Source organism: Argopecten irradians, chromosome 8 (assembly GCF_041381155.1).
Source record: "Argopecten irradians isolate NY chromosome 8, Ai_NY, whole genome shotgun sequence".
In the NCBI taxonomy this organism is placed as follows: domain Eukaryota; kingdom Metazoa; phylum Mollusca; class Bivalvia; order Pectinida; family Pectinidae; genus Argopecten; species Argopecten irradians.
In genome coordinates, this window is record NC_091141.1 from 33,105,623 (window position 1) to 33,365,035 (window position 259,413).

General features: G+C 34.9%; 13 protein-coding genes across 22 annotated transcripts; 6 read left to right on the plus strand and 7 right to left on the minus strand.

Annotated features, from left to right (window-relative positions):
• Positions 1-653: 653 nt before the first annotated feature.
• Positions 654-6,071, minus strand: LOC138330140 (FGFR1 oncogene partner 2 homolog). Its single transcript, XM_069277547.1, has 3 exons — positions 5,903-6,071; positions 4,284-4,535; positions 654-3,502 (listed from the first exon to the last, which is right to left on the minus strand). The coding sequence occupies exons 1-3, from the start codon at positions 6,056-6,058 to the stop codon at positions 3,224-3,226; spliced, it is 687 nt and encodes a 228-aa protein (XP_069133648.1). The 5' UTR covers positions 6,059-6,071; the 3' UTR covers positions 654-3,223.
• A 132-nt stretch (positions 6,072-6,203) lies between these two features.
• On the plus strand, positions 6,204-40,207 carry LOC138330139 (mucin-2-like). The gene is made up of 12 exons (XM_069277545.1): positions 6,204-6,336; positions 23,658-23,782; positions 24,344-26,413; positions 26,834-27,100; positions 27,646-29,313; positions 31,017-31,208; positions 31,644-31,844; positions 32,341-32,499; positions 32,898-33,250; positions 33,510-33,600; positions 34,103-34,182; positions 38,551-40,207. Exons 2-12 carry the CDS (start codon positions 23,665-23,667, stop codon positions 38,608-38,610), a joined length of 5,259 nt encoding a protein of 1,752 aa, XP_069133646.1. The 5' UTR covers positions 6,204-6,336; positions 23,658-23,664; the 3' UTR covers positions 38,611-40,207.
• Positions 40,208-53,481: 13,274 nt separating this feature from the next.
• LOC138330141 (protein Hikeshi-like) lies at positions 53,482-58,398 on the minus strand. The gene is made up of 4 exons (XM_069277548.1): positions 58,243-58,398; positions 57,767-57,896; positions 56,843-56,947; positions 53,482-56,168 (listed from the first exon to the last, which is right to left on the minus strand). Exons 1-4 carry the CDS (start codon positions 58,270-58,272, stop codon positions 55,840-55,842), a joined length of 594 nt encoding a protein of 197 aa, XP_069133649.1. The 5' UTR covers positions 58,273-58,398; the 3' UTR covers positions 53,482-55,839.
• Positions 58,399-58,429: 31 nt separating this feature from the next.
• On the plus strand, positions 58,430-69,460 carry LOC138330143 (nitric oxide synthase-interacting protein-like). Its single transcript, XM_069277550.1, is given in 11 exon segments — positions 58,430-58,500; positions 59,280-59,432; positions 60,084-60,136; positions 61,149-61,227; positions 61,230-61,274; positions 61,946-62,039; positions 63,516-63,628; positions 64,137-64,253; positions 65,077-65,147; positions 66,665-66,773; positions 67,470-69,460. Coding segments are annotated over 10 exon segments (876 nt in total). The 5' UTR covers positions 58,430-58,500; positions 59,280-59,309; the 3' UTR covers positions 67,542-69,460.
• A 106-nt stretch (positions 69,461-69,566) lies between these two features.
• LOC138330142 (synaptobrevin-like) lies at positions 69,567-75,089 on the minus strand. Its single transcript, XM_069277549.1, has 4 exons — positions 74,937-75,089; positions 73,048-73,187; positions 70,931-71,074; positions 69,567-69,820 (listed from the first exon to the last, which is right to left on the minus strand). Coding segments are annotated over exons 1-4 (369 nt in total). The 5' UTR covers positions 74,939-75,089; the 3' UTR covers positions 69,567-69,737.
• A 187-nt stretch (positions 75,090-75,276) lies between these two features.
• On the plus strand, positions 75,277-109,647 carry LOC138330146 (importin-7-like). Its single transcript, XM_069277556.1, is given in 26 exon segments — positions 75,277-75,487; positions 77,201-77,282; positions 77,584-77,899; positions 78,402-78,558; positions 78,806-78,895; positions 79,526-79,620; positions 80,250-80,320; positions 80,626-80,728; positions 81,145-81,190; positions 81,827-81,926; positions 86,658-86,692; positions 86,695-86,862; positions 87,260-87,349; positions 87,998-88,163; positions 88,630-88,671; positions 88,939-89,058; positions 89,796-89,921; positions 93,743-94,002; positions 97,829-97,921; positions 98,805-99,025; positions 99,704-99,849; positions 101,365-101,436; positions 101,829-101,899; positions 103,138-103,276; positions 104,539-104,655; positions 105,037-109,647. Coding segments are annotated over 26 exon segments (3,093 nt in total). The 5' UTR covers positions 75,277-75,403; the 3' UTR covers positions 105,120-109,647.
• Positions 109,444-116,991, minus strand: LOC138330144 (sex-determining protein fem-1-like). 5 transcript variants are annotated; one of them, XM_069277555.1, is made up of 9 exons: positions 116,850-116,991; positions 116,088-116,162; positions 115,156-115,229; positions 114,549-114,653; positions 113,674-113,725; positions 113,180-113,296; positions 111,638-111,736; positions 111,292-111,354; positions 109,444-110,802 (listed from the first exon to the last, which is right to left on the minus strand). In XM_069277555.1, the coding sequence occupies exons 1-9, from the start codon at positions 116,914-116,916 to the stop codon at positions 110,624-110,626; spliced, it is 831 nt and encodes a 276-aa protein (XP_069133656.1). In that variant the 5' UTR covers positions 116,917-116,991; the 3' UTR covers positions 109,444-110,623. The 5 variants fall into 5 exon arrangements, with proteins under 5 accessions (XP_069133656.1, XP_069133654.1, XP_069133653.1 ...); XM_069277553.1 differs by having other exon boundaries at positions 116,088-116,201; XM_069277552.1 differs by having other exon boundaries at positions 116,088-116,237.
• Positions 116,992-120,638: 3,647 nt separating this feature from the next.
• On the minus strand, positions 120,639-141,588 carry LOC138330147 (calumenin-like). Of its 4 annotated transcripts, none has more exons than XM_069277560.1 (8): positions 141,500-141,588; positions 136,064-136,180; positions 131,708-131,838; positions 131,200-131,390; positions 130,455-130,624; positions 129,676-129,736; positions 128,314-128,540; positions 120,639-125,354 (listed from the first exon to the last, which is right to left on the minus strand). In XM_069277560.1, exons 2-8 carry the CDS (start codon positions 136,178-136,180, stop codon positions 125,250-125,252), a joined length of 1,002 nt encoding a protein of 333 aa, XP_069133661.1. In that variant the 5' UTR covers positions 141,500-141,588; the 3' UTR covers positions 120,639-125,249. The 4 variants fall into 4 exon arrangements, with proteins under 4 accessions (XP_069133661.1, XP_069133659.1, XP_069133662.1 ...); XM_069277558.1 differs by lacking the exon at positions 141,500-141,588 and adding an exon at positions 140,747-140,892; XM_069277561.1 differs by lacking the exons at positions 128,314-128,540; positions 141,500-141,588 and adding exons at positions 128,040-128,239; positions 140,628-140,787.
• Positions 141,589-150,342: 8,754 nt separating this feature from the next.
• LOC138330149 (ecdysone-induced protein 78C-like) lies at positions 150,343-167,269 on the plus strand. 2 transcript variants are annotated; one of them, XM_069277563.1, is made up of 8 exons: positions 150,343-151,036; positions 152,088-152,215; positions 153,003-153,144; positions 155,534-155,742; positions 157,558-157,702; positions 158,865-159,028; positions 159,786-159,891; positions 160,374-167,269. In XM_069277563.1, exons 1-8 carry the CDS (start codon positions 150,787-150,789, stop codon positions 160,634-160,636), a joined length of 1,407 nt encoding a protein of 468 aa, XP_069133664.1. In that variant the 5' UTR covers positions 150,343-150,786; the 3' UTR covers positions 160,637-167,269. The 2 variants fall into 2 exon arrangements, with proteins under 2 accessions (XP_069133664.1, XP_069133665.1); XM_069277564.1 differs by having other exon boundaries at positions 150,345-150,469.
• Positions 167,270-176,464: 9,195 nt separating this feature from the next.
• Positions 176,465-176,845, minus strand: LOC138329849 (uncharacterized). Its single transcript, XM_069277138.1, has one exon. The coding sequence runs from the start codon at positions 176,843-176,845 to the stop codon at positions 176,465-176,467; it is 381 nt and encodes a 126-aa protein (XP_069133239.1).
• Positions 176,846-177,091: 246 nt separating this feature from the next.
• LOC138329850 (uncharacterized) lies at positions 177,092-178,865 on the minus strand. The gene is made up of 3 exons (XM_069277139.1): positions 178,636-178,865; positions 178,036-178,450; positions 177,092-177,883 (listed from the first exon to the last, which is right to left on the minus strand). Exons 1-3 carry the CDS (start codon positions 178,863-178,865, stop codon positions 177,092-177,094), a joined length of 1,437 nt encoding a protein of 478 aa, XP_069133240.1.
• Positions 178,866-181,676: 2,811 nt separating this feature from the next.
• LOC138330148 (tetratricopeptide repeat protein 17-like) lies at positions 181,677-218,141 on the plus strand. The gene is given in 22 exon segments (XM_069277562.1): positions 181,677-181,818; positions 184,184-184,443; positions 185,076-185,187; positions 185,673-185,789; positions 186,806-186,915; positions 187,408-187,555; positions 187,991-188,130; positions 188,318-188,484; positions 189,325-189,461; positions 191,241-191,345; positions 191,804-191,922; positions 193,023-193,218; positions 193,679-193,756; positions 195,120-195,344; positions 196,008-196,220; positions 196,223-196,291; positions 197,130-197,280; positions 197,658-197,729; positions 200,292-200,389; positions 206,613-206,714; positions 211,727-211,897; positions 212,709-218,141. Coding segments are annotated over 22 exon segments (2,961 nt in total). The 5' UTR covers positions 181,677-181,686; the 3' UTR covers positions 212,748-218,141.
• Positions 218,142-248,880: 30,739 nt separating this feature from the next.
• Positions 248,881-256,569, plus strand: LOC138330150 (tripartite motif-containing protein 2-like). Of its 2 annotated transcripts, XM_069277565.1 has the most exons (4): positions 248,881-249,293; positions 250,051-250,171; positions 250,498-250,622; positions 253,331-256,569. In XM_069277565.1, the coding sequence occupies exon 4, from the start codon at positions 253,358-253,360 to the stop codon at positions 255,320-255,322; it is 1,965 nt and encodes a 654-aa protein (XP_069133666.1). In that variant the 5' UTR covers positions 248,881-249,293; positions 250,051-250,171; positions 250,498-250,622; positions 253,331-253,357; the 3' UTR covers positions 255,323-256,569. The 2 variants fall into 2 exon arrangements, with proteins under 2 accessions (XP_069133666.1, XP_069133667.1); XM_069277566.1 differs by lacking the exon at positions 250,498-250,622.
• Positions 256,570-259,413: the final 2,844 nt, after the last annotated feature.

Sequence of the window (259,413 nt, forward strand, 5' to 3'; positions counted from 1 at the left end):
TATGTCACCGTTGTTACATTATTATCTATGTCATTGATGCTGCATAAATAATCTATGTCACTGATGTTACATTTAATATCAGTCATTGATGTTATGTTAATTAAGTGTCACTGATGTTACATTAACTATTGATGTCCCTGATGTTACATCTCCTACATAACAGTGAACACAATAAGTCTTTTGTATTATAAAATGTTTTTAAAAAGGATGATATACATTTTTTCCCTGTAAAATGGTGCTTTTTAGGTACATATCTATACTGCAGGTGCAATTTTACATATATATGACAATGATAGCTGAAATGTTCCATATTGAACATGTTAATTATCATTATAAGATAATCTCTCATTTGTTAAGCGATCTCAGGTACAAACTAAATATTAACAACCTACACATAATAATCCAGATTTGTCATTGTACAGGTATAGGCAAATTGCATTTAATCAAATCAGCAGGAATTAAGTAGGTAGTTTAGACAACCTGACAGTTCGTCAATCAACAGAGGACATGTGAAGAACACTAAAACAGACATCACCGAGTCAATGAAATGCATAGAAGGTTGTTTGTGAGTAAAATTAAATTAATATTTGGGGAAGTGTGATTAAAAAGACTTTTGGATAAATATGCTAGAACAAATGAAAATAATTAATATGTACATGTGAACCATTTAATTTCTTTTCAAATTACATGCTTATTTTTTCAAGAATACCATTTTAGCTGTTAATAGGTTAAATTAAGTACAGTAATAATGGAACTATTACAACATGCACAACACCAAGGAAAATATTTCATTCTATATTTCCTGTATTAAAAGTATGTTAAACTATGGTTATTTATGAAATTGCTAAGTTTGCAAGAATAAAACATACTTAAATGCATTTTAGTTGAAATTTGTTCACCTTTCTATTTTTATCTTCATACAGTCAAACACAGCATGGCATTTCCAAATGGCAGGAAGATAGAAATTGCTGCCTGTGACAATGAATAGGTGTAAGATAGGATAACCATCCCCAGTATCAGCTAGCGGGATTACCGAGCAGTGTTTAGGTGGGCCTGATCAACCCATATAGCATCCTCAATACTCCAGGGGTTCTGATCACTTACGATCTCTACACACCTGGACTATATCATAGTAAAACTGGAGGTAACACAAAGGAACAGGTAATTCAGTCCTTTGATGTATATCAAAAGACTCATGCAACGGTACATTGTGGTTGACTGTGTGGCTTTTAAGTTGGGCTTCACTCTCTCTGTAGTCTTCCAAGTAAATCTATGCAGGCCTGTGATTGGGCCAGATATTTTCCTCTGAGCTGCCTTCAGTTTTACTATGAGATAGTCCAGGGGTGTAGAGATTGCAAGTGATCAGAACCCCTAGAGTATTGAGAATGCCCATATAGATACATAATATAAAATGTGTTGGTGAGTTTTGACATAATAATTGTAAATTGAGACAAAACATACAAGGTTTATATTCTTACATAGGTTTTATAATTACAAATAAATTGCCAAGTGAATAATATACATTTTAATGCAATAAACAATTACAGAAAATTTTCAAAATAAGATAAATAGCATAAATCTGCAAATATTTTTATCAATAAAAGTACATTAAATTTTTTAACTTTTTTTTTATATATATATATATCTAGAATGTTTTTAATTTAAAGAAGTTCATAGGTCTTCACAATAGATTTTAGTCCCCTTTAATTAGATTCAGGACATGACAGGTTGCTAAGGTGGAGGAAAGTCAGAGTACCCAGAGAAAAACTACCAACCTATGGTCAGTACCTGGCAACTGTCCCACTTACATTTAGGATTCAAACTTGAATCCCAGAGGTGGAAGACTAGTGGTAAGGCGTTGAGACAATTATACCACTCGCCACCTCGGGCTTCTAAACTATGTATTCCATCATTGCATACATATTACAGAGTTAACTCCCTTGCAGTTTCCAGTATGACGTCATTATTTTGTGAACGTAATTCGCATAGTTTTCTCGAAAAAGTATGACGTTATGCTTGAAAACACATTATGTAACAATCAATACCTACCCGCAAGGGCAGATAACTCTGTAATATGCAAATACAGAATATGTAGTATTCAAAGCAAATATAATTTCTAGATTTGATCTGTGAACAATGAAATCTTGTACATAAACACATTCTAGTGTGAAAATCGTGAAACTATATGAAGATATGCAAAGTGACATCAATAAAAGAACACTAAACAGAATGTACTGTAGAAACTAATTACAGTACAAATAAATATAAATTACAACTATACATCTCTATTATTCGTGAGAATAAGTAAAATTATCAGTGAAAGTTTCCGTCGGAAATCCTCAACACTACGGAGCACTTTTTGATTGTATAATACACACCACCAGTTCGTACATAGTTAGAAATAAATGCAATGGGCAAGATTATTCATGTGCAGAACTCAAGGATTTATAAGTGAGAAGGATTTGTCACTCAGGGTTTTGGACGAATACATCATGAGCGCATTTGTGTTTGTGCACTGACTGTGACGTTTGGTGACAACTGACTCTCCTTTGATATCCACCAACGCAACTTTTGATATAAATGTAGCATGCGGGTGCCATACTTACTGTCTTACTTTCTGAAGCGGGCCATCATTTCATGAACTGTCATATCTTTTAATGAAAATTTAAGACATTTCTTCTAAATTTTCCGTCCTTAAAACAAGGACTAGACATCGTGGAATATATTAAGCTTTACACTGGTGTTTCTTTTAACTCAATACGACAAGTATTTGTTGAGAAAAATTGTTTTAATTTGCGGTTCATAAGCATCTTGCGTGGTGTTTAGTAGTGTAAAGAGACAATGGCAGATCCTTCTCACTTATAAATTCTTGGCAGAACTGTATAGCTGATTATTTTAGCATGTAAAAAAATAACGATTATTAAATAGCTAAATTAGTGAAAATTAACTTTTTGCATATTTTTGATTTCATCATCTGGTGATAAAAATGAATATGCTTAAGCCTTTATTCATCACATACTTCTTTGTTGATCAAATTTTTGTGATCTTAATATTGTTCTGTAAAATTTCAAAAATATCATCCCTGCAAAAAATAACCCGCTACACAGTATTTGAATCAACCGGATTATCGTCTATCATGCGTAAATTCTCTCATACAGCTTCCAAATCTTTTAGATTAGGCGGAAAGTTTTATCAACAATTAACTAATTCAAAACTCGATTAATTATGCTGGATCCTGTTCGAGTTCAGCTGTTGGCGTTTTTTCGCCAGACATTAAATCCTCTGTTTGACAATATTTATCGTCCTGTTCTACTGTAATTGACTGAAGGATTTTTTGTTTTGCGGTCGTGCAGACCTCCAGAAGTTCACGAAGACCATTATTTTCCTTCTGTAGCTGGGTAAACAATTCCTGATCTTTAGCCGAGGCCGACTCGTCTACCATGACGGCACGCTGCATCACAGCAGCCATTTCACATATCTTGTCAATAAGCCGTTCCAGATCCTGTGAACAGATAAATCAGGTTAATTTAGCATTAATTACATTTGAGTTAAATTACATAGTGTAAACTAACTTTTATGTCTGTCATTTAATTTCTGCGTTTTCATGCCTACTTTTCATTGTGATTTGATTTTGTGATTTAGAATAGATTTATTTAAGCATTGACGTCAATATTTTTTATTTTCATCTAGGTATATAAGAAATTTTGTTTGCAAACTGTGTGAATCAGCATGGTGGATTCTCACAAATGTTTGCAAACAAAATTTATTTCATATATATCCTGATGAATGAAAAAACAGTGACATCAATGCTTATACTTAATTTTCCAGACTACATTGCAAAGGTTCTCTTTTTATTTTTCATTTTTAAATATTAATTTTTCTAATTCTTTTTCAGGTGCAATAAACCAAAATAAAATAGCTTAATACTTTCATTTCATTCTTATTCACTTCACTTTCAATACCACTATCACATTCATTCTCAAACATTCTACCCTCATCTTCATCATCATTCTATAACCATAACCATTCTATAATCATCATCATCATCAGCAGCAGCAGCATCATCACTCTCATCTTCATCATCATTCTATAATAATAATCATCATCATCATCACCACCACCACCAACATCATCACCATTCATCATTATCTTATTCATCAACATAATTGTACTGTCACTTACCTTACTTCATACTCTCATCTTATACCAATAATTCAAGAACAATCACACTATTCCATCCACACACAAAAAAAAAAAAAGAAAAGAAACAGAGTTTCTTTTACCTTAGACTGATCTCGTTTCTCCGCTATAACATTCTCAAAGTTGTTCGCCTGTATGAGCTTTGTCATTTGTTCCCTATACTTCTGCATGATGAGCTCTAGAGCATTCTGATGCTCCTCTAGTGAACATCGGAGTTCCCGATTCTCTTGTTGTAGTTCTCGGATTTGTCTGTTCTCCTGAGCGATCCCCAGGACTAACGTGGATCTTGGTCGGTGGCGTGCAATCTCATTCAACTCTGTGATGTCATCTTGGTACTAATAGGGAAAAAAATTAAAGTTTTTTTTTTTTTTTTTTTTTTTTAAATTTTTGATTCAAATTGCCTACCTCATTATGAATTAAAAAAAAATCAAGACAAGATAAAATACTGATTTTCACAGAAGTTTGAGGTTGGTTGGCATTTTTAAAGTCACATTTTAAATTACAACCTCTAAAGAAGACTTTGTATAAAGTTACCATAGTAACAGGTGTTGCCTTCTCCTTTTTAAATAAAGATTTGGAATTGATTACAATATATATAATGAAGATCTTCAACCAAGTTGTTCACAGGAAGTCCAAAAATGAAGAATTTTTGACAAGAACCATGAATTCAAATTCTGTATAATATGATATAATTTGCGATAAGTTGTCATTCGTTTTTTCTCAGACAGTCATCTGAAGATCCATATGAGGATAACGGTATACCAAAATGACAATGATATATAGTTATTAAACAAAGTTGACAATAAGTCTCAAGCTAATTATTGTTATTCAAGGGAGGTAACTCTTACATGAACCAAAGCATGTGGTATTCCATGAGCAATTGTAAATTTGTAGAAGTGATATAGCGGTAGAAGGAGATAGCGGTAGAAGTGATATGGGTAAGTGAGATAGCGGTTAAGACGAGATGGTGGAGTGATATGGCGGCTGAGACGGATGACTAAAATGAAATGGCGAGATGGTGGTTGATACATATACGGATGTTAGTTGGAATGAGAGGAGAGAGATAAGTAGAGAGCATGCTGGGATGTTTGTATAAGAATTGTATTGAAAATGAATGTGTAAAATCCGAGAGTCAAAACGGAAAATATGATACTTGTTCTATATACGCCTGAGACTATATGAATGAGATTAGATACAGGTGTAATGAGCCAATCTGGGCACAAAAGAAGAAGAAAAAAAAAAAAAAAAAAAAGCAATTGTAAATTCGTCATCATCGAATAATTGCATGGTAACCAAGATATTTTTGAAGAAAGTAAAAGAAAACTTAACAGCACTGTGATATGGCCACTCAAAAAGAAATCTGAGAGCCTCACTCCAAATATACTAATATTAAAGTTTCACTGGACTTGCTTTAACTTTTTGTCATGATTGAGGCTTTCAAATTTTTGCATTTAGCAGATAGGAATATGATTACCTTTTGCAATTGCTATAAAAATTCCTACAGCAAATTAAAGAAACAAATTATTCACATTATTTACATGTTTGTTTTTGCAACCAAATTAATCTCTCTGGTCAAAAAACACTAATACACTAATAACACTTGTACTAGCTTCTTTTTCTTTTTTTTGTGTGCTGTATGATTGATTTTTATAAATGAGCACAGTTGTATCGGAGAGTTTATAAATGTATATAAAAATAATACCTCTTTCATAGCATCCAATCTTTTATGTAGAGTTTGAGTGTGAGCAATAAGGATGTCGGTCGTGGTGTCATGAGTCCGAAGTCTAGACACAAGAATCTGGGCATCGGCCAGAAGCTTATCCACACTCATAGCCATCACGAATCTGTAAACATACATACATCATAGTGAAGTTAGCTTTATTCTGTATTTTCATATTACAGAGTTATCTGTCCTGGGGGGGGATTAATTATCAAAACATATTGTATTAAATATAATGTAAAGTTAATTACGGCATCAAGTGGAGCTGTCACCTAGTAGATCTTTGAGGGGATTTACAGAGCGTGGAAATGGGATGTTAGCTACGGTGTATTCTGTGAGAGTAGACATTACAACGTGGGGAGTGTACCATACAGGTAGCAGACACGGGGCATAAGATAACACATATCATCACTGGCGTAAGTGTTTTAGCTTTATTTTACTTTATGCATAACACAATGGTAAATTATCTCGTAAAGCTTAAAGTGGTCGTTGGAATTTATTTTGTTGTGTTGGATTCGTCAAACTTTTTGTGAAATTTAGGCTGTTGTAATTATCATTTGAATCTCACGTGTTTGCATTCCAGGAAAATATCCCCAATTAATGGCAGGATACTATTTACCTAAATATGGTATAGAGCTGTACCATCAACATGTTTACTTTCACATTATGTACTGGTTAACATGAAATTTTCTTTGTTTAAGTGTGGTGTATTGTAAATGTATAGTATAGTATGTCGTAATGGTGGTATTCCATGCCTGCTCACCATGAGTGTATTTGGATGTTTTGACATAATTCTGTTGTATTTATGAAATTTAAGTGGTCTTCATATTCATTTTGATGTCATAGGTAATCTTCATTAAGATTTTAGTATTATTCGGGATAGACGATTCATTTTTTTTTTTTTTTTCTTGTGGAGGAGGGATGGGTGTGTTTATCTTTTAACCAATAACATTTCAGGCTATATGAAATAACTAAAACATGAACGTTTTAAACTCTATAATGAATCATTGCAAGTTAGAGCATTTGATTTTGATTTCCAAAAAAAACGCCCTTTCGTGATTTTGTTACACTCTTGCGGGAGGGTTTCTTAACTTTACCTCTAAGTTTTGATCAAATATACTGTACTCAATACCGAGTTTATATTTGTTACGTTGTATCAATTTATAATATACCAGATTTGAATCATGGTTCTTTGAAACAAGGGTTCATCATGAATATATTTGTCTTCAAAGAACCTGTTATCAAAATTAGAGATATCGGCTTCTTCAATGATAAATGAGTGAATATGCCAGGTATAAAATATACTTTATATTTGTTAACATTTCAATGCTACAGTATGCTTTTGATTATGCCACTATATGCTTTTATGCTTCAATCAGGGTTTTCATTATAACATATGGCAAGAATATGGCATCAAACCTTGATTATACCACCATATGCTTTGATGCCTCTATTATTTTTTCATTAAAACATATGACAAGAATAGCTTTAAACCTGGGAATAAATTCTATCAAATTAAATCACAGTACGTCTTGATATCATCATATCTCCATCTTTTGTCCGGACGTTTTGATGACCATCGTGACAGCTTTAATTACCAGCGATATACACTAATTGACCTAAATCTTAATACCTTAGGTGACATAGCTTAACGACTCTAGAATGTCAGATGATTCAATTACAGTAAATCCCACACTAACGAATCCCTCTGTATAAAGAATTCCTGCTTAACAAGACCACTTTTCTGGGTCCCAAAATACAAATTTCAACACGTCAATTAAACCTGTGTAAAAAGACCACTTATCTATAAAAACGTGTTTGCTGTACCACTTTGATAGTCGTTCTAGACATGTTTGACTTGAATTATAGTAAGCCCTCTTTAGCGACCACCCCTGTATAATGAATATCTGCTTTATAAGTCTAGACCGCTTTTCTAAAGTCCAAATGATCAATTTCAATATATCAGTTAAACCTGTGTAAATATACCACTTAACCATAAAAGACATGTTTTGTGTGTTCTTGGATGGCCGTTCTAGACTAGCTTAACTTGAATTACAGTAAACCCTGCCTTAGCGACCACCTCTGTATAAAGGCCACCTGCTTAATAAGAATTATCACATCTTATCTGGGGTCAATAAAGACAATTCCCTTAAAAATATTCGCACTGACTGAGTGGTTACGACTTATTACCACAAACCTTCACCCTAGGGTTGCGAGTATGAAACCCATGTGGGGCAGTTGCCAGTTACTAAACACAAATTGGTGAAGGTCTCTGGATACTCCACTACCTGAACCTGACACGCCCTTAAATGACCCTGACTGTTGATAGGACGTTAAATCAAACCAAGAATTAAATAGATATTGAAATATAGATATTTAGAAACATACTAATATATAACACAAAGTAGGTATTATATTTGTTTTTCCATAATGCGAAATTGAAAATCGGTTGAATAGAACTTTTTTTCATTTTTTTCTAGTGATATAGAATTTTAGGTGTGGTAATCTAGTGAGATTTGAATTAAAAATTCGTTTTACATTTTATAAGAATATAAAATGTGCATTTTATATTATGCTTTACCACATAAAGACATGCATGAATTTATTTGATTGACATTTTATTTGTTTCCTTGAACATCCAACTTTTGTTTTATGATCGCATCTGACCTAAACAAAATTTATTCTTTTATGATTCCATATCTAAGGCAATTACTAATACATTAAGCACATAGCTGTTTTAATCATAGCTGTTTTGTCTTAAATTGCTTAGCACTGACGCTATAGGTGTTTGTAATATGATGAATAGTTTATATCTTGTTGAAATTTCCTTTACAAGACTTGAATCAACAAATACAACCATGCATACATACCGATCCTAATGTGGTCAGTGTGTAACGAACCATAACGTTAGTCACCATTTCAGCAGTGGTAATCTTCGCGTATTTTGCGAGCGATCGAAAAGCTCGAACATAAGTCGCCGCAAAATCATTTCAAAAAAAAGTAAGATGAAATCATCAGAATCTAGAAAGTGAAATTAAATCCTCGTGAATAAATTTTCAGAAAACGTGAAATTCAATAGTTGTGAATAAGACGTTTGACAGAAAACGTGAAATTCAGTAGTCGTGAATGAGTTGTTCGACAGAAAAAACGTGATGATAGAAATATAAATAGTTGTGAATAAGCCGTTGGACAGAAAATGTGAAATTAGGTAGTTGTGAATAAGTCAACAGACAGAAAACGTAATATTAAATAGTCATGAATAAGTCGTTAGGTAGACAACGTTCAATTCAATAGTTGTGAATAAGTCCTTTGACAGAAGCGAAAACAAATAGTGAATAAGTCGTTAGACAGAAAACGTGTACTGAAATAGTCGCGAATAAGTCTTTTGGCAGAAAACGCAAAATTAAATAGTCGTGAATAAGTCTTCTGGCAGAAAACGTAAAATTATAAAGTCGTGAATAAGTCTTTTGACAGAAAACGTGAAATTATATAGTTGCGAAAATAAGTTTGTTTGCAGCAGTTCAGCGACCATTGCATACAAAGCCTTACATTACAGTTAAATATCTATGATTCGAACTCCGATGAATCAATTTTATTTCCCTACATCGAACTTTTTTTATTCGGACCTATATTTTTTCATATCATAACATAAGAACCCATCAATGAATTGAACTGTTACAAATCGACGTTTTCGAGGTATCGGACATTTTATGGACCGCTTGGTGTATTGTCATAGGTAATTGACACCGTTTTGTTAAAGACAATAGGTTTACCTGTGCTGACCACTGCTCGCACACCTGTCTCGCGTAGGCCCAGCGATTGACAAGAGGGATTATGATGACCTGTTTTTTTCCACTTCATATTATTTACTACTGTAACACCAATATCGAGGATTCATATTTGTGTTGATGAGCCATGGCTCAATATATTTTTTATGTTTGCCATGTACAGTCATATTGTGAAAACAATTGGCCAGAGAGAATATATTGCGCATTTTTTTAACAAACGCATCACCGTAAATTTCGTTGTTCAAATATAGAAATTAGTTTAGTTGATTGTCATTTTTAATAACACATTTTCAAAATGATTAATTTATATTTAATTAAATAGGAATCGTTCCCCAACCTGAAGGATAGCTTTAAATCATAGTCGATCCGCATCATTTAATATGACCTTCACGTAGGTACACGTGTGTGTGTTCTAGAGTAGGCCTAGTCATCAGTCAATGTAGATTGATCGTCCAGATACATGTTACATTGTTTCTGATTTATATATACTAGCATGTCATAATCACTTTTGCTTCTAGTACTGTAAATTTGCTTTTATTTGCGGTGCGGAGGGTTATTTTTCGCAGTTAAGGTAATTTTCGAATAAGAATAAGTGGAAAGTCAGATCACCAGTATATCTTGGCAGGTTTAGATATCGCAAAATGCGCAACCGTTCTTTCGGGATTCTTCCCCAAAATTTAAGACAAATCAATAGTTAATTCAATGTTTGTTACCAATAAAATTTGTCAACCTACTTTTCTATCATTATTTCTATGAAGTTAGTTCCTTATGTTACTGTATAATAGTTTGTTTGTTTGGTTTTTTTTTTTTTTTTTTTTTTTGGGGGGGGGGGGGGGTTTTTTCAATATCGCGGAATGACGATTTCGCGAATACCCCTTTTATTTTATTTCACAAAAACGAAAATCATTTTTGTTTTGTCAATTTGAACAGTAATAATAATTGCTTGATTTATTTCATCTATTTCGTTCATTGCTATTCGCGAGTATTCAATTTCGTAGAAATTAACGTGTAGATATAACAAAATTTAATTCTCCGCAAATATTGACGACCATACAATACTCGTGGTTAAAAAAAATTATGTGGATTATAGATCCATGGAATTAGTAGTTCCAATTACTGATGTTATATTATTTCATACATGTATGTTAAGTTTAAATAGATGACAATGAATATCCACATACATATGCATCATTGTTTTTTAAAATCAAATTTATGTTAATTACATCTGTTATTTATTTCCTAAGTGACATATATGTGTGACCTGTGGTCATAACGGCTGTGGAGTGCGATGAAGACTATTCTTTAGAAATTATGTTGTGTACTTAATTATAATGATAAGTTATACTTCAATGACCTTTATCTGACGGCAACGGGAAATTTAATATTATGATACCGACCTTTCAAATGTAATGTGACTAAGCTGAGCACCTAACAAGACAGCTGTTTATATCGAACTACAATTTCATCAAAGCATATTTGCACTACAAAGACAAATATTTGAAATATAATTATTTAAAGATGCTAACTTTGGATCCCTTAAGAATGCGTTTTGTATAGCTATCGTCCCAAGCTATAGCAGTAGACTGATATAGATTAGCAAGACTTCCGTGTAATATGCCTTCAGGGAAGTACGACGTCTGTACATGAACTAGTTCTAACACTGATGTAGGTCTCAATTAATTACAATATGCCCATCATAATCTACTGCAATATACAGCGTTTTTAGAGTGCCAAAATTAATGTATAACAGAACCTTCTGTTAATCAACTGATTTTTGCGAGCTCTTAATTTTCGCGTTTCTGTACCTAACAATTTATTTTGGCGGCGATTTAATTTCGACTGTGATGCTTCTACTTTACATGTATTTTGAATTCCTCTCGAATAATTTTCAATCTTTTTTACACAAGAATAAGAAAATATATTTATTAAATGGTAACATCAGTAAGTTTGAAGTTTCAATTAAAAAACACTCGCGGCATTTTCTTTTCGTAATTTGTTTTCGCCTGCAAAATTCGCAAAATCGACCGCAGAAATAAGTAGAGTTACAGTAAAACCTTCATCAACCTTCCATACGAAACCTGATAGTGTATTTTTCATATATTCTTCTTAAGTGACAGCAGACGAATAACATGTGTTATTTTATATGTTGTGAGACTTAAAACTTACAAATATGACATTTGATAAAAAAATTTATTTCCACTCTATATAAAAGTAAAACGAAACGAAGTGGACAACCAATGTTAGATCAGAGAATAGGAAATGTTGTTCGATTGTTTTAAAGGCAAACAGAATGCAATAATTTATAATGTGTTAATTATCATAATAATATAACTCACATAGGATCAATCTAATTAGCCGAGAGCTAATAAAAAAGAAAAATAATAGGAAAATTCAATTTTAATATCACAGAAAGTAAATTAATGCCGCAACAATTCATAACGTCTTTCATTATTACAATAATATAAGTCACATAGGAATAACCTCACCCGCTTTATAACAATGCTTCTTAAAAGATGAAACTAATGACAAAGTCAACATAAAATTTGAAGAAAATCTTAATGGGGAAATAAATTTTAAATTCACAGAAAGTAAATTAACACCACATTCAACATCATTTAATTCAAACCTGCTTAAAACACTTACTGCATTTAAGTTATTTCTAGATATTATTATTATATTTAAAGAATTGAAAATCAACCACTTAATATTTAAAACATTCAGATTAAGTCTTGTTTTATCTGTCGGTTTACCTCGTACATCCATTGTTACAAAAAGTTGTAAATATACATTAGCAAACCATAAATGAATCAAAGTCGTGGTCGATATATCAAATTGCTTTCATTTATATTTCAAAATTGTCAACTTCATGATGAAATACGTGGAAATCCATTTTTACTACCTGTCAATAAATGCATCAATCAAAATTCTTCTTTGTAAGATAGATCTGAAGAAAGATTTCAGCTTACTTATATATTTAGCTTAGAATAAACGAATATCAACTGAAAATAAACTATATTCTTTTGAATTTCTAAGAATAAAATTGAGTGTCACATAATTCAATCATAGTATTACACTTTTTTGAAGGACTTATCATATATTGAATAATCGAATGCTATTTTGTACATTAGATATACATTTACACATATGACAAATAAATTGATAAGCTGATTTGATGAAATAATAGAGAATTTTTTACATTTAAAACATCATCCCTTTAGGTTCATTTTAAAATATGATATTAATAGTTTTCCACCTCTGGAATAACAAAAATATCAACTAAATGAACTTTAATGTCAATACCTAAGTATGCCATGCTCCAACAATTTGAATTCTTTAACACGACAAAACACTTTTGACATATTACGTCGTGAAAAACAATAAATAGGTCGACCACTGACCTTATGTCATGGGCAAACCATTGGAGAGAATCATAACGTTATATTAACCTTTGATTCCCAATTGACCATTGAATTATATGATTGATGGCATAATAGAGCTGTATACCTAGCTGAATTTATCATTTATTTTTTTCAAGAAGCTAGCATTATCGGTCTGGGTTATTTCTATTTGTATATGACATGGATATCTGTATTTATGCAAAGTCTTGTTAAATGTGCTTTATTTTTTTCTCTCATACCTAATGGTGTAATACTGGTTTCTCCATACTTGGTTTGTTTGTTTATTTGTTTGTTTGTTTGTTTGTTTGTTGTTTGTTTGTTTGTCATGCATTGGTATTATCCAATTATCACATGCAATACATTCATGTCGTATGAGGTTGTATTACATTGCTACGCGCGCAATACAACCTTGTGTCGTCAATAAATTTACTATTTTCTCGGTAAGATTTAACCTTATTTTCATAACCTATGCTGGCTTTATTGTAAATAACGTAAACAACGATATTTTCTTTGAAATATCAGACAATTGTTCTGTATTGAGAATTCACTTGCATTCGTGAAAATGGCGGAACATCATAATTGTAAAAATGTAATAAACGTCGAGACATGAGAGAACAAAAATCTTTATATGAGGAATTGAAGAATAAGCATTATCTACGCTTTGGATCACAAAATGTATAAAAATTCCTCGGCAAGCCTCGGGTTGCACATGTTGTGACCCTCGGGTAGAATATCCCTATCCTTCATATCCACATATGAAAAAGTCTTATAATAGTAAAATTCGAGATATCATAAATAGGCACCACACTGTGTGTGGCATAGAAATGTACAGGTAATTTTCCAAGTGTTTAAAATTACAAATTTGTTCCAAATCTTACGTCGTTATGTTGTGAGTAACATTGAATAAATGCGATTAAAATATTATACATAGATTTTTGCATAAAGGCACATTCGGAACATTACAATGACAAAATGTCACTTTACTAATTAACATAGGCTAAATTACACCTGCTTCAAATATTCATACAAACAAAAAAATCATGTATACCAAGCATAGCAATTCAATCGGAAATCATTAATTCTGTTTAAGAACACAAAAAATTAAGATTTTTTATATCTAGGCGAAATGTAGACAGAATGAATACTCGTCTAAACATGCGTTTGATTAATTGATTGATGTTCTCCTCCTGTTGTAAATGATGGAATAGGCCTTGCTTCAAGTACTAGGTCAGGGATAAACTTAAATGCATATTGTGCTTACCCGTAAAAAAGCAGTACAAAGCGGTATAAAAACCTCTTTAATTCTTTATTTATTTAAAGAGGATTGCATACAGCTTACAGGCTACTAGATACTCTCCCAAGTATGAAACAAACACATATATATATATAGTAACAAATAAAATATCGACAAACATACTCACACACACTCACACACAATATCCCATGGCAAATTCTTTGCATATTACAGAGTTAGCTCCCTTGCGGGTAGGTATCGATTGTTACGTCATTATTTTGTGAGCGCAATTCATGTCTTTTCCCCGAAACGTATGACGTTACGCTCGTAAACAAATGACGTCACAATCAATACCTACACGCAGATAACTCTGTAATATGCAAATTCGGAATAGATATATATACAATAGGAAAGGATAAGATAGAGAATGTGAGAGAAAAAGGGGAGAGAAAGGGGAAAGAGGACATTCATCAGAATATGATTAATTTTACAATGCACTCGAAAACATGATCAAAACTGCAATGTGTAATGTTTCGTTAAGGGTTTCTGGTCTAAATAAAAGTATTTGGACCAGGACCAGTGTCATCAACTCTACAAGAAGGGTAGGATAGATATTTGGAGCGATTCAATGGCATACAGCATGGAGTATGTTATAAAAACCTGTATGACATATTTATCCATGTAATCCAACATATAACTGCTAGTTATTCACCTCTGGGCTAAGGATTTGAATCCCACGTAGGACAGTTCCAATTACTGGCCGTTGGTCGACGATATTTCCCCTGGACTCCGGCGTTTACCTCATAAACCTACTCTCACTCTCAAAAAAGATTATGGCTGTTATCATAACGTAAAATATAATAAAACTTCACCCACTCCTTATTTATGTATGTTTTATTTACGTATAAAAGAAAAATTAATTTACCACTGTGATTTTACAATGTTTCAAATGACATCAAAGCGATCACAAAGAATTTGTATTAACATGATAACATTTTTAGGTAGAATGATACAAAAACTTAAAGTCCAAGTAACCGACATATATCACAAAAATGTCAAGATTCTGTCAAAAGATGCAGAAAATTAATTTATAAGATATAATTTAACACAAACTGACATTGTCATTAATTATAGCAGGTGATTTACATATCTTTACACTTGACGTTGAGAAAGGTGCAGTTTGGGGCTTTTTTCATTTTCAGACTAATATTGCGATGAAGACTTTGATTAATTTCATTTAACTTGAAATTAATAGGAAATAGATACTGTGGTTTGTTCTCTATTGGTTTTTATTGATCGATCAAAGTGACAAAACAGGCGCAGGAAATCTAAAGAATGTCAAATATCTTTCCAATTAATACTGCAACATGTACATGTATTGCAGCTTCACCTTCAAATTAAATAAATATTGATGCAATTAAGTCATGCGCCGGCAATATTGATAATATTCAATCATGTTTCGATGTGTATGTGATGACAGTTTAATTACTGTCGGGAGGAAGTTAGCTTTTGTCTGCAACATTCAAATGTTAAATTACAAAACAAATTAATTGATATATGCAATTTGTAATATAATTGTCTTTCTCGTTGAGAGTACCTTTCCAAAATTAAACATTTCATTTTGCAATGGCTCAGATTGACACAATATGCTATAATAATGATTCAGCAATAATTTATTGGTTCTTAAAAAGCAATAATCGAAATATGTCGAACTTAAAAGGGAAAATAGTACTTATGAATTAATTGTTACCGCAAAGAAGAGTACAAACTTCAAATCAATTACTTCTGTAAAACAAAATTTGACAAACGTAAAGGGATTGTATGGCGGCATATTTCCTGCCATCGAGTAGCCGACTTACGACTTAATGATGTCGACATAATTAAGGCATGATGTCGACATAATATAGGAAGATGTCAACATAAACATAAATATGTCGACTTACTTGAAACAGCCTAATTTTCTTCTGTCTTAATAACAATATCGTAAAATTATCACAAATGGACTTAAAGCAATTGATCGTAATATGATATTTTTTAACTTTCGTTATTGTTTTTGCTGCAATACTTTTCTTGTTACAACAGTTGTAATTTTATTATACGATTAGGCAGTGTAGATATAGCATGTTAGCATTAGCATGGTACATATTTAATCGAGAAGAAATATATACCAAATTACTCCTTTGTCATTCGCGCAAGCAATATTTTTATACGCTACCGCATTCTAAGTGCTAATCGAACCAGCATACGCCTACACCAGCGATACTTATAATAATTAATAAGATAAGAATTAATAGTTAATGACTCTATAACGGTTTTGATTCGCAGGCAGGCGGTAGTTATTCATTTATGCTAAGCAGATCCTGTCGATATATTGTCATTCTTGATTGAAATATAGAAACAAAATACTAATTAATTGATTTTTTATTAGCGTTATATATGGTTTGGGTTAAAATTTCCTCCACTAGTGCAAAGATATCGTCCGTAGATAGCAATGACAATGTGTAAAATATTCTTTTGTGATTTAAGTAAGCTGAAACTTATATTTCATGGAAATCGAACAGCAATCTTAAATGATATTTGAGTGATTATTGGTGATATTTCATTCCCTCTGATTTATGAATAACACAGTTTTGTTGGTATTATACCATCAAAACATTGAAACGTATTCAGTAGATATCGGCTGATTTATATCACAATTAGTGATGAATATGATAAACAAGAAGGCATACGCTGTTTTATTGTTCGATCAAAAGCGAAATAACATTTTTCCTAAATTCCTTTTGGATTACGAGGCATGGGAAGCTACTGTCATGTCTCTAATTCCGCTTTGGACTTTCAAATCATATTTCTAATTGCTATTTTTTCTATTTGCTTTACCTTTTATCGTACTTGTTTGTTTGGGCTTTTTTTCTTTTCTTTTCCCCCCATTACATTTAAGAATATGTTTAAATGGAACAAATAATGTAAATATATTTATTTAAATTGTATTGGCCTACAAAATGAGAAAAAGACAACATCTCATTTTTCAACTAAATATAAATTTATAAAAAAAACATTCATTGAGTAACTAAGGAAGGAATAGGCGAGTATGATTAGGACAATATCAAAGCATAGGTTTCCTAAATATCACGGAAAAAAGTCATACAAATAGTTTTAATACCTTTACCAACATCAATTAATACTAGGAAGACCATCGTTAATAGGACAATATCAAAACTTACATGTCCTTTTTTACATCTCGTATATAAAGTATAAAAAACAGAAACATCAATTAAAATGTTTTTATAATATCTGTACCAAAAACAGTATATTTACACTTCATTATTTCTTATTAAAGATCATTGCGTAACAGTCGATCGTGTTGGTAAAACAATTAAACTCTTTGTAACGCTATGAGATGCTCAGATGAGCATAAACAACAATTGTTTTATCTAACTAAGACTATAAAACTCGTTAATCTAACTTGAAGTGGCCTACATGACAAGGGTGTCGAGCTGACAGAATGGAATACATGTATTTCTAATGATAATCACATTCGTATAATCTGTCAGATTACGCTAAGAAACATGGCCGCCGGCCTACAACACTGGGGATCGTCTCCATCTGTTACATACAAGCCTCCAGAAATATATCATGCGTAGGAAGTTATACGTTTGCTTCTGAGAATGTAGTTGTATTTCTGCATTCCAGAACAAATTCTCACTGTCAAAATAAAATAATCATTAAAGACAATTTATCATTCAAAAACATTCAATGATGATATTATCGATTACGTATGCCACCTCGTAACTCAGAGTTGGAGTTGAGGAATGAGGTTGTGATATGACCAGTTAGTAATAGTTTATTGTACTTGTGACATCTCGTCTTTGACATTTGATTTTTGATGTTGCTGAAAGCTAAACAGATGTGACGTGATGATATCAATTCAACCAATCAAATTATCAGGAGTTAAGGTAAAGATTGTGAACATCACGTTAAGTTGTTTTAAGTTGAAACTGTTCCTATATCGTTATGACTTAATCCGCTCGTGCTTTGAATTTATCATATATGTACACTCCTCCGCTTCATTATTTAAAAATCACTACTCATATTGTACCAATGCAGTGAACAAAGGCGACGGATATTAATTCATATTAGGTATGTATCGTTTATAGTCAAATATGCAAAAAAATGATTTTCAACTATGAATGATAAATATCTGATAAACAATGTATCTTTAAAGATGCTCCATCGACGATTAAACATAAACGATACTCATCATTTGAACAATAACGATGTCTAATCGGGTATATTTATGTCTAATTAACACAAAAAATACATAAAATCATTTATTTTGCTTTTGGTGCATGCGCAAATACTATTTCATTCTATATAGGATATAGTGCTATGGATTTTTATCGGGACACAATCAATTGATTAGAATAGTTTTACTTTAAAGAGACTAAATCGTTAAAAATTCATGTAATAAAACATAAAAGAAATATAGAACTAAAAATAATTGTAAAAGTTGTGTACTTTGTGTTAATAACAAAATTTAAAAGTTTGTATAACAATTTTGTTCAAAATAGAGAAAAAGTGAAAATAAATAGAAACGACCTAGTAACTATTACATATTATTATCTTTCGGCGAGTGTAAACAATCCCTATGTGCATGCGCGACGCGTGAACATTCAAAACACCCGACCGATGGAAATCTCATCTGTCTATTGGACATGTCTGCTATCGACTGAAAACACAAATTTATCGACTACAGGTTCCTGATTAGTGTGTTAAATCTAATAAACGTTTAAACGTATGCAGAAGTTTTGTGAAGAGTTTCTAAGTGTAAATAATCCTATAATGTACAGGTTTTTGCAGCCATAAAGAAGAGTTTTCATTATATTATATGGTTTTATACTTGCTTCTACCATTATTTTATTTTCATTTATCATGATATTAGGTACTATTCCGCTAAACCTGCAAATATTATAAGGCTTTTAAAAAAATTGGCCTAATATATAGACTTTATAATAAGGAAAAAATGGGGAAAAAATAATAATATAAGCATGTTTATCGGACTAAGTAAGTACGTGTATTTCTTTTATCATTATATCAATATTTGACATTCCCTATACATAGTATATCCTTAGTTATAATGTCTATACGTCTAATGGGCATTCCCTATATATCTCTAGTTATAGTCTTTATCCGTCTAATGAACATTCCTTATATAGCCCTAGTTATAAGATATATCCGTCTAATGGAAATTCCCTATATATCCTTAGTTATAGTGTCTATCCGTCTAATGGACATTCCCTATATATACCTAGTTATAGTATGTATCCGTCTGATGGACATTCCCCTACATGTCACTAGTTATATAACTTTTTCCATCTGATTTACTTAAAACAATCAGCCTAATTTTATATCTAAATTTTATGTGTACTTTTATGTATTAAAAGCAAAAATATACCTTACATTGTAGACCTATGTATATGTTTGCTTAATAATGTACATGTACACCTGTATTCATGTATAATATATACATAATTAACGGGTGAAAATACCTCTCACTTCTTGTCATATTTCCATCAAATACTCTAAAGCTTCACAAAACGTATGCTGTTTTACTTGGCAATGTAGATACAGGGGCGTAGGAAGCGGGGGTGGTCGGGGTTGGAGGGGGTGGGGGGGGATTGCCTCCCCGTTTCCCAGGACGGGGGCAAAAAGCGGGGGTGGTCGGGGTTGGAGGTGGTCGGGGGGGATTGCCTCCCCGTTTCCCAGGACGGGGGCAAACATGTCTTTTTGCCCCCCCCCCCATTTTTGCCGACTGAAATGTTCTAAAATTACACATTTGAAAGAAAAAAGGGTCCTCCTGCACATTTTCGTACTTTATTTTACACAATTTTCCGCTGAGTGGCACATTTTCTTCATCGTTCATGTACATATATGTATGCATATAATGTTGAAACGTTTAACTGTGAAAATTCAATACACATGAACTCGACTAAAAATGTCAATCAAGGGATTCTACGTACTATTTTAAATAATGTATCTTAAAAGATTCATTTGTTTATATGACTTAGCAAGACAATTAATTCATTATTATTTTGTGTTAAACAACAATGTACCGATGGTGTGAAGCCGGTATGTTCAGATCGAACAGAGTTGCATAATTATATGACGGCATTCACAATTATCATTTCTAAATGCAGGTAACTTTAAATAAAAAAAAGTATCATGTTAAGAACGCTTTAAAATGATTAATATACATCGTAAAACTCATCACAGCCATTCTAAATCGTAATAATTTTTTCTCCCCCGGGACCCCCTCAATCGTAATCGGGGCGAGGAGGGGGTGGGGGGTGGGGTCCAAATATTGAGGACCTTGCCCCCCCCCCCCCCCACCTCAAAGATGCACTCGATTCTTTCCGTTGTAAACAATCAATGCCGACAGATACAATTTCTTGTTGTGTTTAGCGATATTTTAACGTTGATAAACATTGCCAATAGTTCAAATTAAATGTTGTAATTTTGAAAACTTTCTAGTTTTAGGTATAAGAACGTTTGTAGGAAGTCAAAAACCCTAAGAAATCTATGTAAATCTAATGATTTAGTAACTTTAAATAACAATTATATGCTCAAACTGTTCAATGGTGGTAATGGTGTAAAGTAAAGTAACTTAAGTAACTGAACTTACCATTTGTCAGCGGTGTAACTTAAGTAACTGAACTTACCATTTGTCAGCGGTGTACCATCTTTAATGGTTTTATTGCCCAAATATAACCTCCAAAACATTACACTTATAACTAATTATTTAGATGCTAAGAGTTACACGATAGTATAATAGTTTAAGCCGTTAATAACTGCTATTATCTACGCAATCACACGTGGAAGCTTCAATTTGTTTGTTTGTTTGTTTGATTAATTAACGTCCCATTAACAGCTATGGTCATGTAAGGACGGCCTCCCATGTATGCAGTGTGTTGTGTGGAAGCTTCAAATTTATACTGTTATTCTTTTTAATGTCTACATATTTTAATGATAAACCTGTTCTCTTAAGGAGTGTAAGGTTTATATTTAATCTTCTCAAGTGCATTACGTAAATATTGCTGTATGTCTCATGAAAAGTCTGTTATAAAATTAATGCATTAATGAATGTATTATAACCTCCGTGTTACAGGATTCTTATAAAACCATTATTTTATTGTTTTACCGGCACGTTTAATGTGTTGTGGTATTTTGTTATTTGATGCCTTCTCATTTTGTGGTTAGAAATGTTAAATGTGCTCATTAATTTTTTTGACAAACATAACAATAGAAAATAAAAAAAATAATCGTGAGGGTTGATGCTCATGACTGATTCAAAAGATTACCGACAGTCTCCGTCGTATTTTTCGTTCTGTATACTGTAATTCAACTTATTATCGCGTGCGATTTATTTCTGCCTATTTTACGAAAAGCAATAACAAAAAGAAATAAAAAACGTTTTAAATAAATAAATAATTAAATCTTAAAATGTCTTGATCGTGAAGTTATATCATAGTACAAAAAAAAAAGAATAAAAAACGTTAAAATAAGTCGCCATGAAGACATTTTGTTATAGTATCGTGGTGGTCCCCATAAATTGCCTTAATTAATGTATTGAAGGTAGGAAACCTTATGTAAATAGTCTACGTATCAAATTGAGTTATTCAGTTGGATGACCAATTTCTGAAGTTTAAAATCGTTTATGTCTAAACTGTACTACAGTGAAAAAAGTCTTTTTAAGACCACTCTAAGGTGAAAAAGATAATTTTGATAAAACTTGTCTTAATACTTATCTTAATCTATTATCATAATAATAACTGTCTTATTTATACAGACAATATGTTAATGCATAGGTCAAATTGTATTTTAATTGAGAATTGGGAATATTTATTAATGATTTTATTAAGCTGGTGGTCCATATGCAGAGGAGATCGCTGTTTCAATTGAGTATTTGGGGCGCTAATAAAGTGGTGGTCTTTATACAGAGATGGTCGCTAGGATAAAAAGTTTAATGTATCTAAAAAGCGCAACGAAGAGTGATTAGTTACTTCATTTATTGTGTAATACATTATATTGTTATTGATATTGTTTTTATTTGATATATATATCACTTTTATGAAATAATCAGTCATTCTCTGGGAATCGTGTAAGGTCATTTTAACATTTGAAGACACTGGGATTTCTATGTCAGATTTAAGGTTTTTGGTAAGAGATAAAAGTTCCACATATTTACGATCGATTTTTATTTCTGCATAACCATATTTCATTTTCAATACTGTAAACCAACTTTCTTTCGCGTGCGATTTACTTTCGCGAATTAGCGGTCCAAGAAAATTCGCGAGAGTTTATCTCCCCGAAGTAATATCATCATCTTTATTGATATGAACTATCATTCAATTGTTAAATCCGTGAATATTAATCTTCGCGAACTTCTTTTGAAATGGAAATCGCGAAATTTAACACCCGCGAAAGAAAGCTGGTTATTAGTATTGTACTGGGTTGTATAAATTGAGTTTTGTGTTAAAATCAAGTAAATAACAATTGACAATTTCTTGTTTGTTATGAATTTGGAGGATTTATAAGAATGATGTGTAGCTATTGATAACTTATTCTTCCAGTTACTCGATCAATATGATATTAACACAAAGTTCATTTTTTGATACAATCCAGAAAAAACAAAACTCATAAAATAAGTTTACGGAGATTGACAGATGAGCGCAATACACAAATATCCATCTTTGAATGAATATTTCATGTATTAATCATATATGCTGTTTCTTATTCTGTCCTTCTATGAGTCTTCTTCAACGTCTTCATCTAAGATTAGATATAATTTATATATTTAGATGTTATTCTGCCATTTGAACCTTTTTCGCGAGTTTGTGTCACTATCTATTCGGTTACTATTTTGTCATTTTGTTCCAACAATTTTGCACTGATCACTAATTTACTTCACCATACATTTATGTACCATGAAAATCAGATTCAGAAATTTTAATTCGCTATAATTTAATATTCTTGGTTTTCCTTAAAATTAAGATTTTACCTCGCACAAATACCGCGATATACAGTATCTTGTACCAACATTGAAATACCATTTTGTCAATTTCTGCAAATAATTTCCCAATCATACTTTCGTGGCGTACGATATTGAGATAGTTCCGTCATTGTAAACACTTTCATTGCCCTAATTTCTTTGCATTTATGTTTGCTCTAGCGCGGTAATTAGGATGACGGCGGGAAATATAAATTTAGGTATGTACCTTTAAAGCTCAATGCCGGTTCATATTTTGTACTTATCCTTTCAGATTAGAGATGGCCTCCTCTAGCACGATGGCCATTCTGGTGATGTCATCCATGTGCTGCTTATGGCTGTCTGCGCATGCCCAGTTCTGGTGGGACGACGACGAAATTTCGTTGGATGACTTCGTAGGTAAGGACTTGAAAATAACAAACGCATAAGTAAAATGTCACGATTTACTCTTGGAACTTTTTCGCGGGGTCTTTTTTCTCGCCATTTACAGGTCAGGCTCTGATATGTAAAACCATGATTTTGATTCGCGAGATATTTTTCTGGCGAATTGGGATAAATTCGAGAATTTAGTGAAATTAAAACCCCGAGAATATTAATAACTATACAGTATATGGAATGAAGATAGAGCAGACGCCAAATTTCAAGAATATTTCTTAACTTCAAGACATTTCTCTATAGGAAATCATTACATAATTTAAGAAAGGTTCAATTCTTTTTCGAACAATAGTCCCGCTATCTCGAACTGATTATGTATGGAGGCTATTGTTTGACCTTCGTAAGCAAAAAGTATATGACCGATGTCCTCCATGAAGAAGCGATAAGTTACTAGTTTTATTGGACATTGTATTGTGTCTTGAGTTCCCATGCGACATTAACAATACTTATCAATACTATTATTGATTCGAATTTATGTTGAAATTGTGGTTTTGTTACTTTTTCGCACATTTATGGTTTTATTAGATACTGGATTCCCCATCAAGCGCCCTCGACACGACAAGTACAAGGACGCCAGTAACATCATCCATTACAAAACCGTTATTGACGACGAGGAATTCGCTCGTAGAGCCGATGACATGCCAGCAGAAATCGGCGATGATAAGGATGATGATACCACTAAAATCGTCAGCAAAGCCGACGAGATCCCATCGGAGATTGAAGATGTAGCTAATGGCAACACTATTATGTTTGGTACTGATGCTGACAATGATAGGGGTTATACTGAGACCACCATCGCTGGTGAAGATATCCAGGCAGACAATGGGGATAATGGTCAAAGTGAGGACAATCAAGCGAATATCAATGCAAATGGCGGCGGCGAAAGTGGCAACACAGAAAATGATGGCGAAGGTATCCTGGCAGACTCGGGTAACGATAATGGCCATAGGGATGGCAATCAAGCGAAAACCAAATCAAATGGTGGCGGCGATAGTGGCAACACAGAAAATGATGGCGAAGGTATCCTGGCAGAGACGGGTAGTAATAATGATCACAGTGATGATTCCAAGGTCGGTGGCAAAACCGACGACAATCAAACGAATGGTGGCGGCGGCGATAGTGGCAACACAGAAAATGATGGCACAGACGATGGACAATCATCCAACGGAGACAAGGAAAATATCAATGGCAATGGAAACGCTGGCAAAGAAAACGACGATGGCCCAACTAATGAAGGCGATGACGACAATAACATTAAAAATAATGATAGCGATGATGATAATCAAAACAACGATGACAGCAAGAATACGGAGAATAATGAAAACAACCAAACCAATGAAGGTGATGACGATGATAACATTAAAAATAATGATAGCAATGATGATAATCAAAATAACGATGACAGCAAGAATACGGAGAATAATGAAAACAACCAAACCAATGAAGGCGATGACGATAATAACAATGAAAACAATAAGGGAAATGATAACAATCCAAGCGATGAAGGTGATGACGATGGTGAGATTAAAAATATGAAAGAGGAAGACAGTAATGCTGAAGGTACTGATGAAGGGAATGAATATCTAGAAATCACGAACAAAGAAGATGAGGATCCAGTAAAGGGCGGTAATGAAAACACTGACAATAAGGATAAGGACGAAGATAGCCAAGACGATGTTGTCGATGACGGCAATGAAAAAGACGGTACTAATACTGCGTCACAACCTGATTCTAAAGAAACAGAATCTGATATTGATCAAACAACATTAAAACCAGAAACGTCATTAGAAAAACCAGAGGATAGCGGCGACTCTCCTCCAGAACGTGTACCGAAATCAGCTAGCGATAGCCCATCGGGAGAATCGGGCGATTCATCCGAGGATAATGACAGCAGCGACTCTTCCACTCAGGAGCCACAATCTTCATCCTCGTCGTCGACCTCGTCGTCAGCTTCTTCCTCTGAGAGTTCAGACGACTCATTAGAACGTACAACTCAAATGCATTCTGTTTCAAAGAGGACTACGAAAAAGTATAGGCCAATATTAAGAACAACCCCGAAACCCTCAAAGGGCAGTTCAGAAGAAACAGAAAAAACCTCCAAGGTTATAACGCCTACTATACCTTCTAAAGGAAGTTCTGAGGAGACGAAGGAATCGGCGCCAAGGACAACTCCAACCCCAGTACCTCCACAGGAAAGTTCTGCGGAAACGGATGACACTTCAGAAAGTACAACACCAACTCCGTTACCTCCCAAAGGGAGCTCTGATGAAACGGACGATGCTTCCCCAGGTACAACGGCAACTCCGTTACCTCCCAAAGAAAGCTCTGCTGAAACGGACGATGCTTCCCCAGGTACAACGGCAACTCCGTTACCTCCAAAAGGTAGCTCTGATGAAACGGACGATGCTTCCCTAGGTACAACGGCAACTCCGTTACCTCCCAAAGAAAGCTCTGATGAAACGGACGATGCTTCCCCAGGTACAACGGCAACTCCGGTACCTCTCCAAGGAAGCTCTGAGGAAACGGATGACACTCCCTCAAGCACAACGCCAACCTCGTTCCCGCCGGTTACTTTCACTCCAAGTCCACCTTTTAGTAAGTACAATTAAGCAGGTAGTCAATATCCAGAAAAAGTGACTACTGTATGTTTTTGTCTTATTAATTATTAATATTCAATTTTATTTTTATATCTTTTTTATATTTTTTTTACAATGTGTTATAGTATATTCCAATCTAGAAGATGAAACGTTGTACTTAATATTGAAAGTAGTGTTCTAACATATACGTTCACATTCAGATTACGAAGCTAAACAGTTTATTTTTCAAAGTTATTGTCTGAGGTCGGATTTTCTCTAGACAAGGCTCTGGGAGCGTAACACAATTTTAGGCTTGACTTTTCTTTTAGCGAATGAAAAATAAAATAACTGTTACTGTTTCGATGGCCTCTGAATCGCCGAGTCATTTCATCACAGCACCGGATAAGTAAAATGTTAAAATCTGTTTTCCTCTTTTCAGGATGTCCTCTCCTCATGGATATCGTCGTTGTTATCCAAGGTTCCAACACAATAACGACACAGAATTTCACGGATATCAAATGTGGTGTTGTCAGTTTTATTGAATCCATGACACCTCCCCGTTATCCGAACAATTCTCACTTTGGATTTATACAATACAGTGACGCCCAGAACATCGAAAAACAGAACATTTCTAAGAACAAGGAAGCTCTAAAAGTGTTCGTATACGAAACCAAGACCTCGGGTATAGGCACACGGACAGACCTAGGTAACTATAGAAATCTTTGATATTTTATGCTTCAAAACTTCAAGCCCCGTCTCGATCAATATCACTTTGATCGATGGTTCATATCACATCATGTTTACCAGCACAAAAGTCAAATATTGTATAATATTGTCACTTTTTTCTTAAGGTTTTTAAACTCCACCAGTTGAACAAAACAAAAATGAAAAAAAAAACTTTTTTGGGGTAGATACCTAATGTAAACGTGTACTTTTCGCTAAGTCAGCTTTCAAACTGTTCAAGGTTTAAGGACCTCATCTGAATGTAAAAATTGGTCTTATTAATAATTTGTCCGAGCATGGATATACTTCAATAATCAAGGTTAGATGAGGAACAATGTCCACGCCTCGAAACATTCTACTTTGACAGTCATAAACAAAGGAACTTGAGAAAATTTTAGAATTCTGATATACTTTCAATAAGGAGAAGTAGTTTGCATTCAGGCATCTTCCTAAGATAAGGGATATTCTGTAAAGTTAGAATCTGTTGCTTTTTTCTGTCTTAATTTACAAAAATACTTTTCCATTTAGGATTGCTGGAAATGAACCGTATGTTTGAATCCCACCATCGACCTGGCGCAAGGCGTATCGGCGTGATTGTAACGTACGGTCTTTCACCGTCACCTGTCAGTGTCGCCCAGCAGGCTTTCATGGCTAGGCGCTCAGGCATTGATATATTCGTCGTTGGTATAACTAGCAACACTAGAAAGTACGAGCTCAACGTAATGACGGGCACTATGGGGAGAAGTCATGTCTATTACTTGCCAAGGTTCGATCAATTCAAGGACTTCGTTAATGATCAGTTGGTGCATGATATTTGTGATGCACCGACTATACCAACTCCCCGACCAACTCCGAAACCGACACCAAAACAAACCCCACGCCCGACTCCGAAACCAACTCCAAAATTTACCCCCATACCAACTCCCCGACCAACTCCAAAACCGACTCCAAAACTTACTCCTCGACCGACTCCACGTCCAACTCCAAAACCAACTCCAAAATTAACCCCCATGCCAACTCCCCAACCAACTCCAAAACCGACTCCAAAGCTAACACCACGACCGACTCCACGCCCAACTCCGAAACCAACTCCAAAATTAACTCCAAAGCCAACCCCGAAACCAACTCCAAGACCGACTCCAAAACTAACCCCAAAGCCAATTCCAAAAGCAACACCAAAACAGACTCCAAGACCGACACCACGCCCAACCCCGAAACCAACTCCAAAAGTTACCCCAAAACCAACACCGATACCAACTCCAAGACCGACTCCAAAGCCAACTCCAAAATCAACTCCGAGACCGACTCCAAAACTAACACCGCGACCGACTCATCGGCCGACTCCGAGACTAACTCCAAAACCGACACCGAAATTAACCCCAAATCCAACTCCAAAACCAACTCCGAGACCGACACCAAAATGGACTCCAAGACCGACACCAAAATGGACCCAAAGACCGACTCCCAGACCAACTACGAAACCGACACCAAAATGGACCCCAAGACCGACTCCCAGACCAACTCCAAAACCGACACCAAAATGGACCCCAAGACCGACTCCCAGACCAACTCCAAAACCGACACCGAAATTAACCCCAAAACCAACACCAAAAGCAACTCCGAGACCAACTCCTAAATGGACCCCAAAACCGACACCGAAATTAACCCCAAAACCAACTCCAAAAGCAACTCCGAGACCAACTCCCAAATTGACCCCAAAACCGACCCCGAGACCAACCCCAAGACCTACCCCAAAACGTACCCCCAAACCAACTCCTGGCCCGACAAAACCAACTCCCAGGCCGACGACTCCAAAACCGGCTACTCCTCTAATATGGACCTGGATCTGGAGGAGAACAACTTCAACCACTCCAAAACCGCAACCTCGTTCGACTCCAAAACCAACTCCACGACCGACGACTCCAAAACCAACTCCACGACCCACGACTCCAACACCTCCAATATGGACCTGGATCTGGAAAAGAACAACGACAACCACTCCAAAACCGCAACCTCGTTCGACTCCAAAACAAACTCCACGACCGACAACTCCAAAACTTCCAATGTGGACCTGGAACTGGAAGAGAACAGCAACAACCACTCCAAAACCGAAACCCACTACCACTTTTCCTCCCACGACCACCATGAGGCTGACAACTACCACAGGAGTACTGGAGACACCCCCACCGGGATTCAGTAAGTACACTTTAAACATTGGGATAATTACTATAATACGACCGACAGACTTACAATTTACTTCAACCACATTTTATGACTAGATATATGTGTTCATTTGTCATTTTTTAAATTAAAATTATTACTTTAAATCCAGCGTTTGAGATTGTAATGACATTTTCTCATTTTGATAATTTGATCAACCCTTACATTTGCTGCCATCCTCATATTTACCCTTTATTAAGCGTAATGACTAAAATATATGAAAATGGAAGACTTTTACTTGTGGCAGAAATCTGTCATTTCATTTGGTGAGTTTTATTGCAGATCATGATACAACAAAATATACTACTTTTTCTGTAAGATTATTCAATTTAAAAAAACGACACATATTTTTATAACATTTCTGTTGTAAAAACTGCATGCATATGTATAAGAGTATTGTGCAAACTGAATTCTTGTTATAACTAATGCGCGTATATGCCATCAGACAAGCGTGATAATACCTAAAGACAGGTTGATATGTCCGGTACATTAATTGTTATTATGGCTAATCTACATTTTGTGAAAGATATAAAATAATAATAATAATATATGAAGATTTCTATGATCATATTTCATTTCAAAACGGCAAACGCACCAATATGAATGAAGTGTATTTCTTATAGAATTAAATGTATATTCTCGTCATATATACAGATATTCGAAAGGAAACCTGAGGTGGTTTATAATTCATGCAACATTTTGGCATGTGTAATGGAAATAACAAAAACTTGAATTAAACTTCTTATGCTAATTCTAAATATACACATGTTGGTTGCTTATGTCTGGATGCTAAAACAAAAATCAAAAATCCATACAGCAGTATTTTTAAAATTAAAAAAAAATTCTTAAAATGTCTACTGGTGACTGAAACCAAGGCATTTAAAATATACTAAATACTAAGAGTGAGAATGTGAGAGTGAAAGAGATGTTTCTTTTGTATTTATCTTTGTATACTGTGGAAAAAAAACTAATAAAAATGTGTTTCAAATGAAAAAAAAACAATTGGCATGTATGAAATTTGTAATTCAGATGATGAATTTTTTATTAACATTATTTGATATAATAATGTTTTCATACAAATAAAATCCAAATAAAATGCATTTTTATGTTTTAAAGTCTACCGGTAGATTCAAATAAATTATATATCAAAGAGATATACTTGTTTTACACCGACATGTGTCTGTTTTCGAAATATGCATACCGTATAAATGGTTATTTTCGTGGGAGATAACATTTGCGGGTTCATCGAGATATGTGAAATAAAAACAACAGTATAAAAGATATAAACTCTTGAAGCCAGATCGCGAAAATTTGATTCACGAAAATAACCGGCTATACGGTTTACATTTTAATTTATATATATCATAAATCAACACGTATTTGCGCGATCTTTTCATGAAAGTTTACATAGTTTAAGGCGACATATTTTTTCCCAATTTTTTTTTTTTTTTTTTTTTTTACTTTTTTTATTGGTAACTTTTGATGCCGAGATACTTAAAAATTTATTTAAAATTATGATACAGTATCTAAAAATCCTCGATACTATGAAATATATATCTAAGCTAGTTTAACATATTCATCCCTAAAGACACATGTAGACTCTTCCAAATCAATGAATAGACCAGTTCATTATGAAATCACAGGGGTGAATCTGTTAACCCTTCATCAATGTTTTCCAGACCCTTGTCTTGGTTGCAAGATGGTAAACGGAGCTGGGTTTAACCCTCATCCCACCGACTGTAGTAAGTTTGTCCAGTGCTTCTTCAAGGATAATGGCGTCACAGCGTATTACAAAAACTGTCCTGTCGGCCATTTCTGGAACCAGGAAAAACTGACATGTGACTACGCCTTCCGGGTCAACTGCGCTCAAGGTAAAATTGTACTCCGTGTCAACTGCAATTATGGTATTTAAACGGAAGACTGTAATATCTTGTAATGTTCAGAAATTTCTCTAGAGTGTCAACACTACCAAGAACAATACAACCTTTGGAGTTAGTAAAGAATTAAAGATGGCGGACATAATGGTCAACTTGAAATTTTAGAATTAATAAATTATAAATCAGGACCGTTTAACTAGTACATTTAATGCATATTCCATCCTGCCTCATTGAAAAAAGCTAACGAGAGACGACGCCCGCCAGACGACAGACAACGGATCACAAACGACGGACGACGTACGATGTACGACGAACGACAGACGACGCACGATGGGCCACTGAAGTTATTCAGAGCAATAGTAGACATGAGAATATTTGGTTCATTTGATCTTAAACCTGAGGTCATTCTCTGAACGTTTAATGTTTCAGATATGTGTCACAACCTACTAGTACAACGTTACGCTAACCGCGGCCATTGCCAGGCCTACTGGATCTGTGAGCATGGACACGCTACCCAGCGGTGTTGCCCTGTTGGTTACGCGTATAATACCAGTGTAGCAACGTGTATTAAAGACCCGAAATGTCCCCCAACGTGTACAGGGACGTCGTATGCGCCTCCGGTGAAAACAGGTACGATTTCATATAGAGCAAATAGAAGACAGGTAAAGAAGGAAACTGTTCACATGCGAGAAAGTGACATTCAAGATGGGCAAGTTTCCCTTGCGGTTAATTTCTCCAATTAAGTATTTCTTTTTTTGTCTTTCTGCCATGGTTTGTGTAAGTAACCTGCAATACAAGAACTATAAATGAATAATAGTTTTTATTATGGATAGAAATAAATCTGAAAAAGAAAAGAAATTAAAAATATTTGATAACTGTGAGTATTAACCTAAACCTCATAGCTTGTTCGACCAGAACAAGGTTTGTACCTATTCTTAAATGTGATCGACAATATCATCAACCTTAATTATTCATTGTATGAAAACAACTTGTTATTTTGACGGGTTTTACTCCAAAGATATATAACTTACAAAATGATAAAGCTTTGTTTAATAAATACTTTCTATATCAAGTTTTGACAGTGATTTTTTTTTCCAAATTTTCAAAACAAATTATGTGTTAACAGTATGTAAGGATAGGCCAGTGGAAGGCAAACCAGCTTTCTATGAGCGACACGTTGAAGGTCACGGATGGCTGATGATGCCCTGTGCCCCGGGAACAGCGTTTGATATTAAGGAGTGCAGATGTTCCGAATTTTCAGCAAGTCTCAGCGACCATGACACAGGTATATACTGCACACTTAGACATTTACATTAATTAAGCAAGGACCTTTTTACCGCAAAAATTTCGTCCAAACGACATGGTTTGTTTTTTCTGCTTTCTTTTTCGTCTATGAAGAATGCCATTTCGTTTAAAATTTCATAGAAGCATTTTAGGTCATGGAATATATCCAGTTGTAAAATAATCATTAAATATCATTTTAGGAGGAAATGATTGATTTTTCATTTCAGGAAATCGGATAGGTATTGATTGTGACGTCATGTGATTATATGCGTAACGTCATATTCTTCACTGATTTAATCTCAGTAAAAATCGACAGGTTCGAGCCAACGAAAACATTTTAACACAGAGCGTTTGCATCATATGCCTAGATTGGATATAACTCTTAATGTTAATTTGTAGATTGTTCTGCAGAGGTAATTCTAAATTTCGACAGAGATGTCCAAGACTCTTCCGGAAAATACGTATGGGTAACGAATAAAGGAGTGGATGTTAAAGATGGAAAAGCTTTTTTTGATGGAAAATCAGAATTATTGATTCAACGATTTACAAACGATGATTTTGGATACACATTCATTGTGCGAATACGCTATCGAGAAACCGGAAGTACACCATACACTAATTCCGCGCTTATCAGCAATGGCGACTGTGGAAGTGATGGATCCATCGTCGTAGCAACCGATCCGATCGGCATCCGGTTTGGTGTCGACACTGACAGAACACGAGGACTTTACAGTTTCCGAATGAAAAAACCCGTAAGTGTTTTTACTATTATTATTATTTCATATTTTTATAATGAAATGATTTGTCGCTGTTTAAGCGGCTGATATCAAAATGTTAACATGAAACTTTTGTATTCTTTAAATTGTATATGTTCTCCTTCTGCAGGAGAATTGTTTGAAAATTAAATATTTCAATAAAGGAGACTACACAAAATCTTGAACATGAAGATCTTATTATAATTGTATCGTATATGAGTTTTCGTTTAAAAGATTCCATGTACTATATTTTCAGACGACTGAGTGGAAGACCGTTGAGTTCAAATTAGCAGATGGAAAGCTTCAAGGACGAGCAAATGAATTGACATTTTCAAGAACTGTGCCAGGTAAAACTGCCAAAATGCATTCTAAAATCATTTTTATTTTGTCAACCAAAAGGTTATGAATATGCACAGATTAAGGCTATCCAAAATAGAAAGGTTGTGTGGCTTTCATAATTTGCGGGCGGGGAAAAATTATGCTACATATATGTAATTGCGCTAAAGTCATCTAACTGCGAGAATTTCATCAACGCGCAATGTTAGCAAATGACTTTATCCCGAAAATAACAACACCGCAAAATGTTTAAACATAAAAACTACAATACATAGATGGGTATATGCTAGTTGGATATTACAACTGGTTACTAAGTACATTTAAAACGTGGATATATCCATGAGTGCTTATGCATCATCCAAAGTTTTATTTTTGCTTTATAGTTACTCATTGGCAACGTTTTCATGAATTTAAAGTGAAATAAAGTGCTATTTCCTTTGTAAAAATTCGATCGAATAAAACATTTTATCCATTTTATCCACTATTTATAAGATGGCTTTAATTCTATTGCAGGTCGAATTGAGAGACGAGCCTGTGCTATTCAGATAGGCCATGGATGGGGCCTTGAGAATTTTGTAGGAGAAATGGATGAGGTAAGTTGTAGCAATTGAATTAAACTATCATAGTTATATCAATCACTTTAGTTGGTTGAATAAATCAATTGAGCATCTTACTGTTAATCTTGATATTTAAACGTATTTATTTTAGCTGATATGTGAGAAACTGTAAATTATTATTTATTAGCGCGGATATTTAGCGCAATTCGGTAGTTCAGTACTGGAAATATCTTCATACAAAAGCTTGTATAGTTTAGCGCTGTACATGAATTAACGCTTCAAAAATAGCGCAAAAGCGCTGAAATATATACCGCTAAAATAAGCATATTTACAGTATATATAGTGTTATGATGATGTAGTGATATCCTTACATTATACTGTATTCATGGGACACGATGAATAACGCGTAGGATTTAAGTTTGATCCAATATTTCCATTATATTTCAAATAATTTTTTATGATGCTAAGTTATAATTATGTAACTTGATATTATCGGTATTTAGTTAAAAAGTTATAACTCTACAAGGTAGTTATGGCGTTCCGTACGGTTGCTCTTCGTTGACTCGAATAATTCTGAGTCCCTGCTTGATTTTATGTATTTGTTTGATTCAGACAGAAATTTGCCTACATTCGTATAACTCGAGTTAACGATGATTTACTTTATTTTATATCAAAATAAAAGATCGAAATCAAACATATAATAAAGTGGATAGCACCTTAGAAGAATATAAGGGACACAACAGTCTCGTTTGCTGTATATGTACATGTCTTGGAGTAATCTAACCTTAGCGCATTTTGGATTATCATGAATTGCACCTGAACAAAAATCACGTGAAATTCACGTGAAGCAATCTATATTAGGTGTGTAAATATAACAAAATACGTGGTCAGTACAAATTATAAGCCAGAAGTACAGGGTAATAGGAATTAAAAAGATAACACAAATTCAGGTTATAAAGTCATTTATATATAAGGAAAAAAATCTAAAACTAAAAACTGAATTAAACTTGAAATATCTACAAACACGGACATAATGAATGCAATGGAACCGACATCATTTACGACATTACAAGTAAACATGTGATATAATTGAAAATTTACATTTATTTTTTGCATAGAGAAACCTGACATTATAAAGTAAAACCAAAAGTTTTTTGTAATGGGAAATATGCATATAATATAAACCAAAGGATATACATTTAAAACCCTTTTGTCTATAAATGTATACCAATTTTATATTAAATACTTCAAAACTGGACATAATATCACGTTTTATGAAAAAAAAAATTAAGACATCGATTGAAGCTTTATACATATATGTGTTACACATGTATACGAAATAGACATTATGTAGTCGAATATATAAGAAATCCCTTAGTACGGTTAATATGTAAATGAATGAATAATATTAGTGGTTTACCACTAAAATGTCGACAATAGATATATATCAGTTTGTACACGTTATATACAGTGATATTATGACAGATCGGGATCAAGGTGAATACAGCTCAGTTCCACATGAATGACTTTTCGCCATATTTTATAATTCATGTAATACATTGTGGTTTACGCCACAATTTTAGAAGTATAATGATAAAAATTACAAATTAATAATAATTTAAGATAGAATTCATATAAACTGTTACATGTTCGATGAATTCATTATCATTATACAGTGTATGTTCAATTCCATAAAATGTAATCTTGCTTGTGTAACAAGCATTTTCATTGGTTTAAAAATTATGCCAAAATCCGCCAATAACGTGAATAAATGAGGTCGTCTGTTTATAACATTTAATTGGTAACCATAGCGTTTATTAGATAACGGACTTCCAATCTAAACAAATTAAAATAATAACATTCAAACCAAAGCATTGTAACAAAAATCGTTAAGAAAATAAAATTTGAAGAAAAATTTCAAAGAGCAAAGACGAAGATTTCATGGTGTCACATCTTTAAAATTATGTCATTTTAAAACTTCATTGCCTCATATCTAATGCAAACTACGTTTATACAGTTTCCCAATCAATCAAAAGAGATAATTGTTTTAATAGGTTCCAAAAAAATTAATAAACGGAATTTTGGAAAAAGAACATGGTAATAAACGGTATTCTTTCGTTCATAGCGTATATGTAGCCCATTTTTAATCCTTGTATATGTCAAGAACAAGTTAAGTTTTATAGTCAATAAAAACATCGATGAAATGTCATCCTAATTAATGATAAAAGGTGTCAAAATTGACCCTGAGCAATGTAAAATATTTTATTGTTGTAATTATAAATTATGTTGGTTTCATTGTCACAGTAAAAGAAAGTACATATCACACAATAATAGAAATGATGACACCATAGCTCTCGGCTACAGCAGCTGTTTCTGTCGAGCGTGCAATCCTTCATAATGTTTCATGTTCTACATTAACTATATAAGTACACGTATTCGCTACAAGTCACTACTTGCATACTGTTAACCAATTTTTGCGCGGCTACTAAATTTCGCGGTTTGTATTTCAAAATAAGTTCTGCAAGATAAACATTTTAAAATTTTAAGGGATATCCCTATTAATATAAATGGTATTGATGTTAATTCACGGAGATACACTTTCACGAATATACTTAGATCGCAAATTTCGTGAAAGGAAATCACACGCGAAAGGAAGTTGATTTGCAGTATGTGGCCCACTCATTTTTTTTAAAGTTAATTCATAATTTGAAACTGTTACATCTACAATAACAATGTAATTCACCTGTTTACATGTTTGAAGCATGCGGAAACATGTGTGAAATGCCATTATATGAAATAATAATTTATGTATATATTCTCAAATAACTTTTGATAGAATTATGCATTTTAAAACTAAAAAGCAATAAGATCACTAATCTATGAAATACCTTGCATTTACCGTTTATTATTTAGTTTTCCGTTTTCTATAAATAGGTTTTATGCATAATTATATCTAAATTACACTCGGTTATACATCTTTTGTATTTTTTTTTTGCATTCACATTTGCCTGAACATGTTGGTACCAAATCTTCATCTCATCATTACATTTATAAATAGCATACACAGTATCACATGAGTGCAAAACTATGAACAAAAGAAACAAAGTCGTAAAAAACAATATCAATAAATTATGGAATATTAGATTGATATCTAATGAAGTATAGTATCAGTAAAACGATACATACATGTATACATTTCATATTTAAAAAGTCATTGTTCATTAGAACAAAACTATGTAGCGGGATGTACACAAGTCTGTGAAACAGACATTTGCTTATAATTAGCATACATAGGTCGTCTATCTATCATTTATATAACATCCTAATGTTGAATTTAATGTATTAATAAAGCAGCTTAATGTTGGATTTAAATGTCAGTCAAAGTTTAAATGTCGATAAAGCAATGGAGCAACAGGATAGGGACCTGCCACAGCTAATAACATTCAGACTTGGCATTGATAAATCCAAATTGTGGATAAAGTGTCCATACCCTGTCATATGTAGATGTATCAGTAGATATTATGAACGTCGTATGCGGCCTTATGTTACACCAACGTTTCCCGAAGGCAAAGATATAGATGTAAACGCAACAGATTTGATTCTTCTGTTTTTAGAAACAAATATATGAAATTTCCAATTATATTTTTTCTTCTTAGCTCAAATGCATAAGTGCAAATCTAGGGTTTTTTTTCCCTGTTGCAAAAATCATTATCTTTTTTGTCTTGCTGACATATATGCATATGCTTCTATGCACTGGCATTTTACCAAAAAGACTTCAATATACATCGTATTCCCAAGTGTCCGAAGTTTCCAGTTACTGACTGTCATCGATGATTTTCTCCTGGAACTCCTACCTTTCGCAATGGATGTTATCGTTATGATGCGTGCCCATTCGTTAGAAATGTGAACAATACAATAACGCATACCTAATGATACCTATATTTATAAACTACAACTGTAGGTCGGCTGTTAATGATTAGCTATGGACAGCATAGCAGGCACAACAAAAATCTCTTACTTGGTGGTTTTCGTAAATTTGTTTTCGTAATTAAAATACTCTTACTTAAATAAGGATACATTAAAAAGGATAAGAAAATTGTCTTAAACATTGAGGGTAATTACCACAGCCTGCAATTATGCATTACATCATTAAGTGGGGCGCGCTATACCTACATAACAAGACATCTCCGTAAAATGTTAATCGTAATTTAGACACTTGTTGCAGTATATACTGTCGATTCCTACGGACGAAGCAAACGTTCTATGCAGTTAAATTCAGTGTGTTCCATGCATATGCATTCCTTAATATGTTTCAAGGTGCTCTTCACTTGTCTATACTAATGATATTCATCCATCTAAATATATGCAGTAGAATAATTTTATTTTTTTTCTATCTATTTTCAGCTGGAAATCTACAAGTGCAAGCCATTGAAAGCTTACAGTTTCCGTACATATAATGGGTAACTTCTAATTACTGTAATTCAACTTAATTTAGCAACAACTAAATTTCGTATTCTCATACCTTGACAATTTTTATGGCGAATTACATGTGTAGTATCTAAATTTAGAACCATATAATTACTGTACAACATGAAATGTTCGTGTGTACTTTATTTCATGATTTGGGGCTTTAATATCATTTCGTGGATAAAAAATATTCGTGGTACTCCGATGCAGCAATTTTGATAATGATATATGAAATAAAATAATTCGTTGTTTTTATTTTTGTGGTTTCACAGCAACCAGGAAAACAAGTCATGATTCTTTTTTTAGATAGCGAACATTTCGTGCTTTAAAGTATAGTGTGTCTGTCTGTGGTAAGACACTTTTGTGGTGATTAACTTTCGCGGTTTCTAAATGCTTCCAAAGTAAATTGCACATGAAAATAAGTTGTTTTACAGTACAATATATGAAATGGGGTTATATATAAAGAATGTATGACGTCGGATGCCAAACCCAGTGAAATCCATTTTTGTTTAACTTTGTTGTAAATTTGAATTTGAATTTGTAAAAATGAATCCAGTGATGATGAATGTGTGATAGCTATATACATTGAACACACGCTCACGTGCATTGTGTCGTGGTAACAATGTAAATATTCAACATGGCAGGGAAATGAAAGTGATCAGATTTTACTCAGAAACGTATTATTATATAACTGTGGTGTTTTATGAGTGATTTATGTAATACTTTTACTCAATTGTATATCTTGTATATTGCTAAAATTAGAATGTCATTTTCATGATACAATTTACGTTGAACAAACTTAAAAACGCACATAGATGTCGATATCGACAGAGATTCTACGAACAAAACGTTACTGGCATAATTAAATGCATCTGCTTTGAAAAATATATTAAATGGAATGGCGTTGTTTCGTAGTTGATACTTTGTACTCAAGTTACCTTTTAAGTGATTTTCAATGGCTGCATGGAACTTTAATACTTAGATTCTAAAATTAATATTTCTCAAAAGTTTATGTATAAAAATGTATTATCTTGTATAAGAAAATGAATATAATTTTAACTTTGAAATATGTATTATCTTCTAAAGAAAAATATTATTGATTAGTTCGTCCTACAAACCATCGTTATATAAAGATATACAGTATAAATAAGCATTTAGTAATTGTATTGTTATATGCATGTAGATACAACATTGTAACATAACATGTTGTGATGAATTAATTGTATATAAGTTTATAAAACAGACATACCGTATAGTGGTTATATTCGCTGGGATGATAATAAATTTGTGATAATGAGAAATGGCGCGGTATTTACTGTAGAACTTGATGTTAACCTGCACAAAGTACTTTACATTTTACAGGGTTTTTTTCATGCCTATTGGGATGTCACATTGTGTAGATACAAAATTTTGATCCATGAAATTATAACAAAAAATGTTTTTTTTTATATATCTTTGAAGCCATACTGCTACAATTGAATTCATCAAATAATAATGTTCTCATACACAGCGAAATTCGCGATAATTCTAACCCACAAAAGTAACCGCCTATACGGTATGTATCTATGTATTCTAATAAATAATATAAGAAAGAGTATAATATGTGTTTGTGTCATAATGATATTTTTCACGTGTCTGTGTCCCTTTATGGGTACTTATTCTGGTACGGTCAAATTTTGGTGCAGCCAAATTTTAGCGCAAATGTGAAAAACAGTAAATTCATATTTATTAGCACGGTTATATATTAGCGTAATTGGATGGTTTAATACCGGAGATACACTTTTACAAAATTTAATGCTGTACATAAATTAGCGCTTCAAAGACAGCGCGAAAAGCGCCAAAATAAAACTAACGCTAAAGTAAACACATTTTCAGCATTTAGAGCGGACCAAAAGGTCACCAATACACAATAAAACAAAATCTTACTCTCAAAACTGTCAAAATAAGAGCCAGAAGAACCAGATGTTCCTTATTAACAGGCGTTCTTTGCTTCATCGACGACCACAAATCCTCGTCAAATCAGAGTTTTCAAGTTTTCTCTTTTTTACGTTATACAATAGAATAAATATAACGGTCAATTATCATGTTCATTATTACTGTATCCTGCAATAGCCATTGACATTTTAGGATTTATTTGGCACACAACTATATTTTAGAAGCACGGCATGTGCGCCGATTCGACGGACCTACTTCCGAGTAAAACGATTTGTTTGATTAATCCTACTACCATTCAAGGTCATTATGTTGTTGAATTATTGTTGGAAACACAATTAACAATGGATCAAGGCACATGTTATTTAATTCATCGTATCAAAACATGTCTTTACAAGAGTGCATTGTTGACAACTTTAGCCAGAATACGTTTGCTTTAATTTATGAATGTTTGAAGGATAAACAAAATGTTTTGTCGATGTACATGTCTTAGAATATCATTTTGGCTCAGAAAGTAGCGTACCATAGGCTAAATTTGGCACGTTTGTCTTTCGTTACCCTCACCAAAATACTAATTATGTTTTAAAACACTGACCATGAATTCTGTATACTTAAATGTGATAAGTTAAAAGTATTGACAGTGATTGATTTAAACGTCTGTGAGTTCCGTCAGATCGACATCAAAGTGTGAAAACTCTCAATAAATCAAACGTGAAAACGGTCGATGTTAGGTTTATACATTACTATAAAAATATTTCTATTGTACTATATGTATATTTATTTAAGATATATCTCTAATTTAAGAATTAATATTTAAGCTGTATTATAAAGACCATTCAGGTCTATATTTTGCATTAATAAAGTTAAAATCTAAAATGATTATTCCACAAAGGATAATGGATGTTAGATGGTTTAAAAAAATTATAATGACATTAAGATTATAATCCCTGTAGGCACATTTGAACTCCTCCTGTTCAAATGATGGAACAGTTCATTTTAAAATTTCATGTGTAAATGAGTAAAAGATATTTTTCGTGTGCAAACTATTATTTTAAATACACTCATTTTCCTGCTAATCACATGTTTTTGTTAAGTGTGTGATTCGAGCTTTTAGATTAGCATTAAATTACTTATAAGGTAGTTCAAAAGTCACCATTGATCACATCTGTATCAAAGTAACTTCTTTTTCAACATAAATCGAGCTTGTTTGACCTTGACCTTGAGTATGAGAAATTAAACAGTAAACTTATTCATCACGGAGATCAATTTTGGCACACAAATGGAAAAAAGACGGTTTGTTTGTTTTTTCGTTTGATTAAATTGAACTTCCCATTAACAGCCAGGGTCATGTAAGGACGGACTCCCATGTATGCGGTGTGTTGCGGGTATGAAGTGTGTACATGGGTTGTGTCTTGGCAGAATACAGCATATTCGTTCGTGTATAGTGGAACTGTTGTCCTTTTTATAGTGATATATTACTGAAGCATGCCGCCGAAGACACAATGAAAATAACCACAAAATCATGTCTTTAAAAATGTATTTCAATTAATTGACACACGTTATATAAAAATATGTATCAAATCCAAAACACTCTTATATGTTTGAAACAACAAGAAAACCCGGGACAGTGAACATTGTAAGGTTACATGAATACTACACTGATACACTCAAGAGTAAACGAATAGTGAATCGCTCGGACAGGACCTGCTTTGTAATGTATTTTTAAAACAAATGAATATTAGTTAGCTTTGTGTTCTATAATTAAAAAAAGTTTGGGTCTCTCATCTCAAACTCCAACCAGGGTAGCCATGTTGAACTCAGGCGCAATTTGCACTAAAAAATCCTCAAATTCTAATGTTTTCTATATATTATCAAATTTGATAGGCGCAATTTGCACTAAAAAATCCTCAAATTCTAATGTTTTCTATAAATTATCAAATTTGATATTTTGAACCTAAATTTCAATCTTATTACCAAATTCATATCATGGTAATCTAGGAATAATTACCTTTCAAAAAACAATTTTACTTTTGAAATTCATTTTTTTGTGGGAAGACAGGCAAAAAATATCAGCGGAGAATCTTTTTCTACTGACTAGAGAAATATTTTTATCGTACAACAACAATGCTATAGCACAACAAGAGTATGATTACTTAGTGAACTACAACTAAGCATGAACTAACGGTGAGCAACCTATTTATTCCAAACTTTGACTTTTTCATCGTCAGTGTAGCCGCCATCTCGTGTGATGGCATGAGTGAGGAGAAATATAAAGCGATAGCAGCGTCTGGTGAATACACACACTGGCTTTGTCACGACTGCAACGATAGAGCACTAGAAACAATCCGTTTCATACAGAATGTCAAACAAGAAAACGAACAATTCAGAGCTGAACGATAGCAAATTAAGAGAGAAATCAGTGACATTTCCAACAAGTTTGAAGAAAATGTGCGAGAAACGCAGACTGCACTACAGAACAAACCTATTTATAATGAGGTTGATACTACGATTGGAAACAAAATCCAAGAGATTAACGCCAAACAAGTTGTAACACAAATAAGCCCGGTATCGTCAGACACGGCGGAAAAGGTATTTCGTGAACAGAATGGTGAACTAAGAGAACAAGAGCGTCGTAAAAATAATATTATCGTCTTTCGAATGAAAAGACAAAACCCTAACTTATTAAGTGACAGAAACAGACTCGTCATGGAATCTTTCCTAGAAATCACCAACTAAATCTGTGGAGCAAAAATAACGGAAAAAGACATTGAAGGCACCAGCAGGCTCGGTGAAAAATCCACTGCGGAGAAATCTAAAACGAGTCTCTTCAAAAACCTCGCTAAACTACGTGAGACAGATGTAGAGGAATACAAGAATGTCAGCATTGACCATGATAAAAAAAGACCTAACGAGATCGAGGAGTCACGGATTGCTAGCAGCTGAAGCTAAGGAGAAAGAAAATGCCAATCCGACATCCTCTTTTATCTACCGAGTGAGGTTACCTCGTTGGACACGGGAAATAAAACAAATAAAGAAAAGGTCAGACTAGCAGAGTCACAAGGTGAAAATAACAATGTACATAGTTCAATTACTGTAAATAAGTTAATGTTCGAAAAGTTAAAATGTATATATACCAACGCAGACTCCCTGTCAAATAAGATGGGTGAACTTCGGACACTAGCATATCTGCAAAAAAAAAATATGCTATAGCCATAACAGAGATTAAACCTAAAATATTTAAAGACATCAGCCTGACGGATTTCAACTTAGACGGATACGACCTCCATTCTACAAAAGTGACAACCCGCCAGGGACGAGGTGTAATTATCTACACATTATTAGTCACTGAAAGTCAACGATTTTGTGTACAGTACAATGAATCGTGTAGAATAGAACTGTATCTTAACAATTCAGACAAAATTCTAATAAGATGTATCTATAGAAGTGATAGTGGTACACAATAGAACAATCTAAACCTCCTACAATTACTACGGTGTGCAACCTCTTTAATGTATAGCCATTATCTACTTGTTGGAGACTTCAATTATAACCACATTTCATGGGATTCTTGGACTACGTCTAAATCATTATCAAGCAACGAATATCAATTCCTAGAATGTGTGAGGGATCTTTTCCTACACCAGCATGTGACTAGACCAGATTCAGATCAGACCATCAACCCAGCACTATTGACTTAATTATGAGTAATGAGGAGAACATGATAAGCGAAGTCGTCTACTTTAGCCCATTGGGACTAAGTGATCACTCGGGTCTTGTATTCGATTACCACTGCTACCTGAAACCGGAGAATGTATACCGTATGAATTACTATCTCAACAAAGCAGACTACATCGAAATAGAGAAAGATTTGACTAATTATTGGGATAGTGCCTTTGACGGATGTGACAAAGATATTAACCAAATGTGGGACATATTGAACAAATTAAATAATTCCAAAGATAAGTATATTCCACTGGTTGATGGTAAGCCATTGTGGAGCGGTAAGGGAAAATTCCCAGTGGACAATAAGATCAGGATAGAAATCCGTAAATAACACAGATATTTGGGGGGAAAGTGTTATGTTACATACGACTCGGAGACTGTTTACTCTAGTTCTACAAGTTTTAATCTGAATCAATCTACAGTATTGTTCTAGATACATTCACACGGTTCCCATCATCATAAACATGACACCAGGGTCATAGGGTAACACCTGGGTAGTTGATCTAGCAGGCGGTGCCTCGCTGGACCTAATTGGATAGATAACGAACCACACACTTAATATATTTATGTGTCACTCATTGATAACACTACATCTCCCCTTCTCAAGTCACTGAGAATTTAATCTGATTCAGTAATATGTATTTAATGATCAGAAGTGTTTACAGAGTCAGTTTGTTTGGAGGTTTTGAGATTCTCCCCGATCTTGTGTGTGTCTTATCATATCCTCGCTCCTCATCCAATCCTATGACTGGATTTGATTCAGGCACGCGTACACATTCCTGTGGAGGGGCTGTCTCAGAAACATCTGGGTGTTCTTGCACTACAGGCTTTGGAGGGATATACTGTAAATTTCTCTTATTTCTCCTTAAATCACCATCTCTCGTAGCGATTATATACGAACGCGGATTTCCGCTTTCCCTTTTCACATGTCCCGTAGTTTTGCTATCTTTTACCCAAACACGGTCATTTGGGTTATAATTTCTAAGCTCGCGTGCCCTATGTCTTCTGTCAAAATAGGACTTTTGTTTTTGTTTTCCGGCTTTTTCGAAGTTTCTGAGTTTCCGCTCGTTTGCAAGTTTTGGCTTTAGCGTTTTTGGAGCGACTGGTACTCGCGTTTGGAGTTTTCTACTCATTAATAATTCGGCCGGACTGAATCCGTTGTGTAGCGGAGTTGATCTGTATGTTAACAGAGCTATATACGGATCGCTTGCTTTCTTAAGCATCTTTTTCACAGTTTGCACAGCTCTTTCTGCCATCCCGTTACTTTGTGGATATCTAGGGCTACTTGTTGTATGGTGAAATCCATACTCTCTTGAAAACTGTCTGAATTTGGCAGAGGAGTACTGTGGACCGTTGTCCGATACTAACACTTCAGGTATCCCGTGTCTAGCAAAAATAGAACGGAGATGGTTAATGACAGTGTTTGAATCGGTTCCGTACAATTTTGCTATCTCTATATAGCGCGAGTAATAATCTACAACCAATAGATACGTTTGACCGTTTAAGTCAAACAAGTCTGTAGCAAGTCTTTGCCACGGACGTGCAGGATATTCCGTCGGAATCATTGGTTCGACCTGCTCATTTGTAATTTCAATACACCTTTGACATGATTTAACAACTTGTTCCAGTTGTTTGCTGAGTCCCATCCACCAAATGGATGATTTTGCTCGCTCTCTACATTTTACAATGCCTTGATGCCCATCGTGAATTTTATCAAGCATTTCTTTTTGTAAGTTTTCTGGAATTACTAACCTATTGTCTTTAAGCAATAAATCATGTTGTATTGTAAACTCGCCTCTGTGAGTCCAATACGGTTTCATAGTCTCATCTAGAGCAGATTTTTCTGGCCAGCCCTGCTTACAATAAGTCAGGAGTTTTTCACAAACTTTGTCATTCTTATATTCTGAATATATTTGTTCCAGACGACCTTTTGAAGCTGGGAAGCTTTCTATCACCTGGTCTACAAAGGCCATAACTTCCTCTTGAGGTTCAATATCGTGCTCTGAGGGTTTGTTTACCGGAGATCTCGATAGTGTGTCTGCGGTACAAAGGCTTTTACCCGCGACATGGCCTATTGAGAATTTAAATCTCATTAAGCGCATTTTGAATCTCTGAATTCTCGGCGGCAATTCTGATAGGTCTTTTGTGCCTAACAACGGTACCAACGGTTTGTGGTCGGTTTCAACCTCAAATTTCTATCCAATGAGGTAGCAATGAAATTTTTCGCAAGCCCACGTTATGCCTAACGCTTCCTTTTCTATTTGAGCATACCGTTTTTCAGTTTCGGTCATCGATCGAGACGCGTATGCTACGTGTTTTTGTCGCAGCACAGCGCCTAGTCCAAATGATGAAGCATCAGCTGACAGTACTATGTCTTTATTTGGATCATAGTGAGCTAAAGTGGGTGAGCTTGTCAGTTCATGTTTTATTTCGGCTAAACATTTTTCCTGAGATGCACCCCATAGCCATGCTCTGTCTTTTTTTAACAGTGCTCTAAGAGGTTCTGTTTTGTTTGCCAAATTTGGTGAGAATTTGCTTAGCTGATTTATCATACCAAGCAATCTGCGCACATCAGACACATTTTCTGGTGTGTTCATTTTCACAATAGCCTCAGCCTTTTCAGGATCAACTCTACATCCATCAGCATCTATAATCTGACCGAGGAACTTAACTCTCGGTTTTGCGAACTCGCATTTCTTGTTTAGCGTTATGCCCGTTTTTTCTAGCAGTTTCAGAACCTTTTCTAACCGCTTGTCATGCTCTTTTAGGGTTGGAGCATATATGAGTATGTCGTCCATATGACAAAGGACGCCCTCATGACCCTGTAGCATTTCTGACATTCTCTTTTGGAAAAATTCAGATGCTGAACTTATCCCAAAAGGTAGGCGATTGAAACTGAATCTGCCGAATGGTGTTATAAATGTTGTTAAAGGACGTGATTCTGGTGTGCTAGCTTTATCTGCCAAAACCCTGAGTTTGCATCTAGTTTAGAAAAAATCTTGGCTCCTGACAATTGACCCAACGATTCTTCTACCGACGGTAACGGATGATTTTCGCGCTTGACTGAATCATTTAATTTGGTCAAATCAACACAAATGCGTATCTCTCCATTTGGTTTTGGTACAACAACCATACCCGCGCACCATTCGGTTGGTTCGTCAACTTTTGAAATGACCCCTAGTTTTTCCATTCTTTCTAACTCATTTTTGACTTTTGTCATCAAGGGTATCGGTACCCTGCGCGGAACGGATAGAGAGTAAGGCTGAGCGTTACTGTCTAACTTAATTTTGTATTCCCATTCTGTTTTGCCAAGACCAGTGAAAAGTTTGGGAAATTCCGCGCGGTATTTTGTGTCATCATTCGCGGTTGTCGCGTTTGGTGATTTTTCGTGAACAATAGATATATTTACCTTTTCTATTATCCCGAGTGCCTGTATTGCTGGTCTGCCCAGAAGTGCCTGTGATAGTCCTTTGACTACGAAAATTTCCTCAACACTTATCTTATCCCTAGATTCTATTTCACAATGAAATTTGCCTAAAACACATAATTTTGAATTTCCTGGTCCATGTAAGTTTTTCGTGGACTTTGACAGTTTCACATTGTTCATCTTCTGGTGTTCTCTCTCCGATATGACTGTGACGTCAGCTCCTGTGTCAATTTTAAATGGAATGTCCACGTTTTTTATTTTAATGTTCGTGATCCATGGGTGACTCTTTTCTTTGTTCACTGCTCCTAGGAAATCCTGGTCTTCATTTCTGCTATTGATGTTTCCCAGCGTTGATTTGGTCAAACAACATTTTGCAAAGTGTCCCGTTTTCTCACACTTAAAACATTTCGCATCCCGTGCTGGACATTTATCTCTGCCGTGAGATTTAAAACTGCCGCATCGTTTGCAACCCGTTGTCCGCTTGGCTGGGAAATGTTGCTGTTTTGCGTATGTCTGGTTCTTTGTTTTTGGTCGGACATTCTTTTGCTTCACTCTGTTCACAGTATTTTCTGTGGTTTCCTGGCTGGTGTTCTCTGTCCCCCTTACAATGGCTTGTTGTCTTCTTACAGCTTCGCTTTGTCTTGCATAGATAACAGCCTTTTCTAGTGTTAGTTTTGCGTCTAACTGCATTTTTTCTGAGACTTTATGGTCCCGAACTCCGACAACAATACGGTCTCGTATCATTTCGTCATGCAGTGCACCAAAGTTGCAATGATCTGCGAGAACATGAAGGGCAGTGACGAAACTGTCTACTGTTTCTCCTTCCTCCTGTTTTCTGAGGTTAAACTTGGAGCGTTCAAATATGATATTTCTTTTGGGAATGAAATATTCGTTGAATTCTCAACCACATTCTTCCATTTCTTTCTGTTGGCATCCGTTAGGCTAAATGATGTGAAAATATCATCTGCCTCACTTCCCATTGAGTATATCAGAGTGCTGATTTGGATCGCCTCATCCTTCTCAGCTGATCCTGAAGCTTGGCGAAATCGCTCAAATCTCTGAAACCATTTTTCCCAGTTTTCAGGTTTCGAGAAGTCCAACTTGTCCGGATTAGTAAATTGGAAGGAAGCCATTGTGTCAATATAACTGCAACAGTTTTACACGTTAGGTTTTCATTAGTGGTTTTTCTTAGTTCACCGCTGCCACCATGTTATGTTACATACGACTCGGAGACTGTTTACTCTAGCTCTACAAGTTTTAATCTGAATCAATCTACAGTATTGTTCTAGATACATTCACACGGTTCCCATCATCATAAACATGACACCAGGGTCATAGGGTAACACCTGGGTAGTTGATCTAGCAGGCGGTGCCTCGCTGGACCTAATTGGATAGATAACGAACCACACACTTAATATATTTATTTGTCACTCATTGATAACACTACAGAAAGCGTACACCAAGAAAACAGAATCTGCAAAAATGGAGTACAACACACAAAGGAACAAAGTAAGAAAGTTAACACGCAAACTCTACAAAGAGTATGAAAAATCTATAGCAAAAGAAGCGAAAAAATCCAAGGCGTTTCTGGCAGTATGCAAAATCCAAGACCAACGGTTCTATATCTCAACTACATACATCACCTGATAGTGACTCTTTAACCACAAATGATTCAGGACCCCCCCCCCCCCCCGCCACCCCCGGAGAATTACCCAACCCGGAAGAACACAAACGTAAATAGCTACCTAAACCAAGTCACGATAAGCGAGAAACAATTTTACGAAATCTAAGTAAAATTGGACGTTGGTAAATCTGCAGAGTCGGGTGATATTCACCTAAGAAATCCTAATAGACCCTGGTCCGAGAAGCACTTAAAAGATAATAGTTTATTCAGCAGCAACCAGTTCGGTTTCATCTCTGATAGATCTACTACTCTGCAGCTACATGTATTACATGTAATCGTGTCATGGTCCAAAATCCTTAAAGTTGTATTGCTGCTAATTTCACTGTAACGATATGTAACTTAAACATTTGATATTTAAACATTGACATGTAACTTGATGATTTAGCTCTCCAAAAGCATATGTCGGCCTAAGAGCCGAAATCTAGGAATCATATATTCCTGGTTTTGAATAAAGCGCCTTCAATCACCGCCATGTTCAGTGACTTCGGGTTTTGTCGGATTCCTAATCGTATCACGTGACTGACGTTCGACACGACCTGCACGTGGTGAGCCAGGTAACTAGCGTAAGCACACATGTGTTTGTTTACGTTTTCCTTCTGGCCTATATGTGCAAATCATGCTAGTATCATCTCCTCGATACTCCAGGGGTTCCGATCACTTACGATCTCTACACCCCTGGACTATCTCATCGTAAAACTGGAGGCAACAGAACAGAACAGGTAATTTAGTCCTTTGATGTACATCAAAAGAGCCGTATAACGGTACACTGTGGTTGACTATGTGGCTTCGAAGTTGGGCGTCGCTCTCTCTGTAGTCTTCAAAGGAAATCTTTGCTGGTCTGTGATTGGTCAAATATTTTCAGATGAGCTGCCTTCAATTTCACTATGAGATAGTCCAGGGGTGTAGAGATCGTAAGTGATCGGAACCCCTGGAATATCGAGGATGTGCTAGTATGTGTCCTCAGATTGAGTATTTGAAACATCCAATTTACATATTACCGTAAAATGTTGTGTGTATCAAATATTGTAATGTGCGAGCATTATTTTCTTTGTAGATAGAGTCGGATGAGGTCGACCACATATTTTGTTTATGAAAAATTGTTGATATTTTCTCTTAGTTTCACAACTCTCGTTTTACTTCGAGATTGTCGCGACGATGTTCGGAAGAGTTCGGAATGATTCTGCATCTTTCGAGCCTATTTTTCACGTGTATACGTTAAAGTGAATAGTCGGGCAAAGAAAACCAGTCTAACTGCGTTCATTGGCCTTCCAAAAGTTCTCACATATTAATACGACGGTCAAGTTCTGCTTAGTTTCCCAGTTCTGACCATTAAAGTAAAGAAAAGTTGAAAGCATCGAAAGCGAGGCTGTGTGGAAATGTAACCACGGACATAGTGAGCCGGGAGGACGTTTTAGAATTCCCATACTTTAAATTAATTTCTTCGTACGCAGACAGATTTTGACGAGAGATTTTATTTTTCCATTTCATAAGAAATTATACTGGATACATTCACACCATTTTTACCGACTTAAGCCATCCTTGCCCGACTATTCACTTTAAAAAGATTTTTTACTTTTATAATTAAAGATACTTCCAGTGCTGCAACTTTATAAAAAGTGGTAAAATTAGAAAGTTTAAACCTCAGGCAGACGGAGAAAAATATTTATAACACTTAAACAGTTTTCACTATGACCAAAAGAGCGAAAGTTATAGACCATACAACTTTAATCAGGGTGGAAACATCGATTGTATAAAAGCATTCGCCACAGTACCACACAAAAGATTACTAGCAAAAATCAGACTTACTGGATATATTCATTCCTATCAGACAGCGGATATACATTAATGGCCACCATTCAGACTGGGGAACAGTCAGCAGCGGCATTCCTCAAGGTAGCGTCCTGGGTCCAATCTTGTTCGTCATATATATATTAACAACCTTTCAGATGTTGTAACCAACTCAATAACCTATCTGTTTGCAGACGATACCAATATTTTCAAAGAAATCATTTGTAAAGCTGATATAATGAAAATACAAAAAGACTTAGCTGCTCTCCAAGAATGGTCGTACAAATGGCTCCTGAGGTTCCACCCAGATAAATGTGTCGTATCAACATTGGGTAAATCATCAGATGATCCTCTCCACTTCTATCTTACGAAATTAAAACAACAAATACAAGCTCAAAGAAGTGGAAAGTGAGACGGACATCGGCATCACGGTTGACTCAAAACTTACTTTTGATCAACACATTCAGGACAATGTTAGCAAGGAAAACAGCATTACTGGCCTTATCAGAAGAACTTCATAATGTCGTGACGTCACAGCGTCAACAAAATTACTGTTTTCTCGGTACATTTTTTTTCATTTTTTTTTTCAGAAACAAGGCTTTAAAAAGATACAATCAACGGGACTAACATGGGAAATGTCACATAATTTTCATGTATTTGTCTTTTTCGAATTTATTTCAAAATGGCGGACAGTCATAGAAGTAAAATTGCACTAGAGCGTCGATGTATGAGAGAAAAAATACTCTTTCATATTTGAATATGAAGGATATGGATATTCTTCCCTCGTTGTAATACCCGAGGCTTGACCCTCGGGTAGAATATCCGTACTATCATTCAAGATTCATATACGAAAGAGTCTCCTTTCGGATTCAGATGAGAAGCCGTATTTTTGCAGGAAACACAAACTTGTGCGCAAATGAACGGACGTGTAATCAAAGGTCATCTAAACCCTGATTGGTCTTCCCGTATGCTTTCCCTGATGCTAATTTAGATTGTTACAGTGAACTAATACTACACTTAAATGTCCTTTAGTAAACTTTCCTCTGGATACTCCTACTTATATAGGTGTGTCTGTTTAGAAGACGTTTCTACTTTTGTACTCCAACAATATTGTTAGAGGAACAATGTCTAGCACGACGAGACACTTTTTAAAGCTCATCAGAAGTTTCTCAATATCGACGTCAAATATTGTTGGATTACTACTTTTGTAGGTATTTTCAAATAGTGGATCATCCTCGATACTCCAGGGGTTCCGATCACTTACGATCCTTACACCCCTGGACTATCTCATAGTGAAATTGAAGGCAGCTCAGCTGAAAATATTTGTCCAATCACAGACCAGCAAAGATTTCCTCTGAAGACTACAGAGAGAGCGACGCCCAACTTCGAAGCCACATAGTCAACCACAGTGTACCGTTATACGGCTCTTTTGATGTACATCAAAGGACTAAATTACCTGTTCTGTTCTGTTGCCTCCAGTTTTACGATGAGATAGTCCAGGGGTGTAGAGATCGTAAGTGATCGGAACCCCTGGAGTATCGAGGATGATAGTGGATATACCAGCAACGTATCTGAATATACTGTCAGTAGTAGTTGTTTCTATGCAAAGATCTAAAGTGAGAGAGTCGTTGAGGGTGAAATGGGAGAGAGTGGGTAGGAGTAAGGACATCCTTGATACTCCAGAGGTTTCGATTTCTTATGATCTCTACACCCATGGACATATCAAAGTAAAACTGGAGGCAACAGAACAGAACAGGTAATTTAGTCATTTGATGTACATCAAAAGAGAAGAACCCACGGAGTAATCGAGGATGTTGGAAGTGAGGAGAGAGTGTAAGGAAGGAGATGGAATGTGTGAGGAGATCAAAGAGACATTATCTACCTATTTTCAATAATAGTTCACATTATTTATATCTTCAATAAAGAGACATGAAAATTGTTTTTCATTTTGTTTTTCTAAATACCGTATACAACTTTGATTTCGCCAAGTAATTGTCACTATACACAAAACAATGGCGGTACGAAATCCATTGTTTGTTAGTTATCACTGCATTATCGATCAAGGCGGTAATATCAACCATTCCATCTTGCCCGCTTTTGCGCACAGTTATTGTGCCACGTTTGCCAATGCAAGTCAACCTCTCTCTCTCTCTCTCTCTCTCTCTCTTGTTTAAAACTAGATCGAGCATTCAACTAACTTAGGTTGTTCTGCAGCAGTCAACATCTATAACAAAAGTCAATGTTTTTCACTAACAAGATTATACTTTTAATAAATTTGAATATTTATCAGATGCATTAAATAACAAATATCAGATTTATTTTATATAGAATTTTAATGCATTGCTTTCTAAACATGTTAATTACAAAATGATGGTTTTGAACACAATAGTTTCATACATTGCATATCCATGTTAAATTAATCAAAATAATTAAAGTGTAAGAAAGCTGAGAAAATTGACCTAGTGCCACAAAGTACAAACGATTGCAAACAAAATTAAGCTTTCAATAAAATCTGTGTAAACGAGTCTAAAACCTTCAAAATCATCCAAATGTGGTTAGAAGTGAAAAGTTGATTCTAAAATTTTTAATAATCCTTTTAAGCTCACATTTATAAATAATCGTATTAAGAATGAAATTTAACTATCAATTGTGCTGTACTGATGATTCGAAGCACAGGGACCTGGCATGATTTTTTTTTAACTAACAGTATACATATATATATTATAGATACGATAATATATATATGTATACTGTTGGTTAAAAATTTTCGTGCCAGGTCCCTGTGATTTGAAGCTTGCTTGCAGCCCCAATAAATGTCAAAACATTGATACAATGTTTAATCAGGATCACAAATGGCTGCTCACAAATCTATCAACAACACCACAAATCATAGTATTTTTTCAATGCAATAAAATGTTCCTCCTTATAAGCTATTCCGTCATTGCATATTACAGAGTTAGCTCCCTTGTGGGTAGGTATTAATTGTTACGTCATTATTTTGTAAGCGCAATTCACGTCATTTTCTCCGAAACGCATGACGTCACAATCAATACCAACCCGCAAGTGTAGATAACTCTGTAATATGCAAATTCGGAATATGTATTTAACCTATGCATTTCACATTAACTGTTCAGTCATGTCCTAAAAGAAGAAATAATAAGCTTACCGTATTTAACACAATAAGCATCCAGGGCAATTAAAAAATTGAAGGGGAGAAAAATGAAGGGGTGCTTATAGGACCAAATTTGGGCAACATTTCACAAAATTATTGCAAAGTCTAGAAGTCATTAATCAATTTACAAAAGAAATCAAATAGAGATCTATTCATAGTTTTCATAGTTACAATCTGTATTCAGCTCGATGTAAGTGAAATTGAGGTCTCTGAAAAAGAGGGAGGGGTGCTTATGGGGACAGGGGTGCTTATTGAATCAGCTATGGTAACTGTATTTTACTCCTAATCAAGCACAGTACATGTATTTCATGTTTATCATATTAATCAGTTAGTTTCACAGGGACCTGGCACAATTTTTGTACCAACAGTATATATATGATACTATGATATATATACACATACATACAATGTATGTATTGTATACTGTTGGTAAAAAAATGTGCCAGGTCCCTGTGGTTAGTTTCACATTTTATCATAAAATGTTCATACAGCACAAAAATAACAGTTTTCTCCATAAAAATGAAAGCATCACTGAAAATAAATTGCCATTATACAAGTTATGCCTAAATTTACATAGTAACTAAATCACAACTAAATGACACTAAACTATAAATCAACGTATTTTTGTAACGAACACATTTTAAAGGTGATCAGGTGTCACAATTCCTACAAAAATAGTTTCAACCATGGTACAGTAAATTAGTCTATAGTAATATAAAATATTACCTAACAATCCAGAAAACTGCCCAATATATACAGTATTCGCTGTAATTAGTGTTCCTCTCCCTATAAACTCCCATCCCCTTTTCTGGAGAAGTAGTTGAAGTTGTATAACTGCCCCCATCCTATGTATTTACTTTAGTAAGGATGTTTTACATAATGTGCTGCCTCTAATATCATTATTGTATCCCATATTTGATGAAGTGACGAGTCTTGTGGCAAGATATGTAAATCATGACAGAATAATGTGCCTCAGATAAAAGGCATATACATGTTTAATGTAACAGATTAACCTACTATTAGTACAGAAAGAGTTAAAATATTACTGATTTTTGTCATCCACAACCCACATTTTGGTTCACTAATAAGCACCCCTTTGTTACAATTTTTAAGGGCCCTGGGTGCTAATTATGGCAAATATGGTAGTTATAAATGTACACATTGTTATTGCTTATCTAATTTCAGTGATGTAATGTTTCTGTCTACTGAAAGCATGTATGCTATGTCAAATATGAATTATGACATCATTATTATAACTATGCCAGTATGACACTATAAGTTTCCTTCGGCTACACATGTGTTATATATGACATAGGTATATTGTAGTCGTAAGGCATGGTTGAAAACAAATCAGTTATGTGATAAAAACAGTTTCCATATATGAAAAACTAGCATGCACTGGAAAAGGTGTTTCATTCCAGAGATCTATAATATATTTTTTCTGTAAAAGTTCCATAAAAAAATGAAAAAAACAACTGTTATTCCAATAACATGTAACATCTATGACCTCCAGAAGTACGGATTTTGTTGTAATCGTCTTTGAAATGTTTGAAACCACGACTGTAGCGTACTAAGAGGAACATATGTTTCCGAGGGATTGGGTGTCATTTGAGCCTGTGTCAGTCCAAAGGAACCTGCATAGTTAAAGAAATTTTCCAGCATTTTCTGCGAGAACTCTACAAACGGTTCAACACTTGAGGGTTTGGCTTGTGTGACCGGCGTCTGTTGACTTAGTTGTGTTAGCGGTTCCACCGATATCCCAATCTGTGCCATGTGCGACTGTTGTACACCAAACTGACCGAATGGATGACCCGAACCACTGGAGTCCTCTAAAACACACATGAAAAAATATGAAATTCATTACAATTCTTAACAGAGCATGTTGTTACAGATTTATCGATGCAGTCAAACCTGTCTTATAAAGCCCACCCAAAAGACAAAGGAAATATAGTCTTTATAGCCAAGTTGTCTTTATACACATGTCATATTTTGGTTAAGTTGCTGATTTGGTACTCTACCTTAGAAAGTGGTCTTATTAAGCAGGTGGTCTTTATATAGAGTTAGTTGCTATAACAGGCTTGATTGTGTCTTACAGAGTAGAGTCTATCAACTGATTTGGAATTTCAGAGGATAAGATTGGAATTCGAGAAATAATTAAATCAATATATATATGTTTTTATGTTACACACAACCAAAATTTTCATACCATATTCAATCCAGTAAGCGCCCCCTTCTCCCTTATATTATTTAGGCCTAAATTTCACAGACTTGAAACTCAATTTCACAGACTTGGAATGACATTTTGTGTTCTTACTATGTACTTCTAAATGGCATTTATTGGTCTTGAAAGCTAGTAATCAAATCATGAATATTTCAGTGCTACTTTTAATAATTATGTAAGATATAGTGAACCCAAATTGTTACCTTGTTTTAATTATTATGTGATCTTGAAAATGTAATGAAATTTAGGCCACTGAAAAAGGGGAGGGGCACTAACTGCTACCTTGTTTTAATTTTGTGATCTTGAAAATTGCACTTGGCTTTGAGTTGGCTATATGGCCCAATAGCTGCCATGTCTGTCCCTGTGGGTTAGGGAAGGAGAAATACACTGAAACAAAAAATTGTCAAGAATTAATGTAATATTACTTTTATGAATGAAGCAGGTGAAGAGAAAATATAGCAGCCAGACCAGGACTCAAACCATGATTGATGAACCTCTGAACACTATAGCCGCATGCTCTACCTGGTCACTGATACAGAACCAGACCGATTTCACTCCCTCCATGTCTTCACCCTCGAAGACACAACAACTCACAAGTTCACATCTCCCACTGCTATATAAGACTAAATTCTTCCAAGGATTGAAACAGTGGTTGCCAATTTTGTAACAGGAGATATGTATTGTGTTGAGCTACCTGATCACGGATGATAGACCCAGTCTAATTCCACTACATAAGATATATATTTACCATTGAATGTAAGATGAGTGATTGTTCTAGATAACATGAAATTTATACACATTGAAACTTTATTAAGTAAAATTTACATGACCAAATTAATATTGTAACCAAAATCCCATCAAGTATAAGAGAAAAATAATCAAAGATGGGTGTGACAAGTAGATATGGATGTCTGAACCAATGCATAAATTGCTGGTTTTTCAACACTTGCCAACAAGACAAAAAGAAAATGCTTGAAAACAACTTTAATTTCATCAAGTAGACGTGTATAGGAGAAAAATAGAGATATCTCTATTAACCCATGTATAAGATTTTGGCTTTCAACACTCTGCGAGCTTCATGCTGACCAGCCAAAATCTTACATCCGGGTTGCAATATCTTCGTTCACTTTCCAAAACCATGTAAGATGCTTTATTTGGCTGTTCAAGACTTGGCAAACTTTACGCTGTTAATCTTTGATAATGTACCTGCTGCTCCAAGGTCTTCAGGAAATGCCATTTGTCCAGTGAGAAAGACCACCACATGATTGACATTATCTACATCCGGAATAGTAAAAAGAAACTGTGTCTCCCCCAACTGCTGTGGTTCCGTTTGAACCTGAAACAATATATCATAAACAATTAAAAGTAAGTATGCATTAATGTTTTAAACAAAAACAAAATCTTATAAGCCATTTGCTAATTTGAATACATGCAGATCCTTACTGCATTGTCATTAACACAAATAATGACATAGATAAAATAACATATTTCGCATTTGAAAATAGTAATTAAAAAGTCCTTTGAGCATATCATATATTTCATGTATGTAATAGAATTTTATCAGTCAATATTTTATTGTAAACAAGTGTTTTGTTGTATCCGGAAAATAAAACATCATCTTGACCGATGCAGGATACGATCAAAACTACAGTAAATACAAGAATCCAGGAAAATCCACTTACCAACCGACCCGATATTATCAGTCCAAACATCACGAAGGCCTACTCCTCCCCGAAGTCTCCTCGTTCTAAATTTCTTTCGTTTATTGTCATCCGAGATCAAAATATCCGATCCAGATTTTAGATTTTTGTGCGTGATCATGATCATTAGACGCTTTAAAATCAACATTCTTTTTACCTCAATAAATACAAACATTTTAGTGACCTGTATTTTTAGGTTCATTGCAAGCACCGGATCAGACGGAGCCAGCTGAAAAACAAGTGTGTCTTATTGTAATTTATATACTGTCATTATACTTTTTTTGTCAACTTTCTTAATGAACAGATAATTAGAATTGCTAATTTGATTATCCACGGTTGTCCAGTTGTTTCAAACGGAGATCTTACGTACTCAGTTGATACTGGTCAACTCTGGCTTTCTTCTTATATTTGTATTTGTATGTGTCTTACTTATACCAGTTTAAAAAATAATGATTCAACAAAATGTAACACCGGAAGAGAGAAAACGAAACCACCAGGATTCAAATCCGGGACCTGTGCGAACACTAGCCGAATGCTGTACTGACTGAGCTACCTGTGGTCACAGTAGCTAGGCCTACTGTTTAGCGGAAAAGCTATAACTTTCTGACTGACTCATTCAGAAAGTTATATCTTTTCCGCTACAACACTAGCTATGGTCACAGATGATCTACCTAGGTCAATCTTTCTACACGCCTTACTCCTTAACGAGACTCTTATACCACCACCGTGGCTATTTTAGTAAATGGGCTACAATTTTGTAACAGCGCTAGGACGAAGAAAATGTAGCGGCCAGACCAGGATTTGAACCAGGACCTACAAATACTACTTGAATGCTCTACCGCATGAGCTACAAATACCTGGTGACTTATGATATTCATATTATCGTGGACTGTACATGTACGATAATTCGATAAACTCTCAATTAATTCAAGCAAATTAAATGAAATCAATATTGATGGACTAGTTCGAATATTATGAAATTAAATAAGAAATAAAAAGTTTGTTTCTTATCATTCCAGCTGAAACATACATTATAACAGAGAGACAAGATGACTCGCCATTCTAAAAATTGTACAGCTGGAACGGTGTACTCGTATCATGAGAGGAAAAGGGATGCCTCATCCTCAGGATATGGCACCAATAAAATGAGACTGGGCAAAGACTCTGTGAAGGTAAAGAGAAATTTTGCTGTTTCCCCAATATTATGTAAATATTTTCCCAAATAAAGAAAATCTTGCTGAAATACACATGTTTCAACAAAGATGATACATGTATGTAGAGTTTTCCTATTCAAATTTGATAAGGCCTGTGACATTATTGAGTTAGAAAATTAAGTGGTCATTAGTTTTAAGTAGCTTTATAATTGGTCCAGCAGTGACAGGATTGGTTGTGTGTAGAGTTTTGAGGTACTTTAATTAGATTATGGCAAATATAGCATTTGGCATTCATACATGTTTTCTCCAATTTTGATACAGGGGTTTCGAGATCCCAAACTGATGTGGGTAATGGTTGATTATAGTCCCACCTTCTGGGGATTATGATGTCGCAAAATTGCATAAAAATATGACGTCACAATCACTGAAAGGTGTTTCTAATAGATGGTAAATCTTGCTTTATCCACGACTTTTTGTAATCTTGAAACCACGGGGGTCAGTTTTGTAGAGTTTTGAGTTTTTTTTATTCTGGTAAATATATAGCGCCTGCCATTCATAGATTTTTTATGCAGAGCTTGAGGCATCCAAGTTTGGTGTGCATTTGAGAGATAAGATTTGAATAATAAAACATAATATATATAACATATAATTGTTGTCTGTTTGATATAGGAATTTGATTGCTGTTGTCTCACGCTTCAACCGTGTAAGAATCCTGTTGTAACGTAAGTAAAAGTAATTGATTGTATCCAATCTGATTAAAATACAGATCCTTATACCCAGTACTCTGTTCAATAGTAGATCTGACAACATCCCGTTAGGGGTTATGTTCAGTTGATCTTTATACCACCTGTACTTCAGATCAAATGCATTTTCTGCACTTTGCTACATCAATTGTAAAACGCCATTTCATCCCAGCATGCATATACATTCAGCTTTGTTGTGCTCTTTGACTATGTACAGGAAAATTATTCTGACAGATTTTTCAAACAGTTTCGTCCCCGGTCAAGATTCTTCTGGCAACAGCAATAATTTGATTGGTCATTTCCAAAGGTCACCAGAACATGACCCCTAATGGGATGATGTCAGATCCTCTTATCAAATGCAGTGATTATAAGGATCTGTATTTTATTTAATCTGATTGTGATTATATCTGTCTTATTTATTTCTTGGATATTTGACAAACTTTTGAAATTAGATCATATCTATACGTATATGTAAATGTACTTGTTTATTATATGGTCATGAACATTTTCAGAATTGATGTCATCATGAAATTTTCAATGTTTTATCTTATCAAAATATTATAGAACTGATCATGAATTAACAATAGTTTTCTGACCAATGTCTCTTTTAATGTGATGTATTGTTTGTGTGTGACATTAGGATAATTGCTAAAATTCTTCTAATTGCGCTAACTTGCAAATGTTTAAGATTTTGTTTGTGCTAAAATTTGATTGATCCAAATAAGTGAGTTTACAAAAATAATGATGGAAGCCTAAATACTGCAAGGCTACATCAGGCCTCAATTTCTCTAAACAAAAGTGCAGAATTAAGTCATTGAGTTTTTCTCCTTATGTAACTTATATAAAAATTAATGGCTTAAAGGAGAAGGTACGTTAAGACTCGAATATGCCCCAAAAATTTGTTTCTAGAAATTGGAGCTAACCTGATTGGAATGTTTAAAGAACAACCATTGTTCCAATGTTGACATGATGTGACTTTTGTTTTGTAGTTTCCAGATGGCTATCTTTATGACAAGGAGGCAATTTTGGAATATATCCTTCACCATATCAAGAAAGAAATTGCAAAACATGGCTTAAAAAATTTGAAAAAAAACAGAACAATGGAAATTTAGATCAGGTATATGTAAATCAAATCACATCAATCCTTCGCTAGAAATTGGAGCCATTTATAGGTTCCTCACCAGATTTGTTACAAGGAGGCAAGTGTCATAGAACAAGGAGCAGGTGTTGTAAATCAAACACACATTGCCCATTTATAGGTTCTCACCCCAGTGTCATATAAATGTTGACCCCCCCCCCCTCCCCCCCATTAAATATTATGTATGAAATATTCACCCGTCTGCTGGATCTGAATATGCCAAACCAGCTGTATCGAACTGGTACAAGTGGTTTGTTTCTGGAAACATACCACTTTGATACAAGATGTCAGATCCAATGTTTTTCATTCGTAATTGAAATTTCTATTTTGTTGAAAACAAGACAGAATGTATTTATATTGGCTGAAATTTAATTAATCGTGCATTTTAATGAATTTTGAACCGTATGGAGTATTGCTTTGATATTTTTAATGTTTTTATAATAGAAAATGTTTTTTTTTAGCATTTCATATTGGTACAAATATTAGAAAAATCCAAACGCACAGCTCTTTAGCATGTAGTATGAAAACAGTCTTTATTTATTAATGATGATTAGCTTTGCTGCATTTTGAAATAAGGTAATTTGTTCAAAAATTATTTTGGACTTTTCATGAATTTGCATTTACATAAATGGTACAATCATTATTTATAGGAAGAACTTAGAGAGCTAGGACGAGCAGAGCTGGAATCTAAGAAACAGACCCTGCAGATCAGCACTCAAGCACCAGGGGCAGCAGCCAAACAGAGTAAGTTTGAATTAGGAGGCATCCTCATCCTCAACATTTCAGGGGTTACTATCACTGTTGTTATATCAACCCCTGGACTATATGTCATAGCAAACCTGAAGCCTCTGTCTTCGACAACTAATGAGCACTTAATACACAGGTTTCGATATACCAAAATGATGTACAAGTACAATTTACTTATCATTTTGTACCACCTGCCCATGATTATGACGTCACAAAATTTATGTCAAAATATGACATCACAATCACCAGAAAGTGGGACTAATTGATGGTAAATTGCACTTTACCCATATTGTTTTGGGATCTTGAAACTGCCATACCAACCTTAAGGATGTACTCCTCTGAGAAGTCAAAATTTTCTTGTATTAAACTTTTTTCTCATATAGATTTTTGGAAAGAGGAGTTCATACCATAAAAGAAAAAGCATATGTCCATGTGCTCGTTTTTGAGCTGCTGTCACTCAAAGATACCTAGTTGACAAAATATTGGATTTTATGGAAATTTTGCCGTTATTATTTTAGCCATAATTTCCTAATGAGGTGTTTAATATGTATTAATGTTTGTAGAATTTATTTTCCAGTAGTCTTCTTTTGAAATATACCAGTTTTGATTAATAAGAATATTTTTTCTCAGAATAACAACATATGCTACCCCTACCCCTTAATTTTGAGCTACAAAATACACCATTTTCAGCCATTTTTGCCAAATCTAGCCCTGTAAAGAAAAAGTTCTGGTATTAAACTTTTGTTTATATTTTGCGTATCAATAGGGAAAGGGTTGTTCTTCCAAAATCGGGCAGAAAAATGGGGGGGGGGGGGGGGGTCCTTGTGCTTACTTTTTTGCCCCACTTGAATATTTGTTATTTTTCAGTATTTTAGATTAAAAAATAAAAGTGCTCAAATTACCATTAAAGGTAAAACTAAAGTGAAAAAAGTGAATCATTTCATACATTAATGCTCAATATTTTAATTACCACAAACCAAGTAAAGATTTATAGCAAAAATTAGCTCGATACAGCTAAAAATGCTGGGGCAGTGATGATTTAAGTAAAAACAATTTCAGTAAAAAATAGTAAAACTTTGGCTCTACTCAAAGCGAAAAAAGACACAATTTCAAAATGGCCGCCAATTGGGCCATTTCTTAAAATCCCCGTATAAAAAAATCTGCTAAAGTTAGAACTGTCATTTTTTGACAAAATTTGCAAATGGCAACTTGCTACAGATATTGATAAATTGTATTTGAAAATCTCGTAACTTCTTTGATCTTTGTCGAAACGAGACTTCAACGGGACTAAAACCTCAGAAGAATACATCCTTAAACTAGAAATGTTTTGTATGAAAATAATACTTTTCTAGAAGCTGCAGAACCTAGCGTCTCAAACATGGATTCTATGAAGTCGAAGGAGCTCCCAGTAAGAAAATATAAAACTTCAACCTCAAATTAGAAATGTTTTATGTCAAAATAATACTTTTCTAGAAGCTGCTGAAGCTAGCATCTCAAACATGGATTCTACCAAGTCAAAGGAGCTCCCAAGTTTCTGGATCCCTTCAATGACTCCAGCAGCTGGAGCAAGCAAAGTCACCAAACCGGTCAGTCTATCTCAACATCTATTGCATATTCGTATATGACAGTTATCTGCCCTTGTGAGGAGGGGAGCTATCGATTTTGATGTCATTATTTCATGAGTGAAAATGATGTTGTTTTCGCTGGAAAATATGATGTTCCGCTCACAAAATGATGACGTCATAATCGATACCGACCCACACGGGCAGATAATTTTTATATACAGAATATTATACATGTATCATATTCATATGTAACAAATTGTATACTATTTGGTTTACAAGGGATTTCGTGATATTTATAGAAGTTGAAATTAAACAGATAATCTGAATTTGTACATTTCTATAATTACAAGTATGAGATTTGAGAAAACTAAGCTTTTTTTTTTGAAAAACTAGAATTAATTGACCATTACAAATTTTATAGGATAGAGTTTTTACATTATTTTGTTTCATAATGTTATGTTGCTATTTTTGTTATTCTAATTGATATCATATTATAATGTTTTTAATTTGTTTTCATCGACTTTACCAGGATGAGAAGGTCAAGTGTCCAATGAGTGGGAAGCCATTAAGACTCAAAGATCTGATAACTGTGAACCTCACCAACATCAACGACAGAGACAACAAGACAGCCCTCATCACAAAACAGGTCTGTATTAAAATACACGATAATCTCCCTTTGTATGTCTTTATACAGTTTAAGATATACCAGATTATCTCCCTTAGATGTTTACACTGTTCCCGCAGTTATCTAAATATACCAAATTATCTCCCTTTACATGTCCTGTAAGTATATCAGATTATCTCCCTTTGCCATTACATATCCTTATAAAAAGAAAGAAAATGTTGGTCCTCGATAAGGGATCGAATGTCTCAATTCTTGAAACTCTTTAATTTGTTTTCAATCTCACTTGAATGCATTTTAACTTGCATTGTCAGCTTTAATGTTTAATATTAGATTAACTCCCTTTATATATATCTAAACAGTGCCATTTTCATTTATACGGTTCAACGGTTGGAATGGTTGAACCGTTAGTAAAAGCAATTTAAAACTTTGCGTATAAATCCTGACAGACCAGATTTTGATACAGGCCTATGAAGGCTTTGTCAAGCCTTGTCTGAAAACAATATAAAATCACCAAGTCAGTAATTAATTGGAAACAACTATGTCCAACCAGGCAAATCATATACATGAACATGAAAACGGTCCAGATTTATAAATACTAGATTATCTCCTTTTATATTTCTGAACTACTTTATTATAAATATCAGATTAACTCCCTTAGTGGTTTTGTAGGTAAAAAATTGAAAGTGAAAGTAATAATCTACTCATTGCGTGGCCCATATAACATGTATGGCCCATAGATTCAAAAAATATTAAATACAATGCTTTAATTGATGCCAAAAGGATTTTCCTTTCATTTAATCCAATATACTGATGATATTTCAAACTTATATTATTTTGGAAACAGGCACGGTATGTGTGTGCAGTAACAAATGACGTCCTTGGAAACTCTGTACCCTGTGCAGTTCTGAGACCATCGTAAGTAATAAAGATCTAAAAGTTTGTTATCAATATTCAGTCAGCATAGTACAGTTACCTCCCTTGCGGGTAAGTATTCATTGTAACGTCATTATTTTGTGAGCAAAATTACATCGTTTTCTCTGAAAATTATGATGTTATGCTCACATACACAGGACTTCTTAATCAATATATCCACAAGGGCAGATAACTCTGTAATATACAAATACAGTATATGTGAAATGGAGAAGGAAAAACATATCAAAGGCTGCAGGTATAAGTTGTAGTTTTTTTTTAACCATAGTATAAGTCCAATGTGTTACAGAAGAGGAAAACATGTAGCAATCAACAAGTTCAAACCCAGAACCACTGAACACAAGCCAATTATGGGGGTTTTGAAGTACCAAAGCATTGTGGGTGAATTTTACTGTCAAGTACCATAGTCCCACATTTAGGTGATTGTGACGTCCTATTTTGACGTGATTTTTGTGACATCACAATGATCTGAAGGTGGGACTAATCTTACTTTACCCACATCGTTTTTGGGATTTTGAAACCATCGTTGGCGCCACCGATGATTGACACAGTTCAGTTTCCATACATCATTAAGGACAGCTTTATGTTGGTCAGTACAGCAGCTGGTTACATGTACATGCTGTTGTCTTTCCTATTACATTTGTGTGGTTTTTGTTACCATATTTACTGGGCCCAGTTTCATGAACATTCCTTAACTTTACGGAAGTCCTTAACTTATAATTCCCCATAGGAAAAAGTTCCGGAGCATTCCTTGGAATCTGCAATGCTTTCCTGTGGAGAATTTTAAGTTAAGAAATTCCTTAAAAAGGAATATTCTTGAAACTGGACAACAAAGGTCGCAACACAGGGGGCGCTAGTTAGGAAACCAAAATGTAAGTTGTAGATAAAAAATATTTGAAACAAGTCAGCAAATCTTTCCTATTACATTTGTGTGTTTTTTGTTACCATATTTACTGGGCCCAGTTTCATGAACATTCCTTAACTTTACGGAAGTCCTTAACTTAAAATTCCCCATAGGAAAAAGTTCCGGAGCATTCCTTGAAATCTGCAATGCTTTCCTGTGGAGAATTTTAAGTTAAGAAATTCCTTAAAAAGGAATGTTCTTGAAACTGGACAACAAAGGTCGCAACACAGGGGGCGCTAGTTAGGAAACCAAAATGTAAGTTGTAGATAAAAAATATTTGAAACAAGTCAGCAATGTTTTAATTCTTTCCATACTCATGGCACGTTAATTTGTCAAAGTAAACATTCCTTTGAGATTCATATGATGTCATGATTCACATTTGAAAGACTCGCAACTCCATCTAATATGGGATACAATGCAGATGTTATAAGCATCACACAGTTGTAAATCATAATTAAATCAATGGGATAGGGGACGTTTATATAACTTCAACACCTCAATAAGAGAGGGGCGTTCGTTGGTGGAGGGACGCTAATTACAGCAAATACAGTATGTATGATTTTAATTCCGATTTAATGGTTTATGTTTCTGTTGCCAGAGGTAGTGTGGTTACCGTGGAATGTATAGAGAAGATCATTAAGAAGGATATGTTGGACCCAATTAATGGTGCAAAGCTCAGAGAAAAGGACATCATTCATCTTCAAAGGGTAACATTTATTTAATTATTGAAGGCCACTGTATATAGTTGTTAATTTTGCGGGTGTAAATTTTCGCGATTTGCAGTTTTGAACTTATTCGTGGGGGGTTATTTTTGCGAATTATCTTTGAAGCTTTTTAAAGCATCATTCTTTCATCTAACTAAAATAGGTAAAACTATGATTTTGATAAATTCAGCAAGTTATTAAATTATGCGAATTTGGATAAATAAGCGAAATTACAACCCCTGTAAATATTAGTAACAATGTATACAGTATTAGATACTAGGGATAAAATTTCACATTTAGTGTAATTTATGATAGCCACATAGGGCAAGATTTTATTAGAATTCTTATGCATGATACTCTAAAAGTACTTATTGTAGTAGTATTTTTGATTTTAGCGCATTTCATGCTGTCTTTGGAACGCTAATCCATGAGCGCTAAATGTTGTAGTGGGTATTTCAGGTATTAACACACCGAATTGTGCTAATTAGTATCCACGCACTAAAATTTGACGGTATATTTAGCACATAATTTACAGCTTGAATACTTTTTACATGTAATGTATGTATATTGTCATAAATGCTTTTATATGGATACAATGTCATACCTCAGAAAGCTTAACTTAAAATGACCTTTGACCTAGTTTTAAACTTCAACCCCATTGGCAGAAGTTATAGCTCGTCATATTTTGTTCTTTTCTAGGGTGCATCTGGTTTTGCAGCGGCAGGAAATGAGTTAGAAGCGAAAAAGGATGGAGCTGTACTCATGGCTTAAGACTTCACACCTTCGAACAATAAACAAGCAGAAAGATCCTAGCAGACAATTCTACTTGAACTTGGATGTGATTTTCATGGAAAATTTCATTAATGGTGAACTAAATGCTAATCTCTGCCTGGTACAGCTTAAGGAAATGGTTATTTTGGTTCAGAAAATTAAGTGCAACTAAGCATGTTTTAAGAACAAATACAAATTGTTGAAAGTTTTCAAGTGCATCATTTTAAATGGCAAGGACAGACAATAAAAGTTCAAAGTTCAACATTTAACAGGTCAAGCAGATTGATCTAAGGTTGAGGTCAACTGTTTACAGGTCAAGAACAGATTTTTAAATGTCAAAATAAGCTGTTAAATATTAGGAGCAAATGTTTGTAAGGTTGAATTGAATTTGATACAAAGTCAAGGACGGACTATTCAAATGAGAAGGTCAACATTATACAGGTCAAGGACAGACTGCTCAAAGGTCAAGTTTAATGTAATGCAGGTCATGGCCTTGGTACATGTCAGAAGCAGTCAGATGAACGATGAAGGTCAGTTTGTTCTAGTCCTTGATTTGGAAGAGTCTTAATATGTCTTCAGGGCTGAATAAGTAACTCTTTTAAAAGCAAAGGATAAATGGTTTTATTCAAGGGGGAAAAAATCAAGTAATGTGTAAATTATTCTTCTCATCCTAGATATTCCAGGGATTTTTATGACTGTGGTAAACTTACTTCGGGGGTTGCTATGACTGTGGTAAAGTCTACCCTCTGAACTATTAAATTTTAAAACTGAAGGTGTTTCAGGAGGTAAAATAGTTTCTTTTCAAGGGTAGTATCAAACTTTATAGTCAATACAGTGTACTTTTATGTCATCAATTGACCAAACTACCTTGTTTCATCTTTTACACAAAGATTTTCTATGACTGGGTCCAGGGGTTGATATTGAAATTAAGGATGCATGTATACAGATATTACTGATACAATGATGTTCTATACTTGGCCATGTAAATTAAATTTTAAGATTGAGAAGCTGTGAGAATTGAAAGATGTGTGGAGGTGAATTAAATGATCGTGTGAATGTGTAGACTGGCCACCAGTCTCTAGAATATTGAAAACATCACTGAAATTTGGCTTGATTATTCTGTCTCTAGTACATGTCTGACTCTAAGTTTCAAACTAAGGGGAGTATATCTAGTAAAGCACTCTGCTGTGAAAGTCAACAACTTGGGTCTGGTGGTCAGTCTAGTGTGTGATTAACGTCTCTCTGACAGTCTAAAAGTAATTAATTGATAAAAATTATTTATATATGTTTTACTCATTTATTTTGTCATTTGTATATATATACAACACAATTTAAACAAAAATAAATTATGAATTAAAAACAGAATACCTTATTTTCTTCCTTATGTATAGCTATTTGATGTTTCATTGAATTAAATAAAATATAATATATAGCATCATTATAAAAATAAAATCATTTACCATATTTTTACACCTAGAATGTTTTCATCTGAAGTATTTTCAACAATCTTAAAGGTTTTATTAAATGACATTATAATATACCAGGTACACCAAAATTCCATATTTATATATGAAAGGTCAATAACTTAAGTAGGTTTAAGGAACAGAAATTAAAGGTGCTACACTGCTGACAAATGGAAATTTTTTATTGATAAAAATATTATAAATTATATTTTTCTTTAGTAACAAAGGTTACTTGCTTTACACTATTGTCATCATTGAAAGCTGATTTTATAGAATAGAGGTATTCAAAATAATAATTTAATTGCATCCTGAAAAAAATATCCATGGCACTAAGCCCTATACGGAGGTACAAATTGCGCAGACAACAAAAGTAAAATTAATTATTTTGTATGTATTATTTTGTTAATTAGACATATACGTACATGATAAAGCATCAATAAACATCCAAATGATAAATATTGTTTTTGTTCTCTCGGCGGTGGAACATTTTTTAATTTAAACATCATGAAAATCAATATCACAAAACAAGTTCATGTACACATTTTTTAATTTAAACATCATGAAAATCAATATCACAAAACAAGTTCATGTACAAGTTCTTTGTATTAATTAACAAATTGTTTTATCACAGTGTCTGGTTTGCATTCAATCACCAACACAACATGAATTTGATGTTGAGACTGTAGGATCCGAGGTAAAACATATTTCTCTCTTTGACCTTTGACCTTTGACCTCACATCATCAAGGTATCGTTACCACGACCACTGCCACCACCACTACTGTCGCTGTCACTGTGTTCCCAAGGCTTTAAGGATACTGCAGAAAATAGCACAATCAAGTACTGAAAGTACTGACTCGTAAAAGTCTAAAAGAACTTTATAAATACATGTAAAACAAAATCAAGATCAAAGTAGGAACATTCTCTAGAACCACAGACTGTTAGGTGTATAAAACTTATCATGTGTAGATACATTCTAACCTGTACATAAAGGAAAAAATGTTCTTTATAGCAAGGTGGTCTTTATACACAGGTCAGTTATGGTATAAATGACAAGTTTGGACCCTAAGAAAGTGGTCTTATTAAGCAGGAGGTTTTTATACAGAGGTTCATGGTCACTAAGGCAGGTTTTATGGTACATACAATTCTAAAATGTTAATAAATAATATTATTTTAATTTGCAAAAATTCATCAACTCAAAAATATTTCAAACCCTAGAATCAAATGTGTTTAAATTGCAAAACTAAACTGTTGTGAAAAGGTTGTTTGGCACAAAAACTTTGAAATTAAGATGGTGTGAAAATAAATAGGTTTGGAAGTACATGTACAGCAATTAACTTTCAATCATTGTATAACTAAATCAAAATCTTAAGAACAGCTGAAGGCTGAGGGTTTGTGTTTACTCTGTCATATCATATTATTTTTAAAGGCCAACTATCTTTCCGAAACAAAATTTTTTCCCCCTTAAAAACCAATAATAACATGAGAAAATATATATGGATGTCCTAAGATGAGTATGACACCAACATATGCAAGATTTCTTGCGTAAGGTATGTTAACAGTGCAGATTCATTTCGCTGTTTTGTCATCTGGCACAGCAATAGTCAACTAACATGCTGCAATTAGGACAACGCCAGGAAACATAAGATGACCCGCGTTATAAAATTGGCATTTGATTTATTGAAATTAAATTGTTCAGGAGGTGATTACAAGTGAAGTATTAATGGTAAGTTGATAATTTTGCAACTCTACAAAATTATCAATCTCATTTTACATTCCCATTTTAAAAATAAAAAGCCGTTTCGGAAAGGTAGTGGACCTTTAAGTACAAAAAATGAAAAGGACCCCACTTTTTTTTTTCTGAAAGTCTATTTTGAATAATTATATAGAGGGGCTCCATTTTATCTGAGAAGGGCCTCAGTACTTACACACAACAATGAGAACAACAGCAGCGATCACACCAAATATCACGAGGCCAATGATGCAATTCATCTTACAATTCCTACACCACATCTTTCTGCGTAGACGTCGGGATTTGGACTGGAAATTAATGGCGTTTGATTCCAGGTCCTCTGCAAAAGTTTAATGGGACAATTCTGTGAAGCAAATTTTCACATAAACAAGGATATGGAGGAAATATCTAATTTAAGGAAAGGAAACATCTGACTTGATTTCCCTTATGAATTTTCTGCATGATTACGGCATAAATGCAGTATGAATACGGCATGGATGGAGCAAGCTGCTCAATTTCTTCCACTAAACATTCTTACTAGCAACAGCATGGTTGCAGCATGATGCCAGCATAAAACGCAGCATGGTTTCAGCATATGCTGCAAATGCAGTACATGCTGCAAATTGGTAAGGGCTATTTCTATATTCTTTAATGAGAGGAAATGCTCTAATAAGAGGAAGAATCACATCCCTTCATAAAACTATTGCTCTTTAGTCCTTATAAAAGATACAAACAAAACTATTGACAAATTCCACATAATTGATACTGTTGAAAAACCTGATTGTATAAATTTCTAGCTATACAATTAAGTACAAAGTCTGATGTGTACGGTAGTAAGTGCAAAGAAAAGTTACGTGGAAGTTGCTAATTTCCTCTTTTATAAAAAGAAAAATACTTTTCCAGGGCTCGACATTAACCATTGCCCTATATTTGCCCCGGGCAGGTCAGATGTTTGTACACCCATGTTATATACATGTACATGCTGTGATAATTCAAGCCCTTTGATGACACAGCCATAATAAAATTTGACAGAAAGCATGGCAAAGAAATTGATAACAAATGGTAGCTCAAAATCAACAGTATGACAATGATGGAAATCAAAAGTTTATCATTATGTGTAAGATTAATTATGCATGACCAGCTTTTGACTGAAAATCAAGAAATTTATATATGTTCTGTTTGCCATGCCGGCTACACACAACCTGTGTAACTAGTCTGACCATTAATCAATCTTTCACTTCACTACCGGTATATATATATTTTCACAGTTTTTGCTTGTTAGAATATTATTAGCTAATCACTGATACTGATCGGATAAGAAGAAGATATATCAAAGTAGATTGGTAGTGTCAGTCAGAAATTATTAAGTCTGGAAGGTTCCCGATAATTATCACTTGGCCAACTGGTCAGTATGAACAATTTATCTTATTAAATAGGACATATTTTGTTATAAACTTTTTGATGCCATATTTACTACATTGTATCATTAATTCTTTAATATGCTCATAGAAAACACTAAAATTAAGAAAACCAAAAGGAATAATTAATTTTCAAAAATAGAGAAATTCTATCGTTTTTCATTAAATTTTATTGGGCAAGTCAAATTTCCAGTCCGGCAGGTAGGTTTTTGTGGTCACCTGCCCGACAGGGCAAGTCCTTAAAATAGTTAATGTCGAGCCCTGTTTTCATATATGATTATGCATCCAAAAAGGTAAAAACTACGCTACTGTAAGAGTGATTAGAGTGATAACTGAACATTTTGATCCACCCAAGTAATATGAAGGGAACTTATTCTAAAAGATCAAAATGCTCCACTGTCCCAGGTTCTGATTAGGCTAACAACATAGCCCTACCAATGTGTAATGGCAGACAGCAATCTAGTTTTCGTATCACATACACTGATCTAGTCTGCTAAACCTGCCTATATTATTAGGCTTTTTTAAATGAAAAAAAAAATTAAAAAGCCTTATAATATAGGCAGGTTTAGCGGACTTACACTGATCATGGTGGTGGACACTTATGGTCAAAGTGATAATTGCATTAAATTAGGTTAACTTCCTTTATAAATTGATATGTAGAACTTCCTTCGCGAATTTTGTGATCACAAAAATTAGCAAATTTAAAGTTTATTTCTGCAAATACATATATACACAATAGATATATATAGCAAGAAATTTCTGTTCAAATTATGTATCTGTGAATGTTGATATTCGTGAATTTGTTTTGAAATGGAAAAATTGTGAAATTTAATAGCCGAAAAAGAAAGCGGGCTTTCAGTATTATTGCATTACAAATATACATGAATATGCAGACCTGATCTTTCTTGCAGACGGTCAATCTTTTCGCCGCGTTCCAAGACACGCTCAACATTATCCTTCAATAGGCCGGTCACCTCCTTAACCTGCCTATTGGTCTGGTCAAGTTTGTCATATTTTGTATCGTTGTTTGATGCCCTGGAACATAGAATAAAGAACTATTTAACATTCACCCCTGAAATTTCATAATGGCCTGGTCTAGTCCTTGATTTAATAGAGCCTAAATGTGCCTTCAGGATCACTCAAAAGTACCCCGCTGGCACATTAATTAATGTTACACCCTAAAAGCAGAAACAATTTGAACAGAAACTTTGAGAAATGAAAAATCAAAAACATGTTTAAGTTTCAGCTGAATTCAATGTTAATGTGGCAACTAGTTGCAGAAAAACTGAATAAACTTGCCATATTGAGTATTTTCCATATGGGCCATATGACTCCAGAAAAATTTAGACACAATTAACCTTGCATGGTAACCCACTGGGACCTGCTACAAATTTCCAACCAATACATAAATATGTATTAAAGTGTATTATAATACATATAAATGTATAAATTTTGTATATACTGTTGGTTGGAAATTTGTGTCAGGTCCCTGTGTGATAACCTGTATACGTGTATCTCCAGCCCAAAACCATCTTTATTTCAAATTTTCCATTTACTTAGTCAATAATCAAATCCTTTCCCTAATATGTTTCCACCTTGATTTTTTTTCCTTTGGACTAATTAACATCCAAATTATCATAGGTCCACTAGATATTATTATTAAAGTTTATTATTTTAACCATTTCAATCAAGTGATTCTCTAAGCAACACAACTGGACCTGGCTATTTCTGCACAAAGATTTCATAAGGTCAATATTCAAATTCATTAACCTGCAATTCCATAACCATTGCTAGGCCAATCATATCCTATAGTGCAGTGCTTTATGGACATGTAGGAGTGCTGGGATCTGTAGTGTACGGACTCCGAGGTTTACATTGCAATTGAGGCTTCTGTTACACTGTAGGACAAAACATTTATCTTTGCAGCATTTCAATGTTAAGCAGAAAGGAAATTCTGACATCTTTCTGGGGTGTGCTTTGTAATGGTGGAAGCCAAGGAGCATGGGACAAATGCCTGAAAACAAGAAATATCTCAAATCAATAAAATGTCATTGAAACATTGTTTTAGTGTTGAACATCTTACTTATTTTCTTTAACAAATCACAGTCATCATAATTTAGTATTGAACATCTTAACTATTTTCTTTAAAAAAATCACAATCATCATAAAGTCTATATAAAGAAATTAGATATGTTCTACTTGAGTCTTAATGGCTGCAATAACAATTCCATGATGATATGATTTCTATTTTTCAGTAGTTATTGGTTCTGTATGAATTATTCCTTATTCTTCATATGATTGTTTCTGAAATACATGTGCATGCATACTCATGTTGTAGCTAATTACATTCTTTTATTTTCTTCCGTACTTAGAAAGTGTTTCAAATTATTTATACGAAAATAACAACATTCTAGCTACAAAGGTCTCAACTAAACTTAGCCCTGACTGTGCTTTAACTAATTTGTTTTTGCTTAACAATGTATTGAGCACAGGGACTTGTGAACTTAATTAATTCTTACTTTTTATTTCTATTTTCTTTTTTTAAAATAAATAGAAACAAATTGCTAGCTAGTTCAAGTTATACATAAAATAGTTATATAGCTCCCTTGACTACACAATCTGCATAATATTATACCTAAACCTAAGTGCGGGTTGCGTGCATGGAAACTCTTGGCTCTTGGCATATAAGTGCAATATTCATTCACATGTGATTTCTTTGGATGCGTGCCAATGTTTTCACCTATCGATGTCATTCAAAATTTCATTTATAAACTGTCAGCATACATGATTTTGTTTGTTGTTAAAATATGGTTTGAACAGACGTATACTCCTCGACAATAATTCCTTAACGTCGTTAAAACGGTTTTAACGAAGAGCTTAGAAAACTTGGTGAAACTTCAAAACTGGTCGTCCGGATCCGTTTGCTTCCGGAAAAGGTCAGAGGTCATACATTCTCTACCGTAAAGTTTTACGACATTTATAAATAATTCTATCAGTCCTAATTAACGTTATTTGACAAAATCACAAAAAAATACTATTAGGCTATAAAGGTATCTCAGCACACCAAATAATATTATTAAATATTCAAATTACGTTTTAGATAAGGATTGCGACGTAGGTGGACGGTTTGTGTCACCTCCATGAGGGGCTCTTTCCAGTGTTGGCGCGACCGGCTTGAACCCTTTCCCAGGGACAGAGGGCAATCGAACATAGATAAATCTGACATTTGACGTCCATTAAGCTGTGCGAAAATGGATGTTGGAAAACTCGTTGAAGTGCTGAGGGCAACTTTGGATCCCAATCAACGGGAACAAGCCGAAGAACAGCTACATGAGGTAAAAATCCGAGACACGTTTTTCCAACATGGCAGAAATTTAGGATAGGCGACAGATGAACTTATTTAACCACAAAATATGCTTTTATTGACATCTTTATGAAAGAAAATAATCAAAATTATCATTTAAATTACCATTTACATTGACGATTATATTGATTTTCGTGTTCATGTATCTGCATAACAGATTATTCATTTGATAATTAATCATGATTAGGAACACGTGCACGATAGCATTTTGTATGTCAATTCGAACACATTTTACAACTGTAGACTTCACATCATGTGTTGTTTTCAACCATTAGGTAAACATTTTAAGTCAGCAACTTAATGAATGAATGATTAAGTTATTTGATCATCATATTAGTCACATGCCCATATAAAGTAGTATTGATACATTTTTTGATGTATATTAGTTAGTATTTAATTCCAAAATCATATTCATAATTATTTTGGTTAATTCCCCTATTAAAGATCAATACAAATCATATCATATCAGCTGAATTTCAGCTAGATACCTTGTTACTCCTTATATATAAATGTAAATTTAATGATAATTTACCTTTATTTGGTAATTGTGACCAAACTAAATTTATTTCCGTAGGTGATAAGAAGCTACTAAATGTTTTAGTAAAGTAGAACCAGAGATGTTTGACACAAAATTAAATCCCTGTGAAAACAAGTTGAATATTGGTTTACAACATTAAGATTATTGTGCTGAAACTTGACTGGATGGTTCTTTAATATTATATTTTGGCTCAGTCTGAAAGCCAAGATGGCTATCACAGCTGTCATCTTAAAAAGTATCTTAAAAATTGTGACTGATGTAATATGGCAGTTTCGAGATAAGATACAATTTACCGTGGATTGGTCCCACCTTCCACTTTCCAGTGATTGTGACATTATTTTACTGTTGTCACCAATCAATGCAAGTATACAAACTTACAAGTATCAAAGTACTGTTAGATATATGTAATCGTGTTATATGTAGCCACAGCTCAGGCAAATTGGTACTGATGCTACACATACACCATTCATTGCTTTTAAATATACACCCGAATACAAGACAACATTTGGTAAGTTTCCTCAAATGAAGAGTACAATGCTAATACAAAGTCTAATATATGTCACATGCACAGTGGCAAGGTAAACAATACGGGGGTTTCAAGATCCCGAAACGACTTGGGTAAAGTACTATTTACCGTCGATTAGTCCCACCTTCCGGTGATTATGACGTCGTCATTTGACATGATTTTGTAACGTCATAATCACCGGAAGATGGGACTAATCTGCGGTAAACAGTACTTTACCCACATCGTTTTGGGATCTCGAAACCCCTGTATTAGGATGACAAAAATATTCTATTGTAATTGTAACTCATCGTCTGTACAGTCATGGCATTACTGCCAATTCAATAGCAACATCATATCAGTTAATAACCCACCAAATTGATTGTTCTATATTTTAACAGCAGAATCAAATTTACATTTGATTCTCATCACTACATATACGTTTACATACAAGTATCAGAGTTCAGTGGCAAATTATTAAATTAGTCTTGTCAGACATAGAACATATGAATTGAAAATACATGTATAGTAATTTTAAATTGAATAGAAGTTAACGTGAAGTTTATTTGGCAATGGTTATTGGTGGTATTGCTATGGGAGGAGAAATAAGATACATCTATAACCATATCTGGTATTGATTTCAGGTCCACAAGATTATCGGATTTACACCCATCCTGCTACAAGTGGTTATGTCTGACCAGTTGGACATGCCAGTCCGTCAGGCAGGTGCGTATTGACCATATATATATTTAGTATACCAGCTGGACTTTCACAAAACTACTAATAACAGTATTAATTGACTGCAAAATCCTCAACTAATTTTATTTATTTTTAATTTTTGGGTTGTATTACTATATAATGTATTCTCAAATTAATAGTCAGATGGTTGTTAAGGCCCATTGGGCCTCTTGTTGGTTATGTTATAAGTATATTGACATGACTCACAGGACATATCTACAACATTTTTTACATGTAAATATGAGTCTTATATATTCAACCCAATAAGTGCCCTCGTCATTTTTTCCAGGTGTGGTGTACCTAAAGAACACAGTCACCCAGTTTTGGCAAGACAGAGAGGTGGAAAACCCAAGCGACCCTGTTCCCTTTAATATCCACGAGCAAGACCGCCAGACGATCCGGGAGAACATAGTGGAAGCCATCATCCATGCTCCTGAACCTGTTAGAGTACAACTATGTGTGGCTCTGAGTCATATCATCAAGTATGACTACCCCGGACGCTGGCCGACTCTCGTCGAAAAGATTGCCTTGTACATGCATGCAGACAATTCTGGCACATGGATGGGTGCTTTGATGTCCCTCTACCAGTTGGTCAAAGTGTTTGAGTAAGTCGCTGAGATCTTTCAATTTTTCAATGTTGATATCATCGTCTTTAAAACATAGTAAACAAATTAAGCCTTTGTTTATCAAATAGAACCCTGTTTCTTAATGTTACGCCCATTCATAAATTTGTGTTCAATTTTGAATTAGTTTTCAAAATGATCTGCCAAAATACAAATGAGCTCATCTCAAGGTACAGAAATATACCTTTATTATCCTAATAGAGGCTGTTGATATACTCTTATAAAAAAATCTATACTGTAATCTAGTTATCTTAGATCAGATCTTAGAATAATCTAATGGATAAAAGAACAGGTCCCCAGATTTCTGGAAACAAAAGTGTGGATTTAAGTCAAAATGTTTTTAAGTATATTCTGAGTTTTGATAATTGAATTAAAGCAGGATCGTTTTTGTTATTGGAAAAAAAAAAAAAAAACGAGATATCAGGGTTTGAACTTTAAAGCATAAGCAATATTTCTGGAGATAAAATGATTGGGTGATACACAGGTACAAGAGAGCCGATGAGCGCAAGGTTCTACATGACTCGATGCAGCTGATGCTACCCATGGTTTACCAGCGATGTCTGGAAATGCTTCCGGACCAATCAGAGCATGCTGTGCTATTGCAGAAGCAAATCTTAAAGATTTACTATGCATTCATCCAGGTATTGAAATAATTTTGATAAGGGCTTGGTATTAGAACAGTTAATGTTGATTTAACTAAAGGATATCGCCAGTCATTGAGCTTGACAAACATTGATTACTTTTGTTTTAATTCTGTTTTCTGATATAGCAGAAAATCAGACAGAAAGACTTGGTGTGTTAACCTCAATTTCTGTATAAAATTACCTGTTTATGCTTACATTTTGCTGTAGAAGAATCTGTCTATAACAAGATTACACTTTGTTGTAGAATTACCTGCCTCAAGAGGTCATTTCTAAAGAAGTCTTCACACAGTGGATGGAACTGATCAGACAGATCGTGGATCGCCCAGTACCAGAGGTAAACTCTATTTATGTCCAGAATCCCAACTGTCACTCATAATCCATATTCTGTTATTACATATTACAGAGTTGAGTTATCCACCCTTATGGGTAGGTATTGATTGTGACGTCATGTGTTTGCAAGCGCAATGTCATACTTTTAAGGAGAATACGCCAGTGTCACTCATTAAATAATGATGTCATAATCGGATATCTACTCGAAAGGGAGGCAACTCTGTAATGTGCAAAGTCAGAATACAGTCAATAGTGCATATGCATTTTCACACACAAAATAGTATTAGTCACACGTTAATAACCTAATACAGATAAAATATTGGCTATACCAGAAAGTTGTATAGGGTATGGCTTCCAAAGTTCACAAATATTTTTTTTCGTAGCCCGGTATTATTAAAAGCTAGTGACATCAACACATTAAATCAGGTTTTGAGTCTACCTCATGAAAACAAATATTTTTACATGTACAATTTTTTGATATATTAAGGTATTATATTTTTTTTTCAAATTCATACACATCACCAAGGATAACACCACTTTTCGTGCCATTTATCACATAGATTTCATAGAGGTATGACAGAGAAAACTTACCCAATCAGAATGCTGCATTCTATAAATGTTAATGTGTCCGCAGCAAACAAACCAGATTGAGGAGGAGGAGAGAGCAGAATTGGCTTGGTGGAAGGTCAAAAAGTGGGCTGTACATATCCTTACCAGGATATTTGAGAGGTAATTCAAAACAAAAAATTCTTTAAAAAAAAGGCCAAATAAAAAAATATTCTTGTTTCTGGTAACACCCTTAAAAATTAAGGGTCGGTAGGTAGGATTTTTCTCTCTCTTTCTTGCAGTGAAAAACTGAAATAGGCTTTATTAAACCTTATATAAACCATGGATTTGTTTCACAGGTTATTATTGGGGTCTTAAATTTACAGAATTTGTACCCATATTCCTGATTTTGTGCAAAAAAAATGATAATGATAAAATGTTTTTGAGTAGACACTGAAAGAGTCGCTCGGGTTACCGGAAACACTGATATTTTTTGTATGGCCAAATGTATTTTAATAGATAATAATTGTGAAATTTAACCAAAATAAGTTCCGTTTATTTGAAATCATTTCGATTTGGATGATTGACCTATGCTATTCTACTTGATCTGAAAAAGGGCTATCTTTGATTTTTTTCACTACTTTTGGCTTTTGAATTTGAGAAAATATTGGAATGAAGCTCAAATTTAAAAAGTTGGATAAATGGGAATGTAATGTAATTAATAATCTGACGGGTGTCTCATTGCCAATTGATAATGAGTTTGAACAATTCAAAGTATGATTTTTTTTTGTCTTTTTTTATTTTTTTCATAGATATGGCAGTCCAGGCACTGTTATCAAGGAGTACTCCACCTTTTCAGAATGGTACCTCAAGGCTTTCTCAGGTATGATGTAATGAAAACTGTATTCGCTGTAATTAGCAACCCTTCCCATGTAATCGCCCCTTTCCTTTTCTGCAGAAGAAGTTAAATTTGTATTAATGCCTACATGCCATGGATTTTACAATGTTTTACAACATATGACGCTTTTAAAATAACATGTGAATCACTTCATAATAATGCATCTCAAATGACATGGTCTGACTTTAATCATTCGCCATATCATGCCATTTTAAGGATATAATGCCTAGATACATCTGAAAATACAAAAATTGTTTGGATTTTAATTGATCTGAATATATTTCCCACAGGTGGAATAGTTCAGGTGCTCCTGAAAGTTCTGGACCAGTACCGTCAGAAGCTGTATGTAGCTCCGAGGGTTTTACAACAGACAATTAACTACTTAAACCAAGGGTAAGATGTGAGAACCAAAGACAGAATGCAAACTTTTCAATTCGGCTTATTACAGAGTTGTCTCCCTTGTGATAGATTTTGACTGTGTTGTCATTATTTCGTTGGTGAAAATTACATGAGGCTGATGGGAATATCTACAATATTGCCATTGACACAAAAAAAAAATCGTTTCTGACATTGTGGTTAAATAAGGATAAAAATCCTCTCATTGAATCATTGTCAATGTTTTAAACGTGAAACAAAAGTCACAACTCGCACCCATCGTTGTCCATCTGCGAGTGATTCCATCTGTATTTTGCAGTGTATGAAGCAACAAAACGCATTTTAAACAGAAATGAGATCTTCAATATTCATATTCAAATTAATGAGATTCAGCGGAGAATAATAATTATTGATTAATATGTTTTCTCTTTTAGGGTCAGCCATGCATTTTCTTGGAAGTTCATCAAACCACACATTCAGGTAAATTCTCTTTATATCCAAACTGTCATAGATATCAGTCTTTGTTCGGAGTTGCGTGTTATCATAATGAAAATCAGTCAATTGATTTTGATCGTATGCTTCAGTGATTTAGCGCTATAAAAAGTTCCATTATACAAGAAGACATAACATGAATATATCACAGTCTCCCAAAACATGTGCCACGCTCTTCATACACTTTATACACCGCATTCATTAGAGGCCATCTTTACATGACCCTGGCTGTTAATAGGATGTTGATTAATCAAACAAACAAACTAATGTAATCATGTGTAGATCATTTGTATGCTGTCGCTATGAAATAGACAGATTTAGTAGTACATTATGACTTGTCTAAACCGACCTTTGTGTATACCGGAGTGATTGTATGACTAGTCCTTCATTATTTACAGTAATTAAAACCTGTGTAATCTAGAAACCTGGCTATTCCGACCAATTATACTTATCTCAGTGTTGTATTCACTATTTTCTTCCATCCCTATTTCACATGGTGATTAATGTACAACAGACATTTCTGGTGTCTTTGATGTCTCTTTTATTATTTTGTAGAGTATCGTTAAGGAAATCATCTTTCCTTTGATGTGTCAGCAATTTATTGTCTCGTTTATAATTTTGTAGAGTATCATTCAGGAGGTTATCTTTCCTTTGATGTGTCACAGCGATGAGGACGAGGAGTTGTGGAATACCGACCCACAGGAATACATCCGCATCAAATATGGTTAGTGGCTAGCACAACAACCCTGTAATAGGACGTTTTCGAGGTCCTAAAAGTACTGATTACCAGCAATTAGTCCCACCTTCTGGTGTTTATGACGTCACAAAAATAATGTCAAAAGATGACATCATAATCACTGGAAGGTGGAACTAGTAATCAACAGTAAATTGTACTTTACACACAACATTTTGGTATCTTGAAACCGTAGTATTACATCTTCACATTCTATATAACGTGAATTATTTGTGCGTAATTTTTTTGTTCTTTGAAGTCTTGATATCATTTTGTAAGTAAAATGATTTCATGTCATATCTATCCTAGAGTTCTACTATAAATGTGAAACAATTGAAGTAACTGCATAATTCAGTACATATTTGCAAACCAGTGAATATTTATGTTTTTATATGTGATGTTACATCTAATGAAGGTGACACATCATACTAGTCACTAAACATCACACGACATTTTCACTGCTTGTGTAACATTATCATTGCATAAACTGCACTTACCAACTTGAAAAAAAAATGAAAATTGCAAAGAAATGTTTCCAAAAAAAAAAAGAAAAAACAATTTTCAATGATGCAAAATTTTAAATTCTTTTTATAAGATCATGGTAACCACATTAAAAATTTAACTGTTCCCGTAATATAAAAGTTCAATATTAATTACTGTTGATCCTCATCAACTAGAACACGCATCAAGTAGCCAAGTGGTTAACATGTCCTGACATGTTACCACATAAGGATTTTATTGGTAAATCTATATTAAATATGCTCAACTTCCATTCTCTTCTAGCTTTGTTTTACAGCGCCGTTACAATAAGTGTACGTTTGACGGCCAGTCTAGTAGGTGGTTCCGTTGATTGGTAGCTAGTCAGTTTGCCAACGACATTCAATAAGCTGTGTAAGCGCGGCTCTCATTGGCTGTCGCATCAATGTAGGGGCGGAGCTTAACAGTCGGAAGCGTCTGTCGGCGATTACCAAAAGATCAGAAACGTGTACTGAAGATGATCAGCATTGTAAGCTTCATAATGTAAAAAGATTACACAAAAACATTTTAATTACCTCATGTATAGACTCTGAATCAGCGCTACTCAGTGAAGTACGTATGGAAAGAGCTACTGTTGTAGCGCTAAAGACAATCGGAAGTTGTACGGAAAAGATAACATCTGCTTCTGACTAATTATAACTTTACCGCAAGGTGTGGGAAACCAAATCGGGTACAATGTACAAAATGTACGACCGACCATCGTGTCTTGTCAAAATATATCCCAATAAAACAAGGCTTTGGCACATACCTGGATGTTAGTAGGGGATGCTATTCCAGCTGTAGGCGTATATTTTTAGGTCATCTGACCCGAAGGGTCAGGATGACCTATAGTCATCATGTTTCGTCCGTCGTCGTGCGCCGTCCGCCGTGCGCCGTGCGCCGTGCGCCGTCCGCCGTGCGTTAACTTTTCACATTTTGAACTTCTTCTCAAGTTTGACCAGTGGGATTGAGCTGAATCTTACCTGAAATGATCCTGAGATGGTCCCGACAAAGTGTTGTTATTTTTCGGGTCGATCCGAAATCCAAGATGGCCGCCACAGCCGCCATCTTGAAAACACATTTTGAACTTCTTCTCAAGTTCTACCGGTGCGATTTGGCTGAAACTTGCATGAAATGATCCTGACATGGTCCCGACAAAGTGTTGTTATTTTTCGGGTCGATCCGAAATCCAAGATGGCCGCCACAGCCCCCATCTTGAAAACACATTTTGAACTTCTTCTCAAGTTCTACCGGTGCGATTTGGCTGAAACTTGCATGAAATGATCCTGACATGGTCCCGACAAAGTGTTGTTATTTTTCGGGTCGATCCGAAATCCAAGATGGCCGCCACAGCCGCCATCTTGAAAACACATTTTGAACTTCTTCTCAAGTTCTACCGGTGCGATTTGGCTGAAACTTGCATGAAATGATCCTGACATGGTCCCGACAAAGTGTTGTTATTTTTCGGGTCGATCCGAAATCCAAGATGGCCGCCACAGCCGCCATCTTGAAAACACATTTTAAACTTCTTCTCAAGTTCTACCGGTGCGATTTGGCTGAAACTTGCATGAAATGATCCTGACATGGTCCCGACAAAGTGTTGTTATTATTCGGGTCGATCCGAAATCCAAGATGGCCGCCACAGGCGCCATCTTGAAAACACATTTTGAACTTTCTCAAGTTCTACTGGTGCGATTTGGCTGAAACTTGCATGAAATGATCCTGACATGGTCCCGACAAAGTGTTGTTATTTTTCGGGTCGATCCGAAATCCAAGATGGCCGCCACAGCCGCCATCTTGAAAACACATTTTGAACTTCTTCTCAAGTTCTACCGGTGCGATTTGGCTGAAACTTGCATGAAATGATCCTGACATGGTCCCGACAAAGTGTTGTTATTTTTCGGGTCGATCCGAAATCCAAGATGGCCGCCACAGCCGCCATCTTGAAAACACATTTTGAAATTATTCTCAAGTTCAACTCGTGCGATTTGGCTGAAACTTGCATGAAATGATCCTGACATGGTCCCGACAAAGTGTTGTTATTTTTCGGGTCAATCCGAAATCCAAGATGACCGGCACATCTGCCATATTGAAAACACATTTTGAATTTCTTCTCAAGTTTTACTGGTTCGATTTGGCTGAAACTTGCATGAAATGATCCTGACATGGTCCCGACAAAGTGTTGTTATTTTTCGGGTCGATCCGAAATCCAAGATGGCCGCCACAGCCGCCATCTTGAAAACACATTTTGAACTTCTTCTCAAGTTCTGCCTATGTGATTTGGCTGAAACTTGCCTGAGATGATCCTGACATGGATCGACAAAGTATTGTTACATCTCTGGTTGATCCCAAATTGAAGAAGGCTACTATGACACTATATCTAATTAATTTCCTACATGTTAAGGCCCTTGGGCCTCTTGTTTGAAATAAAATTTGTTGAAGGAAATGGAAAATGATCCTGACATGGTCCTGACAAAGTGACACCATATGAAATTAATTTTACTATTGCCAAGGTAGTCAGATGACCGTTAAGGCCCTTTGGGCCTCTTGTTTAGCTTTGTCACCAGTATTTACAGCCGTGCTACCCCAACTGAGAACGACGTGTGTAAACCCCTACCGCTCTACCGCTGACTTGTATCGATGTATTGAATGAGTGAAGCTAGTTATTTATAGACTCGAGTACTGTCGCCAATCCACAGGTAAATCGCGGGCGCTCTGGCTACATTAGCTGTACCAAACACAATCGTAATTGTTACAAATACCGTAAAAACTTGTGTTACTTACACACCAGTGTACTTTGCACATGTATTTTTTCTTAGGGCTGAAAATGCTGGGGAAAAAATCTACTATCAGTATATTTTGAGCATTCAAATTTTGGGGAAAACGATGTACGGGGAACCACAAATTCAATGTTATAAAGGTGGTAATTTCATTGCAAAACATTCACAATAAATGCTTGACAACTTTCACACAGAAGTGTTGTATTAAGAAGAAATAACGTAATATAATTGCACTGTGTTTGTTTTCTTTTATTGGCCACCGTAACTGAAACAGTGAAATATATCTTGCAGAACATGTCAAAAACATTGGCAGTCCGCCGTACCCCGTACACATGTCAATGTCTGGAGATATTACACATGAATAGTTATCAAGAACTAATTGAAAATATTATAATCTAGTTACTTAAAATTGCCACAATAAGGTATAAGTGTGTTTGAGATCATTAACAAACTTTAAAGAGCAATCAGATAGCAGATACGTTGGCTTGCAATAATCACATTGTGAGTAAACTCACTACCTGTACGGCACCAGATCCAAGCTGATGGCTAATTATATATAACAGTACGGTTAAAAATGCCACTAACCTTGTAGCTTGTCAGTTTTGCTGTAATAATATTACAAACAAAAGTTTAGGACTTATCTTATAAATCCCACGTGTGTTTTGACTTTTTGCACACGGCCTGCAGCCTGGCCATGTTATGGCGGTTCCCTCCGTAATGAGCATCACTAGATCTATAAGGAGTTTCATATGCAATTTTACTAGAAATATGAAGGTTTTTTAAAATATCTAAAATAAAGAAATACTAGTCAAGTGAATGTTGATGCAATTTGAAGAATATTTGTTTTGTTTTTAAGTAGATACAGATGCATTGTTGATGATATATAGATCGGTTAAGCTAACTAGCCATTCAGTTTTGTTAAGCTGGATGAGAGGCCCGTGCGTATTTACCTGTGGATACATGTATACGCTACCGAATGACCAATAATTTATGAACAAAACATCCTCAAAACTTTCGCTTAATAAGTGAAACAATACAATATTGAATTTTGAATACTGTGATTGAATGTATACATTGTAAACAATTAAATAGTACACAACGTGATCAAACACATTGCACAACAAGTCGGGTTTGAACATCAAAGATCCGCTGGCTCCGCCTACTTCTCAATGTTGTCGGCAATCTTGTCAGTCAGGGAGCAATCAGTCGGGCTGCCGATGCTTCAGCCAATCAGTGCCTTTGTTACATGCCACCTAAAATCTAATCTACTGCATCAGTTACCAGCCTACTAGATCAGCTACCAGCCAACGTGTCTATCAAGTGAATGAATGTAAACAGGAACACTTATTGTCGCAGCGCTGTAACATAGCTCTGTTGACACAGAGGTAACCAGATTTGATAGTATTATATATTATTTTATCTCCAGATGTTTTTGAAGACTTCCTATCACCAGTGATCGCTGACCCTTTTCTACTCAGACCCTTTTCTACTCTGCGGCATCGAAAAGGAAGGAAGTCTTACAAAAGGCGATGGGTTTCTGTATGCAGGTGCTCACACAGCCTTCCATTGAGCCACGCCAGAAAGACGGAGCTCTCCACATGATTGGAGCAGTAGCAGAGATTTTACTCAAGGTAAAAAGAAATCTTAGAACAAAAGATAGTATGAAGGAGTCTGTTTGTTTTGTTTTGTAGCTCATCTGCATCTGGAAACTGTTTCATCATTAGGCTGGAAGATCTACTGAGAAGGCTTCTTTTCTTAGTGATTGCAAAGATATTTTGATTCTCAAAACGAGAAATGTAATAAATATATAACTTCATAGCCGGACTGGAAAAACAAAAAATCTGACCAGCTATACAATATTAAATTTGAAACATTGTCTTTGACTTAATTTTGTGTACTTAAAACTTTTTGATATTTATCTGATTTTGTTGAATTCAACTCTTGATTGTTCTTTCATTCTATACAGTAAGTGTTACATTCAAGAAAAAGTTCTCCAAACTAAAATGTTGTTTTTGTACCCATTTCCAGAGAAAGATATATAAAGACCAAGCCGAGATGATGTTGACAACACATGTATTCCCAGAGTTCACTAGTGAACATGGCTTCCTTAGGGCCAGGGTAGGTATAAAAGTTTCGGTACTAGATATTTGAGCAAATTACTGTCGCTCACCAAATGGTCGACTGTAATTCATCCACATTAGCTCATTTAACTTGTGTTCCACAGTGATGTGACAGCGTTGATTCTAGTCTAGATTGAGTCTAATGTACAGACAAACAATACTGCATGCAATTTATTTTGCAAATTTCGCAATCAGTTTCGATTCACAAAAGTTTAACTCTGTGAATTGATATTTTCCACTGTTCTTGCACAATTAAGTTGACCTGTATTTCCATCAATTCTGAAAACCAAAACTTGACCCTTGCAATAATGTTTTGTGACAGAAATTGATTTGCCCTCTTCAACTTCTAGGATATAACTTCCGACCTCTTGATTTATAGCTCTTCTGTTTCTGGTGGCTCTTCCATCTATTGAGAAGGCTATGCCTCTTAGAGACTGTAAATCAAGTATTCATTTTACTCTTTCAGTGGTATAACATCTTAATTTGAACATTTTTATGCCCGAAGGGATTCAGATATATATACTCCTGTCCAATTTATGTTCCTTCCTGCTTTGTTATATGAAGGTGGGGGGATTTACATGTCTTTGTTTTGAAAGTTGCATGAAAAATAGGCTTGTTAAAAACCAGTGTTTTCCCCCTTCTTCAGGGTTGCTGGGTGCTGAAACACTTCTGTGAACTGAAATTTCGAAACGACGCAAACCTCCTGCAAGCTCTTGAACTGACCCAGAAATGTTTATGTATGGATAAAGAACTACCAGTGCGTGTTGAAGCTGCCATCGCCATGCAGATGCTGATCACGGAGCAAGAGAAAGGTAAGCAAATAAAGCAGCTTCATCTTTGTTGGACTGATATTCCGTCTTTGCATATTACAGAGTTACCTCCCTTGCGTGTAGGTATAGATTGTTACCTCTTTATTTTGTGAGCGCAATTCACTTAATTTTCTCAGAAAAGTATGACGTTACGCCCGCAAACAAATGACGTCACAATCAATACCTACCCGCAAGGGCAGATAACTCTGTAATATGCAAATACGGAATGAGTGAGATAAGAAATTGTACTGAGATTATGAGAAAAAATAACTGTTTTTCTTTTGTCAAGCATTTGCCAAGCGGAATATGTGAAACAAATAATTATGAGTAAATGTTGTATAAATATGATTGGTATCAGGGCACTTTACACTATAATATTTATTAATCATGACAATACAGGAACTTGTTGATTTTGGTTGCTTACCTATGGTGTGTTTTCTGTAATTTTCGTGTTCGTTTTGTTTTACAGCCAAACAATATGTACAACCACATGTCAAGCCGGTGATTCTAGGTAAGTTAAAGAAATAATGGTTCAATGTATTTATATCTTACAAACTTTATACTGCTTTTGTCCCAAGAAGCATCCAGGGAACTAAAAAATTGAAACAAATAAGTAGGCACTAAAAAGAACCTTTTCGAAAGATAATGATAAATTAATTTGAAAAAGAAACAAGAAGCCTACACAATTTTCAAATTTTCAATCTGCATTTAATTCAATGATATTGTACGTATCACATACATCTACATAAAAATACTTGACTTCCTTCCTTTTCAACAGAACTCCTGAAGTTAATACGGGAAACTGAGAGTGATGAGCTGACAAGTGTGATGCAGAGATTGGTGTGCACATATACTGATGATGTCATTCCCATTGCCGTGGAGATGATGACGCATCTTGTAAGTTCAATGCTGAGATTTGTGTATCAATTTACTTTCACATATAGATGGATCAAGACTGAAGTGATTCCTTAAATACACCATCTTCTGAAAAGTCAAATTATTAAATCATTAATATATCTGGGGGGTGGGGGGGTGTTAAAAAAAATTGAGAGAAAGACAATTACTTCAAACCAGTAAAACAGGACTGTTGAATCTTAAAATTTGGTGTTATCCATAACAGCTGGATATCCTTAGCTAAATGTATTTCAGTCACTGTATAAGGTTGTCCCCTGCTTCACCCCAATGGCCATCACAAAAAACACTGCTATAAACATATGATAGCTTCCCTAATTGTGTGCGTTATAGCCGTCAATCATGCAGAGAAAAAAAATCATTATTTTGAATTGAACTGAGAAAATCAAATTTTCACAAACTTAAAATTTTGTTATCAGTATAAAGATGTACTCATCATTTGTTATTTTGATGATCATATTATCGCGACTCGTAAATGAAGAAAAAATTCATCATGGTATATATTTTGTAAATGCGAAGAACATATTTCGCAGTTTTGTCAACGTAACATATTCAGGGGTTTTAATTTCTGTTTTACACCAATTCTTTTCTGTGCAATATTAACCATTCTACATCCAATGGTAAAATTCAAATATTTCGCAGGTGTTATGAATTCAAATTTTCAAATTGCTTTTTGTGTCGAGGTTAATTAATGTATAAATTTGTTTCTGTGTGCCCAGGCATCTCAAACATTTGCCCAGGTTATTGAAGCAGACATGGAAGGATCAGAAGAGAAAGCCATCGCTGCACTTGGTATCCTGAATACTATGGAAACCATTCTGACCGTGATGGAGGATCAAAAAGAGGTAGGTTACAATACAGGATTTATAATTCCTTATTTTGACCTATAGATAATTCCAGAAATCTACAATATCAAAGTTTAATATTACAATACAGGATTTATAATTCCTTGTTCTGACCTATAGAAAATTCCAGAAATCTACAATATCAAAGTTTAATATTATAATACCGTATTTTCCGGACAATAAGTCGCACCTGTGTACAAGCCGCAGAGGCCTTTTTTACGATTTTTTCAGGTTTTGTACACGCATAAGACGCATCGTTACATAAGCCGCAACCAAAAGTTAGGCCCATGCACCCACACAACCCTCTGTGTATACGATCGATCTCTAATGAAGCACGGTAATGCTTATCGATCGATTAGAATCACGAAAACTTGTTCTTTAAATGTATAACAAATAAAACTCACAATGATGTAAATATCTTTAGCAAAATTGATTTGGTCATGTTTCTGTTCGTTGTTTACTCTGCCATTACGTAAGACTTCTTGTGTGTAAACAAACATGGCGGCCGTACGAATTCACGCTTACTCTCTCTCATATTTCAACATGCCGGTTAAAATACTTTCCTCAATATGCATACGATTTTCTTTTATATCTATTTTGATATATTTCGCGTATTAATTATATTGATGTGTAAAGGATAACTATATTATCAAGACTATCATTAACCTAAAATTGACTTCGTTTAGAGTGTTCTCTCAACTTGCCATCCCATGATGCAATTCACCGAAGCCTTATTTTTGTAAACTTCCGGATATGATTTCGTGGTGTTTGCCGCTATAGAGATCGATTAAATGATTTTAATATCACTGTGCGATGTTTGCACTCGTTATAATGTTCTTAATTACATGTGATTTACGTGTGTAAACTCGATTGCTGATTATTTCATTGAAATCACGGCGACAGGATTCCGGGATATTCCCCTGTTGACCGACATATGTGTAACACGTGTGCAAGTTCGAGTTCATGCTTACTCTCGCTCATATTTCAGTACGCCGGTAAATACTTTCTTCAGTATGCATAAGAATTTCTTTCTTGATATATTTTGTGTATTAAATGTATCTTTGTGTAAAGAGTTACTGTATCAATCGACTTCGTTTAGAGTGTTCTTCCACTGTTTGTCAACTAGATATCCCATGATGCATTTCACCGAAGCTTTATTTTTGTAAACTTCCGGATTATGACCTCGTGGAGTTTGCCGCTGCAGAGATCGATTAAATGATGTTTTATACGACTGTTTGATGCTTTTTAACATCGCTATAATGTTCTATATTACATGTAATTCACACTATAAACTTGACTGCCGATTATTTCTTTGAAATCACAGCGACAGGATTCTGAGAAATACACATGTTGACCGTGTGTAACACGTGTGCAAGTTATATTTAACAGTCATTCAGAAGATTGTTTTTTCCCTGTCTGCGGACATTTCTTTCACTCACATAATATTTAAATAATATGTTTAACTTATTGTTTGATATTTGGTGGTTTTTGACGTTTTAGTTATTATTTTCTTGGTAACAATCCTGCAGCAAATCGATAGCGAAATCAGTCCGCCATTGTGTTGTGACTGTAAACAACCACGCTTCAGTCGGCCGATTTTCCATGAATTAAACAATTTTACGATTGAACATGGATCTGGTACGTTATTATTTTCATCTTTATTATATTTTCATCACATATTATATCGTTTGAACACTTTTACAGTGATATTTTCGATGTATAACTTTACTAAACCGCTATTGTGTTGCGCTAGTAAACAAACACGTTTCAGTCGGCGGATTTTCCTTGAATTAAACAATTTTACGAATGAACATGCATCTGATACGTAATCATTTTCATCTTTAATATATTTTCATTGCATATTTTATCTTTTAAACACTTTTACAGTGATTTGTTCGATGTATAACTTTACAAAACTGGCGAGTAAAACTTACGATTTTCACATGTGAATCACGACGTAATAATGCCAAAACATCGTCAGATTTTGGTTTTCGTACACAGATAAGTCGCACTGGTGTATATGCCGCACTCCCGATTTTCAGGGGAAAAAGTAGCGGCTTATACTCCGGAAAATACGGTACAGGATTTATAATTCCTTATTTTGACCTATAGAGAATTCCAGAAATCTACAATATCAAAGTTTAATATTACAATACAGGATTTATAATTCCTTGTTCTGACCTATAGAGAATTCCAGAAATCTACAATATCAAAGTTTAATATTATAATACAGGATTTATAATTCCTTATTTTGACCTATAGATAATTCCAGAAATCTACAATATCAAAGTTTAATATTATAATACAGGATTTATAATTCCTTATTTTGACCTATAGAGAATTCCAGAAATCTACAATATCAAAGTTTAATATTACAATACAGGATTTATAATTCCTTGTTCTGACCTATAGATAATTCCAGAAATCTACAATATCAAAGTTTAATATTACAATACAGGATTTATAATTCCTTATTTTGACCTAAAGAGAATTCCAGAAATCTACAATATCAAAGTTAAATATTACAATACAGGATTTATAATTCCTTGTTCTGACCTATAGAAAATTCCAGAAATCTACAATATCAAAGTTTAATATTACAATACAGGATTTATAATTCCTTGTTCTGACCTATACAGAATACCTGAGATCTACAATTTTAAAGTTTAATATTGCAAAAGAGGATTTGTAATAAGGGGGGTTTCAAGATCTCAAAACAATGTGGGTAAAGTACAATTTACCGTCGATTAGTCCCACCATTCGGTAATTATGAAGTCATCATTTGACATGATTTTTGTGACGTCATAAACACGGAAGGTTGGACTAATCGACATTGGAGTCGACCAAGTATTTTGAATTTGAAGAATTTGATGTTGTCAAATGTCAAATAAAACATATATAGAGAAGGAGGTTCAGATATACCAAGTTTGAATTTTCTGTTGGATACTTAAGACCAGGTTCAATACCATTGTTATTCATACATTGAGCATAATAATTAGGGATTTTAAGATCTGATTGGCCGGATTCTTTTCTACACTTCAGGGCTGGGGAAATGTACTCGTCCGCTCGTCTAGACGAGTGGATTTGGCCTTCGGACGAGTGAATGTTGACATCACGCTTGTCCGTTGGACAAGTAAAAAATTCTGATACTGACTATGACTTAGACCTTTAATTTATCATTTCTCGCTAACTTTTTATAGAAAAAAAAACCTAGGGCATGACTCTCGTAACGATTTCTTAAAAAACGTCGAAGCAATCAAAAGCTTTCGCTTTCTGCATCATTCTTGGTAATCCCCAACTTTCGTTTTCAATACGCATGCGCGTGTAAAGCATTGTAACATGAATAAATCGAGGTCTCTTGATGTCATAATGAAGAGGCTAGAGATGTATCGAATAACAAGATGTCGCAGCGAAATCTTACAAGAAAAAAATGGAGTTAAAAATTAAATACCTACTACATTGGAAAGTAAGTTAAAATATCGACCTTTTAGATTCTAAAGAATTTTTTTTAACACTTCAATACAAAATTATTTTGGAATTGAATTTTTTGTTGGCCTTCTTGTAAAACCGTCTGTTAGTCATGTTACCCCGAATCGGCATCAATACAATTCTGACAATCATCTGGATACACCTCAAACAGCTGTAGTCACATATACTTATTTATCTGACAAAAATTGCGGCAAGTGAAAATGTCATTCGGACGAGTAGATTTTGATGAAGCACTTATCCGACGGACGAGTACATTTCAAAGTTTTTCCGCAGCCGTGCACTTTATCTCAATGCTGACCAGTTTCAACGAAATATGGTCTGACCTTAACTGTGGAGGAGTGTCAGTAAATGTGTGTATCATAGTTAAGCAACGCCGCACGTGGTCTGCTTTTTGATGTGTGACCACTTTGTTGGTTAGGCCCCTGGCCTTGACACAAGGGTACATCCAATATCCTAAAAGTGGTAAAGTGCTTGAATTTGCTTGTTTTCTGATTACAGATATGATGCCAGCACTACACAATTACATTACGGTGGACACTCCCGCCTTCCTGTCCAACCCGGAGAATCTACAGATTATATACAACATGTGCAAAGCTGTAAGTAGAGCAAGAAGCTGATACAGATGGTTTTTTTCAACTTGGTCTTACCTATGCATAAATTCAGAACTAGAGAGAGGAGGATTTAATCTCGATCAACAATACTTTTTCAAAGAGGCTGGACATCAGCGAAGTACTGAAGACTGCAGCTATTTGCATAACAGTTACCGTATTTTTGCGCGTATAGTGCACACTTTTTAGGTCATCTGACCCGAAGGGTCAGGATGACCTATAGTCATCATGTTTCGTCCGTCGTCGTCCGCCGTCCGCCGTGCGTTAACTTTTCACATTTTGAACTTCTTCTCAAGTTTGACCAGTGGGATTGAGCTGAAACTTACCTGAAATGATCCTGAGATGGTCCCGACAAAGTGTTGTTATTTTTCGGGTCGATCCGAAATCCAAGATGGCCGCCACAGCCGCCATCTTGAAAACACATTTTGAACTTCTTCTCAAGTTCTACCGGTGCGATTTGGCTGAAACTTGCATGAAATGATCCTGACATGATCCCGACAAAGTGTTGTTATTTTTCGGGTCGATCCGAAATCCAAGATGGCCGCCACAGGCGCCATCTTGAAAACACATTTTGAACTTCTTCTCAAGTTCTACCGGTGCGATTTGGCTGAAACTTGCATGAAATGATCCTGACATGGTCCCGACAAAGTGTTGTTATTTTTCGGGTCGATCCGAAATCCAAGATGGCCGCCACAGCCGCCATCTTGAAAACACATTTTAAACTTCTTCTCAAGTTCTACCGGTGCGATTTGGCTGAAACTTGCATGAAATGATCCTGACATGGTCCCGACAAAGTGTTGTTATTTTTCGGGTCGATCCGAAATCCAAGATGGCCGCCACAGGCGCCATCTTGAAAACACATTTTGAACTTCTTCTCAAGTTCTACCGGTGCGATTTGGCTGAAACTTGCATGAAATGATCCTGACATGGTCCCGACAAAGTGTTGTTATTTTTTCGGGTCGATCCGAAATCCAAGATGGCCGCCACAGCCGCCATCTTGAAAACACATTTTAAACTTCTTCTCAAGTTCTACCGGTGCGATTTGGCTGAAACTTGCATGAAATGATCCTGACATGGTCCCGACAAAGTGTTGTTATTATTCGGGTCGATCCGAAATCCAAGATGGCCGCCACAGGCGCCATCTTGAAAACACATTTTGAACTTTCTCAAGTTCTACTGGTGCGATTTGGCTGAAACTTGCATGAAATGATCCTGACATGGTCCCGACAAAGTGTTGTTTTTTTTCGGGTCGATCCGAAATCCAAGATGGCCGCCACAGCCGCCATCTTGAAAACACATTTTGAACTTCTTCTCAAGTTCTACCGGTGCGATTTGGCTGAAACTTGCATGAAATGATCCTGACATGGTCCCGACAAAGTGTTGTTATTTTTCGGGTCGATCCGAAATCCAAGATGGCCGCCACAGCCGCCATCTTGAAAACACATTTTGAAATTATTCTCAAGTTCAACTCGTGCGATTTGGCTGAAACTTGCATGAAATGATCCTGACATGGTCCCGACAAAGTGTTGTTATTTTTCGGGTCAATCCGAAATCCAAGATGACCGGCACATCTGCCATATTGAAAACACATTTTGAACTTCTTCTCAAGTTTTACTGGTTCGATTTGGCTGAAACTTGCATGAAATGATCCTGACATGGTCCCGACAAAGTGTTGTTATTTTTCGGGTCGATCCGAAATCCAAGATGGCCGCCACAGCCGCCATCTTGAAAACACATTTTGAACTTCTTCTCAAGTTCTGCCTATGTGATTTGGCTGAAACTTGCCTGAGATGATCCTGACATGGATCGACAAAGTATTGTTACATCTCTGGTTGATCCCAAATTGAAGAAGGCTACTATGACACTATATCTAATTAATTTCCTACATGTTAAGGCCCTTGGGCCTCTTGTTTGAAATAAAATTTGTTGAAGGAAATGGAAAATGATCCTGACATGGTCCTGACAAAGTGACACCATATGAAATTAATTTTACTATTGCCAAGGTAGTCAGATGACCGTTAAGGCCCTTTGGGCCTCTTGTTTTCATAAATTATCAAGTGAAAAGTTGGGGTGCGCACTATACGCAGGTACAAGGCATGGCCAGCTCCTGGGTCATGATCACCGACCGGCAGGTCCTAGATAAAGTGTACAGTAACATTTTGTCGTGATATGGTTATGATTTAATACTTGGATCTTTAAATCAATGATCAATGCATATATTCAATATAAAAGGAAAACATCATTTGAAATTTCTATCTTTAATTCCTTGAAAGTTCGTTTTGGAAGCACATGTGTTCATGACTGGACACATGTTACGATCGTGAAGCTTCAAGTAAGCTATCTCCAGATCTGAATGGCTAAATGAATATAGTCTGGAGCTTGAAACGATGTATAAGTGTGTAATTGATTCATCACATTAAACAGATTACCTTATAAATATGTTTCTCTAGCATGTGAAAAACTTTTGAACTTGCAAATGTTTACGGAAGCGAGTGTAATGGCCACATGCAGAGCCAGCAAATTAAATACGAAACTAAAACCTTCTTACATTAACACTGACCAATCGGCACTATAAATGATGGTATGACTGTAAAATTTACTCTTATTACTCTCTTTTGAAATGGTTCTGTAAGATCTCATCCTGATTTCAATACTAATTCAAATAATTGAGAATACGGAAGTGTGCAGTCAGTACTCAAATATGGCGGCCACTTGTGGTTGATTAGCCTACTCTGTCGGCTGTCCAGCTAATACCTTGGACAATGATTAAATCTTAATGTCTATCAGACACACAATAGACTTGATTGATACCACTTGGAATTACACAAGGTTTGATTAATTATTTGATTGGAAAAACATCGTTATTGAGATCCTCATTATAGTGTCATCGGCAATTCAGAAGATAACTAGGCCTGCCGTTGTGTAAACGTAGTGTCAATCATCGTGTCAAACTCCTCTCGCCAGATAACGTTAATGAACAGAAGGTTGTTATAAGCACTGATAAACAATAAGAACCGTTTGATTTTGTGATTCAAGAGTGATTGGAGGCAATGCAAAATGTTTTGAACAAAGATACAAAAACATTTTTTTTTTTTTTTTTGTAATTTTTTTTTTCCAAAATGAAAGTCAAAAAAGTACCTGCACACTATACGCGGATGCGCACTATACGCACAAAAATACGGTATTCAAATAATTTGGGTTATTTGCATAAAATTCTGCTGTCCTGATTTTTGTCCTTGTTTATTTTTGTATTTTAATTCTGTGTATTTGCATCAATTTTTACATGACCTCTGGTTATTCGAATAGGACATCTGAAATTTTTTTAAGATAAAATCGGGCATAACTGGTAATGATTTGCCTGTTATGGAGTTTAGTTTCTTAGGTATGTAGTTGAATTAAATATTTCATTCCTATGTTGGTGATCATTTAGTTCTGACCATAGCAACAAAATATCTGTATGCTTTTCTATTATGCCTTAGTCTGCAATAATCATTAAATCCCAAGAAATACTGTTCATAGCATTAAAAGAGGAGAGGGTTTAGGTGTTAAATTACTGTAAGTGTGGAAATTTAGACCACGGTGAAATTTCCACTAATTACGTGAATGTCGCTTTATCACAAAATCCCCCCCCTGCAAGTAATATTTTATGAGTATATGAACTGGGTAGCTTAAAGTTTGAAAGTATATATGTTTTGCGTAAAGAACACCATCATAACAGTTTTATGCTTGCAAATTGCGGAACTAAGCACTTGCGATAACGACAATATCCACTTTTACCATAGTATTGATTGATTGTGCAAATTGTTGTTTGTAGGTGATGTCTGCTGATATTGGAGAAGACGCCGAATGTCATGCAGCAAAACTCCTTGAAGTCATTTTACTGCAGTGCCCCAACCGAGTCGACCAGGTAAGGGACAGCATCTGGTGATAATCGACATGTAAAGATGTTCTATAGCTGACAAGCAGTACTTTTTCTCATATCAAAAACAGGAGCAGACGAATTAGTATTTTAGTGCAGATACAAAAGTTATTTACCTTACACCATTATCACCATTGGAAAGTTTGAGCTTCTTGTTATAATTCAAGGTAAAAATATCAGAAATGATTAATTGCGTCCCGAAAAAATTCCATAGCACTATGCCCGATATGGAATTAAGTACTCGTTGTGCATGCACCAAAAGCAAAATACATATTTTACATTATTTTTGTGCAAATTAGACACATACAGACACGGTTATACATCAGTTATTCTTCAAATGATGGGTATCGTTTATGCTCTGTCGACGGTGGAGCTTCTTTAAACATGCTGCATCACTGACAGGGCAAAATCATTAGTTAAAGATGCTCCACAGCCGACAGAGCATAAATGATATTCATTATTTGAACAATAATTTGTGTTTAATTGTGTATATATATGTCTAATTAACACAAAAAAAATAATGTAAAAATAATTTATTTTGCTTTTGGTGCATTCGCAATCAGTACTTTATTCCATATACCAGTATGATATAGTGCCACAGAATTTTTTTTGGGATGCAATTAATCATTTTTCATATTTTCAATATGAAGTAAAATTAGAAGCTCAAACTTTTCAATGGTGGTAATGGTGTAAAGTATTAAAGTAACTTTTGTAACTAAAGAAAAGTACTAAATTGTCTGCTACTATTTTTGGTAGTGAAAAAATACCATTTGTCAGCTGTGGAGCATCTTTAATATTTGGATAATAAATAGCATTTTTCTCAAATTTACACCAGAGAGTTTGTACATTGTTTGATCCTGCTTTGTTACAGGTACTGCCGTCATTTGTGGAATTAGCATTACAGCGATTGACGCGGGAAGTGTTGACATCAGAGTTACGGACAATGTGTTTACAGGTTGTGATAGCCGCGATGTACTATAACCAACCGCTGTTACTGGACACCCTCGGCAAATTACAGATACAAAATATCACTGGTTCTATAATGCAACAGTTCTTAAAACAATGGCTTCACGACGTCGACTGTTTCTTAGGGTGAGTCTACTTATATGTATGAGCTGATATAAAAAAATAAATATGACAGGCAGAGCGCTATCATCCGTGAAGTTTGTATTTGCTTGTTTACAAGTTTGGAGAAAAGTGTTACTGCAATTGATAGTTTCAAAGATATAGAGAAGAGAAAAAATGTAATAACGTTGGGGGAAAAAAAATTATCTTCAAAAGATGTAAAGGACTGTAATTTAATACTTAAAAAATATGGTAAAAAGGGGAAGAAATGAAAAATCATTTTGGACGTTTTCTGAAATTGCTTGACACTATGTATGGTAAAATAGTTAAGGGAATTAGATAAAGATGCAACTGTATTGTATATATTGGGTGATCAGGTGGTGTAGTGGTTAAGCCACTCGCCTTTCACCTAGCCGGCGGGGGTTCAATCCCCGGCATGGACGTGAAAAGGTTAGGGGTCACCTGCCCGATCACGTGGGCGTTCTCCGGGCACTACGGTTTCCTCCCACACTAAGATCCCACGCACGCTTACATCCCGGCCATCGAGAGTGATTTACATAAGTTATATAATTTGTTTCGTAATCGATGTGAAATAAAGAAGGTTTATATTTAACTTTATTGTATAGTTGCATAGTTTTCTCACATCAATGTGCATCAAATGTTTGAAGATTGGTTTATGATAAGATTTCTTAATGTTTTATTCAGACTTCACGACCGTAAGATCAGTGCACTGGGATTGTGTGCACTCGTCAGCATGGTATCCAACCGACCAAACGATGTCAGCCAAGTGGGCTCTCAGATCATTCCAGCTCTTCTTGTTCTGTTTCAAGGTTTAAAACGGGCCTACGCAAGTACGTAACTAATTTTTCTTATTTCGAAAAAAATCTTTTTATTTAAGGCTGTTAATATTTGATAAGGTAAATTGAAATTAAAGAAACAAATCAGAACGGAAATATTTCTACACAGGGTATACAATTCCACAAGCCCTACGTCCGGGGCTAGTGAATTTCAGGTCAGGGCTAGTGGCTTCACGATCATTACTAGCCCGTGGGCTAGTGAAAATCCCGTTAAAATCTATATTCACATTGAAATTTTAGTTATAAATCAGCAGTTAAGCCTTTATTACCGTTCAGAATTCTGCTAGCAGTTAATGTGTGTCAAACGATATTGATGCATACCACAGATGGTTCCCAAACGTAAATAACATTCTTCTTCTAGGTGCATCAAACGCTTCGTTATGTAATTGATGAAAGTTAAGCGCTTGAGTGACCCAGATGGCCATGTGTTTGCCGAGGTTGCTGACAGACAGGGAACGGGAAAATCTAGATTTCTTGACTTTAGATCAAAATCAATTATGAAGTGACAGATCTAGCATAATTATCATTTTAGTGTTATAAATTTGAGTATATGGGGGTAGGATTCAGATAGTACTACTGCTGTGAGATGGATAGCGGATCATTTTGAAGTAATTTAAATACACAGTAAAACGTTGTCATGTACACTTGTAGATACATAGGTATGCTTAGTTAACACAGCTGACACAAATAAACCCACTGAATGTTTTTCAAAATAACTTTAATAATGGTTTCATAATTATAGGTACAATATTTTTGCATATTTTTCATCTTATCTTTCGCATATTTTTATGATATATTGAAAACTTGTAAATGAAAATCAGCAGTGCTAATTAATAATCATTTACAAAATATTTTATAGTAAATTGTAAAATTGATTTTGTGTAGTTCTTGGAATAAATCTATATGAAATTTGCATCATTTTATTCAAATACGAATGTATCATGCAAATGTTACTAGGTAAAGTTTTTTTAAATTCTCAGAAATTAGGGAAAATAAGTAAGTGTTCAGTAAAATAGTAATTTTGATTAAAGATTTTTTACAGAATTTTCATGAACTGTACTATTTACGAAATTCATCATACCTATAAAATGAAAACAGCAGATAATAAATACTGATTGTTCACTTAACATTTTCCTGCTAAGCTTTTAATATCAAAGTTAAACTTTAATAGATATACTGATTATGTTTTCTTTCTACTGATAGTTTTAAAGGAAATATCTGAGTGAAATAAGAACCATAATTTCAAATCTGAAGTATTTAACACAGTTTGACATGTACTTGTTCTGTACAGGTTTGTAAAAAAATCCAGATGGAGTAAAATGCACATATAAAAACGAATGAAAAATAGGGCTAGTAGACTTCTGATCAGGGCTAGTGAAAAATTGATGCTACTAGCCCTTGGGCTAGTGCAAAATTTTCAGAATTGTACACCCCTGCTACATATATATATATAGATTTAAATCTGTGTTATATTGTTCTGAAGAATTAACCTGTTGGTGATTGTAACAGGTAAAGCTCAGGAAGAGAATGACGATTCTGACGACGAAGATGATGATGAAGAGGAGGAAGCTGATGGCAGTGGTAATATATGTATTAGGTTTATTCGACCTCAGAATAATATCACCTGAATATCATGTTAATTTCAAATGAAGAAATAATCTTTACGGAGTATATGATTGATCTTGGATCAACATTAAGGTGAATTTCGCCTGAAATTGATATGGAAAACTTTTCATATTAATTCAGGTCAATAGCGTAATTTATGGTGAAATTTCACATTGTATTGATCTTCCCAAAGGCAAAAACGTCTTTGATTTATCTAACGTAACAACTCCAAAATATATTTTATGGGTGGTTTATTTTAAATAGCTCATTTATCAAGATACTGTAAGTTTTGTTAATAATCAGTGTTTGTTGACATGACTTGTTTGTCTTAAGATTAAAATTACAAAATTATGTTATTTCACTTTCAGAAGAGCTTGCCAGTGATGAAGATGAGATAGATGAAGAAAGTGCTCAGTATATGGAAAAATTAGAGGTCGCCGTAAGTATTCATTTTTGACATAATTTAATCCATGTTTATACCCTCAAAATTAGGGCTGGATCAATACATTGATATACCGATATGTATCGGTTTTCAGCAGTGGATCAAATATTGATACGCAAACATGCTGTATATCGCTGTATTGTTTTAACAACTCACCATACTGTTTTCGTTTTAGAAATAGGAAATTCTAAACAAAATTTATTCTAAAACATTCAAGTAAGAGCATTTCAATCAATAGGAAGTGTTTAAGGCATCTGTGTCACCTAGATGGATTAGAAATGCCTTTTCATAACTAAGAATACGAATTGACAGAAATCAATTAACACAGATGATAAACTGAATCAAATGTTTGGTAGATTTTTTCCTGGTTATAGAATGTTTTATCAAAATTGTCTTTTATTGTCGCAATGTTCAAAACACAATGGTCAACTGAATGTGAAAAAGAGTTTCCATGTATCGTCAATAGGTATCGTGTATTGTTTCAGTGTATTGTCAATACGTATTGTATCGTTTTAGACCTTCCAATACCCAGCCCTACTCAAAATAATGTTTTGGGAAAGTGGCATCATAAAGTTTTAAACATGACTGTGCCTTCCTTTCAAAACTTGCCCTGTCCTGCTTTGAAACATGGAAATAGCTGTTTTGTTTTACGTATTTATATATTGTAGACATATATCGTTTTAAAACTAGGTAATACACCTGCATTGTGCTTGGCATAAAGGGTAGGAATTCTGGATTTGTCTTGTCAGTTTTAACTCATCCACCCCTGAAGACACATTTAAACTCATCTAAATCAAAGACTAGACCAGTCCATTATGAAATTTCAGGGGTGAATGAGTTAATGGGGCATATCCTTCAGTGAGACAGCACTATTAGGGAGTTTCCGCTATCACAAGGAGCCTAGAATTGTCACATACATATATAGTCTTTTTGTTAGTGATGAATATTGTTCAGCAGTTTTTGGGAAATGAAAAAACAGGCAAAATCTTTATGAATTTCATTACAATTTAAAGAAGCCTAAAATTCTGCCAGTTTCTATGGGGAACACTTTTTAGATTATGTTATGCTTTGAAATATAAAATAAAAAATTGTGTATGTCAATTTCTGATCTTCCATTGATCGATATAGTTCTTGGTTTGTTCTAGAAAAAAAAAGCACTCAAGATATGAGTAAATATGAACAAAATTAACCAATTTGATATGAAGAATATGATGAATAAGCTTCATTTTAACCAGGCCAACAAGGATGACGACAGCGATGCCGAATACACAGATGATGGAACAGAAGAAACGGCGCTAGAGAGTTACCAAACTCCTCTGGATGATGAAAATTCCACAGTTGATGAATACTTGGTGTTTAAAAATATACTGCAAAGTAAGTGATTCAGTGAATTCTTGTGTCTATCTAGCATTCAACCACAGGGACACGTATCCTCATTTTTATACCACCCCGAGTTAAGGTAGAGGGAGATATACTGGAATCGCGTTGTCTGCCTGTAGACACAACTTTGTCAGGTGAACTCCTCCTAAACTACTTCAATGACAGATTTTGATAAAATATGGTACACAGAATCCTGACATAAAGGAGAGTTGAGTAAACTCTATAGGGTTCTGCAATGTTCCTATTAATGGCATTATTACTGAATTTGTGCAGCAACGAATATTAGTCATCCATTCTGGCGACAGTTCTAGTGAAATTCTGAATTCTTCCCCCTAAAGACTGAGAGAAAAAAATGAGATTCGAACTGGCAACCCAAAAGTGGCTTGTGATAACATGTAAGAACATTTTAAGCACTCGTCCACAGTGGCCCCTACAGGGAAAAGAGAGACATCTAAATGTTCCATTATAATTGCAGCCAATTTTAACCTGCAAATCTTCAATTCTGTTTTCTAGTTTTGGTTGTTACAACGTTGATGTGATGAATATAACCATAATCCATTCCTTGAAGATATTCACTGTATCTGTGGCGACACAGCACCGTGTAGGGTCATGGGTCATTTGTTATGTCTCTGAGGTTTTCTCATTGGCTAGCTTTGATCACATGATTTTTGTCGTAGATGTAGTGACATCTAATGATAAGATTTTGGCTCTGATCAGCTTTGTTATCAACCAATTCTATTGTTTCCATACCAAAAGTCATTCAAAAGACAAGTGTGAAATCACTGCGAAAAGATTTCTGGTACAAGTTTAAAAAGTAGAACTAAAGAGGTCTCTATCAGGAAACTAAATGGTGGTGATCTAAATGTTCATCCACAAAAACAAAGTTGCACAATATTTCTTTAATTTGGGCCCTGTTTCACTAAAGTTCCTTAAATTTTAGGAATCCCTTAACTTAAAATTTCCCATAGGAAGCATTACAGATTTTAAGGAAGGCTCCTTAACTTAAGGGATTTTCCTTAAAATCTGTGATGCTTTCCTATGGAAAACTTTAAGTTAAGGGATTCGTTAAAGTTAATAAGGAATGCATGTGAATCTTGGCCCATCATTTGGCATAGGAAACGAAAAAATAAGGGATAAGGTCCTTCTTCAATTCCCATCGTAAATAAATGTATGTATGACATGGTTCATTTAATATAAATAATTAATATTCACTAAATGTATTTATATTTGATTCTGTTTTTTCTTGATCCTTTAAGCTATACAAACCACAGACCCGGAGTGGTACAATGTACTCACAGGCCAGCTGACAGAGGCTCAGAGTAAAGAGGTTGAGGACGTTTTTAAACTTGCTGACCAACGGCAAGCTGTAGCTGGTTAGTAGAACACTATACACTATTGAATTAACTCATTCACCCCTGAAATTTCATAATTGACTGGTCTAGTCTTTGATTTAGAAGAGTTTAAATGTGTCTGCAGGGGTGAACGTGTTGAGCATCATTATGTTGAAATGTTATTGAATTTATTTCTTGTCCGTATAAATCATTGAACAGTATATCAAAAGTTTGGATGAATCATGGCAAACCATAGGTCTTACTATTGATGTTGAATTTTTCAAGTCGTTTGTAGAATTTGATCAACAAATTTGTTTTATTTGGATGTAACTAGCTCATTATTGTTTAAACTTTTGTGGGAATCTGCTATGCTAAAAAAACTTTCACTTTCTAGAATTTCATGAAAATTTCTTACATTTTCAGAATCAAAGAAAATAGAAGAACGAGGAGGATATGTGTTTCAGAATATGGCAGTTCCACAGAACTTTCAATTTGGCACAAATTAACCTTAGGAATGTGTGTGTTTGTAAATCAGCACAAATTATATTCTAGTGATAACTTTGTGTTGACATGACAAAGTGAAACCTAAATGTAACAACACACTTTGGTCAAAGGGTGTAGCTGGCCACTTCCCTAGTTAACCCCACCCCCTCACATAGTCCTTGCTCACAGCTGCGACTCAGATGCACAAAATCTTAAGTGTGGAACATGCATTACAAAATGAGGAAACACTACACAATCTTGATCACCTTTGCTTTGGTGACAGAAGTGTCTGTCTGTGTGCCAGGAAGAGTCTTTCATGAGGTTAGTCGGAATGTTTCGTAGCTAATATTGGACATGGTGAAAGCTAGAAGAAATCTCTCAAGACTTGCTTCGTCAATTCACTTGTGATAATCATACATGAAGACTTACCCTTTGGGACAGACATCGGGTATAATAGCCTCTGCCTCGGTCATCTGACACGAAAATGGCCAAACCCAAAGAAATTAGTGAACAATTTTTGTGGCCGTCGAGGCAGCTCTTTGCAGTTCTGCTTGTTTTCAGCTTGCGGTACCATCCACCCCTGTTTTATGGAAAATTGCTGTATGTGGTCATCTTGCCTGTGTGTATTCATTTAAAGTTGCTAGCATCACAGGGTTGGATATGAAGGATAAAAAGGAATATAAGTATGTATTCCTTTAAAAAGGAATACAAGTATATGTATTCAAAATGAAAAGCGTTTTTCGATATGTAAATGTTACATGTTTTTCTCGCTGGAAAACTAAGGACTTTTACAAAACCAATTACTTAACCATCATTTCTCATAGATCCTGTGTGAATCAATAAAAAGTAGAAATATAAAACCAATTTCGTGTGAAACCTTTATGGAAAAACTTGAATACCAATTTATTTCCACATGTGTTTAAATTTTGCAGACAATAAGAAATCATGAAAATTTAATTCGCATAAAAATGTTTCAAATACAGGTTAACTAGAAACATAGAAATCTATATAGAGCTAGATTACGACATGAAATTGTTGTATAAAAAAATCATTAGTGATGAAAATGCAAAATTTTAGTTGCCATGGAAATAAGTGCTGTAGTTTAGGAGTCAGTGCTTTTGCACTTGCACTTGAACATCATAAACAATACCAAATATAATTGTGGATGAAAACCAACATGTTTGGTAGTATTCCAGATCGATATGATATCAGTGGCGATATCAACACTGTTACAATACCAAGGTCCATTCCCCCATTAAACAGTGTCTTTGTATATTATAATAAATAGATACTTAGCATGTGCACATATTTATGAAATCATGTTGATGTTTTCCATGCATATTATTCATTCATGGGACAAGGTAAAGGTTTTTTTGTTAAAAACTTTGGTAAGTGTAGAGATTTAACAATACTTTATACTTATTGAATATTAATATGATTTCATCCGAAATATTTTTGATGAATATCACTTTTTATTCTGCAATAAGTTAGTATTTAAATATCCAGGAAACGAAATCCTTTTTACTGTCACTCATTGATAATCAATTTCATGCTCTCAGAAGTCTGGTTCAATAGGATATTGTTATAGAAAGGATTTTTTTTAATATCCATTTTCAGAGATTTGTTTTTTCTCTTAAATTATACAACTCATATATGTGTTTATGTATACAAAAATGTACATGTATTTCATTGGCCAGGGAAATAGAAAAAAACAATCCAAAGTAATGGTTACCAAAAAAAAAAAAACCAGAATTTTTTGTAGAGTTGAAATCTAGTTACTCTTTATGTATTTAAATATAATTCAATACACCACTAAAAATTGAGCTGGTAAAACCAGTTTTGGGCTAAATTGGCATACAGTAAAACACGTTTATAACGAACCGCTAGAGACCCAATGAAATCGCTTTGTGATAAGCTCATTTGAAATCTTAATTAATCATCATGTATTTTAATAGTTCAATATACCACTAAGAATTGAACTGGTAAAGCCACTTGGGCTAAATTGGCATACAGTGAACCATGTTTATATCAAACAGCTGGAGACCCAACGAAATTGCTTTTTGATAACCTTGTTATGTACTATTAAAAATATGTTATAGTTATCTTGACAAACACGAAAATTACTACGTAACATATAGCCATGAATTTGTTGTAAGCATGTTCGTTATAGCCATGTTTTACTGTATTGTTGGATCACATGGGACAGTACAATGTATATTTTATGTCAATGTTAATAGAGAAGCTTTGAATTTTTTAAACAACATGACAAAGTACAATAGGTCCCACTTTCCGGTGATTGTGACATCGCAAAATAATGTCAGAATATTGGCGTTACAACCACCGGAAGCTGGGACAAATTGACCTTAAATTGTCCTTAACTAACTTCATGTTCCACCAGCAATATTTCTAAATTTCTGTTCTTTGTGTTTTTCTGTCCTGTTTTTTTCATCACATTGTTTAACTAGTCTTTTCTCATGCACTTACAGAACAAAGATACAAAATATCTATAACATATTCAATAATTTCTCAAACGGTTTTATTCATACATGTTGTAGCTCAAAATCTTTCTCTTACAGAATCATAGAGAAATATTTTTCAACGCGCACAAAAAATTATTGATTTCCAATGCCTTGATACTTTAGTCGATAATTTTTGCAGGGATGATACTTTTGCAATTTCGAGAAAGAACATAAAACAAATATTATCTTGATTGTTTTAGTTTGTTAGATTTTATTTTCGTATTTAAATTTGTTTGAACTGCAAAAATAACTGACTATACAACCGGAATTTCGAGTCAAACGATTTTGAGATAGCGAGTTTCGACTGTATATACCATTCTCACTGTAAATGATATGTGTGCTAAGAAGGTCAAATTAGTTATTGAATTACGATATAGTAATATAGCAGTGTTAACCATATTCAGATTTGTACATCAAATATGTAAAGATTTGAAATATCTCAATTTTTCTTATAATTGAGGATTTTTAGTGGATTTCTTGATAAAGTTGATAGATCAAACCACAACAAAAATGTACTTTTCAGAAATATGATTTATTTGACTCTGAAGTATCAAGATTTTAATTAAATATTTAAGTTCTTTATTAAAAATCATCATTAGAGTTAACAATGAGTACCAGAACATTGTGTTTGTATAGATCTATCTACAATTCACATGAAATAATCTGAATTCTTATAAACTTCCAGCACCAATATCCTTGACATTTCAACTAGGCACTTGCAAATTTTGATTTTTCTTAGTTTACACGTGCAGAAAAATTATATTTCAATATTTGCACTTACAGGAAATGTTGAATTCCTATAAATTCAGTACGAGTGCACTGTTCTGTGATCCTAAAGACACCAGTGTTCACCGGTATGTTATCTGGCCAGCGGTACATGTACCTTAAAGTTGTTAAATTGATTTCTTGTTGCTATAATATTTTTTGTTATTATAATTTAGTTATAAATATGTTCTTCAATGTCGGGGCAACATGTTGTAAACATTCTATAAAAAGATAATAGGATGCGTGCCCTTAATACATAAATTTTCATATCTTGAGATTATTTCTTGGAAAATGTTTCCTTATTTGATGTTGTTAGATGAAATAGCTTTGAATAGTCAAAACAAAATTATGGGAATTTCTGATTTTTCAAGTTAAAAGCCACAGCATTTATAAACTTGTATTGATTTTTAAATATAGACAATTTGTTAGTTTATAACTTCAGTCTAAATCAAATATATTTTCACCAAATCTTCAAACAAGGCTTTTCCAGTAAAATATCCTCCTCATTGGTACTACATATGTCCTGAAATATTTCTTTGAATATGTGTTTAAATATGTTATTTACTCATATACCCCTGAAATTTCATATTGGACTGGTCTAGTCTTTAATCTAGAAGAGCCTAAATGTGTCTTCAGGGGCGAATGTAGTTAAATTGAATTGGGATGAAGGTGGATATTTAAATTTAATTTATAAAAAGCCTTATGCATTGACAGAATAAGACATATTGATACATACAACAAACATCAAAACGAAAATTGAGTTCCATATCCATATTTCCCCTCCTAAAATTCCCATTAGATTTGCAATACATTCTATCAATTGTGTGCTTCAGGTCGGCTATGTAAGCTTAACAATTAAACATAGTATCTTTGGCAGTTAATTGTCACTGAGGAACATTGTACACTAACTTTCACATCTATTATATTTAGATAAGGATATATTAAATGTACATATGTACAGAAAATGAACAATGAAACAAGTTCATATCTATATGACTGGCTTGAAAAGATTTAAATGTGTAAAGAATATTTTAAATATATTTCAACATGAATGGGGTTGGTGCAAAAACCTAATAATTTAAATTATTGGGGAAACCCCTAAAAGCAAAATGAATAAGTAGCATGTAAGTTTGATTTTGAAATGGCATTGAAATGAAACCCTGCTGCAAGTTATTAATTATTTGTAATATGTTAGGTTACAGTGATGTTAAACTTGATAAGCTTGTTCCATTGTACATTACAATAAAAAAAATCCCTGTAAAAACAACTTGTGTTTATTTATCCTTCACCAGCTCATTGTTTCAGTAAGTCAATTACAGACAGACAAAAAACCAGTACATTATTTTTTGTAATGTAATTAATTCACATACTATGTAATACTGAGACTAACTCCATAACGTTGATGCAGTACTAGAATCGCCGGCAGGAATGGAACTCTTTGTAATCTTAAATTTTTGCTGAAATTACATAAATATATATCATCTTTAAATGTCATTTCATTCCGTGCACAAACGTTATCAGGTATGTAAATTAGTCCAGTCAGTGCCTATAGTGCACCAACATTGACTTGAGGGACAAAAGTAGTAGATAAAACAAACTCGTAAAACAAGTCGGCCATATTTCAACTCTTTCCGTACTCATGGGCCATGGCACATTAAACATTGCTATGCCTTCTTTCCTTTTGAATAATGCCACCTCATCTTCAACGAAGATTTCTAAAGGACATCAGCTGTTATTTTTTTTTAAATAATAATAAATTAGTTTTAAGAAAGAGGACTCAGAAACCAAGCTTCCTGGAGATAAATACACAGTTGCAGAGGTTCATGGGGTTTAACAGTCACCTGAGTTACGATATGTTGAAAACGATAAGTTTCCTTTTTGTCCCAACCTTTACAACCTGTCAATATATACTTGTTATTTAGTATTACCTGGGCCCAAATGAAGATCAAGATCATATCAAGCACTTCATGCCAGCATACTATAGATGAATCGGGTTCCTGGGCCCCTTAATCAGTATATTCATTTAGATATCATAATACATGACCTTAAGAGAAAGGTCAAGGTCAATCCATTTGAACAAATTTGAAATAGCTTGATCTCGGTACAGGCCAAATATAGGTCTATAAACCTAGTATTTGAGAAGTTGAAAGTGTAAACTGTATGATACACAATGCCAGACCAAAGGCGATCTTGATGTGTATAATTCCCGGAGATTAAGGTCCCATTAGACTTTTTCAAGTGACTTAATTAAAGACGAGTGTTGAGGACAGAGATCTGTTGGGTCTAGACGACTCGATGAGGTGTTTCCGTCGAGGACTCTGAAGGCCTAGCTGTATCCTTGGAGGTGTATGTGGATCGACAACCTCCCAAACATGAGGATTGTGGACATGGATATCTAGGTATTCCGCCGCCTGCAAGTTTCCTGAAATAATGTCAACAACATCAGTGGAATCTTGTTATTTCAAATTATTGCAAAACAGGAATGAAAACTTGATGATATTGTATTTATTAGAACAAAATCATTTTCAAAGTTTTACTTTGAAATGTTTTTGTGTAAGTACATGTATTCAGTTACTCGTAATCAGGCCCCAATTTTTCAAAACAAACTGAAATCAGAAACTGATCTGTTGGTTGTTTTTCTCCAAGTAATCTGGCTTTCCTCCTTCAAAACTGGCACATCCTTAAATTACTTAGATGCTAATAGGACGTTAAATAAAACCAAACTAAAAAACATACAACATACAGCTTACTCTTTTCTATGGCTGCACACACACAGACACACAGGAGGCCGTCCTTAAATGACAGTGGCTGTTCAAAGGATGTTAATATAATCAACCAGCCAACTATATATAATCACAAAGTATACGGGTATTTCTTTTGTCACCGATACAATTGATGCACCGATAGTTACCAGAATTGATGGCATTTCCAATAGGTAGAACTCCTGTCTTGCTTGCCTGGTATGGGTCAGCACCTGCATGGTAAAGAATTCATCCTAAATATTTTGTTTGTATATTTTGTTTTTGAAGTGGGTTTTTTTTTTCTTGCTATGACTGTGAATTTGTTCGTATTATTCACTTTAAATTTGTTTATTTCCTCCATTTCAAAGATTACATAGATTGTTTTATGTTTGAAAAACAGTATATGAAAATTCCTTTTGTATATAAAATATTCTGAAAATAGTCTTTTTAAAGGTATCAATAAATAATGAAAATTTTATCTCTCAAAAAAAATTGCCAAATATCAAATGATGTTACCATAAGCGAGAAGGCATTTGATGACAGCAATATTTCCTTTATTGGCAGCTCTGTGCAAAGGGGTGTAACCGTTGAAATTTCCCTTGTTGACATCACAACCTGTAGAAATTCATAGAATCATTATGATAAATTTATCAGAGTTCAAAATAGCCAGCAGAAATGTACTTCACAGAGTAACTTGGCATTTATCATTAAATATGTATTATTCTAGCAAATTTTAATATTCAAAGTCAGATGATTTTGTCAATTCTCAAATTTCTTGATTTGTTATACATTACCAATGAAATGTTATAGATCATACACACTACTTTATTTCATTTAATTGTTAAACTTTTTTTTTATTTATTTTTTGTGACCTAAAAATACACACATGCAGCAAAGATAATAATTGCATGTAAAAATTACAAAAGATGATTTTTTATTTGGCTAATTTATGCCTTTTAGGCCAGGGATTTTTTCATGAACTTAGTAGGTTAAGCAAGGATGCCCATTTTCAGCTCTACTATTTCTACCTATTATATACATATTATGCCTCACACATAAACTTGAAGATTGGTGTCATTAGATTTTTTTTTATATATTTATTATATTTTCAAAGATTTTACATAGATACATGGTTATCTCACTCACACCATACAAACCTCCTCACATCATATTCAGCATAATTTCAATATATTGCCATCTTCATGTATTATAATCATCCTCAAAAATTGACCATCACATTCACATCCCACAGCCTCATCAAAGATCATCATTCATACTCACATCGTCATTAATTAAGCATACTAATATATTGTTTAACTCATCCAAGATAATCATACACAATCGACCCACTCACCTCCGCATTCAACATGACATGAATATAATATTATCATCATGAGTCATCATCCTTATAACATTAATCATCATATACACTTACATCATCATTCAATATAATATCAATAAGATTATTATCCTCATCAGTGGTCAACAAACACATCATCATTCATCATAAAATCACTGTATCATTTCTATACTTATTATCAACACAATTACATTATTCATCTTTATCATCTATCACCCTACAAGCATACTACCATAATGGTGTCATTAGATTGGTTTATGTCAAAGTTCCACAAATTAAACATACTGTCTTCACCATAATTAGTGCTCACGACGCTTAGTCAGCCATAAGGTAAACAGGTGGTGTAGTGGTTAAGCCACTAGCCTTTCACCTAGCTGGCCGGGGTTCGATTCCCCGCACGGACGTGAAAAATTCAGGGGTCACCTACCCTATCATGTGGGTTTTCTCCGGTTTCCTCCCACTCAAAGACTCCTCGTGCATTTTCATCCGGGCCATCGAAAGTGATTTATATAAGTTGTACAACTTGATTCGTAATTGTTGTAAAATAAACAAAGTTTATATTTTGATATTTTATATTTCTAGTCAGCCATAAAAGATTAGCCACATCAACTCCTCCAAAATAAGGTTGGAGTGGACACTTATAAGGGAGGGGGCGCTAATTATGGCAAATACAGTATTGTCAGCACTATATGTCCTACCTGCTTCTATGAGATCGGTGAGGACTGCTACTTCAGGTGCAGCCGAGTTCAGAATACCAAATGTGGCCAGATAGAGAGGCGGATCCCCATCTCGACTTGTTATATTGATATCTGCACCTGTGGGATAAACTTTGACCTTCAACACAACTCATAATTTATTCTCAAACTGGAGAGTAAAAAAAATTGACTTTCAATCCAACTCATGATTTATAGGTTGTCACATTGGTATCGTTAATTGTAACATGGGGGATAAAAATTTTGACATCGATCGGTATCGTTAATTGGAACATGGGGGATACAAATTTTGACCTTCAACACAACTTATGATTTATACTTTTGACATCCCAAATTGGAGAGTATTGACTTACACATTTTCACATTGATACACATAACTCATAATCCATACTAGAATTTGCATACAACTGCAAGACTATTTGATAATAATTATGCTGAAGTCATGGGTCGTAAAAGTTCTAATCTGAAATTAAACTCACCTTTTTTCAACATGTACAGGATGGCAGCTCGTTCTCCACTGAGACAGGTGCACTGTTATATAGAGTAACTTGTATAAATTACATTACTCTATTTGAGCAAATAAGCATCCAGGGCACTATGAGATAGTCCAGGGGTGGATATAACGACAGTAATAGTAACCCCTGGAGTATCGAGGATGACGACTGTGAGGATAATAATTAAAGATGTGCTCATGGATAGAGAATGTTTTGATTTTGTTAATACTACACTTAGCTAGTGTTTCATATTACCAGTAAAAGTCTGTTTGTGGAAAATGTCGGATACATTTCAAACAGCAATAAAAATGAAACATTAAGACAAGCATAGTTAAAAGCCTACTATGTTTCTGAAACAAAAATTAAAAATTTCTTAAAAACAATTATAACATAATAAGAATTATATCGATGACATAAGATAAGATTACAACACCAAACAAATGCGACCTTCTCTGTGTAATCGATGTTAACATTGAAGATTTATTTCGTTGTTTTGCCATCTGGCAGAGTGATAGTCAACTAACGCGTGGTAATTAGGACGACAATGTGAAACATAAAACGACACATGTTATGAAAATTAACATTTAATTTATTTAAATTAAATTGTTTAGAAGGTGATGATAAGTGTATTACTAACTGTAAGCTTATAACTTTTGCGACTCTAAAAAGATTATTTACATTTCCATTTTGAAAATAAAAAAGCCGTTTCGGAAAGGTAGTGAGCCTTTAATTGTCTTTTACAACAAGAATTTGCTTTATCAACCTGATATCATATCTTTCTTAGATTTTTTTGATTTTTTTTGCGGGGTGGGAGCTGGGAAGTTTCAGGTACATGTATTTAATATTTGTGCATAACCCACCAAGAATAAGGAGAGACCTGTGGAAGGGATGATATAGTTCACATCATAACCAAATTGATCCACCAACATTTTGATAGCTTCTGTGTGACCAGGTTGGTAGGCAGTCTAAAATGTAACAGATGATAGTTATCAAACTGCTGGTGGTCAAGATTGAAGAATATCAAATTGTTTAACACTAAAACATGTTTGTAACGAACATGCTTACAACAAATTTGTGCTTATAACGTAGCAATTTTCATTCCCAGTTAAGTTTGCCATTATATATCTGTAATACATGTATAACGAACTACACTTATAAGGATTATATTTTGTTGGTCCCTAGACGTTCGTTATAACCATGTTTTACTGTATATACTACATTTGTCCATAAAATTAGACTTAAAGATATGGTCTAAAATTATACTAGTCTATCTGTATTTTGTACCAAAATATTAAATTTATATAAATATACATGCATAGCATTTTATGTTAACCCATTTCTAAATTATTTTATAGTATACTCACTAAGCTGTAATTTTATCAAAATTAGATTGTAATATATGCGAGATTAATAGTTCTTTATGATAAAACAATAAAAACATATATATATATATATATATATACTTAACTTGGCCAGATCAAAAACACTGCAACTAGAGACATCTGGAATGTTCTTCACTGGAGAATATCTGGTGCTTTCCCCTTTAGATGAAACACAATATGAATATTGGGAAACAAATATGTTAGAAGGACAGTCCAGAAAAAAATATATTATCATTATTCAAGATATGTAAGTCTAATATATTTTTTCCTGGACTGTCCTTCAAACATATTTGTTTCCCTTTAAAATAATCTTTGTACAGTAAAGTAAATTAAAGTGAACAGTCGGGCAAGGATGGCTAAAATCAGTAAAAATGGTGTGAATGTATCCAGTATAATTTCTTATGAAATAGAAAAATAAAATCTCTCGCCAAAATCTGTCTGCGTACGAAGAAATTAATTTAAAGTATAGGAATCCTAAAACATCCTCCAGGCTGACTATGTCCGTGGTTACATTTCCACGCAGCCTCGCTTTCAATGCTTTCAACTTTCCTTTACTTTAATGGCCAGAACTGGGAAACGTAAGCAGAACTTGGCCGTCGTATTAATATGTGAGAACTTTTGGAAGGCCAATGAACGCATTTAGACTGGTTTTCTTTGCCCGACTATTCACTTTAAAGAATAGAGTATAATTTATAATTCATCTATTATTTCATATAATATTGGCATTTTATAAACAGCCACATTTAAGAACATACCAGGTTAAGGAGATCTCCTAAACTTGAAATGTGTTTATTAAAGCTGGAGTAACCAGAGAAAACCACCGACCTACAGTTAGTGTGTTAACATCCAACAATGACTGAACAAATCTGTTATATGAAATATTTGTTTAAATCATGATCTTTGATTTTATCTGAAGGAGAGAACCTACTCATGTAGTACTCTACCTAAATCATGTCTGTCATCAAAATAAATTGGGTCAAGAAATGCTAAGTTAATGTTTTGATGGATTTTCCTTACCTTTCCTCAGCAATAAAAACATGATAAAAATAAAGCTCATAGCTACAGGAACACCAAGCTGGATCCACAGCACATCTGTTGAAACCCAAAGCTCCTTTCTGAAGTTTAGGCATGCTTCAGACAGCCAAAGATACACCAATTTAACAGTTGCTAAAATGAACATTTCATTATTTAGACTATTTAAAGACTCTTGAATTTTAAGGCTATTCAGATTCTTTGGAGAATTTGAAAATGACGATAGTAATTGACACTACATTTTATGTTACTTGTACTTTAAGTCATCCTCGATACTCCAGGCATTCCGATCTCATACCTTCTCTACAACCCTGGATTATCTCATAGGAGGCAGAACAAAACAGGTCTTTTAGTATTTTGGTGTACTTGTGATTAGTTCAGATTTGTTCCCCTGAGCTACCTTCAGTTTTGCTATGAGATAGTCCAGGGGTGTAGAGATCGTAAGTGATCGGAACCCATGGATGATCATGGAGTATCGAGGATGGCGTTAAGTTAACTAGATATCCTCTCCATCGGATTTAAAAGCTATCATCACTGGAATTTGACATTCTGTCAATAATGTATAGCATAAATAATTGTATATATGGGGCATATAATATATTCGGGCACTATTAAAAGACAGGCCGCCAATCTCTTGTGCAAACACAAACACAGGAATCAAATATCCCGCTGTTAAAACTTTCATTGAAGGCCTAATAAAGTTGTGGAACGATACTAACTATAATCTAAAATCACTATGCCTTTTACCAGTATTTGAGCCAAATTCCCATAACAAATTCCAGCAGCCATTCAAAGAAGAAGCAATCCAATCCATGGTCACGACGTTGACGTTCTCTCAGGACTTGTGTGAGGTTTTTTTCGCAGTGCAGACGATACGTTGTCGCTTACCTCATATCTAAATAAGCCGTTTAAATCATTAAAAATTAACAAAATATAGCTGGTTATAAATTTATTTCGATGAAAAGTCATTTTTAATGCGTTATACTTCATTGTTTACATCAATTAGGTTTGCGTTTTACACGAGTGAATTTGTTTCTTTTTTTTTCGGTACTTTTAAGTACTGTAGGAGTTGTCTCCCTTATGACGGATACAGTACCGCCCCCTGCTCCTTCCAATATCCAATCAACATCAATTTGCAATCAAAATGAGAGGAAATCGGCGACGGAGTTCCACAAACTTTACGATTCATATCTGATAAATGTATAATTCATCGATTTTGATAAATTAGATCCTTAATGTATATTTTCGACCTATATGCTACAGTGCAGTTTCAAAATTAAAAACACAAACTTACTGTCAGTAGCATCCTCGATACTCCAGGGGTTCCGATCACTTATGATCTCTACACCCCTGGACTATCTCATAGTGAAATTGAAGGCAGCTCAGCTGAAAACATTTGACCAATCACAGGCCAGCAAAGATTTCCTTTGAAGACTACAGAGAGAGCGACGCCTAACATCAGAGTCACACAGTCAACCACAGTGTACCGTTATACGGTTCTTTTGATGTACATCAAAGGACTAAATTACCTGTTCTGTTCTGTTGCCTCCAGTTTTACTATGAGATAGTCCAGGGGTGTAGAGATCGTAAGTGATCGGAACCCCTGGAATATCGAGGATGTGTCAGTAGTTACCTGTTACGTCTTCTTAGACACCGTAGTTAGCTGTTCGGCGTTTTGTTGATTTACTAGGTTGGTAGTGACCTAATAATTAAAAGATCTACCTAGTATGTCACACTTATACAATTATCTTATTTGCTTGTCGTAGATTTCGATGAACCTTTTTTTTTTAAATTAAAACATTTTGACAAGGAGAGAGAGAGAGAGAGAGAGAAGGGACGGGGTAACATCATTATGGAAAGCGCCCGACAAGGAATTCGAAGTCACAACGCAGAGTTTGATATTTCGGGACATCTTAAACCTTCAGCTGCATCATTGAATTAAATAATTACGATCTACTTTTCTGAACACCAGGCTGGACTATCTCAAAGTAAAATTGGAGGCAACACAACAGAACAGGTAATTTAGTCTTTTGATGTACATCAAAAGAGCCGTATAACGGTACACTGTGGTTGACTGTGTGGCTTTGATGTTAGGCCTTCAAATGAAATCTCTGCTAGCTTGTGATTGATCAAATGTTTTCCGCTGAGCTGCCCTCAATTTCACTATGTAAGTGATCGGAACCCAGGGAGGGGCAATTGCCCAGGACAGGGGGGGGGCATCCTCGATATTCCAGGGGTTCCGATCACTTACGATCTCTACACCCCTGGACTATCTCATCGTAAAACTGGAGGCAACAGAACAGAACAGGTAATTTAGTCCTTTGATGTACATCAAAAGAACCGTATAACGGTACACTGTGGTTGACTATGTGGCTTTGAAGTTGGGCGTCGCTCTCTCTGTAGTCTTCAAAGGAAATCTTTGCTGGTCTGTGATTGGTCAAATATCTTCAGCTGAGCTGCCTTCAATTTCACTATGAGATAGTCCAGGGGTGTAGAGATCGTAAGTGATCGGAACCCCTGGAGTATCGAGGATGGGTGGGGGGGTCAAACATGTCTTTTTGTCCCCCATTTTCGCCGAGTGAAATGTTCTTAAAATGCACATTTGAAAAAGGGTTCTCCTGCACATTTTTGTACTTCGTTTTAGAAAATTTTCCGCTGCGCGGCGCGTTTCCTATAACGATCAAGCTCGTAATGTTCAAATTTTTAATAATGAAAATTCAATACACACGAACTAGACTAAAAATGTCCATCAAGGGATTATACTATTTCAAAAAAATGTTTCTTAAAATACTTGTAATCGAAAAATTACCGTTTTTATAAGGCTTAAAAATCATCCAAATACAAAATCGTAATATTTTTTTCTCGGAGGGGAAAGGGGGGGGGGGGGGGTTGAGACCCCCGGACCCGCTCGAAAATTCATCAAAATTCATCGTAAAACTCATCTCAGCCATTCTAAATCGTAATTTATATAGTAAAACTCATCTCAGCCATTCTAAATCGTATTTTTTCCAGGAGATACCCTGGACCCCCAAACTCGCACGCTAATTTGCGTATTCATTAATTTCCTAATAGCAACGTCACTGTCTATAGATGTGAACAAAGATTATATGTTATGATATATGAAAAGAATATATCAAGTATATCCTGTGGTAGCTGGGCGCGCGAGGGGGAGGAGGGGGGTTCTACGAAATATTGAGAACCGTTGCCCCCCGTTGCGTTTCATCTTCCTACGCCACTGTACATGTATGTATTTTCTACTGCAATACCATTGTATTGGTTTTCATTTGGTTCTAAGTTTTTCTGTCAGCACTTCAACTCAAACAATAAGAAGCTATCGGATCACTTTGACGGCAACCTAAAAATTCCAGAGGTTGCTATCACTGATGATAAATCCACCCCCGGGATATGTCGATGCTTGTCAGTAGAGTATGTTTTCCCTAAGAGAGAATTGGGAAAACTCTATGCTATAGTATCGGAATCTGCCGATGTTTGCAAGTAGAATATCGGAATATTTCAATGCTTGCCAGTAGAGTATCGGAATGTGTCGGTGTTTGCCAGTAGAGGATCGGTGTTGATGTTTGCCAGCAGAATAGCGGAATATGCCGATGTTTGTCAGTAGAATAGCGGAATATGTCGATGTTTGCCAGTAGACCATAATATTATGCCGATGTTTGCCAGTAGAGTATCGGAATATGTCCTTGCTTGACAGTAAGATATCGGAATATCTCAATGTTTGCCAGTAGAATATCGGAATATGTCCATGTTTGCCAGTAGAATATCGGAATATGTCCATGTTTGCCAGTAGAATATCGGAATATGTCCATATTTACCAGTAAAATATCGGATTATGCCGATGCTTGCCAGTAGAGTATTAGAATACGTCCATGTTTGCCAGTAGAATACGCATTTGAATATGTCAACGTTTTAGTTTGAAAATCTCGATCTGCCTATGTTTTTTTTCGTTCGCTTTTCTCGGCCACAAAAAAATTTGTGCAAGACCCGCTTAAAACACTACTTTTTACCGGTATATTTTGTTGTATACATAATATCAACTGTCTCTGCTCCAAACCTTAGACTGCGTAGCCTTCGTCTGGGAAATGAATTGCGGTCTACCGATCAAGTCACTATCCTGCTACCAAAAAGACTCTCGCTGTCTATGACGTCATCCACAGTAATACGCCAAATGACGTAACAAATTTACCCGTACTAAGTCTTTAGACATTGCTGCATCACATTCCTTTTACATCAACTCCTTTTGGAGTCTTTGTATCTAACAACCTTATCCATTGTAAAAGCCAATATTCCGCAATATCTTCAGATAATTTCTTCATTGCCGCAATCTTTACAGCAGTTTCTTTGTGTCCGCACGCAAACCAACATCTCAGAGAACCTTTACTTCACAGATCTTTTGGTTAAGTTGTAAATTTTTAACTAAGGCGAGCTTCCCATAAGTCTCCTTTTATCCAACATACTGGGGAATGGATTTACCACGTAAGAAAATAACAATAGCAATCAAATAACAAACACCATTGAAGACACATTTCAACATTTTTAATCAATTAAAAATATAAATGAACAAATAGTTTAGCAAACGGCACAAACAGACATAGTGAAGCCAATAGCCTTAGTTATAGATGTACAAATCACCAAAAAGGGAAAATAATAATTTGATGTTTTAAACACACTTTATTAGTTCCTATCAAGGGTTATTTTCCTTTCCAAATCAACATGAATTTCATTTTTTGTTTTCATTACAATTTAATTATAGGAGTCGACTAGACCACAGGGACCTGGCTTATTTTTTATAACCAACAGTATACATATATATCTTTACACTTGCTAGGCTTGTTCACTATACACAAATACTAACAGAGTTTTTTTTTACCAAAACTGCATGGTAACACTATTTGAACTTTGAACTTGCCTATGAAAATGTCCTATGCAACTTAAAGGGCTATTTTTTTTTAAAAGAAACGCGTGGCTTTGTTTACATTTGGACGCAACATTACATGTATATTATTGTTTTTCATAGAATTTTGGAAAAATGTAAACAATCCCTATGGACTAGACGTCAATAAGAATATCTGATTTCTGAACAGATACATTGGGAGTTAACACATCTAGACAATTTATCTTCAAAAACTTTCTATAAAACTATGAATGTTTGACAGAGAAAAATTGAGTAGGGTACATCATAGTGGCTGAACATGGACACAAAAACGACTATACATGGCATTTTTTGTGCCATTCTTTGAACATACTGGCAAACAAAGCTTACAATACAACAGGAGTATTTCAATAAACATTCTTATAAAAACGAGATAACAAGAGAAAGCAGCACTGAAGACATTTTGTTATGATTTAAACAGTATAAACATCCTAAACATTAAACATGGATAAGGTTTTGCTCATAGTTGGTTAGCACAGACATTATGATTTAAGTAAATAGGAGTTATCTACCTTAGTACACCTTTCATGTAATTTAAGTAATTTAGAGTTATCTACCTTTATCAGTGTCTAACTATAAATAACCAGGTATTCAGATGTGAGAGACTACCTGTTGATTTTAACATTATCCTTTGTTTCAAAGTTTTACATGAAAATATGAAATAACCTGAACCATTTCATTTTCTGTACGAAACATTGATATATAAATTGATTATCGATATAATTGATACATATCATAGGCACAATTTTTCACTGGAAGACCTGTGAGATTCACGTTCATAGTATCAAACTGTACAAGGGGCAACTTTCATAGCTTGTCTTTCTCCACGAATATCACGAATACTATTAATATCCCTAATGCTTGTACCATAAATTCAAAACAACGATTTCTGTGCCAGTTCTATTTATCTAGTAATTCCGTCTTTGCATATTACAGAGTTAGCTCCCTTGCGGGTAGGTATCGATTGTTACGTCATTATTTTGTGAGCGCAAGTGATGTGGTTTTCGCCGAAAAGTATGACATTACGCTCATAAATACCTACCCGCACGGGTAGATAACTCTGTGATATGCAAATACAGAATACTATTATAGAAGATAATACTAAGTTAACATATGTGAATAAACATTTGAATTCATCTTGTATCAAATCTTGTTATATATGTAATAGTATAGTGTACATGTCTGCTATACAACCTAAAAATGAAGTTGTAAATTCTAGTTCTAAGCCAGACTTTTATTCTCTCTCTCCATGTCAAGCATGGCCGATAATGCCCAGAATGAAATGACGTCATATTGTCGTGAGTTGGTCATTATGTATAGACCATACTTGCAGCCATACACATATAAATCTTGTGCTTTTACACATACTGCAAATGTTGTAATAAAATGTTCTTAATCAATGTTTATTATCTAACAAAGATTTTTTCCGGATGATTTTGAAAATTTTGATTAAAAGGAAGAAGTTTTTTTTATTTTCTTTCTCTGAACTATTCAGTAATTAGCAGGACATGATGGTACTTTAGAGCGAAAAGGAAATAAAAAAAAAACATTTCAATGGTTTAAGTATATAGATGTACATGAATATCATGTAGAAATAATGAAGTTCAAATTAGCTGTTGCATAGTAAACATGTGAAGAATTTAAAGCAGAAAATAAATCTTTAAAAAATATTTTTACTATTTATGTAAAAATACACTAATAGTGCACATCAAATATAGTTTCTAACTAATTACAAATTAAAACTAAGTACAATGGCTTCTAAATCTCTAATCAGCTATTTTAGTTATCTAAAACCAATTTAACTATCCAGTAACGTTGCTTCTTTAATACATTTCCTATGACTTGAATTTTAATATTGATGATTTTAGCGTATATCCAATATCAATAGGCCTGTAATTATGGCCATTTTTTTGTGGAAGTCCAAGCTGAATTCATATTAAGTAATTTTGTTAATGACATTTCATAAATTCTTTAAAATGGAATACCCCGTTAACCATTGTAATTAGTTCAACTCTTAAGTAGAATTTAAAGCCCACCATATCATCTATGGAAGCTATTCAAGTACCCAGTGGTTGAGATGGGACTAACATTGTAATGCATGACTTGCACGAACAATTAGTCAGAATAACTTCACTAATAACATTAATAAGACCTACATCAAGGGAATTAAAGCTGAAATTCGACTGAATTCTCATCTTCATTGCACAGTATATCTAAATGATATCTACGAAGGAAAAATGTTGTGTAAATATTATAAAAGCAGGCTGCAAGTTTAAATTAAGCTAAGTTAACCTAAATTAAAATTCAGGTTAAAAATATCTTATTTAATAAGTAACAATATACATTATATTAGCATTAAAAAGACAACATTACATATGTTTCTTCATCCATCCAATGTTTTAGATCAAATTGATTTTATAATAATTTTCAAATGAGGAAAAGGTTTTTTTCTCATACATACTGCTTAAAATGCCACTTGGAGCTCGTTTTTCTTTATTAATAGAAATGTGTGATCCATTTAGCAATATGGAATATCAAGAATTTTATTTTATTCCTAAACACAATAAAAATACAAAAGTGGAAAAATCTTATCAAAGTTATCAATAAATCCCAGCCTAAGACAACCTTAATATTGCTCTGTGAATTCTGGTTCATGTCGGTTAAAATATTCACGATTTTAAGTAAAAAATGAGAGAGAAAAAATCTAACTTTAACTGTTAATTTTCGCTATCTGGCTTTCAAGGTGTATATGACTGAACCATTACAAATTTGTTTGCGGACAAAATTTTCAATCATAAAAATGTCTTACAAAAAATTGTCAAGACCATTCGTACACATGAAGAAATTTTCAAACATTCATGTCATTCCACAAGCATTTTCTCTACTGTAACAATTCAAAACATTGAGTAAATATGATCTTTGTGACTTAATGTAAATTAGTGAAATAAGTTATGTAAAGTAGTACAAACATTCCTTAAAATCTGTGACCAGAATTCGATTTATTGATTATGGCAACTTTCCATCCAAGGTGTTGGTTGCCACAGTTACCTCCCCTATTTGATCAAGCACCAAATATATATGTTACTTATATTTACATTAAAATATATCACAAAAAGTAATTATGACTTAATCCGTTAATACTTGTATACAAGAGAGCAGTACATATGATTACATGCAGAATGTATTTGTTCTATCATATTTTTTTAATAATAAGAAATACCCGGGAAAAAACTAATTTTCCTGCTATTCTGATATGTCAAGCCTATTCTGTCAACACTTTCAGACAAATGGGATAGCTCATTATAATGGACATATCATACTTTTCAGATTTACACCTAAGCACATGTTGGTATATTAAATATATACATGTATGTTTTAAAATCAGAGATTACTGGTAGTTAAAGTTCATTACTACAGATTTTTGTATCCTTGAACATCATACTTGACACATAAAAAAAACTTTAATAAAACAATAAACTATTCAATTCTGTCAATACTGTAAAACGAAGATTATTTTTCAGGTAAACACTTCACATTTAATTTGGAATAAAATAACCATTTCAACAGAAATCTTTTTGTCAAAACTTTTACCTTTTACAGTTCATTACTGGACCAGTTCAACTTTACCACAGTTAAGTTCACGTCAACTAAATATTGTATTTTCATACTTAACAACTTTTTTTAAGAAAATTTAACATCCAATTTACAGTTTAAAACTTCAGTTGTGCATGTAGATGACAAACTCGCTATTTCTTATTATTGTAAATTTTGAAGGCCCTTAAAATTTTTATCCTACATGGAAATAATTTGGTTAAAGTAGTTTGTTTTAATGTTGTTAAAATCTAACTATGAGAACTTTAGTAACTAGTTTTACATCATAGAATATACTAAATTTTGTCACTCCTTCAATAGTAACAAATGCTTGTTTGCGGCTGACATGACCCCATAATGGCAAGTTCAACATCACAAAATAGATGACCAAAATAGTCTATGGTAGGAATATGAGCTTTCCTTTAAAATGTCGCTTCCAAGTAATGCTGAATGAAAGAAAATGTTACAACAACATTTCAAAAGATGCCATCCAAGTTGTAGCTATTTCTGTTCCTCCATTTTGTTTTGTGTTGGGGCTGAGCTCATCTCCTCCACACAAGACAGAAGTCTGAATCACACAAAGCTAAGTATCTAAGTTAGGACAAGCCTCAAAACTCGTCGTGTCTGGTCAGTGCTTCACCGAAGTCTGTTGCCTGGCTGCCCACAAACAAGTCATAATGCTCTAAAATCTCATCTTTGCTAAGATTTCCATCCTGCAATATAAACAATAGAATTATGAGACAAAAACTCAGACCATAAGACAGAAATATGTTTTTGACCTGCAGTAGTCAACCTACTACATGCCCTCATCCCTATTAGTACACCCCCCATCTTATAGACCATAATTTCACATACATTGAATTATATGCAGACTGAAAATATGAAAACTATGCAGGTTTCTTTTGCACATTGATTTATAGCTACTTTTATGGAAAGATAGTCTAAATTTGGTTACATTAACTGGCCCCTCATTTGTTTCAATCTGTTTAGTGTGCCCTGGTCGATTATTCTGTATTTGCATATTACAGAGTTATCTGCACTTGTGGGCAGGTATTGATTGTGACATCATGTGTTTGCAAGCGCAACGTCATAATTTTCGGAGAAAATGACATGAATTTCACTCACAAAATAATGACGTCACAATGGATACCTACCTGCAGGGGAGCTAACTCTGTAATATGCAAAGACGGAAAGGGGTACAGTACATGAAGATATCCTCACACATGCAAAATTTCTTTGTGTGAATTCAGGTCAATTTGAATTTGACCAGAAATAGATTTTAATTTCACATAAAAACATTTGCTTAAGAGTTCAAATAAAGACCTTTTCGAGATGAATTTGACCTTAAATTCACCTGAAACTGACATGACGTTTTCTAATGACCTCATTTTCAAGTCATTTAAGATGAGTATCAGGTAAATTTCAAGTCAAATTTACCTGAAAACAACTTTCAAGTAAATTTGAAATAGACTTCAAAATCACATAAAAACAATTGTTCAATAGTTCAAATAAAGACCTTTTCCAGATGAATTTGACCTTAAATTCACCTGAAACTGACATGACGTTTTCTAATGACCTCATTTTCAAGTCATTTAAGATGAGTATCAGGTAAATTTCAAGTCAAATTTACCTGAAAACAACTTTCAAGTAAATTTGAAATAGACTTCAAAATCACATAAAAACAATTGTTCAATAGTTCAAATAAAGACCTTTTCCAGATGAATTTGACTTTAAATTCACCTGAAACAGACATGACGTTTCCTAATGACCTCATTTTCAAGTCATTTAAGATGAGTATCAGGTAAATTTCAGATCAAATTTACCTGAAAACAATTTGTTTTTATAATGGTTGATCAGAATCTGACACAAACTGTAGCACCGGGTGCCACCTGTATTGGTGACAAACTCATTCCCGCCTGAAGACACATTTAAAGTCTTCCAATTTAAAGGCTAGAAGAGTTCATTATGAATTTCCAGGAGAGCAATGAATAAGGCCAAAAAAATTATGTCTGTTTAGGGTTACCTGACCAACCCAAATTTGTTACCTCTAACCCTAATTTTTTTCCTCACTTTTCTACGAATTTTTTTTTAAAAGTCAGGATTTTGATCTCAGACTCCATTTCTGACCATTATTTTAGAGTGAAAGACACTAAAAAAAAAAAAAATGCCAACCTACCGACCCTATTTTTGGCCAATTTAACCCTAAACAGTCATATTTTTTTTTTTGCCTAACAAAATCTTGGCCACAACATTTTGAAAGAAGAATGATTCATAATCTGGCTAGCCGCCACTCACTGGCAGTAAATCTGAATCTGAATATTAATCAGATGTCAAGTACAATGCCAGGTGTTGAAATTAAAGAATTCTAAAACTCTTCTTTTTTGCACCTTAGTTTTTCCTTGGCATTTATGTATGCATATGGTATTGGTTCTCATGACTATACTCCAAAACTTAAAACATAACAATAGAAAATAATATAATACGCAGTATATTTACATTTATGACTAAATAAATGTCCATATCCCTTAAATTAACTTATTCACCCCGAAATTTCATAATGGACTGGTCCAGTCTTTGATTTAGAAGAGTCTAAATGTGTCTTAAGGAGTGAATGACTTATGTTAATAGTGTTTGACTTGCTAATTTTCAATGTACTACTTATTTTCTCAATTCCACTTATTTGATACAGTACATCTTTTATCAGATTTTTATTAGAGGCTACAAACCATTTTGTAATAGACAGAAAACTTCAGTAATTCCTTTTTTTACCTGAGGACATAATTGTCCATTTTTAGTGAGCATATTGTTTGTACACTGGAACCCGCTTATATTTTGGCTAAAATGAACAATAATTAAAAAAGGTTTTTTTGACTGACATATGAAAATTTTTGTTTGTTTTATTTTTTAATTTCACAGCACTCTGTTCTTTACATAAAACAGTAGTTAGTCTATAAATGGTATCATTAACTCCCTTTGAGTGAGGTCTCAAAAAAAAAAAGCTTCATTTCAAAATAAGAATTGTTTCTGCATATCTTTATCATGAAATTAATTAGGTTCCACTGTACTCACTTAAGCTTTTGCACCATCACTTTTGTGAAGAACGAAAAAAAAAAAATTTTAACACCGTATTTCCATGGGACAAACAATAGAATACATTAATATTACAGGACACAATGGAATGAAAATAAGGAGGAAGGTCAGCTTGATTTATTTCTCACGGCCAGCATCAAAACATGCTATTACCACAAGCTCCCAAATTAACAAATTTTGTGAAATCATCAGAGCTCAAAATGTGAACAAAAGGAGAATTCATTAATATTTAAAAAAAAATTAATAAATAAATTGATTTTTAAACAATAAGTAAAACCACAATTTCTCACTGGCGGTTGTGTACCAACCTTATTATTGTCAGCCTCGTATATCAAATGATTAGCCTCGGCATCGGAATGATCATAATCAGGGGGAACAATCCAGTTTTTAACTTCTTTACTATCCATCTTGCCGTCCTTATCTAAATCACGATATTGTTCAAACTGCTGTCGCTCAGATTTAACCCAATCCGGCTCTTCCTCCTTATTTTCATTTGGATACATGTCTCCTACAAAGGTTAAAGGTTAATTAGTAACCGAGAAATAAAAGAGTTACGAGGCCCCATAGGGGGGGAGGACTAACCCTATCATCATCAGCCGAGTTCACCAAGTGAGTAGCCTCAGCACCGCTGTGATCGAAATCTTCCGGCATGATCCATTCTCGGACCTCATCCTTGTCTAGTTTTCCGTCTTTGTTGCGGTCACGATGACTTTCGAACTGTTGTCTCTCGCTTACTACCCATTCTGGTTCCCCATCATGAGGGGCTTCATCATGCTCATCATCCTCATCATCTTCATCATAAACATCGCCTAATTCGGCAACAACAGTACATATACAAATCATGATGACATTTTTGCATTTAATGCTTATTTCTAACAAATGCATAATATAAGGTTGTACATCATTAAATCAAAATCAGAAAACTCATACCATATTCACCTAATTAGTGTCAAGGACAATTAAATAATTCAAAGGGGTGGGTGCTTATTAATTAACCAAAATTTAAGTTGAGGATGACAAAAATCAGCCATATTTTAAATCTTTCTGTAATCTTGGTACATTAATCTGTTACAGTAAACATGTATGTGCCATTTATCCTTTGAGACCACATTATTCTGTCATAATTCACATGTAAACCACTCGCAAGTTTATGTAATATGGGATACATTGCTGATGTTAGAGGTATCACATGTTTTAAAACAATGTTAAATTAATGGAAAGTTTATACAACTTCAACTCCTTTTCCAGAAAAGGGGAGGAACGCTTAAAGGGGGATGAATATGGATGCTAATCACGGCGAATACAGTAGACAGTATTTCTCTTAACATAAAATATTTAAGGGCGTTTACTTTTGTAGCTCGATTCTTTCAATCCATTTTTTCAGTTACAACTATTTTGGTTAATGATGATAATATATAGGCAACTTTTTAATTTCTTTTTATGATCATGATCCCATATCGCAACCACAAAAACAGATTTACACAATGAAAATTCCATGTTATATAGACTTGCAGATTGTGTAGTGACATTACCAAAGTCAGTAACAATCTCAGTATTTGTACATTTTTGCATAAAACATAGAATGTCAAATTTCAAAATGGCCACTGGACAGGCATTTTGTCTTTAAATATCTGTCAAAAACCAAAAATTGCAAAGGAAGCCTTACATTTAAGAACGAAACCGCATGGCTAATATAGGATTTGCTTGATGCCAAATGCATAATTTTGCAATAAAAAGTGTTGAAATTGAAAGAAACCTTTTAGTGAAATGCCTAAAAATCACCCTGTAAAATTCTTTTTAAGAGTAAGCTCCTACTAGCTATTTGATATTTGTATAATAGATTAACTTCAAACAGCTCTTACTGTACTGATATAAAATCACTGAACATGATCTTGATGTCCTGATTTGAAACCGCTTTACTACTATATATAAACAAAGACTTACTAATATATTCCTCAAGACTGATGTAGCCATCGTTGTCCTTATCGATATCTTCAATTGTTTCCTGCAAAAAATAACATATAAGCATTGGTTGTCATATTTTTGACATGCATTGGTGTGTGACATACATTGGGTGATCTAGCAATGCGTGTTAACCAGAGCCTAACTGACAATGTTAACACTTGAAATCAACATACAATGGGTTTAGTAACAACATATAGGTACTGTGCAGTGGCAATGTAAATATTAAAAAACTATTCTATTCCACATTACTAAAGATGATCCACTGCCAACAGAGCATACTTGTTGACAATAATCACTATTTCAACGAAAACTAATATTCAAAATCTATAGTTTAATCCAGTACACTAGTTAAAATGCATACACGGGTAAAATACCAATTGAAAACCTGTCAATTACCCCTGAAAATTAAATGACCGTGTACAAATACCCCTACAATACTTGTTATTAATCAACCCAATTAGTGCGAGTGGTTACATCCAGAAATAAAATCAGAAGAAATTTAGTAAAATTAGATTATTCCAGTTATCATTAAGACTCAACTGTGGTCTTCATTCAGATAGATATTTGCACAATTGTTTGCTTATCATTTATTACTTTATACTATAACCACAAAATCTTTATCGAAATATCTCTATTAAGTTTTTGGTTTGCACAGCAAGAGTTGTACCCCTCTCTTTCAAAAATGCGAGTATAATTACCCAACTCTCAAATAATTATCTGGATCACTGTAATCAGATTGGATCTTACGGTATGATTACCTGTACAACGACATCTCTCATGTGATCCGAGTCCTCTGGATGAAGAAAATGGACAAATTCCTCTTTACTCAGTTTCATGTCTTTGTCTGTATCGGCTGCTTCCCAACGTCTGTGGTCCCTGTCGATTGTGTCTTTGTAACTAAAAGTTGGAGAATCGACACTGTCTGGGCCTGCAACAGACAAAAATACACATTTTTTATCAGATATACTGCAAATATACTTACTTTATCAGATATACTGCAAATATACTGACTCTAGAGTAATCAAAATTCATAGCAAATGCGAAAAAAAAATCCTGTATATTATGATTTACTAGCACAGTAGTAAATCAGCACAAATTGATGGTTCAATATGGAAAATACCATTTTACAAAATTTAGTGATGTTCAATAATCTGTCTTTGCTTATAATAGAGTTAGCTCCCTTGCGGATAGGCATCGATTGTTACATCATTATTTTGTGAGCATAATTCATGTCGTGTTATCGAATGACGACACAATCAATACCTACCTGCAAGTGCAGATAACTCTGTAATATGCAAATTTGGAATAGCACATTTCATAATTTGGCTGGTCACTTAAATGCTTGAAAATAAATTGCAGATGCTTTCGAGAGTGTTTGACAGTCAGTATAGTTAATATTTATATCTTAAAGATGGCCCTTGTTTTACTGACTTATTTTTATTTCATAATATAAATTACCACTCTTTATCTAAAAAATAAAGATGTAAGAAAGAAAGAACATACTATCTTCGTATCCATATGTTCGCTTCATGTAGGACTTCCAGTGTAGTTTATCGTCCTCCAAATCGTGTTCCTTCCACATGCGGTCTGTGTCCGTCACGATGTACCTTCTCTGGATGAACTGTATCCATTCCTTTAACTCCTGCTCAGTCACTTGTCCATCTTTGTTTGTATCGATTTTATCCACAATTACCCTATTAACACAGAAACAGAGGAATATTATTTCTGTATAAGATAATAGCATTATATACCGTGGGTACATCTTTTTCGAAAACATATATATATATATCTTTCACAAAAAAAAATTTGTATCTTGCATAGCTAATGCAAATATTAACTATTTTAAAGTTGTTTAATTTCACAGATGTAAAATTTTGCGATTTATTGTTTGTAGGAGTTTATTTTCATTAACCATCTTTTTAACCTTTGACGGTGAAATTGTTGGAAGTGTTGATGGCCAAATTTGCTTTCAATCAATTTTGAACGTGTGTAACAATAAAGAAAAACTCACGATAAACGTTCCTTGCTTTCTTCAGGTGACAAATCATCAAAGTCCTGAGCCTCTTCTTTACCGAGGAATGCCTCATGATCATAATCTTCATTATGCTCACTGTCTTCTTCATGCTGTAGATCACTCAGTTTCTATAAGGAAAAGGTATTGATATTAATCAGGGATCAATCTAGATTTTGGGGGAAACTACCCTTTTACAAAATAGGGGGAAAGTTTGGCGAAATATAGGGGAATTTGAATCTTCTTATTTTGGTCCAAAATTATATTCATTTTGACGAAAAAGTAATGTAAAACAACCAATTTTATTTTTAGATTTAGTAAAGCAAGATTTTAAGCTCAATAATGAAAAATTTGAGCTTATCATTAAATATGCAGTAGCTGTATAATAAATATGAAGAAATATGCAAACAAAAGTCTAAAAAGATAATGAAAAATAAATCACAGGGGAAATTGTGTTACAAAAACAGTAATTTTTTAGCTTCAAAAGGGGAATTTTAGGCCAGAGGGGAATTCATTCCTTGAGGGGAAATTTACCCATAAACGGTAATAAATCAGAGCTAGATTGATCCCTGTTAATCATACAACAATGAAATGTTCACTAGTGGTGTTCCGATTAATCAAGTTCATTGAGCATCGTTGGTTTGGGGTGTTTGACCAATTAATCGATTAAGAAATTCTGTAATAGCGTTTGGTCGGAATTGCCAGATATCATCATAATCGAAAGTGTATAATTAGCTGGTCAGTAAAACATGCAAGAAATGTCATATAAAACTTGTCGCAATCAATCAGACATGTGTGTTATTGCTCATATCATTTCAAATACCACGTGTCTAAACGAAATATAGAGCGCATTAGCACTATGTAGTAATGTAAACGTTCAGAGGAGAATGAAAACGTAAGCGACCTGGAAACATGGCAACACTTGCGCCCGTAGAAGAAAGTTTGTAAAAATTTTCCTGGAAAACATACGTGAACAAAAAAAATTGATTTTAATCGATCACCGATTGGTTACACAAAAGTGATGATCGATCATAAAATTTCAACAGATTCGCAACACTAATGTTTACTTATTAACCGGTAAGGATCCTTTGTAGGTCTGCTATGCAGGAAGTTTATTGTGATGAAAAATAACATAACAAATAGCAGGTAGCGAGGTTACCTTGGTTAATAATACCTATTGCTCTACTGAATTTCTCAAACTATTCACCAACTACCGGTGACAAACACCAACAAGAGGCCCATCGGGCTTAAATGGACAATTCAGTCTAAGAGTATATTACAAGAGGCCCAGAGGGCCTGTATCGCTCACCTGGTTTGTAATGCTAAGTTATGTTTTGAATACAGGTTCATTGTTTCTTTTCTAAAGGAATTTAAATATTTACCTCTATTTCCGCTATCAGTCCCCGCCCCTCCTACCCTCGGGGGATCAGAGTCAAAATTTATACAATCTCTATTCCCCTTCCCCCAAGGATGTTTCTGGCCAAATTTGGTTTGATCCATGCTGAACTGTATGACTAGTAGCGATTTAAAGGATTTACCTTTATTTCCCTATTGGGCCCTGCCCCTCCTGCCCCCGGGAGTCATAGCCAAAATTTATACAATTTCTGTTCCCCTTCCCCCAATGATGTTTGTGGCCAAATTTGGTTACAATCCATGCAGAACTCTAGGACATGTAGCGATTTATAGAATTTACCTCTATTTCCCTATTGGGCCCCACCCCTGCTGCCCCCAGGGGGTCAGGGCCAAAATTTATACAAGTTCTGTTCCCCTTCCCCCAAGGATGTTTGTGGCCAAATTTGGTTACAATCCATGCAGAAATCTAGGACAAGTAGGGATTTATAGAATTTACCTCTATTTCCCTATTGGGCCCCGCCGCTCCTGCCCCAGGGGGGTCAAAGCCAATATTTATAAAAGTTCTGTTCCCCTTCCCCAAACGATGTTTGTGGCCAAATTTGGTTACAATCCATGCAGAACTCTAGGACAAGTAGCGATTTATAGGATTTACCTCTATTTCCCATATTGGGCCCCGCCCCTCCTGCCCCCGGATGGTCAGACCCAAAATTTATACAAGTTCTGTTCCCCTTCACCCAATGATGTTTGTGGCCAAATTTGGTTACAATCCATGCAGAAATCTAGGACAAGTAGCGATTTATAGGATTTACCTCTATTTCCCCTATTGGGCCCCGCCCCTCCTGCCCCAGGGGGGTCAGAGCCAAAATTTATACAAGTTCTGTTCCCCTTCACCCAATGATGTTTGTGGCCAAATTTGGTTACAATCCATGCAGAAATCTATGACAAGTAGCGATTTATAGGATTTACCTCTATTTCCCCTATTGGGCCCCGCCCCTACTGCCCCAGGGGGGTCAGAGCTAAAATTTATACAAGTTCTGTTCCCCTACCCCCAACGATGTTTGTGGCCAAATTTGGTTACAATCCATGCAGAACTCTATGACTAGTAGTGATTTAAAGGAAATGTTGACGGACGGACGACGGACGCCGCGGCATGACATAAGCTCACCGGCCCTTCGGAAACAATCCAGTTCTAATAGAAATTAGATTACTTGGTTTTATTGTGATATGCCAGAAAAGCACACTGTATTATAATGTATGTTAAATCTTCAAGCTCGCTTACTGTCTGCCATTACACATAATGGTCGGATGTTTTGTTTGCAAAACCCTGACCTTGCCAGTGTTGTAAAGAAATTTTTGTCTATAACTATTCAAATCGTTCTTACAGTAGATGCATGATCTTGTCTTAAAATAATTTCATCAGCTCCTCAGTGCTTATGTATTATGGGTGTAACATTACATTGGACTATCGATATATTGCGATTATAGGCCTTGATCAATCGATGGCAATCGATAACAATCGCCGATAGTACGCTAAACTATCGATAATTTCAATGGTCAGATATTTTTCTGTAACTTGGACTAAAATCATTTACTCACAGAGGTTTCATACAGTAACAGACTAACAGTCACGATAAAATGTCACTTTTCCATGCTTTTCAATCCAAACGCAAACATAGACCATGTTCTTAATCACAATCTACATTGCGTTTGAGTTGGTACTGACGCTAGCAGGTAAAGGGAAGTAACTCTAAACCAAGACTGCACTAGATGTACGTTATGGCAGCAAATTCATCGACCGGATTGTAATCGAATTCAGAGTGCAATGCTATCACAATACTATTGCAATTGTATTCTGCAATAGTTAAACTATTGCAATAGTGTTTCTCTCGATAGCAATAGTATTGCAATAGATAAAATTGTAGGCAATAGTCACCCCTATTATGTATTGCATTTGTTTAACATGCATGACTTTTGCCTGGGTATGGGTACAGAGTATATATGTGTTGTAACTGCTTAATTGTAATTGATCAACAATTTGGAATATCAACGGTATCAATCAAAATACTCAACAATGTTATTGTTACATAAAAGTGTGTTTATTATCACTTGTTTCGCTGTTCAAAATAGTCGTCCGCTAAAACACCATCCAGACTCTGTGCATGTGGTGACTTACCTGTTTCATGCTTGAACGCCTTTCTGGGGTACATTAGATCTAGAGCTCAGACACTCACTGATATTTTATAATGTGTTTTTTTTAATTCTGTTTCTCTTACGCAAAGCTGTGTAATTTTATAAATATTAATTATAACTGTAGCAAATGTGGTCTATGGTCACAGAGTTTAGTAAACGATAGTGCAACGTACACCTAGGACCTAGGATGATGTGAAATAAATTAAATATGTGGCCAGTACTAAAAGTTATCCGTTTCGTCACTTTCTTTTATTGACTATATAAACATGAATTGCATTGTATCATTCCGGAAGATCCAAAGTAATTGTATGATATGCCTTTTTGAAGTCTACACAAAACATTTAGCACTGTGTAACATCACTGTTCTTAATTTATAGTAGATTATTACTGACAAGTATATTTGAATATATGGTTTTGAAAGGTTGATATCACTAAATCATGGTGAAATCTATTGAACAGTACAAGACTCTTACTTCAGGTACCGCGTGCGAAGTTAGAATCTGCGCATAGCAGATGTACACAGACTCTACACCCGACAAGGATTTTAATAGTGCAAGTAAGCTTACACTAAAAATGTGTGAGTTATCTTTAGAATTAAAATTAAAGTTCAATACTCGATGAGGACACTAGCTAGTAAGTTGGTGAATATACAACATTCTTTAAGCTATACAGCATTGTAATGGGCCGAAATGACTTAATAACACTTACTTTTTGCCTATAAACACCTCATTTTTCCATTCCCGAAACCCATTCTCATCATTAACAGAAATAGAATTTATAAAGGTGACTACTTAGATTTGATACATGACTTACTGTTTCATGTACTCGTTTTTCGCCAGGTTTTGGGATTGCTGAACAGTAGACGACCACCATCAGCACAAGAATCAAGCAAACTGTAAGCAACTTCATGGTAAATGTGGAGCTGGACATCTAAAATGAAAACATAAATGTTAAGTACAAATAGTGCAATGATAACAATATCTGCTACAATTAATCAAGACATGATGGAAATATTGTAAGCCGATTTTTAGAAGATATAACTAGTGATGTTCCGATTATCGAAAAATATCAAAAATCGTCCAACTAGAGAAACAAGAGATCCCAGAGGGATCTTGGCGCCCACCAAAGAATGATCTATGTCTGACAATGGAAAGATGGATCTTTTCTCTACTTTTTAAACTTTTTCAAACATATACTACACATAAAATTTGAGACAGATCATTTCAGTACTTTCTGAGAAATAGCAGTAACAAACTTCAACTATCAAAATCCAAGATGGTTTCTTGGCGGTCATCTTGATGATGATCGGTCCCAAATCGCAATATGCACATCTAGGGCCCTAGGGGAACCTACATGTGAAATTTGAGAATGATCCATTCAATACTTTTTGAGAAATAGCTATAACAAACTTTAAATATCAAAATCCAAGATGGCTGCCTGGCGGCCATCTTGTTGACCGGTCGGTCCCAAAAGGCAATATGCACAACTAGGTCTCTAGGGGAACCTACATATGAAATTTGAGACAGATCATTTCAGTACTTTCTGAGAAATAGCGATAACCAACTTTAGATATCAAAATCCAAAATGGCTGCCTGGCGGCCATATTGTTCACCGATCGGTCCAAAAATGCAATATGCACAACAAGGGCCCTAGGGGAACATACATATGAAATTTGAGAAAGATCCCTTCAGCATTTTCTGAGAAATAGCGATAATAAACTCTAGCTATCAAAATCCAAGATGGCTGCCTGGCGGCCATCTTGTTCACCGATCGGTCCCAAAATGCAATATGCACAACTAGGTCCGTAGGGGAACCTACACATGAAATTTGAGACAGATCCCTTCAGTACTTTCTGAGAAATAGTACTGGACGTAACGGACGGACGACGGACCACGGACAAAAAGCGATTTGAATAGCCCACCATCTGATGATGGTGGGCTAAAAATGTAAGCGCTTGATTGTGATTTCGTAAGCTTGATTAATCGAAATAAATGCTACTGAACACAGTGTAAGTTTTATAAGTAATGTTGCTATCATGTGTTCACAAAGCCTGCAAACTTGTGTTGTGTAGAGAAAGAGCGATCTCAATCTTACAGGAAGTTGGAAGGTACACAAAGTTATGGGTTTTTTTCGCATCTAGGCTTAAATATTAAAAGTTCAGAAAAGACATGTTTAAATTTTGAAACTCAAATAAATATATAAATTAAAAAATTAAAACACTTTTGAGAATGTGAACTTATTAAACTATTGCTAGTGAAAGATATGAAACTTTGATTAATGAAACCGTTGTAAACAAAATGACTGACATGGACAGTCAGGACGATAATACTGTTTCTAATCTTTAAAATCTGTTTAATCAAGATTTATGTTCATAACAAATTACTAACTACATTCCACACAGAATCTGATTATTCGATTAATCGTTCAAACACATCCATCTGATAATCAATTGTAAATTTTACTTCCGATTCCTATCACTAGATCTATATCACTAGGGGTTTCATTATCTTTCAGGAAATGCGGTACAATTATATTATATAAATTACAATTTCAATTACCAAGAACCATTTAAACAGATATTTTCAAAACTTGATTAAGAACACAAGAGCATACGGTAAATATATTGTTAACCAAAGATCCCTGCGAGGGATTTTGGCACCAGCAATTTATGTAGGATTTTTTTTCTTTTCAGTCCTGGACTCACCACTTTTGAAAATGGTGAGTCCCACACAAAATCAGCGAGTTCCACACAAAATCAGTGAGTCCCAAAATGTATGCGAATCCTCGCAATAGCATGTTCCTGTATGATTTATTTCAATTATATCATTTAATTGGGAAAAAAATGTATTAAATTATGGCAACCTTTAAAATTACATATCATCTAAACATTTCAAATTAAATTATTTCAGAAAAAATCATTTATTTAAAATTACTGTATGTCATTTAAATCTTTAAGTAAACCAGTGATATTTGTATCTAACATGTTGCTTATTTCGGTGGTGTGTTCCTACTTAAATTTACATTCCTTGTAATATAATTTTTATAGCCAATCTTATCAATCTAATTAATTTTTCATTGTTATTCCATTTAAAAAAATTAAATATAGACTCAAAAGATTCATTTGGTCAATTTCAGTAGGAGAACATAGTGAATTTATCATTTATTTTTAATATATTTATATACTGCATGTTGTTGTTAAAAAATCACTTTTGTCTTTCAAATACAATACAAAGGTAGCCTAATTGATCAATGCAGAAATTACGGCAAATACATTCTGTATATTGTCAAAGAGGTTTGAAAAATGAAACATAATATGCACTAAGTATGGATTCAAACAAAATGTTTAATTTACAACCGATAATTGACCGATCAAATCGCAGACAGAACCTCAACACTAGCGCTGTCACTCACCGCAGTACAAAACATGCCAACCATATCAAGATGAAAGTGGGCCATGTGCCAAAAATATCTACTGACAGGACCCAATATATTGGGCCTGAGGTATTAATTAATTGGTAATTGCTATTCATGATTCAATTGTCATGCCTGGTTGGCATTTTGCGTGGCCTTCTTGATGATCGATCAATCCCAAAATGCAATATGCCCAATCATGTTCACACACAAAAAGAATATGTTCTTTAGCTATTTATATATTTATATATTTGGTGCTTCACATATGTGCCATACCTGGTGAAAATTTGACAAGTGTTTTTTTTCTTTTCTTCAGTGATCTATTATATTAAAACCATATGTTTTGATGAAATAATCTGTAAAAATCATTCAAATGGACAAACAATCTTACAAGCATTTGCAACAACACAGACAATATGCTAAAATAATAATTCTTGTTTTTATGCCTTAATTGTATACATCAGATTACATATCTTTAAATGAAATAAAACATATCAAAAGAATAAAGTTAATTTAATTACTGATATCATTATAAACCTGTTAAATAAAATGATAGACCACAATTTAACTTCATGGTCTGAACAATATGTACATCCTCATTTCACTGCACTGTAGATGTTATACATGTGTAATGATTTTGACAGTACTGCTATATACTGAGTGATACAATTCATTTTGAGCTCTGGTCTTCTCAAAATGTTGGTAACTTTCAATGGTGAATAACAATAGAAGCTCTTCTTGATTTTTGAGTATGAAAGTTATGTCACATGTACTGATACCCAACCAGCAGTTATGTCACATGTACTGATACCCAACCAGCAGTGCTTAAATGGAAAAAGTAGAGATGTCTTTGATTGTGTGTATATTCTACTGTGGGTCCAGATTTCCGAATGTGACTGGAGCTGCATGCTGACAAATATTTAATGATGGTGTTATTTTGTTTATTTGGAAATAACATGCTTCATTTAAATTTTTCCTAAATCGCTTTAAGTTTTACTGTTCCTTCAAAACTTCTGGTACCCCAGTAACTTATAAACGAGATTGATAATTTTGTTGTGTCGCAAAAGTAATTGGCTTATACTACATTCATCACCTGAGAAATTTAATTAAAATAAATTAAATGTTTATTTTCATAATGCAGGTTTAAAAACTATTTTTTCCGTTATTGAAATAATAACCATGGTCACATATTTTGAATATCATCTGCATGAAACCACAAAACAAATGAAATGAATCTTCATGATAGATATTGCATTTGTTTGGTGTTACCTTATCTTAGGCCATAAATATAAATTTTCTTATGTTATTATTTCAATGTTTTTAAAAAAGATGTGTAAGTTTTGTCTGGAAAGGTAGCAGGCCTTTAAATGAAAAATTCAAATATTATTTAGCCCAAGACAACACAAAGTGGAAGTCATGTGAATCGTGTTGGTCATTCATTGGGTAGCCCAGCCTCATCAGCTGATGCAACCCAACAAGAAAGGGCCTAGTTAGTACAAGCTGACGTGGCAACATCCTACAAATATCTCAAAGCTACAAAAGAAGACTTCAATGTGGTTCTTTATTAAAATTCTATACCCGTTTATACGTTACAAGCTGTTCTTTGGTTTGGCTCGAGACGTCCCTCTAAAATCTACATATTGATTTTTCATCCAATACCAGCATCCATCGTGCATTTCAAACGTCAACAAAATAGTAGCGGTTGTTACACATGCATAACTTTGCATGCTTATTCATCATTAATTACGATCATTTATTAACAGCGTTCTATTACAGAATTAGGATATTCTTTTAAATCTTTAATGTTTCACGCACGAGTGATTACACATGTCTTGATATTCTAATAAATGTAAGCTGGATGTTGGTCGCCGATTGCAATAACTTTTTCAACTCTAGAACACAAATAAAACTGAGCACAAGATGTCATAGTAGTTATTAAGTAACTTTTGACTACAAAGCAACCTACCTTAGGCAATGCAGTCCATAAAATGCCTTCTTAACCAAAATATCGCTTGAAATCGTGCACAACCGATCAGGGAGAGACTCACAACACAAATATCGTCACCGTTAAATTGTGATACTTACAGAGTTATGGCACGTTGTGAATTTAGCCCGAGGTCTCTTGAAATAACCTCATGTGTGGAAAAAACACAAACCAATCAAAAATGACAACAATGACATGTGATCTTAATTGACCAATCAGGTGAGGTATTCGTGATAGTTGGACCCTGATGTAACAGCCAAACGAACATATAAGCGATCAGACCATTGGATGTAGTAACAGTTTCCGGTTGCCTGCGTGGCACTGAAATTCGATCTGTCAGTGAGTTAAAAGAGGGTAAAAGAGGGTAACCATAGAAATGATGAAACAACAATGCTTTGTCGAAAATAGATAGATAGCTGGTGTATAGATAGAAAATCAAGATTTATATACTATCTGAAATTATTTTGAAATATATTGGAAAACTTATTTCGAAATTTATTTGACCATTTTTTTCATTTCGTTTGGTCCCGTCAGTAATTCATCTACTTTCGATTTGCTTTTACAATTAAAATTTGCTATACGATTTTGTTACTTGGCCTGGTTATATTATGATACTTTTAGTACACTGTTCAAGTTAAGTACATTCTTCATCCTCCAACTTGGATTGTACCTCAGTATTAGTTAAATTTACCATATGAGGACATTCTATATAGCGAGTTACTTCCCCTGGACCAATTGAACAATCGATATTCAATTTAGCCACCACATGTGGATTTTACTAGACTTAATGAGTAAATTAGAATATCTATTGCAAACTTCTATTATTACATTGTGAGGTTTTCGATCGGACTTACCCCGACAGCTTGTACGGAAGTAAAGAAAAGGGAAATACATCAGCTGTTACATCTAGCCATCCAATGACAGACCAACACGATTCACTTTCACTTTGATCGTTTCGGGTTGACCACATATATTTGTGTGTTTGATACAATGTACGTCACAATTTTACACACCTATACTGTACTTCTGTCGGTATCAGTTTGTTTTAATATTTTGCTACACTTTTGCTAGCTCATAGATCAGAGCACAGGAGTTTGGCGTTCTCTCAATAATTTAGAGCATAAATATACGTTTTCTGTATGTATAATCGCGCAAATAAACCATTTAATACACTAGACATTATCTTAACACATATGAACACTAACTAAGTCATATTGAAAGTTATTAAAAATTTGTAAATCGGAAATAGAATTTGCACTCGGACAGTCACGAAGACATTTTCATTAACTTGTGCAGTCGGTGCAGAAATATATATACATAGAGATTGGAAACTCCTTCTTTGTCTATGTTGACAGGCAGATGGACCTCCAGTTTATAGGCATTTTCTCTTGGCTAACTACTTTTAAGTGTATTCTTTTAAACATGATGTTTTTGCATCAACACAAAGTTTAAACATTATATCACGGTTTGATGTGATCAGTTTTCCCAATTGATATTATTTAATATGACTTTTGAAAGTATGAAAATGGGTAATTTTACCTGGTTTTTCGAAAATCGGGCATTCAAAACCGGAAGTGCATTTTGTTTTATTAACATATAAGTTAAAATATTATTTTTTCTTTCCAAAATCGTACTTAGACCATCTGAAAATTATTAAACTTTTATAACATATCAAAGGTATTCTGCTGTATTTAACTATTTAAGAGTTTATCTAAAAGCCCCTAGGGACATACAGAGGTACATCTGCCTATCGTAAAAATGGCGAAGTTGCCAATCTCTCTCTATATATGTTTCTGGTCGATGTAACGTTGAAAATGGACCTCCGTTGAAAATTGACATCGGGTCAGTTTTCAAAGTTGAAAACGGACCCCGAATGCCGTTGAAAATTGAACATGCCGTTGAAAATTGACAGTGTCTAGGGTCAATTCTCAACGGCAGGTCTGTTGAAAAATGACCGTTGAAAAATGACCTTGGCAAACTATCAACGGATGGTCTTTTGAAAAATGACCCTAGTACATTCACATATATAGATGTTGCACAAACATGATTCTCGAATTCTGTTATATAAGCGACCCTTCTGTGCTGGTATTTTAATTACGTAATTACCGCGATTTGAATTAAAAATTGATATTGTTATCATCGTAACAAATATCTCATTTAAATATTTTAGGTGCTAGTATGTTTATTATGGAGAATACGGCACTACAAAACTTTCATTTTTCTATAGTCATATTGTCCGTCCGTGTAGATAATGTTAATTTAATTGTTCTCAAACTGAGGAAATGCTATATAACACTGAGGTAACGTAGTAAATAAAAAGGAATTGTTGTTATCAACTGCATGCAAAGTTTGTACTATGTGGTGTTCACTTCCTAGTACCAGTGGATAGTGTTACAAAACTATAATTATGGGATATTATTAATTTGTTTCTTAATGATTTTTTTATGATTATATTTTGGACGATCTTACGTTTGTCAGGTATTCAGTAATTGTTAATATATATTTATTCCCTGCAATACAAGAATACATGTATTAAATATAGACCTGCGTATGAATCAGTTATGTTGTGTTCTGCGTATGGTTGTGTTGTGTAATGTTGTTGTGTTGTTTTGTGTTTTTGTGTTGTGTGTTGTTGTGTGATGTTATATTGTTATGTTGTGTGTTGTTGTGATGTTCTGTGATGTTGTGTGATATTGCGTTGTTATGTTGTGTGTTGTTGTGTTGTTATGCGTGGTTGTGTAATGTTATTGTGTTGTGTGTTATTGGTGTGTTGTTGTGTTGTGTGTTGTTGTATGCTGTGTGGCTGTGTTTGTGTTGTGTTGTTGTTGTTCCGTGTTTGTGCAATGTGTTGTTGTGTGATGTTTTTGTGATGTCGTGTCGTGTTGTTGTGTAATGTTGTCTTGTGTTGTGTGATGTTGTGTTTAGTGTGATGCGTTGTTGTGTTGTGTGATGTTATGTTGTGTGATGTTGTGTTGTGTTGTGTGTTATTTTGTTGTGTTTTGTTGTGTGGTGTGATGTGTTGTAGTGTGATGTTGTGTTGTGTGGTGTTGTGTTATTTTGTTGTGTTTTGTTGTGTGGTGTGATGTGTTGTAGTGTTGTGTTTTGTTGTGTGGTGTGATGTGTTGTAGTGTGATGTTGTGTTGTGTGGTGTTGTGTTATTTTGTTGTGTTTTGTTGTGTGGTGTGATGTGTTGTAGTGTGGTGTTGTGTTGTGTGGTTTCATTTGTTATGGTGTCGTGTTGTGTTGTTGTGTAAAAACTAGTTCTCATGGGGTCACTTTTCAACGGGGTCTATTTTCAACGGGTCGGTGTAAAAAGTGCGTTTAAAGTTCAGTTTTCAACGGGGGGATATTTTCAACGTTACACCGTTTAAAGTTCAGTTTTCAACGGGGGGATATTTTCAACGTTACACCGGCCGGAAAACTTTTTCCTCCTCTTCTTCTTCTTCCTCTTCTTCTTCCTTCCTTCCAATTTAAGGGACAGACTCAAAGGTTTGAGTGCATTTTCCCTGAGAGGTTGCAATATGTGTTTATATATATTTTATAGATAGATAAAAACAGATCGGGTATATTGTTATGGGAGGTTGTGTCTAGCCAGGGTTGACCGTCCAAAAGCTTGTCCAGGTTTTTGTTAGAAGGTATCTGATTTAATCTGTGTGCGCCTCTTGTTCTCCTGTCGCCTGATGTTATGTGTTGTGATAAGTCAATGTCCACATGCTTGTTTATGAATTTGTGTAGCGTAATAATTCTGGCTTTGGCTCTTCTAGTAGCCAGGGGTTCCCAGTTTAAAGATGATATCATGTTCTAATGATAGGTGACATATAGAGGTTTATTTTTTACCAAACATCAATGATTTGTGTATATTTTTTTTTATGAAAATCGTTAATAATTCTGTTATATCCATAGCTCTAACGTCCAGACGTAATGTAAATAGAAGATGAATTGCTTCGACGTATCTACGCGCAATTCTTATAGAATACTAAATAATATGTGGTTTGCTTTGTGTCCTTCATTATTTGTTATTCCTCAAACCTGAGATACAAAAATTAAATATATACATTTGGAATGAGGAAAAACGGTATAAAGCTAGTATATTAAAGGGCCACTACCTTTCCGAAACGGCTTTTCATTTTAAAATAGGAATGTAAAACGAGATAAAGAATTTTGTAGAGTCGCAGAAGTTATTAACTATACGTTTACAAGCACTCTTATCATCACCTTCAGAACTGTTTAATTAGAATAAATAAATGTTAATTATCATAACGCGGGTCGTTTTATGTTTCCGGCCGTCGTCCTAAATGCCGCGCGGTAGTTGACTATCACTGCGCCAGACGGCAAAACAGCGAAATGAATCTCCACTGTTATCGTACATTAGACAGGAAATCTTGCATATGTTTGGTGTTGTAACCTCATCTTAAGCCATTGATATATATTTTCTTTTGTTATTAATGTTTTTAAGAAACCTTTAATTTTCCTCCGGAAAGGTAGTGGGCTAGTATATTAATAATCCGGAAAAAAAATGCCAAAATAAATTCAAAGTAAAATCAAAATCATTTCTATGGAATATATATTCAGCCACTATAGGGCCTTCTTCAGTCCGAAATAACACTCAAATATACATTTGGAGTTATAGTTTAAAGATGCTCCACCGCTGACAAATGGTATTTTTTCACTATCAAAAACATTAGCAGACGATTTAGTATTTTTCTTCAGTTACAAAAGTTATTTACTTTACACCATTACCACCATTGAAAAGTTTAAGCTTCTAATTTTACTTCAAGTTAAAAATATGAAAAATAATTAATTGCATCCCGAAAAAATTCCATGCCACTATATCCTATATAGAATGAAGTAATGATTGCGCATGCACCAAAGGCGAAACAAATTATTTTATGTTATTTTTTGTGTTAATTAGGCATATATATACACGATTAAACACCAATTATTGTTCAAATGATGAATATCATTTATGCTCTGTCGGCGGTGGAGCATCTTTAACTAATACATGTACAATTGTATATCTAAATTATGAGGATTCTTGTACTGCTTATCAGGTTTTATCGAGATAACATTATACTCTACTAGTAAAATACATATATACGTTCTTGATGTATGGTATCAAGTTGACTACTATAGCATAGAGACTTCATCATGATTAACGTTCATAACACAAACATCCATAGAAAGACAGTGTAACTAATATATAACTCGAATCGTTCAAGACATTTAATATGACATTAGAGTCGGTATAGGCTTTAAATAGCTGGAACCTTCAAGAGTCAGGAAAATGTCTGTGAAATTAAAGTCAATGGGTTCTATATATTTATATAGTAATATAAACTTCGAAATATTAATTATTAAACTTCCCAGTCATGAGTAATACTATTTAGATATGCATATAGCGGTGATATAAAGCATCAAAGTCAGTTTTCAATGGGATACAATGGCACAGAAAGCGCGTTCCTAACACTTGGAGTTAATGTAGTCGTTCCTCCGGAATACCCAGGTGTTCATAAATCCGAGGCGTCGTGCCTAGTAATATGTGTAGCATCTGTTCGTCTGTTAAATTTGGGAAGTATGTAGCGAGTTGGTGATAAGTTTTCTGTAAAACACTAAATTAGGTATCTCTGAATATTTGAGTGGCTGAACATTGCATTACTAGATGTAGCACAGCATGCCGATATGATTCGTCACACGATACAAACACTCTTATCCCATCTGTATATAGAATACACACCAGTATTTTCATTATATGTCACTAACGAAGTTCAAGTGTTTGGCTGTTTTTATGTATTTAGTAGAAGATAGTATTTTTGTATGTGTTGTGTAGGTATTTTAACCTTGCAAAGTCTTTATCGCTGCTTAATCGAAGTTGAAGCTCTGTGTTCTCATAGGTTGAGACATTTTTTTAATAATGTAGTTCCACTTTGTTTTGTTCGGGAAGAATCCATAGTTTATGTACTTAAAGATGCTCCACCGCTGACAAATGGTATTTTGTCACTATTAAAAACAGGAACAGACGATTAAATATTTTTCTTCAGTTACAAAAGTTACTTACTTTACACCATTACCACCATTGAAAAGTTTGAGCTTCTAATTTTACTTCAAGTTAAAGATATGAAAAATAATTAATTGCATCCCGAAAAAATTCCGTGTCACTATATCCTATATGGAAGGAAGTACTGATTGCGCATGCATCAAAGGCGAAATAAAGCATTTTATATGATTTTTTGTGTTAATTAGACATATATATACATGATCAAACACCAATTATTGTTCAACTAATGAATATCATTTATGCTTTGTCGGCGGTGGAGCATCTTTAAAAAGAAATTCTAACATATTCTATTTATCAAATAATGTTATCTATCCGTATAAATCCGCGGTGCTTAAAACGCTGATAGACATCACATAATGTACTGAACGCGTCGAATGAATATTTGCTTTGCCTGTGACGTTGGCGGAAGTGGAATTAGCCGACCAAAAAACACGAGTTTCCTTTTATCAATTTCGGTCGACACCCGATATGTTCCGATGAGACTTTCTACCATTGTCTGAACGAGTTTGCGTTTTTCATCGCATTCTCCCTTTCCTACAGGATTTTTCAATTTTAGTTGAAGACCGCATTTTCGAATTCAGGCGGAATATTCCCAGGTGTTCCTAAACATCCCGTATCGGTATAAGTTCGTCACCCAATCTCATTTAAGATTGAAGACAACAACTGAGCATTTGCTGTAATTATACTGATATCTCCAGCGTTGAGCGTAATCTGATGCCAAATTTAACATATCTTGGAGAGTGTTGTAATGCTGTTTGTTTGTTTGTTTGATTAATTAACGTCCTATTAACAGCTATGGTCATGTAAGGACGGCCTCCCATGTATGCGGTGTGTTGCGTGTATGTTGTGCGAGGTGCGTGTTTTGGGAGACAGCGGTATATTTATGTTGTGTCTTCTTGTATAGTGGAACTGTTGCCCTTTTTATAGTGCTATATCACTGAAGCATGCCGCCGAAGACACCAAGCAACACACTCCACCCGGTCACATTATACTGACAACGGGCGAACCAGTCGTCCCACTCCCTGTGTACTGAGCGCTAAGCAGGAGCAGAAACTACCACTTTTATAGACTTTGGTGTGTCTCGGCCAGGGGACAGAACCCAGAGCCTTCCTCACAGGGGCGAACGCTCAACTCAAGGCCAAAAGTGAGGCGGTGCCAAGGGAGGCATTAGGAAAGATAAAGTCAGTTAGGAAGAAAAGAAAAGATAAGATCCTAAATTTAGTCGCCTTTTACGATCATGCAATAGGGGCAGCAGGTACAATTCTAACGCCCTACCTGCAGGGCCATGTCTGTAATGCATCTTCGCTAGCCAAGGCTTCTGATTACGCATCCTCGATATTCCAGGGGTTCCGATCACTTACGATCTCTACACCCCTGGACTATCTCATAGTAAAACTGGAGGCAACTGGAAAGAACAGGTAATTTAGTCCTTTGATGTACATCAAAAGAACCGTATAACGGTACACTGTGGTTGACTGTGTGACTCTGATGTTAGGCGTCGCTCTCTCTGTAGTCTTCAAAGGAAATCTTTGCTGGCCTGTGATTGGTCAAATGTTTTCAGCTGAGCTGCCTTCAATTTCACTATGAGATAGTCCAGGGGTGTAGAGATCGTAAGTGATCGGAACCCCTGGAGTATCGAGGATGCTGATTACGTGACACTCTCAGAAGCCTTGGCTAGCGAAGATGAGAGTAGAGGGATGCCCCGCATGTTGTAGAAAGTAGAGGGTGCGGTTACAGGGGATAGAGTGTAGAAGTTATGGTACATGTGGTAGAAAGTAGAGGGTAGGGGTACAAGATAGGGGGTAGGAGTAGGGTACACGGTAGGGATATATGGTAGGTAGGGGTAGGGATACTCCTACACGTGTATGAGGTCTTATTCCACCTGATTACATTGGGCGGATATGCGACGCATTGTCACACGACACAATGTTAAGAAGTATCTCGTCGTGATAACCTCTAACATTGTTGGAGTAGGGTAGGGGTAGATAGTAGAGGGTAAGGATACAGGGGGTAGAAAGGAGATGGTAGGGGTAGATAGTAGAGCATAGGGGTATGTAGTAGAGAGAAGAGGGTAGATGTAAAGAGTAGAGGTTGGGGTATAGGGGGTAGAGAGTAGAAGGTGGGGTACAGATGGTAGAGAGTAGATGGTATTGGGTACAGGGGATAAAGAGTGGAGAGTAGGGGTAGAGAGTAGAGGGTATGGGGTAGAGAGTAGAGGGTATGGGGTAGAGAGTAGAGGGTATGGGGTAGAGAGTAGAGGGTATGGGGTAGAGAGTAGAGGGTATGGGGTAGAGAGTAGAAGGTGGGGTACAGAGGGTAGAGAGTAGATGGTATTGGGTACAGGGGATAAAGAGTGGAGAGTAGGGGTAGAGAGTAGAGGGTATGGGGTAGAGAGTAGAGGGTATGGGGTAGAGAGTAGAGGGTATGGGGTAGAGAGTAGAAGGTAGGGGTACAGAGGGTAGAGAGTAGATGGTATTGGGTACAGGGGATAAAGAGTGGAGAGTAGGGGTAGAGAGTAGAGGGTATGGGGTAGAGAGTAGAGGGTAGGGGTACAGAGGGTAGAGAGTAGATGGTATGGGGTAGAGAGTAGAAAGTGGGTAGGGGTACAGAGGGTAGAGAGTAGATGGTATTGGGTACAGGGGATAAAGAGTGGAGAGTAGGGGTAGAGAGTAGAGGGTATGGGGTAGAGAGTAGAGGGTATGGGGTAGAGAGTAGAGGGTATGGGGTAGAGAGTAGAAGGTAGGGGTACAGGGGGTAGAGAGTAGAGGGTATGGGGTAGAGAGTAGAGGGTATGGGGTAGAGAGTAGAAGGTAGGGGTACAGAGGGTAGAGTAGATGGTATTGGGTACAGGGGATAAAGAGTGGAGAGTAGGGGTAGAGAGTAGAGGGTATGGGGTAGAGAGTAGAGGGTATGGGGTAGAGAGTAGAGGGTATGGGGTAGAGAGTAGAGGGTATGGGGTAGAGAGTAGATGGTATTGGGTACAGGGGTCAGAGAGTAGATGGTAAGGGGTACAGGGGATAATAAGGAGTTTGATAAGTTTTGGAGAGAAAAACAATTTAACTTATAATCTAATAAAACAAAATGTACTTCCGGTTTTGAATGTGTGATTTTGGAGGAAAAACCCCAGGTAAAATTGATCATTAACTGTACATGCTTTCAAATTAATATTATTCGGGACAATATATATATATAGAGAGAGATTGGTTATATCTAACCATCAAATAATATTTCAACTTTATATTGATGCAGAAATACCACGTTTAAAAGAGTACAGTTAAAAGTAGTTAGCCAAGGGAAAATGTCTATAAACTTGTCAACAAGGACAAAGGAGTTCCCAATCTCTATGTAGACTGCATGTTTCTGGCGATATCTACAAGAAGTGGTACAGCTACGTGTAGCTAGCTAGTTGACATAAGAATTTATCGAAACATAGAAAATTACAAACAAATTCCAATATAAACAACAATAATAAAAAATAATGTCACCGTGCATATAACTTATGCACGGCAACGTTTTGCATGTCAATAGGTTGTATTTTGTTTTTATGTATTATTTGTGAGATTTCGTTTACGGGGCAAACCGAAAGTACACGCGCACTCTTAATTTTGCAATGCATCATGGGAAAATATACGGACAGCCAAGAATGTGGTAAATAGACCCACCATGTTGAAATCATTTACATATGTTTTTTGTCTCATTGGATTTCATTATTTTGGTTTGTAACACAGTTTGCTTAATATGAAGGTGTCATTCGTGGCTGCAATTCGAGGTAAGGACTACCATTTACCTTGTATATGAAAGTCGACGCATGAAATTGACGTGAATATATTTGATGTTGATATTTAGTTCCACCACATGATAAATTCGTCGAACAGCTGATCGCTGATGTTGAATCTGGATGTGAAAAATCTCTCATTGTTTGTGAGAAAGTGATTGCATTAAATATACAAATGATATATGAAATAGACAACTAGAGGTATGAAGATCAAATGGGGCCTTGCAATGATTCGTGATCTACTAGGGCCATACATATCGGGTATCAGCTATCCTTAGATGCACTTTCGTTGATCGACGTCATTCGAGGACATGGAGGTTTCAGACAGCTCCGAGGCGAGTAGCTCTCTTTCTGATGTGTACGCAAGGAGAAGCAGACTGACTTCAGCACACTATCTCAATCAGTCAACAGATATTGTGGATAGTCAGGGATCAACAGCAAATAGCATGGATTATGGAACTGGAGTGATGGGTGCCAGTTCGAGTAGCTTCCGGGGCAACAGAGACATGATTAACAGTTCACACAGCGAGGAAATGTTTACACCTGTCAAACACATTAAAGGTATGCAAATGTAGGCCAATGACCGTTATAAGAACAATGTCAGACAGTGTAACATATTACAAATACACTATATTGTATTTTTATTAAAATACAATAGCCGTTGATTAAAATACAATAGCCTGTATTTTGATTTAAATTCCAAAGCTTTGTATTTACCAATTAGGCTAATGTAGACAGAACTCTTTTTGTTTGTCACATTACTCCCAATAGCTTATAATTAAGTTAAATGTTAACAGAAGGATTCTGATGTAAGAAGAATTTAGATGTCTCACGTAAAAGTATATATGTGGGGAGCTTGGAATTAGAATAAATGTTTGCGTGCACATATATATATTGACCAAAGTTACATCAACTTATTTTTTATCGGCCCTATATTAATATCATTTCAATTTTCTAAATTTGCTGGCAAGCGAGCAGTTCTGGTCAAATACCAATTCTCGCCATCACGTGTACAAATTTACAGACAATATTTCGTGGAAATCAGGATGGAAGTGTCTTCTATCAGAAGATGACTTTATTGACGTAATTTGAGTGGTAATCGTACAGCTACAGATGCAATGGCGAGATTTTTTAATTAGTGAGAACTGATCGCCAGCTGCCAGTACCATATTTAAGCTGAAATGTCATTTTAAGTGATTCTTGACAGCAGTGATTGTGTGGTCGAATTTATAATTAATGAGCCATATATAATGAGCCATTAATTAATTGATGAGGATACAACTGTTGATCATGCAAACTCATTTTATAGTTTGCTTATACATTAGATTTGAAATTAATCTATTATTTTGAAAAAAGAATCTTATGTATAAGGCTTGTTTTGGTCAGTAAGAATACATATACATTTCGCAATCATTAAATTAGTGTGTAGAAACTGAGAAATGGTTTTCCATTGAAATTTATCATAAAGTCAATCAACCGTTCAAGAAATCCTATATCTATACATGTACAAGTAAGTTTTGAAATAGATAAACAAAATTATATTTCTAAATCAACTGTTATGTTTATTTGTTTTATCAATTTTTCTTTTATTGTTTTTGATTTTAAATTGTAGAAGAAAATGTTATACAAGCAGCAGCAGCAGATTCTAACAGCCCCAAACAAACTTTTGTGCCATGTAAAGTGTGTGGGGACAAGGCTTCAGGGTTCCACTACGGCGTTACATCATGTGAAGGGTGTAAGGTAAAATATGATTATCTCCCCTTGTCTGGTTCCACTACGAGCGAAGGATACAAGTTAAAATATGGTTATCTCCCCTTGTCTGGTTCCACTATGGCGTTACGTCGTGTGAAGGATTGATGTAAGATAAAACATTATTATCTCCCCTTGTCTGGTTCCACTATGGCGTTACGTCGTGTGAAGGATTGATGTAAGATAAAACATTATTATCTCCCCTTGTCTGGTTCCACTATGGCGTTACGTCATGTGAAGGATTGATGTAAGATAAAACATTATTATCTCCCCTTGTCTGGTTCCACTATGGCGTTACGTCATGTGAAGGATTGATGTAAGATAAAACATTATTATCTCCCCTTGTCTGGTTCCACTATGGCATTACGTCGTGTGAAGGATTGATGTAAGATAAAACATTATTATCTCCCCTTGTCTGGTTCCACTATGGCGTTACGTCGTGTGAAGGATTGATGTAAGATAAAACATTATTATCTCCCCTTGTCTGGTTCCACTATGGCATTACGTCATGTGAAGCATGTAAGGCAAATTATGATTATCTCCCTTGTTTGGGCACATATTTCTATTCCTCTGTAAAAAATTGCTAGATTTTTTTATTTCATATTGCAGATAATGATAATTGAAATAATAAACAGCTTTACTTACTGAGGATAAGTATGCTTATAATTAGCCAACAACTTATCTACTGCATGGTCCTCTAGTTCATAAAACATAATGCTACCAAACTGAAACCTTGAGAGAAGGATAAAACTTAAATGAAAAAATGTTCTTTCTACAGGGTTTTTTCCGTCGGAGCATACAGAAGCAAATTGAGTACCGATGTCTGAGAGATGGAAAATGTATGGTGATAAGGTTAAATCGCAATCGTTGTCAGTACTGCCGTTTTAAGAAGTGCCTGGCAGTGGGCATGTCTCGAGACTGTAAGTTATTACATATTTAGGATTGTTGATGTTTGCGAATGTAACTTCAATTTGTCTTGTTTATTGATCTCTTAATTATAAAGTCAAAATCTTTTACAAGAATTATTTGATATACAGAAAATGAAAAAAATTAGTAAAAATTTTGTTTTTTGCACTTTGTAATTGTTGTTTTCAATGTAGTTTTGATGTAATTAATTTTTAAAATTTTTAACTGACCCAAAGGGTCAGGATGACCTATAGTCATCATGCACCGTCCGTCGTCGTGCGCCGTGCGCCGTGCGTAAACTTTTCATTCAAACAACTTCTTCTCAATAACCGTAAGGCCCAAAGTACTCATATTTGGCCTGTAGCATACTGGGATGAAGGGCTATCAAAGTTGTGAAAATGAATGACCTTGACCTACTTTCAAGGTCACAGGGGTCAAATAGGCTAAAATCTTTGAATGACTTCTTCTAACTAACCAAAAGGTCCAGGGTACTCATATTTGGCCTGTAGCATGCTGGGATGAAGGGCTACAAAAGTTGTGAAATTTAATGACCTTGACGTTCTTTCAAGGTCACAGGGGTCAAATAGGCTAAATTCTTTGAACGATTTTTGTTAACTAACCAAAAAGTCCAGGATACTCATATTTGGCTTGTAGCATGCTGGGATGAAGGGCTACAAAAGTTGTGAAAATTAATGACCTTGACGTACTTTCAAGGTCACAGGGGTCAAATAGGCTAAAATCTTTGAACGACTTCTTCTAACTAACCAAAAGGTCCAGGGTACTCATATTTGGCCTGTAGCATGCTATGATGAAGGGCTACAAAAGTTGTGAAAATTAATGACCTTGACCTACTTTCAAGGTCACAGGGGTCAAATAGGCTAAAATCTTTGAACAACTTCTTCTAACTAACCAAAAGGTCCAGGGTACTCATATTTGGCCTGCAGCATGCTGGAATGAAGGGCTATCAAAATTGTGAAAATAAATGACCTTGACCTACTTTGAAGGTCACAGGGGTCAATTAAGCTAAAATCTTTGAACAACATCTTCTAACTAACCAAAAGGTCCAGGGTACTCATATATGGCCTGTAGCATGCTGGGATGAAGGGCTACAAAAGTTGTGAAACTTAATGACCTTGACGTATTGTCAAGGTCACCGGGGGTCAAATTGGCTAAAATCTTTGAACGACTTCTTCTAACTAACCGAAAGATCCAGGGTACTCATATTTGGCCTGTAGCATGCTGGGATAAAGGGCTATCAAAGTTGTGAAAATAAATGACCTTGACCTACTTTGAAGGTCACAGGGGTCAAATAGGCTAAAATCTTTGAGCGACTTCTTCTAACTAACCAAAAGGTCCAGGGTACTCATATTTGGCTTGTAGCATGCTGGGATGAAGGGCTACCAAAGGTGTAAAAATTAATGACCTTGACATTCTTTCAAGGTCACAGGGGTCAAATAGGCTAAATTCTTTGAACGATTTTTGTTAACTAACCAAAAAGTCCAGGATACTCATATTTTGCTGGTGGCATGCTTGGATGAAGGTTTACCATAGTTATAAAAATGAATTACCTTGACCTTCTTTCAAGGTCACAGGGGTCAATTAAGCTAAAATCTTTTAACTACACCTTTTAATTAGCCGAAAGGTCCAGGGTATTCATATTTAGTCAGTAGCATGCTGAGATAAAGGGCTATCAAAGTTGTGGAAATGAATGACCTTGACCTACTTTCAAGGTCATGAGAGTCAAATATTCCAAAATCTTGAATTTTGAACTTCTTCTCAAGTTCTACCAGTGTGATTAAGCTGAAACCTGCATGAAATGATCCTGACATGGTCCCGACCAAGTGTTGTTATATTTTATGTCGATCCAAAATCCAAGATGGCTGCCACAGATGATCCAAGATGGCTGCCACAGATGCCATCTTAAAAACACATTTTGAACTTCTTCTCAAGTTCTACCAGTGCAATTTAACTGAAACTTGAAACATGAAATGCGGCTGATATGATCTTGTCAAAGTATTGTTATATCTCTGGTTGATCCCAGATTGAAGATGGCTACCATGACACCATATCTAATTATTTTCCTATACAGCTATTGCCAAGATAGTCAGATGACCGTTAAGGCCCTTGGGCCTCTTGTTAATATTAATTAATTTTTAAAATTTTTAACTGTTTTGTTATTTTAAATAACCAGAAATTTGTATTTGGGGCTTTTATGACCCAATGAATATTCAAATATTGATTAAGAAATCTAGTATTATATTTAGCTTTCTCCAAGATAAAAGACTGTAAAAAGAAATATTTGATGAAAGATTCTTATTGTTGGAAAATAAAGATAACACTAAGGAAAAGGAGTCGGGATAAAACACAATTAATAACAGTATTTTATATTTTATACAACAACAGCTGTGCGTTATGGTCGGGTGCCAAAGCGGTCAAAAAGTCAGGATGACCAGTGTGTTAGCTCCACTGACCAGCATCTAGACCAGACGGACCTGGAAAGCAAACAGCTCGCTATCTACGACATCATTCTCAGTGTGTCGCAGGCTCACCATGCCAACTGTACCGTGACTGAGGATAAAGTGAAGCACATACAAAAGAAACAGTCTACCCTGGTAAGTATAGGCTAATAGCAGTAATGGTACTATTTTGGAATTTTCGGGGTACAATTTTGGTTTTACTAGTTTAACACTCTATTAATAGCCAGGGTCATTTAAGGACGAGCCAGGTTTGTTTGTTGAGGAAAGCCGTAGTACCCGGAGAAAAAAAAACAAGTGTTCAGTACCTGCCAACTGCCCCACATGGGATTCAAACCCACAACACAGGTGGAGGGTTTGTAATGTGTTAAGATATCTTAACTACTTGGTCACTTGCTTGGCCCCCTCCAGGGTATAAAGAAAAAAAACTATTTGCAAACTGTGTGAATCTGCATACAAATATTTAGAATTTCACCATCGTTAGAAAAAAAAATTAATTAAAACCCTGTGATTATGTTCCATCGACGTCACCGTGAAATATGCATCTTGAAGATTTTCTAAAGCGCTATACAGTATATAGAGATATGAAAATTAGTTTTTATGTTAACCATGCTTGTATGGAGCAATTCCTCTAAGAATATATTCTATGGGGCGCGTTAGCGCCCCATATTGAATATATTTCGTTTTTATGTTAACCATGCTTGTATGGAGCAATTCCTCTAAGAATATATTCTATGGGGCGCGTTAGCGCCCCATATTGAATATATTCTTAGAGGAATTGCTCCATACAAGCATGGTTAACATAAAAACGAAATCCAATCCCTATATTTACACTCACACGACTTTTTATTAATATTTTATGCAATAAAATTGTCATTTGAAAGTGACGTAATTATTCAATAAAAGTCGGTCAAAAGTGGGAGGAGCTTACTCAATTGAACAGCGAATGATGACGCTTCACGTAAGGTAGAATTATTCATCCGCGACGACAAAAAAGTTCAATATTTTAGTGTAAAATAAACATGACAAACAAAGTAAATTTCAGAGATAATTTTATTTAATAAGGTCAGAACTTTAAATAGGTATTCAATTTTGCTTAAAGTTCATATATATAGCGTAATAACATAAAGTATTTGTTCACGGCCACATGTGTGAACTCGGTGACCAATATTGTGCAGCAAGGCGAGGCTGACGCACGCTTACACACTGGAGTTTTCCGAAGTTGTCAAAACACCAGTGTTCAAGTAGCTAAATTTGTTTGAGATTGTCGTCTGACTTGACGATATTACATCCTTCGGAGCCATGTGATTATATAATCTACGCTTAGATCCATCGCCATCTATGGAACAACTTCACTTGTATGTATTTGTGGTGACGCGTAACTGTCAACACGTGGATTACTAGCGGTGCATGTTTTATAATACACATGATTAAATTCTCAAAGAACAAAGACAAGAGGATATGTTTATAACTGACCTCAGCTCTATCAGAGGGTCTCACGCCCGTCCACCCCAAAGACTCGATCGTAGGACGAACATAGGCACATAGGTAATGTTTACATTTGACACCCATCATTTTTAACAAAAATGAAAGCACGTCGGCCCGGTCGGGATATTTTTCCGTTTCTTTATACAATTGTTAATTTAAAAATTGTTTGAATCATATATAAATATAAAACATGTATATATTGTTTAGATTTTTCCAAAATTCTATGAAAAACAACAATATACACGTAATGTTGCGTCAAAATGTAAACAAAGCCATGTGTTTCTTTTTTTAAAAAAAAAGTAGTCCTTTTACGTTGCACAGAACATTTTCATACGCAAGTTCAAAGTTCAATGTTACCATGCAGTTATGGTAAACAAAATCGGCTAGTATTAGAGTATAGTGACCAAGCCTAGCAAGTGTAAATATATAGGATATGAAAATTAATATACTGCTCTATCTATTCAGATGCACCAGATTCCCATCCCAACGACTCCAGTCCAGTTTACTGATGAGGAACTAGAGGCACAGAAATTGTCCATGTGGCTGTGTCTGGCATCATTAATCACACCGACGATAAACAGCGTGGTCGAGTTTGGCAAACGGATACCAGGTATCGTCCAACAATTATGATATCAATTGCATCGACCAACCATTTATTAGTTATTTATTTCAGTAAATTGTGATAGTTTTGACTACAGCAGACTACAATTGCAATGGTATTGCATTCTGAATTTTGTTAAATTCCAGTATATGAATTGGCCATAAGTTGTACATGAACATTTAAGTATAGTTTTGATTTTACAGAACAAAGTCAGTGTTTGTTTAAGCATTGAAGTCACTATTCTTTAATTTCATCGAGGTATGAAAGAGATTTTGTTTGCAAACTGTGTGAATCCACGTAGCGGATTCTCACAAAAGTTTGCAAACAAAATTTATTTCATAACCCGATGAAATTAAAAAATAGTGACTTCAATGCTTATAATTAATTTTCCAGGCTACTTTTTAAAATGAAATACATTTACACGTATGATTCCATTGATTTTTTCCAAGGGATTATTTTTTCCAAATCGATACGCAACATCAATGTTTCTATTGTGACGTCACGATAACATCGGGTTTCCGCGCTATTTTCAGATTTTATTTTTTCATCGTGGAAAGAAAAAAATGAATAGGCCAATCAAAAAACCAGAAACAAAGAGAAAATTAATGATTTTTGATTGAATAGTATGAATAAAAGTGGCATTCTATTGTCATATTTCCTAGATTAACCAGTTGAGCGATACAGAGCCTCTTGTTGAATTTGTCCTTGATTGATTAAATTTAGAGTCATGCAGTCACAATGTATAGTCTGATAGTCTGATGTATTTTCTCACCCCTAACTAATCATTGGTTATATTAGCTAATGTAATATAAGCTATTTTTTGGTATATATTCTGTATTTTCATATTACAGAGTTATCTGCCCTATCAGTTTGGTAATGATTGTGACGTACCTACCCGCAAGGGATCAAACTCTGTAATATGAAAAGACTGAATTGTCTATCACAATGTTTTTCAAGGATAATGATGCCTGAAATGCTATGCATAGCTCTGCTATCCAAAAACAGCAGTACAACAGTGAATTGTTTCACTTTTTAACACATATCTCTTATATTAATCTATAGAAAAATACAAAAATAGCAATGTTAACGTTCTCAAAGGTAATTAAAGCTACAACAGAAAAATAATGCTGTTTAGAAAACGTATTAAGTTTAGAATTAATTTTCTTCACAGGATTCTCAGACCTATCTCAGGACGACCAGCTCATCCTTATAAAGGGCAGCTTCTTTGAGGTGTGGCTTACCAGAATGGCCCGCATGTTCAACAAACATGAAGGCATTTTGACATTTGAGGAAGGCAACATGATACAGCGTGAGGAACTGTCTGTGGTATTTTCTGTAAGTTTCTAGTATTTCAAGTAAGTTTCTAGTATTTTCTGTTAGTTTCCAGTATTGTGCTGTAAGTTTCTAGTAATTTCTGTAAGTTTCTAGTATTCAAGTAAGTTTCTAGTATTTTCTGTTAGTTTCTAATATTTTGCTGTAAGTTTTTAGTATTTTCCAGTAAGTTTCTAGTATTTCTTTAAGTTTCAGTTTCTATTATTTTCAGTAAGTTTCTAGTATTTTCTGTAAGTTCCCTTCGCACATTTCAATCGAAATGTTTCTTAAATTCTAACAACATTTTTTGGGGGAATTCCTTTTCCTAAAACATTAACTCATTCACCTTTAAAGACACGTTTAAACTCTTCTGATTCAATGGATGGAACAGTTCATTATGAATTTTCAGGGGTGAATGAGTCAATATCTTGATACAAAGCAAATATTAAGTTTTAAATTTGCAAAATAAAATTGTTGTGAATTTATAGTATACTGTGTTTAACCAACTTTCTTTCACAGCTAATAAATTTCGCAATTTCCATTTCAAAACAAATGTGTGAAGATTAACATTCGCGGATTTAAAATATTGAATGGAAACTTCCAATATAACGGATACACAAATTAATTTGCAGAGAAAACCTTTCAGGAATTAAAAGGAACTTGGTTTACACTTTACAGTATACCTTAATTCTAAAAACACATTTTTACAAAAATAACAGTTATAAGTTGTTGTAAATCTTTTCTTGTCAACATTTAAGTGTCACTTGTTGTGATCTTGCAGCCTGAGTTCGTGTCCTGTATGTTTGACTTGGCTATCAGCTTTAACCAACTTAATCTCAACGATACAGAGATTGGTCTCTTCGCTGCTATAGTGCTGGCTACTCCAGGTAATTCTTTGAGTGGTATAACTACTGTTATATTTTGTTGGTGTAAAAAAATTTTCTTGAGGGTGGTGGAGCAGTGATAACTTTTACACATCTAGATGAATCAGCGAATTTAGCAAATCTAGGAAGAATAATAGTAGAAAGCTAAACAAACAATAGAAATGAATTTTGAAAACACCTAATCACTAGAAAACTAAATAAATAGCAAATAAGATAGTTTCTCACTGTCATTTGTGCTTTTCCATCTTTACAGAGTTACCTCCCTTGTGGATACCTGGTAGGTATCCATTGGGTATCCATTGTGACGCCATTTTGTTTTGAGTTTTGAGTGAAACTCACATCGTTTTCTCTGAAAAGGATGACGTTACGCTCGCAAACACATGGCATCATAATCAATACAAACCCCAAGGGCAGATAACTAAGTATTATGCAAATACACAATAGTGCTTGCAAGTAATTTCTTCAAATTTTGTATTCCAATTCAGATCGCCGTGGCCTAAGTGATATGAAGTCTGTAGAAAAAATCCAGGACAAGCTGATTGAGGCCCTGAAACTCCAGATTTGTCGTAACCATTCAACAGAAGAGAATCTATTTGGCACGACTATTGTGAAGTTACCCCAGCTTAGATCCCTAGGGAGTCAGCACAATGATATCATACATTGGTACAGGTCGCAGTGGCAAAGAATCAGGTTGCCTCCCCTGTTTTCAGAAATTTACGATATACCAAAGCATGCAGATGATTCTTGATTCTGGTTTTAGTGTAAGCTGAAATTTTTTGGCTGGTAGGACTCCATAGGAGCTATTTTCTTGGCAGGGAAATATTTCCCTAATTATGCGTATCTATGTGTTTCTTAAACAGAGTTTGGAGCCGCCTGAGATGGCTTCAGGCCATTTTATACATTATATGGAATTCATTTGAACCCAAAGGGTTCTTTATATGGTATGTAACTCTGAAATGGCAATATATCTATTACATATTTAGCTAGTTTTATTAACTTTTGGAGGCTGATCAGAGGTTTTTTTAATGGAGAACAGTTCATAATCTACCTCACGTTATTTTACAAATTAAAATTGGTTTCTCTTTCTCACACTGTTGCAGAACCTGCCAAAGAAGCTTTTCACTATTTGGTATGGGACATAAATGTCCCCGAAATGGTGAAATCATTTTTACATCTCAGCCCTTAGGACTGTTGGCAGCTTTTTTAGGTTCAACACACTGGCCAAATATTAAACCCTTTTACCCCCTGGAATTCCACAATGGAATGTTCCAGTCCTTAAACTAGAAGAGTCCAAATGAGTTTTCAGGGATGAATCAAAATCAGGAGTACACTGGTATAGAAACTAGTTCACATTAAAATATTAAGTTCGTGGGTACATAACCTAGTTCATGATTATACTACTTTATTGGTATATACATGTATGTATCTACATAACATATAGTTCATGACCATAACCTAGTTCATGACTATAAACTCTAGTTCATGACTGTAGAACCTAGGTCATGGGTATATACAGAACAGAGTTCATGGCCATAATGTATTTTATAATTATAAAATCTAGTTCATGACTATATAATCTACTGGTAGTTCATTGGTGTAAAACCAAGTGTAAATTCAAGTTTATGGTTTTAGAGCCAGGTTCATGGCCGTTTGATATATGGGAGCAAATTCCTGGATATAGAACCTAGTTCATGGCTTTAGAGAAGTGAGTTCATAGTTATATACTGTAATAGAGTAATGGATGCCTTAGTTTCTGTCTAATTAGTCTAATTATCAATTATCTCATCACTATTTTATAGAATACATTTTGTCACTATTCAATTTTACTTTCATTTTGATAAAATGATGGATCACCATGTACTTGTTATTGGTTGTAGTATGGATATTGATATGATCTAGTCAAGATACTTATCTACTAAATCTGATTTTTTTTGGTTTGGAGTTGGTTCTTTAATATTTAACTTAAAAGCATATTCTCAAAGTCAAAATATTTTATTGATTTGGGGCACATTATCCACTTGTTTTCCTTTATAACATTTTTGAAATTTTAGTGGTGAATGAGTGACAGAGAGGTGTCTTGTACTTATCATCGATGAAAACTATTCGTTAGTGTATTTATGAAATTAATGATAATAATAAAGAATGAATAGTTTTCCCAATGTAGCATAAATAGATATATTTTAGCACAATTTAAGAAATGGAATCAATTAGTTTAATACCTATTCATGTTTTGATATATGCAAACAGTGTTGTGGTGATTTTACTAATTTTTCTTCGTCCTCAACTCAGGTTTTGACAGATACATTGTCTTCAGTCACATTGGTACACATGTGTTGTATTAAGGTAGGTCTTAAAACGGTCAGTCTTTGAATTTACAACCTCAGGTACATCTTTGCATTAATCCATTGAAATCTCTGATTAGCCTCCAATGTATCTCAGCATTGTTTAGATTTCACATCATAATATTCTGTATTTGCAAATTATAGAATTATCTCCCCTTGCGGGTAGGAATTGATTGTGACATCGTGTGATTGTGGGCATTATGTCATACTTTAAAGAGAAATCAACGAGAATTTTGCACACAGAATAATGACGTCACAATAGATACCTACTCACAAGGGAGGCAACTCTGTAATATGCAAAGTCGTAATAACTAATAGGTATACTGTGTGTCTAGCTATTCTCCATAAGTAACTACAGTCATACCTGCTGTAATGCTCAACAGAAACTGTCAGCTGCATAATTATTAAGTAGTCAGTTTACGTTCCTCCCGATGAAAACTAATTAATCAGTCAGTGGCCAATAAAATTGTGTCCAAATTACGATCGTTGTCTTTGTAGTTGCAGTCATGTGAATTTTTATGGAAATTATTAAAACTCAGTTTAATATGCTATAACATATATATTTGTATACTGTATTTGTATATTAGAGTTATCTGCCCTTGTGAGTAGTTGTTGATTGTGTCGTCATGTGTTTGCGGGCGTAACGTCATACTTTTAGGAGAGAACGAATTGAATTGCGCTCACAAAATGATGATGTAACAATTGATACCTACTCTCAAGGGAGCTAACTCTGTAATATGCAAAGACGAAATATTGACTATGTGGCATTATATACAGAAGATACCGGTATGTAATTTTAGAAGTACATTTTTAACCTATATATAAATCGTTGTCTCTCTTAATTAGTTAAATAATTTTGATTCCACCTGGTATAATCAGCCAATTTTTGTCGGTCGCATTGGGTGGCTACTTTAACCCCTGAAAACGCATAATGAACTCTTCTAGCCTTTAAAAAAGAAGAGTCCAAATGTGTCTTTAGGGGTGACTGAGTAAATTATACAGGTTTGACTGTAGTTTTCTATGTTAATGTCGTATCAAGTGGTTGTATAACAAACCAAGGAAATATGTATATATATAATGCTTATTTTTTTAAACTGCTAGAAAAAAAGAGGAAGGAATCAAATGGAATCAACATCATATGTTTTCATATTATTGTTTGTTTATTCATTATTGTTGTTTTTAAATCTGTTTTGTTTTGGTATGACTAGTGGGATGATCACCTCCAGTGTATATTGCTTGCAAGTGCAATTTTGTTTTGCCTGGAGTATGATGAAATGATCTTTTACTAAATTTACCCTGTGGTTTTGTTAACATTTTTTTACTTGTTTATATATTAATTGTTTATATTTTGTTGTATATTTTCAGCCATAATTTTAGGAACATTGTAAAAAAAAATATGTCAATTTTTCATCCGTATTTGGAGTATTACTAAAAAAAAAAGGAAATATATAAGTAGTTCTATTTGGTCTCTAGTTATACAAATATATTGCAAATAAGCTTATATTTAGCAGAATATTGATAACAGAATTTAACATAAATGTCCGGACTTGGCAGCATCAATATTTGAATTTATTTTTATATATTTTTCTGAAACAGACTATCACTGACTTAAGTCAAGCAAGTACTGAAAATACATTGTAATGCTCAATCAAGTCTGGAAAGAAAATTAATTTTAAACTGTATTTAATTTCATGATTTTGCTATCTTACCTTGATTAAAGGTAATTGTGAAAATATATTTGCACTTCAACTCATTCGCCCCTAAAATTACATAATGGACTGTCCCTACTCTTGAAGCAGACCAGTCTAAATGTATCATAAGGGGTGCATGAGGTTAAAATTGTTTTTATTTTTTTTTAATTTGGTTTTAGTCAAATTTTTCATCTGCTAATATAGGCTTGTCTGCACTATATACCGTATTCGACCCAATAAGCGCCCAGGGCGTTTAAAAAATTGAAAAGGCGCTAATAAGACATAATTATTGCAAATCTAGACAGTTTTGTGTAGTTTTGGTCTTTATTTATGCACGGACAATTGAAATCGAGGCCTTAAAAGCAGGAGGGGCGTTTATAGGGACATGGGTGCTAATTGGGTCGAATACAGTATGTGAAAATTTGCAATTATGGTGCAGCTGTATTTTCATCTTGCAAAATGCTCTGTAGTAACTGATTTAATTTGTGTTCTGAAGAAATAACACAGGGTTTCTAGTCATTTAGCTTGAAATTGAAATTACAAAAGCATCTGCTTCATGGTTTCAGCTATATGGCTTATGTTGAGCCCTTGAAATTCAAATCAAAATGTTTACAAAATTTAAAAAGGATAGATTGTTGCTAGTGACAATGAAAAATTAAGTATATATATGTTTTGTTTTATAACTATTCTTAGTTAATTTTGTAATTTTGAAAATTGATTCATGAAATATGCTGAGAAGTTCTATAAAATATTAGTGCTATTTTTATAATTTTTGTTTGTTTTAGAGTAAAAATCCTTGTTTGGTATATGAGAATGTTAGAAGTAAGTGAATTTGATTTACATTTCTGAAATCGTGATTATTTTTGTCCAGTTTTCTGTGATCATTAGCGCATGTATCTGTTGACACATGTCAGATAATTATTCAAGGCCAGTGATTTTAACCATAGACAATGCATCAAGGTAATTTGTTTGATGTTGGAAACAGCAGTGTCTATACAAATATGTTATTCATTTCATTTTGATTTTCCCTTAATATTCTTATTATTTCAACATAGCAGATATTAAACCCATTTACCCCTGAAGACACATGTAGCCATTCTAATTCAAAGACAGGAATGGTCCATTGTAGAGTATCGGGGGTGATTGAGATTAATTATACCCTCTCTAATTCAAAAACAGAAAAAGTCTGTTGTAGAATATTAGGGGTGATTGAGATTACTTTTAACTGTTGCAGGAAAAAAAAACCTGCTGTTATGAATTGAAGATGCTTAGTTGCACTCAATAAAGCTGAATCATAACACATTACAACCCATTCATCCCTGAAATTGGATAATGGACTGTTCCACTTCTTGAAGCAGAAGAGTCTAAATGTGTATAGGGATAAATGAGTTTGTTACATTGTACTACTTATCATAAATATTTTGTGAATTTACATCCTACAACATCCTATGTTATATTCTGGTATTAAATCATGAAATTACTCAAATTCATAACCATCCTAATAATTTTAGTATTTGGGCTATAATAATTTTAGTATTTGGGCTAAAATTTGACAGTACTATATTTGACTGCACTAAAATTTGACTTTGACCACTAAAATTTGACTGCACTAAAATTTGACTGCTCTAAAATTTGACTTTGACCACTAAAATTTGACTGCGCTTTAATTTGACTTTGACTACTAAAATTTGACTTTCACCACTAAAATTTGACTGCACTTAAATTTGACTGAACTAGAATCAGTTTGTTTACAGTATTTGTTCATGTCTTCAAAGTTTGAGTTCTTGTATTTAAACATTTTCTTCATGAAGGCCTATCATTACAAAGCTGTAATGTACATGTATATGTTACAAGAAATGCTAGTTTTTCTCAGGACAACTATGATACACTTCACCCTGACACTTAGTCTTAGTGCTTTATAGATAGAAGACACTATATAGAGCTGCTCTCCTTGAACTGTAATGTACAGAACAGTTGTTTGACATTTTTTATCATGCCAGACTACAGAGAACTATCGGACTGGAGACTTGTTATGTACGTTAAGGAGTTACTTGATTAACTCTATTCACATTTTTGTCGAGCCGGTGAAATTTGAATTATTTCCATTTTGCGGAAATAATCATGTTAAGAGATTTACTTACATGTGTATATAGATATATAAGTCTCTTATGGATCTGATTTTCATATTATTTTGTATATTTAAACCATAATTTCATTAAAAACGTACAATGTATTAACCATCATATGTCGCTCTGATCAGGATAACAAAGATGAATAGATTTAGATAATATTTACCATACTTGAAATTTGCACTTTATGTAAGAAATTTTAGAATGACAATATTTTTATATAGCCCAATTAATACCGGTTACTTACTACTTATGTACTGTAAGTTATTTAGTTTATTTTGCATAAATGATTCTGTCTTTGGATATTACAGAGTTATCTGCCCTTGCTGGTATATATGAAATATTGACCCCTGGTTTTCAGTTTTGAGATACTTGTACTATTAAAACAATGTTACTAAATTTAAAGGATGATCACTGTCAATTGATCCAACCTTCCGGCAATTGTCTTATTTTGCTTCAATTTTGTTACTTCACAATCACTGAAAGGTTGCACAAATTGTGAAATAAATACTAACTACAAGGACAGATAACTCCATAGTTAACAAAAACAAATTGTAAAAAAAAGCGTCTCTGAGAATAGTTTTAACAGTACAATATATAATGATTCATCATTTTAAGCCTCATTATTTTTACCACTGAAGATTTTTGTGTTCCCTTTGCCAAACGGATACACTCTATATAAATGTTGACTGACCAGAGACAGGTTTGTTTTTAAAAGTTCATTGAAAAATCATGACATTGCTCATTCATAAAGATGATGCCCGGTACAAACTATTCCAATATCTGATTTCTATATACAACACATAGTTCAATATACAACACATAGTCAAAGTGAATTTGCATGTAAATATCCAAGGCTGGAATGTAAAGTGTTTGATGACGATTTGTTTTTCTGTAACCATGTTTATTAAGACCATTCTTAAAGGATTAAGATAAAATGGTCTTTATAGGCTAGTGGTCTTAATCTACGTTGACAGAACACTGAATTTAGCCAGTGAGGCAAAGTCTTGTAATAGACGTAGTCATGTAGGCTTACCAACTAATAGACCAGTCAGTTTGTGCCCAAGTTGACAATTGGTACCCCAAGAAAATGGTCTTAAGTATTATAGTAACAAGCAACTGGTCACTCTACAGATACTAGAGGAGGTCGCTAAAGGCAGATTTTACTGTATTCAGTCACGGTAAACCAACTTTCTTTCGCATGTGAGTTATTTTTCGCGATTTTACTGTATTCAGTCACGGTAAACCAACTTTCTTTCGCATGTGAGTTATTTTTCGCGAATTTCGCGATCCATGCAAATTCACAAATGTTTATCTGCGTGAATTAGTGTCTTCATGATTTATATTGATATGAATTTCCATTCAGTTTTAAATTTGCGAATGTTAATCTTCGCGAACTCGTTTTGAAATGGAAATCGCGAAAGAAAGATGGTTTACAGTACAGTAAATATATACTTGTGTATGTTCCAGCCACTGGTCATGTTTCAGTGTTAATTACATGTATGTCCTGCTTTATACCAATCTTTTCCATGTAAATGTCCTTTCTGTGTGATATATAAGCGAGTTGAACTCCAAGATTACAGTCATTTTCTGACAAATTTTTCTGTTTAGTAAAACCTCCATAATCCTATTCATGGGTTTTAAAAAAAAAATTTTTGTATATTTGTCATTAATGTCCTTGGGGTTTTGGTTGTTACTGAATATTTTGGTCTTTGATTACAAATAATTAATATATACATATGTTACACATATACACATAATATCATATAAATTATGTTTGAAATTGTTTCTGACTAAATGAACGGGTACATTTCTTCTTTTGTTGTTTAAACTTGTTGATGATTATAATTTACACTCTTCTTAAAGAGCTTAGTTATCACGATTCATATTCTTTATTTGTATATTACAGAGTTGTCTGCCTTTGTTTGTAGGAATTGATTTCGACACCATGTGATATCGAGCAACATCATGTGATTTCGAGCAAAACCTTTAGAGAAAGATATGAATTTTGCTCATAAAATAATGATGTCACAATGGATACCTAGCTGCATGGGAGGTAACTCTGTAATTTGCAAAGACGGAATTGGTTACGGGTAACAATGAACTAAAGCTTGGAATTATGATTGCTGTACCAAATTTCAATGATTTATTGACACAGATTAAATTGTAAAACTGCAAAAAAAATTCTTGTTAAAATTGTGAACATTTTGACCTGCAAATTTATTTTTAAAATATGTAAATTTTGGCCTGCGAAATTACCAGATATATAATGTTGAATATGTGCACCAAAATTGATAAAGCCTCAGTGGCCAAGTGGTTAAGATATTTTGACATATTACCACAAGCTCTCCACCTCTAGGTTACGAGTTTGAATCTCAGGTGGGGCAGCTATCAGGTACTGACCGTTGGTCGGTTGTTTTTCTCTGGATACTGTGTTTCACATTTCTATAAACAAAGAAGATGAACACATATTATCAATTATAATTAAATTATATTAATTGTATTTCAGTGTATATAATCACAATGATAAATCCAAGCTTTAGCAAACTCTTTTTTTCATATTATATCGATAAGATAAAGTCACTAAGCAACGTTACCTCAATTTATGAGCATTATTTTCTGCAACTTGCACAGATTCACGTTAATTTTCTAAGCCGTAGATTTAGATCTCTGCCATGAGTTTGAAGGCTTACCTGTGTACTTTATCAGGTAAGACCTGTATAAGGTGACAGGTAACAGGGATTTTTAAATTAAACCTCAAAATGCAGAAACATTTTTTCTACTTCGAATTTGAAGAAGCATATATTTCATGCATATCTATCCTCTCGTTTTTGATCATAACTTGTGCAGGCTGTTTATTTTTTTTTTTATTTCCCCTTGAATTTTTAAATTGCTTTATATTTGATCTAGCATATAAATAGCAATAGAACCATTATTGCTATTAGGGCTGCTAAATTATTTCAATGATAAAGTTATAATCGGGTAGTTTTTGTCGTTTTAAACGGGTTTAATTAAAATCAGTGACAATAACATGCGTTCTTCTGTGTTTACAAAGTCCATTTACAAATTGTCTTGTGATACACTAAAAATAAACAACTCATACATTTAGATTTGGAGCATCTTATTTAATCATTTTGTCTTTATATTTTTGTTTTTGAAATTTTTAGCTCAACATTTAAAAACTTGTTCTTTGTAATTAGATCCCAGTGCACTGGAATTTTTGTTTCTAGGCGAAAATGGTAACTCCAGGTGATTTTCGTAAGATGAATTTAAAAGTTAAGAATAGTGGATTATCATGCTTGTTATTTAAGTTAAATCTGAAACAGGATTAGAGGTTTGCTAAGTGATTGAACAAAAGAAAGATGTCGGATCATGTGATTGGTGTGGTGTCACATGATTGGTGCATAGTGTCACATGATTGGTGTATGGTGTCAAATGATCAGTGTATGGTGTCACCTGACCTCAAAGGCCAGTTTCCATAGTAACGTGTCAGTCAGAAGTGAACTTTTAATTAATTGTTTGTATTTACTAAATACAAGCTTAAGTTAAGTGTACACATATAATTTTAAATTTGTTTTATACTTATGAATATTCACGTTGTATTATTTCAAAAGGAGATAAACTTTGAACTTTAAACTTTGACTCAGGAAGTGTATGTTGTAGTTTGTGATTTCTTACCTCCATTTTACCTGTTCTAGTTTGTTGACCTCTGTGACCTTTGTGTATTGATACATTGTTCTATACAAGGCGCTTTATTGACATGGGATATACAATAAAAATATACTAATTTTAGCTCAATCAGACTTTATAGCTCAGAATTGGTTTGAGCTGGTTGGCAGTACGATAATTTCTTACATTCAGAACAATTACTTCACAATTGGTTCATGAAATCGTACAGAAAATGTGAAATCATATTTTAACACAAAATTCTAGCATGAAAATCTTGTAAATATGATCACCACTAATATTTATATTTTTACAGTATATCAACTTTAAGAGATATACATACCTCTGTCTGAAAAAGCTTAAAGGAAAAAGATAATGATGATTAGAAAAATCTCTGTTTGAAAATGATTTAAAAGGAGGGAAAAAATGGAAAAATAATATTAATGTTTTCTATATTATGTGTATGGTGTAAGATTGTCACAATAAATATTTTTGTTACAATTTGATTTCTTAGGTTACACATACTGTGCAGACTTCTCAGTGCCATATTTTAAAATGAGATGACATCAGTTTATTGTCTGTACAAATGTAACATGTTTTAAATATAATCCTAATTGATTAATGTTAATTATAAATTGTACAGTATACCTTGTCTAAACCAATGTTTGTTTGGTCAACTTAACTGACCGGTGGTCATAATTAGCAGATAATAGCAGTAAGTGCTATTAATGATATACAACCGAACAAATATTATGATATTTTCAAACTATGGACAAATAAAAATCATTTCAACTATAATTCCCAGGTGCATTTGATAATCAAATAAATAATTAAGTGTCAAAATTTTTTATTTGTTTGATTTTGTTAAATAAACCTTTTTAACTGATAATATTCAGTCCATGTTATTTGAAGATGTATGTGCAAGGTTTAGGAGTCTGAGAAAGCTGGAGTATCTGGAGGAACACTGAGCCATGGTCAGTTCCAAGAGACTGCCATACATGGGTTTTAATTTCACTACCCTGAGGTGAATATAAATGTAATATTAATTTATATTGACACCTATAGTTTGAAAATATTTATGAAGGAAATCTAGACGAATAATAAGTATAAAATGACCAAACATTTTTTTCCATGTGACTTTGGTTTAGACAAGTTATATAATGTAAACATAGATATTTTCAAGAGTTCTTATTTTCGCGACATATATAACTTCAGGCATTTGATAAAAATATAGTTTATATTTTCAGTAAATATAACGCATTGTGGAAATTTCACGGTGAAATGATGTAATTAGCGTAATTAGCGAAAATCTCCCCCCTTGCATAGATTCATTTACATCCTCATTTACAGAAGTACCAGCAAATGTCATTGTGTTATTGTTATTCCGTATTTGCATGTTGCAGAGTTATCTTCCCTAGCAGGTAGGTATTGATTATGACATCTTGTGTATGCGAGCTAACGTCATACTTTTCGGAGCAAACAAAATAATGAGGCAACAAGCGATGCCTACCCGAAAGGGAGCTAACTCTGTAATGTGCAAAGATGGAATATGTCATACAGACACAGCACTAAGTACCAATATGCTTGTGATGCATAAAGTTATGTAAATATGGAAATCAAACAATGACATTATTCATATTTATTTTGTTATCATCAGCTTTTGTTGTCTCAGTTTTATATTTATTCAGATGAAATTCATGTTTAGCAAATACACTTAAATATATATAAGCGTTTCTAACAATTAAATTCAAAGTTATGAATATTCACAGAAATTAACAAATTTGGCAGATGCAATTACACACTAATTAAAAACTAATTAACCAACAGGATTTGATTTTAACAAAAACATATTCCTTATGATATGAGAAAAAATAAATTGAAGGTTGAAATATTGTTTATACTGAAATACTATTAATGTTGTTAAATAATGTCGTTGAATTAAACTTAATATTTTGTATGTATTTTAGTAACTCATCCCATGTAGTAAAATACAATGCAGTATCTTTTTAATATGTAAATAATGATTGGCCGTCACAGAGCTTTTTATTATATATTGCTTGTTCATGAATACATTTTGTGCTAAGAATTAAACATGTTTTAGTAATTAATACTTATATTAATTAACATCAATTTAGTTATATAATCATCAAAGACCTTAAGTTTTTCATCCAACATTTCGATGACAGAATAGTCCTTCAATCGTTTAAAAACTTCTGGGAATATATCTTTACTAAAATTTCAACTCATTACCCCAGAAAATTCATAATGAACTGTTCCAGCGTTTGAATTTGAACAATTCAAGTGTGTTTTAGGGGTGAATTTGTTAAGCCCTGCAAGAACATGTTTAAACAGGGAACAATTAGTGCTAAACTTTTGAAAATTTTCAGAAATTAAAAAGTTTATTTCATAATCATTTGTTTTGTTATTACACAGCTTTTCGGAAAAATCTTCTAAATAAATCAGTTATTCTTATTTAGATAGTATGTACCGTATTCGACTCAATAAGAGCCCAAGGCATTTGAAAAATAATAAAGCATGAAAAAGTGCTATTAAGACAAAATTATTGCAAATCTATACAGTTTTGTGTAGTATTTGTCTTTTTTTTATGTCTGGGCAATTTAAATTGAGGTCTCAAAAAAGGGGAGGAGGGGTGGGGGGGCTTATTCTGAATTTGCATATAACAGAGTTATCTGCACATGCAGGTAGATATTGATTGTGATGTCATGTGTTTGGGAGCGTAATGCAAACGTTTCGGAGAAAACGACGTGTATTGTGCTTACAAAGTAATGACGTAACAATCAAAACCCACCCGCAAGGGAGCTAACTCTGTAACATGCAAAGAATGAATAGGGACATGAATGCTTATTGGGTTGAATATGGAATCGTCTTTTTAAAATCCTGGTACAGTATTTGAAAAAAAAAAATTCAAGTGGATTTAACTACCACTACATTATACTTCTGGTTGTATGAATTGTCATTGATCAAAACTGCTATACAATACCATCATTAGGTCTCCTTTCATGTTGGATATTCAGACATGTCATATTGTCCATTTTCTTTTGTTATTTTCTTCAAGCCAGGAAAATATTTCGGAGAATTAAACAGAACTATGTAAGAGGATTAGGTTATTATGTAGTTGGGATATTTTACAGACTTTATAAAATATTCATGGTGAGGGCAGTCACTCAGATTTTATATTGTATACATTGCATGGACAAGATTTTAAATTAGGGCGGTCACTCAAGATCTAACATTATATACATTTTATGGGGGAGATAAAGAGTTGGGACAGTACAGTCACTCAGATCTAAAATCGTATACATTGCATAAGGATATTTAGAGTTTGGCATAAAATCTTAACATAGTGATATAGTCATATCATCTCTAAGATGTATACATTTTATTGTTGGGTAGTTACTGTATACCCCCCCCCCCCCCTCCAATAGAATATGGTAGATTTTTTGTATGAGAAGATAGTGTATACATTGTATGGCCCCTATATTTTATTGTACCCATACACATATGCGTATTTATAATTTGTCAGTATGGGCCTCCCTCAACCCCCTTTATCAAATTATTTGTCAGTGTGGTTAATGAGACAGCCCCTTTCTCTCCCTTCATTGCCACAATGTTTTATTGTATCCATACCCATATTGATAATTGTGTATTAATAATTTATCAGTATGAGACAGCCCCCTTTTACCCCTCCACCGCCGCCATGGTTTATTGTACTTTTCAGTATGGTTTATGAGACAGCCCCCACTCATCTTCCATCGCCGCCATGTTTTATTGTACCCAAACAGGGCCGGTATGATTCGTCGCACCATTTGTGTTGTCTCCAAAATGATGTACTACCTGTTGTTATGGTACAGATACTTTGTAGTACAAAGCTTCTTTACACATTAAAATGATGAACTACATGATTTAACAAGCCTTATGTTCTTTTTGTGTTTTATTTAATCTATAGTACGGAGCGCATCGTAGTGGAGCGGCATTGCAAGGCTAATTTAAATAACATGTGCATGTAGACTGTGTTGAGCTCATTTTTAGCTCACCTGTCTGAAGGGCCGGTGAGCTTATGTCATGGCGCAGCGTCCGTCCGTCCGTCGTCCGTCCGTCAACATTTAATTTAAATCGTTACTAGTCATAGAGTTCCCCATGGATTGTGACCAAATTTGGCCACAAACATCCTTAGGTGAAGGGGAACAGAACTTGTTTAAATTTTGGCTCTGACCCCCCAGGGGCAGGCGGGGCGGGGCCCAATAGGGGTAATAGAGGTTAATCCTTTAAATCGCTACTTGTCCTAGAGTTCTGCATGGATTGTAACCAAATTTGGCCACAAACATCCTTAAGGGAAGGGGAACAGAACTTGTATAAATTTTGGCTCTGACCCCCTGGGGGCAGGAGGGGCGGGGTCCATTAGGGGAAATAGAGGTAAATCCTATAAATTGCTACTTGTCCTAGGGTTCTGCATGGATTGTAACCATATTTGGCCAAAGACATCCTTGGGGGAAGGGGAACAGAACTTGTATAAATTTTGGCTCTGACCCCCCAGGGGCAGGAGGGGCGGGGCCCAATAGGGGAAATAAGAGGTAAATCCTTTAAATCGCTACTTGTCCTAGAGTTCTGCATGGATTGTAACCAAATTTGGCCACAAACATCCTTAAGGGAAGGGGAACAGAACTTGTATAAATTTTGGCTCTGACCCCCTGGGGGCAGGAGGGGCGGGGTCCATTAGGGGAAATAGAGGTAAATCCTATAAATTGCTACTTGTCCTAGGGTTCTGCATGGATTGTAACCATATTTGGCCAAAGACATCCTTGGGGGAAGGGGAACAGAACTTGTATAAATTTTGGCTCTGACCCCCCAGGGGCAGGAGGGGCGGGGCCCAATAGGGGTAATAGAGGTTAATCCTTTAAATCGCTACTTGTCCTAGAGTTCTGCATGGATTGTAACCAAATTTGGCCACAAACATCCTTGGGGGAAGGGGAACAGAACTTGTATAAATTTTGGCTCTGACCCCCCGGGGGCAGGAGGGGCGGGTTCCAATAGGGAAATAAGAGGTAAATATTCAAATTCCTTCAGAAAAGAAACAATGAACCTGTATTCAGAACATGACTTGACATTACAAACCAGGCGAGCGATACAGGCCCTCTGGGCCTCTTGTTTGAACAACCAATATCGTATTTTGATGTCTAACACTTTTCATGGCGATTGAGAGACAGGTAGCTCTATATTCTACCAAAGGATGTCTCTGTAAGTATATTTCTCTCTATGATATTATGTAATGCTGTGTAAAGGGCAGAATATTATATACAAATTTATATATATATATATATAAGGAGAGAGAAATATATTTAAAGCCCCAATCCTGTGATTTATCTTTGTTTGAAAATTTTTTGCGGGATCAATTTTCGCAATCTCGCTTTTTTAGCCCACCATCATCAGATGGTGGGCTATTCAAATCGCCTTTCGTCCATGGTCCGTCGTCCGTCCGTCCTTCCGTCCGTGGATTTTGATAGTTAACAAGTTTGTTACCGCTATTTCTCAAAAAGTGCTGAAGGGATCTTTCTCAAATTTCATATGTAGGTTCCCCTAGGACCCTAGTTGTGCATATTGCATTTTGGGACCGATCGGTCAACAAGATGGCCGACAGGCGGCCATCTTGGATTTTGATAGTTGAAGTTTGTTACCGCTATTTCTCAAAAAGTGCTGAAGGGATCTTTCTCAAATTTCATATACAGGTTCCCCTAGGACCCTAGTTGTGCATATTGCATTTTGGGACCGATCGGTCAACAAGATGGCCGACAGGCGGCCATCTTGGATTTTGATAGTTGAAGTTTGTTACCGCTATTTCTCAAAAAGTACTGAAGGGATCTTTCTCAAATTTCATATACAGGTTCCCCTATGACTCTTGTTGTGCATATTGCATTTTGGGACTGATTGGTCTACAAGATGGCCGACAGGCGGCCATCTTGGATTTTGATAGTTGAAGTTTGTTACCGCTATTTCTCAAAAAGTGCTGAAGGGATCTTTCTCAAATTTCATATATAGGTTCCCCTAGGACCCTAGTTGTGCATATTGCATTTTGGGACTGATCGGTCTACAAGATGGCCGACAGGCGGCCATCTTGGATTTTGATAGTTGAAGTTTGTTACCGCTATTTTTCAAAAAGTGCAGAAGGGATCTTTCTCAAATTTCATATACAGGTTCCCCTATGACTCTTGTTGTGTATATTGCATTTTGGGACTGATCGGTCAACAAAGATGGCCGCCTGTGAACAAGATGGCCGACAGGCGGCCATCTTGGATTTTGATACTTGAAATTTGTTATCGCTATTTCTTAAAAGTACTATAGCGATCTGTCTCAAATTTTATATATAGTGTGTTTGAAAAAGTTTGAAAAGCAGGGAAAAGATCCCTCTTTCCATTGTCAGACAAAGATCATTCTTTGGTGGGCGCCAAGATCCCTCTGGGATCTCTTGTTTATTCGAATAATGCGAAATTAAATCTCCCACAAAAATCAGTTGGTTTACAGAATGAGCTGATGTATTCTCAGACGTTTGACATTTTCCCTTCTATATTTACGTTACCTAAATACAGCTGTTTGTGTTGCTGCTCAACCGTCGTCGTCATCAGCCAGGTCCATCCATCTTCGAGGGTTTCAACCCATATCCTGGAACTGTCTCCGGATGGTGGGTCAGTAGGGGTGATCAGTCCCTTCTCCTGACGGTTGGCTTCTACATTTTTTAGCTACTCTCGCCTCTGTGTATCCACAGCCAGTGGAATGCTCTCTCTGCCTCCTTCCCCAACTCTTTAATGGTAGTCTTCCTCGACTTCCCTGTGATGCCGAGGGCACCTAACATCCTCCAGCATGACTGACTAGGGAATCCCTGACAGCCTACCTCCACTGGGAAGATCCATGCCTGCCAGCCTTTTATTCCACACTCGTCGGCCAACTCTGCATACTTAGTCCTTTTCCGCTCATGCGCCAATTTGCATCTTGTCTCCCAGGGCACAGTCAGTTCCGCCATTACCAGTTTCTTCTTGCTAGAAGATACAAGCACTGGTCTTAGTGCTGTCTCCACCAACTCTGCGAAGGCCAACTTCTTCCCCAGGTCCACACACATCTCCCAGTCTCTTGCACATCCTAGGATGCCTAGGCTAGTTTGATGCCTAGTTGATTTCGTTGATGTTTGTCCCTCCTTTTGAAACTGGATAAATGTTGGTCCTTTCTGTATTCCCTTTGCCTTTTTTCCTCTCTTTCCATGGTGTCCGCAAGCTTCCTTAGCACCTGGTTATGCCTCCATGTGTATCGCCCTTGAGCCAGTGCCTCTTCACACGAAGAGAGGGTGTGCTCTAGGCTTCCAGTCCTGTCACACTGCTGACATGTTTGAGCTTCCACCAGTCCCCATCTGTGAAGATTGGTAGGTGTTGGAAGTACATCGTGTACTGCTCTCAAGAAGGACTGGAGCTGCCATGGCGTGTATTTCCAAATTTCTGCCCAGGACAATTTCCTCTCTTCTTTTTTCCACCTTGTCCATGCCCCCTGTCTTCCCGTTTCTACTGCTTTCATTCTCCTTGCCTCTTCTTCTTGTTGCCTGATCTCTCTGTACTTGATATTTTCTCTCAGTTACATTGACTTCTTTCCATCTAGTTGTCTGACCTCTTCCCAACCCCTGTCTTCCTATGCAGACTGTCCCAACAATATCCTTGTGGCGAAGTCTGCTCTCTGCCTCAGATACAGCCTTGCTGGCTGACCACCTCCTTCCTGTTCTCACCTCTACTCCTGCTTGTCTTACTTTCTCGTCCCTGGAGTCTTTGAGTGTCATGACAAGTCTTGCTTTCCCGGTTTTAAACTCCTCCACTAATGATGTTAATGGGAGCTGAAGTTTTGATGTCCGGCTGTATAGTCCTGTTGATGAGAAGCACTGAGGAACCCCTAACCATCTCCGGAGATGTTTACTTATTCTCCTCTCAAGTCCCTCGACTGTTGATACGGAGATCTCGTATAGCATCAATGGCCAGGATAGTCGTGGCAGTAGTCCTTGTTGGAATATCCATGCCTTGAAATTTCCTGGTAGGCCTGTCTTGTCGATATTCCTCAGTCCTTCACATACTTGCTGCTCTACCTTGCTGTTGTTGATGGAGTCTTTCAAACTTTCGTCCTACCATTTCCCAAGACATTTGATAGGATTACCCACTATAGATGGAATTTCCTCTCCCTGAATAAAAGGCGAATTTGTCTAGTCTCTCGACCTTTCTTCAGGATCAGACATCTGGATTTGACTGGCTTAAAGTTCATCCTGGCCCAGGATACTGTATCCTCTAATGCTGTTAGGATCCACCTTGCTTGGACATGCGTTGTTGCGGTGATTGTTAGATCATCCATGAATCCCCTGCTCGGTGGTTGTCTAATGTTAGTCCTAGACAGCGGGCCTCTTGTCTCTCTTTTCCTTGCTTCGATGATTATGTTCATGGCCATAATGAACAACACTGCAGAAATCGTGCAGCCTGTCACTTCTCCAATTTCTGCCATGATGTTACATAGTCGTTGACCGCAAATCGCAGATGGATTCCTTGGAAATAGCTTTGGATGATTCCCTTCACCTTCTCTGTGATTTGGTACTGTTCCAGAGCTCTCTCTCTCTATCAGTTTGTGTGGGACGGTGCCATACGCATTCGCCAGTTCAAGCCATACTACTGTCAGGTCTCCACGGTTCACCTTCGCTTCCCTAATCAGTTGACTTAAAGCACTCGTATGTTCCACACATCAAGAAAACCGGGTACCCCTTCTTTCTATGCTGATGTATCCACATACTCGTTAGAAGTCATGTATGTTGTCATTCGCCTGGCCAATATAGAGAAGAAGATATTTCCTTCCAAATTAAATAATGAGATTATTCTGAACTGTCCTAACCCCTTAGAGTTTTTCTCCTTTGGGACAAAGCAGCCCTCGGCAGCTTGCCAGCATGATGGTATCCTGCCTTTCCTCCAGACCACTTTCATCAATTTCCAAAGTCTGTGTAGGAGCTTAGGACATTTCTTATACACCTTGTATGGAATGCCATTTGGTCCTGGTGCTGATGCTGTCCTTGCCTTCTTCACAACTTCTGAAACTCCCTTCATTGTTGGTTCCCTTATATCCATTGGTCTATCTGGAAGGTTTACAGGATCTTTTCTCTCATTTGGCCCTAAAGGTTCCCCTCTTCTTTCATCCCCATGCGTTGACTTGAGATGTTCTCCTACTTCTGCGTTGACTTGAGATGTTCTCCTACTTCGTCCTTCTGGCACTGCAGTCTACCTGATCTTTTCCCTTCTAGCACTGCTGCCGTGAACTTGTACGGGTTTGCTATGAATGCTGCTCTTTTTCTTGGTCTTATCTCGTCTTGCCTTTCGAATTCGTTCTGCTTTCCTCAGCTCCTTAAGTTGATCTCTTAGATGGTCCCTGAGTTGCCTGAGCCCTTCTTTCTCTTCTTCAGAAGATCTTCTGTATCTTCTTGTTAAAGCTCTCAGTTCACCTCGTATCTGTTGCATTTCTTTCTCTCTTCTGTTGGGTGTAACCACTGAGTCATCCGCAGGCGCTCTCTTGTTGGCACTTACTCCGAATCTTTGTAATCTGATGGTATACACAAGCCTTGCCATTGTCTCTAGCTTCCTCTCCACACTATCAGTCAGTGATGTTTCCAGTATATGCTCTAGATCCTCATCTAGTGAGTTCCATTCCGTGCTGCCCATGCCTGGCCATTTCACCTTGTTCAGTCTTTCTTGAAGAAGATCTTGCTGTGTTGGCGTTGCTTCGTCCGACACTGGATACGTTGTGTCACCTGGTCGCTCCTCTGGGGCTGTGAGGTCCTCGGTACTCTGGTGTGCCTCCTGACCAAGATTCTCCCGCGTCTCATCAGCTTCTGCCGTGCGCTGCCTCTGAGTTTCTACCTTCTTACACTTTGCCCTTGCTTGGTGGATTCGCAGTCCTTTTATATTCTTGCAAGTCTTCCCACAATGGCATTTCACTTCCTCTCCTTTCTCTCCTGTCAATGTCGTTTGGACAAGCCTTGTCGTTTCCGTTATATCAGTCCTGTTGGGTCTTTCATCCTCCCTTCCTCCCTCTCGGAAGACCCTGAGGGTGTTTCTCTCTATTCCTTGTTGTAGCTTGCTTGAGGTGTCTTTTCACAAAGACGTCATCTTCGGTCTACTGTCTATAGAGTCAAACGCCTGTGATGTAATATATCTACAACACTCCATTCCCACATATGGCTATGAGGAAGGATATCCGTGGGCCAGAATATGAATCATTCGATCCTCCAAGAAGTTTTCCCTTCCCAATAATAATCAGTTCTACTTAATTCACCGTGTATGAGCGGAAGTGTATATACAGGGAACTGTACGTTATAAATTTTGATATTTTGAATCTAAATTGAGGTATTCGCCCTCGGAAACCCAACACGTACAGTATTTAGGCTGATTAGTGGGTAACCATTGGGACCTGGCACGAATTTCTAACCGTCAGTACTTACATATGTTATTATACTATGATATATATGGGTCAAGGAAGTAATATCAACGGTTGTTTTCCAGGTAGGATCCTTTTAAACACATGTCTGTAGGAAACGAATTATTGATAGTAAATATAGGACAAAAAGTGATTCTAACAGTGTGGACAAAATATTGTCGAATACTATATATTAAATATAAATCCTGTTGGTTAGAAATTCGTGTCAGGGCCCTGTGTGGATGAATGGCACTCGGTCACGTAGTTATAGCGGACACAAATGAAACCCTGTGTAGTGGATTATTTTTGCCAATTTTAAAAATATACACATATATCGTCATCTTAATTTACAGAAGTTAAAATCGGGGTCTTGGATAGCAATTTTATGCAGCTCCGCCTTTGTCAACATCAAACAAAAATACTGATAGTTTATCATGTAATAATGAAAAACGGAGGGAAAACAATGCATTTCTCTTTACTTTCAAAAGGAATACATAATTACCAGTTAGTTATATTAGGTTCAATAGAGATTAATCCAGCTATCAAAATTTCGAATTTTGCAGAAAGGGACAGAGTGTTCGCATCGACTAACGTGAGTATGGGTGAAAGCGCATTATCCCATGCAGTCTGTGTTCGATTACAAACGTCATATTTTAATCGTTAATAAAGAACAAATGTACATAGGCTTATAAAACAACACGTTGATATTTTCCCATCCAAATTTAGTTTTACTTTGCGTTAAAAATATCACTCATTTTTCCGTCTATGGAGAACTGAGTTGAAGCCGCGGTGTTCTTTGAACTTATTTCAATGTGAAAGGATATCATGATTGTAAAATTGTAGTAAAATGTCGTCGTTGGCAGTTTTTGGCAGTTAGAACTTAAGGGAAATACTACATTTTCCGCTACAACACGATATATTATACCCTCGGGATCACAAAATGTTGTACATGTAAAACGAGAAATTTAGAAATAATGCAGTATAATGGAATATAGAGAATGTACATTATATTAATAAGGAAAGGCATGTTCAATGTGATCAGTAATATGCATGATTAAAAGCACTTTCTTTATAATAAAGAAAAAACACATGGAGTTAAACAAGGGGAGGGTCTAAGCCCTGCGCTCTTTAATATAAATATATTAATATCAATGCTATTGTTTATTATTAATTTTAATTTAGGTAAATTATAATACACGTCATCCAATTACACAACAGCATGTTTTAATCGCTGTAATCTCTATAGGCTTATATAATATTAATAACAGTCCAGAAAATAGTAAAGTATAGGCATAAATACGTACATGTAGCTACTGGTGAATATATTTATAGATATGATTTGTACATTATGTGATCGACGCGTGTTTAAAATCGGTTGACAGACACGGCAGGCGATCGATAGAAACCTGCTTATTTTGACACGTATCATGTAGTTTCCGTTCATTGTTGTAGCCTTGGTGCGGAAGTTACAATTCACTCATGAATATTTATGAGTTTCACAAGATGGCGGCGACTGTTTTGGTTGTGGTGTTGCTCGTAGCTCACCACTTTCCAATAGCTGGGGGATCTTCGCATTGGGTCGTTACTGAAGAGGGATTAGTTCGAGCCCAGGTATTATTCTACATTCACATTCACGTGAAATATGTGTGCATTCATTCAAATCGGTATGAATTTTGACATAGGTTGGGTATAATTTGTCGACCAGTGTCAAGACTCAAGGTGCACCAAATCGATATCGCAAGTAGGACCCATAGTGGTTAGCCTATATCTAAGACACAAATGCTATATTTATTGACAATTATCAACAGCTGTTCGTGTGTATGGCTTATCACAGGTGTTGTTGCGATTATCAATTGTCTTGACTGACCAATGTGAAATAGCCTTAGGTAGGCCTAGTAATGATTTTAGACTTTGAACGGGCACCTACTCAAATATAATCAAGCAGAAGTCAAAGAAAATCACTTGGTCATGTTGTCCGAAAATTTAGAATGTTTTACATTTTATGAAAAAACGGAACATTTATTTTCGCTACAGTATGCTATTTCAACTACATGATTTATTATTAAATTGGCCTAATGATTGAAATAGAACATTTCTGGCATGGATAAAGGGAGATAATGCACTCTGTTAATTTCAATTGATAGTTTCTAGTTGGATATAGATCTAGATGCTTCATGCTCACAGGTCTAAAAAACCAATAAAACGAAGGAGAAAGCATGTAATATAACCAACATTATAATTAATACAGTAAAACCTCGATGTATCGAAGTTCAAGGGACCGTCAGAAAAACTTCGATACATCGAGACTTCGAATTATTCGTGGTTGAAATTAGACCGATGTTTTTTTTACCATGACCAACTGTGGTAGTTGTGTACATGTCCTCTCCGTTCCGTAAACTTTATAATCATTGCACCACAAGCAAAACAAAATAAAAACGAAGTATGCAATTAATCACGTGTATTGCTATCGTTAGCAATACATATGTATATTATAAACAAGACCTACGTGTACTAGGCCTAACCCATGTACAAGTGTTCGTTTGGTGACTATTTAAGCGATAGTTAATATTACGGAATGAATATAAAAACAAAACCACGTTGTAAAAACGAAACTAAAAAGGAGGAACCGAAAGCGCTACAACACCTACAAAATACTTCGATTTAGAATGATCGATTTCCTCAAGTATTTATGCCAAAGTTGTGCAATGTAACAGTTTTGAGTATGAGTTACTAATAATGTGGTTCGCTATTTACCGTTCCGTAAATTCTACAAACCGCTACCAATGGCGGCGGCGAACATCAAAAACGACTAACTGTACTGTATCTTTGCCGTACTAATGATTTAATAACGCAGCTTGTAAAAACAAAGCACCGGGTATCGGCCTGATTAGTGATATTAATTATCTTGATGATATCAAGCTAGCAACACAAGCTGTCATAATCCCTATTGTCCGGCGAAGGGCCGTCGCGAGACAGCTAGGTGTGACAGCATGCCGAGGGGTATCGGCGAATACCTGATCTGTACAGGTAAATTTTTATTCGATTCATCGAGTGTCAGTTACCTATGATTCTATAACAAATGGTCCATGAAAAAAGTTCGATACATCGAGAACTTCGATTCATAAAACTTCGATTCATACATGGGTTAGTTAGTAATGTTATATAGTGAAGAAATTCGGGACCAGACAAAAAGTTCGATACAGCGAGAAATTCGATTCATCGAAGTTCGAATCATCGAGGTTTGACTGTATATAGATTAATTAAAGCTCAGGTAATTGCAATAATGAATTATTCTCTTATTACTCTTTTCCACTGATTGCTTTTTTACAATTTCCCTTAAATATTTCCTGTAGTTCATGTGAGGATTTAGTTTATTAATTGACACCATCCTTTCTGACAAATTTGAAGTTGTCAGTAAAAACATCCTTAGCCTTTGTGCTATTTTATCATTGCATATTTTAGAGTTATCTGCCCATGTGGATAGATATAAGGTAATCATTCTTTTGTAAGCTAGGGTAGATAACTTTACCAAATAGGAATACTGTATTTGGCCCATTGAGCACATCATTTGTTTCAAAGGGTTAAGTCATACTTTTCAGAGAAAACGATGCTAGTTGCACTCACAAAATAATAACGTCATAATGGATACCTACCTGAAAGGGAGGTAACTCTGTAATATGCAAAGTAAGAATAGGGCTTTAGGGATTAATATCAAGCGGTACCAGTACTTGGCTGTGGTATCTTCTGATTTGGAGTAAATTACATTACCCTGGTATATAGCTATAGCATACAGATGGTATAGAAAAGTACCCCTGGAAATTACAATTGTGCTGCCTCTCCAGAGAGATTGAAACCCCTGGGGTTTAATTTAAGAGTACAAATCCACAAAAGAGATAATGTAAAATGACCAAATGAAATTACAAATCTATAATTTTGTTTTTGATAATAAATTTGTGTAAAACCTTTACATTGACAGGCTGACACAGTCTTTAACCTTCGAAGACCCTATGATTTAGTCGCTTTCATGAGACAGGATGAGAGGACCGAAATGTTGGAAGGTCTTAAAGCGGAGCTACTTATGAGAAAAGATGAGATCGACAGAAATGAGGATCGTGATACTGGTCTGGAGCAGCGGTTTTACAAAAGAGACCCTGACTGTCTAAAAGCTGGCAAACCATTGCCAGAGTTTGACTTGTATATAAGTACAGTTCTTCCTCTGGAGAACAAAGGCATCAGGTATTGTTTGATTTGCTGTCTTTTGACATATATTGACAGGGCATCCATCCAGTAGACCCTTGAGAGTATGTTTTTGACTCCCAGAAATCAGATTTGACTCTCAGGTTTGAAGCACATGTCTATTTGGCAAATGTTTTGACTAGTTCAGATTTCTGAGAAATTATGTTTCTTTTAAAAGCCAAGAGTCAACTTGATGCTCTGATATTGCTATCTTAGCTACATATTAAATTATTTATGGGCGCAAGCATACATTGGGTAGTCAAATGTATAAATAGCCCAAAATATGTTACAAGCCAATAAACATGAAAAATATGACAAGTATGAAATCCCAAGTGATCGGACAGGTGACTCATGACCTTCTCAAGTCCGTGCTGGGAATTGAACCCCGGCTGGCTAGATGAAAGGCGAGTGAATTAACCACTACACCCCATCACCAAAGGCAATGAAAATATTCTAGATTAGATAATAAGTTATGAATCTACTTGGCTACAATTAATGTATATATGACCCTGTTTTTGGACTTGATTGATTGAAAATTAAGTCATTGATTGCAAAATTCTAAATTTACAAGACTTAAAGGGTAGGATTAAGGAGAATTTTAGTGATTTCATTTTAAATATTTCTATTTTCAGACCAGAGGAACACATAGACGTGAACCAGCCCCTCCATAGTATACATTCCCCTCCCGACTGTACACTCTTCTCCGAGCTCGACTACAGTATACATGCATTTGAACATTTGGAGGTAGGTGCAATACTTTGGATCAAAGCAGAGAAAAGATCATTCTTTGGTGGGAACCAAGATCCTTCTGCGATCTCTTGTCACGGTAGTGTAGTGAATAATCTGGAAAAAAAACCCAGAAGAATATCCATGAGAATGACATTAATGAATTAAAGAGTCAAGATTCTAAGTAGGGCCAGCCCTAAAAATTGTTTGTTTCCCTTTTACCACCCCATACCAGCTGTTCCCATTACCGATTATAAGAACAGAAACAAAACAGAGAATACTGTATTATAAATATAAATTGATAGACAATTTGAAGTATTTTGAAAGAAAACAAAAAAATTTAATATCAGAAATGATACAATTTTTGGTATGGTAAATGCAAATAGAATATTTTGGGTAGGGAATGTGTTGGGTGAGTAGGTCAGAAAGGGGAAACAAACAATACTTTTTTTCAAGCCTAATTAAGTACTACTTTATCAATTTGTTGTTTATTTGATATTCAGGGAATGAAAATGCGGGACTTGTTATCCGGGACTCCGGAGCTTGGCCTAAAGAATGCTATCACATACCAGGATGATGTTGATCAGTATGGTAGTCGAGTATACCACGCTCTTCTCAAGGTACGTAAATTCCTATAGTGTCCACCTCTCTAAAAAGACCACCTGCTTGATATGACACCATTCTGTATACATGGAGGCCTTGTACAGATGTGTACATGCAGATTTTCTTTTGCCAAAACTTAGGTTGTCATCGTGGTAAAACAGGTCACAATAAATAGGTTTTATAAGATGGTCAATACCTCATTTAAATTTGCTTCTGGATTAATTTTGTTAAATCTTGATCAATTATTGCAACATCTATATTTGGATGTCTATAATTTGACACATCACCTGCTTCCAAATAAGTGTTACCATGGAAACAAAATGGGCTCAAATAAGGGGACATGCTTGGATAATAGTTACCTTAGAAACAAAAGTGGACATGCTTGGATAATGGTTACCTTAGAAACAAAAGTGGACATGCTTGGATAATGGTTACCTTAGAAACAAAAGTGGACATGCTTGGATAATGGTTACCTTAGAAACAAAAGTGGACATGCTTGGATAATGGTTACCTTAGAAACAAAAGAACCAAATTAAGGGACATGTTTCAATAACCGTTACTATGGAAACTAATTATGTAAATGGTCTCAAATACAGAGTTGTGAGAGGTCTTAATACATTGGGTTTTATATCTCTAAAAGATTTGGGTAAAGTACACATTTTATCTTCAATTAGTTTTTGTCCAACCTTTTGATGATTGTGGTGTCATCTTTTGACATGATTTTTGTGATGTCATACCCACCAGAATATGAGACTAATTGACGATAAATCATACTTTATCTGTGTCTTTTTGGGTTCTTGAAACGTTGTATTAGTCATTGACTTCAAATTCTAATACACCTTTTAGTTTAGTTATGAATACTATTAAGACAATAGCTATAAAACAATTTGGGTTTCAGAATGGCTACAAATCATACTGTACCCGTGTCGTTTTGGGATCTCATAACCGCATATTAGTCGTTGCTTACAGTTCTAGTATACGCTTTAGTTTTAATACTATTTCTACTTTAGCTATAAATCTATTTGATTTTTAGAATGACACGTCCTGGGTGTTGTATAACATGGCTGCATTTTATTGGAGGATAAAGGGCGACCCTTACCAAGTGATTGAGTGTGTTAGACGCGCACTCCACTATTCTCCAAGGTGAGATAGCTAGCCTCCAGCTACGTACTAAAGTATTCAAAATACAGATAGGTCTCTATGTGTTTGGGCTCATATTGTGCTCACTTTAGGTCAAGAAAAGAAATGAAATGTAAAAAATGAAATGATATCATAAGTCAATTGACTTTCTGTTTGTTACGATCTCGGAAGCAGATTTTATATATTTTTGTCACCGAAAAAAAAACCCCAAATATGTTTATAATTATCTCTATGTGGTAATCGTAAGTGAGAGATTTTGATTTGAAGTGTTGTGTCAGTGTTATCATAATATTACAAGAATCATTTCCATTTAATTTGACTTATACATATAAAGTATATAAATCAATTTTATATGTATCAATGGAAGGAAAATAAATACAAGATCAATTTAGTATTTATTGGTTTTACAATATGTTATTTGTATGAATAACAATTATATAATCTGTAGTATAAACCATTGAGTATTTTAAACTTTCAACATTTAATCACTTGCAGACAACAGAAGGACGTCGCTTTAATCAGTTTAGCCAACGTTTTACATCGGGCCCGATATTCCAACGAGGCGGCCATTGTTGTTCATGCCGCCTTAGACATCTCCAAAGAGCGAAACGTGAACCACTTCACTCTTGGAAACATTTATGCTGTAAGTACCGCTATGGTAGATGTTTTACAACTTCAGTCTAAAAGGCAATGATTGCTGTAAATGTTCTTATTTGAGTAGTAGCTTTATTTTAGCGCTTTTCGCACTGTCTTTGAAGCGCTAATTTATGTACAGCGCTAAATTTTGTAAAAAGGGTATTTCCGGTATTGAACCAAAATATTGTTCAAATCTATATCCGTGCTAATCAATCATAATTTACAATATTCATGATATGAAGAGAACTAATGAGAAAACTTATGAGTAAATCAGATTTTGCAGTGAAGTATTTTAGTAAAAAAATAAGAAAACTTTATTGTAATGCAATTTTGATAGAAACAGCAACAGATCTGGATCTTTCAATGCTAATAAATATTAGTATCTAGGTTTCTAAAATTAGAACCTTTTCCTTAGAGCACATTTGACTGTTTGTATATATAGGTACTGGCTGAGTATAACAAATCAGTGATCTGCTTCGAAAACACTCTCAAGATTCAGCCAGACTTTGAGGCAGCAGCCAAACGCAAACATGCCGTTCACTGCCACGCTAAACTGGAGAACGCTTTGGAAGCACAGCACAGGTAAAGAATTCAAACATAGTCTGATTTTAATGAACAGTAATGTACTAAACACATTATTTCAAACCTTGTGCTGACTAGCCCGAAGCTATCTTTTAGGTTGGGTAATCTTATATACATTGTGGACTTGCAATTGACCCATACACGAGTATTTATCGTTTAATATCCTTTTGATTTGGTTTCTCCACAGATCCTTACAGAGAACACTGAATGATCTGAAGGACTACCAGAAAAAACATGATTTCTGGCAGAATCAAAATGAAAAGTTGCTTTCAGAACAGGTGTCGAATGAAGTCAAACTTCTACAGCACAAAGCCTTTGAGTCTTTCAAAATACGCGACTCTACTATAGACATAGGTAAGTGATTTACCTACTGACATATATACTGTGAAATCATCATATTTTATAGGGGTATAATTTTCATGGATTTTGTTTTTATCAAACTTTACAAATTTACGTTTCCATGATAATTAACTATGTCGACTGTAGTCTGCAAGGTCTTCGCAAATTTCAAAATTCTCGAAAATTGAACCTAATAGTAGACAGGAGCGTTTACTTGTAACAGACCATGTAGAATTTACCAACCTGCCTCAGCGACCACCTCTGTATAAAGATCACCTGCTTAATAAGACCACTTTCTGAGGATCCCAAATGTCCAATTTCAACACGATTCAACCTCTTTGTGATGACCACCTGCTTACAAATGTAATAAGACTACTTTCTTAGGGTCCCAAATGTCCAATTTCAACACAATTTGACCTGTGTATAAAGACCATTTGGCTATAAAAACCAATTTTCCTCTGTCCATTGGATGGTCTTTATAGACAGGTTGCCTTTACCTACACAAGGAACCATTGGATAACTTAAGTCGGATGTTCACACAATCTGAAGTGGAGCTGTTTTAACTTTTTTACTTAAGAAGAAGGGGGTGGGGTGGTTCCTCAATGTATTTAGTCAACCTAATAAACTAATAAAAGAAATACCATATGACCCCATTGATTATGAGGTCAGTGTACACATAGGCCTACTGTAAACCTATGGTGATCTAATTCTGTGGATTTCACAAAATTTTATTTCCGTAATCTAATAGTAATCTTGCTTTATATTAAAAGGTGTTTTTCATATCCATGAAATAGGTTTTATTATAAAAAGGAAATCATAAAAAAGATGGCCTACAGTATTTGTATATTGTTGTAGGTGAATACTGTCGGATGGTGGACCGAGATGGGAAGCAGGTGCTGATGTGTACCTGGGGTAAGAAATCCTCCATTGTAGAATACTACGAGATACAAGAGGAGATCGTGGATGCTACGTCCCCTAAGGAGGGCAAACAGGTTAGTATAGTCCCTAGCTGTCTTAACATCACCTCGGTCATTCACAATTCTCAAGGGGTTATAATCACTGTTGTCATAGCCGCCCCTGAACTATGACATTTCAAAATTGAAAATATGAAATGCTATATGGAAAAATTATGTGTGACAACAGTTAAAACATGTAGATTAACATCACTTCTGTCATCCACAATACTCCATGAGTTACTATCACTGCCAATATATCTACCCCTGGACTATGTCATAGCCAAACTGAAGGCTCAGTTTTCGACAACAGATGGGAAAGGCAGTTTGGTCTTTTGATGTACATCATGTACACTGGCTTTGAAGTTGGGTGTTTCTCTCTGTAATCTTTTAAAGGAAATGCTTTCAGTTTTACTTTGACATATTCCAGGGGTGGATATAAAGGACAATTATCATAGTAACCCCTGAAATGTCAAGGATTCACCTGTGTATAGCCAAGAAATTTCAATGGGGAAGGTATATAACGATTTTGAGAGACAATGCTCTGATTTTAAAAACTTAACTTATTCCACAAACTTACTAGAAGTAGATTAAACAAGAAGCGTTTTTAGTCCGATTGTGAAATTTTGGTTTGCTTTCATTTAAAAGTCAAAATCATGAATTTCCAAACCCACAAAAAAACCTGGCTATACTGTATGTGCTGCTCCAATAGTTTGATCACAGTTGAGTTTGACTTATATTCCTATTGCTATCCATTGTGTCCAGGCTCCTGCATGTGTCACTTTTGTAATATTATACAGTAAAACACAGCTATACTGAACTTCTGAGGCCCAACGAAATCACTTCATTAAAAACACATTTTGTTATACACATATAACAGATAACATATTCTGTATTTTCATATTACAAAGTTATCTTCCCTTGCGGGTAGGTATTGATGGCGGGCCCTGCAGGTAGGGCGTTAGAATTGTACCTGCTGCCCCTATTGCATGATCGTAAAAGGTGACTAAATTTAGGATCTTATCTTTTCTCTTCTTCCTAACTGACTTTATATTTCCTAATGCCTTCCTTGGCACCGCCTCACTTTTGGCCTTGAGTTGAGCGTTCGCCCCTGTGAGGAAGGCTCTGGGTTCTGTCCCCTGGCCGAGACACACCAAAGTCTATAAAAGTGGTAGTTTCTGCTCCTGCTTAGCGTTCAGCATACAGGGAGTGGGACGACTGGTTCGCCCGTTGTCAGTATAATGTGACCGGGTGGGGTGTGTTGCTTGGTGTCTTCGGCGGCATGCTTCATGTGATATAGCACTATAAAAAGGGCAACAGTTCCACTATACAAGAAGACACAACACGAACATACCGCAGTCTCCCAGTACACTCACCTCGCACAACATACACGCAACACACCGCATACATGGGAGGCCGTCCTTACATGACCATAGCTGTTAATAGGACGTAAATAAATCAAACAAACAAACAAACAAGGTATTGATGGTGATGTCATGTGTTTGCGGGCGTAACATAATACTTTTCGGAGTAAACAACATAAATTGCGTTCACTAAATAATGATGTAACAATTGATACCTACCCACAAGGGAGCCAACTCTGTCATATGATGAAAAGATGGAAGGAACCTTGAAGGGGAATAAAAATTACTACATTATAACTGAAAATTTATTATGTGTGTTTTCGTTGTAAACAGGCTTTACTGTAAATCCTGAAGCATTAATTTACATTACTGGCAACAATATGTCATGTTACGAAATAAATAGGTCACTCACCACTAATTTCACCTAACTGTCATGTGTGCATTAACTTTACAGCTCACTAACACTCGGGACGAAAGACCTCTGACTATGGATTACTCGAAACCTATACGCGACCCACTCTTTACCAGGGACGGCCGTGACAAAGATACGGCTGTTAAAGTAGGTATTAGGGATATCCCTGCAAATCTTTTCTTTTGATTGGTTGAATGTCTTCTTTAAAGAAGTCATTTAAGGATGTGCCAGGAACAGAAGGTGGAGAAAAGTCGGAGAATTCAGAGAAAAACCACTGATCCACAGTCACTACCTGGGACCTACCCCATGTCGTGGGATATGAACTTGCACTGCAAGGTGGAGCGCTTGTGAGAATATGTCGAGAAACCTTAAACACTCAGCCACGGGAATCCTGAATCTTTTCTTTAAAAGTTTTGAACCCAAGGACTAAGTATGGTCAGATGTCATATTTCAAAAATGATTTTTTCAAGGATTGAGCTGTGACAATTAGTCAGTTGTGAAATAATTTTTTAGAAATGTTCTTGTTGTCTGATGAAAGTTTTTCTTTTCCAATTTCATCCAAAACTATGAAATTAAATTTTAGATTTTAAGAAAAAAAATTTCAGATGCCATTGCTGGATGATGATTGGCCAAGCAAGGAGGAGTGTGACACGCATGTACAGAAAGTTCCAGATCCACGCAATCTCTCCATGATCTACCTCTCTCCAGAAAATAAAGGATTTGAGTAAGTTGTTTAGAAGAAGAAGAAAAGAAATAGAATTAAGGATGCAGCTGAGGTTTCAGTCGCGTTGAAGTGTCTTTTTTACCTTAATGTTCTGCTTCAAGGAAATTTCCGCTCTCATTTTCAAGAGATCTGATAAGTCATATTTTGTTACATTATACAAATAATGCAATGCAGCAGCTATTTTGTTCTATATAAAAGTGTTCCTGTAGCAGGAAGTAATGGTGATGAGGAAGTGTTTCTGAGGACTATGTTTACTACAGATACATACACCAGGAAACCATTAGCTCTCAATTTCCTCTTTATAAACAATATCTGGAAAAGTTTATACTAATTTAAAAGGAAATTGACACTTGGAGGAAAATAACTGGCTTTAATATCAAAACTAGTTTTCACTATATATATTGTTTACTGCTGATTACCAGGGGTTGTGTATACGCCGTCCCAATATCTTTCAAAGACAGAAAATGAGAAGGACACCACTTTTTTCTGACAGTCAATTCAAATTCTAGAGTGACCCCATTTTATCTGAGAAAGACCACATTTATTGAACACCAAGCTCTGCTAAAGTTATAACAAATACTGCCGCTTGTTTCAAATTAAAAAAACTATATTATAAAAATTCTTTGCTGAAGTTTATTATGGCCATACTATAACTGTCTTATTATAGAATGCATTAAAATTTTTCAAACTTTGTGGCAAAAAAAGAAAAGTGAAAATACTGTAAAAGTTAATGTATTTGAGTGCAATGAAATTTAACACACTTGTGAAAAAACTGTAAATTATGATTTATTACAGGGGATGTAAATCAGAGCAATATGGTGGATTAATACCAGAAATAGTCTTTTACAAAATTTAGCCCTGTTCATGAAGAGTGTTTCAACGATACAGCTAAAAGTGCTTAAATAGAAATACCGCTTAAATAATTACGTGTGCAGCAATTAAATTTGAAGTATTTTAGAACCTTTTACTGACGTCTAGATCACGAATTATCATGGTCATGATTAAATTGTTTTATATGTAAGTATACAGAATGGTACACATTCAGTTGTTGCAAGATTTCAAAACCTAAAACAATTTACTTATATCCCTATGTGTTTTAGGGTAAAAGCGTTGTTGACCGAGGCTCAAAATCTGACGCCAGGCGATGAGCATCCGTTGCCATGGTACCCGCCAGTATGTGTGCCACTAGAGGAGATCCCAGAGGGCAGTGCTAAGAGTTACGACCACATAAAATCGGTCAGTCGGGAGGAACGTACCAGGATGCCACTAAAAATGTCCGACAAGTCCATTCGCCAGGTAAGATAAGCTGCTTTAACTCTGTCACCCCTGAAAATTCATATTGAGCTGTTCCTGTCTTTGAATAGAAGAGTTCAAATGTGTCTTTAGGGGCGAATGTTTTAAAGATGTTACACCACCAACAAAGTGTAATCAATCATTATAATTTGAACAATAACTTGTCTAATTAACAATTAGAAATACAAGAACTGAGCTGTTTTTCTTATGTTTTATTTTCAGATAAGTTCTTCGTTTCTCATTTATATATTTATCACAAAATCTGAAAACCTTCCTATACTGGCCAAATATTCTCATTCTGGTGATACTGGGTTTAGACAATAATGACATATTCTTATGGTTTTATAACCTGTGAATTTTATACAATTGAAATATCTGTATCTATTTGACAGACTAGTTAGACTTTCTTAGTTATAATAATATGCGGTTACATATTTTGACCTGTGAAGTTTGTATATTACAGACACTTTTGAATCATGTGAATGGCGGAGTGGTTACAGAGGAGGAGGTCGGACAGAGGATTCTGACGGCTCTCAAAAAGGTACGACGGCTCTTAGGACTTCACTTGATTCAGTTATCATTGATTTGTTTTGGGGTCTTCAGAGCTCCAGATAAAATTTCAGGTCAAAGGGTTTTTACCCCCTATTTTTAAACTCAATGCTGATTTTACACCTTGATTTTTTTCCCAATGCTGATTTGAAAATTCCAAAGGGTAATTTACCCTTGTGAATACTTTAAATGCTTTTTTTGTAAAGGTTTTCAAACTTTTTTATAGACTGTCACTGTGTTCATTAATATATAAAAACACAAACAGTCAAACCTGTCATAACAACCACCTCTGTATAAATACCAACTACTTCTGAAGAGTTGAAGACTATATTATTTGGGTCACAGCTGACCAAAATCAAAGACCACTTGTCTATAAACTTTTTCTCTTTGTCCCTTCGGTGGTCATTATGTAGGTTTGACTGTACATGTTATATAGATATATTTGGTTTCTAAATCGATTTCTTTTCTTCTAAAAAAATTGTCAAAAATAATAAAAAATATGCACAAAACTAAAATCAATGATAAACTGAAATGTGTTATCCAAGTTCTTCCTATAAACCAATTTGAAAATGGTTACAGTTCTTTATATCACTATTATATTATATTTTCACTGATTTGTGTCATTTCTTGAAAATTTGAAAAGTAAATAGGCTTTTGATGCCTCCATTTTGACGCGGCTACTTTAGCTTGCAAAAATTGAGTCTGTCACATGTTTAAATTCATACAGAAATCAATCTAAAACACCGAGATTAATCGAACGATTATAGATCAGCGTCAGTCGAACGTTTAAAGGGTATGCGTCATTGATAAAGCCAGAGAATTCCGAATGATAGACATATTTCAACTTTTGGTTTCAGTTCCAGCTGTTCTCGGAAATATTTACGCATCGTTTCAGATATCAATGCGTATTTACTTTTTCTCATGCGTATTCTGTACGCATTGAATTTATTTTCAATGCGTTTTTATGTATTTTTAATGCGTAATTACGCACTTACGCATCTTATATGGAGCTCTGGGTCTTGTCAAAAGCAAGTGTCCCCTAAAACATCCCAGATTCTAGTGAAAACATCCCAGATTTTAGTGATAGGGAAACTCTGTGGTGGACGACTAGTGGCAAACTATCAGGCACCTTAACCACTAAGCTCAACTGCAGAGGTGGAGGGCTAATGAATCCAGAGGTGGAGGGCTAATGAACAAATGTTACTATAATTGAAAATTGAATTTAATTCTGAAGATAACGTCATCAAAATTTATAAAATCTTTCAAAAAAAAAAATCTAGCTTCAAAATGATCCAAAACTGGTTATTTTCATCAGAGTGGTTCACAATTGTGTACAATTTTACAATTTGTTTCAGAATGTTGGTCCCAAATGGATACTGTATAACTTGGCAGGGATGTATTGGCGTATCATCGGTAACAATTACCATGGTATTGAGTGTATCCGGCGTTCTCTCATCTACGTTCCTGACAAATACAAAGACATTCCTCTTGTGAACTTGGCTAATATCCTCTACCGCTGGGGTCGCTATGACGACGCTGTCAAGGTCATGAGGGATGCTCTCAATATCAGCGATATCGAGGTAAGTCGAGGTTGTGAGATTAAAATTTGCGACCAATTAGAATTTCACTAATGTAATTGCAGTGAAAATATTTGAGTATAAAGCAAAAGTATACGTTTAGAGAATATTATTCCTTTCTTGATGAAAAATATCAAAGTTTTCATTCAGAAGATGAAATAGAACTGTAACTTATCAAAAAACAAAGAATCTTGATCTTGTGAATTGAACTTAAAAATTTTCCTGAGTGCGAAGCAGTATCAAAGTTTCCTCCCCACTCGATGAAATAGAACTATTATTCATTAAGAAACAAGGAATATCCTCAATTTATTTGCCTTGTACTCTATATTAAATTAAATGCATATGATATCAGTCTTTAAAACAAAGTTTGGCTCATTCACCCCTGAAAATTTACAATGGAATGTGCCACCGTTTGAATCAGAAGAGATCATAAGTGTCTTCAGGGGTGCATGAGTTAATTTTTAATCTATCTGATAAATAATACACAATGTTCATTGTCCTTGTCTATTAATCAGTAACTATCTAATGAATTTTTTAGATTTAACAATATTTTATTTGTATATTTCCAAATGGCCCAGGGATCACATACAAGTTTATGAACTTATGATCCATCTTCTCCCATGGAACATGAACGACAGAATAAAAATTTTATAATTTATTTTTCAGCCATCTTCCCATTTCTTCTTTGGCAATGTGTTATGGGCATCGAAGAACTACACAGGCGCAGTGAAACATTATCAAATTTCTCTGGAGATCCAACCGGAAAATCCTGACGTAGTCAGTACTTTGCGTGCCATCAAATGTTTCCAGCGCTACCATCAGGCGACACAATCTGCAGCCCCACAGGAAACTGCACCACCCGTCCCCAACGCCAATTGTCAGCCCCGCACAGCCCCCATGGAAAGGGGAGAAGAGGAAAAGAGACGGAGAGTAGAGTCATATGTAAACGAGTAAGTTATTTGCATCTAAGGGTCATTTAAACATGTCATGGACGATGGTCAAATATAAAATATATTTCGTTTGATCCATTTTCCATGTGTCTTTCCTCTGGTTATAGAGAAATGCTTCCCTTTTATGTTTATGGACTTCTGTTTAAAGATGCATTAGCTCTGTTTAATTGATAAATCGACATACCTCAATTTTTGACTTATTTGGGCATGTTCAAAGGTGATTTGTGACGTCACTAATGCAATGACCGAATCGATATGACATGCTATATAGGGATGAACATCTTCTTTCAAAAAACTAGTATTTAGTTTTCAACGGTCTCAGTGGGGCTCCAGAAGGGTGCATGAAATGGGCAAATGCATAATTACGCATAAATACGTTACGGCCGTCCAAAGGATATACAAAAGATACATCTTATTAAAAGACATCGATATAGATGATGCTCATAATGGGTGAAAGTGCTCGTAAGAAATTTTGTCTATTTGTATGTTTTATGCATCTGTCTTCCTTCTCTTCATGGTCCAATTTATTTACTGGATTTAATATTGTGAATGGATTTAAACCAAAATGGGTTGGAATTAAAAATTATCGCTCTGACCTTCCGTCTCACCGCCTTCCTGCACCCCTTCCCCAGGGGCAGGAGGGCGGGACACATTAGGAGGAAATAGCCACCTTAGCCCGTTTAGAAGAAATAAAGCACTTGTTGAAATTCTTCATAATTCTCATTGAAATATTACCATAATTATTGCAATAACCAGGTGAGTGATACAGGCCCACTGAGCCTCTTGTATTATGATATAATTGCTCTTGTCTGATGTTCTAACATATCTTTCTAACTAGGAGAATGGAGAAGAGAAGTGCGTGATTGAGACTCGGAGTCGGAGTAAAGCAGGAGACTGTAACGGTCACTGTACGCAGACTTGCACTGTCACTCCCATCAAACTGGACAGCTGTGCTGGCGACATCCATTCCTCTGGGGACCTGCCTGCCTGTGAGTAGTCACTCATAGTTACTATCTCAACTCATTTACCCTTGATATTTTAAAATGAACTGGTCTATTCATTGATTTAGAAGAGTCTAAATGTGTCTTCAGGGGTGAATGAGAAGTCTCATAGTTACTGTTTCATTAACTCATTCACCTCTTAAATTCCATAATGAACTGGTCTAATCATTGATTTAGAAGAGTCTAAATGTGTCTCCAGGTGCGATTGATTTTTTTTAATAAGAGTTGTGTAGTTGTGTAAGATAATGATTTCATTCATTAAATGGCCTTGTTTTCCTTTTGAAAATTTAGTACTGTACCTGAAACTAATAAACGGAACCCAAGTGGAAAATTGATATGCAATAATAGTCTGATTTCTTTTACAGTGAACGGCGACGGGGCGCAGTGTCCATCTTCCAAGACCCAGGTGTCCAATGGAGGGTCAGATGAACCAACATGTGAGTATCTCTAGCTGGAGAAAATATCACACTGTTCTTATGGAGTATTCCTAGGGTTTATTGTGGCTGGCTTTCTTGTAACAACCATTATTAGTTCATAGCAGCAATGGTTCAGTATGTAATTCAGCTCTATTTTGAAATCCGACAACGAAGAAACTTTGTTTACACTTGCTACTGTCAACCGAGTACTGACGAGCAGAATATTGTTTGTGCCACCTAAGGATCAGTCTTGAGACAAATAGAAGACGGAAATCATTTTTAGGGCGAGCAGAGTACGCTCGCCCTATTGTTTTCCTTGTCGTGTGTAGAGTCTGTGTACATCCGTTATGCCTAGTGCGCATGAAATACCGGAAGTGAGATCTACGTATTGAATAACTATATTCTGTTGGTCTTTGGCTTATGGTTACATAAACAGCTTATGATTTCATAAACATAAATTAAATATTAACTCTTTTGCAACGATTTACATATGCAATAGTCAGTAATCAAGAACGTACCTGGATTAAACACTTATCACAAATATACCTTTGGTACTGGAAGCGTATAATCATAAAAACGCTTGCATCTCTCTATATATTCAAGCACCACGCCGATTTTGTACACCAATGTGCATTAAGGTTTAAATAGTCGATAAAGGATTATGGAACTGGACGCTATAAACATACAAACGCTTGTATCGCTCAAGAAATCCAAGCACCTCGCCGATGATGTACACCGAAGCATTAAAAAGGGTTCAAATAGTCGATAAATATAGACGCATTGTGAAGCGCATTATCATACGAGCGCTTGTATCGGTTGTCGTATTAGAGCACACGAATAAAACACTAAAGGTAAGTGAAGCAAATAAACACTTAATTTGACATTGATACTATGTGTCGCTGTTTAGTATAACATGGTTTTGTGTATTTCTAGTGTATTGAGCTACTGTCACAACAGTTTTTTCCAAATTCGCAACAAAATTCATATTTGCTAATCGTTACACTTAACACGTGGCTTGCATGTACGTGCGACCATGTAAACATTCCACATTCATGCTATTACGTGGAAAAACAACAAATGGTTCATGGTCGCATTATAAGATGAATGCATTTTAGGTTTTTTTAGCCAATATATGTTTGTCAAAATTTCCGATATTTTGTTAAAAGCTATGTTCTAATCAAGTGTGTTGTTAACATCTTGCACACCTTTGCTTTGCGCATGTGCAACTTGACTTTCGTTTTCGGTTAACGTGTAGTGCAGCCTTTTTAAGGGCCTGATTTCTTCGTGTATGTTACTTCTAAATAATGATTTAAATGTGATTCAATGTTGATCTCTATATCGTGATTTAATGTTATGTAACATAGGGTAATTTACAGAGAAAAAGCTAGACAAACTGCAAACTGCTTTCGTTTTCATTATCGATGTTATGGTACCTACTTGCACTTTTATTAGTGCGAGTGTACTCGCTTTATTATTTTAATTATTTTAATAGATTTCGCCGTGATTTCAGTGAACTTAACCTTTCAAAAACATATACTACGACATTCCTGTCAGCGATAATCTACTATAAATCAAGAACAGTGTCCTAGGTGTACGTTCTACTATGGCTTACTACATCTTGTGACTACAGTCCGCATTTGCTGCATTTCTAAGAAATATTTCTAAAATCATACATCCTTGTGTAAGGGAAACAAAAAAAGACAATATAAAATATCAGTCTGGGTGTCTGAGCTCTAGATCTAATGTACCCCAGAAAGGCGTTCAAGCGTGGCACAGAGGAGTCACCATGTGCACAGAGACAAGACAGTGTTCTAGCGGACGACTATTTTGAACAGCGAATCAAGTCTTGAGTCTATCGTATCAATGTCTATATAATAATAAACACGCTTCTATGTAACAAAGAACACACTTAACAAAGTTCAAAGGTATTTCACATTTAAAGTTCTGATGAAGTAAAGGAAAGTATTTATTACAATACACCAAGGGTGTAAACCATCTCCTTGCAATAGTCCCAGAGATAATGAGCGAAAGTGCTACGTACACAGGGACATGTGTTGCCGAGGATGATTTCATACTGGAAATTAAGATTAGGAAGCAGTTAGCGAGCACTTAATGTCTAACAGACATATTTCTAGTTTTAGTTTATTATTAATTCAAAGCAAATCTGTCATCTGTGAAAAGGTAAAAGGTAAATTTAGTAATTAAAGTTTATTTAGATTATCATATGTCACAAAATATTACTGAAGCGTGAACTCGAAGTAGTGTGATCCTATTCTGGGTTTGCATTCATACGCCGTTGTGTTCACGCTAATTTGAACTCAACTCTGTTCCTGTTGACTGTATAGGGGCATATCTAAATATATCTTTTTAAACTCTGTTTGTACTGCCACCTCCTTGGTACCGCCAAATCAGCACTGCACAAAAGGTGGCAGTATAATGGGGGACTTCTGTATCTTATTAATATTAATCATTATCATGCTTGTCTTTCATATGTGTCAATTAAAAAGATATTGGATGGAATCTGATAGCAACATGTAAATTGCGAAACTTATTTCTGATTGCTAATTATTCTACATGTTACAGTTGGGAGTGACTTCAGCACCAAGTTAGATGAGATTAGTGAATATTACTTAACCAAAGGTGTTTGTCAGGGAGAAGAATGTAGTCATCTCCGAGTTCAGGTACGTCAGGGGAAATAACTCCCACCTATTAGCATGTATTACTGCTTATCTATATATAGCACTGCATATCGAGAATTGTTGAAAGTGAGGTAACAATATGAAAAGGGATATAACTCTACAAAAGAGGAGGTAACCAAATTTGAAAGAAAATTTCAGTGGCAAATTTTATATGTCTAATATACACTGGACACAAAGCAAGAAAGTTATTTATATCTAATGCCCTGAACCTATTTCAATTATCAATAAATGCACACACTTTCATAGTGTTAGCATAGTTTTGAATTATTATAATGTAATGTATTAAAACATTTATTGATGTATATTTCTCATGAAATACTTGGATTTTGAGATACATAACAATGCAGGTGAAGTACGATTTACCGTCGATCATTCCCACCTTCTAGTGATTGTGACGTCACAAAAATATTATGTTCCCATTACTGGACAGTGAGATTGATCGATGGTAAATTGTAGTTCACTCACTCCGTTTTGGTTATATCAAAATCAATGTATTTTAGTGTAGAAAGCCTATAGACTAGAAAACATTGTTCATTCCTGCATGTTCTGCATGAGGTGACAGTACTACAAAAACTCATATTAGGGATTGTTTTAAAGGAATGATAGGAAAAATATGTGTCCTGGTCTGGTAAAAGTTTAAATAATTCAAAACAAAACTCATTGATTTAAGTATTAAAAGGTTTTCCTTAGAATTTGTTTTTCATTTGTATTTTAAACAGAAATTCAGGAATGAAATTGAATATTATTGCTCCAAAATGTGTAATTACAGCAAACAAATTGTATATACCATGATGTTGCAATACATATTTAGAATTTACTCTTAGACTAAATTGATATGAAATTTTGTCTATAGAAAAAATAACAAATATTAAAGAATTTTTTCACGTTGTATTTGTATGTGTGCTCCTTCAAGAGCCATCATATAAGAAATGAACAGTGCAAATTATCTGAAAGATTATTAATATTTGATTATGGATTGATTGTTTTGATTGAATATTTATTTTGTCATGCAATGAATTGCAGAATGCCTCTTGATATCCATTTTTTATCATTTAAGATTTTATACAGAGTAAGGTTTAAGCAATGTGATGAAGTTTTAATGTTGGATAGAATGATGTAAACGAACTGTTTTATTGACCTGGGAGATATTGTATTGACAGTGTGATAATCCGTAACGGGTCATTGTTGTCAAGTTTCCTGCTACCGTGTTTTTCAAGTGAGTGCCGAACCAAACTTCCTTTCATATTTTTTCCGTGAGATTGTTTGGTTTTTTTTGCGTTTTGATCTTTTTTAACATCAAAACTTGTCTTATTAGAAAACTAAAAAGCACTTTTTTCCATGATGCTTAATAAGTTAATTTGTAAAATAGTACTTGTAATGTAGGATTCCTATAAAATATTACCTAGCGTTTATCAAAATCAAATTTCAAGTATCATCAGATGGTGAGCTATTCAAATTGCCTTTCGTCCGTGGTCCGTCCGTCTGTCCTTTAACAATTCTTGTTACTGCTATTTCTCAGAAAGTACTAAAGTGATCTTTTTCAAATTTCATATGTAGATTCCCCTAGGACCCTTGTTGTGCATATTGCATTTTGAGACCTATCATTCAACAAGATGGCCGACCGGCAGCCATCTTGGATTTTGATAGTTAAAGTTTGTCACCGCTCTTTCTCAGAAAGTACTGAAGGGATCTTTCTCAAATTTCATATGTAGATTCCCCTTGGATCCTACCGTAGTTGTGTATATTGCATTTTGGGAGTGATTGCTCAAAAAGATGGCCGACTGGTGGCCATCTTGGATTTTGATAATTGAAGTTTGTTACTGCTACTTCTCAGAAAGTACTGAAGCGATCTGTCTCAAATTTTATGTGTAGTATGTTTGATTTCGATTGTCAGACATAGATCATTGGTGGGCGCCAAGATCCCTCCGGGATCTCCTGTTTTAATCATAAGTTTTTATTAGCTCACCTGGCCCGAAGGGCCTGTGAGCTTATGTCAAGGCGCGGCGTCCGTCGTCCGTCGTCCGTCCGTCGTCCGTCGTCCGTCGTCCGTCGTCCGTCTGTCCGTCAACATTTCCTTTAAATCGCTACTAGTCATAGAGTTCTGCATGGATTTTAACCAAATTTGGCCAGAAACATCCTTGGGGGGAGGGGAACAGAACTTGTATAAATTTTTGCTCTGACCCCCCGGGGACAGGAGGGGCAGGGCCCAATAGGGGAAATTGAGGTAAATCCTATAAATCGCTACTTGTCCTAGAGTTCTGCATGGATTGAAACCAAATTTGGCCAGACACATCCTTGGGGGAAGTGGAATAGAACTTGTATAAATTTTGGCTCTGACCCCACAGGGACAGGAGGGGCGGGGCCCAATAGGGGAAATTGAGGTAAATCCTATAAATCGCTACTTGTCCTAGTGTTCTGCATGGATTGTTACCAAATTTGGCCAGAAACATCCTTGGGGGAAGGGGAACAGAACTTGTATAAATTTTGGCTCTGACCCCTCGGGGACAGGAGGGGCGGGGCCCAATAAGGGAAATTTAGATAAATCCTATAAATCGCTACTTGTCCTAGAGTTCCGCATGGATTGTAACCAAATTTGGCCAGAAACATCATTGGGGGAAGGGAATCAGAACTTGTATAAATTTTGGCTCTGACCCCCCGAGGACAGGAGGGGCGGGGCCCAATAGGGGAAATTAAGGTAAATCCTATAAATCGCTACTTGTCCTAGAGTTCAGCATGGATTGAAACCAAATTTGGCCAGAAACATCCTTGGGGGAAGGGGAATAGAACTTGTATATAAATTTTGGCTCTGACCCCCCGGGGACAGGAGGGGCGAGGCCCAATAGGGGAAATAGAGGTAAATCCTATAAATCGCTACTTGTCCTAGTGTTCTGCATGGATTGTAACCAAATTTGGCCAGAAACATCCTTGGGGGAAGGGGAACAGAACTTGTATAAATTTTGGCTCTGACCCCCCAGGGACAGGAGGGGCGGGGCCCAATAAGGGAAATTTAGGTAAATCCTATAAATCGCTACTTGTCCTAGAGTTCTGCATGGATTGTAACCAAATTTGGCCAGAAACATCCTTGGGGGAAGGGGAACAGAACTTGTATAAATTTTGGCTCTGACCCCCCGGGGACAGTAGGGGCAGGGCCCAATAGGGGAAATAGAGGTAAATCCTATAAATCGCTACTTGTCCTAGAGTTCTGCATAGATTGTAACCAAATTTGGCCAGAAACAACCTTGGGGGAAGGGGAATAGAACTTGTATAAATTTTGGCTCTGACCCCCCCGGGGACAGGAGGGGGGGGGCCCAATAGCCCAATAGGGAAATTTAGGTAAATCCTATAAATTGCTACTTGTTCTAGAGTTCTGCATGGATTGTAACCAAATTTGGCCAGGACCATCCTAGGGGGAAGGGGAACAGAACTTGTTTAAATTTTTGCTCTGACCCCCTGGGGACAGGAGGGGCGGGGCCCAATAGGGGAAATAGAGGTAAATCCTATAAGTCGCTACTTGTCCTAGAGTTCTGCATGGATTGTAACCAAATTTGGCCAGAAACTTTCTTGGGGGAAGGGGAATAGAACTTGTATAAATTTTGGATCTGACCCCCCGGGGACAGGAGGGGCGGGGCCCAATAGGGGAAATTTAGGTAAATCCTATAAATTGCTACTTGTTCTAGAGTTCTGCATGGATTGTAACCAAATTTGGCCAGGACCATCCTAGGGGGAAGGGGAACAGAACTTGTTTAAATTTTTGCTCTGACCCCCTGGGGACAGGAGGGGCGGGGCCCAATAGGGGAAATAGAGGTAAATCCTATAAGTCGCTACTTGTCCTAGAGTTCTGCATGGATTGTAACCAAATTTGGCCAGAAACTTTCTTGGGGGAAGGGGAATAGAACTTGTATAAATTTTGGATCTGACCCCCTGGGGGCAGGAGGGGCGGGGCCCAATAGGGAAATTTAGGTAAATCCTATAAATCGCTACTAGTCTTAGATTTCTGCTTGGATTTTAACCAAATTTGGCCCAGAAACATCCTTGGGGTTAACAGAATTCCTATAATTTTTGGTTCTAACCCTCTTGAGCAGAAAGAGTGGGGCCCAATAGGGGAATTAGAGGTAAATATTCAAATTCCTTCAGAAAAGAAACAATGAACCTTACTAGGCATTACCAACCAGGTGAGCGATACAGGCCCTCTGGGCCTCTTGTTATTAAATACATGTAGCTCTATAACATCATATTTAACTATCAGATTTTTTTTCCTAATTTCATTTTATGTTCAGTTGTTGTGTATGAGCAATTCTATCATATTTATAACATTGACACATAGGGTTATCAACTCTTAAAGGAAGTTGCTGATCGTGTCTTCGTTAAGTTTTGTGTGTGCAATTTTATCAAACACATGATGTCACAATTTCTATACACAAGAGAAGATGATTCTGTAATATACAATAGGCTTTATCTTGTCTTAGTCTCATGAAATAGGGTATGGAAGGTCCGATGGGGTGTGGGGGTGGGGTATCCCTCCATGTCACATCCTGTTCAGATTTTATATGGAGGCATGAAAATCTATTTTTAACATCCAAAAATGTTATTGAATAAAGAATGATGAGAATTAGACATAATATCTTTGAATTGTTTATTTAAAAAAAAAAAAAAAAAATGGGTATATTTTATATCATGTGATTTCTAAGTCTTTTTAAAAGATGGTTTTTGAGGCTATGGATGTTCCAATACACCACATGCACATATAGCAGCTGTAGGATAGATGTTGTCGGCATTTGTTGTGTGGATAGATATCACATGGTGTAGGGTGACACTAACTTCAGATTTGGTTATTGGCTGTTGCTGTGTATAGTGTATTATTTTGACTGATCACTGTATACTGACTACACCTAATTTCATAGTTTGACTCATCCACAATATTCTTTATTTTCACCCCTCATAACCCCCATTCCAAAGAGCTCTTTTACTTATTATGAGACGTATGACAAGAATTTTTACATTACCAAAATAATGGCCTCACAATCAATACCTACCCCAACAAGGGTAGATAACTCTCGAAGATGATCCACAGCTGACAGAGCATAAACGATACTCGACATTTGAACAACAATTGGTGTTTAATTGTGTTTAAAACTTTTGAATGGTGGTAATGGTGTAAAGTAAGTAGCTTTTGTAACTGAAGAAAAATGCTACCGGTATATTGTCTGCTCTTGTTTTTGATAGAGAAAAAATACCATTTGTCAGCGGCGGAGCATTTAAATGGGCAAAGACTGAATAAGAGACTGTAAATTTACGATTCATTCTCAGTCTGGTCTAGTATATATATCTTGTACTAATCAATCCTCTCTATGGGGTAGGACATTGATATGGTATTTACTTGTTTCTTCTAGAAGTGTCAACCTGATATGCATTGTTTTCAAGTCATTCCCTTCAGTGTTCGGTCTTTGTTGTGACCACCATTTTGTCAATACAAGGTCTTGTGTTGGTCAATTACTTTGATTGTGTTGATCAGTAAACCATTGCCAGGTCTTAGTACCTATCAATACATAGTACTTAGTACATCAGTACATGGCCCTATGTGGACAAATTAGTTGTGTGACAGTACAAGGCCCTGAGTGGTCAAATATCTCAGTCGTGGAACAGTACAAGGCCCTGTGTGGTCAAATCTCTCAGTCATTTAACAGTACAAAGCCTTGTGTGGTCAAATCTCTATGTTATGAGACAGTACAAGGGCCCGTGTGGTCAAATCTCTCACTTGTGTGACAGTACAAGGCCCTGCATGGTCAAATCAGTTGAGTGACATAACAAGGCCTGTGTGGTCAAATCTCTCAAGTCATGTGGCCATACAAGGTACTTTCTGGTCAGTTTTCTAATTTCTGTGACGATACAAGGCCCTGTGTGGTGAAATCTCTCAGTTGTGAAACAGCACAAGGCCTTGTGTGGTCGAATCTCTCAGTCGGTGAGTCTGTGTTATTACTGCTAGTGTAACAGTATCAAACTTTGTATCACATAAGGTTTAGGTAGGATGATTTATTAATGAATTCATCATTGGTATAGACTGTCTTATTAAAGTGAAGCATGTTGTTAGGAAAAGGGGCATTTCCAATAGTTCAATGGTCAAATCAGGTCAAAGAAGCATTTTAAGCCAATTAGGTTTAAGTTGTATCTCCAACAGAAAGTTAATATAGGGACATATTTCTTGCAGTGTATGTTACCTACGAGGACACAATCCGGTTTGACCTCACATGTTGTCTCGCCTCCAAAACTTTTCATTCGCCCAGTCTCACTACATAGAACCCAATGCATGGTAATGATTTCAAGTTGTCCTCTCTAGATCTTCACTCATCCTCTGTCATTTTGCAACAGTTGCTTTAATTCTTTGCTTGAATTTGTTAAATAGATTTTGTTTGTTTATTTTCTGTTTTTTGTTTTGTTTTGTTTTTTTGGTGTCATGTTGTTAGAAATTAACAATTGCTTGCTTATTTCAAATAAGATGAAAAAAAATTGTATTATTTCTTGTTATAAATTGATTTACATATTAAAGAATTCATTGATATATTGTTTAAAATCCGAATATTGTATATTATTGAAAAAATGATAATATAGGTATTTTGTTTTCTTTCATTCTTTGATTTTACCTACTTCCTATGAATGCCAAACCTTTTTTGTTTTCTTTTTATTTATCTTCTGTGGGTTTTTTTTAAGTATGTTCTTAAAACATCAAAGTAGTTTTTTTTCGTTTTTTTTTTTCATTTAGATATTTTTGTATGTTTGGAGTGAATTCTTAGCATTATTTTGACTATTTAGGTACAATATATATCCACCACACGGTATATGTGCTCTGACCTTTGACTCCTAAAATGTCAATAAAATGTATAGATTGAGTTTGGTTTGAGTAAGTGTAATTTTTCAAAACTGAATCAACCCAATTAACAATTAAAAGTGAAATAAAAAATCATATTGAAGTATCAAAGCTGAAATTTTCTACAGTAAATTATTAAGAGTCTCAAGCCATCATTGAATCGTAATTTCTGAAATTTTGAGATTAATTTCTAAACTTTGGTATTTGTATCTTGTACAGTAACTATTGTAGTCATTTGTTCCCTTAGCAGGCTATTTACTTAGAAGCATTGTTGTACTTTGAAGCATTGTTGTACTTTGAAGCATTGTTGTACTTTGAAGCATTGTGCTTTGAAGCATTGTTGTACTTTGAAGCATTGTGCTTTGAAGCATTGTGCTTTGAAGCATTGTTGTACTTTGAAGCATTGTGCTTTGAAGATTGTGCTTTGAAGAATACTATACACATTGTATAGACCTTAATTGCTACAATACATACTATATACAGTCAAAACTCGTTATCTCAAAATTCAACGGACCAACGAAAATGATTCGACTTATCCGGAATTCGACTCAAACGTAATGTCATTAGGTTTGATCAGAACGTGGTTTTAAACGGTCCTTATCTTATGACTATTACAGCCGGGTACATGCCTATAACCGTGATCAGCATATTATCATGATTTTCCAACTTACAAGGTCGTATCTAGGTACAGGTAAGTCACAATTGTAAAATATCACTTATAAGGAAGCCAGACTTTAAAGGATTATTAAACAATTCATAATTAGCAGTCATTGTTGTAGTATGTTCCATAGGCCTACGCATACTGATCGCGATGCTGGTAAATTAAACCTATCATGCGTTACGACAAACCACAGGTGAATTTCAGTTGTTTGTATGCATTGTATATTTACGTAATTGATATTTTTTTTATTTGAAATTTTGACTGAAATTAAATTTGAGATAGCGACTATTATTTTGCTGAAAATACGTTCTAGGGACCAGGAATTGACTTTGACTCAACCGGAGTTTCGAGTCATCGAAATTCGAGTCATCCGATCCTAAAATAATACAAAGAAGGAAAAAAATCGGGACTTCAAAATTAATTCGACTCAACCGAAATTTTGAGTCAATCGATATTGAGATAACGAGTTTAGACTGTATATATTTAGGTGTTTTGTTTGTTTCATGTTTTGATTTTCTGTTTGTTCTTAGTTTATGCTTTGGTAGATTATGCTGTGGTATTTAGTCCCAAGTTTAGATTATGCTGTGGTATATTGTCCCAAGTTTATGCTTTGGTAAAATGTCTTTAGTTTATACTTTGAGAAAAAGTCCTTAGTTTATGAAATTATGCTGTGGTTCGAAAGTTCTTCAATTTTAATATGGATCAAAATCCTTAGTTTATTTTTTGGTACAAAATGTTTAGTTTATGCTTTGGTAGTTCTCATGTAGTACAAATCCTTAGTTTATGCTTTGGTAAAAAATTCTTAATTTATTGTGGTAAAAAATCCTTAGTTTATGCTTTGATGAAAAATTTGTATCCGTAGTTTATGCTTTGGTGAAAAATTTGTAGTTTATACTGTGGTAAAAAGTCCTTAGTTTATGCTTTGGTAGTTTATGATGTGGTACAAATCCTTAGTTTATGCTTTGGTAGTTTATGATGTGGTACAAATCCTTAGTTTATGCTTTGGTAGTTTATGATGTGGTACAAATCCTTAGTTTATGCTTTGGTAGTTTATGATGTGGTACAAATCCTTAGTTTACGCTTTGGTAGTTTTTGATGTGGTACAAATCCTTAGTTTATGCTTTGGTAGTTTATGATGTGGTACAAATCCTTAGTTTACGCTTTGGTAGTTTTTGATGTGGTGCATATCCTTAGTTTATGCTTTGGTAGTTTTTGATGTGGTACAAATCCTTAGTTTATGCTTTGGTAGTTTATGATGTGGTACAAATCCTTAGTTTATGCTTTGGTAGTTTATGATGTGGTACAAATCCTTAGTTTTTGCTTTGGTAGTTTATGATGTGGTAAAAAATCCTTAGTTTATGCTTTGGTAGTTTATGATGTGGTACAAATCCTTAGTTTATGCTTTGGTAGTTTATGATGTGGTACAAATCCTTAGTTTATGCTTTGGTAGTTTATGATGTGGTACAAATCCTTAGTTTATGCTTTGGTAGTTTATGATGTGGTACAAATCCTTAGTTTATTTGTATGTGGTACAAATCCTTAGTTTATCCTTTGGTAGTTTATGATGTGGTACAAATCCTTAGTTTTTGCTTTGGTAGTTTATGATGTGGTACAAATCCTTAGTTTTTGCTTTGGTAGTTTATGATGTGGTACAAATCCTTAGTTTACGCTTTGGTAGTTTATGATGTGGTACAAATCCTTAGTTTTTGCTTTGGTAATTTATGATGTGGTAAAAAGTCCTTAGTTTATGCTTTGGTAATTTATGTGTGGTACAAATCCTTAGTTTATGCTTTGGTAATTTATGTGTGGTACAAATCCTTAGTTTTTGCTTTGGTAGTTTTTGATGTGGTACAGATTCTTAGTTTATGCTTTGGTAGTTTATGATGTGGTACAAATCCTTAGTTTATGCTTTGGTAAAAAGTCCTTTGTTTAGGCTGTGTGGTAATTAAACACTGAAAACATGTTTAAGCAATATATTAAATATACATGTATACAGAGTAAACCGATAGTTTAAGCATATAGGGGCTTGTGATGCTGGGTCACCCGTCTATCAAATGACCTTGACCTACTGTAAATGTTGACATAGAGGTGTCATTTACATACTATTATTCCGTCTTAACAAATTACAGAGTTACCTACCTTGCGGACAGGTATCCATTATGGTGTCATATATTATTTTGTGTGCAAAATTTACGTTGTTTTCTCTGAAAAGTATTATCTTATGCTCGCAAACACATGACGTCACAATCAACACCTACCCACAAGGGCAGATAACTCTGTAATATGCAAATACATAAATTGAGGTGAAACAAGATAATGATTTTTCAGCATTTTACAGGTATTACTGATGAAAATTTAATTGAAATCAATGAATCACAATGATTCATTAAAGATGTGGTGTACATTTGCAATCACAGATTGTAAGGAAGAGGTCATTGATATTTGTATTATTTATATAGTAACTCATTTCACCCCCTAAAATTCATAATGGACTGGTCTGTTCTTTGATTTGGAAGAATCCAACTGTGTTTTCAAGGGTGAATGAGTTAACAATATGTTTTCGCATAACTTCTAAAAGTAATTCTATAGTCATTGATGAACTTTTTTTACCATGAAATATGCATGTAGTTACAAATATAATGTTCATATTGAAATAAAAAAAAAATCAGCTTCCATATTAAGTAAAACATTTTGTCAATTTAAGCTTTTAAAAGAATATTTTATTTTTTATTTTTCTAGGATGTGAATTAAAATCTATTTTCATTTTATATGTTGATGTACATGTATATAATTTTATGAGCTTTATGCTATCTGTAATATGCTTGATGTACAATGATTAAATTGCATTTTGATTTAAAGACATGCATTTTAAAGAGCTAATGCTGTGAAAAATGGAGACATTTGTTTAACAGCTGCAACATAGCATGCATGAATATATAAATAACATTCTTTCCTAAAATTCCTTCATCAATTACTATTGTCATTCTTTGATAATGCAAGAATCATCCCTGAAATTTCATAATGGACTAGTCTAGTCTTTGATTTAGAGGAGTCTAATGTGTCTTCAGGGGTGAATAAATCAATTTACATTATATACTCATCTCTGCTATTTAAATAACAGATTAAACCTGATTTAGCTATTCTTAAATGTATAACAGTCTCTGATGTCAGCTTTGTGATTTAAAATGTTGCATAAATTATAGTTGAATTTTTAAAAATCTTGTTTATTAAAATTAACATGGAAAACTTGTCCATTACTGGGTATTCCACTTCAAAATTAAATTGGAAAATTCCTGTTAATAATTATAAAGGTTCAACTTTATAGAACTGATTTGAATGACGAAAAGGAAATGTTTAAATGTCTGAAATATATGCAAGATCGCAGTACTACCAATAAAAAAAAATGAAATAAAAAAAACCAACAATACATTAAAAAGTGAAAGAAGGGAAAAGAAAATTTTGATTAGCATCATTTTGATTATTTTGTCTTTGCATTTTATAGAGTTATCCCCCTTGGGTGTAATACCTACAAGTAATACCTACTCACAAGGGCAGGTAACTCTGTAATATGCAAATATGGAATAACAGCTCTTAAATTAAGAACTGTAAATTAATTTACAATTTAATTTCGCTATTTTAAGTAGAATGCTCTACTGTACTTGAATTTTTTTGTGACAATCAGATTTAAAATACCCACAATATGGAGTACAGTGTATATACTTCAAAATGTGTCTCTCCTCTTTTTATTTATGGATTGAATATTAATGATTTATTTATCTCTTTTTATTGTTGACAGGAAGGAGGGCAGAAGCCGCACATAAAATTGGATTTCATTAATGGCGTCTTGCACCAGAAACTCATATTTGTTTCCTCACCTAACGAACTACATGTTGAACCAGATGAATGTGTGATTTTTAACGACGGTTCCAAGTCGAGTGGTTGTAACCAGGCCGAATATCGAGCCTATGTAAGTAGTCTTTATGTTCAGACAATAGGGTGATGGGAGCCTTACACAATTTTTGTTGCAAAATCAGAATTCTTAGTTATTTTTACAGCATTTTTTTCTGGGTTATCAAGGTGAAAAAGTTTATTGGATAAAGGAAGGTAAAAAAAAATGTGCTGTTTTGAATGTGAATTTAGCTTCATGTACTAAAAGACTATTTGATATTGAATTTAGTAGGTACAATACATGAATTACAAAATGATTTATATATCATTCTTTATAAAATGTATAATTACATATTATTATCAAAAACCAAAACCAAATTTCTGAATCTACATAAAATACATAGTTATTTTATATTATTCTATTTATAAAATTTATAATTATGTATTAACATTAATACAAATCTTGAATTCACATAAATTGTATAATAATTCATATTATTCTGTATAAAATTTACAACTACATTAACTATATTTATTATTAAAATAAAAAGTCTCTGATTATACCTGCAAGGAAATAAAAATTCATTCTCCTGTACAAATGATGCACTTTTAATTGCATTTTAAAACTCGAATGGTATGTATATCTATTAAGTAACAGAATCTTTTTATCAAATATATTAAAACGCAGATTGAAGAGAATTTTTTTCTCACTATTGAAAGTATAGCAGCACAATTTAATAAGACCTGAACATTCAATTATTTTTTAAAATATTTCCAAAGTCAATTACTCGATAGGATGTAGATAATTTTGGTTTCTGCACGATTCATTTTATGTACAGTCAGAATAGCTAGTCCTATTGACTACAGCCAATGTTTTATAAATACTGTAGGCTACACTGCTGGAATACGATGATTTCTTCGTCTCCTGAGGTAACAGGTGTACCCCTATATATACACAGTATATACCCATATTAACAGCTGTAGGGTCGAGGCGCGGCCGACTCTCATAGTCTATATTAACCTCTGGATATCTGCTGATGACCTGTGCAGCCTGTTTCTCACCGTAACTGTCTTAAAGTCTGTAACGTTACCCATGTCTTATGGCTGTAACTATGCATTTCAGCCTGTAACTATGTCTTATGGCTATAAGTATGTCTTATATTAGAGATTCTGTAACTACAGCTGTAATTATGTATTACAGTCTATAAATATGTTTATGGTCTGTAACTATCAATAACAGCCTGTAACTACATCTAACAGCTGTAATTATGTATTGCAGTCTGTAACTATATATTACAGTGTGTAATATATAATTATGTACTACATCCTGTAAATATAGATTACATTCTATAACTATGTATTACAGCATGTACTATAGCCTGTAACTATGGATTACATTCTGTAACTATGTATTGCAGCCTGTAACTATGAATTACAGCTCTAACTATGAATTACAGCTGTAACTACAGTCTGTAACTATGGATTACATTCTGTAAATAAGCATTACATTATGTAACTCAGCGTTTCAGTCCGTAACTCAGCATTACAGTCTGTAACTATGTTTTACAGCCTGTAACTATGTTTTACAGTCCGTAACTACAGTCTGTAACTTTGTCCTATAGTCTGTAACTGAATTAGAGCCTGTAACTAGGCATTACAGTCTATTATTAAGATGGATCTTAAAGTCTGTATCTTGAATGATATATCTTACAGTCTGTAACTGACTTACAGCGAATACTGTTTCTTTGTTTTGCCTGTATGCTGGAATGTAAATTAACCTTCTCAGATGAAAATGTACTAGTTCATGCACGTGTTTATCACTTAAGTCTTCCATCTGTCAAAGAAAGCCTACATCTGTTTGAAAATATTCTTATGTTCTAATATTGTTCAAGCGCACATTGTAAATCTACAGTTTCGTGTCTGAAAGTTCTGAAATTTGAACCGCATCTTGCTTTATTCTTTGAGCTTTGTATAAGCTTGGCATACAGTTTAGATATACATGTAGTAGATAACCTAATCAGAGTTTTGGCTAACAAGAATCATGATTATTTTAGACCAACTGTATTTAGTATAGAAAAAATATCGATATGATAGGGCTCGACTAAAGCGCCAGTAGGTATACCCATTATGAAGAGTAGCCAATGAGTAGACTCTGTGTAATTTTAAAATATTTTGTATCTGTCAATCACTTTAAGTTATTTTAACATAAGGTAATAAACTGATGGCTTTTAAAACTGTTATTCCTAATTTGCATATTACAAAGTTATCTGCCCTTGCGGATAGGTATTGATTGTGACGTCATGTGTTTCAGAGAGTATTTAATGGCATAACTTTCAAGAAAATGACGTCACAAAGTAATGACGTCACAATGGATACATACTCGAAAGGGAGGTAAATCTGTAATGTGCTAAGAAGGAATAAAGCATGAACCTGCAGTTTAACAAATTCTTGTCTAGGTCATTCGTAAACTCGTCTTTAACGACAAGTGCTTTTGGAAGATTTTACCCCTTGCATGTGTATGGAATTTGTTTGTGATAATAATAGATTTGATAGCCACGGAAACAAGACCTTACTAATTTATCTATAGTGTTATAAGCAGACCATTTGAGACCGCAACAATACCGAATCTTCTTTTTTGAATAGTAGAAAACCAAATTGTTCCTGATTGCTATTAATTACATTGTATACAACATAATTTTTATTGACATCATTGTAATTATTCCATCTCCGCAAACAATTATATTAAAATCACATAAGATAAATTTTACAGGTAAATAAATATTACAGGTAATTAAATTGCACAGGTACTTAAATTTTGGTCGTTTCATTGCAGCGTCCACATTACTGAGGAATCGTCATATGGTATCATCCAATCATATTAGTTGTACTATACCTACTAATGGCCTTATGTTAGAACTGATTTGATTGGTTAATTTTGTTGTTGTAATGCTTTTAACACTTTTATATACAATTACAATTCCATTGTTTTTCTACTTTTATTTTCTATATTGATTTGGCAGTTTTGCATCCATATACTATTTTACACTTATTCTACAACTGCTCATTTTGTTTACATTTAGTATATACACATTTAGTGTTAAAATGTTTGTAGTGTCCATGTAATTAAGCTGTTGGTCACATGTTGTTCTGTTGGTAATTAATTACCGTGTAATTAAAATTTGGTTGAGTAATTATACAGATTGCAGTGCTTACTAAATATTTACTGTTAGCAGTAAAGCATAATACATTTATTTGAAAACGGGAAATCCACAGTTTATTATTGATAATATGAGCATAATTATGTAATAGGAAATCCCACATTTTAGTAAAGCAATATAATAATTGAATAAGGGAAATCCCACTATCTGATAATAGATTTAGATTATAATAATTGAATAAGGGAAATCCCACATTCTAGTTATAGACTATAAGCATAATATGGGAAATCCCACTTTCTAATAATAGATTATCGTTATAATAATTGAATAAGGGAAATCCTACATTCTAATAATAGATAACCAGCAAAATGATTTAGAAAGGAGATCCTCCGTGAAGATGTAATTACTGTAAAAGCGGATATTTTCACAGGTGTTTAATTTTCACGATTTTCAAACATAAAATTTCCACATAAGTTATTTTTGCCATAGAAATACTTTTTCAGCAAATAAAACATATATATTACATAAGCAAAATATTATGTGTGCGAGATGTTTTTAGGGTAAATTTCCACCTCGCTTAAATTTCCGCATTTACAGTAGTTGTTAATCTGTATTTGCATATTAGAGAATTATCTGCCCTTGTGTATTGATTGTGACGTCATGTGTTTTTGAGCATAACGTCAAACTTTTCAGAGATAACCATGTGAATTGCACCCACAAAATGATGATATCGCAATGGATACCAAAAGGGGGCTAACTCTATAATAGGCAAAGACGGAACACCTTACATCTTTTAATAATGTGCTTACACACAGGGACCTGGCACAATTTTTTTAAACTAACAGTATACATGAACTCGGCGGTTGAGAAAAACGGACCTGTTTTTTTAAAAACGTGATTATTTTAATAAATTGGTTCTATACAACATTGACGGATATCTTAACTTAAAGAGAAATAATTTATCTTTCCATTGAGTGCTTGATGAACAAACTTGGCCAAGTATTGACAAAGTTATGGCTTGATGAATCGGGAAATTTACGAAAAATATGTCAGGTAGACATTTCCCTGTCCGGTCGAAATGTCGTCTCGGCTCTAATGGGCACCTCAAAAACCAAGCCATAATCACAAAATCTACGCCTGTGGTGGTAAACAGTACCCATAACTGTTGTCATCCACAATCTCCTTTGGAGGTGTCATGACCCGTACTTTGTAGAAACTCCATTTAAACATCGTGTAGCTTACTTACTTTAACCGTCTCCGCCATGTTCATTTGTTCTTCGGAACGCTTCTTTTCGTAAATTTCCCGATATATCAAGCCATAACTTCGTCAATACTTGGCCAATTTTGTTCATCAAGCACTCAATGGAAAGATAAATTATTTCTCTTTAAGGTAAGATATCCGTCAATGTTGTATAGAACCCATTTATGAAAATAATCACGTTTTTAAAAAAACAGGTCCGTTTTTCTCGACCGCCGCGTTCATACCCTTGATACTATAACATATATATATGTATACTGTTGGTTAAAAATTTTCGTGCCAGGTCCCTGTGTGCTTACATACCTGTACTGTACCACCATGCTGAAATATTTTTTTGTTAATTGACTGATGATTTGAACATTCCAGATATATTGAACTATAAATGAATCTATTTTGGTACCATATTTGTTGTAGCATCAGCATTCACACCGGGAATTTTGTACTTATGACTTTATGATTAGCAAATCAATAGTATATTGTTTGTTAAAAAACCGCGATTTGTCAAGAAATTTCATGGATTTTAGTCTTACAGGGATATCAATTTCAATCTTAAAGGGATTTCCATCATAGAAAGAATTCCATCTTAGAGAGATTTCCATCTTAGAGAGATTTCAGTGGTATAGAGATTTCAGTCTTAAAGAGATTTCAGTCTGATAGAGACTTCAGTCTTAAAGAGCTTTTAGAGATTTGAGTCTTAAAGATATTTCAGTCTTAAAGAGATTTAAAGAGATTTCAGTCTTCAAGAGATTGCAGTCTGATAGTGCTTTTAAAGATTTCAGTCTTAAAGAGATTTCAATCTTACAAGGATTTCAGTCGTATAGGGATATCAGTCTTAACTAAGAGTGATTAATCTCACAGAGAGGGATTTTAGTGTTATTGAACCAGGATAATTTATTTGTAACCAGAACATTTTTTTTTACCAGTCTTTTAAATAATTAGCATAACTCCTTTGTTGTGATATAATCTTTTAAATGTTTAAATTTTTGTGTTGAGAAATCAGCAGTATTTTTATTCTGCTTATTTGTTTAGACTTCTAAAAATTACCATTACATATTAACCATAAGGCTAACATTATTTCATATATAAAACCAAAGCCATTGGAAGAAAAGGATCTTTAATGCCATGGAATTCATTGAAAGATTGTTTTGAGAAATATGCTTTAATCTGACTTCATTAATTTTATTTATTTTGCTCACATACTTATGTTATATATTTTAATACCATATTGTCTCAAAGACACACACTGGCTCCAGCACATTATTAACATTTTTGTACCTGGTTTCGAAGAGATATATCTATCCAGTATATGCATTAGTAATTCTGAAAATTTGAAAATTTTTTATTATGGTCATGATGTTTTGATTGGTGGAAAAAAAAATTATTCGCTAAATTTAATTGGATTTACTTCTGTTGAACTAAGTTGATATATTTTTTTTTCCATAAAAGGAATATTTTTTCTTCTTTTAAAACATTTTGCATACCAAATGCATTTTTCAGTAATTACGAAGAAATTCAGACTCTTGAAACAAAAAAAATTTTTTGCCCTTAGTAATATATTTGTATGGAAACTTACCGTATTTTCAGTATATCTGGTATCATCAGGAACCCATGAGACACTGCTACGTCACATACAATTAGAGCAACAACTCGTGGGTTTCTGACGATGTAAATTATCCCTCAGCTTTTTCCATTGTTGTAGAATTAAAATTTTGATTTGTCGTACACCAATCCTATTTTTATCTATTTATAATGTACTGATCTGATGCATTCGCAGCTATTGAAAACCAGCCGGTATTACTTTAAATTTGTTTATGACAATTTGAAGATTTGATGAAAGTTCACGTGTATTTGTTACATATATATGGTGCAAGAACACCTATTCTATTGAAATAAAATCTTGAATTGTTTGTTTGATCTTTATTTTTATTGCTGTTTCATTTTGTAGATGAACGTATCTGCTATTCACACCAATTAGATTTTATTATTTATTCTACAACAATTGTGAGAGAAATTAAGTATCTTGATACGTTCCATATTTGCTGTGGTTGCTCGTTTGCTGGGTCATGAGTTAGAATCCCAAGTAGAGCAGTTACCAGGTTCTAGCTGTAGTCTGGTGGTTTTTCTCCGGGTACTCCAGTTTTCTTCCACCACCTAAACCTTGCTTGTCCTTAAATGATCCTGTTAAAAGGACATAAAAACTATCCACCAAACCAAACTTGTTTGCCTGCCTGGCTAAATTATTGTAGATGGAGGCTACCTCAGTCTACAGCTTTCTAATCCATGGATACAACCACAATACAGGACAGACCAGTTTGTTGCTCAGTATCCATGGATCTTCTATTGGGGCTACATTGAACCCTATGCTGTAATTACAGAGCTATTAATTGGGACACTTTCTGATATAGGCTTATAAGTGATCTTAAAGGAATGCTAAGAAAATTATCCACCTCTAGGCTACAGTGGCTGAGTGGTTAAGGTGTCGGAAATTCTAAAACTAGCCCTCCTCCTCTGTAAGACAGTGGTGGAGTGGTTAGGGTGTCTGGAATTCTACAATTAACCTTCCACCTGTGGGTCACAGTGGCTGAGTGGTTAAGTTTTCTGACATTCTACCACTAGCCCTCCACCTGTGTATGACAGTGGCAGAGTGGTTAGGGTGTCTGACATTCTACCACTAGCCTTCCACCTGTGGGTCAAGGTGGCTGAGTGGTTAAGTTTTCTGACATTCTACCACTAGCCCTCCACCTGTGGGTCACAGTGGCTGAGTGGTTAAGTTTTCTGACATTCTACCAGTAGCCCTCCACCTGTGTATGACAGTGGCAGAGTGGTAAAGGTGTCTGACATTCTACCACTAGCCTTCCACCTGTGTATGATAGTGGCAGAGTGGTTCGGGTGTCTGACATTCTACCACTAGCCTTCCACCTGTGGGTAAAGGTGGCTGAGTGGTTAAGTTTTCTGACATTCTACCACTAGCCCTCCACCTGTGTATGACAGTGGCTGAGTGGTAAAGGTGTCTGACATTCTACCACTAGCCTTCCACCTGTGTATGACAGTGGCAGAGTGGTAAAGGTGTCTGACATTCTACCACTAGCCTTCCACCTGTGTATGACAGTGGCAGAGTGGTTAATGTGTCTGACATTCTACCACTAGTCCTCAACCTCCATTGTGACATCATGACTTGATATCATGCTTAGTTAACATGACATCAGGATTTTAGATAATTCGATTCATTTTTTCAATCCACAAAATCTAATTTCTGCAAATTTTGAAACAAAACTTACAAAATTTAATGGCTGCTTAAGAAAGTTGCTTTACAGTTTTTTTGTGATAAAAATTGTCAATTTCAGGATTTAAAGGTTTTAACTAGTCTTAAAGTTTCGGGTTTAGCTTGCCAAGGCTCGCAAAAGTAAAAACTTTTAAGACTCATTTTGTAAAATCTCTGCGGCAATTCACACTCATTTAAGATCATAAATATATTACACGTAGATATAATGGTTACTCCTGATAACATTTCTTCATATAACAACCTTATTTAATAATATGATGGATCTGCGATAATCCAAATATAAATTGTCTGGAAGATGAAGTCAAACAATGATGTTTGAACAAATTTTTCTGTGCGGAAAATTCACAATCCCGACCATTTTGTCTGGGAACACATTAATATCTGGATGAGTCTATTATATTTCTTAAACTCCTTCACCCCTGAAGATACATTTAGGTTCTTCAAATTCAGAGATTAGACCAGTCCATTATGATTTTCCAGGGGTGAATTAGTGAGTACATGTACTAAATATTGTGTGAAATATAATGCCTTTATTCGATTTATTTACCCTTTCCGGATCTTTATTATATTTTTAAATGTATATTATTATTACTTGTTTGTATCCCTTGCTTTCTAACATTAATTTGATGACATTTCTTTTGTCTGTTTGTTGATGTTTTCTCTCAGAGTAATTTTTCTGTATCAGTGTGTTATCAAAACAAATTAATTTCTAATTGTTAGCTTAGCTTACAGCATGTTTGTTTTCCTTTAATAATATCTTTATTTTTTATGATACCTAATAATAAGGTTTCTGTCTGACAAGTTTTAAGCTTGGAGTTTTCCTTTCTTTTTTTTTCTTTTTTTTTTTTAAATTTTGAATAATGAATAACTTATAAAATAAGGTACAATTCCTGTCCTGACATTATTTGCCAAATGTCTAATAAATATATTTTAAATTTTTTCTTTACATATAGTATTGACATATACTTTTCTTTATATAAGCCCATTTCATCATACTGTATTCAACGCAACGCTCCCATCCCTATAACACCATACCCCCACCCCCTTCCCTTTTAGGCCTTTACATTTATTTAAATGCTGACTTCAAATATGAAAACTTATATACGCAAATTAACATATTGACAATCAGATATGATAAGCCATATCATAGAAGAATCCAAGGGGTTTTATTTTCTAAAGTCTTGAGCTTATGACCAACTCAATCACAAGTACGTTATATTTTATATTAGAGTTATTTCCCTTTTTTGCTTATTGAATTTTGAAATATGTACACGGTCGAGCCATCAATTTCATATGTCAAAATGCATGAATTATTAAACAAAAATATTATGTGTCAAACTATGTATGTATTGTCTCCAAAGATACCTGTTAAGCAATTTTATTTTGCACCCAATTTTTTAAACATGGTTAGACTTGTACAGCAATTATCTTGTAATTATTACCTCAGCTTTCACTGGTACTAATGTTGAACTCATTCACCCCTGTAGAGACATTTGAACTCTACTTAATCAAAGGCTGGAATAGTTCATTATGGAATTTCAAGGGGTGAATGAGTTAATTGCTAGTTTATTTTTATGCTTTTTTTAAGAGTGGCTTTCTTAATCAACCTTAGAAACACAATATGGCCAGTTATTTTCGCTGGGATGATGTTTTTGCGATTTTGCAGGTTATCAACATTTCTTGATAATTGACAAAAGTTTGATCCGAGATATATATTGGTTGAATTAAATAATATACCCTTGAAGCCAAAAATTGGAAAATTTGGATTCGCCCAAATTAATTTTTACATAGTGTTTGGTCCAAATTGTGAAAATTTTACCTGCAAAATACCAGCTGTATGTTATAATATTACAAAATGCACATACAGGCATAACGTTTATATTGATAACAATATTTTATTTTGTCTTATTCAAGATGTATCCAAATTTGAATTATATAATGTGTAGTTCTATGTTATATTTCCCTCATTCTGTTCTGAAGTCATAATTTCATCTTTGCCTCTGTTGTGAAATTCATCATTATAAAGTCCTCATTCTGTTCTGAAGTCATAATTTCATCTTTGCCTCTGTTGTGAAATTCATCATTATAAAGTCATAATTTCATCTTTGCCTATGTTGTGAAATTCATCATTATAAAGTCATAATTTCATCTTTGCCTCTGTTGTGAAATTCATCATTATAAAGTCATAATTTCATCTTTGCCTATGTTGTGAAATTCATCATTATAAAGTCATAATTTCATCTTTGCCTCTGTTGTGAAATTCATCATTATAAAGTCATAATTTCATCTTTGCCTCTGTTGTGAAATTCATCATTATAAAGTCATAATTTCATCTTTGCCTCTGTTGTGAAATTCATCATTATAAAGTCATAATTTCATCTTTGCCTCTGTTGTGAAATTCATCATTATAAAGTCATAATTTCATCTTTGCCTCTGTTGTGAAATTCATCATTATAAAGTCATAATTTCATCTTTGCCTCTGTTGTGAAATTCATCATTATAAAGTCATAATTTCATCTTTGCCTCTGTTGTGAAATTCATCATTATAAAGTCATAATTTCATCTTTGCCTCTGTTGTGAAATTCATCATTATAAAGTCATAATTTCATCTTTGCCTCTGTTGTGAAATTCATCATTATAAAGTCATAATTTCATCTTTGCCTCTGTTGTGAAATTCATCATTATAAAGTCATAATTTCATCTTGCTCTGTTGTGAAATTCATCATTATAAAGTCATAATTTCATCTTTGCCTCTGTTGTGAAATTCATCATTATAAAGTCATAATTTCATCTTTGCCTCTGTTGTGAAATTCATCATTATAAAGTCATAATTTCATCTTTGCCTCTGTTGTGAAATTCATCATTATAAAGTCATAATTTCATCTTTGCCTCTGTTGTGAAATTCATCATTATAAAGTCATAATTTCATCTTTGCCTCTGTTGTGAAATTCATCATTATAAAGTCATAATTTCATCTTTGCCTATGTTGTGAAATTCATCATTATAAAGTCATAATTTCATCTTTGCCTCTGTTGTGAAACTCATCGTTGTAGTAAAGTCCTAATTTCATCTCTTCCACTATTGTGAAATGTTGTTTTGTGCATGCTTTGATTTTGTAGACAGTGTTGAAATGATTTTGTAGATTAGAAACACTAATTAATAGTTTTAATTATAGCCAATTAATTAATAACTTGTACTGATTAATGTTATATATCATGCTTCAATAATGTATAAATTCAAATATCTATTTTATTTTATCATAATTTTTCGAACAAAAAGAAAAGAAACATATTTATTTTAAGACCTTTTTGTCATCATTCGTAATGATAAAAAATATTATTTAAATTTTGGTGATATTTTAACCAATTGATATCAGTATTTTTGTGCATGGTATAATGTTTTACACAGTTATTGCCCCTGAATCCAAGTTTATCAAATAGAATGGTGAGTTTATATATTGTAATCACAGTGCTTCCAAATGGGAATACTTCATGTACCATGTGATATCAGATAGCATTTGTGCGAGACTATTGCTGCTATTGGTAATGGAATGAAGCCAAAATACATAATATCCCCTTCTAACGTCATTTAAGCGGGAAAATTACAAGTTGTTACATTCCATCACCACTGAAGATACTAATTCCACACAAACGTTATCGGGTATCACATGGTACATTAATTAGTCCCATTAAGGAAAAAATATATTTTCAGAAAAATGAAAACTTAATTAGTTTCATAAATATTCATCATCTACAGTAGCATAATTTAAGAAAAATATTCAAATAATATGGCAATTTTATACAATTTGTAATTACAGTATTTCCAATTTAGGAGAATATTACATTTATCATTATAGAAAAAATGTCAACTATTTAGGTTTTGTAAGAATTGAATTGAAGAGTTTTACGTGCCGTCATGTTATTGTTTCTGGGCATGCGTAGGTTTTGTAAAAACGTTCATCAGTATGTACAATAAAAAAAGTGTATGATTATTATTATTTAAATTGAAATTTTACAATTCACTCTTTTTGGTATATTCTGTCTTTGCATTTTGCAGAGTAAGCTCCCTTGCGGGTAGGTATCGATTGTTATGTCTTTATTTTGTGTCAGAGCGCAATTTACGCCCTTTTCTCCCAAAAGTATGACGTTACGCTTGCAAACACATGACATCACAATCAATACCTATCAGCAAGGGGAGATAACTCTAAAAGGGTTTATTTTACTTGCATATTCTGTATGCCAGTATGTATATACATGTATTTGATACTCAAATTTTGTTCATGATAAGATAAACATGATTATAACTAAGATAATTTCCAGGAATTATTATTGTATTACAAATCACACATAAAGATATACTCTCTGTTCTTTTTCAAACTACGTGCATCCATGAACATACTTAGTTACAACTTAGAATTACACTTAGGACATGCTTTGTTTTCATCCAAGTTGTAGTACCATGAATTTCATAAAAGTACATTCTTTGGAGTTATTCAAAATGTACCGAGGATATTTTGATTTATTTCTGATACATCAGTTTTTTAGACAGATATATATAATATATTACTATATTAGTAATTCCTACTTTTCCAAATATATATCTCCAAAAGAAAAATGTGTGAAATTATAGGTAATGGACTAATTTGATATACAATTCTTCATTTCATAGGAGGCCGTCGTTTAATGTACCTCGGCTACATGTAGCTGTCAACCAACCATAATTAAAGGTCACTAGTCCTCGCAATATACCACGCGAAATGTCGATCCATCTGCACATCATGACCTTGTGACGACCTTTCTCGATTTAAGCGATTTCCTAGCACATGCACAGTCAGTGTCCACAATACAATATTTAAATGAAAATTTTGCTACTTTATATACACCACACAATAAAGTATCAGTATCCGACGTTTTCCAAAATAAAGTATACTTTATGTGACTAACTTCAATTATTTGAATGATTCCGTCGCGTGTCCACCGCATGTTCCCGACATTTTACTTTTGCTTTGAAACAGCATTTTATGTACGGACTAAGAACTATTTTTGCATCCTATATAAATGTATCTTTAATGACAAAGAAGGAAATGGCGACGTCATCAAACTTTGTTTGGATATAATCGCCCACGACTGGGATATATTGCACCGGAACATCATTCTCATTATTTCAAAACAAGTTCTAGGTATGTTGTCAACTTTGAAATTTTTACGTTTTTAAAAAATTTAAAATCATATGGTATCGTAATATGGCCAGTGCTGTACTGACTGTAGGTCGAAACGCGGTCGTCATCCAGCGCAAAGGGAATGAACATCGGAGGTCATTTGAGGATGACCATCCCTCTGTGCTGACCACGAACGCTATAGTTGACATGTGATTTGTTATCACAACTTTAAAATTTGGACAAAACATGCAATGAAAAAATTACGATCCTTGAAATACGATTGCATTGAACCCCCATGTAATTTTAACAACACAAAATGGCGAGATTAAATTATTTCAAGATAATGTTTATTGAAATGGATAAAAAAATTCTATGTGTGATTTTTAGAAGTAATAAAACATTAAAACACAAAAAGTATACATCGTAAACACAATGAGGATGCAAATGTTATTGACCCCCGTTACCCTCTCCCACTTCGCTAGCCTATCTAGTCAAGGGTATTCAGGGAGAGCATATCGTACTGAATACCCTTGGCTAGTTATAGCGAAGCTGCCTCTCCCCAGTGATTTCCTGGTATTCTTAGAACAAAATTACAATGTACTTAATGTTGTATTGCAGGTGTAATTTGCGTAAATTTGGATCATTACTGTAGTGAATAAAGCATTTTGGCATATCTTAAAATGAATTAAAAAATAAATGAGCTGGCACATAAAAGTTCATCATGACTGATTTAATTTTATACATATATTTGTGATTCAGATAAAAGATTAGTTCACTAAAGTTTATGTATAAACGTAATCAGTACTGATTTCTGTAAAAAGAACATGAAAATGATGTGGATGCACCGGATTATATGGTAGTTACGTGCCTGATTGTTTGAATTCTCATTTGATATAAAATGCTCATTTTTTACTTGAATATACATGAACATGTAGCTTGTCATCCATATACGTTAGTATTTATACATAACATATAGCCTTTTACCAGTTCAATAAGTTATTACATGTGTCATCGCATCGCCATGGACGATCTTAATAGTAATACCAGTACTTCTATTTTGACGGAAAATGAATTACATTTTTGCGCCAAAAGGACATCGAGTCTGGTGACCCTGATTATCTGCCCTTTGTCTGGTGACCTTTCGTGACCTTTGTAGTGATAACAACAATCCAACTGTCAAATGATGTTATGTATTTTGGTTACATCACATCAAGATAATTACATTTGATGCTGAAATGTCTCGATCGGCCAGGAATATTTTATTAGTATTATTCAAAAGAAATATATGAAAGAGACGGGATAAATTTCTCTGTGGGTTGTTGATGGGTACAAGTCACGTGACAACATCAAATTTCCATGTTTTGATGTCAATCATTCTGATGTGCTTTCTCACTGATCAATATATAACCACAGGGACTTGGCACGAATTTCCAATCAACGGTCGAGTTGTTTATAAATATTCTCTGAGATTTGACGGATTTTTGTCTGATTGACTAGTCTAATTAAATCTACAAACAATTGATTTAGTTTTAAATTTACGTTTTCAAAATCATGATCAGAACTTTTCATTTTTTCCAGGGACTTGCGTTTGTCCAGATTAAAGCCACATGGATATGATAATTAGTTACATATTATATAATTATGGACCCCCCACAGTGCGCTAAGACCATTTTAGGTGTTTTAGGGGTACTAGTACTTAGATTATGATTTTTACCGATTTTTGATCTAGACCACTAAAACACATAAAAATGGTCTTAGCGCACTCTTTGGTGCCGTAGATTGTGTGCCGTAGATCGTGAGTTCTAGGCCGGATAGGGCACGAGTCAATAAATTGTCATGCTTTGTTAAATTGTGTTTCCTTGATATTTAAGCAGACATAGTGTCATTGTGAGGAACGTTACGCCAGTATATTCACTACACTATCCATTTGTTACACAATGTTTATTATACAAACATTTCATCAATTCCCCCGAAACTGTACTCCTGTTAGACTTGTAAACAACGTTATACAGTAATTAGACATCACCGCACGCCATGAAAGTCACATTAACAACATCAAAACACATAATTTGGCATTGAGGGAAGTTCATAAATCTGTTGTGGAAGATTTTAGTTTTTGGATTCACGTCCTTGTGAAAGGTGTTATTATCAAAGGTTTAAATAAACCTAAAGAGATATGTTCGGAGCTTTAATGTTCCCGACATTCTGCAAATAGTCTTTAATCTCTGTGCTACGAGTTCAAGTCTTACACGAAACATTTTTGATCATCATGCTATGTCCCATCGCGCACCGTGTGCTGTGCACCGTGTGCGCCATTCGTAAACTCTCATTCAAACAACTTCTTCTCAATAGCCAAAACGCGTAGGATACCGATATTTGGCATGTTGCATGCTGGGGTGAAGGGCTACTAGGTTTGTTCAAATTGATGACCTTGATTGTTTTTCAATGTCACAGAGGTCAAATAGGTAAAATCACTAAACGGCTTCTTTTGTCAAGAATTAATATGCATAGAGAACTGATAAGAGACGGGTAGCATGCTGTGATATAGGATTATCAATGTTTTATTTTTCAAACAAATGACCTTGATCTTCATTCAGGTCACATTTATTACTGTACTAGAGGAAAAAGAATATACCGCAGTCTCCCAAAAATGACCCTGGCTGTTCGTAAATATAATTACGAAACCAAACCAATTAAGAATGTTTCTAACGAGACTATATACCTGCCTTACAAGTACAAATGTTCAGTAACAGTGAAGCTGTGAAAAAATGGAAGGGTGAATAAGCATGCTACATATTAAGTTTTGATCTTACGAAGCACACAATGACAGCAGCATGCACAATACTTGCGCCAAACTAGATGACATCGATCAGACATTGAGAGCCTTGTATTGTAGTTTTCTTTTGTCTTCAATATGTATATTTCACTAATTCAATTACTTCCAGACTTGTGCTAAATTTACATTTTTTTCCGGTCATAAACCATCTTTCAGTACCGGCAAAGGAATTCTGAGTACAAGATATATCCCTATTATATATTTTCCCAGACTTTACTTGACCGTCGTACATATCGATTTACATGATTACTAGAATTTTCGTCGGGACAGATGATACGCTTTCTTTTTCGTCGGGACAGATGATACGCTGAGTTTTATCTAAATCACAGCCAGGGAACAAATCAAATACAGGAAAGGACACTTTTACATTTCCATGGATAGCGCTTTTAAAATGGTTTCGTCACATAAAAAAGAATTTTCGTACAAGATTTACAACCACATTTGGTGACGTCATACGAATGTGTGTTAAATGTCACAGGTTCCCGTCGTCGTTCCGGCTAAACTGGTTGTGTGCACACAGTGGTCCGGTGTCGTGGGTTACGAGTGATGCATGAATGTCTTCCTGAGATACCAATTTCCTTAACAGAAAAGGTCTTACTTAGTTTACTATTTCAACACCCATGTTGTCGACATTAAGTAGGAAAGGCGCTTATTAAATTTTTAAAATGTCACCCACAGCCAGCTGAGATAGATACATTTTGTTCTTAAGAAAAATATACTGCATAGTTGTCATGATTTTCACAGGGGCCAACTCAATGAAAATGAATGTTGTCATTCATTTTTGTATTTGTGGATGGACTGATGAGTATATATGACAGTCATGTGATTTTTTTTCCAAAAATACCAGATTTGAAAAATTATTAAAAAAATCGGTCTCTGTTTTATAGTAAATATCCATTTTTTAACAATTTTTCAAATCTGGTATTTTTGAAAAAAATCACATGACTGTCATATATACTCATCAGCCCATCCACCAAATACATAAAAATGTATGACAATATCCATTTTCATTGAGTTGGTCCCTGTGATGATTTTCTCTTGAATTCTTCGTCCAAATTCTAAATGTGAGATATTATAATAAGCTAAGCATATGTTATCCTTTGTTACCATTCTTTTATTTTTTCGCGACGAATGGTTTCAAAAACAAGAGCGGACGAATTAGTATTTTTCTTCAGTTACAAAAGTTACTTATTTTACACCGTTACCACCACTGAAAAGATTTAAGCCAATTTTATTCAAGAAAAAAATATTTAAAAAAAATAATAATAGTTAATTGCGTCCCGAAAAATTTCTATGGCAATATTTCCTATGTGGAATTAATTACTAATTGTGCATGCAGCAAAAGTAAAATACATTATATTTTCATATATACAGTTTTTTTGTGGTAATGTTGGAGACATATTTATAAACAACAAGACGATTATTTACATTATAATTGTTCAAATGATGGGTATCGTTTATGCTTTGTGGGCGGTGGAACATCTTTAAGTTTTCATACAGCAAAATAGAATTACCATAAAAAAAACCATCATAAATATAGTAATATTATCAGCGAAAAGATTTTTGAGTTATAATTCTAAAAACGTGTGTTGTTTTAACAAAATTGTTATCGATTTACGCAGGAAACTTTGTGATATGTTTGCGTTGTAGGCATCGGTATATATTTTCTGAGGTAATTAATGTTTCAAGAAATCTTTATATTTTGCTCCGGAAAGGTAGTGGGCCTTTAATGGAAGCGAAATTTCCGCACCGCGAATAATTAAATTTCTACAGTATCGTGTTGATTTCATCGAAAAGTGTTCGGAATGCATGGAGTGTATCTGATTGTAATGCGTTTGTTGTAATATAGAGAATCGCCCATGCTACTAAAGCCAACAGAATGATGGATGAAATGCCGCACAACTGACCACGGTCATTTTATCACGCGATACGACCCCGAAAGACCTCATCGACGTTCAGACACGAAGTTATGTAAACCTTACTCCATGTAACGTGATGAATAACAGCTATACTTCATCGAGTGAGCTGCGAGGTGAAAATGTCCGTCAAAGAATGTCTTTTTCTATTTATTACATAGCGCGGGTAAAAAAAAGTTTCATCTTGAGATGAAATATATCTGCTGTTCATCAAGACACAAGGGATATTTTTTTCTATTTATTACATAGCACAAGCGAAAAATATAAAAGTTTCCACCGCATGAGATGAAATATATCTGTTTTTCATCAAGAAACAAGAAATTCCTTTTCTATTTGTTACATAGGACGAGCGAAAAAATATCAAAGTTTCTACCCCATGAGATGAAATGTATCTGTTGTTCATCAAGACACAAGTAATATAATTTTCTATTTATTACTCATTGCGGGTAAAAATATCAAAGTTTCCAACTCATGAGATACAATATATCTGTCGTTCATCAAGAAACTAGTAACACCCTTTTCTCTTTATGGGAGAATTACATCTCTGTCCTATGCTACTGTATTTCAACCTGCCATGAAACTGCAAACCAATTTTCTGTAGCGTTCGATTTACTTTCGCGAATTTTGCGATCCAAATATATTCGCGAACGTTTATCTCTGCGAATTACCATGTACATCTCACATTTATTGATTGAATATTCTATTAAATTTTTCAGTCCGCTAAATTAGATCTTCTTAGTTCCTGACAACGAGCGCAAATTTTGATGAACGTGAAAATAATATTATCAAATGCAAAACGTAATTGCTTCAATAATTAATCAAACTGATATACGTAATGTTCTGTTTTTCGTTTATTATTAATAAAAAGTTATTTTCGCAAAATTAGATTTTCACTGAAAATATTTTGTTATAATTAGTCAATACTGAGTGAAAATATCAAACTGATATTTTCAATCGATTGAAAAATGCCACATATATTTCTACCATAAATCATAATATTTCATTCTTTAGAATAGAATAAAACTATACTAGTTTTCATATATAGGCATTACGTAACCCCCCTACCCCCACCCTCACACCCATTCCATAATCCCCCTACCCCATCATCACCCACTACCCAACCCTCATCTCCGTCTCATAATCCCCCTACCCCCTTCCCTCACCCCATCCCATTATCCCCTACCCCTATCTCATCCCATCCCATAATCCCCCTACCACACCATCACCCCCTTCCCACACCCTCATCTATGTCTCATTACCTCTACCCCTACCCTCACCCAATCCAATTATTCCCTACCCTACCTCATCCCCATCCCATTATCACCTACCCCCACCCTCATCCCCATCCCCATCCCTCCCCTTCACTCCTTCCTCTACCCCCACCCTCACCTCATCCCAAAATACCCCTCCCCTTCACTCCTTCCCCTACCCCCACCCTCATCCCCATCCCAAAATACCCCTCCCCTTCACTCCTTCCTCTACCCCCACCCTCACCTCATCCCAAAATACCCCTCCCCTTCACTCCTTCCTCTACCCCCACCCTCACCTCATCCCAAAATCCCCCTCCCCCTTCACTCCTTCCCCTACCCTTACCCTCACCTTCATTCCGCCGCGTTACCTCCTCTCTCTCAAAAACCAACCTTACACCACTGTCTGAAATATTGACCGGTCATGCAGCTGCCTGTTGTAAATTATTATGATAACTGTTTTAGTCTAGACTAAACTGCCATAAATCCTATATGCCAGTCAAACATTTGTTTTACACTGATCGTGCCTGACTTCCTATCACCATCACCTACTAAAGTTTTATAAAATCGATTATCACGTTTTAAGTTGTCTGAAGTTTAGAACGCTTTCGATATTTTTTTCGACCTTGAAATGCTTGATCAACTCGTCATTTTAAGTTATTCGCCACCAAATGTAACCAAAATTTGGATAATTACAATACATACAATGTATAAGTTTGAATTTTACACAGGTAATACAGAACTTAAAATTATGTTTGTCAGTTCTGTCAAAAATCGTTATATTGACGTCTACTCTGCAATGAGTACATAATAGATCATGAAGCCAGATCGTGGTCTAGAATTTCATTTAATATTTGTATACTTGTTTTTATTGTGTGATTGTAAGGTGGCTTTTGCATTTGTGATTTCATCTTAACATATATATATATATATATGGAAGCATAAAAAACTGTTACCGTGCAAAGATTAAATTCTGTGTTGTCACTTATGTTTATAAGGTATAGTACATGTGTTTGTGCCATCGAATGATTTTCACAGCTTAATTCATCAAAAAATAGTATATCAAAACTTCCTTCCAGTCATGGAACATGTACTTATAACGTCTACCCTTAATTACCAACTACACATACTACGCATTCTCATGTCGGTGCTGTGGAAATCGCCATTTTCCCCTTTTTCCAATGGTAAAACTAGAACAAATAACCCACAAGTTTCATTTGTCAATGTCTTTTTTTATCTAATACAGCGTGTTGAAAAATCTAAATATATTACCGGAGCGGAAATTCGACATTGCATCTCGAAACATTAAAAAGATTTCTACCCTTTTTCCTATTGTATACCAAATAGAATATGATTTTTGATCTAGACTCTTTTTAAAAAACCCTCCTAAACGGTCTATGTCAATCTAGGTGGTGCAAATGAATGTAAACTGTAACTAATTTTCAGATCTCCTGAAGACAGCGAAATCTATTTTATCTATTAAGATACTTCAATAACAAGATCTAAAGTATCATATCTCAACACGATGAAAAGGTTCTTTTGGACTGAAGAATCGACGTAATGGGCTTCATTAGAAAAGGTGCAAGATCCGAGGAATGTCTCTTCCTGCCTGGGATGATTTATATAAAAAGCATGTAGAAATCAGGAAATAGCAACAATGGCAGTCGAGTTTAAATCGCATGCGTCTCCACCGAAGAAAGAGTCAATATTTTTAACAATTATCCATTTAGAATCCCCGCACATCCACACCAAATGCAACAGTTTGGGGCGTTAATGGTGATTTATGTTGCCTTTCCCTATTTAGAACGTGAATAATTAGCAGATTTTGGCTAAAAAAGAAATTTGATGGATGGAAGCATTACAAGTCTGATTTGTTACAAGCTTTATCTGTTCTCGGCTTCGCTACGGGTCACCGTCGTCTGGCCATAACAAACGAGGGTTTGTCCGGTAGTGGTGTTGGCCATAACCCTGCGTAAAAGGCGAGTAAAATACTTGTACAGGCATATATCATGGCGCGTAATAGTTTAATAATAAAAAAAACATTCCTGAGCTTGGCTAGTTTATGAACTTACATTGTCTTCAATATGTCCATCCTCGATACCCCAGGGGTTCCTATCATTACGATCTCTACACCCCTTGAATATCTCATAGCAAATCTGAAGGCTCCCCAGGGAACAAATCTGAACCTGCAAAAATTGATTTTCTTTGAAGACTATAGAGACAGCGACTCCCTATTTTAAAGCCACACAATTGCCTACAGAGAACCGTTATACGGCTCTTTTGATGTACATCAAATGACTAAGTTACCTGTTTTGTTCTGTTGCCTCCAGTTTTACTTTGAGATAGTCAAGGCGTGTAGAGATCGTATGTGATCGGAAACCCTGGGGTATCGAGGATGCAATTTGTCCAACTGTCATTACTCTTAATATTTTTTATATAACAACCAAAGCAAGAAATGATAATTCGTCCCCATTCGTCATTGTGGAATAGGATAGTACCGTCCTCGATTTCCAGGGTTACATCAATATGATCACGTACGATCTTCTACACCCCTGGAATATATCATAGCAAAACTGAAGGCTCTGTGGATGACATCGGATGTGCAAGTTTGGTCCTTTGATCTGTATGAAAAGAATCGAAAAACGGTACACTGTATGGCTTTCAAACTCACTAAACCATTAGTACTTCATTTGTACGAACTTTTAACCCACAAGTAAGTCGATGTCAATGAAGACAATGGAAAAATTATCAAAACATCATACCAAATCTAATCGCCTTTTACGATCATGGAAGGGGCGGGATTGTCTGGTTGATTATGCTAAAAGTCTTTTTAAACAAGGACAGTTTGATGACGGACTTCCATGTATACGATGAGTTGGTGATTGTTTTTGTTCGAAAAAACAATAAAAAAAATCAAAATCACAGACACATCACATCCGGGCACATTATACTGACAACGGCAGGCAAATAAGTCATCCACACTCCCTTGAATGGTAAGATAAAAATCGGTAATAAAATTCCTATTATTGAAGACTACAGTGTCTCTCGACCAGGTTAAGCATTTAAGCATTGAGAAGGCCGTTCTTAAATTATCTTAGCAGGTGATAGACCTCATGGTAGAAATGTCGACGATTAACGAAAGTAAAATTATGCTTCTGAATGATCATTTAACGTTATGGCAGACTGATATCGCTCCTCTCCTTAGGCCACAAGGGACTTTTGCCGTTATATGTACAGCTGTACTCGTTTCTTCATTCAATTATACTGCAGGTTTAATTTGATCACAAACTATCAATTTAGACCAGAGTCAATTTAGTAAAGCTCATATGACACCTGAAGCGCCAATTTAAGTAAAGGTCAGCTGGCACCTGAAGCTGAATCCCATTCTTCATTAAACACCACCAACATGTGCAAAGATCAATGAAACTCAAACACAGTCGGTATTAGTTGAAGACGTGTTTTTGTGTAATTGCTCAATTTTCATTTTCTGCAAACCTGTTTTATTTTCTGTAAATTTTGTAGTTTGTACAAGTCGACGCGTTTTTATTTTGAGGATATACATTAATGAGGTTTGAGACAAATTCATCGAGTATAACGTTATTAAAAGATATATCTCCTTTTCAAAATCGTTCAAACCGAAATTGATTGTTACCGCTACAAGTTACTTTACGTTATTATCCGATGGTAACATCCGAGGGAATTTGTTACAGGAAATATGCTTACAAAGATTTAAAGAAAATTATTTGATTTGGAAGCGAAAAATGACAAAATATTATAACTATTAACATAAATTTTTAACCAAAGGGAATTCCCGTCACATGCAAAATTGGAATGATGGACCAATGCTATTGGTTCTATTCCTAAACACCAAAATAAGAGATGACATTTTCTCAATAACGTCACTAACTAAGTTCCATGGTTGGTGTTCTTGAATTTCAAAGTATATTTCAGTAAGATAGCACTTTTAAGTAACAAAAAAGTAATAAATAAAATCTCCCCCCCAAAAAAAAAAAAACAAAAAAAAAAAAAAAAAAAAACCCCAACACCAAAATACCCCAACTTTTCAAAAATGTGCCAATGAAAAAAAATCCACAGATATCATAAAAACCGTAAGCCGAAGTATTTCAATTGTGCAAAAAGAGTGGCAACATCATGGTAACTACTAGAAAAGACAACTCAGACCTCTTTTCAAAAAGTAATTTCTTCGATCACAAAATGCGAATTTTGTGGAACACTTTGCATACAAAGTTAAAAACACACCAAGAAAACAAAAAAAAGTTTTGTTTTGTTGGAGGAAGTGTCGGTTTGTTGTTACAAAGTTTATGGGGAAATAACTGGGCAATGTTGACGCCGCTAACTTTGCCATGGAGGACACAAGACATTTTAATTTTCGTCATATTTTCGTTTTATTGATTACCGGAGTAGGATTACGACTATGATGTTGATATAGGAAATTTTGTTCTGTTTGATTTTTTCATCGATAGCACATGTGTTTGAAAAGGGCAATGGGAGTAATTTATCGTTTACGATCCCGTTAATGAATCTTTATTTGGCTTATTGGTCCATATATTATCTCGGCTTGTGTTATATCATTCAAACAGATATTAAGCACATTTGTTATAACTCCCGAGAGGTTCAACATGTGAATTATCGACAAACAGTCACCTCATATCGCTAAAACATAACAACAATTGTAAAACATTTTACAGACATGTCAATATCACAAAACCAATGGTTCATTTTCCCATTTAAATTAGCTGTAATGAATAATTGAAGGGAAACAATATTCACAGCCACCTCACATCAAGAAGACATGACAAAAAATGTAAAAAAAAATTCACAGAGATGTCAATATCACAAAATCCAACGGTTGATTTTGTTATTTAAATTAGCTGAATAAGGGATGGAAAATTGCACTCCCATTCTGGTCGTTAGTTTGAGGCCTGTATCTAAAAAATAAAGTTTAATCTTACTGAAATATGTTCTCTTTACTCCCCGTAAAATATCACTATTTTGTTTTTGTAAAGAGATATTGACACGCACACCATCTGATCCAAGACTTATGTTTGCAGATTACTCAGTAGCTGGTGTGGTTTAATCTGTACAATGTGTCCCTTTTTTCGTCCTTTCTTTAATAAAAGTGTTCTCTTTAAGACAAAATTGTCTATAAAAAACTTGATAGCTGTCTGAAAGTTACATGTATTTTAAAATAGAGTGAATGAAATATATTTTAATGGATGCTGGAAAACTGTAGATGTGTTACTGTATCTGTATTGTATTTGGTTAAACACAACAAGATGACATTATAATATACAGTTATTGACCTATTTTCAAGTGGATACGATGAGCTATCAACCAGAGTATGTAATATAACTCGAGGCCAAAATATGAAATTTATAGCCCTTTCAAAGAGACTATCGATATACTAAAATTGTGTGGATAATATTTAACAAATAGTTTCAGTTTTATGTTCAATAGTAGGTTATCCATACGAGTATATGATAAATATTCAAAATTTTCTATCCCTACATGTACGTGTATGTTGTCGCGACCAGTCCAGATTTCATATGAAAGCAGGGCCTAGCTAGGGGTACCAACAAGTGACTGACTCTTAAATTAAATATATCACCAATCATAATAAAAGGGGTTCGTAGATGACCAATTACGCCAAAAAAGATATATGTCTGTTTAAGGTGTTATATTGGCAAAAAACAATAGGGTCAGTAGGTCAGTAGGATTTTTTTTATTGGTTTTTACTCTAAAGTAATGGCCGCTACCGGAGTCTGAGATCGAAATACCAAGTTTTATTTATTTTATTTTTAGAAAAGTGGAAAAATTAGGGTTGGGGGTAAGAAATTAAGGGTCGGTCGGTTAATCCGAAGCAGACATATTATTTTTTTGGCCTTAGATGCACTGTACGTTGTGTAAACATAAATTTTGATCAACTGTTATGGACTACCTCTCATGATTTTTCCATGAGGCGAGCAAACTTATGGGATAAATAATATCTAGTTTATCTATACTTATATTGAAAGCAAATCATTTTAAAATATCGGTTGAGACACCGAAGTTATTACCAGTATTCTCGGTGCTGTACGAAATTAAGTATTATATCATTTTATCCCTAGAGGATTTATAACAGGACATGTGTGATAATTCTTTCTATTTTATTTACTGCCACACTTGTTATCTCATTTTTTTTATTGAAATGAACATCCTAACATTAAGTGTTCGACATTTTCACATTTTCCATACTACAAATTTGATTATGACACAAGATTTATGTATAAGTGATCTCTTTAGTTCCCGCATATTATATAATCTAATAAAACTGCCCCGATTGGACTTAATGCCACGACCTTTACTACATCTGCACTTACAAAATTGAGTCATACTTTTGCCTAGCTTTCATTCCCCACTGTAACAAGGAAGTATACTGATATCAGAGTGCCTGTCTGTCTGACTCTGTCTGACTGTCTGTCTGTAGAAAGCATTTTGTCCGGACAATTCTTAAACTACTGTATCAATTTCAATGAAATGAAACATAACAGAAATGCTGGGGGCCATGTGTAGAGGTGCATAAAGGTTTTCTTTCCCAAAGCGCCATGATAGCCAGAACAATGGTCTAGACAACACCTTCGATACTATTGCGCCAATTTCAATGAAATTTGACAGGAATGTTGGGAATCATCTGTGGATGGTCATGAAAGCTTTATGTTCATAAAAGTTTGGTTTCCATGGTAACCAGGTGACTATACACAGGTTTAGTAAAATGGCCAATGCGTCATTATCTTTTGGTCAATTTTGTTCAAATTTGGTCAATTGGTATAACGTATGGATGTGCATAATTTGACACATCACATGCTTCAATAACGGTTACCATTGAAACATAATGCATGATCATTTGGTTGTCATGGTTTGAAATAAGGAGTAACTGGGATTTATTTTGTTTGGTTTACCGTTCTAGTTGTCGTTTGGCGTCCGTTCTAAGACATATTTCATTTGTCCTTATCGTACCCGAAACAAAAAAATATTATTACACCTCATTCTAAAAATCGACTGAAATGACAATTGTGATTGGTTCATTTAATCACGTGAACGATGTGAACGAAATGTCGTGTCTCCTTCTGAAAAAGTCATATTCCGTTTCTTCTGAAATCTTGTAACAATTGCGGCCTGACGTTTCGTTCTTATAAATGATAAAATCATAGGCGACGTTACGACTTTTGGCAAAATAACAATATTCAATATGGCGGAATATGGTCGCTTCTACATTTATACCGCTGATAACGTTAATAAATTGGAATAAAAAAATTTAATATATTTACAGTTTGCACTGACATGGACACAATAACCATACTTTCTAGTATTATCATTATCAGTGAATAATGATAGTAAAACGGGCGGCAATTGTTACGGGAATAGCCGCTGGCGTAGCAATGCTGCGGGGACGTGGTTTAAGACATCTCTAACCCACGTAATCCACGTGTCGTGCTGCACGCATTACATCATTTTCGTCATTTCGCGCGCTCTACAATATTCCCTTAAGCCTGCGAAATACCCAGTGAGCTCGGACATTGATAGATATAATATGTTGTATAGAAGATTTCTTTGTGTGTCCACTTATATGGAACGATCTCTATATTTCATGAGATTTCGGAAATTGAAAAAATCGCATTTGGAACGATTATAATCCTTTCAACAGATGTGAACATGGCTGGCTGAGAAATAACAGAGTTATTGTGTTTTGATTTAGGACATTTTTACATACCGAATTATTACAGTTTCCATAGCAACCACATGTGTCTACCTATTTGTCGTGTTGTAACACAAAACTGAATATTGAAAACAATCTTACAAAAGCAGGTCATTGTCTAATCAAATTGAAGTCCTAATCCTTACTTTGATGTCGTTTCGTAGAGACAATGACAAACAAGATCCAGTAAGTCACCCTCGATACTCCTGGATTATCTCATAGTAAAACTGGAGGTAACAAAAGAAACAAGTAATTTAATCCTTTTATGTACATTAAAGTCATTGTATAACGATACACTGTTTTTGATTGCGTGGCTTTGAAGTTGTAATTTTCAAAGGAAGTCTCTGCAGACCTGTGATTGGTCAGTTTTTTTCCCCTGAACTGCTGCAAGTTGTTCTATGTAATAGTCCAGGGGTCTATATTACGTCAGTGATAGTAACCATGGAGTATCGAGGATGCTCATAAGTAGACTTTTAAACTCATTATTGCTCGTTGTCAGTGACCGGTTTGGTTGCGTTACGAAAGGTTTACTCGGAGTAATTTTAGAAGCATGCATCAGTATTGCAACAATGCAATAGAATGCTTAATATCCGTGCAAGCAACAAATTACAAATACTGATAAGCACGAAAGCCTTCCATCCTGAATTCACAGAAGCTGTCGAACGCTAAACAATAAAACCAAAATAGAAACTACGGATGCAATTCATTACAGACTTGATAATGACACCATTTAGCAAAAAACCATATTAGATTGCGTAGGTGGTGATTTGTGCAATATTAAAATGACCTCTTGTTTTAGTTAAGGTCCCATCAGCTTTGAAGCCTTATAAACACAGTTTATTGTATAGAAGATTTCTTTGACTTTCCCGCATGTTCCACCAATTAAATATACTTTACCTTAGGGCTTAATGTCATGGCTTTTGATATATTCGGTCTTGCTTTCTTCTTCAAGATCGTAATCGACGAATTGCTCAATTGATAAGACCTGCATGGTGGCCTCCCGCCAGCTGACATCTGTATTACAGAATTAAGATCTGTTGCGAACACATACGTATCATTAACATACGTTATTGTCAAGGAAATTAAATTCGACATACCAATAACTCAGCCTTTGACACTTATGTGGAATGATATCTATATTTCATTAGATTTCGGCAATTGAAATAATTGCATTTGAAACGATTATGCATCTCTTCAACAGATGTGGCGGCTGCGAAGTAACAGCATGTCATCGTGCTTTATTTTAGATATATTGTTAAATACCAAATTATTACAAATCGTTCCGATAGCAACCACCTGTCTTCCATGGTTGACCTATTGTTTTTACACGCAACTGAACAATGAAAACACTCAAGATTACAAAGACGGGTCGTTGTGCAACCCATTTAAAATTAGGATCCTTTCATTGATTTCGTTTCGTAGAGAGTTTGACAAACATAATCCCATACGACATCCTCATTACTCCAGGTGTTACTATCACTGAAATTATATCCGTCCCTGGTCTACATCTCGTAAAACTGGTGACAACAGAACAGAACAGGTACTTTAGTCCTTTTATGTACATCAAAAGAGCCGTATAACGGTACATTGTGGTTGACTGTGTGGCTTTGATGCTGGGCGTTGCTCTCTCTGTAGTCTCCAAAGGAAATCTTTGCAGGCCTGTGATTGATTCAGACTTGTTCCCCTGAGCTGCCTTCAGGTTTACTATGAGATAGTCCAGAAGTGTAGAGATCGTAAGTGAACGGAACCCCTGGAGTATCGAGGATGATATCATATATATTGAATTTTCAAACATAACACACACCAGGTGTTGTAAACAAGAAAATAATAAGAACTATTACTAATAGATTATCGTCACGTAAGTTTCAAACAGATGCGACCTGGCCTTTGTAACGCGTATGTGTCATTAACTTGAGTAATGAGTCTGCTGCCATTGGTGTTTACGTGTTAACAGAACGCATGCGCAGTTCTGATTGCTACATCGATAGGGAACCGTCGACACATACAATACACGTGTAGTTATCGTCACTTTTGGGTGATAAATAACTCGAATTACTCGGTGATATTTTTATTAATACAAACTTTAGGCATTGAGGAAAAATGGATGTTTTTTATATTCCTTTTCCAAGAAGAAAAAACTGAGCGCTAAGTATGCAGGTTTCCATTTTTATTACGATATATATGAATTGGGACCTTTTATATTCTAATTAGCTTCTCAAATAAGAAATAATGCTAAACTGTACCTTTTGCTTCTCAACATTTATTTTTTTCGAAGACACATTTGGCAGGTGATATATGAAATCCAATACCACGTTATTATATCCTTTGTGTCATTTCATTGAAACATAAATGTTGATACTTCGAAACAGACGGATGTAAATACAATTTCTGAAGCGCTAGCAAGATAAGTAATGCCGAAAATAAAGAAAGAAGAATTTGTTATGAATTATGTTATAAGCACGTAAAGGTAACAGGTGGTACACATCATATTAAGAGTTAAATTAATAGGGACACAAATGGAAAATATTGGAAGAAATGTCAAACGTATTAGTAATATACCAAAGTAAATATTGTAATTCAATTTCGTGGATCATTGAGTCGTCCTTACTTTTGTATTAAATTTAGAAACAAAAGAACTACTCACAAATCTCTATTGAAATATCAAATCAATTCACGTAAAAATTGTATTTGTCATTTAAAATTTCGAAGACTTTGTGTCACAGATTAAACTGCGAGTGAACTGAATTTTCGAATGAGCATGCATAATGCTCACATAGTGACCAAACACAAATTAAGCCTTACATTTTAAATTTTCCGTTACTCAGGGAAAAGTTCAACGACTTCAGGAGAAGACTAAGATTGGCTATGCATGATGTCTAATCCTATTTATATTTTAATAAGTTTTTGTCAATAAAATATTTAGAAATTGAAATTAGTGTCAATAACGATTGTTCCTGTAGGTTACTGTGTATAGGAGACCAACTCAGACTGACCAGGACCTCAATTTTCAATCAAACCATGATTTGGATCAAAAACGATCGCTGGTACGAACAATACTCAAACGAGCCGAGAGACCAACGATCAGAAATAGGCCACATCAAACCAAAAGGTGCGTTCTCCTTTCTTCCACTGTTATGAAAAAAAACATAGGGTAGTTGTGATAGACGTTATAGTCTGTTTCATATATCCCTAACCTAAATTTACCTCAAAAGTCCGAAAATTAATATTTCGCGAAATGTATTTAAATAATGGTTTTACATGTCAGAGGCTGTCATGTGAATGACGATTTGAAAGGCTATAAATATAAATCGCAAAACTAAATCAACCCTCCAACCCCGCCAAAATGTTTCAAACAGTAAATCGCGCAATTTAACAAGTATACAGTACTATTGGTGTGGCATTGCTCTCCAGTATTTGTATAGTTTCTTAATTAGATTCCCAAAAAGTGGGAGAAGGAGAACAAACCAGCATTATGGACCAATTGATATTCTGAGTGGATATTCTCAGTCCCAAAGAGAAAAGAAAAGAAACACCCCAAACAAAAGAAATACAACAAAAACAAGATGAAGGTGAATATCGGTACAGAATGTTTCGTAAGCATGGAGTCAACATCTATTACAAGTCATACAATGATTACGTGGGGCAACAGGGATCATTAGGTATTAGACTACACTTAGCTAGATCCAACTCGGTAATTCACTGACACCTGCAGTCAGTCACAACATCAACCCTGAACATACAAAGATAGTAACTACAGAAGACATCCACATGAAAAAGAAGAATTAAAGTGGCAATTTTCATTAAACAAAGAGAATCATTTTTGAAAAGAGACGAGGGGCAGGACCTACCACCGGTGTGCAACTTTATCTTAGTATCACGTAACAGTCCGTGGAAGTCAAAACTGTTCTCTGAGTAATGGCAAATTTCAAATCTAAAACAATTCTAGGAACACAGAACAATATCTATAGTTGTAAAACTTAAGTCTGTTTTCCTCAACCAGCTTATTAGTTGAAAAGGTATATGTAGTTTTTGTTCTATAGACAAATATTTTGTATTTGGCAAAACTGTTTTCTATACGCGAAGATGTGTATTTACAGTGAAAAAAATGGTTACGAATAAACCGTCTCGCCAGGAACAGGCCGAACGTTTTCCTGGATTAATTGAAAATTTCATCAGTTCATGTAATTCACACAATGAAATTAGAATTTCATGAGCAAACCAAAATAAGATATGATTAAGCATTTACGGCATCATACTAAATATCAAGCCCTGCAAAGCGAAAGTCTCGCCAAAACGAGACTTGGAATCTCGCACAGATCTTCAGTTTTAAAAATGGAAGAATGATAGTGAAGGAAAACGTAAACAAAGAGAAACATTAAACACTGCAATATCTATTGCATTAAACATCAAAATTCCATTTAAATTTCAAAATCCATGGACGGACATCGGTCTGTAGACTCGTCTAATCAGTCCTCATTGTCTGTCTAGACATCACCTGCGCTCTTTCCTCCAGTAACATAGAAAGAAGGAAATTTATATGGAACGCAAGCCAACTTTGCTCATGCATGTATTTAAAACATGGCTATGATGTCATATTTTGTTGTCCCCAGTACTTTATTTAGACTATTGTTCAAGTAATTGTTCTGTCTGTAGATTAGTACACCTTTCATTGTAGATTAGTTTACCTGTAGCTGTAGATTAGTTTCAACTAATGTAGATTAGTTTCAACTAATCTACAGTTCCGGGCAAACTAATGTTCAATGAAAGGTAGAGAGTGACACTACATGCAGCATTGTAAAATTGGACAGATAAATAAAAAATAAATGTAATCAAATTCAACATAAATGTAATGGAAAACTGCAATAATACATATTATTACATATTTTCTGTTTTATATATTGATTCGTGAACATCGGCATAAATCCAATCACATCAACCACAACGCATAAAATTACTCCTTGTGTTGAAAATCAAGACTCTTTAGTATTTCTACAGCACATGCATTCCTACAATGATGTTTTAATTTTAGATAGATATGTGTACTTTCTTTCTTTGAAAATTGAATGAATTCTTTCGGTATATTTCCCAATAATTTCACTGTTAATTGCTTCATTTCTTGAATACATACACGTAACACATAAATCCACGTTTCACAAATTGAATGATTTCGGTATAATTCCTTATCCAAGAATCACACAAAGCCTACTGAACAAATTTGAAATCTTAAGCTTTCTTTTCATCACTTTGCCGTTTTCACTGAATTTCAATGTAGTTTCCTTTAGAATCCACTAAATCTTGATATTTTGTTTTAGGACCAATCATATTCTTCATTTCATAACGTAGAGCGGTATATTCAAAATTAATACGTTTCCATGATAATCCTCCATATCTTGTGAATTTTCGACAAGTTAAATCCAAGTAAAGGGTCTGCCTCTGACATAAAGAGCAGTTAAATTAAAATATCACAAAATAAACTCTCTTATTGGAAATTTGATAATCATTTTAGATAGTTTGACTTCATTAAGATCTGATCTGCATTGTCTGCCATGTTGCCTCTTGTACTTCTCCACTCAGAATGAAGAGAACTCAAACTCACAAAAAATCTCTGGTAATAACATTGGTATGGAATTTCATGAAAAATTCATGCAATGCATGCACGACCAGAGTAGACATATTACAACAGTTACTGTGCTGACATGTTCAGTGTCAAATATGGTTGAAGGCCTTACCTGTAGCTGTAGATTAAATACACAATAGCATAGTTAGCATCAGAGTGCCATGTTTTAAGTAAGAGAAACACCTCAAACTGTTGATTAGTCAAGATAATAAACAATGCTCGGCCCTTCGGGCCTTGCATTGTCCATTATCTTGACTAATCTACAGTTGTATGTGTTTCTCCTATACATAAAAAGGATATAATGTGCATGAAGTCATTCCATGTATGCTAAACAACGCATTTGTTATAAACTTAAACCAATACAAAGATAACTTTGTAAGCATGAAAGAGGGTGGGTAAGGGTCATGGAAATTATATTTTATTTCGGTTTGCTCATGAAATTCTGATTTCATTGTGTGCGTTACATGCACTTATGAAATTGTCAATTTCATATCGCAAACCTTAATAAGATATAATTAAGCATGTTTAAAGCATACATCTGTACTAACCTACAGATAACACTGCTTATGTAAAGTTATCTTTACTCGATAGATCAAAAATGAAGATTCCCTCAAATAATGTCTGCTGAACGTGGAGACTTTTGACCAGTGGCCTCTCTCCATTATTTCCTGACAAGATAGCCCCATTGCCCGAGCTTTTGAAGTAGAGGTACTACGGGTAGAGTGTGCTTTGAACTTGTCAGTTTTGTCACCCGGAAAGAGTTGGATCGACCACCACTTCCTCCTCCTCGAAATGGGGCCTGCTTCTGAAAGGGCTTTGTCTGGTTTAGCCTGGCCATGGTCCCTCTGAGTGTTCGTTGACCAAGAGCGGTCGTTGCTTGATTTTGACATGGCTGTTAATTCCTTGGAGATCTCACGTGACTCCCGTGCGACGGCTAAAGATTTCATCAACGCGTTGTAGAATTTTTTCCCAAAAATGTTACTGTCCGATGTTAAATTGTCACTGTTTTCTTTCAACAAATGTTTGGACTTCTTAACGTCCTTAGTTAGATTGTATAGGTTGTTCATCCGCCTGTGATAGGTAGTAGCGTTGAATGCTTGAAAAACTTATGTAATAGTCTTTTCTACGAGATCTAGACACGAAAACAAATCTTATTTCTTGTCTGTCTCATCTGAGCGCACACCATCGATATCCACCCATTGAGAGGGGTCCTATCACGCTACCAACCCGTGTCTATATTGAAGATAAGTTTTGATCATACGCCTTACCGTAACAGAAATGTTCTTTGGCACTGGATATTTTTCCAGAATTTTATCCATTAAAATTTTCTCTGGAATGAAAGATGTAAATCTGTTCATTACATAATTTGCCATATCTGATGGTAGTACTGGTTTCTCACTTTCCGTGTCGGCCACCTCAAAACGGACGTAATTGGAACGAGAGTCACTGCTATTATGTTAAGCTTTCTTACGTTTACGTGGTGGACATAAGCTAGAACTACGCCGAGACGAATCGTCCTCACTACAATATCTAGTATACGAATACGACGATTTGTCCACGCTAAGACCTCGTGATACAGAACGATCTTTAGACCGAGAACGGAATCGATCAGAAACATCTCTAGAATGAGATTGGAATCGGGAACATAAAAAAAGATCATATCTAGAAGATCTTACTTTTTCCTGGTCATCAGAAAGAGAAGAACGGTCACCATAGTGTGTGTCCCTTTTCCAACCACGTGGTTGAAACGTAGTCTTTCTATCTCTACATCGGTCACGTACGCCGGCACGTCGGGAGTCCGGGTCAAGCCCGGTATCTCTATTGTTCCCCGACTCCACATTGTGAGTGGGTTCGACTTAAGAATCACCTTTAAAATCGGCATATTACTTCTAGTAAAACGTGCACTGCAGCTAGCATGAAGCCATTTTTAAAACTGAAGATCTCACGGGATGCGAGATTCGAGATTCTAAAGTCTCGTTGAGACTTTCCAAGTCTCGTTTTGGCGAGACTTTTGCTTTGCAGGGCTTGACAATTAGCTTGATGTCGTAAATGGTTAATTGTATCTTATTGACGTTTGCGATATGAAATTCATAATGTAAGCCCAAAAACCCTAGCGACACACACTATATCCGATAACGAACAACACTTGTCTGTCTATATACCTTTGTTTGTTTTTAATATTTGTAATAACATTATCTTTACAAATGCGCCAGTTTATTTCGTCATACCTATCGCCATATATAACAGAGTTACCTCCCTTGCGGGTAGACATTCATTATGACGTCATTAATTTGTGAACGAAACGAAACTCTCGTCGTTTTTTTCTCTGAAAAAGAGTGACGTTGCGTTCGCAAACACATTACGGCACAATCAATACCTACTCGAAAGGGCTGACAACTCTGTTATATGCAAGCACGGTAAAGTCCACCAGCAATAACGTGAAAAGTAATGAAAAGCAACAAAGAAAATACCAACACGTGAATACCAGATCAAATCATTCGAACACAATTACAGCGGAAACTTCTTTATAGTCACACAATGATAAGTAGATTTACACTTTGATGATGTGTTTCGTAATAATAATAAAATATCGAATTTAATCGTACAAAAATGTTAAACGGAAGGCGAGTTTCGGTCAAGGACGCTTTCAATATTTTAATTGGGTTGTAACGGAATCTTTCTCAGCATTCGCCGGAATAAATCAAGCAATCTGAAAAGTTATACACAGTTAAAGGGACAATTCAGTCTAAGAGAACATTAAAATTTGTACATATTTCGGAAAAAAACCCAGTTCTAATGGAAATTAGATTATTCGGTTTTACTGTGATATACCTGAAAAGCCCATGGTTGTGACATGTGTGTAGATGTTAAACTCGCTCGCTGTCCGCCATTACACATTGTGGTCGAACTTCTTGTATGCCGAACCCTGTCCCTTGCTCGTAGAGTAATGCAACTTTTGTCTAGAACTGCTCAAATCGCTCTGACAGTAGTGTGTTTACCTTATTAGGTGAATTGTCTTGCCTAAAAACCATTTCATCACCTTCTCGGTGGTTATGTAGTTTATTTGCTTAACGTGCGTGACTTTGGCTCATGCATGGGTACAGCGGCCATATTGTACCTACTTAATCGTATTGATCAACGATTTGATATTTCAACGATATTAATTGAAATACTAAACAATGACGTGGAATTTGTCAATATTTTATGTTATATGTTTCATAAGAAATGTAGAACAATACATTTGTGCTATATTTTGCTTCTTGGTAATGTAAAAGAATTAGCCTGAGCGAATTGTCCCTTTAAGTAGTGTTAAAGATAAAATGTATTTCATAATGATAAAAAATATCGACTTAACTGGTACAAGAGTACAATTTAATTTTCGGCAAAGAACGCTTTCAATATTTCGGATTATATGTCAATGGGATAGACTCGTCAAGTGTACTGTAAAACAAAGAATGAATTAGTCAAACCCTACGTTATACCACATTAACTATAGTTCATGAACAGGGCACTTACTAAATGATGAAATTATCACCACATCTACGACGATAGACAGTTTTTGAGAGATATGTGATATGAATATGAATCCAAAACTTCAGCTGCCAGTGTGTAGGCCTAAATATATAAGATAGTGTTTGTCTTATATTTCACGTATGTGTTATCTTATAAGTGTTTCGCTTGTCGTGCACTGCGCTTGTAAAACCTGTTCAAGAGTTCTAGGAACATGACTATCCTGCACGAACCAGCTGCAAGATGTCTCGATCATGATTTGCTCATGAAGCTAACTGCTACTCTCTCAGGTGGCGTAGTAGTGTTAACTTTAAAAAGCTATTTATGTAGAAGTTTAAGGCGAGTTCAAAACTAGTTTTCAAATTTTGATGAGTCCCAGTACAATAAATATATAGGGTTCTTAAAATTTTGGTGAGTCCCGCAGGAACATCATGAGTCCAGAACTTGTCTAGGTGAGTCCCATGTATCACAGAGTAACAGTCAAACTGTGATCCCTTGGAAAGGATAACAGGCAAGTTTTCTTTAATATGACGAAAGACGTTATTTTTAACTACCACAAGCTGTTGCGAATAACTACCTTTAATTATTGTATTTTATTTGTTAATATATTTATATTTGTATCCACTTTTCAACACTGTAGCGTTTTCGACGCCTTCAAATAGTTGTTGTTCTCCAGAGGAAAATTCAAATTTGTTTTAATCATCAACGTTATGTCCTTAGTTTCTTTGCTTTCGTTCTTAGTTTCAGGAAAATTGTCTTTGGAAAATTAAATTTACACACATTTAAGCATCCCTTGCGTTTTTAATATATTTTATTATCTGTTTCAAGCGCACAATAAACTTTGTCGCGAAAACGAAAACATTATTGACTCCAGTTGAATGGTCATTAAGGTTCAATTTTTATTATTCAGAATTTTATGATACCTAAAATAGCTGTTGTTTTTAAGATGTAATGATCCTCAGAGATGTCGCTTAAGACATTCTTTGAATTCAGTGCTTTCTGTCTTATAAATGAACTCATAGAAACTTTCGGCGATACATTTTTACCACATTTAGAAATCTACATTCTTACCGCATTTCAAACGTGAAAAATATAAGTATCAAAAGAAGATAATATTTTATTGAATTTAAAACAACGATTTTATACAGTGATATCATTTTCAGTCACTGATGTTTTACCATACAATAACCTCTCTCTACATGTTTTTGGAATATAGTTTTATCTGATAAATGAATCAATTCCTTTTTTAAGCTTTTGAAGAAACCGGATGACACTGGTTACCTGTTGGCATTACTCCGTCAAAAAATATATATATGATAAAGGTCACACCTAACTACTCCACAGATAATGTCAACTTGTGAACATGTTAATATTCTGAGATTAAGCCTATGTACCGGCCAGACCTATTTAATGATGTGCCAGTACTTGATGTTAGAAGTGAGTGGGAAAAGGAGTACTGGTAAAACAACCACCGACCTATCCCAGACAGGCTCCACACTCACTACCACGACATGACCCTGACACATTGGTTTGTTTGCTTTAACATCCTATTAACAGTCAGTGTTATTAATGGATGTACTTGGTTAAGGAAGTGGAGGAAGGCCGGAGAATAAATCATCAACCTACGGTCTGTACACAGCAGCAACTGTTCCACATGGGTTTCTAACTTAAAACACAGAAAAAGGACTTGTCAGGAATCTTAACAATTTGCCTTACCACGGCCCCTTGACCCTCAGGCAAAGTAAAATTGGTTGAATAATAATTAAACATTTTAACAAAAGACACATTCAAGTTACATTGCTTATTATAATGTCACCAGACATAATCTATAAATATACACATTAATATCCTTTATTTCAACTATTGAAAGACCTTTGTGAAAATCGAATAAATCTAATAAAAATCGAGAAACTCCAACAGATTTTGAAGTATGAACATGTTAATCAAAACATAATCGAGAAATGGTTTTGAGCAAGAATAACAAACCTGGATGGAATCCATTTTTTGCTAGAAATTGACAATTTCTCAGCCATTAATCAAACAGACATGATACGACACATAATGGGGCGTGGTTAGATATCGTCTGGTGATCGGTCAATTGTATCAAGACTCACATGTATACACTTCATAAACTAGTTAAAAGGCCAAAAATAATGTCTGTTACCCGACGGACCCTAATTTTTATTCCCGACCCTATTTTTTTCCACTTTTCTACGGTTCCGGGCATCATTTTAGAGTGAAAGACACTCATTTTCTTTTAAAATCCTCCCGACCTACCGACCCTGTTTTTTTGCCAATGTAGCCCTAAACAGACATATAGTTTTTTTTGGCCAAATGTCAATTAAACTTTCATATTACCTTACATCCCTTAACAACCAATGAAACTGCATCCGTAACATTTATATTACATTCATAAAGTATATATTGAGACGAACGCCAATGCTGAAATTATAACTTTATATATCAATATATAAATTCCGATCTTCCGTGTAGCGTCTTATGATTACCGGAATTGACCGAGGATTGCCGAATATCACTCAACCTTAGATCACGGAGACGGACACACCGTTCTATATCACCTGACATGAAGTTGACGTTTTGGCCAATATTGACGGTAAGTTAGGTTAGATAAATTTAGGATATAACTCTTCAACATCATCTCACTGACAAAACTCGATATATAAGACGTACATTAAAGTTCATATCTTGTAATCAGTGGTCGGTTATTGTGGTTATATTGTGACTGTGTTATATATATGCAAACCGAAAGTGGATGTAATACACAACGCTTATTTCTATTCGGTAGGCCTACAATTACAAGGCACACCGTCCTATATCCTAACATTCATATAGTATATATCGAGACGAAGGAAAACACTGACACGATAGCTTTATATATCAATATATAAATTCCGATCTTCCGTGTTTGTAAAATCATAGGTGGCATCTATTGATTACCGGAATTGACCGAGGATTGCCGACTATCACTCAACTTTAGGTCACCGAGACAGACACACCGTTCTATATCACCTGACATGAAGTTGACGTTTTGTCCAATATTGACGGTAAGTTATGTTAGATAAGTGTACGATATAACTCTTCAACATCATCTCACTGACATAACTCGATATATAAGGTTTGTGTTAACAACAAAAACGTACATTTAATTTTATATCCCGTACTAGGTCTGTTATTGTGGTTATATTATAGCTGTGTTAGATATATACAAACCGAAAGCGGAAGTTATACACAGCGCTTACAAGGTACACCGTCCTATATTATGACATGAAATTTACGTGTTTATCAATTTTAACAACAAAAACGTACATTTAATTTCATATCCCGCTCTAGGTCTGTTATTGTGGTTATATCATGGCTGTGGTAGATATATACAAACCGAAAGCGGATGTAATACACAGCGCTTATATCTATCGGGTAGGCGTATAATCATAAGGTACACCGTCTTATAATATCCCGACATGGAATTTACGTGTTTATCAATTTTAAGAACAAAAATGTACATTTAATCTTATATCCCGTAATAGGTCGGTTATTGTGGTTATATTATGACTGTGTTAGATATATGCAAACCGAAAGTGGATGTAAAACACAGCGTTTATATCTATCGGGTAGGCGTATAATCACAAGGTACACCGTCCTATATCCTGACCTGAAGTTTATCAATATTAACGGTAAGCGATTTTATTATCGGGTAGATCTACAAATATTGGACCGCTGGTAATGGTTTAGTTAGCAGGACACAAAACAAAGAGTCAATTGGCTTTACTTGTCTCATGTAATATTACTAAACAAAACAGTACGTTGCATAGAAATAAGATCAAAGTTCACTTGTATTGTGATACAATATAGACATAAAAATACCTGTGAAGGCGATCCAACTGTACAAAATAAGACAATATGCCTTAGGACAGATTAAAACTAACAACTCATCTAAAAGTAAATACATATGATTAAAGTTATATGTGCCGTAATTTTTATACTCACGAATGAAGAAGAGCTTCTAATATTCTATTCACCACCAAAAATTACCAACAGTTTGAGAATTACAATACTTACAATGCTTAGGTTTTCATTTTACAAGTACAAGTAAGAGCTGAAAATAAAAACCATCTACAGTGATTAAATGAATACATATAGTCATACCATGAAACCACGTTGTGGTTAACTATTTCATTTCACATTATTACAGTGTTAGTAGTTATTGTTAAGTGATTTCTGCAGGTATGTTTCCATCTGAACATATATAAGACATAAAACAAGATTTTTACAGAACATAAATTATGTGTTGTTACTAATGTTTATAAGGCATCACACAGGTTTTTCTGATCATTTGAATGGTTTTCACAGCTTAATTCATCAAATTTAGTGGTTTTCTATAGATTACTGGAGAAAAAAGTAACATGTCATAATTTTCGCCCAGTTACGGCACATATAACTTTAAGTAAGAACAACGAACATCTAAAGATTTCGGTATGATATATCCACCCTGGATTATCTCATCGTAAAACTAAAGGCACTTCAGGAATAAAGGTATCTGAGAATTAGTTACAGTTAATATGATATAAAATATATATTTAGACCCACCAGAGTGTCCATACGCCATTTTAAAATGTTTAGAGGGTCTAGATGAAACATCGGTAGATTTGATACTCTATATGGTGTATTAAACAAAAAGAGAGAAAAGATCGCCAAGACAACAAATTTATCACACCTAGCTTTAGCTGCTAAAATGTCTCTGGGTCCTGGTTTTGAATCCCACGGTTGCCAGGTACTGACCGTAGGCTGGTGTTTATTCTCCCGGTACTCCGGATTTCCTTCACATACAACCCCAGCACGTCCTTAGATGTAAATAGGACATCTATGACAGCCGTCATACAAAAACATGTAAAACTAGGTTGCTTACTTCCACGTTGGTAATGGGCGCTAGCGACGACGGAACCATGTATATCTTCATTACAGTAAAGAAACAATATATTTCCTAAGGCGACCATTATTGCCTGATATATTCTCATCAGCATCTTTTTAAAGCTTTAAATGTTAATAGCTTGGGCATTTGTTCAAATATTTCATTAAACTCTGAATTTATAAGATAAAATAAAATTGAAATAATTAAACTAATTATTTCATTTATGTAGTCCTCAAATATGGATCCTAGCCTAAGAACATGCAATTGTAGACTATACTGTTCACATACTATTGGACTTATTCACCCCTGAACTTTCATAATGGACTGGTCTAGTCTTTGATATAGAAGAGTCTAAACGCGCTATTAGGGGTTAATGAGTAAACCATCCTCATTCTGACAATCTCGTGTCCTACCACCACCTCAACTTAGTATCATTAAGTTATCAGGCAGCAGATTTCTCATTAATCTCTCTAGCCTCCAGACAAGGACACGCAATTATATTGATGTTCGATATTTAAAATATGTAAAAATATAAATTATCGGAGAATAAAAGTTCACATTGCATGAAGTCGTGGTTAATATGTCTTAATATCAGCGGTTACGTACAACCGTAGCGCCATTCACTACCTGTTGAAATGAAACCCGATAATAAATACCACATGAGCACAAATCGACACGATTACAGAGGATAATACAATATATAGAACTTTTACAAATAACAATTATATCATGTTTTATGGTTTATATGTGTTATTGTGTTATATAGGTCCATTATTCAATGTAAACTTTATATATTCTATTAAAAAAACTTGAATAAAAAATATATATCATTGTTTTCTGTTTCAGGATACCTGATCAGACACTTATAACGTCATGGCAGAAGGTGGTCCCAATCAGGTCCCAAAAGACGGTACTCAGTCGGACTCACACCTCCTGGAGTGTCCGATCTGTCTGGAACAGCTTCACCAGCCAAGATGTCTACCATGTCACCATTCTCTTTGTCAGGAATGTCTGAGTACTTACATCACCAGTGAGGTGTCGGGGAAGAGGGATACGGCGACTACCTTTACTTGTCCGGTATGTAGAACACTTACTCACCCTATTGATAAGACTGAGGATAAGGACAAATGGGCCGAGCAGTTTCCTGTAGACAAAATTGTCATGGAGTTGATACAAATGAAGAGTGGTTCAACAGACAGTCACTACTGCATGCCCTGTCAAAACACCAAAGACAAGAAGGTTCTGGCTCAGTTCTGGTGTAAGAATACCCAATGTTTGTTTTGCGAGTCTTGTAAACTGAATCACCATGACATCATACATACCAACTGTGATGGTATAGATATAAGAACTTCCGCTGGTAAACTCCTACCAAGAACAGAAACACTGACCAAGAAATGCGACAAACACAATGAGAAGATGGACTACTTTTGCGTCGACCACAAAACTTTCGGCTGCAGCAAATGTATAATTGTCGGTCACAGGAAATGCAACGATGTAGCAACCACTGAAGATTACTGTAGTACATTGGACAGGAACTCAACACTCAAAGAAACGACGACCTATCTACAAGAGGCTACTGACTCCCTGGAATCAGCGGTAAAGAGCTTGCAGCAATATTTACAGAGCATTGCAGACAACAAAGAGTCGGCATTACAGAGCATCGACGATATGGAAGAACGATTTATCCAACGACTGAAAGAAATGAAGAAGGAAATCACAGATGATTTGATAGCTAAGTACAAAGTGGAGAGTGACAATCTGAAGGCGACAAGTCAAAAGTGTGAACGACTGAAGATCGCTATGCAGAATACAATGGAATCGAGTGCTGTAGCCAGGCAGCAGAACGACTACATGGGTACGATTCTATTGTACCAGAGAGGACAAACAGAGCTAGATGCTTGGAAGGATTTAGTCAAAGAGATGAGGATGACGAGCTCTGTTGTCAGTCTTAAGCACGAAGCAGAATTTGATGGAACAAGTCTGAACTTTGGTAAAATTGTCGTCCAGAAGCAAAAGACACAATTTACAGATGCCCAAGGCCTAACCAAACCTTTATCAGAATGTGAACTAAAGGAAGTAAGAAAAGTGAACATAAAAATGAAATCAGATCGGTCCGATTGTACTGCTCGTGGAGTTGTTATCACTCCTGACGGCAGTATTGTTGTAGGAGATGATAACAATCAGAAGCTGAAATTAATCAACACTGACGGAGATGTTGTGGATGAGTTGAAGGTGGATGGAAGAACTTGGGATTTGTGTTTGGTAGACAACACTACTGTTGCAGCTGCGATAGGTAATGGTGTACATGTGGTGACAGTTACATCCTCTAAACTTACATTATCGAATGTAATAAACATTGGGAAAACATGTCACGGTATAACGTACAGAAATGGAGAGTTCATCGTGAGTTCAGGTAAAGAAGTGTACCGGGTGACAAAGGACGGTAAGACACAGATGTTACACAGAGGTACTAACACTATATACACGTTATCCCAGGACCACCGTACCGGGACTCTCTTCATCCCTTATTACAACTACACTGCTGGCAGTACGGCCATCGGTAGTCTGTCTACTGACAATCTACACAAGGACGTGTTGAAGGTCGGTGTAGTAAGGTACGCGTATGGAGTGGACGTGGACGGGGAGGGTAACGTCTATGTCTGTGGACATGAGTCACACAACGTGGTACAGATGTCTGGGGACGGGACAAACGTCAGAGAACTGTTAACGGCAGCGGACGGTATCAACAATCCACTAGCTATATCCGTGTATGGTGATAAGCTTGTGGTGACGTCCGGGTCAGATCGCAATTCTATTCGCTTATTTCAGTTTATTTGATCACTTTGATATAACAACTTTTGTGATGACAGTTTCCCTTTGTAGTTACATACCACTGTCAGGACTGTTAGGTTTGCACATTTCGTTTGGATTAAAATATAAGTTCATCATGTTAAAACTATCTCTACAGAAGCATCAATTTAACCTTTAAATGTTTTAATTAATATTTGTATCGTCCCTTTATTACAGGAAACTGTGAATGTATTGACTTTAGGTTTGATTTTATTTTCATTGATGTAACATGGTAGTAAATTAGCTCATATTAAACGGATATATTACCATATGAGGACTTAGGTCAATATTCAATGTATGACAAATTTAAAAATCATATTTTTTTTTCATTTTAATTACATTACATAACTGATCGCCGTTATTACCGATAAATACACACGAGATGCAAATAGCTGTCTATAAGCATGATACCACAATTGTCCGAAGCGCTGATCATTTTAATTAGATCAATTTTAATTAATACATTTTATGTTTTTATTTGTATGCTTCACCTTATTTGCCCTTATAGTGTTAGTACACAATTTATAATATCGAAGATGTCTGTTCCTTCCTATGCCCATTGTCCTCGAGGGTTGGGGATGTGTGTTACATTTTCACGTGATATGTAAGCCATGTGCTAATAACTTTTTTTATTTGGTTAAATTTAAGGTCTAAAGTATGATTTAAAGGTTTATTTAAATGAATATTGAGTCTTACGATGAAGTCGTTTATATGGAAATAGCCAGATTGACCACTTTTGGTCCCGCCCCTCAGGCCCCGGATGTCAGCCAAACCATTTGTACAATTTTGAATCCCCATCACAAAAGGTCACTACCAATGCAATTTGTTCAAAGAAGAAGTCTATATGCAAATAGTCAAATTGACCCCTTTGATCCCGCTACTCGGGCTTGCAGAGGGTCACTCCAAGGATGCCATCAATGAAATATTGTTAAATTCCGACCAGCGGACGGCGGACGCCGCGGTATCGATCGCATAAACTCACCTTGGTCTTTTGTTTTGGATCAGGGGAGCTAAAAATTATCTATGATTTAGAGTAGTTTTCCATAAAGTCATATCATGCTTAACATCAAATACGTTGTTTGAAAAAAAATTCTAATAATTATGCAACCCTGCTCGATCTGAACATACCGGTTTCACACCACCGGCACATTGTTGTGTAACTCAAAATAAATATGAATTAATTGTCTTGCCAAGACAATTAAATTATTTTTGAAATACATGTAGACTAGTAGAATCCCTAAAATGAAGTATGAAAAATGTGCAGAAGGACCTCTTTTATTTTTAATGCGCATTTGAGAACAAAGACACAAATTATAAATTATTGATTTTTTTCTTTTAATCTGCATGTATTTTTCATGTCTCCGTATGTTTGTAGCAGATGATTTTTTTATTAAAACGTAGGTCTCAAGAGTTGGACCCCAATAATTGTCCATTTTCGCTACGATCTTATTTTGCACATAACATTACCTGTATGTATATCAAAACTCCCAGGTTAATTTTATGTGTAAACTATAAATTACATACATGCACAGTCGTATTACTCCAGGGTGGACTGAATAGGAAAGAAATTTCATTTATTCATTCGTGGTTTAACCCCTCACATCATACGCCTCATGACATATGTACCCGCGACATTAATGACATCATTATTTACATGTAGTGACGTCATTTCATAGGTTATGACGTCAATAATGTGTCATTATGTAGGGGATAAATCACGGTACCCAATAAGCCGAAATAAAACATATTTTTCTCCGTGTGTATTTCGTTAGTACTAAGACCTGTGGCTAAAATCCACATGCATGTTGACAGTTCCGCGATCGGCACACCGGCTTCCGGTAGTTGATTGTCTCAGATGACGTCACAGCTCCCTTCTGTTTTTATCACCTTTAACATAAAATACATCGTTTGAAAAAAAAAATCTCTCAAACACTCTGTTGTTTATGTTCAGATCCTAATTCATTTAGCAATACATGTATATATTATGTATTGTGCTATACAAATTTATCACAAAATCCCTCATATATGCGGTGATTTTGCCGTGTAATATTTTACATACTTTATATATGTCACTCTATAATATAACATTGAGCGATTTTCATTGGTTGTGTCGAGCAGGGAATCCATTGTGACGTCAAGACAGTAAAATGACGTCAGGATTTCGATGACGGTGGGAAAAAATGTTAAAAGTTCTTTTAAATGTCGGTTTTTGTAGCTATGCGATAAAAAGTGTTTTGAATGTGTGTTCATTTCATATGATTTTTTATGAAACTCCTTTCGAAGTTTTATTTTTTGCTCGCAAAATTAAAAAAAACTCGTTTGAAATGAACACTCATTTAAGATCTTATAAAGGTTTCATGTAATTTCAATATGCTGATTTTGTTTGGAAATAAAATGAATTGAAAAAAATAGCATTTGCTTAGACCATTTTGTATTCAGGTAAACATCCTTCCCGCAATCTGATTAAAATACAGATCCTTATTATCACTATACGTTTGATAAGAGGATCTGACCCACGTTCAGGTGACCTTTGGAAACAGCCAATCAAATTGCTGCCGCCAGAATGTTGACCGGGGACAAAATAGTTTGAAAAAGCTGTTAGAATTATACTCGGGTATATAGTCATTTCGCCAAAAGAGCACAACAAATGCATACTGGGACGAAATGACTTTTTCAATTAATGGTGCAATGAGTAGAAAATGTATTTGATCTGAAGTACAGGTGGTATAAAGGTCACCAGAACATGACCCCTGATGGGATGCTGTCAGATCCTCTATGGAACGGAGGGGTTATAAGGATCTGTAGCTTAATTGCCTTGCCCGTCTCGATTTTAGAGAAGAAACACAACAGACGATAAGTCACATTTTGGTATGAGTATTGTTTTGTACTACAAGTACGATTTTTCTAACACAAACTCACACTCACATTATAACTTTGCGATCTAAATCGTTAACGAATCTAGAGTATTCTTTTAAATCGAAAAAAAAAAAACAATTCGAGAATTAATAATTATATACACGACAACGTGGCAAAACATGACCATAATTTTCAGAAACGATTTTTGAAAAAAATGCTGCGTCATTATATATTGTATATTTATATTTATTATTTTAAAAAAATCAATAACATGCTTTTTAACTTGCATTGTCAGCTTTAAGTTCAAATTCACGTGTGATTGTAAACGTTTGCAAAAAATCTAATTGAGACTTTTATTAGTTTGATAATTACACGAAATTAATTAGCTCCAGAAAATAATGTTTTGCAATCAAATATATCATTTATTAAAGTAGTATAGTGTAAACTAACTGAGTTTAGCGGTGAATTAATTTCGCGTTATCAGGCCTAACGACATTTTCACGACGATTTATTTTTTCGCGATTTAAAATACAATGGTTCTTCTCTTCCTGTACCCTGAACGTTTTCGCGGATTTTGATTTTTGCGGATCCTAACTGCCAGTGAATACGCGTAGTCAGGGGGAACAACTCTAATAGTATTATAAGCTACGTGGCACTATCGCCACCTAGCGTTAGTTCTTTGCATGACGCTGCACACCTAAGTCGGGAATAGGAGATTTCAGAAAAGATGGCGATGACGTCACACAAAGGTACATCCGGGCGCTCAAAGGTGCAACTCTTATATCTGTACACATAAACATTGTGGGAACACAGCCGCTTGCGATGTTTGTTAACATTTTATTGTAATAAATAGTACGCCAATCGGAGAACTATTGCGTTATTTACATTTCAAAAAGTTTAAATAAAAATATTTTACAATAATATACAAATTTAAACATATAGTATTCATATATTTTACTCTGTACTCCATTTTCGACCGCTACGAGAAAACACGGTCGCCATTACGTATAAATATTGACAGATATATTGCAAATATCAACTTGAAATTACAAATTAAATACAAAGTCCCTCAAAATATAATTATAAGCAATTACTGTTTTCGAAGTTTTTCTTGATAAAATACTTTACGATGTGTGATTAGTGCATACCCCAAGCCCACGGCAGCCATTACAGTACAGCCGAGAACCCGAATTTCGTCCATTTTCAGTGTCATTAAATTACGT

Excerpts from the sequence above, each read along its gene's own strand:
- LOC138330149 (XM_069277563.1), top strand. The coding sequence starts at position 150,787 with ATGGAGGTTTCAGACAGCTCCGAGGCGAGTAGCTCTCTTTCTGATGTG. Across the intron at positions 155,743-157,557 it reads AAAAGAAACAGTCTACCCTG|ATGCACCAGATTCCCATCCC; the intron begins GTAAGTATAGGC and ends CTATCTATTCAG. Across the intron at positions 157,703-158,864 it reads GTTTGGCAAACGGATACCAG|GATTCTCAGACCTATCTCAG; the intron begins GTATCGTCCAAC and ends TTTTCTTCACAG.
- LOC138330140 (XM_069277547.1), bottom strand. The coding sequence starts at position 6,058 with ATGTATGTTTACAGATTCGTGATGGCTATGAGTGTGGATAAGCTTCTG. Across the intron at positions 4,536-5,902 it reads GATTGGATGCTATGAAAGAG|TACCAAGATGACATCACAGA; the intron begins GTATTATTTTTA and ends TTTCCCTATTAG. Across the intron at positions 3,503-4,283 it reads AGAAACGAGATCAGTCTAAG|GATCTGGAACGGCTTATTGA; the intron begins GTAAAAGAAACT and ends ATCTGTTCACAG.
- LOC138330144 (XM_069277551.1), bottom strand. The coding sequence starts at position 116,891 with ATGGCTGCTGGAATTTGTTATGGGAATTTGGCTCAAATACTGGTAAAA. Across the intron at positions 115,230-116,087 it reads GTTTTTATTGCTGAGGAAAG|GGGAAAGCACCAGATATTCT; the intron begins GTAAGGAAAATC and ends TTTCATCTAAAG. Across the intron at positions 113,726-114,548 it reads CAGGTCTCTCCTTATTCTTG|TGCACCTGTCTCAGTGGAGA; the intron begins GTGGGTTATGCA and ends TCTATATAACAG.
- LOC138329849 (XM_069277138.1), bottom strand. The coding sequence starts at position 176,845 with ATGTGTGTGGACCTGGGGAAGAAGTTGGCCTTCGCAGAGTTGGTGGAG.
- LOC138330139 (XM_069277545.1), top strand. The coding sequence starts at position 23,665 with ATGGCCTCCTCTAGCACGATGGCCATTCTGGTGATGTCATCCATGTGC. Across the intron at positions 27,101-27,645 it reads AGGCACACGGACAGACCTAG|GATTGCTGGAAATGAACCGT; the intron begins GTAACTATAGAA and ends TTTTCCATTTAG. Across the intron at positions 31,209-31,643 it reads CCGGGTCAACTGCGCTCAAG|ATATGTGTCACAACCTACTA; the intron begins GTAAAATTGTAC and ends TTAATGTTTCAG.
- LOC138329850 (XM_069277139.1), bottom strand. The coding sequence starts at position 178,865 with ATGGATATAAGGGAACCAACAATGAAGGGAGTTTCAGAAGTTGTGAAG. Across the intron at positions 178,451-178,635 it reads AAGGAGAAAAACTCTAAGGG|GGAAGCGAAGGTGAACCGTG; the intron begins GTTAGGACAGTT and ends TCAACTGATTAG. Across the intron at positions 177,884-178,035 it reads TAACAGCATTAGAGGATACA|GACGAAAGTTTGAAAGACTC; the intron begins GTATCCTGGGCC and ends GGGAAATGGTAG.
- LOC138330147 (XM_069277560.1), bottom strand. The coding sequence starts at position 136,180 with ATGTCCAGCTCCACATTTACCATGAAGTTGCTTACAGTTTGCTTGATT. Across the intron at positions 128,541-129,675 it reads CAGTCTTGAGGAATATATTA|GCGATGTTTATGATGAAGAT; the intron begins GTAAGTCTTTGT and ends TTGCCGAATTAG. Across the intron at positions 125,355-128,313 it reads ACTCGGCTGATGATGATAGG|GATGGAAATCTTAGCAAAGA; the intron begins GTTAGTCCTCCC and ends TTTATATTGCAG.
- LOC138330150 (XM_069277565.1), top strand. The coding sequence starts at position 253,358 with ATGGCAGAAGGTGGTCCCAATCAGGTCCCAAAAGACGGTACTCAGTCG.
- LOC138330141 (XM_069277548.1), bottom strand. The coding sequence starts at position 58,272 with ATGTTTGGACTGATAATATCGGGTCGGTTG. Across the intron at positions 56,948-57,766 it reads TGAAGACCTTGGAGCAGCAG|TGTATTTCTCCTTCCCTAAC; the intron begins GTACATTATCAA and ends TTTTTGTTTCAG. Across the intron at positions 56,169-56,842 it reads GATCACAAAATTAAAACAAG|AGGACTCCAGTGGTTCGGGT; the intron begins GTAGCAGTTAGT and ends TGTGTGTTTTAG.
- LOC138330142 (XM_069277549.1), bottom strand. Across the intron at positions 71,075-73,047 it reads CCGTCTGCAAGAAAGATCAG|AGGACCTGGAATCAAACGCC; the intron begins GTCTGCATATTC and ends AAACTTTTGCAG. Across the intron at positions 69,821-70,930 it reads TGTTGTTCTCATTGTTGTGT|TATCCTTAAAGCCTTGGGAA; the intron begins GTAAGTACTGAG and ends TATTTTCTGCAG.